The sequence below is a fragment of the Numenius arquata genome, chromosome 14 (genome assembly GCF_964106895.1).
Source record: "Numenius arquata chromosome 14, bNumArq3.hap1.1, whole genome shotgun sequence".
Lineage (NCBI taxonomy): Eukaryota > Metazoa > Chordata > Aves > Charadriiformes > Scolopacidae > Numenius > Numenius arquata.
Window position 1 is genome coordinate 9,730,240 of NC_133589.1, and position 288,358 is coordinate 10,018,597.

The following is a 288,358-nucleotide window of genomic DNA, read 5'->3' on the forward strand; positions in this document are numbered from 1 at the left end:
AATTCCTTTTAAAATGGTGCTGAGCCAAGTCCTCTTCCTCTGGACGGGAAAGCCTCATGATTCACTGAGGAATGCAAATTGTTAGTATTTCTTTATATATTTCTTCCATTCCTTTTATATACTGGGAAAAAGGTGCATCTCCACCACTTTCCACTTTTCCTAGTGGAAAAGACAGATCTATGCTATCTAAAGGAGTGCTGGCACGTGCATAGAGCAGGGCTGAGCCCTTGGACACAGCAGGGCTCCAAGGGGAGCATGTATTCTTCATCTCCTGGATTCCCCGACCCCAGCAGGCACTCAACCCTGAGGCTACTGGGGGAAAAAATGTAGAAAATGTCATTCTTCTTTTGGGGATTTTATTTTTACTATGTCCATAAATAGAAATTTTTTGAATCAAAGCTATTTCCACAGGGATTGAAAGCGTGCAGGGTGTTGGTTTATCTCCTTGTCACTAATAAAACCAAATTGCCTTTTAAAAATAGTCCTTGTGCCTTATGCAAACAGGCAGGGAATGATGCAGCAGGCGGGGAATGAGACTGGAAAATGAGCGATCTCAAAATTATTTCTCCATCTGCTATGAGGTTTGAGGAAGCTCCTAGGTCTCTGCTTTGCCACGCAAAGGCCTGGAGATACAGTACCTTTCTACCAGGAGATATTGGCTACTACCTGTGATGTACCACCCCTGTGGCCATCATGCTTCAGGACTCACAGCCCTCTGCATCCCCAGCCTTGCACATCGAGCGCTTGCTGACATGAGTTGCAGACAGCGTGTGATCAGAAATGAGTTACTCTTTTCTGCTCTTGGGGCGCTGCAGTACTCATACCTCTCTTTTCAGGCTCCTGCTGGACACAAACATCTCTCTCTCACCCATCTTGCTACCCAGTAGGAACCTACCACAGAGGAATGGATTTTCCTCCCTTGTCATTTAGTGACTGAACAAACAGTCAGGCTGGGAACCAACGATACTTTCATGCAGACATTTTTAGGGCCAAAATCTCAAATAGGACCTGGAGTAGCATGTTGACAATCCTGAGGAGCTGATAAATTGAAGATAAGAATTCCGTGGAAAACCAGTCTCATTTATGTCTCATTAGACGTGATTTTTATGCCAGACTCTCCTGTCAGACCCAACACAATGTACATCTCTGGGGTGGGGGGGAGATTCATCATGGTGCAAAGAGCCAAAGAAGGGAGCCACAGGAGGGCAGCTGCTCTTTCCCTTCCTCGCTGCACCCTGTTGACAATAGCCATTGTGTCTCCAGTGGGGGAAAATCCCAGAATCACTCCATGTGCTGGGGCAACCTAATTGGATATTCAATAATTGTGTAATAAGCTGCAACCGGGAGAAGTGGAAGGGCTGTTATAACACTCTGAGCAAATGAGAATGGATGTACTCCCGGCACATTGTAAGCTGCAGGTCAACCAGTGAGTGGCAGTGAGGAGGGCTGGCATGGGCATCTGTCGGGTGTACACCCGTGAGTCCTCAAATTAAAGGTCTTGATAAAGGTCCTGGTGTGTTAGTAGAGGAATGAGGCTCAAAGTGCAAGAGCAGGAGAAAGGACGGAATGAACCTGGAGAAGCAGTGTCGCCTAAACCCACACATCATCTTTCAGCTTCTTCATAAGTAACATTAGTTTTCTAATGTTTCATTTATGCCCAGCTAAATGAATGCAGGCGCCTCCAGGGGCAGCGGTGAAGATGCAATACTGTAGTACATGGAGTACATGAGGGAAATACTACATGGGCTTACATTTGCAAAATGTTTTTAAACTGCACATTTGTTGGCACATAAATGCAACACTGAAAATCATTAAGAATCAAACAGCAGTGGGAAGCTGTGGACATGACCTACAGTTGGCCTGGGATGGCAAAATCCTTCATCTTTATCCACTGATGTGTATCTTAAAATTTAGATCAAAATTAAACAGAGCTGACTGAAAAAGCACACACTTCTGTAAGTGTTTAACCATGCATTTCAGTGCGCAGTGCTGAATGCCTGTTTCTTAAACCCTTGGCCCCAGGTGGGAAGACTTCTCACCACAGGAGGTAATGCCACTGACTGGCATCAGTAGAGTTCTGCACGTGCACAAACATCTGTGAGTTTGGTGCTTATAATCCAGCCAAGCTTATCGTTCCCCAGGGGGGGCCATTAATATTAGATGAAAGCTCAGATAATGAAAATGGCTTTTATAGTAAAGAGCATTTTTTTACCTCCCAAGAAACAGTGAGATACAACATGTTACACTTCATTTTTTCAGGCCATTGGTCTTCCTTCAGGTGGGTGCTTTCTAAAAGGCAAGGTATGAATCCAAAAGCCTGACTTTACTCAGCAGAGAACACTCATTAGAGAGTACAGACTTTTCCCCTCTGATTAGGGAAAAAAGGTCAGGGAATAACCACACCACTTTCTGCCTAATTCACGGCGATTCTTCATGATGCTCTAGAGAAGGGAAGATGGAGGGGGGTGTGAGAAGGGGAGATGGGGATGGGGGGTGCGTGAGACAGGGAGATAGTAGCCTTCATGGTGCTGTTTGGCTGCTCTATGGGTCAGATAGTGGATGTTTGAGCCCTTCTGCAAGAGGAACGGTCGGGAAGCCGCCTGGCAATGGAGAGCCCGTGTGAAACAACTCTCCCACCTAAAAGTCAGCCCCCTTCAGAAGGCAGAGAGAGATTTGCTGGTTTTTCTCATGTGACACAAGTATGAGCCCAAGGACTGTCACTGTTTCAGAGACACCAGTGCAAAGGTGTGCACCGTATCCTCTCACCAGCTTCCAGACTACACTTTCTGGGCCAGCCACAGCTCTGAGCCCAAGCACCCTTGCCTGCAGCTCTGTTCCGCCTTCCACCTCAGTGCTGAGCCACTAATGAGGGCTTTGACATTCCTTTTTCTAGTTAGTTGTTGCCTAATTTATTATTCAAATTGGAGGAGGGCGAGATAAGACAAAAAGCATTTTTCAAAAGGTCTGTACCACCTTAATATTGGGCATTAAACCCACCTTACAGGATACCTGGACTGTGACACATCAAAATACTGACATCAAATGCCTACACAGTCACTACTTCCTAATTTTTTCCAGAGTGCAGTAGTTAAACATAGTTAAACACAGCAGAACGTGTAATTCAGCACAGTAAACTGATGCAAGGCTGTAATGTTTAACAATGGAGCCCTATTTTTTTTCTCCAAAAGCAGGTGTCAGTGCACCTCCTTCCCTTTCCTTTTCATACGTGTACACGTGTGTGTCCCCCAGCACCCTCCAGCTCTGTCCCTTGCTCCTGGTGCCCCACGGCAGCAGACTGCTGGCAGGCAAGCCCTGAGGCAACGCGTGGGGCACACGGTAATACTTAACACTTTGCAGTTATTGATTGGCCACTCAATACAAATAATGCAAACTGAATAATAACATACAGTGAGTGCAGATGCAGTAACTGTCGACGCATCAAACCTGAGGGAGAAGAGAAGAGCCTTCCTGGGAAACTTTTGTGCGTGGACAGACACGCTGCTGTGTGGGTAGACATATTTCACCACCCTTGCCATGCAGTGATGGATGGGTGACAAAACACCTCCAAAAAGATGTATTAGGAAAGTTAGAGCACAAAAGAGCTTTACATGAGATTTCCTTTAATATGAAGCAAAACCAGTGCCTTGCTATGGGCTCAGGGGCGAGGTGAGTCTGCGTAAAAATGAGCAGGAGTATCTGATTTGGTTAAGCACATTGAAGTGTGAGTGTGGCAGGTGTGAAGGGCGCACAGGGGTTTGTGTGGGAGCTGCAGGCGGTGGGACTCGGCCACGCTGACTGCAGCAGCCCGAGGCGCGGGGGGAACTGCACCCAGTACGCAGTGCCCAATGCAGCAGGGTGCTTTAAGGCACAGGGTCCCAGCAGACCAAGGAGGATTTTTATGGGGTTCAGCCCTGCCCGTTGGTTCACCAGCCCTGGGCTCTGGCTTTAGGAGCACAGCTTGAGGTCCCCAGCTAGCAAAGGGAGGCGTGCACTCTGCAGAAGCATGTTTCAGCATTGCTCTCCTGATGCTGCAGACAATTTCCCAGTTATGTTTGGAGATGACAGCGCTGTCACTCAGCTCTGCTTTTTTTACAGTAGTTAAAAAGTCACATAGTAAGCAAAACTCCCAAGATCTAATGAAACCTGTCTTGGGACGGAGTTTTCTCATCAGAGTATTGACTGGTGTTCTGCTAAAAGGCACGTGTTAAAACCCAGGACTCCAGGTAATTCCAGCCCCAACGTTGCTGAAATCCAGAAGAAAATGGGATTCCTTGGTATTACACATCGCTGAAATGTTCTGCAGGGCTGAAGTAAGTGAAAGGGGTTGTCCCAACATGTTCAGAAATGTCACATGGAGAATTTAATGCCAAAGTCATTTACCTAACAGCACCTGCATGAGAGGGGGTCTAAACACTCACCCACCAAAGGCTGAGCCCATCCACCCTACATCACCTTCTGCCACTGAGCCCCCAGAGAAAAAAATATTAGGAATTAGAAAAAAAACAAAACAAAACAAAAATCCCCCAGACTTACAAACTATGCTCTGATCTTAGCATGGCCTTAAGCTGGTTTTATTTACCTTTAAGTAATTGCGTCTCATATTTCCCCCACCCCTCCTAATTTTTAAGCACTCTAGAAAAGACCTTCAAGGCTTGGTCTGTAGCCCTGTGCTGACGTTAGCCCCCATGGAAGGGATCTCCTCCGTGGCACTGCGGTTCTTCCAGCATGTCAGAAAAAAATTCCTTTAAACATACTGGTAGTGTAACTCATCTGAATTAGTCCTGCTGCTAATTGTGGGAGGAGAACCACTTGCAAAGCAGGGAATGTATCACTTGCAAATGAATATTAAGCTCATTTGGAAACGGAACCAAAAGAACTGATTCAAGACAGGCTCTCCTCCCCTTGGGAGACGCAGCTACTGTTGAAATCCCCTTGTCACCCCCAGTGTGTGCTGCAGGCATGTTTAACGTGTGCAGGATCTGCATCTCTACGTGCAGCCCTGGGGCTGGACAACCACATGTGGATTCTGATGTGTTGCAATGGCCATCGCTTTACGGACTACCTTAGCAACAAATTGCAGGGGCGAGCTGAGACAAAGTGCTCCAAGTCTTCCACCCCACTTCCCAGGGGCCGTGCTCCCCACCTCCCCTCACAGGAGGGATAAATCTTTCCTGTCTTTCCCTTGGCTGTGACAGCACCAGGCTGATCCAAACTGCCCATTCATCCTCATCCAGACCCAGTGAGACCAAGGTGGGATCCTGCATGCTCCAGGGTGTGTGAGATGGCCACGCTGCCTGTCACCCTGCTGGGCTTTCTGCAGAGCACGGGGCCTGCCCAGTGGGGTTTTGCAATAATTGGTGGGTTTCTGTAGTGAAGTGGTTGAGTCACCATCCCTGGAGGTATTTAGATGTGTAGACGTGGGCTTAGGGACATGGTTTATTGGGGTACTTGGCAGTGCTGGGTTAACGGTTGGACTCAGTGATCTTAAGAGTCTTTTCCAACCTAAATGATTCTATGATTCTATAATGCTCAGGTTTCTGCAGAGCCACACTAGAAAACGTGGATGAACTTGTCAGAAGACACAAACTATACTGCAGTGTAATACGGACATGGGAAAGGGCCATCCTCAGCTTTTCTTTTTCACAACAATTTAGGCGTTATTTTGCTGTATTTTAAACAGGTTTTTTTTTTTTGTTGATTCAGCACAATCCATCAAAAATGCTAACAAATTAGAGTGAGTAAAGGAAGTTGAGGGTGGTCAGCAAGCGAGCCAAGATATTATGCAAATACAGAAAGAAAACCATCCTGCTTGTGTGAGCGCAACAGTATGTGGGGGTTAATGACACTTTTTATTCTGATTGGAGTGGAGAAAAGGAAATTCTTAAGAATTCTTAAAAATATTGCTGTAACACGAACTGTAGTTCTTAGCCAGCTCTTGTTTTGAAGTTATTTATTTACTGTGACTAATTCAGACTGTCAAGTGCAGTCACTGCCTCATACGTGGCATTGCTGAGGCTCTCTGGGCACAAGGACTCGAGGTGCTTGGGAGCTTGGGAAGGAAATGCAGCTGATTCCCAGCAGCCTTGCTCCAGAGCCCAAAAATGAAAATCGTTAGTGCTGAGCTTCTAATGTGCATTTCACGTATGTGCACAGGGATGCTCACATACCAAAATAAAAGCGCGGACACAGAATCAAATTGCTGCCTCACTATTTCTCATCTTGACCTATTTTTTATAATTAATTAGCCAGGAGACACTAAGCAGCCAAGTGTTGTGACAGCGCAGAGGTGATTTGGGAAGGGCTGGTAGGCTGCTAAGCTCCCAGCAGTGGGACCGGCCCCAGGCTCAGTTCTGGGGCTGCCCCTGTTTTAAGGGTAAATACGTTGTTAAGTGTGTCCAACCGACCATCGCTTCTCATTTTCTGTGCCCAGGGAGCAGGGTGAGGGAGGCAGCACTTCAGACATGGGTGGTTTAATGGTTACTCCCCCCCCCTCCCCCCAAATCTCCTCTATGGGTTGAAGTAAGCGCGTCCCTTTCCCGGCACAGGCAGCTTCTCGATCTGCCGTTAATAAGGATGAGAAAAGGGGGAGGTTTGGGGGCTTCTGGGTTCAATTATGGCAGTGCCACTTTCAAATTCCTTCAGTTCCGTGTGACGCACATGGGGCACGAGCCGAGCAGCGCCAGGCGGAGAGCTGGGCTAAAAATAAACGCGGAGCGTCGCTGCTGTGTTAGTCTCCTGTTGATATTTCTTGGTTTGTTTTATAACATCTTCAAGGCCAGTTGAATGGGGGGGGGAGAAGGGAAGAGAATTTTCGCTTTTGAGGCTGGATTAAGAGCCAGCTGGTGCAAATCAGTGTCGTTTCACTGAATGGCTACACAGCATTATGTGCACTTTGGTACTGACTCACACACACATTAAGGCATACTAAATAAATAGTATGCAGTTTGTGCTAATTCTTAGTGCATTCTTACATTGATACCAGCTCAAATTATGTTGATTAATTAATTGAATGAACAAATTAATTTAGCACTTACCTATCCATGTAAGAGAAAGGGACCATGGTACAACTCGGACTCAGCAGGTAGCTGACCGCTGGCACCCCGAAAGAGAGACTGAGGGAATGGGAGGTGGTGGTCCAGTGGACCTCAGGTTTAGGATTTGTTGGCTTCATTGAGAGAAGACTAAATCAGAGAGAACAGATTCCAAACAGAGAATTTTGGAAAGAAAGTGCATGCTTTTAAATACATTCAGACATTGCATTAATTGTCTGGAAGGTGTAAGGTCTCTGCAGGTCCCAGTTACACTTTCCCCAGCCCACGGTTCAGTGTATAAATCTCTTAAATATTTAGATGGTTGCATGTGCTGGATAATGCAGCCTGGAAACAGGTCTCGCAAAGCCCCTCACCCATTTTCCGTTCAGCATGGCAAGGCTGGTTGGTGCCTTCACAACTTGAGGCTGCCGGCCAAGAGCATGCCCGAGCCAGCGCTGCCCCTCTTCTCTCCACCTGCCTGGGCAGTGGGGCCCTCAGCATTTTTTCATATGTTTTCCTATGTTACTCTTCATGCGTGCATGATGGCAACGCCAGCGCTGTGTCTGTCTCACCTCCCGGCAAGGGCGAGGGCACGGCTGCATCCCTGTGCCGTGACAGGCAGAGCACAGGGCCAGTGTGGTCCCCTGCCCCCTGCACTCTCCCTCCCTGGAGGACACCCACATGCCGCTGAGCCCCATGGCTTGGCTTGCCGTGGCCGAGCTGCTGGAAATAAGCTCACACCACTTTTTCTTTTTTCCTGGAGGCAAAAAGTCCTGTCTTCCTCCGAAGGCCAGGGCTGGATTTGTTGTCTGCTGATGAATGCAAACCATCAGTGAGCAGTAATGGAAAATCAGGGATGACGTGGCAGGCAGTGGCTTGCTTTCAATGCACAAAAAAAGCTCTTTTAAATTTAAATTTAGCAAGGAATTAAAAGCACATATAGGCGGACTCTATTAGAAAGTGAAATATTTGATCTTGGCTATTAATCTCTTATAAGAATACTTTCATTTCCTTGCCATATGTATCCAGTGATAGACTTTCATAAATGAGATCTCATTAAAATGTACTTTATGTTTCTAGTCAAATCTCTTTTATTATTATGCAAGTCCTAGTTAGGAAAAAAAAAAACAATTACAGAAGCAGACTAAGGAGTAAATTATTTTAACTCATTTATACAAGTGAAATACTGCTCCTACTTGAAGGCTGTACATTGTGCAATGCTAAAATGCCTTGGGAAGAGGTTGCTCCATCACAGCCATGCTACTAGCTCTAGGAGAGCTTATAAGCAGAGGAAATACAAATAGAGCCTAGAAGTGGCTCATGTAGCATAGGGCTGCCATGACTCAACTCTTGACAACACCTAGACACACAGGGATTGAATACAACTTATCTATACCACTTTTATTAATTATTATTGACCTTTTCAGAGCTGTCTGGAAGGCTACACGCTCTCTTACAGTGGCTGGGAGGGCAGGGGTCAGAGCAGGGCACCACTGGTGTGACATGGGCATCCAGCCTATATGGTCTTCGATGGAAGAGAGTATATGGCGTGTGTTTTAGCCTATGGCTTCAAGCAGGGCATTGGCTCAGATAACATCCCCAGAGTCCTGCCGATCAGAATTATTCTGCAATTCTGATTTTACATATATATATATATATACAAACAGACGTACTTTTCATATATATATATGTATATTAATATATACACCTTACATTTGGCCTGTGTCTTCCTGAAGTCAAATGTATATTTTATAAATGGTCTATAATTAATGTAAGCTGCTGTTGCTACTGGAACTCTGTGCCAGAGGTGGACAAGAGTTTATGAGGTTCCCATTTTGCTGGCGAGGCTGGAGGCTCGGCTCCTCCAGCGCTGCCCTGTGCTCTGCCAGCGGCGGCCGGGCCCCTGACGATGGACGTCTGCAGGGGCTGGGGCCACAGCCACCCAACTGCATGGGTGGCTGGTGGCCTTGGAGAGCTGCATGGTGTGTTTTGGTGGAGGTATTAATTCAGCTGCCCTTTGAGGCGACGGAACCACTGGCAGACTGAAACCAGTACAAAGGAACATGACAGATGTTTCATGGTGAGAAAGAAAAACTGGTTTACATCTTATAACTTACATTGGCAGATTGGGCATAAATGCCTGTGCTACACCTTATATTTCTGGGCACCCAAACCTACCACCATTCCCTTCTCAGGAGAGAGGATTTTTTAAATTTTATTTTCAGGTAGTTTGTTGTTTTGTTTTGTTTTGTTTTAAATTCAGGTCCATCTCACATCCCTGCTGCATTTCAAACATCTTTTCATTTCCATTCAAGCAGACTGACAGAGACCCAGCAGGGGCCACAGCATCTGATCTTTCACGCTGCTGCAGCAGCTTCGCTTCTGGAGTAACAAAAGCTGTGGATCCAAATGCTTCCCCAGGACGGGGTAGGTACTGATGCACAGCAAATGTGTACATTTACATCATGCTTTCTGTGAAGGAGGAGAGAAAAGTCCAATTTGGCCTTTTCTAGAAGAGGGTTGCAACTAGAGGCTGGATCAGGCTTAAATCTGCAAAACGCAGTATATTTCCAGATCATGTTAATACTACCAATAAATTAACCCGAAACTCCTTGCTCATGAAATTAGGACCCTGCTGTGAAACCACTTTGAGAGTGAGCTGCCCAGAACAACCCGGTGTTTGGCAATTGATGCCAGGCCACTTGGTATCTGAACCTGGTCCCTGCAATGTCCCCTATCTCCAGGTTCAACCCCTTCCTCAGCTGGGCAGGATTAGCACTTGGTGGCTCAGCTGTGCCCTGTTTCACAGCCCTGCAAGCCAGGGCTTCCAGCCAAGGGCAGCCAGGTGAAGGAATAAACCATGCTGAAGTGCTGATTTGGCACCAGAATAGCCAAGATTGTCTTTCATAAAAGAATGAAAAATTGCCATCCATGTCTGGTTTTTAACTATAGTAGAACCTCATGAATCTCCCGCTTTTTAAGCATTAATAGACAGCAAAAGCCTTACAGCTGTTTGTATTTGTGAAGCCTCAGATTACTATCATTTTCTGATTTTAGAAAATAGGCTACAGATTCTTTAGTAACGGATGAAGAAATGTCAAATATCTGGGCACTGAAACGAAATCCCTATTGTCAAGGCAATTAAATACCTCGTTCCTGTTGCACTTGGTTCACTGTGCCTTCCTGTTTGCAAACTGCTCTGCAGTTAAGTTTTGTGTCATTACCATGAATAACCATCTTCTACACTCCATAAATATTAATTACGATCAAGACAGATTAGGCATGGTAGATGCAAAAAAAATGTGATGACGCTATCTCAACTAGACAGCGATACAGTCTTTCAAGCCAGCACGATGCTGTAGACAGCTCAGACAGACCGCTCCATGATGCATCGGGATTTTTGTGTGCAGCCTCGAAGAGCATGCAGATTCTAGCTGAAGTCCACAAAGAAAACAAAACGCTTGAGCACCTGGTAGCTTGATGCTTTTTTTCCCTTTGTCTTTAAAGTAGCGGCCAATGGCACATTTGGAGATAATTAAAACAAAGGTTGAGCATTTTTAATATGCCATGAATATTAGCAGCTGGATGAGGAATAAGCCAGCAAAAAAAAGCAGCATACTTCTTATACCATCTATAAATAAAACCAGGCTTCAGAACTGAGAGCAGTCTTTTTTTTTTTTTTTTTTTCCTTCCCTCCACAGAAAATCTTTTCTTTGTGCCAGGACTAAAATATTAGCACTGTGTTCCCTTCTCTGTTTAAACAGACCTCATTGCATCTAAGTGCCAAAAAAGTGGAATTCCTGAACAGCAGGTGAAAAGAAAACAGAAGATCAAAAGCAGTTCTGGCTGCCAGGAGAACCTGCAGCACTGCTTGGGGGTGCATGAAAAAGTCACGCAGACTCCTGGTGGTGTCAAAGACTTTTGGAAGGTCGTCAAGGAGTTTTTTTCAAGCATCCCACATCAAAAAGCAGCACTAGGAGACAAACCTGCAATACATCATGAGGATGGTGCTAAAGATACCAATAATCCACTTGTAGAAAAATTTAACTGTTTTTCCCCATTGCATCTATGGAAGCAGCTCCAAGAACTCAGTGCTGAGTGGAGCCTGTGGGTAAGAAAATAAATTTAAGTGCTCATACTGGGTGAACATTAGGCAATGGCTCATTTGGGTCCATAACCCACTGGGGGAACTGTGGGAGAAATGTGTCTTTCTGAGCTCATCCTTTCAGTAAAGGCAAAGGACCCATATTTTTCTGTCCTTGTAACCAGCCAGCCCTAACATCAATTCCTATTTCTGCACCCAGGCTGCTTAGTCATAAATCCATGACTAAGTCCTGTCTCTTTGGGATGATGTACACTTTGGGGATGCGTGGAAGAAACTGCTCCAACTCTCCTCATAGTTAATGGCCCTCAGAAAAGAGAACTAAGACAAGCCCTTTGTTAATCCCTTTAGCCCCCTCTGTGTACCATTCCTTGACATCTTTAGAAAAGGCAGGGAGAATCTGACCCAAAAGTGGTCATCTGTGTTTGAAAACTAGGAGAACTTGACCCAAAAAAGCTTGGATGTGTCTCAGGATCCCATGGTGCAGTCAGCAACCTGCGGAGTCCAACCCATCTCCCAGCACTGCCGCTGGCAGCGGCACCCCCCATCAGGCTGCAATTAGCGCTGCGTGCCTGCGAGCGACTGGATTGACCAACAAAAATTGATTTCCGAAAGGTGTCCCTGAACATTTCCCCTGTAATTGCTACAGCTGGGAAACAGAGCCTGAGAACTGACTGACCGGGCAGCGAATTGGCATCAGATCACAGATCAGTAGTGCTTGCTCCCGTTTTTCCTCTAAATTTCACCAAGCAGCAAAGTTCTTTTAAATAAAGACTTACATTAGTGGGGATGAAAAATAATACCAGGTGCGCATCTATTCCTAAAGACAGCCTTTTTTTTTTTTATTTTATTTTAAAATTCTGCATCTGAAAACACAGTATGACAGAAAGCATTTATATACAACTGCAGTGTTTTTGGTATAATACAGTATTTAATACATCCATTTCTTTTTCTGCAAAAAAATTTGCTTTGTCGGACAAAAAAACCAAACTCCCATTGACAAAGAATACAGCTAAGGCACATTGTTTTCTGCTAAATGAAAGACAAAAGGGTGCAAAACCGGGTAGTGCAATAATTGCTGAAAATCACATTCTACTACAAGAAAAGCATTCTGACTTTGAACTTTGATTACCAGTCAATTTAAGACATTTCAATATCTCATAAAATACTCCTTTAAATAAATAGCAAAATATCTACATCTTTCAGTGTGTTTCATTTGAATTTCCAATTTTTTTTTAAACTTTGCTGTATATACATGGTTTTCTTTTTTCTTATTCAATAGCTTACAAAATATTTCTGTACAGTTTTATGCATATTATGATCTATAACAAAATAGTTATTTCTTAAAACTATACTACCACCAGTCTTTGAAAATGACAGAATAGGAATAACTTATTATGGACTATGTTAGGCAATACAAAAATCCAATCAACCCAAAACAAAACCAAAATAACAAAGTCAGAAAAACCATTTCATTAACTCGAATTAATTCTTTTTTTTTCACATATCTTGTTTTCTATGTAAATCCTTTTCTGTTGCCTTTGGGTTGTATCCACATCTGAATACCAAAATAGCCTGGGATTTGGGGTTCCTAAAAGCACTGCAGCCTGCCGGGAATATTGGTGCTACTGAGACACAACAGTACTCCATGGGGAAAAGTATTAAAGAAACCCAACAGATACAAGCCTTAGCAGAAGTTCTCCGTTTCTGCTGACCTTTGGATGAAGCTCCGAAATCCAAACTTTTTGGAAATGCATTTATGACTTTGATCATATAGCCAGCCTCCTCTGTCGTCTAAATATGCTGTTAGATTCCCAACCAGCACTCAAAATCTGTCCCTACGTGGTGAAGTTCTTCAGATTTTAAGACCATACCATTAAGAGGCTATACCTTCTCCCAGCTGCCAGCAGAAATGCTACTGTCATGTCAAAATGAGTGAAATTACTCCAGAATTTGTCTTGTGCATCTGAAAGCAGTCTGTCCTGTTATAGTCTGAAGATAAATTAAAAGTTATTAAGTTTGTACTTTGAAGGTAATTAAATCAATCTTCCTTATCTACAGTGAGTTGCAAAAGACAGAGCTCATAATTTCCTAAGGTTTCTATGAACGTCTGAGCCTTCCTTTTGCCCAAAGGGAAGGGCATTTTCTTCCCTTAAAGACTGCATTTGTAAGCAATTTCTATTGTATTTGTGAAGTGTAAGCTGACAGCGACACAACTGAGCTGTAATACAAATCTCAAGGTGCCTTTTATTCCTTCCACAACAAACAGAAAAAGTGAGCAAGACACAGACAACACCAAACTTCCTAACACGGTTTAAGGCCACATTTAGAAAGGATGAAAGTAAGGCTTTCTTTAAGGGGCAACACACTGGATGCCACAATGGGAACTGACACCGAGCGGTCCAAAGCCGATAGGATTCACCCAAGGAAAATCTGAAACAACAGCCTAATTTTGGCCAGCAGGTCTGTGCCTTCTTTTGGACGCAAGCAGGAAAATAAAATGAAATGCCGTAGACATCCTCCTTCAGAATATTCCCAGCAAACTGAAGGTGCTCCCCTAGCAAAAGATTGCTATCTTCCAGTTGAGGGTGTTAATTACAACAGAACCAAAGACAAGTCAAGTCATTACAATATACAAATGCAGCGCAATGAACCGCGCCTAGAATTGTCACTCTGTTATCAGAGGCACCTGTACAGTATCTTGCTGTTTATTTGGCAAGGTTACAAGTAATACTTCTAGGTTTTAACGAAGAAGAAAGAGAATTTGCATAGATTGTACATTCAGTTCAAGGAGATTTCTGGTACCTTTTTTTGTTGTTATCAGGTAAACGTGTTTGCAGACACAGTGAGGTAGCAGCTGTGATAGCACCCATGAGCAAAAGAAGGTAACCAAGGCAGAAGCAGAGAGCGATGTACACGCTACTGTTAGTATTAAGGAACAAAATCAACATGGTACCTGCAGTATTACATCATGAGAGTTAATTGCTGCCAACACCACACAACAGGAGACAGCATAACGCTACCACGGACCTGGGTAACACAGGCTGAAAGATCTTGTTGCCTCAATTTTAAATGCTCTCAGCCTGATTCTTCTCTCCCTTACTGTGGCGGCGAAGGTTTTCAAAGGCCAGGCTTTTCTACTCTACGCCTTCAAAGGGAGTTGTTACAAATCAGAGCATTTGCTCACTCTTGAAGAGCCTACAGGAAAAAAGGTATGTCCTTACGAACTCTTCCTTGCTGCCCTTAACCCTAATTCACGTTTGTTTGGCTCCTCTGTGCCAGGTTGCAGCAGTGCCTGCCCTCAGCAGGGGCTCTGCATCAGGGCTCCCTGCTCTCAGTAACTCCTGCTGGCCCTCTCAAAGGGCAGTGTCCTGTCCCCTCCAACGCCACGTCGCTCTTACTCTCTCTGTGGCATCAGCCCTGAAGCTGTCTCAGCAGAAGCCTGAGGCTTATGGTCTAGAAACACTTTTTCACATGATGCTTTCAATTGCCCATTAATATGGGTTTAATGTAATGTCCTACGAATCCTTAAGACTATCTTGGAGGCCTTAAATGGTTGAAGTAAAAGCACGTATGGATCATTATCTTTTCACAACCAGCCTGAAGCAAGGGACAGTTGGAAACACCACTTTCAACCATGTCAGTCTTATTCTGTTGCTGAAATAACCAAACCTACTATTACATATATTAAATACCCATGCCTGAAAGTCAGGAAAAGATAATTGCTATCACTTTTACCAACTCCTTCACATGTGTTAGTACTGAGCTGACTAAAGGCTCCTCTGAAAAGCAAACTTTTTTGATGTGTAGCTAGGGTTTTTGAAGAAGCCTAAGGGATTTGGCTCAGGCAAGTACAAAACTTCCTGCTCAACGGAAAGCAGTGGAGTCGGCCAAGGTTTCATGTGGCCAACTCCTGAAACTTTGGGATCTGGGAAGACAGCGAGGAGGGTGTGATAGCCGGCGGCAAGCTGGCAGTTCTCTGACAGCTGTGATGAAAGAGAACTAGAGAAATCAACAGAAAGTTGATCCTCGTTGCCTGGCCACAATAAAAATCTGGATTTTGTTTGTTTTTGTTTTTGTTTTTTTTTTAATCTGAGAACTCAAAGCCTAGATCTCTGGGTATCAGTGTTTCTCAGCCTTGCTGTGCAGAAGGGGCCTGGTTTGTCCAAAGTTTTGTTGCAGCATGATTGTGTCAAACTTTTGCAAAGTTTCAGAATGTTCTTTACGCCTTGGCCAGGTTAGAATATCCCAGTTCTGATTCACTGATTTCGCTACTCTGTTGTTCACTATGATCATAGCTAAGAGTGATGGCGACTTCATTAGTATGGCAATTAGTGCTGTAGGAGATGGGCAGAAGGTGAATACACATTAGTTGGTCCTTTTTAAGGTGCTTCAGGATCATTGTTAATATGACGTTAAACAACTGTACATGCATCGTGCACTGAAGCCAATACCCAGGAAAATCCATTTGTAACACACGAATGCACATTCCTGTATCTCTGGGCTTTGCAATAACGAAGGCTTAACAACAGAGATACACATGGACTTCCCCATGTAACACCTGCTATCGTGAATGAAGGAATTATTAAAATTCCCTGCTTGCTGAGAGCACAAAAAATGGAGACATAATTTCAATTCTAAAAAAACCCTGAATAACAGAAAACGAAACTACAAAAATTACTACTCAATGTCCAAATGCCATCAAAGAAAGAATTGGACAAAGCTGAAAATAAATTGTAATTTGAGCTATTTCTATTAGCCTCAAGGTTTAACGTTACCATATAAACAAGTCTGCATAATGCTAACACTGACTTTGGACATAATTCATTAAATCACGTATGTAGATGTTCTACATTTTGCCACATTCCCTTTCTGTGTAATACTGATGGATCACAGAAGTGTTACGTGGCTATCGCGCAGAACGGGCAGGGAATTTAAATGAGCAAAGCATTGCACACAGGACAAATGTGTGCACAGGGAAATACACCCCTCTCCCACAGAAAGGGATTTTGATCAAAACTGGCTTTTGGTTGGTCCCATTCAACAAGGACCAGCCAGCGTGATTGGAAAAATAACACTTGCACATTCAAATGAAGATGCATAACTTTCTTGTTTTATACGAATTGTGGGTCCCTGCTCCGAATTCTCCTTTTCACCAAATGCAAGATCTGTGAAGTTACTCTCTTCTAACAATATAGAATATTCATCACAGGCTCCATGTGCCATTTCAGAACCAGAAGAGCCACTAAGCAGGATGTTGGTCTTAGCAGCACTACCACAGAATCAGCCTGGAGCAAGTTCTGATCCCTGACGCAAAGAGCCCTCCTTTCCATGGTTTTTCTTCACAACTACAGCACTTTGTAACTCAGACACAGTGTCCTATAACTTATTTATCTGTGTCTGTAGGTTGTTGTTTAGGTCCAAAACTTGACAGTGTCCCCAAAAGATGTTCCAAACGTGGCAGCTCATCCTTTGATGACTTCAGACACAGACAGTATTTACTCACAGCATACTGTCTGAAGTCCTTACTCGGCATGAACACTCTGTGAAAGTTTTGCCTGAGAAAGGACTGCAGGACCAGCCTCTTGAGTTTTCCATCATATGTTTTAACAGCAGCACTGGCATTGCCAGCTTGCTACAAAACTTCTTTGTGTAGATGCTTTCTGTCTTTCACAAAATAAACTAACTTAAATGTTGTTTTGAGATATTTTGAACCTAGCACATAATGTAAATATATATATCAGCAACCATTTGCTTTCTTTCCCTTTTTTGTACTAAAACAAAATAATTTGCAGCTTATATTTTAAATGATAAAAAGCGGCAGATTTTCTTCTAACCACAGAAGATAGGATTGTCACCACCTTCTGCTTGGTCTAATTAATAATGAAAACTTATAAACAAAGCACTTAAAAAGATTCCTGTTTAAGAATTAAAAAGAGTATCACATATAAAAACCAAGTTATCTGCATGTGTTTGTGTGTGGGTGCACCCTTATACATATGCTCATGTACAAGACAGACTGAAAGTTTTGTGTCTACCCCGGTAGTCTTATTGAGAACAATCACTGACTAGGATTGATAATGAATTTTATTGTGTGCCCGAAATATGATGTTCTTCATTTAATCCGTAGGGCTTGGACTGTGCAGTTTCCATTGCATCAGTGTGACTAAAGCCCTGGATTTCACAGTGAGGATTGGAGGTCCCCAGAAAATTTGAACTTCATGAAGGAATGTTACGTTAAAAACAAGCACTGTTAAAAAAACCCTACTCAGTAAGTAGTAACACTGTGTTTCTATTATATAAACCTGTTGGCAAACCTGGTTTTAAACACGCTTGCCTCTAGAGCCAGTTGAAAAGCTGGAACATTTATCTTGACTGAAATATTTCAACCAGCTCTCATTGCTACAAGCTTTCCTAAAACTACGGCTCTCGTGACTGTCAAAATCAAGACAAAAAAAGAAAGGGAGGTGTGAGGGGAGGAAGGCCTTTTCTTAATAAAGGCATCTTCAGTTAGTAAGATAACATAACCTTCAAGCTGCAAAAGCAGCATCTACTAATTAGTCATTGACTAAAACATAAATAATAAATACCTAAATTCTTCCTTCTATGCATCCATTTTTGTGCCAGATAAACATTTCAATGCTCTGCCTTAATGCCAGCACAGCTGACACCGCAATTTCAAGTCCAAAGCAAACTGCAAGTAGCTTTAAACCAATACTACAGAGAGAGATACTACGAGCCACTGGGATCTGTGTGTTACGACCATCTCGCAACTGTTGTTTAAAAGGGAATTCAACCTTTCTGTGAGGTGCAATGTGATTACGGAATGATTTAAGGGTCTATTTCCCTCCTGATGTGGATGCTTAACTCTCAGCAGGAAGTTAGTCATACACACAGAAGGGTAAACAGATACCTTACTTTATTACATCAACAGGATTTTTTTCCAAATTAACCCAATAGCTTTTAATAGGCATTTTGGGTTATGTTGTTAACATGAGATTACCACAGCAACAACAAAGTGCATGCTTTATGCTAATGTAAAATGCATTAGTTGGAGATGACTTTGCATATAAAGCCTATATTTTAAAAAGTTCTTGGAATGTAAATGAATTTTTTCCTACTGTAAAAAATGCAGCTTAAAATGATGCAAAAGATGCCTATTTAAAACAGGATGCAGCCTGCTAGAAATTCTGAAGACAGGGAAGGTACAGTTTGCTGACAGAATAAAGTAAAAGCATTGAGAAACACAGCACTGCTCTCCTTCACAGTCAGCTCGTGGCTTCGGTCAGGAACCCATGTCCTGCACAGCCTTCCAGATGCCCTGCACAAGCCTAGAAGGACACTTCACGAAGAGCTGGCATATCTGAGATCAAGGGAGGGAATTAGTGTTGAGACTTACTAGCTGCTACTCAAATTAGGGAAGAAATGTGTTGTCGCAGACTTAGGTCCCAATTCTACCATTTTACTGGTTCTGTGCAACTCCACTGCCTGAGAAAACACTCAGCTCGGCTCATGAGCAAAATCAGCAAAGGGCGTGAGCAGACAAATCACAACCCACCCCCGAAATACACACTTGCTGTACTGGAAATGTGCGAAAATGCTTAGGTGCTGGTGGGCTTGGAAAAAAAACCTGCAGATTTGAAAGGGCTGAAATCCAAAATGCTTCTTTGTTCTTTAAACTAACACTCCCAGTACCCAGACCCTGAACCTGTCTGAATGAGACATAAAAGATTAATATAGCAAAACACTGCTTCCGTTTAGAGTTTATAATGAAATTAGTCTAAGAAATCTCTGAAAATAATCTGAAAGTTTCTGCTTTTGCTCATTTTCTCTAACTAGGATAACAACAGACATTAGCTGAGTCCAGAATTTGTGTTATTAAAAAAAAAAGAAAGAGTGAGGTTGTACCATAATTATTCCATGTTCTGTGAGGTAACGTGGCCATACAGGCTCCAGCCTGCAGTAACCAACCTGCCCAGGAAATGTAAGTAAAGGGAATTTTACTGTGATTTATTCATGTAGCAAAATAATGAAAGTCTATGAAACAGCAGAGGTACAGACAAATTTATTTTTAAAAAACACTTTTGGCAGCTGCTCGTTCACTGCCCTCTCCATGGCTTGCTGCTACTGTTTAAAAACCCACCGAGGGTGTGTGGTACAGCTGGGAACTACGGGGCAGCAGAGGCCGTGGGGCGACCGAGGCTGTTCCTGACAGAGCTGATGGAGAGGGCAGTGCCAAAGCCTTGTCAGAGCTTTTTCTTTTTTTTCTTTTTTTTTTTTTTTTTTAAATTAATTATATTGCAATAAGTAACAAAAAAATATAATGTTCCCTTAGGTTTCTGAAATGTGGTGCGAGATTCACGTATGAGCAAGGTCAAATTCCCTTTTAAAAACCTATGCCGGAGGAGAGTGTACCGGATGCTACCTCAAGCGACCGTCGGGTTTGACGGGTCCCAGCTCAGATTTGGGGTCCGGGCTGAGGGAGCTCCAGGCTGTCTGAGCACAGCCCTGCATGACTGGGCAGGCGGTGGGGCCGGTGCTGCAGATGTCCACAGCTGACCAGACGCTGCCGACCAGAGAGTCCACCCAGGCTTCCAGCTGGGCGCCCACGAGCCCCGCGTTCCTCTTGGCCTGGTCCATGCGGGCAGCACTGATGGGGATATTCAGGACGGGGTTCAAGCCCTGGAAGCTCTGCTCCATGTACGCGTTCTTTGGAGGCCCGCTGTGATACTTCATGGCTTCCTCTGGAAATGCAGAAATAAACCCAAAAGTTAGTGCATTAAAAAAACCCAACAAACCCAACCTTCAGGATCTAAGGGTACAGCAAATGAAAGGCAAACATTAGTGGTGTGCTACAGTCCGTTTCCCCAGCACTGAGGAGACACTGCATCCCGAGGACGACTGGCTGTGCTCAGCTCTTCAGCTCCTTGTGCTCACCACCATGAGCTCTGCTCACCACTATGCTAACCCTGCAAGCGCTGCGGGAGCAGACGAAGCACTGAGGCTGAAAGCAGTGTCATCCTTATTATCATCATGTACAACGGGTGTTCCCAGAGCTGTAGGACACCCAGCAGGACACAGAGCGGTTTGGCACAGCACAACACAGCCTCAAGGGCATCCCAGCTATGAGCTCCTGTCTGTACCTGGAGCCTGATCAACGTGCAGTTCCTCCTCGGGAGAAACCCATTTTGCATTCAGGAAAAGCTAATATTGCCTCTTTCACTGCAGAAGCAGCCTGGGAGATGGGCCCCAGGCAGCTGCAGTTACCCCGTGGACACCCAGGGACGGCTGTGCCTTGAAACTGGGAAACAGTTCAAGGATGCTGGGTACGAGAAGGCTGCAGCCCTCGTCAGACCATCAAGTGCTATCACTGATTTGTCTAGGAGGAAGAGCCAAGATCTCCGCCTGTTTTTTTTTTTCTAAGCTGATGAACCTTGCCCTGCTGGGGAAAAGTCACAACATTTGTTAGCTCAGTCTGCCTCCACAAACCGGGTGGTGCCATTCCTGGCACTGGAAGGACAACACCACAGCCTTGGACAGACTGGACCCATAACAAAATATGTGTTGCCCCAGCATCATTCCTGGAAGTGCTCTGTCTTGCTGGGAAAGTATTCTCTAGTGACAATTATATTTTCAGCTCTTATGCCAAATAATGGATCACAATAATTTCCTAATGACACTTTTCTTTGCATTGTGGTTGCTTTCCTTACAGTAACTCTTCTGCCTCAGCAAAATGCAGTACATTGCCCCAAATGTGCAATATTGCAGTAAAAGTCATTGTCAGGCTGTGATAACACCTTCAAAGACCTTCAGTTGGACATTGAGGGTCAGACTGCTCTCGTCTAAGGCCGACTGACTTCTTAAGGTCCGAGAGCAGACCAAGGTGCTGCTCACGAAATCAGAATGGGACCCTCCAAAATTTTCACTGCGTGCCTCTTGGGAGTACATTTTCAACCATTTCTTTCTGTTCTCAGCTGACTTCCCCAGCATCCTCGCTCCAGCAGCACAGAGGAGCTGTTGAGCTCTGCCAATGTACACACTGTCTAGAACACAAAATGGGCCCATTCAAGGCGCTCCAGGCGAGGAAAGCCACCATGCTCTGAGAGCGCTTAAAGGCCAGGAATTACATATTCACAGCTACAATTCCTTCCACATGTCCTTGCTGCCTGCGCTGTGGCCTGACACTGAGCCCTTTCTTCCAGGCAGAGGACGGTATCTCAGGCCCTGGCAATAAATCAGTACATTTATTTAGAGGGAAAAGGGACATTTACTTGGAGCTTTGCTGTTACATTTACAAAGTCTTTAATGTCAAATACTGTGCAAGTCCACTACTTCAGATCCCCAATTAAATTAGTTTGGCACATCCCCATCCCCATTATACATCGCCTCACTGTTCCTGCATTCACCTAAACTCCTCTTTTTATTTTAAATGGTAGATATCCACAATAACCTCTAGTCAAAATGAGTTTATTCCATGCACATATGTCAGAAGTGTGCTCTGCCAGAGCACTGCAGATTAAGAAACAGAACAAGTACACATGATTAAATTTCCTCCTTTGGAAGCAATTAAATATGAAAGACTGTTTGTCAACATATTAATTAAATAGGAACATTCTAAGTAAAAATCCCAAAACAAATAAGAGTTGGCATTACTAGCAGGATCATCTGATTGAAACAGGCAATTCAGAGAGCTTGTTGAATTAAAGCCTGTTGTGCATGTGTTTAATGCATGGAACGGGAGAGACCTTTTTTTCAGACAAATAACAGGATGAAATCGAACTTCTCTCTCGCTCAGCCTTACACTTGTCCCAGGCTTCAGGACCTGGTGGATTATCAGGACTGGAAGGAATGAAACCTACAGATATTGTAGGACTCAGTGCTGGCAATGCAGCAGGAGATCATCTTTTTCTCTGACCTTTGTTGTTTAAGATCAGTGGGCTGCTTTTGCTAAAATAAGGATGATAACCTCAGCATGTTCAACAAATTTAAATTTCTCCAGTCTGCTATTGCTGTAATTGTGTTGGATGTGCTGTTCTGGTCTGTGCCACCAAGTGACTGCCGTGCTCTGATCCAGAAGGTGTTAAATGGGACCGAAGATACACTTTTTTGGAAAGAAACAAATATTATCAGCAGACAGAAAAGGCAGACAGTGCTGAGGACAGCACTGACAACAACCAACTATGCTTCTCAGTGTGTTAAGGGCTATTGCCGAGCACAGCGAACGTGTGCTCTGCTGTGAGACACCTGATGAAACCCTGAGGCAGTGCTGGTAGGGGACTGTCTGGCCCCACAGCAGAACCAACACCCCAACTTAGGTGTCTGCACGTCCTGTAAAGAAGGAGGTGGGTAACAGCAGTCTGAGTGCAAAGCTGTGCACTAATTGATAGGAAACTCTAACGATTCAACCCAGAACCCTCTCCTGGACCCTCCATGTCTCTGTTAAAAAGTTCACAGGAGAAAGCAGGGAGGATGCTGCTCATCTAAGCTATGAGAGATGTGGGCTATTCAACTTTGCATTAAAGGAAAAAAAAGAGAGAGAATAATGACTGCAACTTACTGAGGTGGGACAGGAGAGGGACAGTGTAGATCCCAAGCCCTGAAATACTGTATAGAAGGAGGCTGGAGCTACTGCACTGCTTTTAAAGTACTGACTCTTCAGTCCTTGCTCATGAAAAAATAATGAAGAATGTAAGGGTTGCCTCTATGAGATGTGTGTTTAGACATTTAAATCTGTACAGTTAGAGCAACCAATTCAAAATTAGCTGAATTGCAGACATTAAGCCAGATTTTTTTGCCAGCAAACACATCCAAATAGCCCTTTGACTTCAGGAGGACATGCATAAATGCAGAATATATTCCATTGACTCTAAATTACAGTTTTTTAAAAATGAGTTATTTTTGTCCCTCATTTTGTTTGCTCTTCACTCTGGAAGAGCACTTCATTTCTCAACTGACTTCTCTCAGTATAACTTCCCTGGACTAAATACACAGCCTGTAGTCAGCCACATAGGCTGGGATTTCAGCATTTTTGTGTGGGTTTGTTCTTCATTTTGCAGAAAAAGCAAATGAGTTTAGACAGAGAGTGGGCTTAGGAATGAAAAATGTGGTTACCTCGGTACACATCAAGGCGCTAGACCTGTGGTTTTTTTTAAAGCAACACAGAATGTACAGCTTTATTTCTTTACTTGAATTGTGTTGAAACCCTCTGGCAAAGAGGTAATTTTTTATTGACATTTTGTTTGTTTTCTCTTGCAGCAAACAAGACAGTGCTGCATTTGCTCATTGTGAAGCTAATCGACTCCTTGTCAACTGGATCTGAACTAAATTTCAAAGCAAATCCCTGTCTTCAGGGTTTTTCTCGGGATGATGATTCCAGGGCATGTCTACTTTTCTGCAGCCATGTGCTTGCCTGCTGCTGTTACCGCATTTATCAAGAACGTGTCACGCTACCTCTGGTTAATTTAAAAAAATCACAGCAGTTCTGACACAAGTTGCCACCCACTTTATAATCTGTATAGATGCAATTAGAATTGATTGAGCCACTGCAAACATCCAACAGCAAAACAAAGGTTTTCCCAGTATATACTTAATTAAGATGATCTATAAATATGGATTAGGTTAAAAGGCCTTTGAGATGCATGTGTGCAGCGCAGTGTGTCTGCGAAAGCTGTCAAGCCTTTGAAAGAGGTGGTGGCAGTTAGAGGGTGCAGGGACCAAGAGCTGGTGTTTAAGGCTCCCTGTCCCGTTGCGGAGCAACAGAGACCAGAAGCTCCACGTCCGGAGCAAGCGATCACGCTAGGTACCAACGTGAAAGGTCTCTCTTAAGACGAAGAAGGAGAATGCTCTTCTTCACTGCCTTCCTTGGTTGAAGGAAGAAGGGTTTTATTTATTCATTTATTTATTTTCAAGCCAGTGTTCGGTATCAGCTTGAGGTTTGGGGCTTTTTCTGCCCCAGAATTGAATCTGCCCACTGGCTCACAGTAACCTATTTAGCTTTAATGAAACAGGTACTATACATTAAATGCGTGAAAACTCATTATTGTCACTCCAGCTGGGAGATCGCTGTGGAAACTTTGCCATGAATATAAACTCAAATTTAAAAATGAAATTGCTTTGGCTTATTCTCTGCCCCTCTCGGTGCCCGTGGGAGACACATGTGATCACACTTGGCATGACAGCTTCACACAGACTTTGTACAGCACGGAAGGGTGGGAAAGTGGGATGATGGGGATGCAGAGCCAACCTCGACTGACTTCACTGTTTTCTTAGGAATTGAAACCTACTTGGTAACTTAGATTATAGTCTGCCAACTGCTGGCTAAATGCTCTGAATTATACCTGTTGTTTGGCTCTGCCTCTCTATCCCTACGCAGGGGACCTGGACATCTGGTCTCAAGTCTCTGAACTGCACTTAAATTCAGGCTGCCTAAAGCAGACAGCAAGAAACCCCCATTCCTGTCTATTATCACTGCTAGTGATCTTCTACTGATCTTCTCCCCGTTTTGTCTCCTCCACATGTTACATTCCCTCTCTGTCTTGGCACAATTTAATCCTGGGGTGTCCTGCTGGTCCTTGGCAGCTCTCTCACGTCCTTACAGTAAGCACAGAGTACTTGGCTTTAACACACTCAGCCATATGGTGAGAAACTCAAAATTGCCATTTAGAAGAAGTATAAAAGAGAATCTGGCTGTGCAGGACATAGGGGAAAGGAGACACTGGTGGAGCACGTGAATGTGATTTCTCAAAATGATTTGTCTCCTAAATTCACTTAATTTTCATTTTCTTCTCTTTTTTTCTTTCTCTAACCAGGCAAACACTTGAAAGCACTCTTGAGCCAGAGGATCTGCTGAAAGCAGAGCTGATCAGTGACACAACTCACACTAGAGAAAACAGACACAGATTTGGATGACTGGAGGGGGAAGAGGAGCAAGAAAGAATAAATAACATCAGATTCTAGACTTTCCACTGATATAACTTTGAGAGCCTCATTTACAGTGGAAACACCCCAAATCTCCCAGCATACTCAGTAATTCCATGTAAGAACCGATCTCTCTAACTCTCATAGATCCAGCTTTTGAAAAGGTCAATGAACCCATGTTTTTAAAACAATTTACATTGTGTCAGTTATGCACATCTGGACATAATATCAAAGAAAACACCCACTCTTGATTTCCCTTTATCGTTTTACTTGCATGCAGACTCTAAGCCAAAATTAATAAATAAACGGGAATGGAAAATGAATAAACTAGCTGCATATGCTGTTTTTATAAACTGCTAAATAAAACATCTTTGCTGGTAGCTGTCCCATGATTAATTTTTCTATTTTGAATTCTAATCACGATTTTTGAGAGTCATGATACAGGAACACGTTTTGCTTTGATTATTCAAAAGAGGAGCAAGTGGCTCCCTTCATGATGCTGGGAAACCAAAAGCAACTTTGCCTTGTTGTGCTCTGTGCTGAAGTGCTGTGTAGATAAGTAATGATTCAGGAAATACGGGGATTGTTGTCATGTTTGTGCTCTCAAGATACAAGATTTTAGCAGCTGCTGCGCTGCTGCCAGATTCGTGCAAACGCTTTTTAGAATGACACAGACAAATTACACACAAGACCACAGACAGATTTTTATGTATCTAACTACATGGACTTCAGTTTCTACATCTGGAGTATATGAGACGGAGGGGGCCAAATCATTATCAAGCAAATGACATGCAAAGTGGTATGAAATATATCAGTCATTCAAAAAGCTTCTGGAGTAGCAAATTACTTTCCAGGGTAATCTTTCTGACAAAAACTACAGCTTTTTTCTTTTTTTTTCCTCTCTTCTTTTTGGAGGGTTGAAGGGGAGATCTGGGGGTGAGGGAGGATGGTTGGAAGAACAAAATTTTAAGAAATCCCTGATAAAACATATCCCCCTCTTCTGCTGACAGCTCCTGGTTAAATCTGATGTATGTTTTATTTTCAGTGTTAAGACAAGACAATAATACTATTCCTTCATTTTAGAAGATTTTTGGCAGCTTTTGCATTGTTTACAACAGTAACAGAAATGGTTCTTTCAGAAGTAGTAGTTCTTCTGTCATACTCTCACAATGCCTTTATTTGGCAGAGGAAAATATATTTAAATAATAAAGTGGTGACAAACTGACAGAAGCTGGAAATCAAAGCTAAATGACAATTGCCTGCACAGAGCACAATAGTGTCACTGAGACAGAAAGCTTTAAAAAACCCAAACAACAGGAATTTGCATTGTAAATACAATTCTAAATACAGTGGAGTGTCACTATCTGCCCCTGTAATTAATTTTCTTCTTTACCTTCATGCCCGAGACATCTGGAGATTATATATCACATCATCAGTAGCAAATCACTCCTGAGGCTTTTTTTCCCCAGATAATATTGTTCCCAAGCTTTGTATTTCATTCCTATAGTAGATTCTAGTTACCATATGAATGAACAGGGCTCTTCAACAAAAAACTATGAGCCAGATCTTCTTCCCATGTATCAATGGGCAAGGCAGAGTAACTCCATAATTTCAGTGGAATTACTCCAGATTCAGAGTTTGAACAAAAGGGAGCTTTGCCTTTACACCATAAAGCGTGGGCTCACGGTTGAAGAGTGAGACACGCTTAACTGTCCACAGGGCTTTCACTTCGTAGGGAAAAGCAGCAAGGTTGCTAGCTACATGCCACATTTTCCATCCATTTTATGCCTTAACTGTTAAATTAGCAAAAAACATGGAATTCCTTAATTTCCAGGAGACGAGTCAGTAACAGCTGCGTTTAGAAGCAGGTTGCCCCAAACTTTAAAAATGTATTTCTTCTACACATGGCGTTTCTTCACAATTTATCATTGCCTATTAGCTAATAACAGCAGCAGGTTGGTGGTGGTTTAGTTTCTGCTTAAGAAATGATGCCACCAAATGTTAGAAGAAGAAATCAGTAAGTTAGCTCTTCTGCTGAGAAATGTGTAGAATCGAGCTCCTGTTGAGCAAGATAAGGGCTGCATTAGCTCTCAGCAGTTGTCTGGTAGTGTTTGCATTACAGAAGCAGCGTGTTATGCTGGAAGGTAAATGCCCGACTTAGTTTATTTGCTGCCTTGTCAGGAAGAAGAACTTCTGAAAACTTAATAGGATCATTCATGTATCTAGCAACTTTAAGATGTCTAAAGTTATGAATATTAATACTGGGCAGATGGAAGCACTTGAGCACGTTAAGAAGAATGGTAAAGATATTCAGAGCAACAAACTTGTTTTGATCTTACTGAATAAGAAAACAGGTGTGGCTACCGAATGTTCTCTCTTCGCTCAGCCCAGTGTCCTCAGCACTGGCTGAAGACCCGAGCCCTCGAACAACACCTGTGCCAGTGCAAACTGCTGCTGGGAGCCTGGACACACCATCAGCCCAAGATGGACCTCTGTATTTGGATGGCTCAGGGCTGCTGTAGTAGGGAAGAAAATGGTTTCTTTCTAAAAAATGTCAGTGTGGGTCTGACAGTGCACTCACCGGGATCGCTGTATCCACAGGTATTTCTGTAACACAACTGCTTGGCATGTACTGAGAAGCTTTCAGCAGGTATCAGGCAAGAGTGAGTGCCTGGACCTGACAATGTGTCAGCTGAGCTCTGGCAACTTTCTCTAATTCATTATTTTGTGTATTAATGCTTTTATCGTTAAACACACAGACTTCGTCAAGATGACCAAATGTGAACGAAGAGCAGCAGAGAAAGGTCCATTTTTCTTTCTATTTCTAAATGATGGCTTTTACGATAGCTGTTAGATTACTGAGAATCTGAAGTTCTCCGGATTCTGAGCTGTACATATATTAAAGATATAAATAGCCTTTTGTTCAAAGTGTCTGTGTTTTACAGACTGGATACAGACATTTCCGCTCCTCTTAGTGCAACAATTTCTCCTGATTTAGTATCTATAAAATTCCTTTCTTTTCTCCTTTTCCAATACAGTGCTACTTTGTTTTTAACAGCAGCATTTACAGTAAATACAGACACAATAGCTGTATTATTCCTGTACCAAATAATAAAACTTACCTTGTTTGATAGGCTGCCGACTAGAGAAGGTGAGAGGAGTAACAAGGAATTTGGTTTCAGCTACCTGTACCCAGTGGTGCAGAATTTTTATCGTCCAGACACCGGGTCGCAGGGGCAAATTCAAAGGTGGTTTGTAGTGAGTAAATTCGGCACTGGATTCAATAAGGATATCATACGTTGCTGCGATTACATTAACAGGATCCACCCAAATGACAGTAACGGTGACATTGGGGCCTTTTCCCCATTTCTGCATGCCAACTGGCTCATCTGTTGGCCCGAGGAGTCCTCCAAAATTCCGGAAAATCCTTTCCTTGGCGTCCCATTCAGTGCCAATCTGAAATTGAAGACCACATTGCTGCTAACATCATCTCTGTAAGCATCTAACGTCCAATAAGGATTCTCAGGACACACAAATCATATTTCTCTAATGACATTAATTTTGTATACATATAAAGGCTGACAGCAACATGACCTAAGAACATAACATGTACAGAAGTTGTGAGACAACCTCAAATGCAAGGCTTGTTCTTTTGGTCCAATTTTCTACTGTTGATCAATGTAAGGGTTTTCTTTATATTAAGAGTGACATAACAGGATATAGCAGCTCTCCTTTTCCTCTACATGGAAGCAGTCAATAAAGGACCAAGCCTAGGGACTGAACACAGCCTTTGCATAGAAAAAAAAACCCGTCACCATCTCCTGGGTCATGAAAATATATTATACGTTTGAGAGACAGACCCACAGTAGAGACCTACCCAGTTACTGCTGAGACCAAGGAAGAGGCTTTTGCTGACTTCAGGGCAAGTTGCATCGGGTCCTTTACTACAATCTATCCACAAGAGGCTGCGAGGAGTCGCACTCCCTTCCTGCCTGATGTGCGAAGTTATTTCTGGTAAACTCTTTTCTTACTGTCATAATACTGACATTGTTTTTTATTTATTCACTAACTAACAGTAAAGCAGCTGATTCACAACCTAGTGTAAATATTTAATGGACCTTTCTTTTTCCTAGCAGCTTTCATATTTCAGTGCTCTTTATATGAATTTTAATGGTTCACCCATAACCCACAGGGTGATACAAACTTACAAGCTGCTGCCATTAATACTCGTACACTACTGACAATAAACATCTCTAAACAGATAGCACGAAAATGTAGTAAGTGGCCGTTTTAGGCCAACTGACAGACTTTTTACTATCCCAGCACTAAATCTAGCATGTGTTTTTGAGGCTGACCGTTAACAAATCACTTCCATCAACTCTCAAGAAGCCAACCTGTTGGACTGCAGTATTGAAGGCAGCGTGTTTGCTTTTGGAGGAAGTGCCCAGCTCGCTTGTCCTATGAGGTCCTGTTCCCATGGTCTCAAATCAAAAGTGATCAATACCAAACACAAAAAGATTTGAGGGACCCATTTGAAGTGAAGAACAGGAGAACCCCTTGGCTTCTTTTGGCAAGCAGACATCTGATGTCATTCCTTGGAGAGACATACAGATGTTTTGGCCAGCCTGGTACTGAAATCCTTCATAGTTCTTCAGGTCTTCTTTGGCCTTAATCTCCAAACAGTGCAGATGACATAAGAGCTGATTTGTTCCCTATACAGACATCATGGGATTCTTTCAAGCTGCCTCCGAAGGCCCATGCACATACAGACAAGATTCCCTCTTTCAGAACATATGAATATTGAAGATGTACCCAACACAGAACTGTCCTCGTCCCTAATCTTCACCTCACACAGGTATGGTCAGATCCTGCTTTCCTGAAAGCATAACAAATTGTAGCTCATTTGCTTCAGAAATTTTTCTTCTAGGTTTCATCTCATTTGATGAGAATAAGTGCTTCCAATATAATGCCAAAATCCCTACAAATCCATAAAACATAACAATTACCTGATGCCTACTACCACTGATACCTGTACTGGAAACTGTCCAATCCCCAGTTGCTTCTAAATAAATCACTGTGGTTGGCAGACAAATTACAGGACGACTGCAAGCAAAAAGCTACAAAGCCAGTAGAATAAAAACCTACCATCCTAAATCCATCTGGCATGGATCATATGAATTCCTCCTGCTGGACTATGACACTGCAGAATATGAGGCAAAATAAGCGTTCCACTACTCTGCAATCAACACAGCAGAATCACTGGTATTTCAGAGGTATTTCACCTAGCACACCAGCTAATCAAACCAGACAGCGTAGCCCAGATATCAGACCCAAGCATCGACTGCCTCAAGGAGCTGTCAGTGCATACTCCCCTGACAAGACTGACTGAATATGTATGGAAATCAGCTGAGAAGGAAAGTCTCCTGACCAGATCTTATTATCTACTCTGCCAGCCTTCACTGAGTGTGGCCATGTCACACCTACTGGAGCTCAAGGGACCTGGAAATAATAAAGCCACAACATGTGAGACAAATCTACACCCTCTTGGGCAAAGAAAAGCCTACAAGGAAGCTCCTTCCACCACATTCGTTATTTCTTACTGAAGAACTCCTTACTTCAGAAAGAATTCCTTAAGAAAGCTTACTTTATCCTCAAAAATTAAACATTCATCCCCAACATCCAACTATTTTCCCCTCTTTAATCTCTCATCTCTGGAAAAAAAGATCAGAAAGTTACAATCCCTGTGCCTTCAACCTTTTCATGCACAGGAGTTTATTAGAGTGGTGCATAGAAGACAAAAGGTTACTTTCAGGGAAAAATTATAACACAATTGTTGGGTGGGTGTTAAGCTTTGTGCAGACACGTCTTTCAGTTCCCTAACATAAACTAAAAGTTACAGCCAAAGGGCAGGAGAACAGGGGGAGGAAGGGACAATTCTCATGCTGGTGTCTTTGCACAAGAGCCTGTCACACCACCACCGTCAGGTGTGTTTATGAGAACAACAGCACAAAAAGAACAAGAGAAAACACTGCCACAGCGCAGGCCCTCAGCAACACACAGGGGAGGCGCCTGGGCACCCTGCGACACCCAGCATGGCCCTGACCCGGGGCTCAGACCACCACAAGGTGCTGCGCACAGCTATTTAAAGGAGCTGCCCTCAATGTCCAGTTCCCAGGCGGGGACACACTCTCCCATGCTGCACAGCTTACAGTACAAGCTGGTTTTAGAAGCACAGTATTTTAAAGGGAATTTTACTTAAAGCACTGGTTAGAGGTTTATACCTCTTCCCTTGAACTCTGCAGAGCTGAGTTCCCAGTACTGAGATGTCTGATTTTACATGCCAAGAGATACTACGGTCCTATAATATTTCTCATAGCCCTTAAAACATTGTAAGAAGGCTTTCATTTTCAAATGGAATACACAAAGTATGGGATGAAATCAAGCAGTAATGAATATCTGATAAATTATGAAGGGATGTGGCACAGAAACTGACGTTTTCCACATCATTATTTTAATCACCATTATTTTGGGCTTCAAGAGCGGGCACTGTGCACAGGGTACATTCTGAAAGCTGGAACACTCTCATTCGCTTAAACTCCTGTTTCTATCTCTGTTCAGTCCCAAGATAAAATTTTCCCAAGATAAATTATGCCTTGATTATGGGTTTGTGTCTCATTGCTCACCACAAACAGGACCATTAGGTTCACACAATGCACACTAATTGCCTGCCACCTAGTTTATTTTATTCTCTGTGATGAATCACAAGTCTTAACAAGACCAGAAATGAACTTAGTGTTCAACTGATATACGCGGAGCTGAGACTCTTAGTACTGTACAGCAAATCAATCTTCTGCCTTCCACGTAAAAGTTGTCATGAGCCCAGGCTGGTCGGACACATACTGTGTGCGCTGTGCACAAGCCAATTTTAGGAGGTGTGGGAGTTTCATACTTGGAAATCGTCTCGCTTGGATTTCCTGTAAGTTTATTTTATTTTACCCAGGCTAAGACCGAGCACAGGAGCCGTGTGCCATCGAAACGCTACCATTAACCCCACTGGCCATTCGGCAGCCCAACCGGCTGATTTTTTCCACGTGTCTTTACTGGTGTACAGTGAAATCCGCTACTCGGGAAGCAAAGTCTGAGAAGCAAAGCGAAGGAGCAGAGAGGGCAGGAAGGGCTGACTGGAGAGATCCTATCGTCTCCACTGCAATTTCAGCTGGGCATCAGGGTCACAAATACACCCGGGAGCACATTTAATGCAGCAAATTTGTGCTTTTCCTACCCGTCTCCTTGGTGTGAGCTGGGAGAGGGAAGAAAGCTGCCAGTTATAAAGACCCCATTCAGTTTTAAATTTCTGCCAGATCAAGGGGTGAAAGTTGTGTGCAAACCAGCAGTTATATGTCCCACTAAGCACAAATCTTAAGTTTCTTTTCTGGCGCTTAACCTGCAAACATTGATACCCTCATCTTAGCTGAACTACTAAGTTTATTTTATACTTGCTGGACTTTGACAAAGAAGTGGCATTTTAATAAGCAGTGGCAGATCAGAGGCTTTCCAGCCACACTGAAGCTGAAGAGGTTAACGCTGGATTTATAACAGGGTAAATGAAAGAATAATTTGGCTCAGAGGCAGAGATCCCTGTAGGCCAGGGGAAGAAAGAAAGTAAAATAAACAATTAAGAAATGATTAAATGATTTACTTTGTACCTCCTGGTCTTTTAAAATACGAATCACCTATGAAAGGAGAAGACAATTTAGGAGTTTAGGCAAGAAAAAATAATGAAAACAAGTAAGCAGCCACCAAATCTGGTTTTGTGCATTTCAAATAGAAGAAAATGCTTCCTTAGCCTGAAAAAAGAGCTCACCAGTGATTAAATCCTTCCCATGCTTTGCACTCACATGGCTTCACTGCAGGAGCAGTTCCTACAGGGCTGCTTACAGACCGGCTGTGGTCTATGAGGCCGTGAGGAGCGGCTCATTAGTCCCGCGGGATCCAGGGATCCTCCCTGCAGGGCGACACACTCCACAGAGCTGTGGGCACAGTGCAGCGAAGAGGCCACCAATGTGCCATCGCTTCCTCCATCAGAGGAGGCTGACATTGGGCACTGCTGCTCCAAGACATCTGCCGATCAGGCTCCCAGTTGCTGCAGGGTTGGTTTTGGGGGAAAAAAGGTTTGGTAGCAATGCACTGGGACCAGGGGGTACCTGGCAAGTGGCCAGCAAATCTGGTCCCAGGTTTGTTTCCTCCCTACAACTGAGATGAAGTCAGATGTATTCTTTCTAAAGATTTTCTGATTTCTAAAACACTAAGATCAACATACTTCTCATCGTACAATTAGAAAAAACTCTTCCTGCTGCCAGCCTGGTTGCTTTCAAAAGAAGGACCCAGAGCAGGCATGAGGCTGAAAGCAAGATTAGAAGTGCCAAATAAACAGCAGAAATACTCCTACAAATCACAAGAATTAAAGCTTGTATGACCATTTATCACTGCATGAAATGGCAAACCTACCATCAGACACAATGATAAATGAAACACACTTTCCATCCATCTCTTTAATGGCACATTAGTGTCGTGGATTTGCCATGCACACCAAAACACTGAATCCTACCTAGGCATTTCTTAATTGCCCAAGATGATGGTAATTTATGAACTTGGCCATAATGACTGGAACACATTTGTTCAATCAATTTTATACCTTAATTGAAATTTGTGGCTTAACAAGAAAAATCATGAAATTAACTGCTCAGACAGTTATATCTTTAAAACAGAACACAGATGTTGGGTTCTATTAGTGGTCAACTTTCCTGATATATTTTAGGGTACATTTTTTACACTCTATGTCAGACCCTGAGACAAATTCCTAGAAGAGATAACAGGATTTGTGGGAAATCTCAGCCACTGCTGTGACAATTTTCTCTTTTGTGTTACAACATCAATATTCTGCTCACGTGGCACAACTGTCTGACTATCACTAACTTTATGAGGTTTTTTTCAGTCTGGTCTTGAAAGGAATGCTTACCACATTCCTGGTCACATCTGGAGCTGCAGAAACATGGCATTTTTCCCAGGTATCTCTCACAGCGCACACAAAAATCAGAGTCACAAAACTTTTAAGTTACTGCACCCCTTTCACAACAGTAAATTCCTTCAGTTCATCCTTAAAACAAGAGGGAATGAGGACACTCAACGTAAGAAGTCAGGATTGACCAGAAATCTGAACTGGCAATGGTATCCCCTTTAATGAAGAGATCTTAACATTATACTGGAGAGACACTCTCACCTAAAAATTACATAGAAATACAGTTTCAAAAGGCATTAGTATGCATAGAAAAGGCACAGAATTAGTATGCAATCTTTCCAGAGGCTTGTGATATTGTGCATGGGTGGCTACAAATGCTCACCTCTGAGAACTGCAGCCTTCCAAAATCACTTGGTGGACTTGCAATCTTAAAGACTTTCTTTGGCATCACCCAGGTTTCCAAAGTTTCCAGTTTACTGACGGCCAGATTGGTTGCATGGTGTCTGATTAGGAAGCCTTGGAAACGGTCAGCAAGGAAGTAAAGGTGGACAGAAACTGGATGGCCCATGGGGTAGTATCTGTAAAACAGCACATGCACATGCTCATCAGTTACACAAGAGAGACATGAAATCTCCATTTACTTGGAGCTAATAGCTTAAAAAGCATTCATTTCAACGAGAAAATTCACCACTGTACATTAAGAGATTTCAAATGTGTTCATGACTCATTATCAAATATTCTTAGGATGTTCTGATTACCCTGAAACATAAAAAATGTTACTAAGAATATATGCTCATTTAGAGCATATTCACAGCTCTAAGCTCTTTAGGAGATACCTCTCTGTGCCAGAAAACTCCCCTCCCTTATTACTTCTTCTGGGTAACAACTGCCACCCAGAGCTATACATTGTTAGGCTGCAGCACTCTTTGCTAGGATAAATGATGTTGAAGAAACGTGTCCGTTGCTCCAAATCAGGTGGCCGCCTTTTTTCTGCCTTCAGCAGGTTTAGTCCCTCCAGATGCCTGGCAATGGCAGTGCCTCCCTGGCTCGCTGGGGACAGCAGAGGGTGCTGCGAGGCTGGGCACGGGCGAGCTGATGCCCTGCTCCGTTCCCCGCATATAAATCTGATCCCCAACCGATTCTCCAAGGGCAGTGCTCTGCAGGATTGTGCTGCAGCAAAGGACACCAGGATCCGGTCCCCATTTTAGGTCTATTTTAGGAAATAAAATTTTAGGAAATAAACTTCACGTTCTTTAAAGACCTGAAGTTGCTTTTGCTGTGGATTTTTTACTCATAATTAAAAATAAACTGAAAAAAGGTCAAACAAACAGGAAAAACCTCTCATTAGGAGATTTGGAAGCCTTTGGTTACAGTTTGGATTTTAGAGACAGTGTAGTCATGGTTTCAAATAATTAAAATTTATTATCAATTGTCTGCTACAGTCTTCTGTAATGATGTGTGTGTGTACATATGGATGCATAAATAATTAAAACCATGTTGTTCATCGCTCTGAAATCAAATATTTTGCTACTTTACAGCACTGACATTAACTGTGAAACGAGTGTTTGCAACACATTTAAAACCAACTGGTATCACACCTTCCCAGTCAAGTCAGCTAAGTCTGAGTCCTCATGCGAGTTATTACATCTCAAGACATAAGCACTATGAAGAGCTCACCAAGAAGGACTTTGCATTACATGAAACCAGCAACACCCAGAAGGAAGTCTCAGGAAATAAACATAACAAGACGGGGTACAAACAGGGCCAGCACTGACGGACTGAACTAAAACACAGCAAAGCTACGCAGCCAATACCAGCAACAATCTGACTTCTGTCCTCAGTACTAAGGCCTCCTGTTTTATACGTGTGCAGCAGCAAATATTTACAAAATCCTTGAAATAGTCTGAGTAAATTGTCTCTTGGCAGCAGTCAGCAAAAAGGCCTAGAGATGGAGAGAAATAAATTAAATCTCAATCACACATTAATGTTGCTTCCACTGAAGATGCTGATGTGCAATCTAATTTGGTGCCAGAGCAGTCTGCAGGGGGCACAGCTTTCGGAGGCTGTGAGCTAGCCCTCGTTAGGAAAGCGTGCGAGGTAGCTTCTCTTATAAAAGTCTCCTGGGCCGCTGCGGGTGGCAGCACGGGATTGACTCCAAATGTGATGTGAAGCGGCGGAGGCTTTCCTCACAGTGCCTGCAGCGGTGTGAAATGAGCTGGGGTGGTGACTGCAGTATCAGCTCACTTCATGCCGCTGTTAGCCCGAGCAGCAAAGGGAGTACTGTTGAGGTGCTCAGCCCAAATATATCCCTGCCATTACCACCTTAGAGACATGCAAAATCTGGAGAGGGAAAAAGGAAGTGTATATATGCATACACCTAAAAAGACAACATAGTATCAAGAAAGAAGAGATGTGAATCATAAACCTGAGGATTATCCACCTTTCTGTGAGTTAAACTGGATGCTGACTCATAGTGTTTTGAGGGGGCTCAGGTAGGTATGAAAATGAAGCCTCCACTCCATATCACTGTTTGCAGTTCCTCCCTGCACTGTTTCGTGAGGCTCCAGCCCACGGTGAAGGAGCTGTGCTTTATCCCGGAGACAGCTGCAATCAGCGGTGGATAAGACGGTTTCCCTATCTATAATCTGAGCAAGCTTGAAAAGCACCTTGAGTTCCTGCGCAATGAAAAGCTCCCCAGAAATGAAATTGATTATTGATATAAATCATCATCAGAACACTGGCAAAAGGAATAAGCACAAAAGTAATTGTCAAATTATTTCAGTACTGATTACACATAGCTCCCGTCCTCCTGCTGTCTTCACTCTGCAGGACAAATGACTTCTTTAGCTTTGCCTTTATTTTATATAAGGAAGGCATGCTACTAGTGATTATTTCTATCTAATTGTTATTGATCTTTTATTGCTTTGCACTGGTAACCTTCACTGGCAAAGGTGTAACAGGAATCTGGATCACTTACTGCCACATCTTTTTAAATGGGACACTGCTCAGCACTTCCATGACTAAGTGGGAAGGTCAAGGCGCACTCGGTTCCCTCTCGAGAACACAAGAGGGGCAAAGTCCATCCGTCAAAGCACAAGGAGTGTCTTCAATATTTGCTGACTTAAGCTGTATGTGTTTTGTATTAGGATAAAAAAAGGCAGCGTTCAAAAAATACATTCTGAAGAAGGAATTAAGAGACTGTAAAGTAAGACTTTAAAAGATGAACCCTCTCTGCTTTGAACGTAAACAGTTTCAGATGTGTTTGCAGGCAGCAAACATCTACCATGAAGAGAGCCTTTTCTGTGCAAGTCTAACTCCAGGAATTTTTCCTTCAAATGCCTTTTAGACTGAATTCTTCTTTGCTAGGCTTATTGGTGAAAAAGGAATCTGGAATATAGGGGGAATTCCCTTTAAAGAATAAGGACCCCTATTTGCCATGTATATATATACTTATACAGACAAACACTTTGTTTATTTGATACTAATAGACCCCACCAGTTGCAACACTTTCGGCACAGACAGCTGTACCAAGCAGGCAAACCGGGCTCAAGCAAGTAGTTCTCTGTACTCCATGTATGCACCCAGGGGAAAAAACAAGCAAGGACCATTAACCTGCCTGTGTTCAGATTAATCCTGAAATCCTGTCCTCTGCTTTTGGTAAGCATAATAGAGGTGAACATGACCTCTGCTGCAATCACACGGAGGGTTTAGGAGCCGCAGGTATAATACACTTGCTGAAATTAATCAAGAAAACGCAGCAGTGGGGGTAGCACTGCCCAACTGGATCCTGTCAGTCTTCATCAGGCTGGAGAGGAGCTCCTTAAAAGTCCAGCAAACAGGTCACAATGTCAGCCCTGAATAACCAATGCTTTATTATGGGCATAAATACTCCTGGAAATCGCTGTACACTTGCAGCAGCCTGGCCCTGTGTGTGACAATAGGCTCCAGCAAGCACAGCCCAGTAGACAAATCTCCGTCGGCGCTTGGCCGTCCAGTTTGTGTCTCCTGAAACATCCAGAAAAAGAAAGACAGACTCGGACTAACCGGCAGCTGTTGTCTCCGGCAGCATGGAACGAAGTCTCGGCTCTCCGCAGGCCCAAGCGGGAGAACGCATGGTACATGGTGAGGGCGACGTCGCTGAGGGTGTGCACGCCGTCAGGCTCATCGTACACATTCTCCCAGTATGACCGGAGGCCTGGTGTGCCAGAAGGGTAGTTGCCGTACAAGTAGTAGTCCAACTGGCCAATTATCTCTTGATTCACTACTGCTTCAAATTTGCGGGCAAAGAAAGTTGGCCTGGCAGTCTGCTGTGGTGATACAAAAGGAATAGACACTGGAGTGAGTTCCCATTTTCAGCCATGACACTTTGTCCTAAGCCATGGGTTGGAGTTGAGGATGTGAACTGGTTCTCCCCATGGGCAAAGGTGACTTAAAAGGTAAGTCACTTTGTGACCATTTGTCATTGAGAGTGTGTGATGGATGTGCTCGACACCTTAACCTGTATGTCCTTCAGACATAAACTGTTGACAAAGTCTGGAACTAAGTCTGGATCCAGCTGCACCTGGACTCCTCTCTGAGAAGGAGTTTAGAAAGCAAGGGGTCCATTCTGAACCTCATGACTCAACGGAAGGGCCTCCCTTACCCTTTGCATCCCTGGCCTCTCTGTGAATCATTCTAACTTGAGTGCAACTCAATTTTCCTTTGTATGTTTTTCCACGCAGCAATTAACAGAGTGAACCTTGATATCGAACTTTGTTAAGCCACACTTTTACAATATCATATTAAAACCACTTTGATAACAACTTTGACAGTGGTTCCTTAAGTGATCTAAACCACCCATCTGCGACAGACTGTCATTAAAATTCAGGTAAAAACTACATAATTAGTCAACAAAAAGGAAGGTGTGCCAATCTCTTTGTACCAACAGCCACCCCCTGCTGCTCTGGAAGGCTCCATGTGCCGGGAGGGCTGGGGAATGCTCTCTGAACCCCTGTGTTAGCACTGGCACGTGTTATTAGCAGTCAGGCAGGAGCAAAGCATCCCATGGCACAGGGGCTCAGAAGAGGCAGAGCAGCATTTTGTGTGTATGGATTTGCTGCTACAAAGTGGTAAGAGAACTCTGGGAGAGGTGCCATTTGTGGCTGAGGTTTCCAGCTTCTGACTGGTCCCATACAGATTTTTTGCTCTGCACTTGACACAATCTTGGGTATATTACTGGCTTATATGCTACTCAACTACCATTAGCTTTTAAAAAGCCTTTATTTTGCCTTGCTCATATTTGAGCATGGGTTCTGAGGTGCCAAGGAGTTCAAAAGTGCCCCAGATGGTTGAAAACTTCTTTTGAGGATGCTCAGTTTTACTCCGAGACAGCGCATGCTGTGGACTCTCTGATCTCCTCCTCTGCAGCTTGCTTTGTGCCTCCCTGGGAACCGCGAGCAAGTTGCCTGGTGCTGTGTGTTCATCCGAGGGGCTCTCTCACCAGGCAAGTGTCAGAAGTTGGCTTTACATCTTATTCTAATTTTGAACTTCCCCTTGCAACTCAGTTTACCTGATTGTTTTCTGAAATGTCGCTGTGGGTTGTTTTCCTAGCTTGGAGCAGGTCAGCCTCTACAGACTGGCAGGAGTTTTTTAAGACTTGCCATTTATTCTGTCCTGGAGACTTTCCCGAGATTGGTGTTTGGGGCAGCAGAGCCTCTCTTAGATAAGGTCTCGTTTGCTCTTTCTATGAGTGCCTGTTTCACTGACTTCAAGCGCGCTGGTAGGCAGCGCATTACAATAAAGAAAAGATCTCTGTTTTGGAGCAGTCATCATTTTTGTGCTGTAGGGTAACACATTCCCCATCCCACACAAAGACTGAACAAACACGCTTTATGCAGGGAACCCCGAGGAGCTGCAGGGATGGAATTGCAAATCTAGTGACCTTGGAACAAGCAGTTGTTCATTCTTAATAGAAGATACACAGGCCAGATACAGTCTTGAGACTGAGTGCATCCTTGAGCACAAGGATTTGCTCTCATGACTGCCCTGAGGAAACTGTTTCACAAAGGAACCGATTAAACTTTTTAAGGCAGTCCTGCTAAGCCTGGGTGATTGAAACCACTTGACTCTGGCCACCAAAACCACGAGATAAACTTAAATATAACAATGTTGATGAATATAATCACAAAACCTGATTTGCCTTATGCTATCTTAGCCTCTAGCAGGCATTCCAGTCAACTTTTAAACTTTTTTCAAAGATGAAAAACACTGCTTAGCAATGAAAGCCAGGAGCTTCATGAAATCATAAAAGCACCTGAGCTGGCACTTTGGAAAAAAACCCTTTGCAATAAATTCATGAGAGTTACCAAGTAATATTGGTACAGGGAGAGATGTGTCAAGCTTCCCTCCTTTCTAGCACAGCAGATTTACCAATGCCAAGTAGTCCAAAGAGCTGCTTTGTGACCTTACCACGCAGTAGTAAGTCTCAAGGGCCAAAGCACAGGAGAAGAAATCTTTTATACTCCTGAAATTAAGAGCAGAGCTTCCTCACACCTCTTTCACCTTGCTTGATGGGGTAAAAGCTTCCCTTCCCACTCCTTGCTGCAGCCATGCAGCCAGATGGCTCTCCACACGCCAGCAGAGGGGGGAGAGCTTCTTTGTTGGTATCATGGAAGAGACTGCTTCAGTTACCTGGAATCGGTGGAAGTCTGCTGGTTTGAAGTCGTTAGGCGAACAGCCACACCAGTCAACAATGTGCTTATACTGACATTTGCAACCGAGTTTACGGTTCCAGTTTGTGATGCGCAAGTTGTTGTCCACCATGGAGTCACAGTATGGGCTATTTTCCAGAACAGTGTGAAAGAAGGACTGCAAGAAAGACAGAGCAGATCAGTACATTCAGCTCCTCAGACTTCAATTTTCCCCTTCACTTCAGCCCATGGGCCTGAACCTAATGCAAGTGACTTTCTTTCTAAATGAGAGAATTAACAAGCTCTGTTGTTCTGCCGTATATGAAAAGCACCCTACAAGTGTGCATTCCATAGAGCAGGGAAAAATTGCAGCATGCTATAGACCCAGCCAAACTGTAATAACACACAGTTGAGGCCTTGCTACAATAACTTGGCACAGAATAATTGCACTTCTGCAGTGACCAGCTTTGGGCATTGAGAGTCCGAAGGACCCCAGGAAAAGCACCAGTGCCAGCAATTATTTTATTTTTATGTCAGTTGTAAAAGCAATTCTAAGCAATTTCCATTATTTCTCGTCTGTAAGTTACTCTCTGGTCTAACAGATTTAGGACTATTTTCCTGACCAATGTTTTAATGATATATCTCAAGTTGTTTCCTAAGACAATTCTCAAACATTCATCATCACCCCAGTTACTATGAAAAAAAAATACAGTCTCAGACAGCTCTTCTGTGGGTGTCTCTATCTCCAGAACTCTGAAATGCATTCCTAGTTGAATGGCCTTGTTCTGAAATATACAGTTCACCCCAGGCACCAGAAGGACATTCTGCCTCCTGCAATTATGTCTGAAATCGTAAGTCTTTATTTGCTGACTCAAGGCAGCGAGGAATTCCTATTGGGCTATCCTAATTATACCATCATAATATCAGCTATTACATAAATCATGTGTAATGGGGACTGATATAGCAGGTTAACAGGCAGGGTGATTTTAAGAAACCAGCTATGTATCTTGCAAAGAAAACCTTGTAGAAAGAAGCCGTGGAATATGATCAAATTTAGCCCTGTAAGAGATGATTTTTGGAGCAGTGACTTCTCTTTAAAATCAGCAATACTAAGACCTATAAATAACCAGCACAACATTAGCATGGCTGGCCCCCAAATAATCCCCCTACCCTTTTTAATGTTAAATGACAGCCCAGTGAATATGGATTTTATGCTTGAACTGTTTGGTTAAACCCATAAAGGCATCCATTCTCATTCAAGCGAGAGGAAAAAAAAAAAAACCTACCCAATTACCCATTGCCCTGTGTCCTTTTATAATGATACAGAAATTTCTCCTAGATAATGGATGAAAAGGTTATCAGAGTTGAGAGAAAAGGTGATTTTTAACAGAAATGGGATTAAAGCAAGATTATTCAAAATGTGTGTGGAATAATAAACCCCTATCAAAAGATGACAATCGCTGCACTCCACCGCAAGCTAATAAGCCTAGATTTGCAAGATCGGTCTCATCAATCCCTCAAAATGTTCAGGGGCCACTAGCGAGGAAGGAAATTATCCTTCTAAAGACAGTCATCAGTTTGTCCTTGGGGTGGCTGCACGCTACATACCCTGGGAGCAGAGCCTGACGAGTCAGGGCAGCAATGTCCCTGCCGGGGCAGGTGTAGCACAGCCTGACAACCCGCCGGGCTCTGTGCTCTACTTGCAGGTAACGCACATCTCCCTGACACACCGCCGCATGCTCGACCCTTCTGCATCACTTGTAGCCAGAGCGGTTCCTGAATGATCTAAATGATTTGTGACTATGCCTTCTAGCTGAGTTTTGAACGGAACAATAAACCTTTGTTTGCAGGGTTTTTATTTTTAAAGAAAAAGGCTGGATAATAGTGAGGAAAGCTACTTATGAAGACTGTTCGCCATTTCTAATAGCCTTCAAAGGCTTTGTGGAGGAACAGTTTGCAAGCAAAGGGCAGCTGGATTTTTGGTTGTTCAGTAATAGATTAACAGGCTTAAAAGTATAAAACAAAGCCACCCCTTCCAAAAAAGTCCCACAAACATTTAGAACAATTAAACAACTGCAAAATTAGTTCTAACACTAAAGGACTTGTAGTGTAAGTAAAATTCTCATTACCCAGTGTGGGGTGATCCAAAGCTCACCGAAATCAGGCAAAAGCCCCTCTGACTTTGGTAATCTTTGGGACAAGCACAAATGTTGCAGTTATGAACACAGTAAGGGATTGCTTTGAATTCACATACCTCAGCAGGAAGCAAGGTATAAGAGTAAAACCTCTTCATCTTTGTTACCAGATCATCATTAGAAAAAGTGACATATTCCACAAACTTCCTGTTCAGGAGAAACCAGTCTGACCCTCCATCGACTGCAATTCCCTCTGGGATCCTCCGGTCCCCCAGGCGCCACATGTGGGTATCACATTCCAGGAAAAGCCGATCCAGTCCTTGTTTTCTGATAAATCTGAGGGAATACAAAAGCAGTCATTAAAAGTTAATTTGTATTTTGTTATCATCACTAGCTCTATAAATAAAGCAGCTACTTTCTCAAACAAATAAGGATTAAAAGGTCACTTGTTTATATTTCTGTTTTACTTATAAATAATGTAGAGAGGTTTAATAAATGATTAATTATACGTTCAGTTTAACTATAAATATTAGTTATACGTTCAGTTATAGGGGCAGAGACCAACAGATTGCTTTTAAACTTCATTTATACCTTCTGCTGTCTTAAGACAGAACTGTGCAAGTTACAGAGCTGTATGGCAGGAAAACCCGTAATGTTCATTAACTCTTAACAAACCACTGCAGAAGAGCCATAATGTGAACAGAAACTAAACACAATCTGTGTAATAGGCTTCTGTCTCTAAATAAATGCACAGGTTTTGAAAAACAGCAAACTGTACATAAACATAAAATGACCAATTTTCTCCTATGTTATTATTCTACAGATTTTTCTGTTGGGGTATAGTTAATTAGGAAGAAATACAATTGCATTGCTCTTTTCTGTAGAATGAGTATGTTTGCTCCATTTTCAAGTCTATGGGGAACAATGTTTGTTATTGCTGAACCATGAATAAGAGGAGCAACTGCAGAACTGTAAAGTTATGGAAATGAATTATCTGAGACCAATGTAAGAAGGAAAGAGAGTTGGAAAATAAATCCATGTTTGAAAACACTTTGGACTGGATGCCCACACATGTTTTGAGACTGTCTGATCCAGGTTTCTACTTGTTATTCCATTTTCAGAACAATTTCCCAGAAAGGGAAGCAGGGCAGCCATGAATTAGCACACGCCTTCGCAAGGGGGGCTGAGAGCTGTTAATAACAGTGAGTTGCTGTGTTCAATACATCCCACGTGTTCTGAGCAATAATAAATGCTAGCTAACCAGACCGTTATGGTAACTAACGTCCCCAAGACCACAGACCTCACTGGATGTAAGAACTGCAAGTTAACAAAAGCTGCGGCACTACAGCGGGGGGAACACCATGAGACCTGGGTTTCCTTCCTGAACAACAAAGAGCTACACCAGGGTTCTTAGAAATGTTTTAGGATTAGGCAGTCAAGAAAACATTTTAGTGGTCCTCAAGCACATGCAAGGAAGGAAAAAATAAAATAAAAGTTAAGGAACATCACCAAAGCTTTCTGGACTCCTGCATCTGGAAATGAGTGTTAAACCCCGCAGGCTAACTCCCTGGTTAAAGTTTTGTTCTACACCAATCAAAGAACTGAGATGCAATTATGAAATGGTGCATATTAATTTTCAAAAGGACCGTAAATGACTTCAGGGTCTATGTCTTACTGATAGCTATGTCTCTTCTCACAGTATGAGAAGAGCAGCTCCTCTGTTAACACAACAGTGCAGAAAATGTGTAGATGAGAGTGGAGAAATTTTTCTTTCCATGAACAAGTTTCTAATTTCATGTTCCATTATGAAGGATAATAGAAAAGTCTTGCAATTTTAATGCAGTGCTCTGGAATGTAATCTTCAAATTCAATATTTATGCAGTTATCTCCAAATCAAATATTAATGTGCCTGAAAGTTTGGTCATTTATTTATTTCCCTCAAAACTAAATGCTCATTTGAGTTAATTATTTTAAGAAAATAATAGAATTTTATCGACCATATTTAAATAGGAATGAAAAGTTCTTTTCCATGAAATCATTTCTTTCAACTGTTATGTCTACCAATTTATCACCCTTTATTCTCATTTTCAAATAGAAGTTTCTTTGACTGCAATAGAAATCCCCAAACCAAAAAAAACCACCTGACCATTTCAAAAACCCTTTTACTTACAACCTCCTTCAGCCTACATCACAGGATAGGGCTTACAGTTAACTAATATCAGAAAGCTCAGTTATACAACTTCAACTTTATTGTCTGAAATTGGCAACAGAACAGTATTGCCACTCTCAAGGTGAGAAGGTCCCAGCAAATCTACATTCACAGCTTCACATTTTCCAAAATAATTGAGAGGCTCCTTTTTTGTATATGTAACACAATTCTATTGCTTTTTTGAGCTAATGGCTTGGAAAGCAAATCTCAGCATATGGAGTGAAATAAGACAATTCTTCGGAGCATGAGTATTTTCACAACAAATCTTAGTCCTAAAATCCTATACAACAAGGTTATTGGAAGTAGACTAAATGTATGTTCCAACCATTCATCCTCCAGCACGGCAGCGTAGCCCAACTGAAGAGCAGTAATGCCCTTGGAGACCTACAAAGAGATGACCCTTTCGCTAATGCTGCTTGAAACCTTCCTAAAAACATCGTATCAGGTTTTAAAAAACAGTAGCAAGTGAATAGGAAGCAGGCATGTCTCAGAAGGCTCACCCTTACTGGGTCTGCTTCACACGCAGTCATTACACCTAAACAGAGTAATGTAAAAGCATAGCAAATAATTTCCTTTTATCTCTGAACCCATAATTTATACAAGGGGGTTTGAAGACACAGCTCTCCATTGGGCAATTGCTTGCTATCCGTTTATACTCCTTGGGAGCCACAGTGACCAAACATATTTCAGATCTGTTAGAAGCTAAATGATGCTGCCTGAGAAGGCAGTAGGTCGCCCCAGCAAGCCACAAGCGCAAGCCCCGCAGGCTGCACTGCTGGCACACAGAGAGCTGAACTTCAACCAAAGTGGAAAAGGTGGATGAGGGGGTTTTTTTTCCCCCCTCCAGACTCTCTTCTAGGATGACGGATGCTCCTAGCTACTCTAGTAATAGCGATTTTGGTGCTCAAGGAGGCAAGAACCTACTCTATTGGATATTGGATACTGCCTGAGGGAAAGGGAAAGGTGCTATTTGTATGCCATGTAGGCCTTTTCAAGAAATCACAAACGCTCAAACACTACAAACAGTTCATAAAGATTCTTGACTAGCCTTCCAATGATCCTTGCAGCAGCCATCTCTGGTAAGAAAGATAAGAAGAAGGAGGGCAAAAGCATGACCGTACTGATTTGTTTCTAGTCTAATGCTGTATTTCATTAGTTTCTGGTTATGCTCAATGTAATACCAAACCAGTGCATTTTATGAAGACATGCCAAGCAATGAAGTGCAAAAAGTGGTGATTTTTTCCCCTCTCTTGGGTTTTACAGGACACTTAGCAAATAACTCCCAAATTAAAGTAGAAAAAAATGGATTAGAAATAGCATTTCATTAATCTTAGTCAATGTGGAAAAATTCAGGTGCTTCCTGGCACCCTGAACTTCAGGTAAGACCGGCACACCTCTGACAACTGCAAAGGTACTTGCCAGGATAATGACATACAAGCGGGCTAAAGTATAGTTTGGCAAATAACAATGGCGATTGCCATCAGATGAAGATGCTTGACCTTTCTCCTCATCCAAGACAAACATCAGGAGGAAAATAATGAAGATAAGAAAAGAGAGTTAACCAGGAGAAGATAAAATAACACTAGGGTTAAGAAAAAGCACACCATTTTATCTTATTTCATAGAACACTCCATCTAAGACATTTTATGCTTACCCCTAAACATTTTTACCTCTTCCTAAAGAGTCTCCAATTTTGAGGAGCCTGGATTACACTTGCAAGTAAGCAGCAGCCATGGCATAACATGAATGCGTCCTGCCAGCTGAGCTCAGCAACCAGGCACCTACACGCGTGAAAGGTGCCATTTGCACCCTGACTATGCGTGGATGCAGCCTCGGGCTTTACACGGTTTGGATGGTTATTTTTATACTTTGTTAAAAAACCCTATTGCCTGCAGCACATGGTCTGTCACACTGAGTATAGATAGTTAACTTGCAGACAGCTCATGATTGTAATTCAGCTAAGGGAACTCCTCTTACTTCGTAGTGTATTTAAATATTTATAAATGCATTTCAGATGAGACTCTAGGATTGTATAACACAAAGCATTTGGAAGATGTTTAGCACACACTCCTGCAACACGTATATAAACACATAGCTCAGCTCTTCTTATGTTTCTTCTTAACTACTAACAAATACTGTTACACAGTTACTTAATATCAGAAAAAATATCACAATCAAACATTTGGATAGTTTTCTCCAAGTGACAGTGCATACCACAGCAACTCTGAGAGCCCCCTGCTCCTGAATGCTCACACTTTCGCAGTATGTAAGAGAGAGAGTTCACTGTTTTCTGTTTTACAAAGTCTATGCATGAATAAAACTTTCTTAAGCATCAGAGGCTATCAGCTTGATATGCGTTACTTACCAGTAACTTCGTCACTATAAGGTTTTGTCTGGAAAGAATATATTTTTTTAGGGTGAGAAGGATTCTTCCTGTTTCCTGTTTCTGGCCTCTTTCTTCCTATTGACATTTCACTGTTAACCAGGTGCACCTACCATCGTCATTACTCACTATACAAGAATAAGAACTACAAATAAAAGGTAATTATACATCAGTGAAACAGTTCATCGCAAGTCAAATGTCAATGTCAAAGCAAGGATCTGCAGAGCTTGGAGCTCCTCTAGCTCCAATCACGTTCACATTCTCATTAATGTATGTGGACAAACTCTGCACGTTGCTTTGACTCTATCTGCTCCTCTTTTAACTCCATTTAGACAAAAATTTGAAAAAGTCAGCCAATTTTGGTGGGAGAAGTCAAGTAAATATTTTTATGGCTGAGAAATTTGAGAGGCTCTTGCCAGCAGTGTTTGCAAAGCCACCTTGGAAACACTTAGCGGAGTCAATCAGTCGGGAAGCATAAAAAAATAACTGGCAATTTAGGTGACCAAGTAGAAAGCACAGAACAGTAATTTGACAATCCTGAGTGTAACAGTTGCAACAAGTAATTTGTGAGCAATCTCTAGGCTGCAATACATCTCCATAAACCAGTCACTGAATAATTCTTTGTAATAAGCAAGTTCATAAAACCCAAACCTGCACAGAGCAGCTTCATTCCCTGCCTGCTGCAGGCCAGCAATCCCGGCCTCCACTGTGTTTGCGATGAATTTCCAGTTGGCTGTGACACAACCCTGACTTTACTCCATTTCTATCAGTATCCTCTATTCTATGAAGGGTTTACACATTGTTTGAAAAATCTGAAATAATTAACAATTGGCTATTTAAGCACAATGTCTATACTGTACCAGATAAACAACTGTTTTTCTAAAGACATGGTCTTGCAGTATATGTTTACCAAGACCTCTCTTTGTCACACCGAAAGCCTCGAGGGCTACCCCCCCACTCCCAAAATGGGGTTGAAGCTTGAAAAGGGAAACAATGTCAAAAAAGGATTTTCTGATGGTCCACGTTACCACAATTGTTTCCAATGTGTGTTTAAACAGTCTTATGCTCAGTGTGCAAGTAAATCCACAGCAAAAAACTGTCTGCTGCCACAAATGTTGGACAATATGAAGTTTAGATCATTTACAGTGTAGCAAAAGTTGTATGGTATTTTGTCTGTCTCTTTCAAATTGCAAGTCTACCTTGAAATTATGTTAAACATGGCCCTTCTCAATCAATGACGTCTTTATGGGAACCAAACGTCCATGGCATTTAGAGTATTCCACACAAGATGCCATTGAAAGCTGATAAATACAAACACTTTATCTGGTCATTATTCCATCTCTATATAGACATAATTAGGTTTTTCAAGCTTTACAATAGATGCCCCATACTCTACATAATTTCTATCTGCTTCCTTCATATGTAATTTTCTCAGTATATCCATTTAATGCTTTAGTCGTATCATGTCTTTGCATTATGTTTAGAGGAAATTCCTCATGATTCTTTCTTCTTGTCTACCTTTTCTGAAGCATTAACTTCCACTAGTTTGGAAAAATCTTACTTTCCATCTTCTGGAAATGTGTCTTTCAGAGGAAGTCTTAAAAAGCCTTAATGCTTCTCAATATTTTAATGATGCAGGTCAGGGAGCAAACTCTTCCAATGTCCCAAAAATTAAGAAACCCCACTAAAATTGTTTTTAGTGTAGGAAACTTGCAGAGTCTATTTTTTGCAGTAATGACTCTACTAGGAATTGCCTTGTTTTGACAACAGTTCCATACAGTCCCTTGTGAGTACAAGACTCGAGAGGGACTTTCAAAGACTTTCCTGTGGGTTTTTTTCCACCACTCTTCACTTACAATATCTTTTAAGAAACACTGGAACAGCTTGTACAAGGACAAAAATGTAATGGCTTCCTCTCATGATCACAACTCAAGTGGTTTTGTTTCTTTTTATATAAAATAAGTAAAACAGGGTGAAAACTGCAAATGATAGTGTGCAGAAATGTAGCATGAATTCACCACAGACAGACTCAATGATATGAAAGCTGACATTTTGCCATCTGTCCCCAATAAATGTCTTCCCTACAAGATTTCTTGTCCCCTCACCTCCTCTTCTTCCCAACACCCACATGATCGAGCAGTCTCTGACCTGGGAATGCGGCTGGGCCTGAGTGCCTGAGCTTGAAGCCATCTCATCTACATGCTGCTGCTGGAGCAGCTACAGCACACCTTACAGCTTCCACCATGGCCAGCAGATCACAGCTGGGGCAGTGCCCACTGGCAGTGCAAAGGGACACGCAGTGCAGAGGACACCTGGGTGTCCACCACAATAGCATCTCACCGGGTGTTTCTACTGTGCTTAAATCTCGGGGTCTGCATATTCGATGATTAAAGAAAAAAAGGAAACGGGGATTCAAACTTTCCAAGTGACTGAGGGCAAGTGCGAGTCACTTCTATACAGATTTTCAAGCTACCAAATCAGGTTATTGACCTGTGGGTGAAACAGAGCCAACAATATCTATCCAACTTAAAAGGGTGTTTTCTGCCATAATTATTTTATAATGTTGCAGGATCTTGGATGAAAGGACACAAGTGTTACTATTTCTATTTATACCACTGAAAATGAAGTGTGCAGGTCAGTGTTCTTAAAGAGCAATCAGATTTCTCATTACTTAACCAGTACCTCAATTTTCACCTCCTTTGTAATTCCTGTCCCACCCCATAAATTATGGCTACTTCAAACCCTCTCACTTATTGCACCTTCCTGAACTGGTGGATGATCTTGCTTGTATACCCTACCAAGCCCAAAAGCCATCCTGTTTTGTCCCATATGGCTGTTCTTACTGCATCTTCCTATCATCTTCAACCTATTTTTGTTTTCCTTTGCATTGACAACCTAGCATTGTTTTCCAGAACTGAGCAGAAATAAAAGCCCTACAAGAAGGCAAATTGTCAAGCTGAAGGAGTAAAGGCTTTATGGCTCACCTAATGCTTCACATAAAGCAACAAGGAACATTTGAAAGTTAGCTGTAACGTCTAAAATTTTAAAGTGCAGCCTGTTTGCATAGAAAATGCATATTGCTATTTCAGTCACTACAGTTCACATGCAACTGTTGGACTGAACTGCTTACAAGCAAAAAATAGATCTTCCTAGTCTGTGTGCTTCAGCATACTGAAGAGTTTAAAAAAAAAACAAACAAAAAAAGTACGGCTGAGGGAAACTTGAGCCAAATGAACCACCAAATATTTCACATGAACAGCAAGGAAAGTGCTGTCGGGAGCTAAGTGGTCAAACTATTCCAACAGCAGCAATAATATATCAATTTTTTTTCCTAGTCTTTGGGTACTTACTGGGCAATTCATCAATGCAGCAATATACAACAGCATTTACTGCGTGATCCCTTTTCTAACTTATCAACAATATACCACCAACCCAGTGTACAGAATGCCAAGGAACAGCATGTGCCACAGTGGGAACAAGGCATGTGTGAAAAGGTGATGAAACTGATACGCATCAGCAGAACTGGGCTGAAAGAGGTGGAGAGTTTCAGAACGTGCTCCGGCCCTTCAGAAGTTAAGGTCTCTCCAGCCTCTGAGAACTGAGAACTGGGATGGGCTTGCGATGCTTCTTACTAAAAGCTGTTCAGCAACACCTCTAAAAGTATCTGGAACCAAACAGCCAGAATGGGGACAACACAACTGCAAAGAATAGCATTAATGAGTAGAAAAAAACAGGACAAGAAAAGAACCCAGATACACAACATTTAATGGCCTTTTCTTTAGCTGTCTGTATTCTGCCTATGAGCTCCAGATTCCTCTAAGATGTAACAGCATCCAGCCTTCATAGCATGTTTACACTGTTTCCCAAATGACTACTGCGACAAGGTTTCTATAAAAAAAAGCCTCTTTCCTGCCTGTCATTGTAGATGTCACATTTGACTGTCTTTATATTTTATAATACAACAGCCAGGTGCTGCTCCTGCCAAAAAAACAAATCTTCCGGGTGTTCCAAATTGTAATAGCTTACACAACTATCAGGTTATTCTTTTCCTTTTAATAGGCTAAGACACTGAAAAGAGTAGAAAATGTAAGTGTTGCCCACTAAGTACTATGTAACGACTCCAGCCACTGTATGCAATTTCATTTCATACATCCAGCTCTCTAAGGAAATAATGCTTCTCCAGCTGAGTTAAGGAGCCATTTTCACGTCCATTCCCTTTTCTGAAGCCACTGAAGGAAAATCAGAGCGATGCACTTTTTAATGACTTTGGCATAACTAAAAGAAAACTTCACTCTATAAAAGGAAGCCTGGTTTCTCTCCTTATTTGGCAGTAAAACATGTACTGATTGTGAACATGGCTTGAATACAAAGTACATTGTAATTGAGCTGTATAAGCATTTCAGTTTTAAGATGGCACTTCTAATTTTTCTCTCTCTGTTGGATGATCCAAAGATTACGATGACTTAAAATTCAAAGTCTCCAATTGTTTACAAAGCAGACTTGGACAGTTGAAAAGCTTATTTTTTAGGAGGCATTATTTATCCACAAATTAAAATAAAAATGAGCAGCAAGGTTTATACATTGATTTCGGTGATATTTAAGTGCTGAGCTTTTGTACTATTAGTTCATTTATTTTGAGAAAAACACCTTGGAACAGCAAAATTACTATTGTACAAGGGGTGGCAGTCAGTCTAGTCCAGTGTCCTCTCCCTTAGCATGGCTTCAACTAGCCATTTTAAATAAAAAATCCTGTTCCAGTCTGTTTTGAGATAGGATGTCCCAAGGGAGTTTTCTCCTATTGCCCAATAACTTGGAGACTGGCCTGTGTCCTAAATCCTTTCCAAAAGCTGTCCTTTTGGGTTTTTTCTTTGTTTAAAAAAAAATAAAATGTATTGCCAAACCTGTTGTTTCTCTTCTAGACCTTACTAAGCTCTTGGCCATACCATTGCCCCTATGGGATATTTCTTTTCCACAGGGCTATGACAAGGCAAAGTAAACGGCAAAATTTAAAAAGTAACTGGAAAAATTAATAGAAAAAAATAATCATCCCTTACTCTTAAATGAGCAAGTCACCAAGTTTGGCTGTGGAAATTCCCCAAGCAAAGGTCACGGGAGACTGAGAAAATATCGTAAGGAAGCACCACTACCTGCCTCGCCTCTGCTCTTCTGGGGACATGGGCTGTAGGCAGCAGGACACGGGATGACAGCTTAGATGGGCTTCGGTCTCGTCTCACCTGCCTGTGCTTATACAAGGTGTTTCGGCCCGGAGGATTCGATCTTTCTAACTACAAGGATAAACCTCACCAGCATGATCATAGCTTACACACCTTAGGCATAAAATGAAAGTCAATCGGAAAATGTGTGTCAAATGGGCAGAGCAGATGGTACATTTACTGGTTTAGAGAAGACTGAGTTACTGTAACACTAAAACTGAAAGATCAGGATAGAGATCTTCACATTAGATACAATTTCTCTCTCAACAGGTGGATGTAGAGCTGGAAATTTACCCGCAATACAAACAGAAGGCTAACTGCTTTTTGATCAGCTTTAGACACCAATGTAATGAATTTTCACCAAATGCCAATATTACTCAGAGGCTTTTGCAGCCCTGTCTCTACAGTTATCTGGGCTATGGAGGAGGAGGGGAGCCACTGCATCTCCAAGACAGAAATTCTGGGGAGCTGCCAAGGGGCAATGTGAAAGGACCCATTCATCCAGCGGTCAGCAGTGGGAATGCTTACGGGACTCAGGGACTACACAACCATGGCAGACAGGCATGATAAAACTGCACTCGTGTCCCACGTTATGTTCCCTATTGCACAGAGAATTTATGTTAGAAATCCAGGAGAAAAAAAAAAAAAAAAGACAGCAACACATTGCAATAGGCTAAAAGGTATTTAATTGTTTATACAGTCAAAGGGAACCACTGAACTAATAAATGGGTTGTTATTACTGTGAGGGGAGGACAAGTGGCACATTAGCTCATTTTATTATTAAATTAATACCAGATTAGTGTGTTTAATTGATCTAAATTGTTCTAACCCAGCTGAGGTTGGCATGTTCGAACCAGCTTGATGCGGGCATGTCATAATTCATTAGTTATTTTCCTTAGCCAGCTCAGGGAACTTGAGAAGAATCAAGTGCACCAGAGGAACAAAAAGGCGTTAAGAGACCAACTGCTTTTCCCTGGCCATTTCTTTTCCCTTTTCTACTTTAACTCTGCTGTCGATCACTATTGCCAGCTAGAGCTGAGCCTGCCAATCACTCTGACACTCTGCATTTCCCAAACCAGAGACTCTCCTGAGAAAACTGTTGACTCAGATTTAAATATTATTCCTCACAGCATTATTTTTTACTACCTGCTATAGAATTTCTGCATGCACAAGACGAATGCTCGTGAGGACTTCATTTAAACAGGAACATGACAGAATTGATAAATCTAGTGACAAGGGCCGCCAAAAAGGGAGAGAACCCTGTGTGTTACCCTATTCACCTGCTGAGCTGAACACATGACTCAGTGTCACATTTTCTAGGTACACTATCTGAACCCAGCCTTACGGTACGCTTGACATTTTACAGAATAAAGTGATGACCTCATGACCCAGGGAGAATAAAATAATATTTTTAGGTGCAAAGCCACTGGGAATCAGCATATGGAGTTACTGGAACTGTTGCAAGACTGCTATTACAGTACGAAACTAGCAATAAAGAGGAAAAGCAGAACTATCAATAAAGAGAAAAAGACGACCACTACAATCAGATGGGAAAGATCTTCCACCTGCAGAGGTTGTTTAAATCTTTGGAAACCTGGTGTTTGGTCACTGCTGCTCCTTCAAACCACAAAGCTGTCACTATTACTCATGTGTTGTGGGAAACACAGCACATTCTCTCTTCCCTGAGACCTACGCAGGGCGGATGAAGAGGGACATTGATCCAAGGACTTCAAAACTGTAGTAGGGCATGATAACCCTCCAGGCACCATCCTCACCCTCACTAGCATGTGCAGGCTGGTAGAAGCTCCCACACCTTACAGAGATACTCTGCTTGCCCAAGACTTTGCTGCCAATCCCGGCTAGTGCAGACTCAGTCACCAGCATGGCTGAGAATGACTAGGGCAAGAGAGTGCTGTTTTGTGGGGCAATTACTGCTTGGCTCCCAAAACATCGATCTGTGCCAAGCCCCAGGGAGGGAGCAAGCATCAGTCTGCTTAATATCTCCCTCCCCATGAAAGCATCTTTGCAAACCAACTCTGGGGAGGAACTGTTCTGGACCAATAAACAATTATCCTCTGGAGAGGGTTTCCTCCTCATGTGCTTCCCTTTCCCGGACTAGGGACTTCTTCATTCAGATGATGCTGGAAAACCATCACTATGCAAAAACTCTCAGTGCCATGGTTAAAATAAGGTGAGAAAAGGGCCAGCTTACCTTGCGTTGTCCCTCCCATGTGATTTCAAGAAGTTCATATCACGATATCTGGACAGGAATGCTACTAGCTGGTCATTTGTCCTGCCAGGGAAAGAACAAAAGATGCACAAATTACACTGCAAAAATCACTGTCTAGAGTAATTTATATCCTTATTGTTCTCATTTGGGGACCATCCATGGATTTGAAGGAGGCAGTTGCTGAAAAAACTTCCATCCTGCTGGTAAACTTCACTGCCTCCCTTTACTCAGGAAAGCATACTTGCAAAGCAGCACAGCTTTATTACATCTTAATGAATTTCCTATCAACTCTTGGCAGATGTTTTAAGCATTGTAACAGAGTTTGTATTAAGTAATACTGCTCAGCACTTTTTAAGTATGAAAATCCAGCTGTGAGATGACTGCATTGATAGTCCCATTTTACATGCTTTGCTAGATCTTTCCTAGGGAATTTACTTAAGTATCTATTGGCATTTTATTTGTTTTCATCCTTGTAACAGAGAAGAGGCCAAGGTTGGAATGCATAAAGCAAGAGAATTTGGATGTCAAAATCCCAATATAATTAATAGGAACAAAGGAATTTAGAAGGTTAATTCCAATTAGTACGACTGGCAATCTGACACCAGTATTTCCAAAATTTCAGCTAACATGTCCAAGAATGTATTTATGCTTGACAGCTTTTGTGGTCTGTTATTTCTTTAACATCGGATCAAAAAAGCTCTCTATTTATCTAGGTCAGCATATTTAGGAAAATTGAATAAATCATATTAAAAAGATCTTCATCTCCTGTGTCGCGTTCAAAACCACAACATTATAGATACAACACCATTTAAGCAATGGTCTGTAATGGAGTTTATGGCAGAAAAACTAAAGATAAAACAGTTGCCAATAGTACCATATCTTGAAAACATCTCATTATTATAAGCCATAGAAAGCCAAGTTAAACCAGAGTCCTGTACAAAATGTGTTTAACTTCTGGGGTCAGGCTGCAACAACTTGGAAACATTATCAGCCTAGTAAACTATCTTCATACCTCATAAAACCAAATTCTTCTGTCATCACAGGTAGCATTTCATGATTGAACTGATGAATAAAGAACAGGTTAACCATTGATTTTATCTGGACCAAATGAAGTATCTGCCCATCAACCAGCCTGAACCATCAGGCTGTAGGAGCCTGAGACCCTCCTTCTATGCTCACTCATTTGAGTTGTAATACCTCCCAGGGTCAGACTCTGCATCTCAATTTAGCAACCTCAGAAAACTGCTTTCTGTATAGTAAGCTGTGCAGATTTTCACATTTGCTGCTCCAGTGATTCTCCATCTTACTGGGATGAATAGGCATTTAGCGAATTTACTTAGCAATGCTTCCACATGAAATGGTTTCAATGGCTGACATCTTCGGGTGAGTTTCTAGGCAAAAACTGGCATGCAAAGATGATCTTTAGAAATATAACCAAGTTTGGAATTGGAGCTTTAATTTCCTTACAGGATAAAAATCAAATCAACTGAAGTAACAATCCACACCACTCAATAAAACATCATCATTTCTAGATTGCTCACCAACCTATATTTTGCTATTTAGCAGTGCTCTACCAAGTGTATTGGACTTGGGGCTGCCATACAAACTTTTCAATGCTTCTCACTTTTTAGATAATACTTATAAAATGCCCACATGATTTTTAGCTCTCAAAATAATTAATAATTGACATTTTCCCACTTCTTGAAAACATTGGTGTCATTTTGGTCCTACTTTTAATTTATTTTTTTTTAAAAATAACTTAGAATTTTACTCTTTGTCAGTTAAGTATGCTTCCTTCTGTCTGTTGACAAGATGGAAATAAAACATCACATTTCCATTTGGTAAAACTTTCTAGTTATTTGACATTTAGATTTATGCGGTCAACCAATTCTGTGCTCAGCATGGAAGCACACTGAATTTCTATTAAGCTTTCATTCAAACTGCTTCTTCTGGCCCCAATTTCATGAGGATGCTGCACATCACCTCTGAATTATTCCACCACATGACATTAAAAAGAAAATCCAAGTTATTGAACATGCCACGGATGCTAATGCAGTTGCTAAAATCCTCCCCACCTTTCAGAAAACTTTGCCTTCAGGGGTATATTTCCTAAATGCCTCCGGCACAGATTGCTACCACACTTCTTTATGTACGGCAGCAGCAGAGTCTCTACACCATGGCAGTGCCTCTGGCAGCAGCTATTTACAGTGCCTCTGGCACTCCTGAGAAATACTAAAGATATGGGCCCATTTTTTTTCCTCTAAGTAAGGCAATGGAAAGCTGAGATTTTCAGCTGAAGACATCACTGGGAGTAACATCGACTCCACACTGCCAAATTAAATTCTGCTATAGCTCCACAAATTTCAGTGATAATTCACCGAGCATACATCTGGCACAAAATCTTTTACTAACCATCGTGGTATAACAGAAAGTAACAAGCACAACATCTTTCTAGTATTTCCTTCCTAAGAAGAAAATTAAAAAGTCATGGGGATAGGGAGAGTAGTTCATGCTACTGATTAAAACACACTAATATACATATTAAATTCCTATCAGTTTCCCTAGTGTAACACAGCATGAATACTGATTGAGGAAAGAGTCTTTCCACAGTTGGTGCATGACGCTGGAGCTGATGCACCCACACAGCTCTGACTTTTATTTCTTTTTGTTACTAAAACCACTTGGAGGGCGAGGCACCAGGGAGAAAGATTAATCACCTGGTTACATGTGCCATTAGCATGGAGGGTGACGTGAGAGGCTGAAAGAAAATGTGCAGTTTTCAGGTGTGCAACAGGCAGAGAGAAATAATCCTCCAGTGAACTCAAAGTGTGGAGAAAGCCTGAGCGTGTGGAAGGGCTTCCACGAGAAGGTGACAAGCGAAGAAGACTGATGGGGAAACAAAGTGGTTTTGACTTCATTGATGTAGATTTGGTGTTAAGCAAGGGCAGGTCTGCCAGCTGGGATGGAGAGGTCCATCTCCAACAGAACTTTACTGAGGTCACCTCAACAAGGTCCTGCTGCTCCCCTCCTGCAGCAAGGGTGGAGGAAGGTAGCAAGGGCAGCGCATGGTGCCTGCCTGCTGAGATGCCACTCAGCACAACTCAGCCCAGTGTCCTTCAGGGTCGGGCTCAAAGGATGACAGCACTCAGGAAGGCAGGCGGGGGGCTCCACATGCTGCAAAAGCAGCTCTGGGGCTTCCGGTGACTCAACCCTCGGCACTGAACCTAGGGACATGGCTGAGCCCCTGGGTTGGGGGCTCAGCCTTGGGTTAGGGTCAAGATTAGAGTTAGAGGTCTAAGGAAGAGAAAGGGGAGTCCTATAGCAAGAAGCGAACTCAGAATATACTGCCAAAGCAAAGCAAGGTCTACTACCAGTGTTTTCTCACGAGCAGCTCCTGGTCCGGGACTGAGGTGTCCCAGGGCATAAGCAGGCTAACCAGGCACTCAGTAAGCACATATACATGCTGAGCATTGCAATAATTTCAGAATATGGTGTATACACTGGGGACTGAAATAGAAAAGTGGAAAGAGAAACACTGACTTTGTGTTTTCACTGTCTGAACACGCTGGCAGGTCTGCCCAGGAAGTGGCACAAGCGCACCCCTGCGCAGCCACGGCCAAACACTGCTGAGAATGAAAGGCAGTGCTGGGCTTGCTGGTTTTAAGCAAACCCTCCGAGTCCTGGTGACTAATCCAAGCAATGAGCAGAGATCCCCTTAGTTTACAGCTGTGAAAATAGATTAAGAAAGTCTTTGTAGAATCTGAGAAAAGGAAAACAAGCAATTGTTACTTTTGGAAGATAGTGAAGGCTAATCTAAATGTCCTCGATTCAGCAAGGTACTTTAACGCATGGGCAACTTGAAGGATGTCAGGAACAGCAGTCACTTCAATGGGACTATTCATAAGTCAAAACTTATACAATTGCATAAAAATATGGCTAAGTTAGATTAAAAGGATCAAAAAAACTTCTGGCAGCACAGAGGTATGGAAACAAGATAGTTTGATTCTGTGTAGGAACTAGATGAAGGAAAGAGCAACTGCTCTGTTGGATTCTGGGCTTGGACTCTGCCTTTTTGGTACTGCATGGGTTGCCCCCTGTGCGGTCAGAGCTCGGTGTTCCTCTCCAGATGGGTATTTCGGACACACTGGTGTTGGTCTGCCTGTCCCAGCATAGACCCTGGGGCTTCCCCCTGACAGCCTGGACTGGGAACCGGGAGGGGGGGTTGCCCAGGCACAGAGCGGGCTGTGGCTCCACAGCCAGATGAGACCCTGCTGACTAAAGCAGGGAGCAGCGACAGTAAGGAAAACTTCCTGGGGACCACAGATTGCTGCAACACAAAAAGCCACTGACTTTAACTGAAACCCAGCCCAAACTCCAGAGCCCACCCACAATGATGCTGAGGCAGAGGCAGCGCTGCCAAAAATCTCTTCTGGTTTCTTTCCTGCTTCAGGTCACGGGCAGGAAGGTTCAGCTTGCCATCTGCTTCAAGTGAACTCACCAGTGAGGTCTTCCAAAAATGTCCTCATTTCAGGTAAATCCCCAGACTGGGTTTAGAAACTATTTCATTTATCAAGAACCAGACTGGGCAATCTTGTTTCAGACTTTGTGAAAAGTGCTAGGGGCTGCAGTGCTTCTGCATGCCAAGTACAGATCATCTCTCTGTCTCCTAGTCACTTGATTTCTGATCTATCAGAAAGGTAAGGCTAAATAAATGCTTTCAGACGTTATGAATATATAACAGTATTTCTGCTTGGAAAGCAGCTCTCGTACTAGAGAATTCTTTTGTTACTGGTGCAAGGTTTGAGACAAAATCTAATTAAATCTATGGAAATCTCTCCTATGGTCTCACTGGGCTTTAGACTTCTCTAGGCAACTTCATTCTCTTCAGTCCTGCTTTATTAGCAGTGCCCAGGAATGGATTTTACTGCACTGGCTCTTGCCAGATCATTCACAGCACTTCATTCACCAGGAATACTCCACATTGCCCCAACTGTCATAAACTTACCCTGAACTACATGCACAGACATGGGCTAGGGACAGAACCCAGAGTCAATTCCATTTTAAAGCATTTTTTTCTGGCATTATTTTCTTTTCTTCTTTTTTCCTGTGTGCCTGCTCTTACATGCAAGCATCTGCACTGAGAAGTGGATTCTGCTACCCCTTCCAGGCAGCTGTAGCTCACTTTAATCACAAATGTGGTTACCCGTAAATTACAATGTTGGAATATGAAAAGGTAGAGCAAGATAATTAAAATGTGGCTTTAAAATTGTTTAAAACAGACCTGCTCAGTCCTGGTTGCACACTTCTCCAGAAGCAAAGGGCAAAGCCTACTGGAAGCAACAGTACCTTGGCCTCTTAGCAGTTTCTCTCCCCAAGCACTAATCTGATTTGAATATAATATTTGCCTTTTGTGCTTTTGTCCCTGTTGTAATCTTAATGTGTGGAAGAGTATTTTTCTTATGCATTTTCTAATATGACAGGTAAAAAAAATATTAATACCTTTTTTATTGCTACATACATGGGACAAAAGGAACTTTTCATTACCCTGCCAACTGACACACTCCCTGCAAAAATAAACACTAGTGTGCCTAGGTTGTGACAATTCACAGTACCGGTCACAGTAGTTGCTACGTTAACCATGTGACGTTACTGAGATGACAGGCAACAGCAGGATTGGAGCTTCTACAAGCTGCCCAACTAGCGGTAGTTCTGCCATGGTGTGGGGTGCAGGAAAGGTAGGAAAGTATCACAAAAGCAGCTGAACAGGCAAAAAAACAGAGTAACAAACATAAAGAGGAAAGCATTTGGGAGAGTAGGGCAAGGAAGTTAATGTGGTTCGAAGCAGCAATGAAGGGCCTCTGGAGCAAGGATGATGAAGACAAATATATAGTCAGAGGAGGTAAATCAAAACTGTTACAAGTTCTCTCAGTACCCAAAACTTTCGTATTTCCACCCATACCTGCCTGACTCCTCTCCAGAGTCTCCTTACCCAGGATCACTGCGACTGGGCAAAGGCACAGCCCTACAGAGCTCAGATGTACAGCAACTCTGGCAGCTCTTTGCCAAGAAACTATTTCTAGAGGGTCCCCAGAGAAGAAAACTGGAATTATGGGGCAAACTAATCTACTCAGAGTTAAGGATGGTATTACTCCATGGTTAAACATGCAGATGTGCACACAAGAGCCTGGGAGTGGAAGAGCTGAGTGCCTTCGATTTTGCTACCTTCTTCTCAATAAATTCTAATAATTATGATTAAACTCATTGATTCCAATAAATGATTAATTTAATCTTACTTAACACATTATTGTAAAGTATTAGGACATGCCATTGCTGCCAAGACTCCTGTGGCAGAAGGAGAGTTCCTTCTCCAACTATTCCTAGCCTGAGGCTACCCTGCCCTTGCTGCCCTCTCCCTCTTATGTGCCCAGAGCAACCCCCCAGCTTCTGCAGCTGCCAGCAGCCCTGCATCACCACCAGGTGCAGAGGAGGTGGAGAGGATGGAGAGCAACCCAGGAGACTTTTTCTTCTGGAATGATCATTGCAAATTCCCACCTACACCCGTACAGCATCCAGCGCACTTGGAAAGCTTCACTCCCGCATCTGCTGCGGGACATGGCAGCACTTGGCAGTGAAGCTGGGTGGGATCTTCCTTCTCTAGCAAGGGACCCTGATCTGTGTTGGCCCTTCTACCATGCCAGCTAGCCCACGTGTGGGTGTGTGTTCACAGCATGCATGGGTAACCTAACAAAAGGACACAGCAGTGGAATGATTCAGGAGAAAAAAGCAAAAGCCTGCAAGACCTCTTCCTGAAGGAAATACTTATAGCAAGATGATCAACCAGACAAACGCACCACAACAATACAGAAAAAACCCTCTCATTGCAGGGTTCAGCCTTCACACTCTGGATCTGCAGCCTGACCCTCTCTTCAATGCTCCCAACTCCTCCTCTCTCCCCAAAGTCAATTTAGTGCAAGGAGAGGCTCAGAGGAGCCTGACTCTGGCTGTAGCAGAAAAAAAAGTCTCTGCCATTTAAAAATGCACAGAAAGGGGAAGGCTATATTTAGCTCTCGCTATCTATCACAGAACAAATATTACCATGGCAGGCATTTTTCAGAGAAGCTGATTCCCATAACAGCAGTCATTCGTAAAACATACCATAAAAATGAGAAGGACAGATACGATTTCAGAGGCCAACTACACGTGGAAGGCTCGAGGTGGCTGTTAACACCTCTACTTCTACAACAGTGTTGTCTTAACTGGTTTGCTTTGTCTTTCAAGTCAGGTTTAACAGAGGATCAAGATAATGGAAGAAAACTATTGCCTTAGCAGCTCAGCTCACTCGAGTACTTGAGAGATTAGAGTTCTGCTCCAGCAACAGCACTGCCATCTGGGCTAGGAAGTCGCACCCGAGTATTTCAAAGCATTAGCTTTCTGCATTTTGATGCTCCAGGCACTGATCAGTCATCATACGGGATGCAGCTACACTCAGTGTGGCTCTGCCAGTGTTGTATGACTCTCAAGACATTTTATTAGCAATACAATCATCTTTGCTGTACTTTCAATTACTGCTTCCCATTCAACCATTGTCTGTTTCCTATGGAAAAGAAAAGAACTAAGTCACAAAACAGTGAAAGTCTTCTTTAAATGTCACACTGCTGAATAAACCTCTTCCTAGTCAGAGTACATAAATGCTTGGGTACAAAGGAGATCTACTGAGAGAAAAAGAATATACTCCGTCATCTGCTTCCTGAGCCACTCCACAACCTATTTTCTATAAATTCAAGGCTTCAGATGGCATTCATAAAATAAATAAATAAGCCCACTACTGACAAGCAGCAGCACATGCTTAAATGAAAATCCTAAAGAGACCATATAAGAGAATTCCACCAAGGATTAATGAACAAATGTGATTAAAACTATCTACAGCTCTGGACTGCAGCCAAAACGCTGCCAGCAGTATTTGATATGTAAATGCTTAAAACATTTGCTATGTGCACAGCCGTTGATGCAAAGCCTCTATAGAGAGTTTCTTCATCTAATTAGAGATATTGGTTTAGCAAGCTTTGGAGTTTATAAAAACCCTCAACGTCTCATTATTCTTTTAAAATAGAATATTCATTTGTTTGGAATGTTTTCCAGCTATATCCCATGAAACCCTGAAATGCCTCTGGCTAGTGAAAAACTCCAGCCCTATATCAGCTAATAAACCCTACAGCTTTTATGATAATAAAATACTCACCACATGCACTCATTAAAACTTTTTAACTTGTTGCTTTTGCTTTCTTTAGCTACTTGCTAGGGATAAAGTAATTACTCAATTTCAACACAAGCATTTAATATATATATAGAGCAATTTCAACACAAGCATTTAAATTGTTCAGGATCTTATCAAACACACTATACTATAGGACAATCACTGTCTCTATTATCTGGTAAGACACTTAATAGCACGTGCTTAACTGTAGCACGCTGTAGTTCTTCTGAAATGATGCGACGTTCACACTATATTCTCATAAATTACATGGACTACATGTCCATGTGTCAGGAAGGAGCATGTGGAATGACTACACACAAGATTAAGAGCTGAGAGCTGTCCTTTACCTAATCTTAGATCTCTTAGGAGCACAAGTACACTTATTAAGGAGACTTTTACAAGGAGGTCAATCGAGTTGTACCTCAGTTTCTCCATCGCTCCCACCAGTATATCACACAACTCACCGATGGTTTGAGATTTAACTCCTTGGTGTTTACAAAACATTTTTTAAAAAATCCCCTCAGTCCCAGGAGTACCTTTGAACTGATGTTAGGAACTCATTTATCTGTGACAATGACATTTTCTGAGCATCCCTACTGCTGTGATAAAAAAGTAAAGAAATAAGAAAAACACTATCCTGTAATACCATGTCATATGCAGCTCTTTTTTCCCCACTTTTAAAGGAATCTATGTATTTTACATTAAAATTATGAAATGCATTATTTGAAGTAGTTTTTCTTTCATAAATCTAATTTCATGCAATCATTAAGCCTAGATTATATGTATGCTTATCAACAATGAATTAGCTGAAAAAACACTTGAATAACAAGAAGCTTCTGAAACTCCTTCCAAATGTGCAACTGCACAGAAACTGGTACACATGAAAATAATGAAAGAAAATCAGCTTCATGAGGGATGAATTATTCCCAAAATAACCTGGTCTTGATGCATTCAACTCAGAGGCATTTTGCTAGAAAGGAAGGAAAAGTTTCACCGATTTTCTATTTATTTCTCTTCTTAAGTTTATGAATGATCAGCACATCACCAATAGTATTTTTTTTTTCCATCTTGCTAGCCCAGAGCTTGAGTGCCTGACAGATAGCCTTTGCTAAAAAGGCCTGTAATTGCACATTTCCAGCAAATATTTTTAAGTAAAGGCAGAGACGTGTGTCTAACTTAGATAAGGGCTAGAAACCATGTTAAAGGTATATATTGTAGTAAAGCAAAACTCCTTTCCAACTACATTCACAGAGATGTCAGTTTAATTGAAGCACGTGTATGGAAAAAACTCATTTTTATCAGTGCTGGCAAAAACTGTTTATCAAGCTGTGCTAGCACTCCTATTATTCGTATTTGGAAATTAAAACGATGCAGATTGGTGAAGAGAAAATACAGAAATGTGGGGGTTAGACACTTCAAATCACAGCATAATCCAAAATGTTTAGCATTTTTGGATAAGTGACACAGTTTTGATGCTTACTCAGCATGATCTCAGTTCCAAACATGAGTTGGCTCTCCTAAACTGAGGTGTCAATCTTGAGTAAGCAGATTTCATTTTGGCATCGGTGCATTTACATGTTGTTCACAACCAGAAATTTCTGTTCATGGGCATAATGAACATGAGAAAGCACTGTAAAAGCTATTTAAGAGAGAGAGCGCTGCCAGGTTTGCCTGCTCCCCACTTCAGTCTCTGTCTGCCTGGAGTACAAGCTATTTGTCTAGCCATATTTTAGTCTGTTTATCTTGGCTCTGGCACATTCATAGTTTATTTCCACTTTTTTTTGGCTTTTGATCCTACCAATGCAAATCTGCAAATTGAAAAATTAGCCTAACATACAACCTTCTGTTTTAATTTTTGTTCCCTGGTAGAGTCAATGGTTAAATATTACCACCCCTGCTGTGGCTAACAGGCATGAAAGCGATAAGCCATCTATGTGTTTTGGGTCTCTTTTGCCCTTGCAGAGAGGATGCAACATTCCCCAGCAGCAGAGTGGAAGGTGTCTGAGTCTGGTCCAAGGGGGGGGCCCATGGAGGGGCTCAGCCACTCCAGAACCGGGCCAGGATCCTCGGCAGTAACGCTACAGCTCAGCTCAACTCCGCTCTCCCCTGAGCAGCATCATCAATTACTCGTTCATGTCCATATTTACTCTCCATGCCACATGGCAGACTTTCAGAAGACAAGCCAACAACAGTTGTTGCTCCGGTTCAAAATGAATTCTGCCCAAATTAATGATACAAAGGGAGGAAAAGCATCAGTGCAAGCAGGGGCAGCTGAGCTTGCACGTATTGAAAAGAACTTCATGGGAAACTTGTCACACGCAGTCAGATGGGTTCAGACAAAGTACAAGGAGGCCAATGCTCCTAGCCACTTTAGCTGACCTTCCACTAATAGCTGCCATTAACACTTTAGTCAGCAACTTTCCAAGGTAGCTGTGCTTAGGATAAAAGGAAAGAATTGTGATTTTCATGATAAAACTGCACCAGTTAGGTGGATGACATCAATGAGTCCAAGTCTGAACGTTTTTAACCTTTTTCTATTAAGACTGTATGAAGTGATTGAATGCAGAGTGCAACGCTAATGAACACACACTATCTCTGAAAGTTCAGTGGGGAAAGGCTATTTTAATATTGTACTGTCAAAGGTCTATCATATTTTACATTTCTACCTATCAGGGAGTGGAGTGTTGACGTAAATGATCATTTTGACAGACAGCGAGCAGGAAGCAGCAGTGTACGTGGATAGGTTAGCTACACAGCTTTAAGCCACGTTGCTATTTACATTGAGATTCATGTTTAAAGAGGATTCTTGCCCAGAATGTCTAAATTTAATTATGCTATTTATTTAATTTTAACTACGCAAGGTCTCAGGTTTTATTTTCTCTTTTCGGCATATTCTTATTTAACAACTTCTATGACAGTAAGGGTTTTCTCCCACTAGAAAAAATAACTTGTAGAATGACAGAAACATTGCTAAACGCACTTTCTGCCAATTCTTCTACCAGCTGCATGTTGGAAGAAAGCAGTACACAAATTAACCATTATTTTATTCCGTAAAATACTAACACTCTTAGTACCCTCGATAGTGAGGCAAGTTCCCTCTTGCAATTCCTTTAATCAATGAAAAAATATTTTTTTCTACCCTATTTTCAGCTGATAAAGCCCTACGCAAAAGACTGCATTTCATTTTGTTTTCATATCTGTAATGCTCCAAAATCAGTGCAGTGCACTCAGTTTATGCTAGTGTAAACCACACTATAAACCCGACTGTGTGTTCTTCAAATGGGCTATGGGAAATAGTAACAAAAGTTTTCTGCTGTCTCCCAGTTTAGAGGCTACACTGATCAGGCTCTGAAGGTATGTCGTTAGCATATGTGGATAGCACATTAATAGACTAAAATTAGCACTGTCTTCCTATCATTCTGAGAACTGCTCTGTTTTTCCTTGCTTACGTGCTTCGTAGTAGGTAATTCTCCATAGGAAAAGCTCCCGAGCAACCATTTTTTTCCGTAAGGCCTATTCATTAATGTGTCAGAGTGGCAGAAAATGTAATTTTTGCCAGTTACAACATGACTTCTAACAGCTGGTGAAATGTATTTGCCAAGATAGCTTACTTTTCACAGTTGCCTTTACCTGATATTACAGTAACAAGCCATTCTATTACTAATGAACTGCATCAACGCAGAGATCAATATAGAAAACTACCAAATTTCAGAAGCTAAAACACAAACTCTCAATGGACCAAAATACCTGTTGATGCTAGGGTATAATTTGTCAGGAAGCAGCACTACAAAGAGTTAAGACAGACATGACTACCTTATGTCACACAAAGAACTGAGCCCACTTAACATATTTGCTGGAAAGTATCTAAAAACAAATAATGTAGTGAAACACTTGTCTAAACAGCTGCTAATACCCAAGGATATTTAAATATTAAAACTAAACATGATGGATTTTTAGGTTTATCAAAGCACTGGGATTTTATTTAGTACAGAATGATGCTCCCTGCTTTGTGTTTTCTCAGTGTTTGCCTGCCACTGCATATTCATGTAGAACTTCATCTGCCCACACAATATACCCCATTTTGATGAAAACAATAATCACTGATTAAATAAGCAAGTGGAGTGAGCTGCAGAAATGATCAACAGGTCCATTACTCAAATTAGTGAGACTTTGGTTAAATGAAAAACATCCAGATATTGGGCTCAGTGGGATCTTTTTGTTTGTTTATACCGTGTATATTTTACATGGCATATTTTATATTCAGCATTTTTTTTCCACCATCTCCAAAATTAAATTACTGAGACTTTTGTATAAAAGAGAAGAAATGAAAATTAAATATGAGCATAGATTTAAAGCAACCATTTACTTCATCTAATTTATACGTTCCCACATCCATCTGAAATTTTATTTGTACAAGTCAATAAGAAAAATGATTTGTTCATTAGGTTGAGTAATTATAATAAAAAATGCTCAGTTTCCTCCAAGAAAGAGGAAAGAAAGAGACTTTGAGAATGTTCTATGTGAAAAAAACCTCAGTCACAAGCAGTATTAACACCACTGCCTCCTCCACCCTGCTCATCATTGCAGAGCTTTGCCTGGAGATCACGGCATCTGTCAGTCTGGGGTGCGATCCTGCTGTCCGGCCAGAGTGGAGACCCTCCGGCACCTGTGAAGAAATGCAGCAGTGTGCACCGCACCCCCCTCCTGGACATCTCACCAGGCTAGGCCAGGCTGTGTACCCAGGATGGATCTACCCAGCAGATCCACCTTGGATTTAAAGTCCATCACTGTGGGCTGTGTTCCTCAATCTGCTGCAACTTAAAGACTTGTAACTTAAGACTCATGAGAAATCTTTGCTTTTCTGAATACAGCTGTTAAGGTGCCACTTTTTCAGCTTAAATGTTAAGTTTTGGTCATTGCTCAGTTTCTGAAATGTAACTTGCTCTTGCTCTGACTGTGTGCTCCCCACGGGCTGCGTGTGATTCACCCCGACACCCCACCCTCACCCATTTGTCATAACAGGAAATGAGAGCCATTCAATCCTATCTTCCCCATATCACTTTCAAAGCCAGCACATGCCTGGCAAAACACCAAAGAGTGGTTCACTGCAGGAGTCAAGTGAAAATGCTCCTCCCCGCACGCTTGGCTTTCCACTGGAGCCACCCCACCACAGCCCCTCTTTGCAGGGCCACCTCCCAGCTCCATGCAGGGGAAAGCATGGCTGGCACACTCCCAAATGCAAAGGTCCAGCATCTTCTGCAAAGCTCACCAGGCACATTACCTGCTGCCACACAACACAGTGGCTACCCAATGCTTCACATCAATAAAGAAATGGAAAACACCCATGCTAAGCTTGCAAGCAGCAGGAACCTGAGACAACCACCCCACTGCTGGAAAAGGGAGCAGGAAAGGCCTTTCTGAGAGGCCACAATGTATAGCTTAGTCACTCTATATTGGCGTTAGGTCTTGCCATCTTGCTGTTTAATTTGCAGCATAAACCCAGACAAAAAGTGGCCAACATAGTCTCACATTGCTCTGAGAGCAGATGGTCCTTCTGAGGCAGCAGGAAAGATTACCTGGGTAAAGAAAGCTTTTTTTTTTTTATCTCACAATTTCCAAGGAAAAAGCAACACTCATCCACAATGAGCTTCAATCTCCTAACTGGAGTTATCCCAAGAAACAAGTGGTGGGACACCATCAGCAGAGCTCTCTATGCCAGGGATGCAGCCAAGAGCCCTTCCTCCTCCTGGTGAGACCCCACTGCTGAGGCCCCTTCACAAACCTCATTTAAAAATAAAGTGAATTAGAGTAAACCAGGCCCTTCCCGAAGCTCCTTGTGGGTCTGCCACTCCCTTTGATCCCTGAGCTGCTGAATCAACCTGTCGGAGCGCGTCAATTCAAAGGACCAGAAGGCAAAACAGGGAAAACAGGGTCAGACTAATGGGATTTAACATTAATTCTGCACCAAGCCTGAAAACATGGAAGAACAGGGCCTGGGGGGTGAAAGGGATAATGAACTGAGAGTTGATGGAAGGAAGCTTAATTGGTTTTAACAACAGGAGGTCACATTTTGTTACCTTTATTTGGGTTGAGCAATAATCTTATTTTGACAATTTGTGCCAACTGATAACCTGCCCTACTCTTCATTGGGATTGCTTTGGAGTAAGTCAGTGAAGAATGCACCACTGGGATGAGGGGCACAAACATGTGTCAGAGAGGTCTGAGCAAGAAAACTACAAAGGGAATGTATATATATCCATTAAATGATATAATGGGCTGATGAGAAGACAACTGGGAGGGTGGGAGGCTGGTGTTCCCACTCACTGCTGTGCTCAACAGAGCTGCAACCAATAGTCTAATTTAATCATGAGATCAGACAAGAATCAGTGGTTCACTTCAACAATTCAAGAAAAAAATTCACATGCCCTTTTTGTAGTCAAGTTAGGCAGTCTGTCACCAGCTGATCTCCTGACACTGCTGCCAAGAGGACAGGAGGTGATCTGGAGCAATGTCCTGGCTGTCTCTCCCTCCCTGGCTTGCAAAGGTTCACAAAACTGTAGGTCCTCCAGGCACTTTGTGACGATACCCAGCACTGGTATCTCTTGTCACACAGGCTCTTGACACACCACATGTACCAGTTTCACATACATAATAGAGATCAGGGTGCTCCAGCCTTCAGCTATAGTTCTGTACCTGCCACTAGCAAGACTTGAGCCCTGCAGGAAGAGTTTCAGTGCCTACACGATTCCACCCATACAAATGTTAGCAACGACATCGACCCTCATAAAGCATGCATAGCCATGGTTCATGCAAGCCCTTACCACGGAAACTATCTGGAAGCTACCTTGCAGCTGACTGGCATGGCACATCCTATCTTCAGCACACAATGATCTGAGTCAGTGTTAAAACATCCTCCAAGGCTGCTCCTATTATTTAAAGCTAAAATGTAACACAAATAACCAATTTGGATTTATAGACCTTTCAATCTTCGGCTGCCCTAGGAATGCATTGTTGTAAGATCACTTACTTTGGGGCAAAGTAAGCAAACTTTTAAACAGAGATCGACACTGTATTTGGAAAATACTTGGCCCCAAACCAGTTCCTAATGTGGCAAAGAGTACAATTATCCTGATGAAAGGTTAGGGATGCTTGTGCCTACAGCTGGTTCATCAAGTAACACTGAATGATGGATATAATTAAATGGTATGCAGCAGAGTGGAATGTGTGCTACGATGAACCATTTAAGGCCTCATCCCCTCTGCTCAGCCTGGAACGACAGAAGCACAGTCACAAACATAGTCAACGGTATTCAACACCACTATTTACGCATATAGAGATTCACAAGTATTGTATAAATGCATTGTGACTAGTAGTGCTGTGCTTGATGAGCAGAAATGAAGCATTCAACTGTAGTAAGGTGCAACTGTTATAGCCAACTAGCCACTAATTCTACCTGGGATTGCACAGCAAAATGCAGGTCTTGAATTTCTGCACCACCAGGTCAAAGCTTCCACAATATTTCAAGATCTAAAGTTTTGACTAGTTGCCATTAGTCATGATTACAAAAAAAATAAAAAAATCTTGGGAGAAAGGGCCACATTCTGCAACACATCCCAAAGGACAAAGCATACACAGAGGGCCCTTACTCTCTTCTGATCAACCCAAGCTTTTCAGCACTGAACCTACACACAGGTATTTCTCTTGGTCTACAGAGACATGAGAGCTGAGCCAGGCCTCCTCTTCAGCATTTATAGACTGCTCCCTGCAGAACAGAAGAAAGGCGAAGGAGCCTCTTAAGCAACTCTCATGTAAGGCAGTGCACTGGAAGATCTCAGCCTTGTCTTACCACCTCTGTCCTGCAACCATGCTCCTCTATCCCACAGCTCCTGGAGCCTCTGAACTGGAGCATCAGCACGTGGCGAGGTCTTAGGGACTTCACTGAGTGACAGCAGCAGGCAGACAGAGCAACGCTGGCTGCCTCTGTACAAGGTAATACAGTATTTTCCATCAGCGCTCCCCATAAATCCCAGGGAGTGAGGCAGCTGGTGGCCAGCTGGCTCTTACCTCGCACCACCATTCCGGGGAAAAAAGAGCTTCCATTTGATCAGAGTAATGGGAAGAGGCACTTGGGACTACACTTGTGCCACCCTTGCTCTGTAACCACAGTGGGTTACTACTGCATTTTATTTATACAGAAGTGCTTTTTAAAAATTATCTGTTGTTCCAAAGCAGCTTTAATTCTGCTGCAAAGTATTTCATTCAAATCAGCCTTTCAGCTCATTCACATGCAGTAATCCTGAATCAAAAAATGTCTAAGTGCATAATTTAATACCAAGACAAGACCAAAATTTTTCAACCAATTTATACATAAATTCTAACATCAGATACTACTTAACTCTTACATTTTTAGCCCTATTTTGGAAGAAGAGTTCATCTATTCATCTATTCCTCTCCTTTCTATTTCAGTATCACCACTAAAAGACTGAATTAGAATAATGTTTTTGCTCACCCTTTAATGCCCCTTTGGTTCGCAACTATTTAAGAGTGACTTGGGAAAGGTATAATAGCACATGTTGTTTCATCTTGACTTTGAACTGCCATCAGATATTATTTTGCAGCTGTTTTATTGTAAGTTGCATCCTGAAATCTAAACAAAAAAGTGTCTTAATGGCAATTTCAACAGATTTTTAATTTCCTGAGAGAATTCGGTGAGGCCACGAAGGGAGAGCGTGTTTAAAATGCAATGCTATAATAGAAATGTTTCCTTCTTTCAAGCAGTTTTAGCTTTTGGAATTTGATAATGATTTTACTGAACTTTCTAAAAAATAAAACTAAAACACCCAAAACCCAGCTGAAGAGAGATTAAAGAGTTTCTGCTCACAAAACCCAGGTAAACACCAAAAGGACCTGTTTTTCTCCACAGCTTCTGTTACCCACCTCACAATTAAATCCACAGAGTAAAAGCCACTTGAAGCAAAGCTACAGGAGAGCGCATAGAAAGTTGAACCTGGGGTTTACCCTAATGACCAACATCCTGCTACACTCTCACAACCCGTCTGGAGCTTCTTGCCCAGGAATGCAGTGAGCAGCTGAGTACCATGGGAAGGGCTTGCCACTATGAGACAGCTAGTGGGGAATTTTACTAACCATGGATTTAAAGTACAAAGAGCCATTCTGCACAAAGGAACCTGTTTTTGACTTGGTTAACCCAGGCTACTTGTCCACAGAGACAGGTTTTAAGTGAAAATCAGGTTTCATAAATAGCCCTGGAGCTGTGAAGGAGAAATAGCTGAGCTGGCAAGATCCCTCATACTGCTCAATGCCTTCCTCATCCCCAACACATCAGTTACCCTTACAAAAATAACATTCTAGATATTATTCTAGTATTCTGAAGACAAAAGATGTAACTGTGTTGCCTAGGAACCAATGGTGCACATTATCAAAACATTTGTACTGTTATTGTTTATAGATCAGGCTGAATGGCATCCAGTGAAGACTCACATTTAATTTTCTTTTAAGAGACAGACTTTTTTCTCAGTCATAAGTTAAAAAAAAAAAAAAAAAATTGCATCCAGAAAGCAAATGGCAAACAGATAAAACCCTTTGGCTCTTTGCTGGAGAACCTCCCTGTGAGCAGCCCCAGAGCCAAGGCAGAAGAGAAGAGGATACCAGCCAGGCAGCCCAGCAAGCGCTCAGATGCTGCACTGCCCATCAAACTCTGGCAGTTGGCATCTGGGGCTTTCATCTGCCAGGCAGCCCTCTTGAGTGGTCTCAGACACTGGCCCAGATGCTTCAGTTCATACAGGAAGAGATGAAGGGCTGAATGTTTAGCACTGTAATCAACAAGATAACGTGCTGCCAAGTACAAGGGTACTTTGAGTAATATCGCTATTCTAAAAACATGCTTTATTGATGCATCTTTAATCTGCATCCACTGTAGAGATGCCTAGATAGCCAAACCAGTCTCTAATTTGAGGTGCATTTATTTCTGTTGCCAGACTGACGCTGCTACGGAGAACATTTCAGAAGTACTACATACCCACAAAAGTTACTAAGAGCTACAGATTTCACAATGCTCCAAAAGCAAATGCTGCTTTAGAGCCTTAAACCCAGAAGCGGAGGTAGAGAAAGAGTAACCTCAGCTGCTGTGGCTGCAGAGAGAAAGGGTGGGTCTCCCATCACTAACATTTGCCAGGTTGAAGAAAATATTATGTTAACACCAGATGTAAATAAATTTTTAAGCCACAATAATTTCAACATTGCACCCCACCCATTTGTGACTATATGCAAAGCCACTGCTTTACCAACCACTAATAATTTAACAGTAAGAGAGAGAAGTGGGACAGCAAACCAAAAAGATAACCTTCAAAATATATACGAATCTCAGGCAAATGTGCTGGCAAAGTGAATAAAGAGGAGGAGAAAAGGTTATTTAAGGGCCTTAAGAAAGAAGCACATCTGAAATTCTCAGAGAATGCAGATTCAAGAAAAACACTGATAAAGTTCCTTTTTGGACAGGAAAACAGATTCCCTGTGAAGCATTAAGAGTGGATTGACGTCTGGCTTGCCAGATAAAGATATTCTGAGCAACCAAAACTGCATAAAATGTCAGCTACAATACTTAGATAAAAACCTCAGGCGCTGGCATCTTAACAGATGTTGTACCGCAAAAGCTACCTGCGCTGCACTCCCATCTAGATGTATAGATATGATTTACCAGTGCTTCAGTTCAGGATAACATTCAAAAAGGCACTTTAAAGAATGCTGTATTATTTGCCTAGTGCCTGGTACATTAGTCTAGTGGCAAGGCCTGCATTTCAGAGCACCATTGCAACATGGTGGCTTCATATATCAAATTCAGCCCTGGAAAGTCAGTATCCTTTACACAGGCTCTAGTGTCCAGCACCAGCTTACATACTGCCAAGGAAGGAAAGCTGTAAGAGACAGATCTGAAGTCAGTGAGACGCAGAATTGTTAAATTAAGTCAAGCCAAATTGATGAGAAGTCAGACAGAGAAAGTGTGGAACTGCCTTTTGAGGCAATGGTTTTGGTACTTCTATTTGCCATTACACAACTTTCACCAGCCCTGTTGGCTTTGGGATTTCTCAGTTCGTAACCATCAAGAGGGCACAATTGGGTCACAGACATTTCTCACAAAGCTAGAGTGCTGTATGTGAAAGCTAAGTTCTTGGTTTCAGTTCTAAGAAGAAATTTTCCTGCATTTCCATTACTGCATTTCAAGCCTGCAGATTGCAAAAGCTGAGAAGTTTTGCAAAAGCACATAGACTGCTTGAGTCTGGTTTACTCACTCCATACAAACCATATTCTTTCACTGTTTTCTCCCAATCACCTGCTTCAAAGGTTCTGTCATTTGGTCAACTGTCTTAGTGATATCTGGGCAAGTCATGGTAAATTTGACAGAGCAAAAATCATCCCTGATGTAGCTCCTATAGAGTGGTAGTCACCCATGTTTTGCTGGGGATGAATCTGGGCCAGTGGTTGGAACAAGAAAATTGCTTTTCTCCAAGGTAGTTCTGGCACCTGAAAAATAACTTGGAAAAGCACTGAAACATTTTCCCTAAAGGTTGAACTTCTTTCTAAAACCTGTTGGTTATAATTATTTCCACCTACCACCAGAATGAAAGCCTGAAGACCTATTCCATCCACTCCCACCTTTTCACTTTTGGCAAACACTTTGCTGTCCAGGGACCTCGTTCAGAATTCATCACTCTGGTGTTGCATTAACCAATACTTCATCTGGCTGTTTGCAGAGGAGAAGAATTTTAAATAATTAATTTTATTCACAGCCAATTTGTCACCAAGTTTCCTTTCTTGATATCCAAAGGCAGCAGCTCCGGTATAGCCCCAATGCAGAACCTGGCCACGTAAGTTATTAGAGATGAAAGCTATGAAGACAACAGATGAGTGAAAGGACAGCTTTATCACTACTAGGCTGTCTACCAGATTCGGATTTGGCAGGAGTTCAAATAAAACTGTTGATTTTGGGTGGTTATCTTTGATAACAACTCTTCCAAAGGGTCAGGAGTGCAGGTCTGCTGGAGGAAAAGCAGGACAGAGTCAGAGTGCTTGTCTGCCACTGGCTGATTGGGCTGGGAATATTGATCTGAGAAAAAGGTTTACCTACTTCAAAGGGCACCCCTCAAGTTTCCAGAGGAGCATTTAAATCTTTAGATAAATATTGCTATTTAGCATTAACAATGTTACCTTGACCATTAGAGGACAACACAATGAAAGAACAGGTCAGTCAATAGTTCTTTGCTAGCTCATTCTTCTTGATTTCCAAGTATGATTCTGACTGACAAAGATGATCGCCATAAATTACACCAAATTTGCACCTGTTTAAAGGACCAGTCCCAGTCAGATCGTCCCATTTATTCCCTGGAGTTTGTAGCCACCCTTCCCCAGATACTATTTGTATTACGATACACATTTCATTCAAACTCCAGACCAAAACCTCTATTGAATGCATCTCATTTGGCAGAGTCTTCACAACACAGGCTTTTATCGAAAATAGGGCTATGCAACCTTTATCCTAAAATAGTGCCAGACAGCAAAACACAAGTAGCTTCACTGGGTTCTTTTAAGTTCTTTTGTTATACCTGATTGCTCATAATTGAAAATGTAGTCGTGTCTGCATTTCTGGCTCCATCAATAGGCCACGCTATTTTGTTACTATTCTGCAGCACTCCCCGAGCTTCTGCTAATAATTTTGCTTGACCTTTATTAAAGACCAGGCATTAGCTGGCAATTAGATTTGGTGATCCCTTTGGCGATTGAGAGCTCAGTGATTTACTGTAAATTATAAATAGTTCAAACGTTTCATTATGCTTATTCTTTATACAAGCTTTGTGGCCAGGTAAGCAGTGACATGACATTCACTGTTAAATGGTCTCATTAAACTTCTTAATTTAAGTGGTGCAACACTTCACCTGCCACATTATCCAAGGACTCCTGCAATGCACATTAAACATTCAGCATCAATAGATGCTCTACCATAGTTCACCTTGTTGGGAGTGAAATTTCAGTCCCTGAACATAAGGTTGACTACCTGATGCTGTTTGTCAGAGACAATAAATAATGCAAATAGATAACCATGTAAAGTAAGAGGTTAAAGTCATCAATAGCTTTCCCACAGAGTTTTTAAAGAGGCTCTCAAAAGAAAAAACTTTAAATCATGAATAAATGCCACTAAAATTAAAGAAGTTAGGGAAAAGGAAGGATGGTGCTGGTTTCTTTCATGTCATAGAATCATAGAATGGTTAGACTTTCAAGGGACCTTAAAGATCATCGAGTTCCAACCCCACTGTCATGGGCAGGGACACCTCCCACTAGACCAGGTTGCTCAAAGCCCCATCCAGCCTGGCCTTGAACACCTCCAGGGATGGGGCATCCACAACTTCCCTGGGCAACCTGTTCCAGTGTCTCACCACCCTCACAGTAAAGAATTTCTTTCTAGCATCTAATCTCAATCTCCCCTCTTTCAATTTAAAACCATTACCCCTCGGTCCTACCACTACATTCCCTGATAAAGAGTCCCTCCCCATCTCTCCTGTAGCCCCCTTCAGGTACCAGAAGGCCATTATAAGGTCTCCCCAAACCCTTCTCTTCTCCAGGCTGAACAACCCCAGCTCTCTCAGCCTGTCTTCATGGGAGAGGTGCTCCAGCCCTCTGATGATCTTCATGGCTGTCCGCTGGACCCATTCCAACAGGTCCATGTCCTTCCTGCATTGAGGACTCCAAAGCTGGACACAGTGCTCCAGGTGGGGTCTCACAAGAGCAGAGTAGAGGGGCAGAATCACCTCCCTCGACCTGCTGGCCATGCTTCTTTTGATGCAGCCCAGGATGCAGTTGGCTTTCTGGGCTGCCAGCGTGCATTGCCAGATCATGTCAAGCTTCTCATCCACGAGCACTCCCAAGTCCTTCTCCTCAGGGCTGCTCTGCATTTATTTCTTTATGAATGCAATGACTGAGAGATGATTTCTTGAGAATCCTGAAGGCGTGTGCACTTTTTTTATTCACAAGCTCAGAGCAATAGGAGGGGCAGTCACACAACCTCCCATCTCAGCGTGGCTTGTAGAGGTCTGTCTTTAGCCATTTCATCCCTCTTTTTCCTGCTGAGAATGTTTAACGGAGCTGAATGGAGTCAAGGTTGGATAATGCACCACATCATTTCACTTAGGCCAATAAATAGCATTATTGCCTCATAACTAAAGGGAAACACAGTATTTTTGTTGGAGGCACCTTTATGTCCAGACTCTGTTTGCCAGCAATTTCTACTGCAGTAACAACCAGAAGGACATGGATTAGGACCTCTTTTGTGCTAGGTGCTGGACCTACAGACTAAACGTTAAGGCATGAGGAAGAATAATAGGGGTATCTGAATTTCCCTGGCTTGCATATGTTTTATTTTACACATTTTGAATTGTTTCCCTCCCAAAACAAATGGTTCTAATATTTTTTTCCCCCTGCCTTTATATAGTATGATCCTTGACATCTGCTTCTGGACGTCTCTTCTCAAGGATGAAGGGCTCCTAGCAATTATAATGTAGCCTGTGAACACACCAGACTGCTCCCTGTACAGATTTAGGCTTTATCATATAGTATTAGCCCCATATACTGAATGTATTTTTCTGACTTATGAGGCTGGGTTAGCTTTTATTATCAGAAGAGAAGCAGTAAGGGTTTCGGTGTTACAGATGGAATGGCAGATGGGAAGTGAAAGCTTAATGTGAAGCAGCTCTGGATAAAAGCTATTAATCCACAAAATTCATATGTTCTTATGCAGGGAAACCTAGCAAAATCCACTGCAATATGACTAACCAGTGAGAGAAGTGTAAACTGCCCCATGCCCGTTATCTGACAAATCATGGCATGAGGTCTGAAAGAAGGAAAAAACACCCATTTAAACACCCTATTTACTATTTTCTGGAAAAACAATCAGCTCTCTATAGGTCACACAGTGAGGTAATGCTTCCTAAAGACTATAAAGCATATTAATTTATAGCATTTCCACTATGAAAATGGACTCATATATATATTTGATGAGACAATGTCTTCCAGGGTTTATAGCTGTAATATTCCATATTCAAAAAAATATAACACTACCTATAAGTCACTGTCTTTAAAGTTGTAGCACTGAAAAAGGCTTTTACTTTTTGTTGAAGTGCATGGTGTGAAGAGGAAGCACATTTCCACCAGTTCTGGTAACAGAATACTTTGACAGAAAGGGAAGCGAGCACTTCAGATGCCTGCCCGACTGTCGAGAGCCCACCATGCAGCTCTGAGAGCGGCTGCAATGGAGAAGCATGACCTTCAAGAATTTCTCCCAAGAAGAAATGAGCACCTGGAACTTGTACAGCCGAGTGGCACTTGTTTAGAGTTTGAATGACTGCAAGATACCATGGCTGTATTACAAAGAATCCATTAACGCCAAACTTACTACAATCTACGCAACAAATCCTGTGATTGTTTATGGTCATGTCTATAAGCAACTGATACCATTTGGCCTTGTGGTTTAACTTGTTCCATGGGGAACTAAGAGCAGTTGAGATCGCCACAGGTCATGGCCTCGGCCCACCAGAGGACAATAACTGGATACATCTGATGGAAATAGTCTACAATGATACTAGACCTTCAGCAATTATTCTTCTACAATTTATCTTGCTTGATTCAAAGTACCACCACCTTTATGTTCTTGATTTAGTCTACTTCTTATCATCAGTGCAGCATTCCTCTGTGGGAAAGTGAATGATAGGGAATAACAACAAGCTAGCTTTTGCCAAAACTGAAGAGATACACAGAGAACTACATACTCTCCCTTACAAGCAAGGATAGTAAGTCAAAATTGTTAGGCCTCTTCCTGTTGGACACCGGAAGGGTTTAAATCGGATGCAATGTAAACTATCACGATTTCTTAATTCAAATCCCCATGTTTCAATATAAATGCAATCTCTGTGACTTTTCTGCTCTCCCCTATTTTTTCCTCCCCAAAATCTGTTGCATTTCACTGATGGTGCTTAGAAATGGGCACCATCAATAAAGCTTTTCGTCAGTTCTCACAAAATTCTAAGGCATATGCTCGTAGTTTTTTTCATTTTTCACTTCAGTGGGGATTTCTGTCTGAGCAGCAGCTTCAGGAATGGACCCATATTTTGAGAGAGATCTTGTGGAAACCTAATCAGCAAAAGGCAGTGAAAGCATCTACTATATTCCTTTTCTAGGAGTATTAAAAGCATGTTATGTCATCACTCATCAGAAAAATCACTCAAGAAAGTTACTTCCCCTTTCATCAGTTCATTTCCATATACAGGGAAACAGAAGTCACAAGGAGGATTTCCTCTTTCCCTCTTCTTGATAATTCTTATAGTCTAAAACAAACATTTTAAGGACACTTGGGTTTTGGGAGGGGATTGTTTGGTTGGTTGGTTTTTTTCCCCCCTTTTTTTTTTTCCTCCGCAGACTATCCTCTTTTGCACAATGTAGTAAACCTTACAGAATGCAGCTGTGGGGCCTGAGTTATGTAAATCCAGAAAGAATATAATTTCACTTAAAATCACAAGCCTTGTCATGTGGTGGTGTGAGAAGTTCCTTGCCTGACGCCATCTGAATATAGATATTCAGGCATCAGTTGGTGCTGAAGATATAATTGACTCCTAGCAACTTATTTGTCACTTCTACTGTCATTATCCTTCGCATAAAAAGTACTAAAAAAGGAAGAGGAGAACATTACCTTCACTGAATCTATATTCATACCTTCAACACTTTCTGAGACATCAAATCACTGTTGATCAGAGCCCTGGGAGCGAGGAATCTCTCCACGCCTGGGTTCATTTGGTGAGCTCCAGCAGTTCCTGCTACTTTACTCACCCTCTCTTGCAGGTGCCTCTTGCTGGAAATAACAACTAAATAGAGCAGCCTCTGCTTCCTCAGCAAAAGTGAAGAACCAGTGCTGCTAGCCTGCTCACAGCTGCAGACCCTCCTAGGTAAGCAGCAGACACACAGCAGGGTACAGCAGGGTACAGTAAGGTGATAGTTTCCTTGGCTAAAGTGTGGCTGTCAGACACCAGCCTCACCAAGAGGAATCTTCTGCTGCAAGACAGAGGAAACTCCCCTCTGACCTCTGGTTCTTGCAGCGCAGCATAGACGTCATCTCTTATATCCTTCAATACATATTTCCTTTAGGAACAAAAATTGTACATTCTTAAAATACTCATTGTACCTGATTGGGTAGTCAGCAGCACTGAGGTTAATGAAGAAATCCCATGGCCAATCATTCATCTCCATTAAGTCCCTCATGGTCTGCAGGTAGGTGGACAGAAGACTTGCTCCTCCCCAGATAGTTGCCATTCTCCAAGAAGTGACTCTCACATTTGGGTACTGGTTGGCAAACTGGAGCACTTGCCGATGCAAGTAATTGGATCGCTTTATAGGAGAAAAAAGTAATATATTCAAGTTACTCTGTCCAAAATTGTCCCTCCCTGCAGCCACTAACGACCAACTCTACTTCTTGACTCACTGAGTGTTATCATTGCTATGCGCTCACTTACTGTGGTGCACAACCTTCTTTCACTAAATGCTAATTTGGAAATGTACAGATAGCCCTGTTTAATTCTTTTTATTACAACTACAGTAATCACTGATCAGAGTAACTAGCTCTTATTTATCATTTGTCATCAGCAGATCCTGAAGGGCTTTCGTAAATGAGGCAACTGTTACTACCTCCCTTTCTCAGTGTGAAGAAAAGTAACTTGCCCAAGGCACCTCGGGTCAGGTCTCCATCCAGTGGGCCACCACTGTCCATCTGCATCAACTTATTAATTACTGTTAACTAAGTGTACAACAAACAGACATGGATAGATACTCATAGACATATAAGGAGAAACAAAGGCTGTTACATAGAGAAGAATGAAGGCTGTTACATAGAGAAGATAACAGAAAGGAAAAAAAAAAAAGAGGCTCCAAACATATAACACATGGAGAGACAAAAAGTGGTATTGCACTCTATGCAGCAGAGGTAAAGAGAAGAAGAAGATGAAAGATGGGTAGACTGACAGATGGCAAGACAGGCAATTTATAACCAGTGATATATTACCTTGTCAACATGAATGTAATAAAAATGGTCTTTATGGTAAATAGCCTTAAACATGCGTTGGAGCTGCCGAGAAGCTCTGCCATGAACAACCAAGACAAATGCGATCCTGACTGGGTTGGCTGGCATGTATTCTACGGAGTCCTCATCCCACTGTACATTGTTGTTGGCTTTTCCTGTTCGAAAACAAAACACAGGACATCTCTGAGTGTATCCGAAGGGCAGGGGTGCAGAGAGCAGTACACATTTCACCTTGTCGCTTTCTTCAAAAGCGGTTTCTAAGGAGAAACAAGAACTAGCAAGAGGTGCCAGCCTGTCATCAAGATTGTACCCCTCTCCTCTGTCACCGTGTGGGGTCATCACCCCACAGGCAGCAGCCATGATAGCCTTCCCCACACAGCCCTGCCTGTGTGCCTCAACCTGCATGAGGCTGCGTGAACATGGATAAGTACTCAAAAGACATCATAGAATACCAGGTTGGAAGGGACCTCAAGGATTGTCTGGGTCTAACCTTTCTTGGCAAAAGCAGGGCCTCGACAAGATAGCCCAGCACCCTGACCAGCTGAATCTTAAAAGTCCAATGTTGGGGAATCCACTACTTCCCTGGGGAAATTATTCCAATGGCAGATTGTTCTCACTGTGAAAAATTTTCATCTTGTGTCCAATCAGAATCTCCCCAGGAGTAACAGGAGTGAGCGGGGAGGGCTAAGGCAGGTACCTCAGGCAGATCTACTGCACTGGGTTGGGTGTGTTTTATAAGGCTGGCACGATTTGGGAGGGAACGATGCTTTCCTGGTGGAGCTGAAGGAATGTTTATGAATGGGATCAAGCTCTACCTGGGTATGCACATTTGCATCTTCAAAGGAATCACCTCAAAGTTTTTAAGCACTGTTCAAAGTATTCAAAAAATGCCAAGGCCAACTTCTCCCCTGCTCACCCTGAAATGAAACCCCCTGTTTATCAAAAGATGCTCATTCCTGTGATCAGCTCTGCTGAGAAGCTGGTGAAACTCTGCTACTTAACAACTGCTGAGGATTATCTCAACTGATCGCATTTATTTGTAACAGCAAATGTATCCTGGATCATTTAAATGGCAACCTCCATATCTTCACTTCTTCATGTAGATTGTAAGAGCTCTTACAATCCTATTTAAAATGTATGTTCATTTTTATTTTAACGGAGACATTTATTTTAATGGAGGAAACTTCAAGTTTCTCCTCCTTGGCAGAGCTTCCCTAGCACACTTGCTTTAAGTCAGAATCTGTTCCTTCCATCCTGGAGGTCCAGGAGTACTCAGTCTCTGCAATAAGGCTTTTTGCTGGACCATACAAGGGGCTAAAAGGCACCTATGTGCCTATCTAGGAATATACTTAGATACTGCACACTAAAGAGCCTACAAATTCCCAGATTCTCACTGTCCCACGTAGAAGAACCCTACCTCTCTGCAGCCCCACAGGGAACATCTATCTGTAGTAGTATTGCTCATAAATTAACACAACTTTAATGGTCCCAGTTGTATTCAGACCATCAGGAAACTTCTAGCCCCACAAATCACTCAACTTTAAATGGGACACCAACAACTTAAACAGTATTTCTTTAAAAAAAAACACCACTAACTCAGTAAGACTCGGATGAACAGCATTAAAAGATTAGAAAAAAGCTTGTATTTAATTTCTTCTATCATTTTCAGTCTGTTTATTATGGCCATTTGCCTATGCCCAGTTCTACTGTTTCCTACATAGCTGATGAGCGTGTGCTAGGCTTTCTGCACAGTGACAGGGACATAAAGGGACTGTGAAAGAAAGAAAACATGCTTGCAAGGAGAACTGACAGGGGAATGAAGGGCAATTGCAGTTGCTAAAACAACCCATTTTTCTTTTAAACTGTTTTGATTTCAAGCTGATGATGTCCCATCAATGGACTCAAATATTTTTAGTGGTTTTCAATTACATTTTTGGATACGTCTCTTCTGAAATTAGTGGCTTTCTGCAATGACATGTAGAAGGTGAGGGGAATTTAAAATAGCTATATTGTGGGTCTTTTATTTTAAACTAACTTGCTTTCAATACCCACATTATCATTTATCTAGCAATTACTGAAAACAAAATCCTCCTGAATTTTCATCTGAAATGCCACCTCACTTCATCATCTCTCTCTAATAAATTCCTGTAGTGACTTATTTTCCTCTCTGCTGTTTTCCTACTCTAACCTCTTTTTCCACATGCTCCTTTCTTCCTTCCTTCTCTCTTAGGTTTAGGTTTTTACAGTCCCATTTTCCACCTGCATACTATTATGGCTTCTTAATCTAATCCTATTTTTGGCTCCCTGGAATTTCACGAAGGTAAGAATGCTATATTTTTAACATCTGTCAGAATTTCTGCTACTTCTGCTCTATGCTGTTACTTCCTTGGTTTTAGCCCGTGGCTGATTAGCACCCTTTATTTTGCAGACTACTCCACTGCTAAAGAATCAGCCTGGTTTGCAAACAAGAAGAAATTAGCAGAAAACCTTCAATTGAGTATCTGCTTACTGAAAAATACGGTAGGATTTCAGAGCTGTATAAACCATGTGAAAATCTGAAATGCTCTAACCCTGAATTTCTATAAAAATTGTGCATACCGAAGTCTTGCACATCATGTTAATGCCTCCGTATCAGTGACCTGCCTCTCAAGTAGGTGTGCATCCCCTTCTGGATGTTAGGACAGAAGAGGCGTGAGATGACTCAATTTAATGTTGTACCATTCAGCAATGATAAAAATCTAAAAGGATTTTAAGGTAGTACTTGCATTTGACAGCTACCACAGTGCCATTGCTACATTGCCATTTGCCACGTGCACTGAAGCTCACTCAGGGTGCTAATTTGAGTTGCCTCCACCCTTGGTTCCTTCAGTCCAATAAAGAGCAGTTGCCTTTATCTCTCTGGCCCCAAACAGCCCTTGACATTTTTACCTCTGCTCATTTTTCTCCTTCTCACCCACCAGGTGCAGAGGAGTCACGGGCACCTGCCGCCTTCTGCAGCACTCCATACGCTCAGCCTTCACTAGCACTTGCCACCTCTCCACATGTCTTCTGCCTTCCCAAGAAAAATGAGTCAAGCCAACACAGGAGAATTCCCATCTGCTCCTCCAGCCCTGGTCGCCCGAGGCTATCTCAGCGGGACTGGAGCTGCAACTCATCTCACCTAGAAAGCTCCTCTGAGGGCATTGCCTGTCGAGTGAACTTGCCTACACATTTAGGGAACTTCTTTTTTCTAGGATAACTTAGATCAGTGTTTTATAAAATGTAATAAAAAGACCGCAATGTAAATACAAGGTACAACAAAAACTGTGAAGAATATTATGTTACAGTTATATCCTGGGAGCACAGCTCTAGCCTCAGAAATAGCTTTGCACATATGAGTGAGTGGGGAGCGTGAATGGAGTGTTCTCATTATGGCCATCTGGCACAGGTGAAATAGTAGCTCTGGCCTGGAAGCAGAAGGACTTGTCTTAAACTTCCTCAAAGTTCGCCACTTCATTACGCAATGGAAATGGTGAAGAGTGACTCCTCATGCTGCTTTGCTTCAGAGAAACTGCCACATGGAATCTCAACAGAAGTGGCCGTGCCCACCCAGCTCATAACAAACATTTCCTAGCCCTTGTACGGAAGCGCATTTATTTTGCTATCCTACACTGAAAACAAAACGTGGCATTTTGCTCTATGACCAAACGCCTTTCACAAAACTTATTGAGAAAGGCCAAAGTTGCTCTTCTGGCTTCCTGCTCGAAGCGTGACAGGACTGACATCAATGGGTGTTAGCAGGAAAACCTGTACCTGTTTTTGCAGGCAACAGGAAAATCTCAGTTCTAGCGAAATTTTAACTTGCACTTTCTACAGCCCAGAGAAATCAATACTAATAATTAAGAGTTTAATCCTCAACTATTGCAGTATTACTAAATGCCAGAATAATAAACATAGTGCAATCACTTTCATATTTGTTGTGGTGCCACATTATGCTCAATCATCCACCAATATAACTCAGAGCCAACCTGCTAATCTTTTACTTCTGTTGCCAATTAATGAGATCATCAGACTTCTCTAGCAGCACGAAGCAATCTTTTAATGAATTTTGTGAGCCATATTATTTTTTGTAAATCAATCCATCAACTTCTATTTCTCAGCTCAGTATTGTCCTGGCTGTTCAACAGAACGCCTCTGCACAGAGATGCCTGGATGCTGCTGACTTCATCTGAACACAGCTCTGTGTGCGTACTCTGCCTTGATAGCTTGAATCAATGGATAGAGGACATCAGAAGAGTTATCCCTGTGTAGTTCAGCACACTATTTACTGCTATTACATCCATAAATGCAATCAGAAGCCCTGTCATTATAGCAGGAGTACTAGCCATAATCACTCTGAAGAGGCAGAGCTCTGCAGTCCCTACTTAAACTCACAGGAGCAGCACCATTCCCTTCAGTGGGACCATTTCTGCAACAGCCAGCTGAGTGGTAGTTGCCAAACTCGGATTTCTACTATAAACTCCTTTTTTTCAATTGCTCACAACTCATAACAACACAGCAGGTTAAAAATTTCCAGGCTTGGCATTCATCTGAAAATGTTTTCATTTTGGTTAGAGCAAACCCAGTTTTTGCCTTGTTCAAATGGTGACAAAACTAAAAAAAAAAAAAAAAAAAAAAAAAAAAAAAAAAAGATTACTTCATCTAGAAACCAGAACTCTTGTGGAATTAAGGCCCAATGATCCCTTACAGCAAGCACCTCATTTGCCATCAGGCTTGAGAGGGATTGTTCTGTCTTCCCGCAGTACCCTGCAGCGAAGACACCTTGCACAGGCAAGGTAACTCCTGAAGCACAGCATGTGTTAATCATACTTAGATGAAAAAGCAATTTTTCCTACACTAGAACCTAGAAAACAACGTTTAGCAACATTAATCTCAATGTTGGGATGCCAATTTTCACCTGCAACCTAGGAAATCATAGAATCATAGAATGGTTAGAGTTGGAAGGGACTTTAAAGATCATTAAGTTCCAACCCTCCTGCCCTGGGCAGGGACACCTGCCACCAGACCAGGTGACTCCTCTATTTCCATAGTGGCCCTTGCAAACATCTTTAATGAAAGGAAAGATTTTAAGTGAGCGCTGATTTTTTATTTTATTAAAAATTATTACTACTTACGTGTAAAATGCCCACTGTTCCATTCACAGTGTAGAAGACCCCTCTGGCAAATAAAGGTATTCACCAAAATGTGGGGTGAGCAGCATGTGCAATTTTGGTGACTATGTATGCTAACAACCAACTGGCCACCCAGAGCTCTGTGTATCCCAGACGCGTCCTGCTCGCTGCCAGGCCATTGCCTGCTCTCCTCTGCCTCTAAGAAGCTGCACAAGCATCTCAGAGAGTGAGCACCTTTGCATGCCAGCTGAACTGAGCACATCCACCACCCAGGTCAAAGAGGGGCTGGGTTTCACCTCTGGATAAGCAAGCTGAGTCCCTGATGAAGACAATTAATATGACCGGTCATACATGTGGCTTCTTTTAGTGGGTTTTAAACAAAGTAAGAGAGGTGAAATCAGCTGAGAAGATCTTCTCTGCAAGTGTCCCCAGGGCACAGGGATTTGAGAGGGATGCTTATGGTTTACAGAATGAAATGTTGCTGGTCATGTTCAGTAGGTTTCCTTAAAATTGCTGTTACCCATACTTTTTTTATCTGTGAGTTAGCATTGAGCACTTCGGATAAAATTTCAGAAATCATGCTGCTATTGAAAACTGGATATTCAATTTTTTTGCAGTAATGTTTTATCTCAACAAACCCACTCTAGTATTTTTCATTCTCAGACTCTACCATGAATTACAGAAGCAATTTATGATCCTTTATAAGTTCATATGATCAAGTAATCCATAAGCAAAAATCAATGCAAGGTAGGCGGGAAGCAGTAAGACATAATTCACAAGTACTCAATGACTAGTCCATTTAACATTAAAGAGACAGATTTCAGTAATGTTCTTCCCATGCTGAGCAGAAGCCCTTGCTTGTAACAAAGGGGCTGCTGATGTGGGCATTTTGAGTGTGCTTTAATCATTTCAGAGAGCAACAGCATAAACTTAGGGCAGTCAGAGTAGAAGAGCCACTGCCTTCAGGAGATCACTGGAAGTTTCTCTGCAGTGAGTTTGTGAACTGATAAGCAGCTCTGCATCCCTGCAGAATTTCATATAAAAAAGGAAACTCCCTTTCATTGCATATTTGGGTTGAGTTCTGCTGCAACGCCTGTGCTGGAGAGATTTCTACCTTGCCTATGAACAGTAAAATAAAGTGCATGAAAGAAGGAAGGTAGGCAGAGATTGGGCACATGTAGAATGGTTTCATTTTGGAATTTGAAAGAAGACATTTCTATCTGAGCTGTTATCCTTCTGCTATAGCTATTCAACGCTTGTGCTGCATGCACCACTTCCCAGACTCACTCAAGAACCCACTGAGGCAGGTATCATCCATTAAGCAAATCCAGAAAGACACCCTATACCAGAAAGCTTTGTGGATGTTTTTCACATGAGACGAAGGATTCATTGTAAATGAAGAAATAAAAGAGAACAAAGACAAAAATCTTTTGTATCACAAAGTCCTTGAAAGCAGTTGGGATAACACAGAACTGTTCGAAATTAATCTCAGTACAGATCTTCAGGCTACATGTATGCATGCACATGCGTGTGCTGTGACAGCACATTTCTATCCACTAAATTTCAAACAAACCCAGGGAGCGTTTGGTTTGAAGCAGCCTGCCATATTTCAAACAAAAACTTTGTTCTGTCTTGCAGTCAGCCTTAAGTAGTTACTGAAACCATTTTTATGATTTGCAAATGACCGACTAATTATCAGATACCACTATATTGCACTTGGAACACACACTAAACTTAATTTACTATGATACTTATCTAGGCAGGCCAATAATCTCAGTAACAAGCTTGCTTTTCTGACTGTTCTAATTATGAAAATGGTTGCATTCCTGGGAGACAAATCTCAATTATTTGTAGTTTTGCAAGAGTGTGTTAGCCAAGCATTTTCTCCCTTTTCCCAATGACTCTCATGAATAAATAAATAACACTCAAAAGCAACAGTAAATTAATTAATGTTGAATTATAATATCCTAATAATAATATTTATCGTATCAATTAACAGCCAATTAGTGCACTATGATCAGTCATATCAGGGGCAATACAAAATGCTTTCTAAGTGAGCATTAGGTTATTTTTACTATATTCAGTGATATTACTGGACTTTAGAGAGATAATATAAAGCAGATCCAACAACAGACATAAATATTCCTTGCAAAGATTATTCACTCATCTTGCACCTTATACCTCAGTTTGACCTAACATTTGGGAAGTAACACTCTTGGGAACGACAAAAAAAGAGAAAGACCACTATTTACAGGTAACTGTACCATTTCAGCCCTACAAAAATGCTCTAATAAAAGACAGCTTTTACCAGTTTCACTCTCAGGACTAACCTACAGCCAATTCAGAGTGGGACCCCCAGCTCAGAGTCAAAACTTGTGGAGACCAACCAGCTAATCACAGAAACCAGGAGGAACCCTGAATGCACCAGTTCTGTGACAACACATTCAGGACAGAAGAAAAAAAAAAAGAAAAAAAAAAAATGTGTCCTGCCTTTTATGGTTTACACATAAGGCGTGAAGGTTATCGTAATGTGTGGAGCCACCCTCCTCTCCCAGCAGGCCCACTGCAGGGCGAGACACTTCATTCGGGTCTTGTGGCCCAAGAGCTGACTCCCACCCAGCAGAGTGAGTACTGCCAGCAAAACCTTGTGCTCATTAAGAGGGGAGAGGTTACAGAAAGAAATAAGTAGTGAAAGGGTTGAGATGAGGCATGTGTTTAGACATCTTACCCACCACTGATTGTTGCTAAGGATGCTCCTTTCAACAGTCCAAAACTGACAAGAACAGGAATCTGTCAGACGAGATAAGTCATCCCCACCGCTCCCAAGAAAACTGATGACACAAACCCAAGCTGAAGCATTTATAAAACTTCATCCACTATTTGCATTTTCTGGGCGCAGCTACAGCTACACCAACAGTACTCTGGCTTCTACAAAGCCATCACTGCAGCACTGGGAGGTACCCAGTTCCTCCGCCCAGCTTGTTGAGCTGGTGCATGCTACAGGCCACTGGCCACCAGCATGTGCTTGCCAGCAATCCCCCAACCAGGGCTGCTGGTGATTGAGCTGCCTGCAGTCCCCTACCCCACTGATCAGTGACAATGGCAAGATTCACACCGCCCAAGTGCAGCAACATAATTTAGGTGCCTAATCTAACACATCAACCTCCTCAAGCTGTCTGTGGAGACAGAAGGACTCTCCAGAGGCTCTTGAAGCAATGGCAATAGAGGCAGAATTGAACAGTGGCAACAAGGCTCCTTTATGCTGATAGACTCGGGTTTCTCCAAGGCAAAAGCAGTGGACCACATGTACATCAATCTCCTCCTGGCAGAGTACAGATGGTGCCTGGGGACATGGGTGATGGCAGCCCAGAGGTGCTCCCAGATCTTGCAGTTTGTCCTAAGGGAACCTAAATTAGACAATCAGCTACTGATTTAGGTGGCCTGAATTACGCATCAGAGGATGCCAGCCCTCTCGCTGCAGATGGATTCCACCCTAACTTGGACACCAATGACAGGTTCACCACCATTCATGCCAAAACCAACAATGGGCTTCGGAGTCAGCTCTTCTCTACACTGAAGCACTTCACTCCCTTCCCTGCTGGAGAAGCCTTCAGAATTCTTGTGCAGGACAAGAAGAAAACACAGAAAATATCCTTATTTCAGTTCAGACTCTCTCTTCTGCCTCAACTCATCAGCAAGTTTAATCCTCCAAGGAACAGAAATTTGAAAGCCAACCAGCTACTACAGAGAAACCAAGGCATACATTAAACAAGAAAGTAACTATATCAACATGACAAATACCAAGCATAACAGCAATAGTGCCCAAATCAAGGCTCATGCCTCAAATTCACATTTGAAACAGCCTTTGTTGATTCCAGCGCCTGTTTGTGTTTTGCAGTGTGTTTGGAGACTGGCACATCCATAACCTTTACTCCATCTCTTCCTGCCATGCTCACAGCTCAAAGAATCGATAAGGAGTGAAAACATAAGCAATTACACAGTTAAAATAAGTCTCTAGTTCACATAACCTCCCAGGAGATATTTGTGTACTGCTGAGACTACTAAGAAATGAATAGGTAGATAAAAGTGTGTTTGTTACCTGCCTGATCAATGTCTTCCCATTCTGTTTTACTGTGCTGTCATTTTTCAAGTCCTATGTAAAGTATCCTTTCCCCAGATATTCTTAAGAAATGAACAGTTAATCATTATAATCAGTTGGTGTAAGGCCAGGACCAAGTTCAAGTTAATTTATACCATATGAGGAGCTGGTCTGCTAACTCGAAATTAATCCTTCCTTTGAGATTCCCATTACACATCTCCTATTTTTTGAATGCAGAATTAGAAGGACAGTCTGCCTTTATTCTGTGCCCAAGATAATTACAAACATGATGTTGGAAACAGACCAAAAAAGTCAAGACTTTCACAGGTATTTTACATAGTTAGTTTGAAAAGGTCTAATTATTACCGAGAATAAAGAATGACACTAGCAAAAGCAAAAATAAACCCGCCAACCTTTGCCTTGTGTCTGTGTGTTGTAAGATGTAGAAGTCTAGCCTAGCTGCACTGCAAGTGAAATTAACAGGGATTTCACAACAGAGTCCAAAGAGAGAGAAAAGATAAATAGCACATGTCTGAGCAGATTCACTCCAAAGCTGTCAGGCTTTGCTTCCTCTGCATCCCTTTGAGTTAAGCTTTATGGATATTAAAAGCTGCAGGGCTGGGACACAGCTGAGCGCTTTTAAGAATCTCACACTGTGCCAATAAAATATGCGTAAGACATCAGATTCATGTATGTGTATGTACCATAAATATATGCCTTGTATGTGTATACACACACTGTATACAATGGTAGGCTAGTTAAAAAATAATTGGAATTGAAATATTTAAACTAAAACGCCACACCTAAAAAGCTACCTTCCCACAGAAACAAACACAGTTTCTGCATTCTGGGTACACGTTTTTCACCATTTGTGCTGACACATAACTATTTGTCAAATATCCCTTATGTCAAAGGATACCAGCAAGCAATGGTTTTCCCAAATGACCCAAAGCAGACCTCCTCCCAAGCAAGAGAGCTGTAGAAGTGCAGCCATCCCGTTTCTGCAGGCTTTCCCAGGTAGCACCTGTTATTTCTTGTTACTTCTGGTCAGCAACACCAGCACCATACAGGGACATTAGCTCCAGTGTCAGCAGATGCACTTCCAGCTCTGCAGATCACCAGGCTCAGCTCAGCTGGTACTCCCAGCAACACCAGGAAATTTCCAGCATCCCTGCTTAAAGCTCCCCAGCTTGTCACCCACTGTTTAAAGGCTCCTCAGGTGACAAAGTCCTTTTGATGAGCTGAAGTGGGAATCATTAGACAGGAATTAGAGCACTAAATACTTTTCAGAGATCCGCGCCTTCCCTTAATATTGGCATTCATCTGCACACTCATTTTTCTTTTCTCTGTATTATGTGCATTAAATGAGATAATTCTGTGCAATTTAAATTTCTAAAGAAATACATAATCTTACCTTGTCTACCTCATGCTCCCTACAGAAAGTACTTCTCATTTGCCCATCTGAACAGCAACATATGAATTATTTTATCATTAATCAGTTCTTGTACTTCAAGAAAGCTTGCTACCGTGTGTACTACTAAAGGATGAGCCTAAATAATGTTACTGAACACAGAAGAAAAAGAGGGCCAATCTTCTCTTAGTATATTACTTGTCAGTCAGAGGAATGCAACGTAATTATATTGTGACATTTCCAACAGCAAATATACTCTAATGTAAGCAATTAACACTGGTTTCTTTGGCAGAATTCAAAAGATTACTCATGCAGTAAGCTAAGTTATAATAACACTAATAATAGCATTGCACTATTTTAGCTAGATTTTAACATATATGGTCAGGTCAAAACAGGAGAAATAGATAAATGTTAAATCTTGCACAGGCCACCCTTACACTGCAAAATTGTTCATTAACATGGAAAATGTTCAGGAGGTAAATATGTGCATTTTAGCAAAAACTAAGTACTAGTGACAATAAATACTCTGGATCTAATTAAAATGGAGAATTTTAGTCTGTGCATTGAGTATTAAAACATGTCTCTCTTGCTGGAGATGGGAAAGGTAGGGCTGGGCTCTCCTTCTTGGCTGGTATGCTTTCCAGAAGCTGCTTCTGATCAACAGGGATTAGTAAAGATGGTTTAAGAAGAAAATCACCGAGCATTAATCCTCTAAACATTTCATAGCCAACATATCTTTAATACAATCCCTCTAATCCAATTAGGGTGCCTTGAAAATCATATCTTGAATTCCACGCTTCATTGTGATCGGTTCTGTGCGAGTGAAACATCCATTTACAAGACAGCTGCTAATTGCCTTCTCCGCTTTCCAGCCCGCTCTCCACTGCGAGGAAACCCAAACCCTGCCCTGTACCAGGCTGACTCCAGTCCCGCAACGTGCACTAGCGCCAAACACTGCGCCCCAACATGTTAGTCAGAGGGAGCGTTCCCAGCAAGTTCAAAAGCAAGCTTGTCACACAGAAGAGAGATTTTAGATATTAAAATCTCTTTCCTTCATAAACATATATAATTAAATATGATCGAGAAGTTGAAGACATAACTTTAACTCCCCACTTCCCACATGAATAACAGTTACTTAGAAACATCACTAATAAGAGTAAGTGCACTACAGCCTTAGCAGGGGGGTATGGCTGGTGGCCTTTTAACATTCACCCATTTGAACCAATAGGGAAAGCAGTTCCTAATACAATGTTTTCGCAAGCAAGGAACAAATTACTACTCATTAACTGAGCTTAAGTTTTTAAATGTTCTCATGAAAATTATTTGGATTGGTTTTCATAAGGAAATATATTCACACTTAAATTTATAGGCAAAGAATAGAAAGAAACAGCATAATCTTGTTGCTAAAATAAAGGATTTTGACTCTATTATTCCATCATGGTATAAAAAGATCCCATTAACATACCACTAGAGGAAAACAAAGGAAAATCAAATTGCTGGCAATGGAAAATTGTTCAACAAAAGCAAAAGAAAGTGATTTTTCTGTATTTCACTAGACATCTCAGTTTTCTTGTTAAAAAACCCAATGTGCAGAAAATGTAATTTTATTGACTAAATAAGTTACTGGCTGCTGTTAAAAGCATCTGGGGAGAATCTGTATGTGAAATACATTCTTGCACTAAGACCATAATTTATAAACCAGAGTTATAAATTTCTCTCAGATTTTAACAAGGCCATGATGCCCTTGGATGTCAAGGAGCTGCTTAACTTGTAGTAACTTGTAGAAGAGTCCGCTCCATACCACAAAAGATGAATATCTGTGCAATATTTAAAATAAAAAAATTAATGCTAACCTTTTACAGACAACAATATTAATGGATATTATTTCTAAAGTTATTTTAGCTCTGCTCCTCAGAGTCTGTCTTCCTATTCTGCAACTCTGCACGTCATGCTAGCAATCAGAGGCAGTAAATTTGGCACCGGGCACTTGACATTTCCTGCAGTTGGGACTGATCCTGCCTTTCCAATGCAGTCGCTGGCAAGGTTTTGCAAGGACCTTGGCTTCAGGGAGGCTCTGCATGTGTGCAGCTTATCCCACACCACTGAATTTGGGGAGGCTGGCAGAAGTGAGCATGATGTATTAGCGTGGATCTCTAGGAATAACTTAGCTGCATGGCATACTATGAGACAGGGCACATGTCCAAGTAGTTATGCATTTTAATTAGGTGAAGCCAGTGCTAAAAAATACTTTGAAGCTCTAGATGTAATTCAGTAGCACTGGCTTCCAATATAATTGGGTTTTTTTCCTGCCACCTGCTCACTCATACACAAGCTATTTGACTACCCCTATCACAAGGGGATACTTAAAAAAAAAAAAGGAGGAAAAAAAAAGCTTGCGTCCAGATGTAATTCAATTCTTCCTCCTCTAAAAAGATGGAGCCCCAAACTAAACAAATTCATTCACAACTTGGCTTTTACGGCACGGTACGACATAAAAACCATCAACTGGCAGCAAAACTGCTAAGCAAAACTAATTTAGGAGATGAAAAAGTGTGAAACACAAGAAACATCTCACAGATTGTAAAATGACATGTTTATTTAAAAAAGAGACCAGGGAGAACAAGAAATATTGGCAGTAACAACTGAAAGACTCCCTGGCTGTCAGCTGGTTAAAGTTTGCTATTAACTGCATACTCCTGGACTGAAGAGTAAAGTGCTCCGCAGCCCTCAGACACCAAGCACCTGAGTGACAGCAACCAAACCAGCACACAGGGCGATTTAAACCAGTCCTTCTCAAAAAATAAAAAAAATAGTTCCATACTTCACTATCTGCATGGGTAGGATCAGTAAGGATCATAATGCTAGCACCTCAAGTACAGAAAGGTAGAAAATTGCAGCACTGGAGAATCAGGAGAACTGTTGCTAAGGATAGATACTACTTTTTAAGGCAAGGAGTTAGTTAATGAGCAGTAGAAATATAACTCTTTTCAGTTCATCTGCTGAATTCATTTCAGTCCATCTCCTGCTATGCAGCAGGAGTCACCCATCTGAAATCAATGGAGAATTGACAGTGTAAAATTAGTATCAAAAGAGAATTAACATGTCTGAACCAAATTCTGCTCAGTTTGCTCATGTTCCAGCTCTGAACAATTCTTGATTTATATAAATGCAATTAACTTTGGGCTTCCTTAACAATCCTTCACTCTAGCTAAAAAAATCAAATACCACTGAGCTGCAATTTCCTTCCAATATAATTTCTTTTCCAATATCTTTATCTTGACATTAAAAGAATGATGAAAAAACTCTTCATATTAGTTCCCCAGACAGCATTGCTAGAAGGCGAACTGTTTATCCATACACACCACTCACTCTCTCCCTTTCCACTCAGACTGACAGGACAGAACCCAACACCTGGCCCCCACTAAAACCAAGTCATTTTTGAGGCTCCTTCTAGCTCGGTAACACCTCCCTCTGGAAAACTGCTTTCTACCGATCTGAGCGTCTGGGTCCAGCCACACTCACTTGAAGTGCTGGAAGACCATAGATCTGGTTAATACTGTCAAAAATACGTGCCAAAGTAGCCTGTTGAGCATCAGTAGAAGAGTTTCCAGTAGTATAAAACTTATTTTTTCCCCAAAGTCATGATTCCTTAGCAGATTCTGCCCATGTCTCCTTTTACAACTCAACTGGTTTTGCTGTAACCTTGCTTTAAAACATGTAGTTGAATTGTCTTCATATTTAATCAGTTTGAGTATTTATTTCTAGAGTCAGAAAAAAGTCTTTTTTTTCCACATAATAGAATCATAGAATATCTAGAGTTGGAAGGGACCTACAAGGATCAGCAAGTCCAACTCCCTGCTTCTTGCAGGACTACCTAAAACTAAACCATACGACTAGAGCATCAACCAGATGCCAACACGCATTTACTACTGCCTGCCCAGGGACTGCGCAACGTTACCGTTTATTGAAAACACTGCATCTAATTCTAAAAGTTAAGAAGAAAGCATTATGTTTTCTATCAAAGACAGGTTACTGTTTAACTATTCTAGTTCATTCATGTTAAACAATCCCTTCCCTTTTTATGTTTATATTCAATTTAATAGTACTGCTTATCATCAACTGAAAGAAGTTTTTAACATTACCACTATAGTTCAATGCTAAAAGAAGAAACCCAGAGAAAACATACATCTAAGGCCGCATTTCAAGAAATTTCCTCTTAAGGAAATCTTTTAGACTACTTCAGAAATTTATTTTAGAATAGGCAAAGTAAAAAGAAAAAGCAGTTTGCTTACCACTCTCACCTTACTGTCACAGTATGTCTTTTCCTTAGTGTAAAAACACTTTTCATTTCTGGAATGACTCTTCACTTAAACTAATTCAATGTCTTATGACACCAAATGCTTACCATTCAACAGGAAAACTTTCATAGAGTTGAAGACAATATCCGAAATAGAATGTCCGTTTGCTGGTAACCCTTTTATTAAAACAAAATCACTCTCCAAATCGAAAGTCATCTCGTATGGAAAAGGTTAATATTATGTTAAATGAGGAAGTATTTAAAAATAACAATTACACCTGACACTGTAATTACATTGCCCTAGTGTAAAATCCCAAAAGAACACAGAGACCTTTTGCCAAAGGTGATTTAAGAGTTAATATGAAACCCAACGTGTGCTCATTTTAATCACATATGTGCCTGCTGAGAACATATGATAGAGTCCAAAAAGCTAATTCATTGTCAGCATGACAGCAGGAATTAATATTAAATCTTCCACACCAAGTAAGTTTTCCAGATCACCAATTACCACACAAAAATAGGATGCATTACAAATGTGGTAATCAGCATGAAAGTAAAATGCGAACAGAATATTGCTAAATAGAGCTCAGCTCTGAGCCAGTAGTGGGTATAGGAAGTCTCCAAATAGCTTATCCTTTTTCTTCAAAAGCAGCAGCATTCCCTTGGTCTAACTCTAACCCCACTCACGCCAGGTTTGCACTGACTCTCACTGTGTTGATCCTCATCAGCACTGTAATAAAGTGGCGACACTGGTGTCTATACACCTCACTAGTTAAAGTACATACTTCAATAGCTAGTTCTCTTTAGCAATGTATAACAGCAGTTCAAAGCAAATTTTGGGATTTATTTTTCCTTTTTATACTTAAGTCCTAAATTCTCTGCATTTCAAAGTTACTGAGTATTTTTGTGTTCTCACCTTGTTCTCAAAACAAGAACATTTTGTTCTCAAAACTTTGACAGGTTTCTGGCACTGAAATCACGTCAGTTTGTACCTCTTAACCCACACCAGCATGCTAACACACATTTTGATTTACTTTTAATTATGGACAGTCAGTCCATGCATCAGTCAGTATTTTCTAAAGAAAGTGCCTAGAGCATGAAGAGGAGAACCCAGAGTCAATGCACACCAATGAGCTAACCCTGGGGAAACAACACATAAACACAATTTTGAAGGCAGCAGACACCCGGCCAATATTTCTAACTGCATCTTTACCTGCCTTTTTGTTGCTTTACTGATGCATTAATTAATAACTACTGAACCTTCCCAACAGAGCATTTTAAATAACAGTTGAATTTCTTTATAGATGATTATGAATCATAAAAGTACATCTGCATGTTCAAAGCAATAAACAAGCCCAGGTAGGGAGCCTGAACTGCTGGGGAAACTGCTCTTTGAAGCCTGAAGTTTTAAGGATGCTAAATGCCTACTGTGTAGTATTACGCAATTTCAAGTCAAGCTTAATCCAATTAATCTGAAGAAATGTAGGATTTTCAGCGTTTTGTCTCAGGGTAGGCAAATACCAGTCGAAAGGATGATAATAGCATTTTAAAAAAGCTGCAGCATTGGTTAGGTTCACTGCTTTATCCAAATGAAGCCACACCAATTTAGGCCAGCTAAGAATTATCATTTTCACTTCTCAACTAAGATAATGAAAAGAAAATTCTCAAGTAACAACTACTTCTACTCAAGATTTACATCAATGATGAAATATGTTTCATCAGCTTTGAAATGTATTATTCAGGGATGATGCAGGGTTTCCACATTCTGCTTGTATTCTGGACAGACTCAGGAAGTTTCGACGGTTTACTGAGGGCAGCTCTGTGCTACTGCAGCTGGATAGTTTTAGACATAGGTTGAAATAAATTTGTAATGCTTGAAGATGAAAACTCCTTTGGAGATCCCATTTATCCATAGGATAATTTTTTCCACCTCCACTTGAAAAAATAAAAAGCCTCCTACTATTCAAAGAAAATTCCAGCATTAGTGTTCAACAGTATCACTGCCTTTAAGTGGGAAAGAAACTTGCACTTTCCATTCACTCTTCACTAGATTTAGTTACCATCTAAATGAGAATTTTTGGGGGTTTTTTTGGCCTATTGACTGTTCTTAATATTTCTTTCTAGTGTTTACACTGGTACATAGACAGCAAAAGAGCAGCTTCAGCCATGCTTACTCATCCTATTATCTGTCTTCTACATGCGTAATCCAGGTCCTCACCATATAACACTTCGTGGATGAGAAACAAACAATTATCTATACTGTCTTCAGGACAATGCAACACAAATTATTAATCTGTATTTAGGGAAACTCAAGGCAAGAGAACATCGGTGAGAGGACATGCAGGGCAGGGCATAAGTGCCCCAAGGCTTCAGAGTACGTGGGCTCTTTTGATGGCCATTTGCATGGGATCAGTCATTCACTAGCTCTGAGGGACAAACCCAAATGCCATCCTGTGGCGTTTTTTTCCAGCTCTTCCAAGGCCACACGTTTCTATTCCACTGATCCACCATGTACCTTCTATACCCTGAGCACAAATCAGTCAAAGATAGGCTTAGTGACCTGGAGTCAATGCTCAGTATGCCTTGGCAGACAAAGTAATTATGGGCCTTCGCTTCGCTTCCAGGAGTGAGCCATCCCGCAGACCTCTGGACGGCTTTGTGTGTGCCCTCTGAGGACAGCCAGCATGTGAATATCAACTCACCCTATTCTGCTCAGTCCTGGTGAAAATTTTTACTCATCTTTCAAAGCAAGCAGAATTTTCTTTCAATTCCCCAGACAAATGACTACTATACTTTTTCTTTCTGTCTTCTAATCTTAATTTGTCCAGTTTATGGCTCAGCCCTTCTACAGGGATTCATAGCAAATAGAAAGAATAATATCTTTCCTACTTTCAGATATTAAGATAGATCATTATTCCTCCTGATATGTTAGAAGATATTTATCAGTTTGAGTTATGAGGCCTTTCTGACTGAAGATTTTAACATCGATTTAATGCCAACTTAAAGACTCCTAAAAGTGCAGGAGATTGCATTAGATAAATAATTTAACAATAAAAGGTATATCAAGGCAGACATTATTGCAACCTTCCACCAATCAATCACCATTTTCCATGTTTATCCAATTTTCATCTCAAGGCTCTGTACATCAAACTGCCTAGATATATACTACACAACTGAAATAACTTCATCATTGAATAAAATTGCATAGCCATTAAAATTCTCTAATATCTAGACAGCTGACATTATGTTAAATATTGGCTTCAGTTCCATAGGGTAATAAATTCTGACCTAAATCAAATCTTTCATGGATAGCTGATACATAATGAAAAATTACTGTTTTGTCACTTTAGCTTAGGAAATTTACTGTGGAAATACAGAACTGGGCAGCCTTTGAAACATATGATCATTAAAAACACAGTTCTCTTCCTAGCCACCCTAGGGAACAAAACAAAAGGAAGGGATTTGTTTTGGTGCAAAAATATCAGACATGCTAATAGCTACCAGATTAAGAGAGAAAGTTACTATCGTGCTGTCGTGGTTTTGGCTGGGATGGAGTTGACTTTCTTGCTAGCAGCTGGTGTGGGGTTATGGTTTGGATTTGGGATGGGAATAGCGTCAACAGCACACTGATGTTTTGATTGTTGGTAAGCCCTCAAGGCCTTTTCTGCTCCTCACACCACCTGGCCAGCGAGTGGGCTGGGGCTGCACAAGAAGTTGGAAGGCGACACAGCTGGGACAGCTGACCCCAACTGACCAAAGGGATATTCCATACCATGTGACATCATGCTAAGTATATAAAGCTGGGGGAAGGATACTGGGGGGGACATTCAGAGTGATGGAGTGATCCCCAAGTAACCATTATGCGTGACGGAGCCCTGCTTTCCTGGACATGCTGAACACCCGCCCGCCGATGGGAAGCAATGAATGAATTCTTTGTTTTGTTTTGCTTTGCTTGCAAGTGCAGCTTTTCCTCTACCTGTTAAACTGTCTGTATGTCAGCCCATGAGGTTTTGGTTTCCTCACTTTTCCTCTTCCAATTCTCTCCCCCATCCCAATGTGGGGAGTGAACGAGCGGCTGTGTGGTCCTTGATGCTGGCTGGGGTCAAACCACAACACGTGCTTTTCCCAGGTCTCTAACGCAGAAGCAATCAATTGATACACTTCACAGCTGACACTTCTTACAGTAGCCATCAACCAGCAGCCATCACACACAAGTTCCTTTACCAAGTTGAAGCTGCTCAGCCAAACAGATAAAAATGGAGGGGAAACTGCAGAAAACTTCCTCCGATTTCACATTTGTGCATCACCATGGTACAAAGCTGGAGAACTGCGGTCAGTGACTTGTTAAACATGTTCAGAATCACAACTGCCACAAAACTGTTCTTATTCCCAAAATACTGTATCTATGTGCTTTACTTTGGACCATACACTTCCGTTGACTGGTAAGACAAGAATTCCCAGCCCTGAATACTTCTTTTCTCTTATTCATCTGTGCTTGCTCCCGTAGGAACAAAACCATCTTTCCCCAGTGATCTTAAAATTATGGGGATAGAAGTGCATAGAGACATTTTAAGGTGCACTGGTAAAGGTCACTAAATAAAGTTACTGAAATAAGACATCATTTAAGTGAGGTCATCAAAGCTAGCGCAATATACATCAGTTAAACCTCTATCCCACTTTGCTTTTAGTAGTTCATGGGAAGCTTGTGTTCCATTCATCTTCATCTCCTGGCAAAAAACAGTAGAATTATTTATGAAAACACATCAGCTCCATGTAGCATCCCTCTGCTGTGGCTTGGCAAAGCCAGGGTGCATTAGGTAGATGTCTTATTCACAATTAATCTCAGCCACACTTCTCATTAGCCATTTGCTTACTCTGGCAAGGTGGGCAATGGAGCCAGGCTGGGTTCTACTGTCCAGTTTTCTCTTCTGTAAGGGAGTATATTTCTTACAATGCTTTTGAATAAGCAACCAAAGAATGTTACTCTTTCTCAGAGAGAATGACTTTGGGATAGATCCTCAAACCTGTTCAGAAACTTACAGATATATTAGTGATTTTTTTCAGAGCGCCTACACCTAAGTCCTGTGCAAAAGAAAAAGTACAAATGGGTAAAACATATATTGCAGTCAATTCCTCTTTTAAAATTCCCTTTCCCTCCCTACTATTCAGTAAATTGCCCAGAATGAATCACAGTCCACAAACAGATGGAGAAATGAAAATGTATGGTTCTGTTCAGTCATGCTACTGTCAAGCTCAACAACATTATGCAGCACAGTAACACACCGCATACACAGAAGCTTTCAGTCTAAAAGTAGCACAGTTTAAAATACTCCACTGCACAGTAATACCCATTGGCTGGATGGAAACCTTCACTTCCAATTAAAAACACAGGTGAGTAAGCAGCGAGTCTGCTTAAGCTGCTATTTACAGCTGGTCACAAACAAAGGTGCATTCTCACCAGTGAAGTGTTTCTCTTACAACTTTTAATGAGCTATACAAATGACTCAAGACTTCAAGAAAACACTTCACCATTAGTTTGGGCAAGAAAATCTCCACAAAAGAGAAGCAATCACCTTGCAACAAAGAGAACGATGCAAGCAATTATATTCTAGTTACATGGAGAGCTGCCTTGAACTTTGGTTGAGTAGTGAGGTTTCCAAAAAGATTTGCAGAAAAAGATCCTTTAACAGGTATCTTTTTCTTTTGTGGTGCTCCCTGACAAGATCTACAACTGTTGCAGAATACCATGCCTCAAGGACAACTGGTCAATATAATAAGCAAACGCAAGCCGGAGGAATTAGCAAGAAAGTGGGAGATGAGCCCTCTAGACGAGCTTCTTCAAGCTGATCCATGCAAAGATGATGCGATATCATTATGGTATCATAAAGATTTCACATTCAAACTCACAAAGCTGGCCCCCAAACTATCTGCATGACAGAGGTCAGAAGGGTGTCCTCCTACAAGGATCTTCATTTGCCATGTGATTCCTCAGGGAGTAATGCAAGGTAAGGAGAGCGGTGTCTAAATAAAAGCTTTTGATTCATGAGGACACAGGCTTTTTTTTCTAAACTCTTGGCATAACTCAAAGGCAGCATCCATACTGCTGTTAAGAAAAATCTGTGAAGCTGAAGTTTTCACTGAATTTCACTGCCTGTGGAGAACAACATGGTCCCTCCAAAACACAGCCAGCATGTATATACAGTAATGATGAATAGGAAACTTGAACGCAAGTCTTAACCAAGCCTTTATATGCTTACTGACAAGCTTAATATATACCACCCACTGACAACCTAAATGCACCCACTCCCCTCAGTCTAGACAAAGCACATCGTTAGGAACTAGAAGGGTCTTTCTTCAAAACTTTTAACACCCAGAAAAGTTGCAGCAGCATAAGAGAAGGCAGTGTGGCAGGGGAATGCAGCCACTGGAGTACGGCCAATGCTCTCCTAGCAGGGTTGCCCATAGAAGACTGTATTTTATCATGAGAACAGCAATATGGAGAAATTCTGTTTTAAAAGGTAACAAGCGATTCAGTCCTGCAGAACAAATCCTACAAATTTCACAATTTGAAAGCACATACAATCACTATTCAAATTATTTTCAATAAACTAGAATTAATAATTATTTTCCTGCAGCATAAATCCAGGTTTTGGCTTAAATCTCCCACCCTTCTTACAGTGACATCCACTGGAAGATGACAGATGGGTAAGCACCAAACACAAGAGACGGTAGTGATGATTCAGCTACAGCAAGCTCTTGGAGAAAGGACTGAAAAATTCTTAGGCCTCCCTGGAAGATCATGAGAAAACTAGAGAATGAAAAATAATGGACTTTTGCCATGAACCTTTCAGTAGGGACAGGACTTTAAAACCAATATCTTATTTTTATAGTAAAACTGTAAATAGAATACTACAGAGTTTAATGTGCATTCAACGAAGCAGTAGATACTTGGAGTTGGGAGTACTCCGTTCTTCCTTACAAAGGTGCCAATCAGGAATAACTTCTTTGGCACAACTAGATGATAAATCAGTGACATATCATGGATATTAAAATAGTGTGAGCAGGGAATCAGGGCTATTCATTTCTAACATGATCTCAAACCATCAAAGATGAGCATTTATTTGGAAGACTAAATATACATTGAGCAATTTCAAAATCTTTTCCAAGGTTGCTCAGCTACAGATTCTTGTCATTCACATTTCTATGGAAGTCATGATTACCCAAGGAGAAAAAAGACTGATGTTTTAAAACTACCTTCTGCATAAGAAATATTTGCAACAGAAACAACTAAATGATGGTGTGGAGTTTTAAAATGGCATTAATGTCCTGTAAGACTGGCTTCATGCCTAGACTGTTGGCATTTTAATTCAGAGTACATCCCTTAAACAACTCTTCCTCATTTCCAAGGAAAGACATTACAAAACAGCCACTGGTCTCATAAAGCCCAGCAACACCTGAAATACATCAAATAAATGTACCCTTTCAAAAACCTGCCTGAAAAGGGGTTCCCCCCTCCCAGCTCATACCATTGTACCAATACTTTTCTCTAGCCATAGTTGTATTTGACTCTCCCTGACACTCTGTCCGCATATTTCGGGATCACTGGGAAGCATTAGCAATCACTTAAGTACTTTTCTTTCATCTCTGTACATACACAGTAATCTTTATCAAAATATTCACTGAGCTTCTGCTACCCTTGTGCTCTCTTCCCAGGAGGTTTGCAGCAAGGACATACTTAGCCATTATCCTCTCCCACGCTTGCCCACGCTCCCCCTTTAATGCTCCATAGAACGATGTTGTTTTCCAAAACAGAGGCTTGGTGAGAACTAGGGCTGCTGACCATAAATTTTCCAGCCCTTCCCCCCTCCATTCCTTGTGTCATGCATTGCTTTTGGCACTTCTTTTAGATGCCATTTGTCAAGACGTCCTCCTGCAAGTCTGCTGCCCTGGCCTGTCAGGGACCAACTCTGCAGCCAGATCCACAGGTGACCAAACAGGCCTAATGTGGGAAAACATGACCAGGCAGTAGCATCACGTGGAAAAAAACTGAAATCAGACTGATGTTCCTCTTTCTACCACTTCTAAACTTGCAGATGATCTAGACAGGAATTGTCTGTAAGTAAACGAAAGGATTAATTGGTACAGACACCCAACACAGTTTTTCCCTCATTGAATTTCTTCTAAAACCAAAGTTGAAGCTACCCAAGACAGCACTGACAGAGCCAGCCTGTGCTCATAATGGCCTTATTTTTGGGAGAAGAATCTCTAAGCTCTGTAGTGACCCAAGCTCACCCATCTCTGAGAAACACCAGTCTCCTGCCTACACTGCAGCTGTCCCCAGAGAAGCAAAGAGGTGGCAAAACAATGTCACTCTGTTCTGGGATACCACAAAGACATTTCTAGCAATCCTAGCTCCCTTACAAGGTGTACGCAGATCTTCCTTCTGCAAAGAAACTTGTTTCTGACCCACTGGCCAGGTCCAGTTTCTGAGGATAATTTGTTCATTTGGCCCTCTGTCCAGGGAACAACTCAGCTGTGAGCAGGGGGAAGCGCTTTGGCGGCTCTTACATCAAGGCTGCTTCATCACTCCCTTCAATTGACCAGAGGGCACTGGTCACCCAGCAGCAACGCAGGCAGCCCTACGGTGGGACACCTGCCTGCATATCCAGTCTGGTGACAGCGGCTTATGTGCACTTTGGGTCCTAGCATTTACAATCCTTTTCATCACGTAAATGATACACTCCAGTCCTCATCCATACCATGAGGTAGCATCCATCTTCAGTCAAAACAATGAAGTACCTTTTCATTACTTACATCCCAATTTTAACTATCCAAATTTGCCCATGTAGCCATAATAAAAGTTATTCTGAGAATCAGTGGTAATATACATTCTTCCTGAGATCTCATTTTTCTCCTTACAGTGCCACAGGTTCACTGATTTTATTAGAGTTGGTTCCTGCTTTACACATGTAAGGGGAGAGGAAAGACACACCACTTATTTCATAAACTCGTTTCGCCTAAAAAGCAAATACTGAATCTCAAAATGGCCCTTTATAATGAAAGAAATGCTGGAAACATGGTTTCCAGAACAGAACACAATCTCTGTACACAGTGTAATTACATCTTAGTGTTCTGCAGAATACCAGCGTATGGCTTAAATGCTATTAATTGTAAGCAGTTTTGTTCCACAGGATGTTGTTCACTGATAACTACTCAATTAGAGTTATTTTGCAATTAGTCTACTCACAGTAAATTTATTGCAACTGGAGTCATCTGTGGTGCAGCAAATTAAAATGCTGTCTGGGCTGCACGTGCAGTGGCTCTTACACGCTCCTTAAACCGTGTATAGCTCACGACAGTAATTTAGTCACACTAACAGATTAAACATACAGAAAAGCAGCAGCAGCCAATGTCACTTGGAATCCAGAAACCAGGATAAAGAGACAAATTTGGGGTTCAATAATTTTTAGATCAAACCCAGCGAGTCCAAAAATGCATTGCCAAAAATGAGAAAGCTAAATAAAGTCATATGTTTATATGTCACTGTGCACGTAGTCATGTATATTGAGTGCATGGAATTCTGCATTTGCTTAGTTACAGCTCCCATTCTTTTAAAATTATATAGAGGACACTCTCATTTCCATGCCTTGAAGAACTGCTCTGTTCCACCCCAGAAGTATTTGGCATCTTTTCCTCTCCCTTCCTGCAAATCATACCTCCTTCTGTTGAATGCTTTGAAGTTGTCAGATAAAAACGCTATGGACATGCAGATTGCTATTACCTGTGCGTATTATTCAGTAAACAGAGCTCCAGAGCCCTTTTCTCTCAGTTTGAAAATCAAAAGAAAGCTGTATTTTCTAAAATGAAATGGAAAAATTTCTTCTAAGTAGCCTGTAAGAAACTGAAAGCTCTTGCTTCAGTGTGCCAGAGCAGCATTATCAATAAGCAACCAGGGAGAAAGCGGTCTAATCTGCAAAGAACTCTTTCGGTGCTGATGAATGATGTGGAATGAGGGTAGCTTGATTATTTTTCTACTTTATTTATGAGTTAGGTTTACCCCACAGGGATGAAGGTAGCAGAAAACCTGTTTGATTTATAAACTAAGAAAAGACAACAGAAGAGCCAAGGGGAAATAAATCAGGCTCACTTGTGGCACTCTGCTTTCCTAGGGACTTTTGTCAGAACTACATATTAGAAAACACCCCTCAAAAAACCCCTGTTACATACTTTTGGTCTATCTAGGGCCATAGATCTGGGTCAAGCATAAACCCAGTTGGGTAATTAATGATAAGGATTAGGCCAGAGTCTCCCCTGGGGATATGGCAGACTAGAGGAGCCAGCCCAGATACCACTTGGCACTGTGCCTGTGACGACTCATGGACCTGGTGCCAATGAGTAAGGAGCAACCGTGTTGCATATCCAGCAAACTTGCAAGGGAAGGGTTTCAGGGCTACGAACTACCATGATCCACATAAGAGTGAAAACCAGAGAAGTCAGGGACTGAGTCCAGCCAGGGGGTCAGAAGCTGGGCTTTTTTCATTGCAGAAGGAAGGCTGCAAGTAGAAGTCACAAATTTAATAGGCATGTTGAAATGGAATTGCAGAATTGTAATTGCACTGCTGCCCAATAATCTGGGCAGCAATCTCAACAGTCAGGGTCACAGTGGCCATTCTAAACTGTACTCCTGCCCAGGGTAATAAGAGATTGTGCTGGTGGAACCGTGGCCCAAATCAGGTCACTTGTGTTATTGTCAAGGAGGAGTTTATCTAGGTACAGGGTGAAGCTTATTTTAGAGCCAAGAATTCGCATTGAAACTTCTGCTTCTTCCCAGTACTTTTGCACAGGAGGAGGGCCATATATGATAATAGACAAGGGAGGCAGCTAGTCCAGGTCCACCAACAGCTTTGGTGAGCAGAAGCGGGTCTGGCACATCAGTGGAATAAGTGTCTCTAGTCTGGCCTGTATAGGACCAGGCTGGAAATGGCCCCAGCAAGGAAAAAAATTGCCACATTGTCCACAGGTTGCTATCTCCATATCATGTCTCCAGAGAAGAAATGAACTCTCCAAAAGAATGTCTCCCTGTACCCTCTCCCCAACCTGCACAGGAGTGGATTTGCCCTTTCCTCATCTAACCTTGTGCTGAACCTACCTTTACCCTCTTACCTTCACTGGCTGCATTTCCTCTCAAAACACACTTCTACAAGCTCCAAACATTCACTTCTGAGTGAAGGGTGACTTCCAAGTTGCTTGATGGCTTGATCCTAGCCATGATTTTGGATAAGGCTGCACCTACAGCCTTTGACAACAAACCCCTATCGCATAGCATTTGTGTCCTGTTTTCAGGACTGGCTTGTTGGGAAATGCCAGCTCACACGCTCCATAAATCAGGTAACTGGTAAAGTTGCCATGACCCATTTTGCTACTTCAGCAGTGTTTCCTCTCTGCAATGTCCTTAGAGGGACTGCAGCCTGTGTTTTTCTCATGGAAATAACACCTGCATGTCAAACGGGTAGTAAATAGGATGCTCCTGGTTTTAACAATCCTTTCTTTTATACACTGAAGACAGTTATATTCAACTTCCTTTGCCTGTTACCTTTGGAAACAATAAAATACTTAAAAGGAAAAAGAAACAGCTTGTAAGATCCTGTTCCTGTTGATAACCACTCAAGCGAACGTATCACTTAACATTTACAACAATCCAGCTGGATGGAGTCACGTCCATGATTGATAGCTACACTTAGCAACTTCGTGGTTTTGATCAGCTGAGACAGGATCCAAGGGGATTAAATGCTGGATGACATCTCAATGGAAACCACAGCACTGGGAACACGTTTATATGTTGGGATAATGGATGAATGTGCTGCTCCAATGCATAAATATTTATACTTCACAGCTCCACTGAAAACAGACAGGAAACCTCTTTTCAAACCAAACTGAAAGGAATAGCACTCACATACTGAATACATAAACTCAGTCCCCAGATGTCTGACTTTTGCTGACAAACAGCGTATAGCTTTTTTGATGCATAAAGTGGCAAGAACTCTACCCAGACCTCCCCCCACGAGCGATCCTAACAATGGGGTGTCATATATCCTCAAAAGCTGATGTCCAGTGCTTCACAAACATCTCCTAACAAAGTTCAACTCCTTTAAAGGACCTCTGGAGTTGATGAAGACACCTTTGATGAGGGATGGAGCCAGTCCGTAAGTGAGCAACAGCAGTATTTACGTTAGGTAGTGGGGAGGAGAGATCTGAGACCACAACACTCAAATTCAGGCAACTTATTTTTAATAGGACTGTAAAATTTAAGGGACCTACCAAGTCATATGCATATAAGGCCTTCTGGTAGGCACCGGGCACCTTCAGTTTTGGGGTTCCCACATGTCTATCTTGATAGTCCCGTATTCAGACATTTGAGAAGTGACTTCAAAGTCTGGATCTCTGATGTCCTAACCTGCTTGTGCATTGGCACCTCCTCCATAAGCAACTCGTGTCCCATTCAGCATGCTGCTGCTTTATCACTTCCCCACAGCAAAGCCCCCAGATCTGCTCTAGAGCAACCCTGTAACACAGGATGTCCAGATTCTCTGCCAAGGAAATCTGGCTGTTGAAGCGGTTAACTTCAGCTGTCGGCATGGGCAGGAGGAAATAATCTTGAGGCAAAGAAAAGTCAACCTTTTCCAAAAGGATCCATCTGGCTAAGTTAAGACATCCCTCAATTATTCTTTTCAAACAAGCATTACTGCCCACAATAAAAATCTAAATGAAACTCTAGCACTGGAAACCTAAAAACTGTAGCCACAGGTTTTCACACTTAAGTTTTTAATGTGGTAACATCCATACCTCATGAGTTGTTACTAAACCCATGCGCATTTTACAATAAAACCATATTTTGACAACTTCTCCATTTCTCTAGCCATCTTTGTAGCTCCCAATTTTCCTGGATGTTTTACCATGTCTTATTATAAAGGAAGCATTTATACCAATGTGCAATGTACACACATGCTGAAAAGCTTCAAATGCAAAAGGTGACACCGTTCTTCGTTCTAAGACCACGGTATTATCCTGACTGCAGAGCATATGAGATAAATTCTGTATTTAAAAAAGGAACAATAAATATTTCTTGAGAAGCCTGTTTTTAAAGAATGGCAGATGTTTTAAAACTTCTGGAAAGTCACCCTGCACCCCTGGGAGGCAGATTACCAGGCAGGGGATGGAATCATAGGTGTGTGCAAAATTCCACACAGCAGCAGTGTGCACCCACACTAATGACAATACATCTTCCAGCTCTCTTCAGGATATCACTTGCATATTTGTACATGTGATGACTTTACTCTACACAAGGTATATAGCATTTACTAAGATATGTCCTTGATCCAAAAAGTGGAGGACAGTGTCTGCAAGGTGCTGACCTCACAGACCAGAGGTGACTCTCCTATCATTACAGAAGAAGAGGGAAGTATACCAAGGACATGCTTATGCCAGTGGATTCCATCAGGAGCACCCGGGGTGCTCACTGATATCTGTCACTGATGTCTGGTTTTGCTCAATTCTTACCTCTCTGCTGTTCTTTTACCTTCCCTTCAACTGCCTTTGCTGTCCCTCTCCCTGCTTCCCACTGAACACCAAGTCTTCTGCCTGCTCCATTAATTCTTTATCTCCAATGTTTGCCCATCCAACTTAATGATTTTGAGTATTACCACAAGATAAGAAAGGAAGAAAAAAACACCAAAAGAGACATGGTAAAAAACAAAACAAAACAATCACAAATGCACTGGGGTGGGAAATGGGGTGCTCACATTGTTCATCTTGGTTACATGCGTCATCTCAATTAAAAGCCTAAGCTTCCTATTACAGAGAGGTGCTTTTGTTTGGAAACATTCTCTGGGGCACCTCCTTTTTTCCACTGTCTGTACAGGGAATTTAGCCTCCTAATTTAGGCAATAGCAATATGGATCCTCCTTTTTCCCACATCAAAACCACCCAAAAGCAACAACTGCTTTCCAATGGTGAAATAAACAGGTAAACCATGGGGATTAGAGGATGTGACTAAATATTCCTAGTGAAAGAAACTCAACATCCCTTAATCCCCATGGCTCACCGTGTTTACTGTACCATCTCAAAGCAAGACCTATTCTCTTGATTGTAAAAGTCCCTCTGCACTTTCAGCTCAAAGACATCAGCATATCCTTACATGCATGGGCTGAACTGTCAATTACAGGATGGGGACTTTGGACAGCTGTATAAACAAGTGCTGCTGCAGATAAAGCCGTTCCTTGATCAATACCTACTCTGATCAACTGATCAATGCTTTAAAAAAAAAAAAAACCACAAGAAAAAAAAACCACTTTACTGTATGGGAAGCTTACGGCTAAATGAACGGCAGCACATGAAGCACTCCTCTTGAAAAATAGGAAAAGGTCAGCTCACACACACAAACCAACAGCAAGCTGAGAGACACCTCATGTATCTGACTGCATGGAGAAACCAAAAGCAACAAATCAAAGCCTGGCTTAGGCTAGCAGAGGTAACTGACTCTCTACGACAGTGATTTTGAAAATTACTTTTTCTGACTGAAGAACATTAAAAACAGAAGTGAGCTACAAAATTGGATTTTTTTTTCCCATGCCTTTGTAAATTTTTTTTAATTATACTTTTGATAATTATCCGGGTTATCAAAATGCTTAGCAGTCCTGGTTATTATTTAGGACTCCACTGTGCCAGAAAACTGGCCGTACAGCCGTAACAGCAATACCACTCATTTCTCAGTTAGCATAAGGCACCAAAATTCAGCATGGCTATTCCCTGATCCCCAAAAAGCATGCAATTCCTGTACAGAATAACAAGACTTCAACTACTCTTCTCTGTGTCTGTAGATTAAGAACTATAAGAAACAAGTAGCAGCTGAATACCTACATCATGTAGTGTAATAAAAATCTGGTGGAAGTACAAAAAAATTCTATAGGAATCTACCAAGGATCTTGTGACATCCATATAACTCCCTGTTTAAAATATCCTGAAACCCTCCCTCATCTTCACTGACCAAGTACATTATACACTCCTGCAATAAAGCCATTATTTGTCATCAGAAGGCCATTTCAATTATATAGAATCCTTCCCCCGAGATACCGTGTTACTTCTCCATCACCATCTACCAACTTACCCTCCAGCGTACAGAAACGCGTCACCTTGTCCGGCATCAGCTTTCCATGCTTGTGCTGACAATACACCTCTGCGATCTCCTGCCGACACTGCTTAGATTTAGCCCGGGACATGGCTGAGATTGCCTCTTTGCCTGTTACCTCACACTTTGGTGGCTGATCGTATCTCAGTTCAGGGGAGCTGTTTCCACTTTTTTTTAAATGATGCTGCCTAGGAGACACGTGAATCTCCTTCAAATTGTTGTTGTTGCTGCTGCTGTTTTTTCCGGGATGATCACTGAATTGCACCACCTCATTGGAGTTCTTCGCCAGCAGCAAGTTCTCCTTCATCTTCTCCTCTTCCAGTTTCTTTCTCAAGTGCTCCTTTTGCTTGCTAAGGGGTTTTTTCACCAGCTCAGACTGGTGTTTTTGCCTCTGAGTCCTGGGAGCAAAGTTACTGTTATCAATATTTTCAAAGTCCTTGGGGACTGAGTTTTCATTATTGCTGTCTGTTCGCATTTTCTCTTTCGGTCGGTGGGAAAAATAGCCATCCTATAAATGGGGAGAAAAATTATACTTGTCTTACTAAAAATAGTCACATCCCATGCATTACAAGCATTTCTTACATAAAAACATAAATCAATTACAATCCAACATACTGCAAAAACATCTCCACTTCAGGGCTCATAAAAGAAAGAGCTGAGAGAGGCCTCTGAGCTGCCCAAGTCAGCGCAGACAACCACCAACTGCACCCCCTTCATCACTGAGCCAGAGTCCAAGCCCCAACTCAGATGGAATAAGGAGGTTTCACACAGGTTTGTGAGCAATTATTAACCACAGACTTCACCCTGACACCGTTCAAAATCAATGGCAAAACCAGTGCAGGTTTCAGTGGAGCAAGAGCAGGTCCTTCAATGCTTTCCTTCACTCCTTGTGTTAATAAGCACAGGTTGGTATCCCAGGAACTGTCCCATTCCTCTTCAGAAAGCACCACACAACTTTATAGCCCAAGCTTTCAGTGAAGTAACTTTGCTACAAACCAAACCCTTACTGATTTTGTGTGGTTGTTTTTTTGTTTGTTTGTTTGTTTTTTAATTTCTACATAATAAAACTTGGAGAAGTGTTTCCCACGGGGTGCACTGCAGCCTTGCTGCAAGCGGGAAGCTGGGGCAGGAACAAGCCCTGTATGCGAGGGGGAGCAGCTGCAGATGCTCAGGCTCCCCAGGAGTGTCAGAGCCAGGCTCAGATGTCAGCTCTTAACCACCATGCTCCTCTTCTCCACACTGGGCATGCTTTGATAAATACACAGACCATGATGTTCCAACATTTAAAATATATCATATAAAGAAAAAGGAATAGACCATGTAAAAATATTTGTCTGATGCAGAAAAACGCTTTTCTTCACAATTTCACACATCCCCGCTCCACCTATTACTACGGGAACTTGTCCTAGCCCATCAATAGCAGAACAAGTTTACAACACCAAAGAAAAAGGAGGATTATCCCAGGGATCCTAGAGAGAGCAGAGAACAAAGCAATCTGCTCTAGAAAAGATGCAACAGACTAGAACAAAACCAAGAAACACTTATATGTGTATATTACTATCAAATGGGAACGTGTCTGATAGCCAGGGGATGGCTGAGGTTGAGCTACCTTTGCCTCAACCGCAGAAACTAGTCCTCAGGCTAGTGGGGGGCACAATTTTTAGACCTGTGAAACAGGAAATATCTCCATTTATTGAAGTGATCAGTAGCAGATGAAATCAAGGGGGAATTGCTATTAAAACATCTGAAGACAGGAGTATAAATACTGATAGACTTTTTGAGTCTGTCCTGTTTCCTTTCCACTCCCGAAAGACGTAACCCAAAATCAGAGGCTGGTAAATGACAGCATCCGTTAAGGATGACTGATGGGAGCCACTGGTAGCACCTATGAATCACATTTTGTATTCAAAAATTTACAAAGCATTAGCTAATTGTTTCTCACACCTCGTCTGCAAGGAACTATTTAGCAGTCAGGTTTCGCAGAGGAAGGAGAGGAAAATAATGATTTATCCAAGTTCATGCAGGGAGTCAGTATCACTTTGACCTCTGCAGCTCAGCAATGAGCAATGTTTGAATAGTTTATTTATTAGAAGATGTGATTCTGTGAGTGACTGAAGCGATTCTCTCTCCATGAATATCTCCAGCTCACAAGTAGCTTTAGTTGTCAGGCAGGGAGGAATGCAGAGAAGTTTAAAAAAAACAAAACAACAACAAACAAACCAGAAAAACCACAAACCCAAACCCAAATGTTTTTCAAACAAAATATTTCTAGTTCGGAGACAATGTATCTTTTTTTAAAAAATATTTATCTTTAAAATTTTTAAGGGCACACATGAAATCAAATTCTTTTTTCTGTCTTATTTTTTAAGGAGAAAAAAAGAATAGCATTTTTAATAGACTCATTTAGGCTGAAAAACACCCTTAAGATCATCAAGTCCAACTGTAAACCTGACACTACCAAGTCCACCAGTAAACCATGTCCCCTAAGTGTCACATCTACACATCTCTTAAATCCCTCCAGGGACTCCTGGGAAGCCTGGTCCTATGCTTGACAACCCTTTCAGTGAAGAAATTTGTCTTAATATCCAATCTGAACCTCCCTTGATGCAACTTGAGGCCATTTCCTCTTGTCCTATCACCTGTTACTTGGGAGAAGAGACTGACCCCTACCTGGCTACAACCTCCTTTCAGGTAGTTGTAAAGAGCGATAATCACCCCTCAGCCTCCTTTTCTCCAGACTAAACAAGTCCTGTTCTCTCAGCCACTCCACATAAGACTTGTGCTCTAGGCCCTTTTCCAGCTTCATTCCTCTTCTTCAGACACCCAAGAGAAAACAAAACAAACAAAAAATAGTTTCAAGATAGCCCTCAGTTGCCATGAATGATCAAACTAAAAAAAAAAAAAACAAACTTCTATTTTCAGAGCCCAGAGCCCTTCACTTAGCCTATATCTTCAATGTATCTTCAAAGGAAAAGGACTTCTCCAAACCCAGCAGCAAACTGCAACTAGAGCAAGGCAAATGTAAAGCTTATTAACATCATACCCAAAACATCTCCACTGAGGTGCCACTGCTTTGAGACTTCAGATGTTTGATAGTTGTCACATTCCCTTTGTTGTTCAGCCAACTCCAAAACCACAGCTTAGTTATGCCACTTGTATATTTTGACTTGCTTTATTTTAATGCACTTGGGTCTTGGATTTGTACATGTGAAATAGCTCAGAAACTTTAATTGTTGTGCTGTCACATCTCCTCTAAGCTGGTGCTGGAATTCACCTTTTTTTCCCCTCATCAAATAATTAAATGCAAGACGCCCTGCACGCCTGTGTATATATGTATATATGGCTGTGTGTATATATATACACAGCTATATGGCTAATTTAAATTACACCAACCTCAAAGAATCAGTACACACTGCAATTACCCTTTATCACATATCTACTGTTCCCTTTTTGACAGAAGGACACTGTACAAGCTCTTCAGTGTAGGCAGAAACACACAGAGCTATCTGGAGTTGCAGTTATCTGGGTGTATAAATGAGAACAATTAAATGAGACACAAAGGGGTTGAGGTAAATCTGTGCAGACGGTGCAATCCACAACCACAGTAGGTCACTCAGGGCTTTTCTTCTGCCTCTTTCAACTGTTTTGTCTCCCAGTGATACAAAACTTAAATAGAAGGGGCATCCAAGATGCTACTAATTCTATTAATATAAATTTTATACCCCAAACACAGCCTGAGCTATTCTTTATAAGTAGTCCTTGAACTTCAACAGGTTAAGTATGTGAAATACAAAAGAAACTATGAAAAAGCAAATGTGAACTTTATTTGTTGGGTTTCAACAGCAGCACTGTGCAGACAGATACAGGGACACCACCCACAGTAATGCAAAGCATCCCTATCATCGGTTTTCATTGTTAACACAGTTCAAATTACTTTTTATTGGTAATTGGAGCATTCCACCATGCTGCAACTTAGAGCCAAAATATCTAGCTGCAATGATGGGGAAAAAAAGTAATTGTCTTCTTCATTCAACTCTTTCCAAGGTCTCTAAAGGCAATGCCACGATAGGATATTTCTTTGTGTTTTGGCAACATTCCCTCTCACAATCTGACTTCTGCTAAATGATTTTTAAGATAAAAAAAAATTAAAAAATTAAATCCTAATCTGTACAGTAAATGGCATATTGATAAAGGGGAAAGGAAGGGAGAGGAGATATTCACTGTTGTTGGTTTTTCGTGGTAATTCTTATTACCCACAAACAAGCCACTGGCCTGAGCCAGAGGGACAGGCACACACCCTCCCATGCCCAGAGGAGTGCACAGCCCTGCCCTACACTCTGCCCTCCTGCCCCAGCCAAACCTCTCTGTAGCTTGACAAAGTCTCAGATGATGAGATCTGGGCCCGTTCCTGTTTCAAACAGCATTTGACACGATACTTATGTGATATTTCAGCCAGGATCTTCACTCTCCCTATTACCACCCCTGTGCCTATAAGCAGCCGGTCAAGCTGCACAGCTGCCCTGGGACCAGCGGAGGCTGCAGCTCCAGGTGTTTAAGTAGAATGTTCCCACCCGCTGATGTACTGCACTTGCAAAGAGCAGTAGAAGGCTGTGATGAAATCTCAGGAGAAAAAAAGCACAGTAAACAGCAGATTTACTAGTGTAATGTTCACCTCTTTAAACTGTTTTCCTCCTTCAAGGGCTTTGCCCCCCTCTGGGAAATGCTTTTCCAAGTCTATATGCTGGAATTTGAAAACACAAATGAATTTTAAATGTTTCAAAGGCAGGCACAAAACTAAGTGCGGCTGTAACTCTTCCCTGTCCGCAGGGACAGCAAACACCACAAAATTTCCCCACCATGGAGGGCATTTGGTGTCTGCAGAGACATCGCTTTGGGAGGAGCAAGGACTAAAAATAAAGCACAGTCTGTAGAACAACTGTACCAACGAAGAGTTATAGATATACATTGAAAAATAAGGATGTGTAACACATACCCACAGTTGGACAGTCAAATTCCAGCCTCACGTGATCCCACACCTGTTGATGCAAGTGCTAAATGCCACAAACCCAGACATCTCCATCCACTTTCATCTGCATTTCTCTCTCACAATGACTTTCACTAAAGCCGAGAGTGATTTTTATAGCATAATGATTTCAAGACAGGATCCATACGTGACAGCAGAATGTAAACATGTTTGCAGTGCAGGGGAAATGAAGCTCAGCACTCTGAGCTTAAAACAGCAGCAGCTGCTGACAATAAATTGTGTTCATTCCTGAAGTTCAGGGGTACAAACAAAAGCAGCACATCTGGTTTTTCAGCTGGCTACTGGAGGATGGGTTTTACTTGCTCTGCAATATTTAATTTTTACGGTGCTGGATTAATTGCAGACTTCATTTGCCATGGATGTCTAAGACATTCAAGTCAGGACAAAGTCATCCTGGAGAAAAATGATCTTGAAACAAGGCATTCCTGGTTCTGACAGTACCATGGGGTGTACCTCAGCAGGTTCACCGTTTCAAATGTCATCTTTTTCAACTTTTGTCTAGCTATTCATTAGTAGCACCTTCTAATTGCTTTTTTTGCTTGCAAATTACATTAAATACACTGAAAAAAATGGAAAGCTATACCAGGCCCAAATTAGAAGCAGAGAGCCTATTAATATAGCCTGTATGTATCCACAGTCAAAGATGAAAGCAGTATTTTCAAACCAACACCTGACACTGCTATTTTTTGTTGTTGTATAGACTTAATCTCATCCACAGAACTCACCAAAAAGTTATCATAGTAAGAACTGCAAATTACTGCAATAGAGTAATTCTCTTTAAAATGGACGTAGGTCAGAAGAGGCTCTATCCAAAGTCAGCTCATTTGAGAGGCTATGCTATAAAAATTACCCAATATTACGGGTCTTAAATATAACACATGCCACCCAAGAGCATGCATTTCAACTGTACTTCTACTACACTCCTGGCAAAACACTCCCTTTCTGTGTTCTCCTACGCGTGCTTCTCCCAGAGCCCCAGGGTGACGCGGCCCTTTGGCAACTAACAGCGAAAATGGTGCACCTTCTCGCGGGGTTATTGTGTCTGTAGCTCAGTAATGACCCACTCCTGCTCCCGATGCTACTGAAAGCCATTCCACTCTCGCAGAGAAGTGCAGGATCAGGTCAAACTATTTTTTCCTACATTTTAAAAGTCAACTCTGTTTACAGCCTTTATAAAGAAACCTTTGAAGACTTTGCATCACTGTGTAGCACCATATTTCAAAGCTCAATTGTGACACTGTGGATATCTATCACAAAACACAGGCCTGAGAGAAGGATTTCCAGAAACAGAAATTTTCGTTCCTAACTTTATCTGATCCTCAGAATATACACGGAGAGGTTAACTGCTCTCAATGGTGAGAGCCCCGTCAGGGAGAGTTTTAATGACTGTGGGGTCTCTTCTGCATGTGTGCATGTTGCAATTCAGCAATAACAAGCAAATATTCCAAATTTGAGAAAGAACAGTCTGTACTTCGGAGTGTCCATGAGATCATTGCCAACTACATACTGATTGCCATTGATGCTAAAAATAATAATATAAAATTAAGGCAAAAACAACATATCAAGCTCAGAGTCACTGCATGTATTGAGAGGGTTTGAATTCCGCTTCTTGAACACACAGGTTTTAATTCTCCAAATTCCACCTTTAGTGTTCTTTACTAATATCTGTCACAAAAAATGTACATTCTTTGCTATATTAGCCACTATATCTATGATGGTTGCGGGTCTGGTGCTCAGGTACTGTGAGCTTGATTGAATACGAAGTTCCATCTCTCAGGGGAGAAAGGCCAGGTTCCTGCAGAGGCGGAGGCTGGGTCTTTGCCATTTACTAAGAAGACCATGGAATAAATTGATGCCGTCACCTACTACAGACCCAACAGCAGCTGTCTCTCACTGTAGCTAGCACAAATACAGAGAATTTGGAAAAACTTTACAGCCATCTGTAATGATGGCTGGATTTTAATGACAGCCTGTTAACACTCTCAAATGCTTTTGCAAGTACAACACACACCGGCTCAGCCAGACCCCAGGTAGCTTCCATACCTGCAGACTGCTGCTCTCCACACTTTTTTCATTTCCATCTGTCATATATATTCGCCTCTAAGTTCAGTACATTCAAGCATAAATGTGCATTTGGGTTTGCCCAGTTTAGAAAATATAGGTCACAAATGCTCACATAATCTTTCAAGTACGGTTCTGTATCCTGCATGCTAAAGGCAGGAGGTGAAAGACTACAGCTACAATAATGACTCAGGGAAAACTCCAATAAAACAGCACGTTCTCTGTGGGGTATCCTGCCATAAGACCAGAATACACTGTAAAGTCGTTAGGAACCAACTCACATAGTTTCAGACTGACCCTGGACAGGGTGCCATTGCCAAAAACCAGGATTAGGCAGTATGACTGTCAGTTTCTGCAATATGCAAAAAGCCACAACCAGACCAATTTCAGATTGCTTTCAGAGAGATAAGCTAATGTGCATATAAATCAGCAGAGACACAAACATCAGCAGCCTGATATGCACCAGACTTTGTGTGGCTGAGGGATGCAGCTCGAGACACCAAGCCCAAGGGGAAGAGCCCGTACCATGCAGGCAGTCACTGCTCCAGCATCACCCGCTACACATCTGTAGCAATAGAGTGCTGCTAGACCGCTCCTTTTATAGAGGTTTTGTAAGGAAAGTCAAAGAAAACCCTAATCAGTTCACAAAGGCACACAATAAGAGCTTGCATTTATCTGCGAAAGGTGTTCATTGCATCGTGCAGAACATTTCCTCCCAACAATAAGAAAATGCTCCTTTCTCAGAAAAAGTTATTCATTGTATGATTTCTGTATCAAGGAAGTCCTATAAATACCACACAGATGGATGGGCCACGTGCAATCAAGCCCTGAATGGCAAATGTTCACAGTTTCAGTTTATCTGACACAACTGATTTTCTCCCCAGCATGGAGGGATTTGCTGTCTTTTGTACTGAGAACATATTCCCATCTTTCCCTGGCAAAGCTTGGTACCTTAAAGACACAGCAAAAACAACCAGAAATATGCATACGCACACACTGAGCAACAAAAAACCACATAGACCTTCCTCTAAATACACAGTACTGGATGTGATGACCTTGATGGCCAGGGATAAATCAACCCCCCAAAAAAATTTTTTTTTTCTCCTGTGACATAATAAAATACATAAAAATTATAGATCACGTGAAAATATGCAATCACTGGGCAGTCATGCAGGATCACATATGTCTGAGACCAAACGAGCACCCGGAGCTGGTGCAGACACTTGCCACTTTGCTGAAGTGAGCTGTGCCCCTGCAGGCTCCAAACCAGCTCACAGCCTGAGGAGGTGGTCAACAGTTTCAAAATCTACATAACGTGCCAAAGCCTCAACAAGACCTGGTCAGTTTTTACAGGACCATCTATTTTCTTGTCCTGCGACCAAGAAGAATTTAAACAGCATTACGAGAAAGTAATTAAAACAAGTTTCTGTTCAATATTAATTACAGCTCTGCGACATTATTTTGTAATGCTTGTTATTTATTCAATGCTGATACCTTACAATTGTCAAAGGAGTCAGAGAATGGCATCTCTACAAGCACAGGCTGCTCCTGGATAAAGTTATTTTTCTTTCTGCTCTAACCTTTGCATATTTGAGGGCTGTTTCTTAGTTGAAATCAAAACCTTCCTCCCTAGCAGAACTACATACATTACACTATGGTCTTCAGAACAAGAGTGGAAATTATAAATACTCCTCCTGCTTCAGTGGGCTCAAAAATACAATTTCATCCAATTATTTTAAACAGCTGGGCACTCATCTCCCTTGGCACACAGCCAAACAAACTTCTTCAGACCACCCGTTCCACAGGCAGCTGCAGGCTGCCAAACCAAGGAGCATGGCAACTTCAGCCCCACAGCTGATTCCCAAGGCTGTCACGGGAAGCAGCTTTGTTCCATTCTCCTTTTCTGCAAAAGTCCAAGAAAACACATCTTTCTCCATCACTCCATCACTGCAAAGTAAAACTACAGGACATTTGCCTGGAATTGTCCAAAGACTCACTATTCTGCTGGATAGATATAGAAGGATGGTCATCATGAGAATGATAATAAATAATAATTAAAAAAAAAAGTCAGAGCAAAGAATTGCTGAACAAGGCAGGTGGATAGGTTAGAACATCTCTCGCTTCCCACTGTCAGACCAAACAAACTCATTCCCTGGGATGATCAAACATGCAGGGCTGACACACTGCTGGCTCTGCAGGAGCTTTGCGCATCTCACCTGTGTGCTGCAGCCCACTGTGGTCCAGAAGCTGAGCATCACAACAGGTATCTTCTGTGCTCAACGGCACAGATTTCAACATCCTTCAGACACTCATTTCAATGGCTCAGAAGGCCACTGGGTCAAGGAAGGTGCTCTCCCACTTGGGGTAGGACCCTGCCAATACACCATCAGCTCTGGATACAGCACTCACCCTACTGTCACTTGTTATTACCATGCCCACATCTTTCAAACTACAAAACAGCCATTGCTCTGCTTTAAGTCGTCATGCAGCTGCAGAGACACACACATCCTGCCGCGCCATCAAAATGAACAAGAAATTATGAACTTTAGTCAAAGACGTTCTTGATGAGCCACGAGACCCTTGGAAAACTAGTACTTTTGGCAGGTGGACAAAAGCACAGCAAAAGAGAGCAGATGGAGAAAAGACAGCAGATGTTAATGTAGTTAAAATTTTTCCACGTTTTTCCATTTCACTGTAATAAGTACATTGTACTTCGTCAGTGACTCAAGACTTGAGAGAAACATTTTGTGAGAAATATACTAAATTACTTTATGCCTGACATTAAAGAGAGAGATACAAAAGGTGAAAACAAAGTTACTGACTTTGAACTTGCAAGTTGGTAAAGATGTCATTGTTTCAAATACAGTCCTTTCTATCATGTAAAAAGATTATCAGAAAAAGTGATCATTTGGGTTAAAAGATGGATTCTGATATGTGAAAAAGCATGAGTCCTTCAGGATTCAGTGCTAACCTAAAACTACTGTTACGCTTGCATTTCAAGGCTGCAGGATAGCAGATGGACCATCACAAAGTGCAGACACAGGGGACTCTGCACTGGAACATCTGCATTGGTAAGTGATTGTTTGGAGGATTATTTTTCCCTTCCTTTCCAAAAATGTTGCCATTAATTTTTTTTGGTGTTGGTTTGGTTTTTTTTTCAAATCAACTTCAACAGTGTGTTCCAAAAGACTAGAAATAACATCATAAAAATATCACTAATAGAAGTTGGTTGGGTTTTTTTCCTTTTTGCATACATAACATTTGTACATTAAGGAAAGATATTCTGGTTTGAAATAGAATGAAAACAGTTTTAAAACTTTAGCTGCTTTCCTCAAAACAGTTTTTCTGTTTCTTGCTAATATGTGACTTACTTTCAGAGTGGTTTAGATTAGGGAGTAAAACAATATTGCACCCCTCAAGAGTCCAAACAGATTTTCATATTTGTTCCAGCTTAGTACAGTAACTGTATGAACAGCTATATTGCCTTAACAGTAATTTCAAATGTTCATCTGGTTATTAAAAAGTTCAGAATACTGCTAGAGGGAGCTGTGAAAGCACATATCCATCGGATTTCAAAAATTGGCAACTTTGTTTTCTGCTAATTTAAACTCAGGAAAATTTATACATACACAGGAGGACTGGAAGACACCACAGACTTATTCAATCTGTAACAGAACTTGATTTATAACCAGTAACTGCCCCCACTTTATGCATATTGTTACCTTTCAAATGATGTTTAAGCTCATTAACAGACTCCAGACTAATGTACGCAGCCCTTCTCTTGGCAAGGTCCCTGCCAGTCAAATTCACCAAGAGTAACATCAACACTGAGCTGGGGCAAGCTTTTTTGCCTGCATATACATACAGATGCACACACATATGTTAATGGTTTTCGCCTCTACTTTGTAGTGCAGTTAGCTCTGCCTCAGTGCGGGAAGGGAACCCACCCTTGCATGACACGACACATTGCTCCATTCCCAGGCGAACAAACCCTCAAAAGACCATTCACTTTGAGCAACTGTCCTGGAACATTTACCAGCGTTATTAAGCCTCCTGGATTCATTTCAGCTTAACCACATCTTTAAACAGAATTCACCACAAAACTAGGAAGGAGATGAAGGAGGAATGGCCTGGCAGTGCAAAATCCCGCTTCTGAGGAAGCTCAGGAAAACCCTGGAGGTTTATTTTCCTACAGCTTCTTCCCAAGAGAAGGTGGATCTTATAAACCTTCCAACTAAGACTTCAGACATGAAGGGGCTTACAAAGAAGTCAGCATTTTCTCAAGGGAAAGGTAATTTAAGTGACTTCTTATATTAATGTCTATTACATTGTGGTCCTTGAACAGGACCCTCAAATAGCATTTGAAAAGACGTGCAGTTTTGTAGAGTAGCAGCAAATACTAATTCCCCACAACTGTTTAACAGACATAGGACTACTTGTGCTACTCTCACTCCTTCCTGAGAAGGCTTCACCCCAGGGATGGTACAGCACAGCACTCATGTCTGCATGGGGCTGGGCCTTGGGCTTGCACAACATTGTCATGGTTTTGGCTGGGATGGAGTTGACTTTCTTGCTAGCAGCTGGTGTGGGGTTATGGTTTGGATTTGGGATGGGAATAGCGTCAACAGCACACTGATGTTTTGATTGTTGGTAAGCCCTCAAGGCCTTTTCTGCTCCTCACACCACCTGGCCAGCGAGTGGGCTGGGGCTGCACAAGAAGTTGGAAGGCGACACAGCTGGGACAGCTGACCCCAACTGACCAAAGGGATATTCCATACCATGTGACATCATGCTAAGTATATAAAGCTGGGGGAAGAAGGAGGAAGGGGGGGGTGTTTGGAGTGATGGTGTTTGTCTTCCCAAATAACCTTTACATGTGATGGAGCCCTGCTTTCCTGGAGATGCTGAACACCCACCCACTGATGTGAAGCAGTGAATGAATTCCTTGTCTTGCTTTGCTTGTGTGCCTGGCTTTTCCTCTACCTGTTAAACTGTCTTTATCTCAACCCACAAGGTTGCGGGTTTTTTTTTGCCTCACTTTTACTCTTGCGATTCTTTCCCCCATCCCAACTGGGGGGAGTGAGCAAGCAGCTGTGTGGTCCTAGTTGCTGGCTGGCATCAAACCACAACAGACATCATCTGGAGTGTGGGAGAGGAGTTCAGCAGGTAAGGTCAAGAGTGATATATCTACATAGTTGTTTTTCCTGACGGTTATTCTAATACTGAAATGAAAATGTGACATTCTGTGTTTTTAATTATCACCAAATTGTACTGCTTCCTTATTTGACAAAGGTGCTCCAGAGAGATTGTATATAAATAAGTAACACAAAATAAGTATAGGAGTAAAGCTTGATCATTTCTATCTTCAGGATACAGACATGATAAACACACTGAATACCTACCACCAGCCAACCTGTTCAGCTTCTTTTTTTTCCCTACCTCCTCTCTCAGTGACCCACTCCATAAAAAAATAACATGTCTAATCTGAACCACATTCCTCTGCTTTCATCTCTATTTCTTTCATCCAAAATTCAGCTAATATCCACTTTATATCTTTCAAAGCAGTAGTAAACACTTGAAATTGCTTCCTGGTGACTTGTTATTAACTAGATTCCAACTAAATTCATCTGGAGGCCTATTCCAACTCCAGTCTAAACAATCTCAAGAAACCCAGGGTGAATTGCTGAGACACACAATAGGATCTCTGGCAGCTATTGAAATTAAACATAATTAAAATATGGATGGTAGAAACCAAAGACGCCCTCACATACAAATGAAAACATCCTTGTAAAATACGGTCAGTTTAGCACAAATGTATTCAGCCTTAATTAGGTAGAAAATCTATTTAGATGAATACAATGCAAAGAATAATAATGAACTTCAGGATTACATTTTGTTACTTGGAGGGAAAAAACAACACAAATAAATGGGAAGTAATTGGAGCTTATTTAATAGTCTCAGACTATCAGCTTGAACAACTATAATCATCAAAGACCCTGCAATGATCTTCTACTGATAAATGTTGTTAAATCAGAATTACAATACGACAAGCATGAAGAGCAAAGCCTATTAATATGAGCAGCGCTAAAAGAAATAGATTCATTCACATCTTTTTTCACCTGCCCAGCACCACAAGAAGTCTTTGAACCAAGCATGCAGGAATGAAAGGCCTCCATGTTTCCTCTCATTTTGGGTGAGACTGAAATATAAACACTTCAATATTTGTGCTTACCACAGGGTGACTGCAGACGAGCAACAGTTATCCAGTGCTGGCCACGTGGCAACATGAAGTTTGGTATCATGGGGCCCAAATATATTATCCGGTATCTACTAATTGAAATGAGTCAAACAGACCCTTTTATGCAAGTGTAGAGCACTGCTCCTAGACCCTAAGGACTGGGTGGGATGGGTGCACATTTATAGATTCATAGATTCATAGACTGGTCCAGGCCGGAAGGGACCTCCAAAGGTCATCTAGTCTGACCTCCCTGCAGTCAGCAGGGACACCCCCAACTAGACCAGGTTGCCCAGGGCCTCGTCGAGCTTCACCTTGAATATCTCAAGGGAAGGGGCCTCAACCACCTCCCTGGGCAACCTGTTCCAGTGTTCCACCACCCTCATGGTAAAGAACTTTTTCCTAATATCCAATCTAAATCTCCCCTTCTCCAACTTAAAACCATTGCCCCTCGTCCTGTCACTGCAGGCCTTTGTAAACAGACCCTCCCCAGCCTTCCTGTAGGCCCCCCTCAGGTACTAGAAGGCCGCTATGAGGTCTCCCCGGAGCCTCCTTTTCTCCAAGCTAAACAACCCCAGCTCCCTCAGTCTGTCCTCCTAGGAGAGGTGCTCCAGCCCCCTGATCATTTTGGTTGCCCTCCTCTGGACCCGCTCCATCAGGTCCATGTCCTTTCTATATTGAGGGCTCCAGACCTGCACACAGTACTCCAGGTGAGGTCTCACCAGAGCAGAGTAAAGTGGCAGAATCACCTCTCTGGATCTGCTGGCAACACTTCTTTTGATGCAGCCCAGGATGTGATTGGCCTTCTGGGCTGCGAGAGCACATTGCCTGCTCATGTCCAGCTTCTCGTCCATCAGCACCCCCAAGTCCCTTTCCTCAGGGCTGCTTTCTAATACTTCATCCCCCAGTCTGTATTTATACTGAGGATTGTTTCTTCCCAGGTGCAGAATCCTGCACTTGCTTTTGTTGAACCTCATGAGGTTCAACTGGGCCCACCTCTCCAGCCTGTCCAGGTCCCTCTGAATGACATCCCGTCCCTCTGGTGTATCGACAACACCACACAGCTTGGTGTCATCTGCAAACTTGCTGATGGTGCTCTCAATCCCTCTGTCTATGTCTTTGATAAAAATGTTAAACAGTACTGGTCCCAGGACGGACCCTTGAGGGACACCACTAGTCACTGCTCTCCATCTGGACTTAAAGCCATTGAGTACCACCCTCTGGGTGCGACCATTCAGCCAATTCCTTATCCACCGAACCGTCCACCCATCAAATCCATATCCCTCCATTTGCAATGCTTGCGTGAAGTACAGACACCAGCTTCTTGCTGGTGAAAGACAAACTACTTCTATCGTTTCATTTCTACCCACAGAGACCAGGTCACTTTTAACCAACTCTTTTCTCCCCTGCACATTCCCCTGAACAGAGAAAGATGGCAGGGAAGAAAGACTGTCTCTCTCATTCTTCTTTCTCCAAGGACTGCCTCAAGATCACTGTCCTGTTGCTTAGAGCCGCTCCACAGCCTTCTGTGCAACTCTGTCTTGGCCGTCCCTGTTGTGCTGGTAAATAGTGACCAGGCACCGGCAGGCGCATTTCTCGCAGCAGCCCTGCACTGGGCAACAGGGAAATTCTCCCTCCTGTCAAAACCAAATATGGTTGGCCTTCAATAGCTGAATTTTCTGCCCATATAAACTGGCATGATTCCTACACATTCATGGACATGTGCCAGCCAGTACTAGGATATGATTTAAAATACTACTTTTTTTCTCTATAAATTGAAAGCTTAGGCATGTATTAATCATGGAAGGTGTCCTGTCCTCTTGGTCACGGGGCAGACTTCCAGACCCACAACAAAGCAACTCAGAAAAAGAAGATTTTAGGTACTGGTTCCTATCTTCAAAGAAGGTTCTTCTGCAAGATCAGTAAGTTACATTAATAAAATAAAAATAGAAAAGGCCAGAGGATATTACTATGGTCTCTGCCACCTGCCTCCTTAGCTTCATTGTCAGCAGTTCAGCCTTCCTGAAAACTCAGCCTGGTACCTGGCCTCCTCAATGGAATTGCATTCTCTGTTCTTGCAAATACATTCATTAAGAGCTATACAAATGATGAGTTTTAACAACAACATGAAATATAACAGAGATTTGAAGCAGAATACAGATTTCCAACACCAAAAAAGATGCACCTTAAGTTCAAAAACTTGTCATTTTATTGGCTCCAGTAAAGATCGTGAAGAATATATGCATTAGTAGAAGCTATCAAACTGTCCTCCACCCTTACTTGAATGGGTATTCATTTTGCAGACCAAAACCTTTTTTCTGTACCACACTAAACATGCTGACTACATTTGAGTCAAACACCGGACTGTATAGTGCTCTACATTCTTTAGCCACATAATAGTCCTTCACTCATGCTGTAAGCATGTCAAAACTTGCTGTCAAAACGTGCTGTCAAAACAATGATTTGTAATTACACTGCATTTAACAATGGTCATATTTCCATAACTCTCCACTTACAATTCTGTCAGAAAGAAGGAATCACTCCACACACAGTCAATGATCATATCCCAGCATATACCCATCCTCAACTGACAGAACTAGATAAACAACACAGCAAAATGTTAACTTAGTCACTATTCATAAAACTCAAATCACAATATACTCCATTGTTTTAACAAACATGTTAGAGCATCACAAAAATACTTCTTTCTAAGGGCCATGAACTATGCCAAAGGTTTGTTTACCATCAGCAGTTTTTCATGTGATCTACAATAAACTTTACCCTAGAGACCTTAAGGAAGTACACCACCTTCTTCTGAAAACACAAGGAAGTTCAAGTCTATTATGCTTTTACATTCTTGGTGGACACATAGTTCAATAACTTCTTACGTGTAATAAATTTGCAATGTCTTTCTTTGCAACGTGGCTATTCACGCTTTATGACAGTGAGCTCAATGTCTTTGCAGGGACAGACTGAAGTATACGATGCACACCATGGTAGAACACACCAGCATAAGCGATACCCTCCTTCAGACCCTTGCTCTGAATGCTCTCCAGTCCCTCTTTTAGAGCCTTCCCTAGCTCTTGAGCAAGTTTTAGAGTTTATATTCAGTCCTCCATCCTATGATCCTGGTCTGTGTTACAAGGTGTAAATTGTCTTCCACATAAACCTTACAGAATCCATGGCATTAGTGTTGAGATCTATTCTTGACTGAGGGTTAAATGATGGTGTTTTTTCATATCTAGTATTATAACATATGCTCACTCACACAGTTATATTAATATGTACATCTGCCATTCTAACTCCCCACCTGTGGCATTTACCATTCCTAAATATTTAATAAACTAAAGTTGTACTTTCAATGTCTCCCAGGAAACCCTACCCCATACAGGCTGTGAACAACATGCATCCCTCACTTCTCCTTGAATACCCCCTCTTATTCTCCCAGTGATTTACCTGCCACTGAGGAAATCATAAATAAGCACTAATAAAATACTTGATCAAAATAGCAGCTTTAGGCTGAATTACAAAGTCATTTGCTTACTCAATCACGGGCAGAGGAGTGCACGTGCGCACTAGCAGCTCCGCACAACATGCTCTCTCAGACCTCATCCATGAGCAGTATGTGGAAAACCACATGATTAACTTCAGCAGCACGAATCTGAGCAACCTCTAACTAGCACACCTAAAGGTTTGATGGACCAGCCTCTTCTACAATATTCAGAATACACAAGAGAGTTCTCTTGTTCCCTTCTAGGAGTGTATTTAATAATCTAAAGCAACCTTGGTGTACATACTACTATAATACACTTTTTAGAAAGACAACTTTGTTTTGAGACTTTTCTGAATCCTGGAACAGTCTCATTTGCAGAGACAGTATGATGATAGAGCATCCATCATGCTATGTATATCTTCCAAAACACCTATTTCCCATTAGTATTTTTACTATGCCAACCAAGACAAATATCAAACAAATTGACACCTGGCAAGTATAATGCTATATATTTACCAACATAATAATAATGCTTCAGTAGAGTAATATTTTCAAGGGTTTGAAATGAAGAAAATCTCTCTCTAAAAATCTTATCTAGGATGCACAAGCTGCAAAGATGAGAACACTGCCAGAAATCAGCCTACGGGAACTATCAGTATTACAGATTCAAAGCTAACAGTTTCTAATCCATGGTTTGCAAGGATGGATGTACATCAACAGTTCTACACAAAGCAATACCAACGAGAGACATACACACACCGTGTACCTTTTGTGATGGGTGCAGATAAAGTACTGTCAGTTTGCAGGCTTTGGCTTTTTGGTTGGTGCTTTCTGTATATCCAAGAAATAAGACTATTATTATCGTTCTTTGTCTGACTACCTACTGCCTCTCAGTGACATAATGCTGCTATGAGAGAAGCAAATTCAGCAAGTTTCCAGACTTTGTGTTGTTGTGCACATCTGCCAGGCTGAGAACACTTCCCATGGAAGCGGCCTGTAAAACCCACTGACACCTCAACGCTTTCCTGTAAAAGCTCCTTGTGGTGACAGGTTGCACATTAATTCCCTTTGTGAACTGTGGGGAGTATAAGGAGAAAAAGCATGGGAAAGATGCTGAAACATAGGGTTTTACTAGCTCCCCCACTCTTGCTTCCCCAGGCTTCCCTTCCCACCGCCCCCATGCCAGGCAAGCCCCGCTGCATGAGAAGGATGGCACAGAAATGTTTACTCGAGGCTGTGCTGGCTGGAATACCAATGCAGCCCAGCAACGAGCTTAACAGCAAAGAGGAAAACAGGAAGGAGGAAAAAAAACCCCTCTGCCACGAAAGAAACAAATAGCCGGAGATGAGCTTTCCCAGCAGGTACCACATTGCAATTCAGAGCATGGCGGTATCAGAGATCAGCATTTGTGATACAGGAGGCTCCTCTAGGAAAACAAGCTCTAGGTTCCACTTATAAAGGCAGGACCACTGATTATTGTCAGCGGATCTGAAATTGTTGCCCTTCATTAGTAGGACCGAGAGGTGATCGTCCCCCTGTACTCGGCACTGGTGAGACCCCACCTCGAGTACTGTGTCCAGTTTTGGGCCCCCTACCACAAGAGGGACATTGAGGTGCTGGAGCGGGTCCAGAGAAGGGCAACGAAGCTGGTGAGGGGTCTGGAGCACAAGTCTTACGAGGAGAGGCTGAGGGAGCTGGGGTTGTTCAGTCTGGGGAAGAGGAGACTGAGGGGAGACCTTATTGTTCTGTACAAGTACCTGAAAGGAGGCTGTAGAGAGACGGGGGTCGGTCTCTTCTCCCAAGTCACAGATGATAGGACAAGGGGTAATGGCTTCAAGTTGCGCCAGGGGAAGTTCAGGTTGGATATTAGGAAACATTTCTTTACTGAAAGGGTTATCAGGCATTGGAATGGCCTGCCCAGGGAGGTGGTGGAGTCACCATCCCTGGAGGTATTTAAGAAACGTGTAGACATGGTTCTTCAGGGCATGCTCTAGTGTCCAAGATTACTGGTTTGTGGTGGGGTGCTGTGTGGGTGGGTGATGGTTTTTGGTTTGGTTGTTGTTGTTGTGTGTTCAGGTGGTGGGTGGTGGTTTTGTTTGTGGTGTTTTTTTTTGTTGTTTTTTTTTTACTGTTGGTTGGACTCGATGATCTCTGAGGTCCCTTCCAACCACTACGATTCTGATTCTGATTCTGACTCTGATTATTCTTTATTAGCATCAAATTATGTTAGCCAAGCAGATTTGAAGAAATCTGATGCAAGCAGAAGCCTGATGTAAATACTGATGTGAAAAGATGCATTTTGTATGCGATGAAAGTCGAGAATGAGCTGTCGTCTTCACTTAGTTTAATGCATGTTTTGTCCTTTATAATAGCAAAAACATTTATCAAGAAGAAACAACGTTAGGCGCTGTCTTACAGCACAGGTATTCAGTTTAAGCCCAAATAAATTTTACATTCCTCTGAAAGTAAAGACTTTGATCGACTGTTAAAATGTACGTGAGCTATTATTGGCTCCTGTTGCTCACAAGCAGACATGGGAATCTGTTAGGCAACATATTCTCTTTGCATTGAAATCTCTAAGATAAAGAACGCATTGGAAAAAGCAACAAGATTATTATCATCCTTAACTCTTTGGCCCAACACATGAGCTGAGCTGCTTCCAGTAAACAAGTGGTTTGTGATAATTTTATAGAAGTGATTAAAATAACTAAAGAGTCACTTGAATTATTTTTTCCTTCCCTGTTTGTGAATAAATGTGTGCTAGTTTGCCAAAAGTCCCCATTGACTCAGAATATTGCAGCAAGACAGCAGCAGTGGTTGAAAACCCCCCTATTTATCTTATCTGCCAGCAATTGTCCATGGAGAGAGGGAACGACAATTACAATGTTACACAACAGCTATAAATACAAATTCCACTGTCTGTACAGTCAACAAGACTATTCCCATGTCTAAGTGTATTGCTACAGTGCTGGCTTTACAGATCAAGGTGAAATTCTGACAGTACCCACCCAGATGTAAATAGAAAGGAGAAAGTCAGCCTTCCACTGCTGACAAGCTACATTGTCCCCACACAGATCCAGCATGTTACAAGCATGGTGCTGATCAGAGAATACAGAAGAGTTTTGATCAGTGGATCAGTGACTGAACTTAGAGCAAATCTAGACCATGAGCTACAATGCAGAGCCATCAAAGCCCCAACAGCCAACATCAAGACTGGCTGTACGTGCCCAGTGCCAAAGCAGCAGATACGGCCCGATACACAACGCCAGCTGCCTGTCTCTCACCTGGCCAAACCACACTTCTGCAGGTGATCCAGTAATATCATTCAGCCCCTGGTCTCTTCAAAGATGCTAACCACAGACTGTTTTTTAAATCATAAACAGCAGTTGCTGTGGTAAAAGAGTGGATTTTTTTCTTTTTTAAGTTAAAGCTAGAATATTGCTTATGACCAACAAAAGTGCATAGACAGAAAGCAAAGAACTGAATTAAGTACATGATTTTAACTGAACTGAGCAACTGATTACTTGCAATGCTAATTATTCTACGCATATTTTAATGCAATTTCCTATAAGGAATCAATACTTTTTTTACAACATATTTCCAGATATTTTAAAAGATATTTGGTTAACTGGCTGGCATAGAAATTTCTGAGCTCCAAACACACTACCAAATGGAAATTGCCCCCAAATAGACCCAAAATAACATAATTCTTTGCAAGGAACCACTAACAAAACATGACATTGCATGAGAAATTCGCCAAGGAGTGAGATTTCTCCTTCCCTTTTTCCTTACACCACTACTTTTATTACACAAAAATACTATTAATGCAAACTGTGCGCCAGTTTCTCTACAGTTGCATTTGTGCAAGTTGTGTGGAGAACAGCACACATAGTGGGGACTGGGCAAAACAGTGGAATTCCAAGAAGCCAATAAAACAGTAGGAGATATCTGTATCTGTGCTGTGATTCACCTCCTCACCACCTCTCCATCTAGTATTTCAATTAAGTTTTATAGGATTCAGCTCACTGAAGGAGGCGGCACCTAAGCTGGAGCACTTCCCAAGAACATGGGACCCACCAGAAGAGCAGAGATCTCTCACAGGCCCATCACTGCAGGAGTAAAGTCATATTAACAGGGCAGTAGTTGAAATGAAGTACTCATAACAAACACAGAAAAAGAGTATTTACTTCCACTGCCCTTCGAGGCATCTGGGGAGGCAGAGCAGGGGAGAACAGTGAAACGAAGATTATCCAACACCAGACAAAAACTATGCATGAAGTCTGGTAAAAGTTGAGTCTGAGCCTGTCACACGTAGGAGTAAAAATCCAGACACACAGCTCAACAAGCAGGGAAAGCGCAGAGCCGAGCATGCCAACTGTGAGGCAACTATCTGACATGAAAAAATTGACAAGTATTTGCAGGAAATTGTTTAACACCAGTCCTCTTGACTGCAGTCTGACATTCATTAAGTGCAAAAAGAAGTCTTTAAGAAGCATCACTTAATTATTCATGGAATGTTTTAATTACTATTACAAAGCAGTAGTTTTTAATTACAGATCATATTAATACAAATATGATCTGATCATGATCATTAGGATTTACTGTAATGATCTTGTTCACCAACACAGTGTCTTTGTATTTAAACTAAAATGTCATTAAAAAGCCATGGGAACTTCACCATTAATGTGTGGGTAGCATAATCTTAATTTCCTCCTGCAGATATTGAGCTGAGACCAATCAAGCAAGATTTTCCAGTATGTAAAACAAGTGTCACTTTTCATTATAGAGAATATGAAGCAAAAGAAAACTGAAATAACAAGGCTGAAACAATTTTCCAGATTTAGAAAATCCCATGCTACACTTTGTCTAGGAGCACTTTTTTCAAGGGCTAAATTTTCCCAGGAATTCTAAAAACAAGGTGTAATATCCCTTTATTGAGAGTTCATTTCTCGGTCAGTGAGTAAGTCAACAATATACTATTCAACCTACCTCTAATACAGATGATGGTACAATTTCAAGTATCTGGCAGATTCTTTTTATTTAAGAAAAACTGACTGAAGATCAGTGCAATTGCCAGTGGCTAAAGATTTTAGTTCTTGATAATACAGAAAAGGTCAAGCAGATTTAATGGCAAAACGTATAAAAGCAAGAGTAATGCATGACTCAGAAAAGGAGTTACAGGAGAAAAAAATCTTCAGTAATAACTTACGTGAAGCAAGTGCAGATTCTGACATCAGCATGTATGGATGTGAAGGTAGTCAGTCAGCTTTCATAAATGTTAAATGAAGGGCTCAAACCTCCGATATTTTACAAAATCAGGCAAGAAGGAAGGAAAATGTAAAGCTAACAGCTTTCTAAAACATAATACGTGTAAATGTAACAAAAGTTATATACATTCATTGGAATGTACATGGTATAAACAATTAAAAAGAATGAGGAGTTCCATAAATATTAAGATTAGGCTCTAGAAAACATGGACAGTTTGAAGAAATGAACATTGAATTCAGTATATTTAACACTTATTTAGCCCTCTATCTCCTTCAGACTATAATTTCTGACCCAATCTTGGACCTTGCTGTTGGTCATCCCTCCTCTCAGATGCCATCTATGGCTGATACAATGCCCTCTGTGTTTGTGTTTTAATCTTGTGACTTCTCTCAGCTTCTGCTTTGGCATTCAATAGCTCACCTTTTGTCTGATTGCTGCCCTTGCTCAGGTTCCAACCTTTGCAGCTCTGCAGACCTGTCAGACAAGGAACAAAAGACTCTTTTCTAAATAGCTAAGAGAACATAAAAATAGCCATGGGTCAGGTTCCACTAACAGTTACGACAGCGGCCGGACTCTGTGAAGTGCTGTCAAGATGAGTCAGGCAGCTTCATCTGCTGGCTCATTGGTGAAAGCAGATGAAACCTCCAAAAGCTTTTCAGCCTTAAAGCTGTAACACAGCTTCAGGTGAAGACCAGAACACCAAAGCAAAGGACAACTGCGCTAGTTCTCCACCCCATTGCGCTTTCACTATATCCACCTACGTGAAGGTGCCTCTTGCACTGCTGGACTGGGGGAGTTGCATCAACATGAAGGCCTTGGTGCCAGGGTGGCTCAGGAGCTCAGCAGGACTTAACACCCTTGTCCTGCAAGAGTGACTGAACAAAGCCACCCAGAAGTATACTGGGATTGAAAAAAAACCACCAGTACTTTTCAGTTCTTTGTCAGTAATGAAAGTCGTCAAACAAAACTTCTAGGTTTCTCCCTAAAAATCCAAATCTTACCTCTTCCTTCTTAGAGTGACCCAACAAACTGGCATCAACACTTTGCTTTCTTCTCTTACTATTCTTTCCGGAGTTCTAGATAAAATAGCACTTTGCTTTCTTCTCTTACTATTCTTTCCAGAGTTCTAGATAAAATAACATTTTCACAGTGAATTTAGCAGTTTAAATCTAAAGGTTTATTAGCCAAACTGCAAGTGATTGAGAATGGATTTGACATTTCTAGCAGTTAATTCCCCAGGACATCATTGTATTTCCATTGTTGTCAAAACGCTAGAGCAAGCTTCAAGATTGCACCATGCGAAGATGAAACAAGGATGGGAGTCCTGGCTTTGCTGAGGGCTCTTAGGGCTTTCCAAATACATGGGCCACATGCTGCAGTGCACCTCAGAGACAACCACTGGAAAAATACAGCCTCCATACACCAGGCCTCGGGCCACATGACATGAATTTGCAGGCTTTGCTGGTCCGCAGGACACAGACTCCCCCCAGATGACATGAAGAACAGGTTTAAGTGGCATCACAGCCACAACCATTGTGGCCATGACACTGGTATGAAGGTAGTGGGGAGCTAAATCAAATGCAAGTCACTGGAAAGGAACAGTGTCCTAAACCAAAATTAATCAATAAGTCCGGTATGTCACTGCGCTGCAGAGCCAGCTAACTTCAGCAACAAAGAATCTGCCAGATCTAGCAGGCATTTATTAATCTCACAGCAAAAAGATATGGCAGTTTGCAATGTTCAAAGAAATATGGTTTTTTTCCTATTACAGGGAAAATGCTTTGAGGTTATGCTCCTTGCACAGTAACATTATCACAATGTTTATATAGACCATCTTTAATAAAGTTGTATTAATCAATCTCCTTCCTACATATATGATGGTGGTCTTGGAAAGACAAGAAAGAGGCACTCAAAAATGCATGCAGACTGCCTATATTATTTAACATAAACATTTTCATAAGTGTAAAATGAAGAGTTAACCAAGCAATTCAAAGTCAGGATAGAACCAGTCCAATGCAAAAACTTTCTGTCCCTCTAAAATCTGGTTTATGTTATCACAGAAAACAAATAAAAATGGATTCCTTGTTCTTTTTCCAGACATTTTAATCAAACTTTTGACTCCCTGCAAGCCTCTGCCTGTTCTGCTGGTAACAACCTTCAGCCGGGAGACTGGATGTGGAAGACAACAGAGTGTTCTCACAACTTTCTGCCTTTCTTTAATTCTCCATCTCCAACACCACAGTCCCAGTTTCTCTTGAATTATCACTCCCTCAAACAGGCTCACATTGACATCAGAGATCTTCCTCCTGTTTTTCTAAGTACCATTACAGTCCTTATGAAGATGCACATAAAATGGAAATATTTATAAAACTGTGAAACTGAAATATGCTACATATGCTGAAGACCAAAGTAAAAACAGCGCATGCCATTATTACACATACTTATTATAGATTTATGTTTTACATATAACTTACATATTACACATTTCCTGATAATTTTTTTTTTTCAAATATTAACAGACTTATGTATCAAATAGCTTTTTAGACAAAACTTGGGAAAAACCTGTTTGTCTTCACTGCAACCTCATAAATTTGCAACCTCGCTTATGAAGAATCCAGTTTACAACAAAATAAGCAAAGGAGTGGGTGGAAGGAAAAAACCTTTTTTGACAGGCACTGTCTTTGCTGATCCAGTTAAAGGAAGCTGGCTATTCAAACAAGTAGTTAAAACATAAAAAAATATTCTGTTTTGCAATGGCAACAGATAAAGCCGCTGATGTGGCACTTTCCCAGTATTTGAGCGCGATAACCAAGAATTGAAGGTCTGTAATAGGAAGCTTTTCATGCCCAAATGAAATTTTAGGTGCTAAGACAGAGAGTCAATTCCTGCTGCTTATTCAGAAAAGGTTAGGGAACAAAGGACAAAATCATCACGTTTGCTTCATCTCATACATTCACGCAATTCATGGTGACTCATGGCTGCTGACGAAGCCTGGGCTCCCAAGGTAGCCTAGGGCTTTTTGGTATCATTTTTTTAATTTTGAAGTGAGGATAGCTGTAATTACCATGCAGCTGACACTCATCCCACTAAAACTGTGTATAAAATAGCAAATAAAACAAATACTTTAGAGCTATGTAAGACCTGGTGTTGGGACCAGCTCTGTGCAGCACAGACCAGCAGCAGGTCTGGGAGGCTACCAGTTCACACTGGTATTCCAGCAGCTCACTTCTAGCCAGAAGGTGTTTCCTTCAGACAGCAACAAACTGTGCTGGACATAGATACAAGTCAATCCAGAATGAGGCCTGAGGCATATGAATTTTGTAGCAGAGCACTATGTAAGTAAAACAGTCATGAAGTAGTACATACCTAACTAAACAGGGCTGACCTACTGTATTGTGAGAATTAAAAAAAAAAAAAAAAAAAAAAATCAATAAGAGACAGGTAAGAGAATTGGCCAGACCTGTAAGAGAAATAGGAGGCTTTTTCCATGGGACAACTCAGCTCATCTAAAGCAAAATAGGAGGCAGCACACTCAATTTGCAGATTCAGCAAATTCAAGAAGAGAAAACAACGATGATTTATTATCTCTGAATTCCTACTGCAGTCTTTCACTAAAATGCAGTAAGTGTCTGATGCTTATACAGCATCTTTCATCCCAAACACTCCACAACACACACATCCACTGAAATACTGGACATTTCAGTATTAGCCTAAGCAATAAATAATTTCCATCAAAAAATAAAGCAAAATGTCTTCCTGAATGGGTTTGGAAAGCTGTGGGCAAAAGAGTTCCCAGTTAAGACATCCTATATAAATACCAAAACAGGACTCCTATAGCCAATATTTTCTTTCTAGAAAACCTAAAAAATCTCATTTGGGCTTATAGTTAATTTTACACAAGGGAGGCTTCACAATCAACTTGCAAAGTCCATATAAAGAGAAATTAGAATGTGCACCAACATTAAATTTAGGTAAGTCATGAGGTCTTTCTGACAGAGTTCTGGCAGCTGACTGTGTTTCACTGATTTTATAGGTCAAATAATAGACATTGTGATGCCAGACATTTCAGTACGCAATCATTAAGCAACACTTTAGCAAATCCAAAAGAGCTTAGAAGCTACCCATATGGTCCACAGCTGATTTTAGCCACCAGTAAAGCAAATGTATGTTGCTATAATAAGAGATACAACTGCTGTACTCAGATGACACTATTAATTTAGAACCTATTGAGCAGAAACCAGCAGTCCCTGCTATCCTGATTGTTCACCTGGAGCAAGGAATGATTTGTCAAGTGAACCATACTGGTTACTCAATGACATACAAATCAGGACCAAGCAGCTTTTCAGTAGCTCATGGCCAGCACTGAATTATTGCATTCCATACTGTTGCTCAATGTGATGTGCAGAAGTGAAAAACCACATGTGCACATAGAGAAGTGCCAGAAGGTAGAAACATAAGAAGAAAGAAAAGGAAAGCAGGGAGATCACAGGTTTCTCTGTATGTCAGGGCCTCAAAAAGACAATTTCAGACGAGCCTGAAGTGACTATAGCTAATTGACATCAAATAAATAAGTCACACAATACTGTTTAGTTACTGAGCTGCCCACATTGCTTGGTCCCAAAGAGCACTGGAGATCAGAAAGCTGCAACTGTCACAGCACATGCAGAAAAGTTATGCAGACAACAGATGTAATACAAACGCCCACTGTTTGGCTTAGCAACTGCCGAGAGGGTGTCTATAGATATCATGTAAGATGTATGTGTTACTGCAGCCGGGCAGTCTAGCTGCTGACAGCCTGCACGCTTCTGCATACCTGAGCTAAACCTGGAAACTGCTCCTGACCGTCACTCTCAACTGCTATTTGTTTCACAGTCAATCCTTCATTAGCTTGAGCAACCTGCATGCCCAGCTTCCTCACCGCCTTTTGTGATTTATCTGGCCAGCAAGCACTGGCAGCTGCAGCAGCCACCTGCCCGAACCTGCTGGCTACCTCCTTGGCCACAGCAGGAGCCCACCCATGTGCCTCCCAGCGAAACTGCATGCACATTTCAGTAGTTTTACCTTTCTGGAGTACAACAGAAAACATGCAATATGATATTTCTCACATGTAAAGCACAGGAAACTCACATTATTTTCTCCACATGGTTAAGATGGGTTAAATAGGAAATAGTATCAAAATGAAGTATTTTCCAGGACTTATACACCTGGTCAAGATCTTCACCTGATAACCTCCTAGGAACTATTACAACAACCATACGGACAGGAACATACTAACTTCCCCATTCCTGTCTCCAACCACAACCCTTGTCCGGTTGTCTTACACGCTCCCACATGATGCACATCCCTCCCATGCAGGGCAGCTCTGAGGAGAGGCTTCTGAGGATATGCCAGATCATTGCTGACACGTGGACACCGACTCTAGAAACTTTCTTTTTTGAAGAAGTATCTCTCTGTAGTTTATCTTAAGCTTCCCATAGAAATTTCCATAGGCTTTCAGAGCCTCATATTGAATGACCTGGCCTTACAAGCCAATGAAACACCAGGCGTGGACCAGCACAGGAAAATGCAGCCATGTGCCATCCTGGAGAACCTAACTGCACAGCAATACATACTGAGATTGAGCCAGTTGGGAAATTCTTTTTCTTTTGAAAATGATGGGAATGTGAATCATTTAAAATGTGTAGTCTGCTATGCAAGAAAAACAACACAAATTGAGAAATAACCGAGACAAGCTGTAAAATGGTATGTACGCACAGCTCTGAATTCCTGTTGCCGTTTGAAGGGGCATAAGAGCTCACTTAGAGCTAGTAAGTGACAGTTTTTTGTTTTGCAGGTCCTGGGTTTTTAACAAATCAGCTATTACAAGAATGCTTTTTAACTCCACAAAGGTACTTCTTCCATATGAAGAAGTTTCCTAATATAGAAAAAAACATTACTCAAATCAGTGTCTCAATACATATTGAAGTATTACACAGTTAGTCTAAGAGATACGTAGCTCCTAAACCCTCTCTACTTTATTTACTCACAGAAATATATACACAAAGGATGATGGTCACGGCTACGAAGTCACCTGCGAAGCCAGGGAGAACATAGATGTATCACAGCACTACAAATTATCCCTTAAGTAGGAGGAATGTGGGAAAATCTGGAGGAGAAAGGATTGCTCATGTGCTATTTCTTCTGGTTAGAACGGTTGACTAATCAAAATTATACTCATGTGCTACCATTACTCTTAACTGCCTCTACAGAGCGATAGCCAAAAAGCCAGTTGTTTCTGGTGCCAGGAGGAGCCAGACATGAGCCGGTGGCTCAACACTCACGCATTTCCATGGGCTCTGCCCATGTTCTACCTCCTGAGCAAATCTATAGCTTATACACAAACTATAAAGACTAAACTCTTATATGATTTCTCAGCATCTAGCCATTTAATGGCTTTTTCAAACAATAAGATAACTGGGAAACAGACTTAATAGTTTTTTAAAACTCACCATGATTAGCAGGAGGATATCAATAAAAACTTCATTTTAAAAAAAATTAAAAACAATATTTTCTTCCAGCCTCACTGTATGTGAAATAGAGATGACCAGGAAAATTAAGATCACATTTTTTTTTCCTAAAGCTCTGGGATTTTCTGTATTTGCCTTTCACTCTTACCAGAAAGCCAGAAAAGACACTATGAAGTGATATATCCAAAGGATAATACGCAGAGTAATGACAGTTTTATACCCCTAGTTAAAGATCTTAACTTTTATACTGAGGCCATGCAGGCTATAAAATATGAACTCATTGCTATATCCTCCAATTAACCAGTCTGCCAATTTTACCTCACCCCTTCTTTCTCATTTGTTTCAAAATACTCTTTGTAGTTGATACTTTGAGCAGAGACAGACCTGAAACTGTGTGTCACCAGAGACCGAGGCAGAACTGTAACCACCACGATATGATCGCAAAGAAGGCAAGAGGGCAATCAGGATTTTATGACTTTTAAGATCTGGTATGTCATTAAGTGGCTGAAGTACAAACATGGAACAGATCAATACAAATATTTTCAGAGTTAAAAGAAACATCTCCCAGTACTAGTGCCAACCGGGAGACTGAAAAGGATTCCTTTAGTACAGTATACTTTTTTGATTGAACTAAAAAAAAAAATGTTCACTGCTATTTTTTTTTATTTTTTTTTTTTTAGCACAGAAAAGGAATTCTTCCACAGATCTACCTTGGAGACTTTGTTCAGAGTCCTGCATTTGCTGAAAGAATAACATGACTGTCACACAGCTGCTGAAAGAGTGCCCTGTCTGCAGCTGCAGCCCCATGGCAGTAGCTGCATGGTGGAATCATTATCCTCCCCGTGTAGCCCTGCAAAGTGATCCCTGGGCAAGCCCTGGACGTCTCAGGACGGTCTCTAGACAAAAAGGGTCTGTGCAGGAGCACAGAGGTGCTTTCAGCACCCGGCCACAGCTCATGGAGGGCCAAGCCTGGCTGCGGCGGTGGGAAGCGGCCGGCTCTGCCGCCCTGGCTCAGCCCAGCACCTCAGCACAGATGGCACGTTGTTGAGAAGAGAACGAGGCCCAAACGCCAGGCCAGCTCGAGGAGCCAGTGTCGGTCTCCGAACCACCCAGTTTGTTACCAACCCCCATAACTGCAGCAAAACAATCTTGCCACAAACCCTTTCAGGGTAATTCTCAATTTCATTCTCTAGAAAGCAACTTGTTAGCTGCTTCCCATAGAAGCCTTTGACCTCCCTTGATTGCTCCTGCAACAAGTCAGAAATTCACACAACACTCAGCAGTTTGAAAAAAAAAAAAAAAACCCAAAACAACCAAAAACAAAAAACAACACACCAAAAAACCTAAAACCAGAAAAAAAAACCCCAAAGCCTCCTCTGTCAGGGTGGATCTTCAACTGGTAAATCAGAGAAGCTCTACTGCTCAGCGAAGCATTGAGTTTAAACCAGAATAATGCTGGGATGGAGTCAATTGATTTCCATTTATTTCATTCAATTGTTTTGTAAGTAGTGATGGTGACAGAAAGCAAAGAAAGTAAAAATTCTCCCAGTCCTGCTGAGTAGCCTTCACATGGCAGTGGCACTACCTGGGAGCCTCGGGGACCTCCGTCACTATAGATTACATGCTTCTCTCGAAGGCGATGGCTTTTCTCAATCATACACGAAACTTCTCGGGGTACTTTATGAAATAAAGCACTATAGAGCACTTTGCCAGCAAGAACCCCACAGACATTCCTACCATTTAAGGCCAAATTATATTTATTTGGGAAGACTCTTGTGCATTTCAGAGCTGCAGGAGCTCTCTGTACTGGAAGGGGTGGGGTGCACCCTGGCTGGGAAAGGACCTGGCTCTGGGGCTGATGAAATCATCTCTTCCACACCCTCAACTCATGGCAGCCCACAACTAAACAACAAGCAAAGCGATGCCTGTTTAAACAGAAAACAGAGTATTACCTTTTTAGCCAGCTCCACAGAAAGTCCCACAGCAAGATGTGCACATAAGAGATTTAAAATAAAGGTATTCTGATTATAATGCAGTTTTATCTCTAAAGAGAAATTCTGGTGGTTGATATAGTCGGTACAGCCTGAATTTAACAGTCTAATGGAACCAGCTCTCTGGAGTCCCTAAGGATTACTGGAGACAAATTATAATGAGCACATCAGCAGCATAATTGCACCACAACCAAAGAAACAAAGAACAAAAAGTTTCGTGTTCTTTGTTGCTAACTAAAAATCTTAAAATAACAGTTGCAAAAAGTTTAAGCAGCCAATTACTGCATATCACTTGTTTCTAGATGCAAGATTAGGCAACGAGAATTTCCTTGTGTGGCTGCCAAGGCTGCTAAAGCCCCTGCGAGGATGGTACCTCCTCCCCTCAGCCCAAGAACGGATCCAGCTGCTGCTGGAAGCACCAGAAGGACCTCTGCAGCATTTATGCTATCAGTGCTTGCATGGAAATTAGTTATTTTAATTCACATTCAGAAAGACATTTTCGTTACTAATGGCCACAAGACAGGATCATGCAAGTGCAATGACATTGCAGGTGATTTTACACCAAACATAAAGCAGGTTTTACAGTCCTGCTGTTTAGATGCACTGCTGGCGAGCCCAAGGGATTAGAATTACTTAACTTTATAAATACATATTAAAAATCCATAAGAAGTATCAGCCAACCTGTCCAAGGTATTTCCAGGATGTCTCTTGGGGGGGGTCAGACAACACTGGAGAGCACTTATTAGCAAAAGGGACATGTGGCAGCATTTGCCTCCCGCTGCCCAAATATGCGCAATTCCCTCAAACACATGTGAGCACAGGCCATTCCCACCAGCAACAAGCCCGCCTGCTGGCCTTTTCCATTTTGTTTCTTTTGGGCAACTTTGGCTTCAGTTTCTAGCACTGTTCTACAGAATATGAATGTACAGAATCAATGTACATTTGTAACAATGAGAGCATTTATGCTTACCATAATGTATCTATGTCTGATATGTTAAGTATTTATAAAAGCTAACTGCACGACAGTACTCTGCTGCTCTCTATTCAATCCGATCAGAAATTCCAAGGGTTTATTTACGAAAGGAATTCTGTAATGTGCCAAACAAAGCCATGATAGTTAAAAAAAAAAATCTTTCCTCTTTAGAAGCAATGATAGTGGTTTCCATCAAGAGAAAGTGTTTTGGCTTATCTTGAGGTGAAAGGACTAATGTAAAAATGTGATGCTGCTGTGTTTTCTGTACCTTCAAATTCTCTGCCCATTTGCAACTCATACCAGTGCTCTGAGCGGTACTGAGCTTACTAACTGTCCCAACCTTTTTTGTTGTTTTCAAGACATTTCCCAAAATATGAAGCTAAGGAAATGCTGCAACCATTTCAACTTACAGCAAAATCAGCAATTTTTGGCAGCAGAGGAAGGCAACATAATAATTAATACAGCTCCCTTCAGGTTTTGTGCAGAGAACTTTATATATTTAGCACATCGTCTGCTAAGTCTGTTTTCTCTTATGGGAAATCAAAACAGTATGAACATACCATGTCAGAAGCAGTAAAATAAAACAAGTTGGTTCCATTTACTGCGATTACAGAGCTGTTAGGAAGACATCCTGACTCCACAATGCCCGTCAGTCACTGGTTCCTAAATACTGGCAAAAATTGCATCCAGAAAACCAGCTGCTGCAGCAGGTCACACATTTACTGCCATCTCAGAATTCATCTATTCCAAAACCCTCTGGTTTTAACTGTGGAAGCAATAAAACTAACCCAGCTTGTTTACAGTGATTTAAAGAAATCTTCACAGGGTTACACCTCAGCATAAATATAAACGGTCAGCTAATTAATGCCTAGTTCAGCCTCCTCCTATGACTGATGGAAAGCAATAACTGCTTGCAGAGAAACCGGACTTAATTCTCCAGCCTTTTCCATTTTATATTGATTCAAGTTTTCTGATCTCAATACTTAACCAGTCTATATTGTTTAGTATCTCCTTAAAGTATAAATCACTGTCCTTTCGCTGCCTATGCTGCACAAGACCTAGCAGCGTTCTGGCTCATTACCAGGTGTCTTAAGCTCTACATGAAACACAACAGCAGAAGTCTCTTGGTAGCTGGACTGTGTTAGCAGTGAAGTTCAACTAGATAGATGGGATCCTTGGTGGAGAAATGGGCCTCTGTACAGCAGCAGCGGCTGCATATGTTGGAGCTTATCATCCTCAGATTGAAAATGAGCCAGTACAATAAAAGCCACACACAGGTCTTCCTAAATAGGTAAGGTTTTGCACCACTGTGAAAAGAAAATACAAGAAACCCTGGATGATAAAATGGTATAAGAAGATTGTGTCACCACCGTACAGTATTTAGCTTTCAATCCTTCCCAGGTACAGACCTACTTCAACTGATCAATTTTAATATTGTTACTGCAAAGCAAATAGTGAAATTACCAGTAAATTGGATCTATCAAGTGCTGCTTTTGATAGACTAAGTGTGGTTACACGTGTTTTTAAGGTCACTGGGATTACATATGGTTATTTCCTCCTATTTTTAATCAGGTCTATAAACTGGAAGATAATAGGTAAACCAATGAGAAATAAAGACATCTTTCTTCTCTCCTTCCATATGTATATTATAGGAAGAAAGAATAAGAGAGTAGTATAAAGCCAAACCTATTTAATCAGTGTGTTGGTACAGCCAGTTTCAGATTTCAGCAATATCCAGCTTCACAACATTAAGCACTTGAACAGTGACTTCCACAATCACATAAGATTTCTTTTAGTGCACAGGTAGCTTTTGTCTTTCACACAATATACCTTCAAATGAAATAATCTAATAAATACATTTAGATTTTAGTTGAGTTTATTTCACATTGGACAAGTACACAAGTCTGGTTTTATAGTGGTTGAACTGAACTGGATTTCTGCTGCAAACCTGGATCAACACCTCTGCAGTGCTATTCAAATAAGGCATCAGACACTGGCTCCGAGGTATTAATCTGCTCCTTACAAAAATTAGGGAAAACTCTTCAGATAACTAAAACCAATGAACAAAAAATTGTACATTTTCTTTCAATTTCATTGTCAAGAAAATGATAATTTCTTACATTTGTAAACTAGTGTAATCTTGATACAGATGTAAGCTCACATCCTTCGTTATCACATCAATTCCTTCATTAGCTCACCTGTAATTATACTTGCTTTTCCTGGAAGTTTAGTTGGATCAGGGTTTTGGGGGGGGGGGGGGGGGGGTTGTCCAAAGCACTGGGTTTAGACTCAGGAAATCTGTTTTTTATGCAACAAAACCTGATTTCTCTAATCTCCTAATGAGGGTAATATCACCTTATTTCATATAGCTTAAGCAAGAATAAGCTCTTCAAGCCCCTAAGCTCTCCTGGGTGTACGCCCAGATGAAGCATTTCCCAGGTCTGTGCCACACCTGTGCTCTGACATACAAAACCTGAATTTATGCTGCCAATTCTGCTGGTGACACTTGAGCATAGTGGCTCTTACAGGTGTCATCAAAAGACATAAGAAGTTTTATCAATTACTTTACAACAACATAGCACCAGCCAAAATATCCACATTTCCACAGTCTGAATACAGCCATTGCTACAACAATTACCTTTCTCTAGAAGTGCTTGTTTTACACTCACAAATGCTCACTTTAAACTGCATGACCTACCTTAAGTTTGCATATTCCAAGAGCACTATTCCTGCTTTTCCCACATGCAATGCTACTTAAAGCCAAATTTACAATGGTATTTAGGACTTAAGGATAATAACTGGTACCTTAGCAGGTACCTCAACACCATCAAAGCAGGCATGGGAGTTGTGCTACTATTTCATGGAGTAATTTTCCTGCATCTTTACATGTCTAAATATCATAATTAATTCTGAAACAGATCTAACACATATGCTTATGCAGAAATGTTCCTTGCAAAGCAGAATTCCCCATTATAAATGTACCGCTGCCGAGCATCTTTGAGCCTCAGAATAAAACTCGGATAAATGCATATTAAAACTCATCTCTTTGGGGAATATTCTGCAATTGTTCATATTTGACAGTGCACCCGCTTTGTATGGTGGCAAGAATGGCCCTGTCCTAAAAACTGGACTGGCACTAACCTTAGTGACAGCAAAGATTATTTTGAAGCTTGTATTAGGGCTTCATGCAGGATGGAGTCTGCAGGATCCTCAAAGGCTTCTCTGCAACAGAGATTGTTATTCTGGTGTTTTCCCCCAAAACTGTGCAATAACACTGTCCCAGACGTATAGTTACAAACCAACTTTACAAAGCAATCTGCACTTCATGGTAGCTGCTCTTTATCATTTTCCAATCAACACTAGTTGGCTTCTAATTGATTTTATATTACGTCCCTTACCAGAAGAATATTGTGTTTACTAGGGCAGCACAAAGAGGGCAGGCCTATTCTTACTGCTGTATTTAATGCTGCTGCTAATCATGGAGATTAGACTGAAACAATTACAACAGCTAATTAAAGAACAATGCGGTTTTTGGCATCTTTTCTCAGAGAGCACTATTGGGAATTCCTAACTCAGGCAAAGCAGGGATAATTAAAAATCGAGCTCCGGTTTCCCCTGCACTGGCAGCTGGATCACGCCGATTAAACTGCAAATAAAACACATGAAACCAACACTTTGTAGTGTATCCAATTTCACTTAAAAGGGCCTTTAAAACTGAATCATAAACAGAGAAACAGTGCACATCAAATTATTTAGCTGAAGCTGGATATACAGCGTTCACTGCCGTTGTTTCACAACTTACTATCTTTTGCATAGAGCGTGGAACAGTAGTTACTGGAGGGCCTGAGGAGCCACTTAAATCAGTAACGTCCCCTCCAAAGGCATTGTTCTTCAAGATGTCACGTAAACACTAGAAGCAACTCAGCTCAGATTTAAACACTGGCATAAAAATTTGAAAGTCCCTTGTGGAAAACGCAGAATTACACCCAATGACACCTCAGGTTATTACTAAAGAGTAAGGCAGGGCTCAAACCACTTTCAGCCAGACTCTGGAGCGCTGAAGACTTGGCACAAATAGCAACTATTTTATGACAGCTAAAAGTTCAAGACAAAATTTCAGCTGCCCAGTTAGGGCAAAAAGATAAGCAGAATCAAGCATTGTCTGAGATTATGTGGTACTCTGTCCACTATAAGGCATCAGCTACAGAAGCGCAATCAGTGCATCTGTTTTTCATGCTCAGACCACGGCACCACCTATGGTAAGTGCAGTTATCCAGACAGATAGCTTTACTTTATAACAATGATAATAAAAATAATAATATTTACTCTTGGCTAGCATTTGCCTATATACTTCTGAGTCACACAAGAACCATAATAAAACAAACAAACTGAAAGAATAAGGCATGCAGGGTGATGCAGAAATACCAAATTACTTGTGTTATGCTTGTTTTGGTGTGTAGAAATCTGCCTGAAGGTTGTTACTGTGCTCTCTGGCCAAGTACTTCAGGCTTTGTTAAGTAACAAGGGGATCCTGTTAAAATTTTGAAACTAATGCCAAGAAATTTTGTATTTATGTAGCTTTGTGGAAAAAAAATCACTATTAATTCATTTTCATGGATCCCACTAACTAGACATACCTCATACAAAGTTGATATTGGTACAACACAGCTATGCCAAGACTGTAAACGAAAAAGAGCACCACACTCCTTCTGAAGCAAAACTATTTTTAGCATTATATAATAAGTAAAGATATTTAATAAACAACAATAAATAATAATAAAAAGCAGGGAGACTGCACTCAGCACCAGCAATACTTACGTTAAAGGAAAGTGCTTAAGGACCAGTGCTGTTGCCAGATGACCAAGAGGAAGGTATATAATGAAGGGGCAGTTTTCTAAGATGAGGCCTTTCCAAGTTTGTTGTAAACATTTGAAAGTTTGGGCTACAGGGCAAAAAATCTGCTAGGAAAAACGATTAGAGAGACCAAAGAAAGGGTAAATACACACGTCTTCTACCTACATATGGTCTTACAGATGACAGCAGTCCTGCAGTAGACACGTCATGGGAACAGTTTGGAACGCTGGCTCAAAGTTAATTAGAAGAAAAGTAAAATTATAGTGAAGATCCTTGTGGAAAAAGCCCAGTTAGCACTGTGGTACCTGCAAGGAAATACTCAGGTGCTCAAGAAACAATCAGCCTGGGCTGTGTTGGCTTTTGTTATGAAAATAGCACCACAGTGACAGGTGGGGAGCATCTCCTGAGAACCCTTCTTTGCCCTCTGCCACCAGGGGACAAGCCCAGGACAGTGCAGCTATAACATCTGCCAGTACAGCTCTCTATTGTCCAAGTGTCAGTTCATTTTACAGAGGTAGACAGGTACACACATGAAAGATCACAGCCCTACCTCAGCTTAGCGTATGAATGTGGTGAAATTTTCAAAGCTTGCAGAGGGTTACGAGACTCTAAACTCTAGAGACCTGAGACTTTACTGAGGGATCACCATCTATTTCGCCCAGTCATTCTGAACTGTCACCTTTTATTCTCTTCATTGCCAGAGCTGAATCATTCTTTGCATTTAGCTCCATTTCTTTAACTGCATTTACCTACGACAAACTTCAAGAGTCATTTTAGCACCCTGCACCGCCTAAAAATGAACAGCAGCAATCAGTAAAAGAAGCAGACATGGCCCTTACAAAGGGCTGCAAGAAGTGGCTGTCAAATAACAGTAACGAGAACCACAAAACCTAATAAACAAACTTAGTGACCTGGCTAGCAACTCACAGGGTGATCTTGAAGAAGATACTGCAAGTGCTTTGTGACTGCTTCTTCTCCACCTGATCAAATGGTGATTGATAATGACTGTGATCATTCCTTTTTGTCCTTTCTTTCTTAGATGCACAACACCTGCTTTATTACATAGACATGAGATATTCTTTATTTTAAGCTATTTGTTGTTTCCTGTTATATTTGTTAATCTCCAGTAACACGTAACAGAAGTTTAAACTGAAGAAGCAACTTTTGTATTTTGCTCTGAAATTAAAAGTTTGTTCTCAATCGCTGGGATGATATCTCATGCTTAAATGAAATTTGAGCAAAGAAAAGCAAAGCACTTCACAGCTGTCCTTCTCCATATAGTACCATTATGTCTTTATATACTTCTGTAAAAGTAAGCTATGCAAATTTCCCTAAAAATAATGATGCTACTGTGATTGTTCTTTCCAGGCTATGTTCCAAAACCAATTTTAAACTTGGAAAAACTATGGAAGTGGGATAGCTGGAAAAAATACTTCAGTTTTTAGTTAATAATAAACACTTCAAAGGATCACATTTTATAGGGTCACACGTAACACCAGTTATGGCACTACAGTAATGTATTATTCAGCTCCAGCAAAGAATATAAATCCTTGTAATGTACATGGTTAAAATGTGGTTTAATTCTTATTATCCTTTGGCTTTGACTCAAAGTTCCTGCTGAGCATTATGTGCAGACGATACATATTCCTTAAGACTCTTTAATTAAACCTGTAATGTAAGACTTTGCCTCTGGCTATTGGTCACACTACCTGGCACTTGCTTTTACAGAGATACCACCTACCACTTCTACTGCCCAGCCTCTGAGACAGAGCTCTGACCCCCAGTGAAATATGCGCTATTGATGTTTCTCAGGCTGAGGCAGACTGGTCCTTTGGGCAGACATTTAATCTTTGCTATTCCATTGCTGAAGTTTACGGTAAAAACATGACAACTAGGAGACCGAGGAAATAAAATTCCCGCTCTAACCTTTCCTTTTCCCCCCCCAAAGAATTTCTGGGGGGTAAACGGATGCTTATGACCAGGAGTTCGCAGCACACATGCTACTTCTCTCCCTCAGTAAGATGCATTTCCACTATGCTCCAAAGGCTGGTAAAGAAAAGACCTCTCTGAAATTTTTATTACCTGGTGACTGCCATTATTCACGCAGCTTCCTTCTCTGCAGCAGGTCAGCAGGGAGAATGCCTGAACCTCTAGGACTTCTCTGGTACACACACGCATAACTGTCCTGGTTTGAGTATCTTGTGCTTACTTTTTATGAAAAAAATCAAAAGATCTGGTTTTGTTTTGAAGTGAAGTGAAAAACCACTTCAAATCTCTAAAACTTGTAACTTCTAAGAACAGGTTTTCCTACTTAGCTCTACAGCTCTACTCTCTCATTCGAAGGCAAGAAGAGCTGGATGCCTTTAAGCACTCTGGCAAACACCCTTCAGCATTTTTAGGAATTTTGCTGTACACCTTTGCACAGTATTTGCACTCCCGTGATTGTGAGCAGCCTAATGGATCTTTCTTCCCTCCTGAATGCTGAAGCAGGCATTTTAAATGCAGTCATTCACATGTGTTGACTTAAAAGTGCATGCATCTTTGAAATTCACTCTTTCAGCATTACTGCCAATAAATAATTAAAAAGCCTATTAAGACAGCAAAAGCCAATTCACTGGAATTATAAGCAAATGTTTTTGCATCAAGGGCCAGACTCAAGGAAACACTTAAACAACGTCTTCAATTCAAAGCATCTGAGCGTTCACATTGATGCAACTGCCTAACTTGCAAGTCTTCTTGTGTTTTACTGAGTAAGGGCTATTACCCAGCTCTCTAAATTATTCTCTCTTGTGAAAACATACAGTTATTCAAGATTTCAAAATATCCAGTAAAAACAACAGTTTCATAACTGGAAAGAAAAGCTACAAGTCTCATTTCAGCCTAATCCTGTAATTTTTGAATCTGAATAGAAAAATACTCCATTTTCCAAGCAAATAGCACTGACAGAATTTACCTCCCACTGTATTGCTTCAGATGTCAAAATCCTTAGTTATTCAGATACATACAATATCACAGAGACAGACAATAATGGAAATAAGGACATCAAGAAAGCATTCTACTCCAGCCAGCACATTTACGTATACGGAACAAAATGAACAGCCACAGAGGGAAGACAGACATTAAGCAAGAAAATTTCAGTTTGAAAAACATTCTGATAATGGAAAACATCAAACTAAAAGTTAAAACATAATTAAGAACATGAAACCTAAGAGAAAAGCATGTGTTGTCAGAGCCACAACAGTTACATCAGGTGACAAGGGAGGGCAGGAAGGACTGAAGAGGGACACAGACACTTAAAAGAAATAATAAAAATTCTTTTGGGAAAGGAACATCTCTGCCAGACAGCAAACCTCTGTCTCGGCCAAGTGGCAAGCCCTGTTGACCCTCTACCACTTGAATTTCCCAGGATGACCTTCCACAGCTTGCCAACGCTGTATTTTCATGACTGGCCAAGATCTTGGCTGGATGGGCAAGGTTTGATGATCCCAACAAAAAACAAAAACTGCCAGCTGGAAAACCCCTGGTCCTTTACCGCCTCTTTGCAATGCCACTGGGGAGCCTCAGACTCATGCTCCCTCACGCAGAACAACTTCAGCATAGCAAATGGATGATATTTTCCAAACAATACCAATATTTAGTGTTGGAGTTTGTGGTTGCACCGAGCAACACAGATGGGAATGAGGGAGCAGAGAGGCTCAGCTGGCTGTTTCAGGACCGTCTTCAGGAAAATCATGCTTTTAAAAATACACAACCTAATCCTAGAGTTGAACAGATTAGCTCAGGATGTAGGACTGTCTACCGTGGAAAGTCATTCAAGCTAAAACAGAGCAAGAATTCACCTTGGACCGACAGCTCCTGATTAACTTCCTCTGCGGGCAAGCTTAGTGTAAACTAGGCGCTATGCCAAAGCCTCTCAATTCACTCTGGAGTAAATGTAATTTGAAGTAACACTTTTTTATATTTTAACGGCATGGCCTTCAGAGCGAATTTTCAGGCAACAGTCAAAAGTGGCATAGACCCATGGATCATTCATGATACTGGCACTCTGTGTAAAAATAGAACAAAACAGGTCTTTACTAACTTCTTTCATTGCCTGGCAAAGGAACAGCCTCCAAACCGGTGTGTGTATCATGGTGTATGATGCGTGTGGAAAGACTGTTGCTTCTAAGCTGGAACAAGAATTTACCAAAAACATCGATGGTAGCGTAAGACAACACAGTGAAACATTCATATTAAAAATATTTTTATATATAGTACATATCCAGACACAATTTACAAATGTCTGTAACATGAAGGAGGTCTGCACACCCCTGGATTCACAGGAACCACACAGACTCCACTAACTCCACAGAAGTTACTCAGTGTTCTGCTGTCACTTTAAGTGACCTACAGGCAATGGACAGGACCCGGAATTCCACCTTCTGGCATCACAAAAACATCAACACACCAGAAACCCCTGCTTTCCATGGAGACTGGGGCCGTCCACTTAGTCAAATACATAGGCCCCTCATACACATCTCCTGTAGAAGAGCTACTGATGGTCACTACAGCAGAATATGAAGCCAAACAAGAGTTTCATTTGAATTTTGGTTTCTCTGAAGCTTTTGTACTTTCCAAGCCCATCGGTCTGCCTCAGGTGAGCTCCAGTTGCGCTGGGATTCACAGCCCTCCCATAGGAAGCCTGGAGGAGCTTTGCCCAGCAAACACCCACCCACCAAAAACCCACAGACTTCCCCAGATGTAAATGGGGCAACTCCTCCTGTGTGGAACAGCCTGCAATCTATTAGGTACCTCTTAAATAAACCCCACCATGCAGAACTAAATATTTTCCTTATGGATGGCCAAGTTATACGTGTGCTAAATCTTCCACACAAATGACCAAATCACTGACAGTAACAGCACTTGCACATCGCCAGCACTTTCTGGCCCAGGCTACCAAACCGCCATATGACTGGGAGAGTAAAACACCACCAGCCCCACCTTAATCTTGGCAGAAAGGGACTCTTGCACAGGGTGGCACAAGAAATACGGAGCAGAGACCTGGGTGTGACGTAGGCTCCACATAAAAATTTAAAAGTAAGATAAAAACATCAACAGTTTTATGTCTCTGTGTCAGTTTTGAAAGGCTGGGCTATAAAGAATGCAAAGCTATTTGACTGGAGAAAAAATTATGAATGAGAAAAGTCTGTCAGTCATCAGTTTGATGTCTAAAATAAAAAGGCAATGCCTCCATTTACGCTACATTTCTGTGTTTTCACAGGTAAAGGAATAGGCAGCAGGCCTTGAGGAAGGTTACCATGAGCCTGATTTGGCACTTACTGATAAAGCTTTATTGGTTTGTTATTTAAATTGTCTCTTGCCTTTTTTTAAAAAAAAACTATTCATCAAGACTAACTTTTTGACCTTTTTAAGACACTCTGTCCAGCTACCAAGCATCGTGATAAAAGTGCCAACAAAAGTTCAAAGCTGACTTGCCAGAAAGGTGCTCTAGAAGCAGCGATCAAATGTTGCCTGTTTCCTGCCTCCTAAGAAACAAAATGCTGCTGAAGGCCACAACCAAATTAGCATCTAGATAATTTGCAAATAATGAACTTAGTGTCATTTTACAGGCACCAAGTGCTTGCTCTTCTAATATCATGCTTTTATTATCAGTGTTTATTAAAAATATTTTGTTTGCTTTATGTAAACTCAAACATTAGAAGACAGACATATTACAAGCAATTACAAACATTAGGTAACATTTGCTACCTGGGATTAAGTACAATTAAATACCAAAAGAAACAGGAACAAAAAAAATAACAACTGATTCCTGTGAAATCATGCAATAATATGTATAATAAATTATATTAAACAAAAACAGCAAGAAGAAAACTATTTCAGGGCTACAATTGTTTTAAAGCTGACTCTCCAAGCACAGGCAGGACCTTATCAAACCTGATTGTAGCACAACCCTTCTTGGAAGTTCCTCTTCAAGCTTGGCTTTGCTGTAATGCATACAAATTATTAACCCATTACAAATGTCAGCTCCTGGCACTTGCTTCCTAACAGAAGCCAGCACCACAGGTTCCCCAAACGCTATTTTCATCTTGATTTGCATCTTAAAACTGCAGATTTTTTTTCTCCAGTTTAATAGCACATATAAAATAGAGAAAAAGTCCTGCAATAAGGAGCAGGGAATTGACACTTCCCATGAGAGACAGCACAGCTTGCACTCTCCAAAGTCCCACCACACCGCTGGGGTGGCCAGGGCACCCCAGAATGCCGGCACAGAGGGGTTATGCCCACCCAGCATAAGGAGAGGGTCCTTCTGGGGCTCCCACCTCTTGGGCAAGTGCTCCCCATGGGGGAAAATCCCACACCTTTCACAGAAAAACCAAGCCTTGGCAGGGTGTTGTCTTTGGTTCTGTTTTTCTCTGAGAACAGACATAAGCAATGCTTTGGGGTGACAGGCTGAGAATGCCAAACAGCCAGAAAAGGCACATTACGGCTCTGCCTGAGGGCTGTGGTGGTGCGAGATCCAGAAATCTCACATTCTCAGTATTTTCACTGCATGACAGATTTCGCTAATCCTGTTCTGAGGCTGTCAGCTCTCTACACGCACACAATACACAGAGCTTAGGCAATAACACAGGGTCTGGCTTTAGCTTTGAAAGGAAAGCCTCAAATTCAGATGCTCTACTGATTACTGGACGCAGACTCCAAATGCTCATACTCTTCAGATACGGTTATCTAACACAGAGCTTGCTGTGGCTAGATGCAGTTGAAACATACCTGACAGAGGAGTCCAGGGCTGCCTATGTCACTGGATGCCATGCTTCACGGGCAGGGCCACCCCTGTTGTCATGGCTGGCATGCCACAAAGAAGTGCCGAAGGGGAAGAAGAGCAGCTGATGCACGTACAACATGCTGTTTCCACAGCCAAAATGCCCCATTTGGCCTGGGCCAGTGCAAGATTTTCAGTCATGGAAACAACATTGAACCACACAGTTCCCACCAGTATTAACAAGGGTCCAGACCAGCAAGTAACAATTTCGGTTTCTTTTTCCTGAAGAGCAACTATAGGGAAGATTTCAAGTAATTGAAGATTATTAGCTTACTTCCTGATTTCCCATGGAAAAGTGTTTTCAGATAAATTCCATTAATTCCTGCAGATGTCCAGCTAAGACCCCTGGGAGTGACAACCAACCAATTGTCACTCGCTAGCCCACTGCCTCAGCATCGTTATCAACTGCGACAATAAACAATGTTGTAATTCAAGACAATAAAACATTTGCATCTTTTTCTTTTAAATCTCACTTTGGCTTCAGCCAGTTGCAGTCACCTTCCCAATCAGAGCACAAAACACAGGAATATGTAATACAGATGTACCTCCACATCTCCACCGGATTTACCAGCTACTAATACACTTTTATTGCCAGCCTATGGCCCAGTTAATTCCTCTTCTAGTGATAGCAGTGAATCCTGACAAGGAGGCAAAACTACAGGGACTGCAAAGCTGCGTCAACAAGTCTGCACATGAGCAAAAGAACCTTCCGTATAATTCATCTCACTTCTGTAAATCAAGAACAACAGTTTTAGAAGTAGGTTCTGCTTGTACTGTGGTCTCCAGTACTTGAAGGACTAGGTAGTTACAAAACCAGAAAAAATTCTCAGGGTGTTACATGAAAGTGATGTAGCCACTTCGAAGTTGCCCTGGCTACAAGTTATTGTAACTAGTACTGGAAAATGCTGCATGCAAAACACAGCTCTGCAAGTCAATATTTATCCAATTATTATCTGATTGTTTTTAAGAGATTATTTGTGCATTTTTGTTTTGTGTGCTATGCTTCACTGCCCAAAAAATGGAATTATCACTTTAAACCACTTTGCTATGGAAGAACTATTTATGCCATTGAGGTCTAATCCCAGCATAACCAGAGCAAGAGAAAATTGCAGGGGTGGGGGGAATAAAAAAAACACCAACAGCCCAGCATCACAAAAGCCCTTCCAGTTGCATTTACCTGTAGCTGTTACAGAAAATGAAATAAAACAAAAACAGACCCCACATTTCAGTATCATTTCAAACCACTCCCAAAGTGAAATGCATCCCAGATACCTCCCAAGAGATGCTGCAGAGAACACCGCAGAAGCAGTAACACCAGACACCGGCCACCTGCACGTAGCTGCCGCTCAGCTTTCCACAACCACGCACCAGTCACGCTGGCAACTTGACCTGCATTTTATTCACTGCTCACACTAATACAGTAAGTCACCTCCTCAGCCAGGATAAACCAACGCTGCTCCACTTCAGTCAGGAGAGGCACAGGAAATTACTCACCAGAGGATGCGATTCACTGGATGTTAAAGGATTCCAAATATATTTTAAACTACTACAACAGAAATTTGGTTTTAGGTAAGAAACGAAGGTGTGATATGCAGTGGGACTTTAAGGCAAAGTCTCCCTGAAGTCAGCTGCACTTAAGTGGGTGCTTGTAATTAAGCATGCTCTCAAACTTTAGCTGAGGTGGTGTTGAAAGGGGATCTACCTAACATTTAACTGGAAAATAATACATGAATTCCTCCTATTTTGCTGTTCTGACACCAAGGGATCCACAGGAGAAAGGGAACAGCTGTAGAACTCTTAACAGTCCCTTACTGCAGTACTGCAACCGCCACAAATACATATTGTATTTGCAACATGTAAGATATGAATTACTTACTGATTTCCAGATATATTTATCAGAACAATTTCTAGATGTATCTCACTTAAAGAATGGCAACAGATACTCAAGTACTCAATTAGTCTCAGAATACTTTGGTTTCTTGGCACAATTCTCTATTTGCTATCAGAACACTTCTGCTTTACAGCTATATTTAAGCAATCAGCCTGACCTCACACTATCAAATACTAATCTTTTATCCTTTAGCCCAATTACAATTATTCTGGAATAATCAAGAATTTTCCTGTTCCATGATGTCATTTGAAGTGCAGAGCATGACAGCATACAACAGCTTTACTGTACAGCGCAGACAGGGTCATAATGAACCCTTTGGTTCTGATGGTAATTTATCATAATTAACATAATTTATGTATCTTCCCTATACAATACAAACTGGCAAGCACAGAACTACATTTTACAATTCTATTTCTATCAGAGGCTAAACGCTTTACAAATATTAGCTATTGCTGGTAAGCATTTTGAATGCTGTGCAAATTAAAAGGGTACTGGCAAATCAGCTTCTGTTTGGGAAATATCACAATTCTATCTTTTAAAGATCTCAGCTTGGGAGCATAAAGCTTTGGTAGATGTACTGTTAAAAATATTCATAATTAAAGATAAATTAAAGATAACTTCACAAGTGCACCTCATGTGCTGAAGCTACATCATGCATGAATAGACTTACAGACAATTAGAAACTTCCCTGTTCCAAGAAAGGACAAGAATATTTTCTCAAATGAGTATTAAAAGGGACAGACAACCGACTGGACAGGTAACAAATAAAACCCCAACCCACAGCTGACATCCACAGAATAGTTGAAAATACCACCCTGTCCATCACAGAAGCTTCCTTCCGCATGTTATGGGTGCAGGAAGGTTTCCCTAAGCTGTACCTCTAGAAGAGGAGAATCCATTCTCAGTGCTGTCCATGGGACAGCTTTTACAAACACCAAGTCGGCTGAAAACATCAAACAAACATTCTCCAACAAACAAAAGAATTACATTATTACACCGCACCCAAGCCACTGTAAGCTAGGTGGCTTTTACTTTTCCCCCCATGTAAGTTAGAAAGCTTTCTATTAGGGGGTTTTTGTTCTATTTTGGTTTTTTAAATCAAATTCCAAGCTTCACAGGATTGGTAAGAAGGAGTTCAAAGTAAAGTGAGGTGTGTACCCTCTTCATGCAACAGACTGTTGTAAAGGACTTCACTGGCCTTCAATGCCAAACTTCTCACAGTTTGTACATAGAAATAATGCAGAAAGCAAGGGCTAGAGATGAGAATTCCAAGCCATATGTTCTTTCTTTCTCTTCCTGTCTCTGTACATGGCCAAACTGCATACAATGAGTTGTGTGTAGCAAAAGTTAAAACTTCCCAAAATGCTGCATGAGACTGCACCTAGGTATCTTCAATGCTAATAATATCCCGTTAATGCTGCAGAGTATTTCCCACCTATATCAAAAAAGGACCCACTCAGCAGATACATATGAAAGATGCATTCTCCTAGAAGACTTAAATTCTCTTTCTTATGTGATTTAACAATGGAAACCTTTCTAGATGTTGTGTTTCTGGGCTTATCTTTGCCAAAATCAGTGTATCTGATTATTAGACAATAAGAGCTCAGCAATTTGATTGCATTGGATGTTTCTATGGGGACTGCATTACGAAGATTTCAGAGGTAAGCCCATGAATTCTGCTTGTATTTTCATGTTTCTCAGCGGGAAGGAAAACATGCTGTTTCTGCTTCACTTTAATTGAGGATTTTGCATTCTGCTGTCAAAGGAAGCACAGCCACCACAAAAAAATTGCAGAATTTTCCCCAGTGGCCATATATCCCATAGGTATTTCAGCTCTTTACTCACTTCAGCACCTTATGAAATGGCACACACCCTTCCTCGCCCCCCAAACTAATGAATTAGAAGAAAAATATTTATCTGCATTTCAAAAAGCAAGTACCTTGGAAGTTACTTTATCTTCACAACATGACTTTATGAAAGACTCCATGTTTACGGTGTTACCAATCACAATTGCCTTGCCACAAAAACTGCAAGACACTCTTTTTCTACAGGCTTCAAGATTCCTGGAATCATGTTTTTTTTCATGAATACTGACTAAAACTGGAAAAAAATTGGAAAAAAACAAATTTCTAACTTGTGAGGTAACTATAAAATTCAGAAAATAATCCTAAACACACCCAAAACTAGAGACCCGAAAGATTCAGAGTATTATTTTTAGTCATATTCTTTCAAAAAGTAGTTTCCCCTAGTTATTTAATGATTCTTTTCCCATATGATACACCAACAAATAATGCAGGGAGTGCTTTTCTTGTTGTTTTTAGTAGTGGATATATTACCTTTAAGTTGCAATTCTTATCTAGGCTTACTGGGAAATGCTGATTACATGGCACTCGGGTGAAAGCAGCTGTGCAGCCCCCAGTGAAGCAGACGCTGACCAAGTCCATGCACAAAGGACAGAATGCTCACTTATCTGCAAAGGCGATTGTCTCTGTTTTCAAACATGCGTGATTAGGCAACTTGTACAGCTGCTGCTGCCATACCTGTGCTCCGGATCTAAGCAGAGCTGACAGCACCCATCGCTCCCAGGGAAGAACCAGCCAAAAGGTGCATGAGCCTTCCCAGCAGCAGCGTGCCTGGGGACAGCCTTTCTCCTGCCTGCAGGCTACAAGGGCAGATCACAGACCCGAGTCCCTCTTGGCACCCACAGCTAAGGGTTACAGTTTTAAATTTCTGGGTTGAATAGAAGAAATAATTAGAGGTCAGACAACTGAGCACACAATTATTTAGAGTCCTATAGGCAATGAAGTTATTTGACTCATACCCAACAACAAAGGCATCTTGCCAGACGCTTGCAAGAAACGCACCAAGAGTAGGTTTTTGCTGTTCAAAGCGGCCACTTAATTGTGAAATGCAACACCCACAACAGAGCGGCACACCACGAACCTTCAGTTCTGAGTATTTTATTGAATTAAGCTAGAAATCAATTTCAGAGAAGGGAATTACAGGATAATAAATACCTTTTAATATGACAATTTTTGTTCCTTACACGACGCTCTCCAGGGTAGGACATTTTCATTCTAAAGAGAGCTAGCTCTTAAAAAGAATTAAATTAAATGGTAGGGAGGACAATAACAAGCACTCTTCTCCCCGGTCTTCTCCTCTTTTGAGGCACAACTGTTAAAATACAAATTTTGTCTGGGAGCGATTGGCATCTGAGCTGTTCTCAGAGACAAGAGGTTGACACGGGTAAGAGGTACCAAGCCACTACACTGCAGGCAGGGTACACCCTAATTACAGAAGGGTATGAAAAAGCAGTCTGGTTTTGCTGTATTACGACAAGCACACTGCTGTCCCTACTCAAGCATCAATATTTACTTCACCAACATGGGAGAGCACTTGTGTTCCATGGGAAGAGGCCTTCAAAACATCTTTAACGCTGGCTCTTTGCCAACATAATCCTCTCTGGACTGGCATACCCCCTTGGCTAAGGTAACTTTCCAGCTGAAATCCTCCTGGTGTGGCATATGCGTTACACACAGTTCTCATGTTTGGATTCTGAGTGTGCAAGTTATTTCAGCAGTCTCCAAGTTTCACACTTCAGTAGCACCTGGGAACTGCACCCATCAATTAAAGGGAGGCTGCAAGCCACCAGCTACTTTCACACAAGAAGCTACACCAGCGAGAGCATCTTCTGGAAACTGCAGAGCAAAAGTCAGTTCATATTTTGACTTCTAACAATAAAGGAAAAATTAGTATTCTGTATTCTAAGAAGAAGAATTGTAATTTTATTATTATTATTATTATTTCCATAAGCTTAGAAGAGATGCTGCTGACCTCCAAGCAGTGGAAAACCAACCGCTTACCACACAGACACAAGGGCGTACATCTGCCTGGTGCAGGCTGAGCCCAGCACCTCTCAGCTCACGGCTCTCGGGGCAAGCCCTGCAGCGCACTCATGCTGGGGATAGCACTGGCAAAAGAAAAACACATGGCAAAGTTTACCTCCCACAGGTGAAGGCAGAGGCAAGGACTGCAATTGCTGCACCAGTTACTCAGTCCCATCACCTGCTACACAGAGCCCCATTCCCTCTGGCAGCTGCAACACTCCACGGTCCTATATCAGTAAGCTTCAGAGGGCTCCCTAGCAGCCGATCACACAACTTTTAACAGTCACAAAGCTCCAGCTTTGGAAGGAGAGCGATAATGATCTCTCTAACCCAAAGATGATAAACTCCACTGCTCTGAGGGAATGAAAAACTGGGCCAAAATTTATCTCTGGGCTAACTGCTGCAGAAGCCATTACATTTGGCTCCTGGTATTTCTGTGAAACGAAAGATGGGAAGTGCGAAACACGAACAGCCACAATCTCATTGATGGAGATAACTTCTGAAATCATGAGAAAAGTAGTCAAAAACAGGGTCACAGCTGTTTCAGATACAATATACAACCATCTCAGCTGCTGAAAACAGCTTTCGTTCTCTCTTCATTTTCTTCATTCTCTCCACATTACGTTCAGCTTCTCTTTGCATGATAGTGCAGACAAACATGCCTGAACCTTCCAAAAGAATCCTGACAACGTGACCTTATCAAACACCTCACGGATGCTCAGAGGTATCTGGTTTTGGCACTAGTACACAGTGAGATTTAGAGATAGGAAATGGGAGGTTTGCTTTCAAAATATTTTTTCCAATACAGTAAAGACCAAGTTTCTGGGTTTTACCCTAGATGAGTATCATTTTGCAACACAGTGAAAAGAAATTTGCCACATACTACTCTCAACTACAGCTGATTAAAGAGTTGTTAATTTGCTGCATCAAATTTATACATTACATGATTCACACTCGTTACAGACCATTTAACATGAAAAAAGCTAAAGAATAGTTGTTTGTGAGCTACATAACCTGACTTACAAAAAAAAAAAAAAAAAAGAACAGAGAGAACAGGAACTGCCTGACTGCATCATCTTTCGACGCACTGTCCCAGCACAAGTAGATATAAACGAATCAGACCAATCCCCAATATCCTGCTATTTAATTAACACAAGCAGTGTGATTTGGCAGGTCCAATTTGAACAAAGTATTTTGATATACTTCTAAAAGAGAGAAGAATGTGAGGAAATTGTGCAAAAATTATTTTGTTTGCAGAAACTGTTTTTTCATTGGAAAAATATCAGCCAAAAACACTTCCCTTAGCTCTCAAGTAATGCTTTCCATCTGTTCACTTACACACAACCCAAAATACACCTTTATAGGGGAATTCAAAGAGATCTGCTGAAGCTGAAGATTATCCCTTCTCTCTTTAGAAGATCACTTGCAGCCATACCTGTGAAATTTTCAACAGTTTTACAGCTGATTAGGAGACCAGGTAAAGCAGGGGAAATTATATCAAAAATTCATGAGAAGGTCTGCAGAATACGGTCCCCTTTCAACACACATCATGGGCTTGAAATGTCAGCATTCAAAATACCAACCAAACCAGAGCTGAGACAGGAAACCAGAGGGCAGTGGAGAGAAACTCTCAAATGAGCTGATTCATCCCAACATTGTGTAGGAAACCATCAAAGCAGAGAAGCTGCTCACCAGTCTACTCAACACATCTCAAATGACTGCAGCGCTACCCTCTGCTCCCGTCCGTCCCCAAAGAAAAAGGAAGAGGAAAAAAGCATGCAACTTCTGCAAATGTGGGGATTCTTTACTAACCATATTACTTAACATCCTGTCCAAGTTGGCAAAATGTTAAAGCTGCTGATGTTATTTCTCTCACAGTGCTTTTACAAAGCAAAGAAAACAGACACTTGCAGCTAAGACTGTGGCTCAGTCTTAAATTGCTAACTACTTAGTCTGGATATAAACCAACAGCTTCCACTGCTAATCCGAATGCTTTTGACCACCTCACATAAACAGAAATATATCCCTGGAAACCAGAGTAAATGCTCTGACCTTCAGCTGGGATACCCAGATTTAGTTCCACCTATCAAAGAGAGACAGTCCCTTCTTTCTCCACCCCAGGATACTTGCCTGGTCTCACCTCCTACATTTGAGCAGCCCTCAGCAGTCTAGAACATTTTGGGATGTGCATTGCCCATAAGGTTGGTTTTGGCTTTCCTCATCTATTTCAAGGTCAGAAGTAAGCAGCTTTCTACACAAAATGGATTCAGATGTGGATATGGCTTTCAGTAACACTAAAAGAAATACCAACATATAAAAGCATACCCTTAATTTCTACCTTAATTATTCATTAAACAATGCATTTATGCTCTCTCCGACCCCAAAAATATTAAGGCCCCTTGAAAGCACAGCAATATTTGGCGTCACCTGGCACTCACGCTGACAGTCTTAGCAAGGAGGTAACAGGCTGGCAGATGGAGTGATGTGCAGGTCAGGGAAGATACAGACTGGCAGGGCAGGACAGGAAGTAGCCTGGGGTGAAGGCAGGCTGGGGCTGAAGGCATCACCTCAGCCAGTAATTTGCTGCAGCTGGTTCAGCTGCCAGCTGCAGCTCATGATCTCCCTTTCACTTCCTTCTCCTCTAAGCATGAAATTCTTTTGCTCATACTCACATGTGCTCTCCCTAGTACCTTCACTGACACAAACCGATGTTCTTACGCTATTTCAAGTCAGTAATAAAGTAGGTTTTTTCATTATTACTGTGTATTTCTGGTTCTACATCATACACAGATTAGTACTTTATTATGTACTCTGTGTTTTGATACTTTATAGTGCCACTGTGTACAACAATCTTTGTGTGATCCTTCCTTGACAGTTTTGACTCAAAGGCTTGGCTCCAAAGTGAGGTCCATAAAAAAGATGTAGTAGGCTTGTTGAAACAAAAAACAGTCAAAAGCCTTCCCTAGAGAAAGGCCAGCAGAAGACAAAGGTAGAAATATTTATGCAATCACTAAGGGACATTGGAAATGTGTGTTCTGAATAAACACTCATCTTCAGTATGCAAGTACCATTGCCTTTGCTGTCTCCCAAAGACCGGTGAGAATGGAAATCAATGATGCCATCTTGTTAGAAAATGCAAATCAAAGCACTAGTGACTTTGTAAAATCCCTTCTGTCACTTTGACCTTCTGGTGCCAGGCATCTCCACGGATTCACCACCATTCATTGTAATGTCTAAAGAGGAAATCTGCAGCACAACAGTAGAGTAACACACTGGCAGCAGGGACCATAACAAAAGCTAGGAAGCTGAGTATACAAAAAGAAATGAGAATCCCATGAATGGATGCTTGCACTGCCTTGAGAACTGTATCCTCCCTTCTAACCAATATAAGTCACTTCTGCTGTTGTCCAACTGTACGGCACGTCCCTGCCTCACCATCTGCACCTACTGTTGCCTGCAAAGAGTCTAGTTCTCTTCTTGCCCAGTCAGTTATGTTGGGAGCTACTGCTGTTACAGCTGCACCTTCTCCAGGGCCACCAGTTAAATATCATAAATATGGTGGGCAGCAGCAGATGAGCCCTGTCTTTCAGAGAATCTCTTGTAAGAAAAGCGGGAGGGCAGGTGGTACTAACCTGAGTCTCCAAGCTGGTGTAGGGACTAGGAGGTTCAATCTACAAAAAGAGCAGACAGAAACAGCCATTACTCTGGAATAGCAGAAAAGAAGGTGTTTTGAGCCATTACTGGTCCAAAGTAGCGATCTTAGAAACAAACACACCTGCTCAAACAAGGATGAAAGGATGACAGAGGATTTTATTTTAGTATGTTGGATTTTCTTGGGGTTTTTTTTTTTTTCCAGACATCCTACCATTGCAAAGGAATCTCTACAACTCTACAACATTTGGATAAGCGAAAGAAGTTGCAGTAACTGGAGTATATCAGAAACAGATTAGCTACAAAATAACTCAAGGCCACACGCAGGCCCTTGCATCTTTGATTTAATAATTTTTTACGTTTCTTTCTTAGATTACAATTGCTAATCTTGGTGCTCCTATAATTTCAAGGTATTAGAATCTTTTCAGAAAGTTGACCAGGACTTGATCATGATAGAGTTGGCCACATCCTTGGCAGAAGTTTTCCTCCCAACAGCTGCAGTTACACTGTGGTTGCTTTGTTTTCCATTAAAATTTCATCCTGATGAACATCTCTCTCCAGCTCTGCACACTACATGTGCAAGTGCACCATGCATTTTCTTCAGTCTGGCATATTCCTTGGTGTCAAAATCTGAACTCTTAACTTGGCTTGGCCAGAGAATTCAAACCTTATTAAAGAGCTTCTAAACACAAAAGCACAAAAATTGTCTATTTAGCCAGCTAATTAAGAGATTAGAAAGAGATAACATCCCTACAGGAGACTTCATCATTTAGTGTTCTGGGATTAGCACTCAAGCAAAATCTTTAAAGGAACATCTTTTAAAGTATAAGGGACATTTAAAACCTCAGTCCTGCTGGTCCAGGTATTAGTCTGCAAGGTCTCGCTTCCTACAATAACCTGTTTAATTGGAAAGCCTAACAGAGTGGAACCAGGTCAATGATGCTTTCTCTTTAATCCATCACATCTGTTGAAATGAGACAGCTTCAGTTTAGTAGAGTAAATTCTTGTCTGTCAGATTATTGGGCTTTTGAGACCAATTTTGAGGTTTGGTATCTCCAAATACTCAGGTCGTTGTGATTCTCACTTTGGCTAAACCACAGAACAGAATGAAAAAGAAATCTGGCTTTCCTCCAAGAAACTATACATATTCCTTTTAATTACACCTATAAAGCAGCTTTTGGTTTAATATTCACTGTAAATACACTAATAAAGAAATAAGCTATCAGTCCATGAAAAAGTCAAGAAGGAAACTGGCCTTGAAACCCTCGATACAGCTCTCCTCCACTCTGTAAATCACAGGTCAGGCAGCACGCTGTGCCCATGGAAAAGTCCATGATTACCTCTGTCACACTGTTAACTTAAATACAATCTTTCATCAATATGGTCTAACACCAGAGTACCATTATTATACACATGTAGTAGATATTATCTGACAACTGGCCAAATGATATCAAGACTGGGAGGAGACTGAGAAACCTCAATGAAATCCAAATATCATGTCATCAGCTAAGCTAGAGGAAAAAAATAATCATTTGAAGGTGAGAGAAGAGAGGAGAGGAATCTTGTCCTTGGATGGCTTTACATTTCTAAAGATAAATGATGTCAGCACTCACAGCTCTTCTCTTACAGATTTAGCAGGGATAAACTCATCCATTTTGCAGCTGGACTCTTAAGTGACGCTAGTTTGGTCACAACATTGTCCTACATTGTTCCACTCACATTTATATCATAGCAGGAAGATCACAATAGTGGCAGGTGTATGTGGCAGATAGAAAGAGTAAAATACTACTGTAACAAAGAATGGCCCAGCTGCACAGACTCCCCTTTGGGAGATCATCTGGATTTTCTCAGCCGCTGCCAATTTGACTGCAGACAAAAGCTTTTTCAGCATGTACTGTTCACTTCCAAATGACATTATTTCTATAATAGGAAGCAGCTACTGTATGTATAAAACATCCTGGAAAGATCAGGGGATTCCTGTAACAGATAAGGCTTCAGACTATTTAAAAACCAGCCAAATGAAGTCCAATGCTTGCTGAACAGAACAGATTTTTTTTGGAAACTCTTAATTTCAAAAGCTTTCTTGATGAAAGAAAACTGTAAATAAAAACCAGGTTTTGAATAAAGAGGCTGAGGAGGGTAGAAGAGGGAGGACATAAACATAGCCAAATTCAGTTTTCAACTTCAAAAAATAATTTTAAAATTCAAGATCAATGTCAGCAACTTAAAAGAAAGACTTCACTCTTACTGCAGGAAGGGACATATCCTTAAAATTACACATAGATCACTAGTGCCAAATAAATACGTCACATGCAGGTAAATACCACTGCTCTTCTCCAGCTCCTGTGCGTAGCCTGATGCAGGGTTACGTATGGCAATGTGCAGAGGAATAACCCGCGTGTGAGGGATGAGGGTATGCACTTTTTTTTTTTTTTTAAAAGTTAAAACCTCTCCGTTTTGTCCAACCTGCCTGCTCTTATTGATCATTAGCGGCTAATGAAAGGTCTGAGTCAGAGAGTGAAGTCATCACTCATCCATGTCTACGCACGGAAACACTTAGGAACAAACAGCAGAACAACCAGCACCATTCTCAGCAGTTTCGCTTGGTCTGTATGTGTTCTACTTAAACTCTACCAGGTTTCAGCAGCCTGCAACAGCACCACAGGAGCTGTTATAGCTGAACTTCAGGGACATCAGCAATCACTCCATCCCAAATTTCAGACTGTCATTTTTCAAGCGCTATGAATCATTAATCTCTAGTGCCTGTGATCAAATGAAATCTTTAGTGGAACTGGAGTGTAAACATAATATGACATTGCTGTGTAAATGGCAGGACACGTTTTTCACATTTAAAGATTGATCAGGGATAGACTATTGAAAGGTGACACTGAGGTACAGCAACTCTGGTCTGGGGTTTGGTTACCAGATTTTTCATAAAGGGTTCATGTCTCGCTCACATACAGGAAAGAGGCAGCTGTTTTCACAGACATTGCAACCTTCCCAAAACAGAACTAAAGGATGGGAAGACTCGGAGGAACTGAGGTACAGATGAATTAACTGACTATTCCAAAGTCACATAGGAAATACGAGAGAAATCCCCAAGTCACTGTCTAGGACCTTGACCACAAGACACGTCTCTCTCCTATGCCACAAAAAATGTTTTTCTAGCACTATTTGAAGAGACATCAGGTTTGAATATGGTAGCAATCTACGCCTCAATCTAGTCACACACATTTTTGGTGACGGTCCAAGACTGACTGCAGGACAGCCCAATGCTTAGACCCAGCAAAGTGCTGTTGGCTGCACTGGACCAATCCTGAAGACATGCCTTCTGCTCACTGCCCCTTTCATCACTTCTGGGCTGCGCATTTTCAGCAGCTGCAACTCTGTTCAGCTTTGATGAGAGTGGCAGGCAATCGAAAAGCTTATTATTTTACTTGATGGAGTGATTTTCACTCAGTTTCTAGCCACTTCACTCCTGAAAGCAGCACTGATCTGCATGTGGCCTGGCAAGGGGTAGTGGCTCCCCAGCAGCAGTGCCAGTTGCCGTCACCCCAGAACCGCAGTACTCGCACTGCAGCAGTTTTTGCACCCACGTTTTGTGCAGCCAGGCCCTGACCCACACAGGGGAACTGAACCAGCTTGAAAGGTTCTTTTTTAATTTTATTTGTTTGTTCTGTCATTTTACAGCTGAATCAGTGCCTTCACCCAGCTGATGACACAAGGCAAGGACAGCTGTGCTGGCACAGCAAAGCCAAGAGGGGGAGTACGTGAAGAAAGAACCCGCAGTTGTGGACACGGTAAGGAGGCAAGTAGCAGTGACAAATTCCAGCATCGCCACCAAATACTTCATCCCATGAAACCACAGTTTTGGATGAAGACACAAAACGTTCACCTAAAAGTGGCATTTCACACGTCCTCTCCAACAGCTCTGTTGCCTGCAAGGCAGGACCACATAACAGCAGCTCCCTGTGTGGGCAGTGCTGGTTTTACAAATTGCAGTCGAGGGCTACAGCTATCCCAGGGCACTGCGGCTTCATCTCTTCTGATGACTCATTTTATGACCTGGGGGTTTGTTAGCCTGCCAGCCTGTGGTTTTTGTCCTACGCTCAAATTTGGCTGAAAACTTCTATATATTCACAGAAACAAAAAAGAAAACAAAAAAACAGAATTGGAAGGAACCTCCTCGACTGCCATTTCCCCGCATTTCTGCCCATCTCTCATTTAGCGAGAGGGAACACAAGTCAGGTAAACTCCCACCCATTGCAAGGACGTGGTGGCACAAATGCCCCAGAGCAGCACTCTGGGCACCAACGAACAGAGTTTCCCTGCAGACAGAGGGGGAGCAGCACATCCCTGAAACAAAACTCAGCATCTTATTACAGGAAGCGTTCAGTAACCTTAATTGTAACCCTTTTATCTAAGTCACACTAACAGCCACCTCTACACCACCAGCAATCTCACAGACACACGCCAACTTATTTGGTGAAGACAGACTTCCTGGCAGCACCAGTACTGCCAGCCTGGGTGGGCGCTGCCAGACAGGGGTACCTGCATCCTAATGTCACCCAGCTCACATCCTCATACTGCAAGGCAGAGGAGTCATGCAGTGACATCTCCAACCTGCTTAGGCACTTTCTAAGGGGCAGGGCTTGTGGAACAGGATGTCATTTAGACAGCAAGAAAACAAAACACGAAAATGCTCTTGTAGGTCAGCTTTTTATCACACTGCCCACTGTCACAAGCCGCACCAATGTCTGCGAGCACTGCCTTAGAGACCCCAAGAGTGCTTGCATAGAGGGAAAGATGGGAAGGACTCACTAGTGCTAATGTACCCAGAGCCTCGGTGCCTCAGTGTAACTGCTCTGCAAATGATCCTTTCAAGGAAACACTCCAATGCCATAAAAATCTCAGCATGTCATCATAGGCCACATAACTCATAATTTTATTATTTCTGCTGGGCATCTTAACACACATCCAGGAAGCTCTAGTACACAGGTGTAAATGCTATTATTTGACTTCTTTTTTCCTCCTCCAAAGGCAGCTAGGAGAAAGCATAAAGACTCTAAAGAATGTTTCCTACTATGCATTTAGAACGATTATTCAATGAAAGACTGGATCTTGAAATGCCAAGACTGGAAATCAGGACATTTGCACTTTTTTTTCCCACTACTAACACTGTCTGAATGAATAGTGGTTCTCAGGAAGAAATTACTGTGTTATCAATATAATCTTTCCACCACTTTCTACAGCTGCAACGGTCTGGAAACAAATGTTTAGTGCGGACAGGATTTCAGCCAGTGCAGCAGGCTCTGGGCGAGCTGTTGCAGAAGCCAAGCCCAAAGTGCGCGAAACTTCCTGTTACACGAACTAATGATGCAGAAAAGGGGCAGCCAACCTGTCTGCTCTGCAAGCCACATACCCACATTTTCATATGATGAAGAGCCGCAGACACTTATGATGTCCTCTGAAGAGACAAAAGGGAGCAGAGAGGAGATAGAGCACACCCAAGCAACGACAACAACTTCCAAGGAGCAGAAATACTGAAGGATGTAGTTAATGAAGCAACCCCCAGGGACATCCACCAAGGCCAGGCTGAGCCCTGCTTGCTGGCTCCCTTCCTCAAGCAGTAGGGACTCGTTTCACCCAACACCACCACAGCCCCATTGCTGGTCATGCAGTGTTGGGACAGGATGAGAGCTGCTTCTCAGCTGCCTGACAGCCACCACCAATATGTCTGGTACAGACCCAAGCTCAGGTCTCAGCCCTGCTCTCAGTCCCCTGCATGTAATGACAGACACTGAAGCCCCAGGAGAGGGGAGAACTCCCCAGCAAAGCCAGCATGAGGAATATGCAGACACCCTCCCAGGGCTCCTCTCTCAACTAGTGCCAGTGACAAGATGGGGCCGTAATGGAGGTGGAACAACCCCAGTCAAATGTGCCGGGTGGTCCTGTAGCTCCTGTGAGCCCTCAGGATGCCAGAACATGCAGAGGCTGCTCCAAACCACTGAGCTGCAATTACTGCACTCATCGTTAATAGCCTCACTGGTACACAGCTTAACGAACCTGTTCTTAGTAGCAACATCAGTCCACATAGCCTCTGCCAGCCCTTAATTTTGACAGACGAAGTGTTTGTGTGGCCAAATTGGAGAACCAATCCTAACTAAAATCAGACCATTGGGGGAAAACATATTTAAGCAAGATCATTTTCTCATCTAATTTCCTGAGAAACTACGAAGAGTAGGAGGGCAGCTTAAGGCAGCACATCCACTAAGATTTAAGACACAGAGTTTCATGATCAGCTCCACAGAAGTATTATCTTGGTCAACACCCTTAAGTACACAATACAGGCACGTAATTCAGATTCTTATTCCACACGCTCTGAGTTATTCTCACTGTCCTAAATTGTAGCATACCTAGCAGAGAGTCCCAGGTAGAAAAACATTATATTCTTGTTCTTGTTTCTTCCTAAATACATTGAAACCACCTGTAACCCTCTAGAAGAAGAGGGTATTGATCAAGAAAGGCTGGAGTGCAGGCAGGAAGAAACACCTGAAAGAAAATAGAAAGACACCTACTAAAAGGGGAAAGCAGCACATGAAACAAAAACATGGAGAAGATGGACTCTGCAAAGGTACTATTTGCAATACAAAAATTCAAGACAAAATAGCAACATCTGAGATTGAGACCCTGAATTCTTACCACTTGCTTCCCCTCTCCATTTCCAACTGCATTAGGGGTTCTGCCTGGATTATGGAGAGGTTAAGATAACCCAAGTTACAGAAAATAAAAATAGCACACCAGTAAGTAACTTCATCAACACATACTTGAGCATGGGAAAGACTTACCATCCTCTGCCACACCAGGACAGCTCTTCCACATGAAAGAAAGGGCATTAAAAAGCCTTTGGATATTAAACCTGTGATAACAGTACTAGAAACATGAAGAGGCCCGAGCTGCCAGGTCATTTCTACTCAGCCACAGGACAGCTGTAGGAAAGGGCAGTACTTTCACAGTTTTTTAATTTGAAACAAGTCAGCAAGACTTGAGGCATAACAGAGACATCAGTTCACAGCTACTTAGTCCTTGACTAGCTAGATATAGTTTGGTGAAGATTACCCCCCTCTGTGCTGAGGTACATATCAACTGGTAGAACATAACATTCTGGTTGAAAAACTGATGTGCCTGATGCCTCCACACACCAACTCTGGATATTTCACCGCCAGAAACAACTGCAGTCTCTTTAATAACCAATGACTTTGGTAAAAACTCCTTTGATCCTTGGCTAGTAAAGCAAATCAGTGTAGCTCTTTCAAAGCCAAAAAGCTGAGACTCTGCCCTCTTTGAGCACAGCATATGTGTCTTCTGCCAAACGAGCAATTGCATGCTTATCCAGCAGCTGAAGGGCAGCTCAGTTAAATTCAAGACCTGCTGGTTCCCTGCTTTTCCACAAAGATAAAACTGTTTTTTTTTTTTCTGCAGGAGCTTTACAGAAGACTACAGTCATTTACAGAACCTGAACTGCAGCACACCTACCTACTACTCCTTAGCCTACAATAATAGTCAGTGCCCAGAAATAGTCCAGAACTCTCAAATGCCTCCATAAAAACCATTACCCAAAATAAATCCATACCATCTTACTGAACACGTAAGCCACAGACTGAATCCACTGTCTATTAAATCCTGAAATTCCCATTACAAATGAAGCTGGTACTATCCCCATCTCTGGTGTCTTTTACCACCTGAAAAATATCTGCTGCTATGAGCTCAGCACAGGCCCCTGAACTCTGTCAGGTCCAGATGCAGCAGTACACACATAGCAGTAGGAAGCTTTCCCAGATGTCCATAAAATATGTCTGGCCACAGAGATGCTGCTGCCCAAGTACTATTTTGACATTTTGAATATGTTAGCTACCCAGGCCAGACATGCTGTCTCACACATGGGAACAGAAGACAGTTAATGTTTTAACTTATTAACTCTGGACAGCCTTATCTTTCAGCCTTGACACTTTAATACAGTGTAACTGCTCCGACACCACCTTTTCAAATCTGTGCTTAAGAATGATACATCTGACCAATTCAGAGCAAGGGTCAACCGTCCTGCTTTCTTGAATAATTTATTAAGAGCTGGCAGGAGCAGTGGCTTTGCTGTGTTGTTCAGTTGTCCTAACAAACTGGACAGTTTGTTTCAGCCAGTAGACAAATTTCACAAAATGCAAATGTGTAAAAAATGAGAAATACTAATCTAACAGATCAATATAACCAGGTTCTTTAGAGATGGCAAAGTGTACCGGATGATACTGAAAAAGAAATTTCTCCCCCCATGTCCCATCTCATCTCTGAAAGCCCCACAGCTCCTCACTGCTGTGAAATGCAGTTTCATGCCCACTTCTCCAGAAGATGCTGCCATCTGAGAGGGCACCCCAGGAGGTACAGCCTGCGTATGATTTTGAGCATAATTATATTCAGGCACATGGATGTGGATTATTTGTAGTTCTAGTGATGGAAAGGCAAAAGAAAAAAGAAAAAAGATACGTGTCCTTATGCAACATTTCCACAACTTTAATAGAGCTAGAGGAGTCTATATTTATAGAGTAACCAAATGTCATAAAAAGCCACATAAAAAAAAGCATATGGAGGGAGACACTAATTCAGTTCAATGTGTAAGCATAGCATTTAAAGGAAAAAATAACGGTCCTGGCTGACAACCACTCCAGTCATCGGCTCTTAAAAGAACAATTCCAAACTGCTGGGCTTGAATATTATCTGAAACAGGACACAGTGCAGAAAATCAGCAGGAAGGCTATGACCGAATTCAAAGAGCAGGTTCATTTAAAGTTTCCAGACAAATAAGTTATCAGAAGAAAATTAAAGCCTGCACTAAGGAACATGTTCAAAACTTAAATGAACAGCCAAAAAGGACAGACTTCAGGCACGACAAGCTTCAAAGCCGAGCCAGGCACTCCTACGGTGTGAACAGAAGTCAGCCAGTCAGCAGAAGAGCTGCACATTTCTTAAGTAGCTATCACACGTAATCAAACTAGAAATCTGTATCAAAGCACCTGGAAAAGAAAGAGATACGCTGGTAGGCCAGCTTAAGGGATGTCTGCATATCCCCAATAACTACAAAAGAAAGCACTTTTTCACCAGATTTTGCACTTCACAGAGAAAAAGACACCCAGGCAATCCCTGGTCTCAAAGCAGAGTAAAGCATGGTATAGTATATACAGTATATATACATACACACATGCACATTTATCTAAGGAAAATTTTCCACTGGAGTCAGTGGTGGCCTGTTCTGCACAGAATCACAGAATCACATGGGGTTGGAAGGGACCTCTGGAGATGATCTAGTCCAACCCCCCTGCCAGAGCAGGTCCACCTAGAGCAGGTTGCACAGGAACTTGTCCAGGTGGGTTTTGAACATCTCCAGAGAAGGAAACTCCACCACCTCCCTGGGCAGCCTATTCCAGTGCTCTGCCACCCTCAAAGTAAAGAAGTTCCTCCTCATGTTTAGGTGGAACTTCTTATATTCGAGTTTGTGCCCATTTCCTCTTGTCCTATGCCTGGGCACCACTGAAAAAAGACTGGAAAAGAGTCATGTAATGCTGTGAGCACTAGGTTCAGCTCTTCACCATCCTGCCCCCGTGTGCAATCACACGGGGCCCCTCTGGAGAGGGGTACAGCCTGGCACAGAGCCTGGGTCATGCCTTGAGCGTTTCCATCCTGCTATTCTCATGCATGGGATCTTTCAAAAGAATAAACAGAGGAGAGCAAGTGGCTGGGAACACAGCCCTAGGTCTTTTAGGAGGGAAAGGGAAAAGAAAAAAAAGACAAGGGGAAAGCCAGCTTCGTTAAGAAAATCCAGCTAAAAATCTTGAGGATAACAGAATGAGAAGCAGCCTGTATAGCTTTATTCAGAATAAAGCCTGCCAGACAAATTTAATTGCTTTATTTGTTCTTTGATAGAGCTACAGACAGAGTGGATTAAAGGAACACAGCGGAGGTCATATTTTTTGGATTTTAGGACAGCATCTGATACGGTGTCTCACGGAATCCTAATTGAAAAATTAATTCAAAAAGACTTGGGAAGGACCAGTGCACAGCACTGGAATTGAGAACTAGCTGCAGGACTGTAAACAAATGATAATGATAAATGGCACTGTATTGAGCTGAAGGGAGGTCATATTGAACAAATTCATTAATGACCTGGGACAAGGATTAAAGAGCACGCCAACAAAATCTGAAGACTGCATTAAAGCCAGATTGTGTCTGATGGACGCAAGCCTGCCGTAAGGTGAAGAGGACACGTCCAGCATCAGGGTACTGCTCCCAGATCCCTGGCAGGCAGATCAGACACACTCCAGCCACAGCCGCTTGTAATCCACCCCCCTCACACAGACCCATGCACTGTACAACATCTCCTCCCACACCACTGGCCACCCTGTAAATAAACATAACTTTCTCTGTTTCCTGAGAGTCAAATGAGATGCACTGCAGAAATTCAGTCCTTGGCAGATGTCAGTTATGCAGGAGTCCGCTGACAGGAGGAAGCGTGAGATCTCTCCTTCAGGCACAGCCGGAAAACAAACAATTCCATTACTACAAGTAACACAATGCCCTAAATCCCACCAAGGGGCTTGTTTTCCCCATTTCCCTGGTACAGCTTAAAAAATTGTGGTTTTATGGAATAACATTGCTGATAAATGAATTTAGGACCGGACACTTCCTCTGCATAAACTTACCACATTCCAATCTGTAGAAGATGGGGAATCGGGGGGAGGACCACAAAAACCCCAACCCCCAAAAAACCACACAAACAAAAAAAAAAAAATATCCCAAAACACAACAACAACAACAAAAGAACCAACTGGTTCTTCTTGGGAATTTTTTAACAAAATTTAGTCACACTGATCTTTAAAGGATGAAATAGATAAATAATTTTTTTAAGTACAGCTGCTGATTTTCAGACTTTGGAAGTACTGAGGGTTTAGCCCCAGGCTTTGAGTTTAATCAATATGCTACAGGTAAGGATAAAGAATATGCAGGTAGAAGAGCAGTTTTGGCTCCCTTCTGCAGCTTTCATGCCAGAACTAAAACATATTTCTCCCAAATAACAGAACCTATCCATCATTTTTATTATCACCCTGGATGCAGATCCAAGTTTCATCACTTGGTAAGTTTGAAAAACTCTCATTAGCATCTGTGTGTGCAGGGAGTCCATAAGAACACCTCATTAACTCATTAAAGAGGATTCTCAGAGATTAGCTTAGTCAATCCTTCATTTAGCTACCAATCCATTCATGTGATGCCATTAAGCCCCTCATAAACAGCCAAGTACTTAGTAATACACTGTAGGAGTTTGGTTTTGTATCACTATACTAGTATACATCACACTAGTATCACTACACAGGTATACACTGCTACAGTATTTATGCTGCATCAGTGTGAAAATTACTGCGGCACAAAATGATCATTTATTTTCAACATACATGAAACGTGCCCATGTGATCAACTGACCAGCTGAAGCCAACATGGTTGTGCTAAGATGGGACACACGATTTATTAATGCCCTATTTCAATGATTTTCAAGCATTCTTGAACAAGCCTTGCTCCAAATCACGTATTTAAATGGTATAACAAGAAACAGGCACAGGCAAAAGAAAGGGCTGCAGTAATGCCCAGTGCAAAGCGACTTCACTGTTGCTCACTGTCCAAACAGGGAAGTAGTCAATGAGGAATCTCTCATCCCCATCCTTAATTTCCAGGTTTTCCTTCTTTTCCTCCTCCCTCCCTCTCCCCTCCCCCTCCATCTTCTGTGCATCACTGCTTTCAGACCACCTGTAATCTATTTTCTATAAGCCGCCTCTTCATAAACAGCACAGCTGCCTCTGCCAACAGAGCCTCTCTCTCTCTTCTGGAACAGGTTTCCAGCACTGCTTTGTCTCACTACAGTTGTGCCGACGGGAGAAAGGCGAAGTCAGCCACTTCAGCATATCAGGTATTCTGTGTTGGTAAACAGCAATTGTCATCTAGACAGGAGATGGCTCTACAGCAGCTCCATTTTGCACTGGCCTTCAGATGCCACAGTGATGACTGCTCACGTAGGAACATGAATAGAGTCTCACAATTCCTCCCAAAGCATCTCCATTCACCGCACTGCAGTTAGTACTGCTTCCACATAGGTAGGTGTCAGGAGATTCATCCCATCTAAATTCCTGACTTTAATACAGATGCACGATTTTATTTTCAAGCTGAATAATTCAAAGAACATTAATTCAGTCCCACCTGCTTAAATGAACCAGATTTTTAAGACCCTGATTAGCTTGTATGTCCACAGTGCCCTTTCATGCACAGCCACAGGCAAGGTTCAGACCTTCAAAAACAACTTAATGCTCTTGTTAAAAAGGCTCCAAAATACTTTATTGCAATTCACTTAGTACCATCCCACTGAGCCTGCAAACTGTTCAGCTCAGACCTAGCAACTGCTCTGTTACTAGCTGCACAGTAATGTGTATATAGAGTATATATAGTGTATATATAAATTGTGTGTATATATATATACACACATATAATAGAGTACATGCCCATCTGATCCACTCTGAAAAACATAAAATAACCTCTGTTACTAGAGGATAAACATGCAGCTTGCTGGACGTGCAGGAGAGGAAAACCCACTGCCCTCAGCCGAGCTGCTTGGTCCCAGGCAGTCGCCTGGAACTGAAGCTGTGCAGTAAGTGGCTTTCCATATTTCAGGAAGTCAGACAAAAGATGCTATTAATGGCACTTGGGTCTGGAGGGGGGAAATCCTTGAATGTAAAGTTTCAAGTGACTGCACATTGATGAAGTGGAGTAAATAGCAAGAAAGAGTTGCCCAAAGTAAAGGATTTTGTGAAAGGGAACTCCACAGCTTTATAATATCACAAGCACCCTAGGAATCTGGAGAATGAGATGGGAGAAACTGTGGGGAGACTGAAGATAAAAACTGCATGCTGCATGGCTCATTTTCCTGGTAATTCCTTTTATTCATTGCTATAATCAACTTGACATACAAAGCTGTTCCATATTTACTGACAGCTTTTCAGCTGACATCTAGTTCTCAAGGTATTTTTTTTTTGAAACTTAAATAGCTAATTATTCATCGCCTTAAACCAGGATATATAACAATGTCAGGAAATCATCTGTTCAAGTTATATCAAAAAGCCTTTTGGGATTAGTTCATCTCTTTTGTATGCTGCAGAAAACACTCACTTGTAAACAATTAAATCATCATTTGAAATCTGTCTACACTTTTAGCATCTCTGAATGCTGCCTGAAAAACCATATAAACAAGTACATTACTGTTGGATCCAGAGCTGAAAGGTCTTCCTCCATAAGATGTTGTCTGGGGGAGGCTGAGGGCTGAATTTATGGTCTAATACAGACTCTCTGTAAATTCCATAATAGCATATCTAAATAAATAAAATAGCTGCTTAAGTAGATCAGAGCTACAATATTCTGAAGTTATGCTGAGAACAGAAGACATGTCATGCAAATATCAACGTATTTTGACACAGAAGCATATTACCTCCATGTAACATAAAAAACAGGCACTTAATTTAGCCACAAGGGCTCAGCCTTTGGTCTGAAACTACAGTAATCAAACCTCATAGTACCCTGCTTTAAGATGCAAAGCTCTTGTATAACATACACATTACAAGAGAAAGGTGGACATTGCCAGAGCAGAAACACTTAAAACCGGCTTTAGACTTCTATTTGAAATTGAACCTATTTCTCATTGGTCTCCAACTGGCCAGACTGCATCATTGTGGAATAATACAAAAACAATGTAAGCAGAACATTGCACAGGAAAAAGCTCCTTTCTAAGTCTGTCTTCGGCTGAGCACTCCAGCAGTAAGTTACAGAGCCTGGACAGCGCTCATTTGCACATACAATTATAACTGCAGCATGCAGGGTAACAGTTTCCATAATCACCTCTGAAAGTGCACAGTAGTATCCACTACCCACAGCATTTCTCAATTTTCAAAATTTGCTTGTGCGAATATATACCTTTACAAATACACTGGTCACCCAAGGTTTTTGCTGTATAGTTATAACTACATTCAAGAATTTGACTCTCTATTCTACTTCTCCGAATGAAAAAACCCTGTACAGTATTGAGATGAAAGGCCAACTTGCTGTTACCACTTCACCACTAATTGTAGGATTTCATGGCTTCAGTAGCTTGATAAAAGTTTTGGCTAAGTCATCTTAATCACTGCAGCCATATCCTTTTTATTATATAATTGCTGACCCAGTAAAGAAAAAAAACAAAACTAATTCCATCTTCTTCCTTATGGAACGAAAGGCAAGTAGGTCCTTGGGAAACTCCAACTTCCTTTCAACTTGTGGAAGAAAATACGTGGCATTCATAACAGCATACAAATGGAGGGGATGCAGACAGCACATCATTGTTTCAGAGAGGAAACACAGAGAGGAGCCGTTTCTTGGCTCCTTCATAGCCAAGAAATCCGCCAAGATGGTATCACTGAACATTAAGGCACAGAGCCCTCACTTCTCTGGCAATCAGTCTGCCTTCTGGCCACAAAACCGGGCCCTGTACACTTTCTGCCAGCAAGTCAGTGCTGATATCTCGGACAGTGAATTACTATGGTGGAAATGAAAACTATATCAGTACAGCAAGAATGACTTACACAAATTTCAAGAGTGTTTCCAGGCATTCTGAGTTCCCATCTTAGCCACACAGAAAAACCCAGACTAGAACTAAAGGCAGGATGGATGAAGCCAGTTCATCCCAAACTCCTAGAGGACAGAATTTCATAGACTGATACTCCACAAACTCCAGACCAAGCATTATTTTTAATGGGAGAAGAGGCTAATACACAATCATGCCCTTCTTTCTGACACGTAACAGGTGAAAAAAAATAACTGACTGTGCTATCTGGGCTGCCATCCCTCTGGACAAAACACAAAGAAAAAAGCAAACTCTTACATTTTATTTCCTGAAAGCAGGAAATCATCATGTAAGGCTATCAAAGATGATTTCTACTGACACTCATCTGTATTTGTGCACCTTTCACAGAACAAGAAAGCAAGTGCAAATTTCCCAGCGGGCTGCATTTCTCCCTTTTCTGGGCTGAATTTCAGTGTCATTGGGGTTACTCCCATACTTTTATTTCTGTTTTTGAAAGGCTAGGAGCTACCAGAAAGTAAGGATTAAAAGGACTTGGTGAGTTATGATTACAATGAGTCCTGTCTCAGAGGCTGCTCTGTACCTAGTACACAATTTATTCTCAGATATCATGCGAAATTTTCACTGCCCAAGCACTGCATATAACTGTTTTGGGACACTCACAGAGAAAAATGCAGGGCTTTTTACTGTCCTGGGAACCATGAATTGCTTTTAAAGCACAACTGAAGCTAATTGGTAGGAGTCAGAACATCTCAAGCCTGACATCTTCCACATCTTCCTGGCAGTCCAGACTGGGGGAAAGTTATCACTTTTTCCCTTGTTTCTTTTGGATGTGGGGTTTTTTTTGTATGTTTGTTTGTTTTGTTTTTTAAATAAATCGGAGGAGTACGTACTTCAGTTCCTGACATGATACATTAAAGTAAACCAACATAATGGGATGTTGCAGGCAGGTTCTCACCGAAGCATAAGGAAAAGTTTCCTACTTGCTGGAACAAACCCAGCACTTCTGGAGATGAGCGCAGACTGATTATCCAAGCTTAGCAAAAAAAAAAAAAAAAAAAATCAAAAAAATCAAAAAAATCAAAACTGCTAGACATACAAAATCTCTTTTCTGGAAGATACCATCACTGATCTAAAGTATAAATAAACACTGTTACTCTGTTGGAGGCAGATAATTCACTGAGCATTATATTGCTAATGGCAATATTATCCAAGCAGCAAGGGTTTCCAAAAAAAAAAATAAGAATTGAAAGAAGGTGTTTCTCATTCTAACTATTGTGCAACTGACGAGTGACTGCCACGCTTCAGGTAGGAAATGCAGTTTTATGTAAAAAGAAACATACCTCAACACATTCTGTTGGTAGCTTATGTGAGCAACAGTTCCTTTAAGTAAAGGCGATGTATATCAAACACTTCTCAAACTATAAATGACAAGATTCCTGTATTTGGAAAATAATGCAGTTTTTCAACGTTGTCTCGCACCTAGAGTAATTATATTTTTACAGAGATAACAAAAAGTTTTTTTCTACTGAACAATTTAAAATACAAAATTTCCACAGCAAAATTGGTCAATCAAATCAAGGGTGTTCAGTTCTAAGTGAATGGCTTTTTTTATTTTGAAGAGACTACTAATAGACTTATTTTTTTTTTTAAGAAAACATCTAATCGTATTCTTACTATTTTTATTTGAAAGATGCTGAAAATTTCAGGAGAAATAAACCATAAGTCCACTTTAACATGAGCTAACACTGCTCATGCCAGACCAGCTAAGAATTTGACTGGCTGAGCTGGTTATGTTTTTAATATGGACAAAAGAGAGCAAGTCTCTAGATTTGACTTTGGGGAGGAAGGTGGGGTTGTGTTAGCAAATAAAAGATCATCTGAATAGCAGCCGTTGGCTTTTTTAAAGATGTGTCTTTGAAAGCAACCACAGGCATACTCCGAATTCATTCATTTCTTAACATCCAGGAGTAAAACTGTCCAGAGCACCTGGAATGGAGCTCGTGCTATCTGAAGTCAGGGCTTTCTCAGTAAGCAAGAAGGACCATTGTACTAAGCTAAGCAGAAACGTAATTAATACACAGCTCTTTAGAGCTGTTTTAATGGACTGAAGGTTAAGAAACTCCATGACCCTCCTTAACATGTGGTAAGCAGGATCTTTAAATAGTAATACATGGGCCTTATCCTCAAGTTCAGCTAAAAAAGACAACTCATTTCCGAAAAAGGAAGCAAGGAAATGAGCCTTGGAGTTTTTGATTGCTAGCTGAGGAAAGTAATATATAAAACCCTAACAAGATGGACTTACGATGTTAGAGTGAGATGACTCCAAGTACTGTATTTAACAGCTAAAACTTGCAGACAGACCTCAGAATGAAAGAAGCAGAGGCCAGGGTGGTCTGGCTCATATTAATCCTGGCTACAGTTTTCTGGAAGTAACAAAAGACACAGTGTTGGACTTAATGATAAGAGACGAAAAGGGCGTGTGTATATATACCTTAAAAGTCACTGAGTTACTTCCACTCCATAAATAAATAGATGTTGCAGTGGTTTACAAGGGGCATAAGTCCTTTTCTTATGGTTTCTTCATCCATAGCAGGCAGATCATTTGCAAAAGAGGGAGATTTCAAAGTGAAGTACATATAAACTGTTGTACCTTGGAAATTGGGGCAAAAAAAGTGTGCATTAATGTCATGAGTCAAAAAAACAAAAAGAAATGGAAAACAGTCCCCCCATATGATCATAGAAAAGTCTCTGCTAGGATATAGAAGTATAGCCCTTTCTTTGCAGGCTGGGATACACATATGCTAAATCTACTAATGCAAAACATGATCTATAGAAGATCTGAAACCGAGTCATTAAACACAACAAAAAACATTTGAGTGGATTGCTGGACACTACATTCTATAAACTGTACTATAGTTTGTAACACTGATTCATAGTATAAATAAGTAAAATTTTATAGTATAAATGAGTAAATATTTTGGTCAAAGCTAGTATGAGCAGATATAACTCTACTCAGACAATAAAGTTGCTCCATTTTATACCTGGACTTAAAGTGTGATTCTCTCAGGTGCTGATAGAAAACATAAAGTACCTCTGCTCTCCAATTCTATATTTTTTCTAAAACAGACACTGCAGTTGTAAGATCTGCTAAATTAATGATCTCCATTAATCCTGGGTACAACTCCAGCAACTAACACCTGCCAGTAATTTTATCACAGGTTCCTATCTGAGCTGATAATAAAGTTGTTATAGAACTCGCAAAGTTTTACTTGCAAATTACAGCAAATATCTGCACATAACTGGGCAGGATGAGAAAACATCACTGACACGGATGAGAGGAAAAAATATCCTAAAGTAAGGTTTGAGACATGTAATTGAGGAGTACTTCACTGAAATGTGCTTCATCACCGGGTGGGGGGGGCATGGAGAAAGGCACTGCAGAAGAAAGGAAGCATTAATCTTCCTGAGCAAACGCATACATTCAAGCGCTGATGTGCCACAGCACCACTCCCAGTAAGCCCAAAATGCCTCTTTACCACCAAGAAGTTCTAATCCTATCCTCCATCAATATCCACAGGTTTGGTAGTCTCCATTTCAAAGCATTACTCTGTAGTAACTGAGCACTGAGGGTGTCCACAACCTTTACTCTGTGATGCAGATGCATTCTAACCAATGCTCTCACAAAACTTCCAATGGACTGGATTGTTCTCCTTCCTATTCCGCATTACAACAGGTTTGAAAACCTCTCTCTGAATTCACCAGAACAGGTCCTTTGTGCCTTCAAAAACTCTGTTAAGGCAGTAAAACACACTTGAGCTTGATTTCTGATGAAAAAATAATGCCATTTTAAAAGAAAGCTCTACATGCAGTAACATGAGTTGATCAGCTACTCAGGAGCCAGAAAAGGGTATTTTGTAAAATGCTTAACACACTATAAATACCTTTCACTACTCAGCAACTTTGCTTCTAGCATTAACTTCTCCAAAATCCACTTTCTTACTGCATGGGATGTAGGAGCGATTTGGACGCTCTTTCACATGTACATCCTGGGAGGAAAACAATGCCATATAAATCAGACTTTTGCAGAACACAATACAGAGATTATTATATCACTTTACAACAATCTACTACAAACTTATTCCTTCCCATTTAAAGCCACGTATGCCAGCTGATGGTGTCTAAGAAAAAAAATTAAATGTATGAGGCAATGAATAAACTCTAATGGCAATTCTGCTCACTGCTGCACAGGTCTTGAAGGCAAAGCAAATGCTTTCCTCCTGCACAATCAGTCCTTGTTAATGGCAAGGCACAGATCTCTCAGAATGCAAACACTCGCTGTGCCGGCATCCTATAACATTTGGCACCAGAGCTCTAACTTTGTTATTTCCCCAAGGAGCAACAATTTTCTTCGTGCAACAGCAAGGCAGTGTGTCTTTCCAAACCCACCTTACAGCCAAGTTTTACACTTTGGTGAAAGAAGGCCATTGAGGGTGCCTGCCAAGGCGCAGACTGCGCTCCAGCAGCATCCCAGGGAAGCAGAGGCAGAGAGAGAGGGCTCCTTGTCAAACTGCACTCACCTGCGAGAACCCAGAGTAACATGTTAACACTTGGGATTATTAAAAAATCTGTTGGCCAAATTAAATGAATAATGATTACGAGGTTTTAAATAAAGTAGTTATGAAAGTTATAGGACCTTGATCTTCTTTTTCTTGGACAAAAAAAACTACTTCACTGCACCCCATGCCTGTTGGGCAAAGAAAGCTGGGACTGACTCTTGAAATTAGCAGTTACAGAGAGCCAATCTGTAGCTGCCCAAAGTGCAGCTGAGACAGAGCTACACCTGAGACACCAGCTGAAGATCTGCCACATTGTCTCACTATGTTTACACGCCATTTTGTCCATACATCTTGCAAAATAGTAGCCAAAATTTTTCTTTTTTGGCTATGCTTCATGAAACAACTGAGGTATTTGAGGTATTTGGGGTGGGGGGGAGAGAGAGTGTTAAGACAATAGTGTTTACGTGATTGAGTTAAAAACACGAGGAACTGAGTTGCTCCTATAAAACAGGTTTGTTCTTCTTTGCAGCTGTATCCAGCAGACTCTCCTGTGGGAGAGCTCAAGCAATGGGCTAGGGCTGCCTCACCCACCCCACAGATCCCAGCCAGGCTAGGACACAAGGCATGGCAACCCAGAAAATGAAAGACAACTTGGTTTCGGTTAAGATGAACATGCATGCACACACACAGAATCAGTTGCCAACAGAGTTCCCATACTTGGCCACACCCTTGCATCAAAATTTCAACAGCCAACCTGCAGCTCCAACACATTTTTCATTCTGTTGTGAGTAACTGGGAATTTTTCAAAACTGCTGTGTCTTCCTGCAATGGATAAAGGCAATATTATCTGTGCATGGTGTGGAGAGATATACGTCATCTTTGACAAAAAGAATGCATGGATTCAGACAATTCAGAGCAGATTCAGGTAGTAAAGGGGTTTTGATTTCTCATTCTAGATCTGCCACCAATCCTTTCAAGGCCTCAGGCATACCTTCCTGCAGCAGTCTCCTCATCAGACGTGGCAACATACTCATGCACATTTACAAGTCATTACACTTGTACTGAGGTCAAAGAAAAGCAGGAATCTTAATTTTGCCACAGTTTTACAGCTTTGAGTGCAATGAAACAAAGAAAAGTCTTAGTGCTCTCACAGTCTCTGAAGTATCTGGTGCTGCTGCTACTGCCGGTATTACACACACTCAGGAAAGGAGGGAAAAATAAAAGGAAAAAAAACAAAATCATGATCTGTAATTTTACCCGATTTCCAGGATTATTATGGATTACTCTAACCTAATCCAATCTAAAACAATTTGATGGCAAAAAAAATGGAGATATTTCAAATTCATACTACAGCCCAACCCCAGCAAAATATCATGGGACAGAAGAGGTACCTCCTTCACCTGAGGGCTCTCTTCCTTTCAAAGTTCAAACCATTACCACAAAAACAGGTGTGACAGCATTTCAAAACAGGTTGCAACCCCATTTTCTTCTCAAGTTGCAATCTGTAGTCTGCAACAGAGCAACTGAAATGACAAAAATTACTTTTCTGATAATCTCTGCATTTATCTTCTTTTTCAAAATCATGTAATACAGCTTTACCCTAAAGGGATGACACCTGAAAGTAACATAAGCATAGCTGCTCATTGGCCTATTATGTCATAACTGTAGAGGGATAAAAGTTAGTAAGAAAAAAATTAACTTAATTCCTACCTATAGCTAGGTGGAAATTTCACTGTATTAATCAAAGTTGGTTTTCAGCCAGCCCATGCTCTCTACCGTAGTAAGCAGCATCCTATTACAACAGCATGGTGGAAATGAACCAAGTTATACCACTACTACCTGTCAAATGCCTACCAGCCCCAGCCTTCTGTAATCGATATTCACTCCAGAGGTAAGTATGTGTGTCTCAAACATCTGTCTGAAAAAACACAAACACGCTCGCAGCTTCTGACAGCGAATCTTAACGCATGCCCATTGAGCACTTCCCAACAGCGGCAGGATGGTTGGCTGACATTCATACCCCTGCTTTGCCATAGGAAGTACACACCACAGCACGCTACAATACTTACACCTACCCCAAACCTAAACCAAGTAAATTAGGAGTTGACCCCAGATCTCACGCACAGCAGCATTTTCTCAGTAAACATGCAATACAGTACACATTTATTTATTTATAGTTTAAATGCTATTTTTGTAGAATGGAGCAATAAAACTTCTTGCAGATAATGCTGGCAGGCTGCTAAGGGGGAAAATGCACACAAGAAGCTAGAGGATCCCAACATGGCATAAGTGAGAAGCAACTGGTGATCCCAATGTTAGCACTGAAGGACACACAGTCAAGATTTTCAAAAGGAGCCAACTTCGCTCAAAACTAATAGTATCCATATGCCTAAATGTCATAGACTCTTCAAAATTACAAGTGTTAACAAAAAGCCTAACTAAAAAGTGCCAAATGCCCTCTGGATGGTACCAGAGATCTTCAGTCTTTACTGAAGTTCTTGAAAACCATGGGTAGTTGGCACCCGTAAGAACTGGGTTCCACGTATGTACCCCAAAAATCCCAATGTTCAGCTCAGGAGCAGTCTTCGCTTTAAATCTCATAACTGTACTACCTAGCATCACATTTCAAGAGGAAATCATCTGGAGACAACAGACAGGAGACAAAGAAGGGGGAGAAAAAAAAAAAAGCTATTTGCTTTTCCCATGTAATGTTGGTTCATCCCTGTTAATAAAAACAGCAGAGATGCTCCTAATTGTGCCTGTGTAACCATTAACCTTTAGAAGATACTCACTGAAAATTAAACAGACATTTCATTTCAGAAGACTCAAAATTCCTGAAAAAAAAAATAAAAAATTCTGTTCTGTCAGCAGAGGACACGTCATCGCAAGCGGATATATAATGCCCTAGGCCTTATCATCAGCAAATGCAAATCATTTTCAGCACTACACAAACTATGCAGATCATCTGAGCAATTATTTATGCAAAGCTGTGAGGCTGCTGAACGTACACCAAGGATGATCTGCTGAGCTGGCTTCAGCCACTACAGGAATTTAAAACAGACATCAGCCATCAGCAAAACCCAACACACACAGCAACCCTGCTTGTGTTTACAGGAGTAGGAGACAGATTTATACAGCGCTCTGGCCGTATACAACACTGGCCTCATTGCAACACACATCTGTACAACAATAAAAAGTGTTCTTAAAATGATGTAGCCTAGTACAATGACATATGTTAAATATAGCCATGAGTGAGCTAGGACCAGAAATCCATGAATAACCATATTGATTGCAGTAAAGAAAACCTGAACGTATTTGGAGTGAAGACATTTCCTGATGAAACTCTTTCCATTTGGTAAAAACACAGACATTGCCTTACACCTTTCCACACAGTGAAATAATAAAACAAAACTCCAGACACTACTGTTAGAGTTGAAGTATATATCTGCTAAACTATTGTTTGCAGACATGGACAGAAAAAGGATCTTCCCGCACAAACCAAGTCTAATGCTTTGAAGTTAACTGTAATTCTTAATAGGAAACAGAAGTTGAAAAATTTAAATTTAACTCTATGAAAATTCTAGATAAAGTTTCTTACAGGTCTTCCATGCATTTCACTTTAAGGACATCAAAAATTCTACTCTGTCGATCTAATGCACGCATTACTCACACATAGTTATTACTAGGTACCGTATATTCAGACTATATTGTAAGTAATAGGGTAGAATGAAAGATGACCACAATGCTAAGAAGGTGGCAATGCAGTAGTGCCTCTTCTGGTCTCCAGTTATTTAACATCTTATACTGAGTTTTCACACATGCCAGGTGCACTATTCTCAGCAAAACAGCATTTTCCAATGTCAACTGCTCTGCTAAAAAAAAGAAAATAAATAAATAAATTGCCAGATCTTCCACACTGACTATCTGTAGTCTACCTGTGAAGTTCTTTCTAGAAGATGCTGTCTGAGACATAGATTATGGCTGGTTTTATTACCTTTAAAAATACAGGCTATTACTTTATGCAAGAATTACTGGTTTCAAAAATTCGCTCTATTTGCCAACAACCCTCAGGAAACTTCCCTGTAGAAAACTTTGTCCCTCCGGAAGGCAGAAGTAAGGCTTTTGAGAATCACCTTTCCAGGGGTCCGTGACAATAACCTGCCTGATGCATTATCCTTTAACACTCCTAACTCTGTGCTGCTGCTGGTCCAAGTTTATGCCAGCAACAGCAGAACAAACGTGGCAGCGCTCGGCAGCTCCACAGCCATACTATTTTGTGGCCGCCGTGGAGCACTGAGAGAAAACAGGAACTGACCCAGCCGTGGCTGTGCCTCGGTGGTGGGTTGCTATGAGCACCCAGCAAAAGCCGGGCTCAGGCTCCTCGCAGAAACCCTAAACAGGAAGTGCTACAGCAGCAAGAGTATAGCACACAGGCTGCGAGGACTCACTGGGCGAAAGGGGAGGGGGAAGGGGGGGAGAAGAAGGAGGCGGGGGGGGGGGGGGGCGGGGAAGATGGTTAGGGGATGGGGAACAGTGACAACATCCAGGCAGCAACTAGGAAAACAGAGGAAGGGGTAGAGATAGAAGAAAACCACTGAAGATAAGAAGCTTAAAAGTGGGAAGCTGAGAAAGTTTTTTTACAGGAAGCACAGACGTGAGCTCATCATCTTCAGCATCTACCTGTTTTGCAGGGGCTGGCAGAGCGTAGCGAAGTACCAAACACTAATGTCATCTCCATGACAGGCACTTCAGCAAAAATAAAATCTTCCTCTTCCCAAAAGCTTAAGTTCTGCCCTGAAACAATCCTCTGCTGTTTGCTTTTCTGCTCATCTCCTTCCATCAATAATTTCAAGCACTAGGAAACACGTAGTCCTGGCTGTTTCCAACATAGTTTTTGTTACCTTATCCAAATGATTAGAATTTCGAAATCTGCAGCTGTATGACACCTTTAAAATTCCCTTTCAAGAAAGATACATACAAACATGTAACAAACATCCAATAACTTATATTGCTGCTTTGTTTATCATAAACTTCTTCAGGGAATCCTCCGCATAACATTTACAGTCCCTTTGCACAAGACTTTCAGCCATGCATGAATTAGATTTGCAGTGAAAAACTATATGAGAAAACCATCCTTTTCTCAACAGACAGGTGAAGCAGCAATGTTCCAGTGCCAAACAGCTCCCCTACACCCAATAAAACTCCCGCTTTTGTCATTTACTCACATTAAAGCATTCATCTTTTTGTTACCTAAGTAGCAGCATGGAAGGCTCCTGTTTCATCAACAGTGCGAAATACAGATTATAAGTAAGTAAGCAATATTAGAAGTATATCCAACCAACACAGTAAGAAGCAAGAGTAATAGACCCTAGTTCAGGACTCTGGACCATCACCTTACATACAAGCCTGCTGCAACTGAGAAATTAATACCAACAGAATGATAGCCCATAACAACTAATTATTCTAACACAGAAACCGTTTGCAATGTTCAGAGTACACGTGCAGGAGAGTACAAATAAAACCTGCAGGTTTGCAGGACTCACAACCTGTTTACCTTGGCTCAGACTAGATAAACTTCTAAGATGCTCCATAAATACAAAGATACAGATGGATACAGAGGCTAACCACATACTTCAAAGACGAGTTAATTTATGTTTTCCATCAGCTCTGCCTAGAATTTATTTATTTATTAAAGCTTCTGTTCTCTCTGCTCCCACACAAGTACAGCAGACACTGTTTAACGCCACTTTTTCCCTGCAGTACATGCTCCGAGAACACCGCCCTGTCCCAGTGGCCATCCCTGCATAGCTGCTGCTGATGGATGTCACGTTAAGCTGCCTCCTGACCCCGACTGAGCACAGCATTAGGCACTCACTGCTGTAACTCACAAGTAGCAGCGTTTGCAGCCCCACACCATCCAACAGTGGTTGGCAGTCGGGCTTATTCAGAGCACATTAGCATGGTCTGTCCAAGGCAGGTCCACGCGTGTGGAATACTGATGGACCCTCTACTGCTCTTCTGCACCACTGGGCTTTGTAAAGATACAACTTTGACAGTGCTGGGGTTTTTTTGAGACACAGCAAATGAGCAAATATTTATTATCATGATTTTACAAGATGACTGAAGCATCACATCCCAAGCAGCACCTGCAAAAACCTGGCCAAATGCAGATCAAGACACCGCGTCAGGAGTCCCCAGAGGAGGAAGAACTGTGCACCTCTGTCCACAGAAACCCATCTGACATAATCTTGAAATAATGCCTACCAGAACTTCCTCCCAGACACAGTCTGCATGAGGCCTCTTGCTCTCCAGAGAAACAAACAGGCATTTTTGTTGGGAAACACTCTGTTCCTTGGCCTCCTGAAGACTCTGAAATCACCCACATGCTTAGTTATTCTATCCAGGCATGTGAACCTTTGCACTTGGGTGTTGAAGGAAAGATTTATCCTTGAAGTAAAAATCAATCACATTAACCGAGCAACTTTCCAAACTCCTGTAGGTTCACTCCAACTAGAGCACCAATTCTTTGTTTAACTTCGAATGAGTTAGATAAAGCATCTGCTTGGGGCTTTGTTTGTAGGAATTAAACATTTATGTGAGATCCCTGAGAATTTTATGTAACAGCATTTAACAGAAAAATAATGTTCCAAACCAACTTTTCTTTGAATTAGTATTCAAAATCACAGCATTTCTCAGGGGTTGGTATTGTAGCAACTGTTTCAGAGCTCCCAAACTTGTTCTCTTCCAAACTAGGAGAATTTGGCAAATCAGTCAAAACTTATGAGATATTTAAAATGAAAGGATAAATGGCAACAGAAAGAGTTTGACAAGCTGATGAATAATGAGAAAGCTAAAGCAAGAACATCTTAGCAGAAAATGTTACAAAAGAGTAATTTATTTTCTAACAAACTAGTAGGCCTCCATGAGATGCAATTCAATTTTTAAAAGGTTTACCATCCCTGCAGTTCAAGGATTGGTTTAAATAGTTAGGCAACAAAATGCTGCACAGTTTCTATCATGACTGCATTTCTGACAGCAGCAAACAGCAACATGTACCAGTCAATGTCTGTAAATCAACCTGCTGGGAGAGAAGAAGGGCTAAATGAATCAGAATTCCTAATAAGCAGTATATTGTAGGATATTTCTATAAAGATGGATACAAATAGGATTGCATAGAGCTCTGAAGAGAATCTGATAGAAGAATGCAAAGATAAAACACACAAAGCACAACTTCAGGAGACAACAATAAAGTTGTAAGAGTCTTGCTGTCAAGTTGCAAAAAAAACCCCAAAAGTTTGAATAAAAAGAAAGTAGTTTGCCTCTGACAATAGCTTCATAAAAGTCTCGACCAATTACATATGTTAAAATAGCAAAACAGTGGTCTGGAAGAGGCATTTTGCTGGACAATTCAGATGCAGAGAGGAAGAAAAAAAAGGAAAAGAAAAACTGAAACTTGTGGAAAGCTACAGCTAAGCATTTCTTTTGTAACACACTTCAGTTTCCTAAAGTTGAAGAGATGTTTATGCACAAACCTGCCTTCAAATCAGAAGCACATATACTCTCCTCTCTCAGTTTGTTTACTTTGCCTTTTTTACAATACAGACCGATCATTATGTGTAACACAAAAGACTGAATGCCCCCACTGTGAGTGGGGCCTCTCTGTGCTGAACATATAGTAAAATAAATTCCTGCTTCAAAGAAAACTGACAAGATCCATAGAGACAAAAGAGTAAATGCAGAAAGAAACAGAGACACAGAGGCCAGCGAAGGCCACAAAAAAAGGTCAGCAAGACTGAAACTTATAAGTCCTGTCCCCCTGTATCCAGTATTACCCCTGCAAAGTCAAGAGGTCTCCCAGCGTTGTCTGATCCTTTCTCCCACTCCCAGTAATAAAGTGTAACATCCTCTGAACTCAGGAGGAGACACGGGACAATGAAAGAAGCTACTCTTGCACTGTGCAGAACTAAAGTCATCGGTATATAGTCTTCCTCACAAAGCTTCCCGCAGTTCACTTCTCTGCGGGAATCAAGCACAAAGATCACTCTATATTTAATTTAACCCAGGCAAAGTTACTGCAGAGGTATTGGACAACCTCACTCGAGGGCCTGAACTGTGACTTGTAACGTTAATTTGAAATTACTGCTGGAACTCAGAAATTCAAGGTTTAGTAAATTATCAATGCTTTAGTAACCAAAAAATAATCCAGGCTATGACTTAATTTGAAATTATAAAACTAGAGAGACTTCACACAATATTAATTTATCTATCTTTGGCTGCTTTATCATGAACAGCAATTGATTCAGTATATGGTCTTACCCCGAGATATATTCTAAATATGGCTTAAAACTCTACAGAAGAGACTACCAACTGTAAACTGGCAAGAAGAACTAACAACACAGTGAATAATGTGTACAGTGGTAGTTTCTGAATAACTGCCAGATGACAAATATAAACTAACAAGGTCAGCACCACACTTGCTATGTCATCTTGTATTTCTCCAATTTTAATACAGAACTTACATTTTGCTATCGTATCTGCCCTTTCAATGTTTTCAAGCTAGAAAGATGCCAACAGGTAACCTGTAATACAGGCACATAAAAAATAAACAACTGAGAGTTACATTGTGCATCAGTTCCTGTGTGGTTTTAACTGGCATCACATCCCTACATCCGCAGTGGTACTTTCCGATTAGTTAATATCTCAACTGAAGTTATCAAGTTCTGCCATATACCACATATCCTCAGCTGTAACACGTTCCAAGCACTCCTTACAAAGAGGATACTCAATCTCCTCTTCATGATGACATGCCCTTTCTGGTACCGAGACGCAACTCATACGTACAGGGAAAACACTTCTTATGATCACTTAAAAGTGGAGGAAAAAAGTAAGCCAAGAAAGCAGAATCAGCTATTTCTTTCACAAAGAATTTTTTAATACAGCTTTTAAAAAAAAGTTATCATCTTGGTGATGCACAGAATTGCCGGTCTGTATCAGAAGAATCGGTCTTTAGGAATAAAGAAACAACTCCACTTATTCAAGCAGAGGTCAGAAGTAGCCCCAACAAGAAGGAATGAGACTTTTCCTGTTTGTCCTCCTGGGGTTTTGCTGTGCAAGAACCCAAAGCATAAACTGAAAGCCAAACCTGTTTTCCTCTCCTCCTGAGCTTCTACAATTCTAGTCTTTAACCTGGATTTTAAGCAGAGACTGAGCAATACTTCACATCCAACAACTGGATCAGGAGGGTGCCATGCTGGCAGCCCACTGGTTTTGGGTGTGGGCTGGGAAACATGGCTGGCAGGGGACAGGGACTCAAGGTCCAAGACCTAGATAGAGAGCGAAAGGAGCAAGAGCCTCCCCTTGAGATCCTACAGATTTAAAAAAAAAAAAAAAAAAAGTTTTGGAGTATCCACAGGTTTTTCAGGAGCATATATGAATAAAGCTACCAGACTCACTACAACAGACAGACCACACCCGTTCCGCCCTGGATTTCCCCCAGAAGCCCTCCCTCTCCATACTTCTGCTGCCCACTTTGTCTCCCAGCACCAGGAAGCCACTGCTTTGGACCAAGGAAGTTGCTGGATGCACAGCTGCCCACATGGGGAGCAAGCCACTAAGCAGCAGTGAGGTATCTATTTTTAAAGGTAAGCCGTTTAAAGGTACACTGCTTCTCCGGAGTAGGACCATGCACGAGGACAGAGTAGTTGTTACAAGGACCAAGGTACGTGCAATCCCTCTCTCAGTAGCGCTACCAAACTTATTCCAGGTTTTTTGACCTTTGGACTTCAGAGAAAACCCTCAGCAATAAAAATTGATAATTTATTTTTAATATTTATTTATAATCTTTCAGGCAACACCTAATCACAGCAGTATGTTGCTCCTCACTCCCTGACAACTTACTTTCGCTAGCAGTGTCCTGTCAACGGCTCCAGAATTGAATTGCTCATTTCTACATTGCAGACTCATAATTCTTCCCCTCTTCATCATCTATTTTGCTGATAACTTCTAGCAGATTAGCAAGACTTCATTTTCCTTTGCAGAAACTGAACTGTTTATGCTTCAAACTCCTGATGACACATACATAAACACTGGATGGAAAAAACACAAACATTGGCAGGAGATGGATAGGATCCCACTGACAACCTCGATAACCAAGGAGACCGCAAATCAGTAACAAGATATCACACTTCTATGCTGTTAAAAGGTCACTAGATTATCAACATTTATTTTAGATAAAGACAGGCTACTTTCCTTTCCAAATCTTTCTTCTATTGTGCTTTCTGTTCCACCTATACAGAATTTGTGCCAAGGATGTACTTTGTCCTGTTGCAAACACGAAACAAAATTTAGTTGGCAATTTTTGTTACAATCACCAGCAAGAAAAGCTACAAGAAAAAAAAAAAAGTAGCAGACAGACACCACTTCTCATCTAGAAGAGTAGGAAAATTTAAGTATGTTCCTTTAAAAAAAAACCTGAAGGCTTTGCACCGCTTTAACTTAAATCAAATGTGACAAGAGCTCTTGGATGTGCTGCAAAAGACTAATAGCCACAATTTTGTTAAAAATCAAAAAGCTAGTTTGTCACAGCAGCACAACTCTGCATGCAACCTGTACTCTCCAAATACCTGAGCTGTGTACGAATACAAATTTCACCTTGTTATCTGTTGAAGTTCTTTTTCCTCAAGATTCGCTCTCCACCGATGTAGTGTCCTCGTCTTCCTCTATGCAACAAAACACAATATTCACTGGGAGAACAGAGTTGCTTTATGCAGCATCAAAGTCCTGCATCAATTCTTTTTATATAGCAACTGGGATGGGGCGACACCATACTGCCTTTTGGGGAGAGCATTAACCCTTTGATCTCTGACTTTCGCACTGCAAGAAATCTCCTCCCCCAGGCTTTTGAACAGGTCATGGGCAATGTGCGCATACAAACACATATGTATGTATGTATGTGCATACAGGTACATATGCATATTCAAGTAAGGCTGTCTGGTTTGTTGATAAATGGGACATAGTGAAAAACACTGTAGAGGTATTTGTTTGCACCATGTTTGGGACAAGTGCATCCAATGGGCAGGGAGAAAAATCCATAAATGCTTTGCATTGGCAAAAGAACCCTAAACATCAGCTCAGGATGTCCATGCATCTGCCATTGTATAAATGTCACATCATGGCACACTGCTTTAGATAAGGGCAGAATTTGTAATGCCTCTTTGGCAATGTGAATCAAAACTGAACTTGATTTTGAGTAAGAAATGTTAAAGGAAACATCAACCTGAGGTTAGAAAACAAATGTCAAAGTGGTGAAGTGCTCCAGGTGACTCTGAATGCAGTCAGTCACTACTGATTGCTACTAAATATTTCAGGTCTTACATCTGTGCCAGAAGTTTATAACTCAAAGGACAAAAGCAGGAACAAACATTTCAAGCCTTAAGGTGAAATCTTAATTCCTCCAAAGCAATTGGGAATTTTTCCACCAGCTTCAGTGGAGTTGAGAATTCACACTGGACACTACATATTAAAGGCTAGTGGAAATTCTCATTTTAATTTAACTCTAAGTGATCTTGAAAAGATAGAAATTAGAAATATCAAATAGCATCATGTCCTTGAGCCTAGCTAATAGAAACATTAGCACCAGGTAAAGCTCCTGCACAGTGACATGGATGAATCACACACAGATGTATCCAAGGACAGTATTTCACCTAAAGCCTCGACTCCATTACCTCTGCCTCCTCTTTGACATTCAACACACCAAGTGCACAGACACATCCCACTAAGGCCAGCATGGCAGAGGCCACAGAATGTTACCCTGTGATACCTGTACTAACTTCTAGTTACCCTAGAGCCTCTAGTCTTCATTTAAGAGACTTCAACATCAGCAAATTCACCATCTTCCTAAGAAATTGCTTCCACATTTAAATGCTTTTACCATTAATGTCTGTGTTTGGAACTGACCCATTATACTATACTACATTATGCCACACTTGTAGGGCACAAACCACAGCGCTCTGAGAAAATGCACACCCACTCAAAGCTGAAATCTATTTTACAACACTATTTACAAAACACAATAAATGTGCTATACCCTGTTTCCATTGGCTCTTTTAACATCTATATGAATAACTACCAGCCTTTTGCTGTTACTAGTATTGAAAAGCAACACAGAAATGCTTCTCATAAAGCAGCTGATACTGTAGAGAACATACACACGAAAGCAACAATTTCCAGGAAAATGGAAAAAAAGAAGAAAAAAAAAAAGAGTAAATATTTTATCCTGCTTCTTCCAGGAGTTCACTTTGGACTTTTCACAGCCTCAGAAGCATGCTCATCCCTTCTTAGCTGGCCTTTGAATTGAGTAAAAGAGTATTAACTCAGCAGCTATTTCCTAAAGCACATTACTTAGGACCCTAAGACTTCAGTGATAGCCACAACAATACATTTTCCTCCAGCCACCATTATTATCAAACCTAATTTTTCTATGTGAGTGAAAAGGATATGCCCCCCATTTTTCACATTTCCACTTCTGCTTACAATGACTTCAGAGCAGACTTTCCAATGCATTTTCTACTTTAGGATAAAAATTCACCTTGGAGTGGAAAGCCATGACAAATTCCTTTGTACTATTTGTTCTGCTTTTACCCCGTAACTTGGTTTGATGAGGACCTCTGAGTAAGTTTGGCAAAGGATTTGCACTGAATTTCTGCAAAGAAATAAGCATCAGCCATGCAAAATGGGATGCAAATGAGGAGTCAGACATGAAAAATCAGCCAAAGTAAGCAAAGGCTGCATTACAGATGTAGCTAGCAAAATAACCCCATGTTAACTCAATATAAGCCATGAAGTGTCTCCCAGTACTAGTTTGTGTTGCTTCCTATCACATCTGACCCTTCCAGCTGTCATCCAAAGAGAAAACTACAGTAACACATTAGACAGAGATAGAAAAATTACTTTTTTTTAAATTTAGCTTTAGAGTAAAAACCACACAGTTTCTCTCATGGATAACTTATTGTAAATACCAGTTTAAAATTACTCTTGAAGAACATGCTTAAAAATAGCAACTTGTTTGAAGATAAGCACTTCTTGTAATTGTTCTTTGCTTTATTTATATAAACGATCAAAAATACTGGTGTTTTAGAACAAGTCATATACTCAGGACTTGGGGGGTCAATATCCCAGCATAACTAATCCTCACCTGCTTCCTGTGTGGTGGCTTTCAACCATGGTAAAAGCATCTACCAGCTGAACTCCAGCTTTGGGAGCAGATCAAGAAACCCCACAGAACAGCACCCTACATGTGCAATCGAAGTGCCCATGTGGAGACTTAATATCAGATAAACTACCAAGGTTTAAACTCACACCTTCGCTTATTTTGACATCACTTTCCCATGTTGATAAGTCCTTATTTATATAATACAATATCTAAAAGGACTGTGGGTTCATATCAAACATGAAGCATTTGCCAAGGTCTCTGGCTGCACAAATAAAAGCTACATGCCAGCAATGTACTTTCAAAGGCAATACGCTAGGTACCAGCTACAAAGACACTCAAAAGAGTATGCAAGTGAACAATGTGAATTTCTACAACCATTTGCTTTTGCTATTGATCAAAGTTGGTCTCTCTTCAAAAAGTGAACAAAATTGTGTTACTCAAATGCTTAGAAACAAGAAATGTGCTTTGTTCAGAAAAGCGAGGGAGGAACAGAAGTAGAGATGCACATCAGTGAGAATAAAAAATGAAAGGGAGAGCAGGAAAATCTGATCTTTGGAAAGAAAAAAGATGCCAGCAGAGAGGGACCACAGACATGGCCATGAAACCAAGTTTCCATGGTGCACTAAGGGAGAATTTAAACAGAAAGTTCATCTCTGTGCCAGGGATGAGTTGTCCTGCAGGTGAATCAGATGTGTTGTGTAGGATGAGGGGTGGCTGAAGTTCAAGCCTCCAGCATTTCTGATATAATTCCCGCAAAGTGCTGGACAGCCTTGTACAATCAGTCACATAAGTGGGCCCTGGGGAGCAGTCATGCCACAGTGCAACAAATGAACACACAGCTGAATGGTTCCATGTGTTTCTGCCTTGTGCTAATAGAAACAGCGGCAACAGCAACTCAGCCTGATGCGGGAATAAAGGAGTAAATTTTCAACTAAAAGGGAGTTTGGGATAAGAGCAACAACAGAGTTACCAAGAAGAGTCAGAAGTTAATAGAGTAGTAACAGAAATCAGCAGCTCTGAGATATCACGGATTGTTTCTAACAATTCATGAGCTAGGTGACTGAAGTTATCTTTCTTCCTATTAGCAACCGATACCTCTAAAATCCTTTAAATACATAGTCTGAAATAATGATTTAAAATAAGTCCTCATACACACATGCCAAGCAAGTAGTATTTCGTTTTTATAATTATGTTTTAAACACAAGAGCAGATCTTGTAGTGACAAGCAGGATCTAAGTGGTCAGATTTCTCCAGCTTGACTTAAAGCCTTAACACACACCTGCTCTAAGATACAAACCATGACCTCATCTTTAGGTGAGCTGTGAAAGCTAAGATCAGGGCATCTTGGAAGCACTCTCTGCTCCCAAGGCACATCCAACACTGTGACTCAGGTTCACTGAAGAATTGGGCATTGTTTCTGGCTTCCCCTTCCTACCTACACTGTCAAACTCGGTTCTGTAAATCTAAAGATCTTAATCTCACAACAAATTGCCTAAACAAGGAAAATGATTGGAAAAAGAGTAGGCAGGGAGGCATCCTGATCAGTGTAGCAGCAAAGGGTTGCTATTACTCAATACAGACTGCAACCAATTCATAGTTACTTCTCTTCAGTTGCATGAAGAAATTTTCTTTCAAAACTGTTAAAATTTGCATAACCAGCGTTTAGCCAGAATTAAAACACCTGTAAAGGGTTTCTGTACAGTGCTGGTTTTGACTCCGTTTTCAGTTGAGTATGAGCCAAACAGCTGCTCCCCAGAACTGCAGGCAAATGCCTGTTCACACAGTTCAGCCTATCCCTCCAGCAACAGGGCACAACCAGCAGCACATCGCAGTGTCAAAACAGCTGTTTGGCTAATTTAAACACCTCTAGGTAATTCATTAAATGGTTAATAAACTGCTAATACAAAAAGTATTACTCGGTAAGCCTGTCCGACTTTGCAGGAAGTTTTCTTGAGTAAGGCTGAATTGTCTGGTCAACAGATTTCTGCACACGGAAGTTTAAGTTGCAGCTGAGTAATGTCTTTAGTCGTGTAGTCTTATGAACTGTATCACCAGCAAGGAAACATCTGTGCTCATTTTGTTAACTCAGCTAGCTTTAGAGCATTAGGGATAATAGAAAAGCTTCTTCCCAAGGACTTAGTGCTCATAACTCAGCAGCTGTAATGGACAAAAGTTTTTGGGTTTGGTTTTTTTTCTTTTCCCCCTTCACACACAAACAAAAGGACTACTTAAGGAGATGGGTAATCCTACCAGAAATATTAGACTTGCAATACATTAGGTGTGTTCAGAAGATAACTCATATTTATGTTGATATGTGCAAACCAAACAACTTCATAAATATCAGTGTTGAATCCTTAAAAATAAAATGAGCAAGAGTGAAGCAGCACAAGCTTCCACTAATGGCAAGCAAACACCAGGCTGTGGGAAATGTCACCTTTCATTGACTACCTCCAGGCTGAGCGTAGGTTTTAGACCACAGACGTGTGCTGCTCAACGAAAAATTATCCTGATTACAGACACAGCACCCTCCCACTAACAGCTCTGAAACAGCAACAGCTGCTGCAGGATGAGCCAGGCACAACCCCGGCCCATAGCACTAGTAACAAAACCTAACTGGCAAGTGGTTACCATCACTGTTCAGACCCAGACTATCCATCCCACCAAACCAGAGTCTATCAGACAACTGAGCAGGAGGGTCTCTTCTCTTGTGGCAGGAAAGATGATAACACAAGCCACCTGTCTAGGTTAAGGGCTGGCAACTGTTTTGTCAACAGTCAATATTTTTGGCTCAAACAAATTCAAGACTCTAAAACTGAAACAAAGAGAAGAACTTGACTGCTTCTGGGAGACCTGCATGGGGTTACGGTGGGCACATGTCTAACACACAGAAGTCGTATAAAACAGCTGTTTTTTTCACTGGTATTGGAATAAGAACTTGTCACAGCAAAAAATCTATGCAGTCTCCTTAGTCACTGTAATCGCCACCAGGTATTTTGGCAAAAAAGCATCTTATGCTTTCCTTCAAATACACTTTCCCTTCTCTATTCACCAGTGAGTCACTTGTCAGGTTATGAAGGCCCTTGAAGCCTTCAAACTCCTTGGGTTTACTGGTCTATCCAGGATAGCTGCCTTCCCACAAAAAAATAAATCAGACAAGGATGTTTGGCAAATACTGCCTCTCAGTGCAGTTTCAATACGCGTGTTTGTAGTCCACTAGGAAGTGGTACACACAAACCAGGTACACTATCCAGTGACTTAGTCCTTCTGCTCGACTAACAGGAAGCTGAGACAGCCAGCCCCATATTTTCCCCCTCCATGAGAAGGCCACACAAGCAGCATCCTGTAAACCTGGGAGTTGAATCTACATCCACTTGCTGCCACACAGCCTTAGACACAGCACCTTTCTTCTAGACTCTGAGGTTTTGGTTTATTTTTCATCAAAGTTAGACTCATAGAACTATTTAGGTTAGAAAAGACCCTTAAGATCATCAAGTCCAACTGTTAAAAATACCATTAAACAGCTGTTAAAAGCTGATACACTGTATGAGCTGATCAGAATACAACACAGTCCTTCAACATAAATGTTTGCAGTTTTAACCTAGGCAATCCCAGGCAGACCACTGCCACATATGAGTAATCTGGATAGCTCCTTAAATAGGGATCAATACATTTAAATTAAATTTTAACACAGGTAATCCACTTGAATACAAAGCAGGAATTTTAAGCCCATTCAAAGACCCCACCCCTTCCTTTCAAAGCTGGCCCAAAGTTGTCCACCAGTAAACACTTACTGAAGTGTATGACCTCTTAAAAGCTGACTGAGGGTAGAAAAGGAAAAGCATAACGCAACATAGATGGATTTAACACACTTTCCATCAACATAGTATTTCCATCCATCAAGCATGTAGACTGTAGAGTTTGAATCTAGCTTCTAGACCATAATACGTGGCTGTTGAACACTCTGTAACAAAATTACAGTGACACTTCAAAAGCACCCAAATGCTCCATCAGTTGTTGATATGTCCACATTTCCAAATAAGGAGTCCTCAAACATTTGACCTGCAAGACCCTTATTTTCCTCTACAATTAGATTCTTTCATGTGTCCTTGATATGAGAATTACTCCAAATTTACATCAATGCAACTAGAAAGTGAAAATCCCCTGAAGGATTTAATATCTTATTGATAACATTCTGAGAGCGTGAGATCATTGTTCAGTCTGACAGCCTGGTGATGGCACTAAAATGGACAAAAAATGAACCACCTTAAATAACTGTGTCGAACACGTCTGAAGTCCTGGAAAGCACTTTTTACTTTTATGTTTGGCAGTATAAAGGCAAACAAACCCTATAACCTAACTTTCACATAAAGTACCTTCGGGTCAAATTTTACTGTGTGAAATACGTGCATAAACCCATATGGATTTATGGATCCCATAGCAACTGCAGAACCAAAGTCCCAGGCTAGGTGAACCTACCCAAAACATTAAATAAACCTTGTTCTTTTTCTGTGTCAACTACCTCTCAAAATGAGCACTTGTTATGAGATTCACTTCTGGAAAATTCCTGTGCTCTGAAAGTGTGGTAAGTGCATTTAGATTTATCCAGTTTTTAAACTGGTTGTGCTCCCAGAGGTCCCACAGAGCTTTACAGCTGACCTCTAACTTTCTGTTCTTCCCTATACAAAAACTGGTTCTGCAATTTAAAACATGAACTCTCCTTCATGAGGCATTTTGTTGAAGTCCTAAACAAGTGGAGCAAGGTTCCCAAAATTCATGCACCAGATACCTACTGCAGCTTCACATGAGGAGGGCAGGCAATGGCCAGTGCTGCTTGCTTTTCTTACACATCCAGGGGTGAGAAAAATCAACTTCAAAAGAGACCAAACAGAAAAGTGCCATATTTTATAACTGAGGCTTGAGGGTGAGGAGGGGAAGTCATTGTTTACACTATCTGGAAAATGTGCAGATTTGAGACCATCTTCTTCTAATAAATAGTCATTAATCACTTGCAGTCACTAGCACAAGAGGTCATGCAGTGGCAGCCTGGCTAGTGTAAATGTTTAATACTGAATTAGATTAGAAGGGCTCAGGAAAGTGTCATCGTAGCTAGATTGCTACCTGCTAATGGAAACTTTCCTTTGGTTTCTATATTATCAGGGCCTGACCTGGGCTTTTGGGAACAAGATGACAGAATCTTGCTATGAAGTCGCAGACATAGCAAACATCACACTGCTAACTACAGAAAGCCAGACAGCCATGAGCTTATTACACCATTTTATCACTGTACTGTTGTAAAATACTATCTCCTCTTTTAATCACATCTCCTTTATTAGAAACAGGAACGCAGGGATGACGATCAGCCTATAAGGTAGACTGCACAGGAATCTCCAGCTCCCTCCTACGGGGAGCCGCGCAGCACATGGGTGCTGCCATGTACTGGCACATGACATGCCAGAAATACAGACACAAACGTCCTCATCTGTGTGCACAGAGCTACAAGAGCAGGATTCAGACAGTTTTACGAGAATATTTCATAATCCTCCTCCTGCCACCCCCTACTCAGTTAGCAGCTCAGTCAGAGCCAACTACAGTTATAATTATCACCGTAATTATTATTTTAATAAGAACCAACAACTTATCAAAATATTGCGCTTAAGACTTGCACATCTTTTCTTGTAAGACTGCCAAAAAGCTAGTTCGTTGCTGAGGTACCACTCCATGTACACTGCTAGCAGACAGCACCTCCAAGTTTCTATTTATGCAACTGAGTGACTAAACTCAATTCAAGTCAATGCCAAAATGTAAGCAATTTGAGGCACAGTAGCTGTGCAAAGTAGTATTATTCTCCCGGTGTATACACACTAACAGCTTTGTTTACTACATTTACTCCTCTTCTGCTTGTTTGCTTGGGTTTTACATACTGTAGGCCAAGTTGCTGAACTTAGATGCCTTAAGGTAGCCACCTGAATCCATATTTGCATATTTAAACATCTGTGTCAGGCATTCATAAAAAGTTTTAAGTGCATAAGCAAGCCTGTGGGCACCTAAGTTAATATAATTAGGTGCCTAGATTTATCTTCAGCTACACAAATGTGGACCTCTGCAGGCAACAAGTTGCTATTTTTTGTAAGAGTGTTTTTTTCTACCAGGTAATATTAGCTTGGTAACAGATTATTTTTTCTTCACATGGTTGTTCAAGATGACCCCAATCCAGATCTCTGGTAACACTCCATTTCTACACAGAAGTCCAATTTAAATTTTCACAATCAGCAGATGGCCATTTAGCTAGTTACAGCTTCAGGTACATTGCCAGACTGAGGAAAAAAATCCTCAGTTAAAAAGATAACTAATGACCCTGGCAGCTGTGGGGCTCTTCATCAAGGGCGGCCAGTTGTCACCCTGGCTAAGTTTACAGATGGAACACATGACACAAGGACTCTACTTGCCTCTATGACATGCGGTTGCACGTTTCTGAAGAACCAAAAATTTGTCATGGAAATGTCATTTCTCAGGTTTGTCTGTTCATCTCCCAGGTAAGGGTCAATGGGCTGGATATAATTTCAGGAACTCAATTCACTTCAGTCAATACAGCCACGACCTCCATCACTTTTTCTTTCAAAGAATATGTTTTAACTGAATTACGTGTCCTCCTGAATCAAAGAGCGCAATTATAAAGAACAAAGCTAACTACAAACAGGCTGAGTCTTAGGAACAAAACCAAAGACCTCTGAGAAATTCAGAGAGCATGAAATCCAAAACTCACCATTAAGAAAAGTCAGTGAATAGCATCTAAAAAAAATACCCAGACTCCACCAACATAACTGAAACAAAAAATACAGCTGAAGGGCAAGCAAAGGCTGCAGTATGAACTAAAAATGAGTGTCCACAACTCATTCAAGCAAGTCCAAGTTAAACTGAATTTTGCAGTGTTGTTCAGCTTTGTAGAATTGTTTTAAGTAAGCATCCCACTTATTCTCTAACAATATAACAGAACAGCAATAGAGCAGTAGCTTGAAAACAAAACATACGTGGGAAGCATTCAACATCTGACCTCATAGTCAACGACACACTAGTGTGAAATCTTTTTTAGCTAACTTTTTTTACTAAACTGATATTCATTTATTGTGAAGCTTAATTTCATTACCACAAAAAAAAAAAAAGAAGCCAATTATAGACATTCTATAAATAGTTCATCCCTTAGAGGAATCCTCTAATCATCTCTAAAAATAAGAAGTCACATGATTTAAGTGTCCTGCATTGACCCTTTTGGTACATCACATAAAAGGATGAGCTCTCCAAGGTTACGCCATATAGAAGTTTAGGCAATGTTACATGCTGCTCAATTTTGATATCCACATGATTAGAAAGCCTGGTCTCTTCACTTTTAGCTCATACTCAAACTCAGTAAAGCATTCAGTCCTGTATCTGATGTAAAGCTTGGGATTAACTCCATAGGAGGCACAAGTCCACCGGACATCGAGACTGTTTTCTGCTTCAAAGTGAAGCCCGGAAATCTCCTTTACCTGCCCGAAAACAGCTAGGCAGCCAATTTATAATACTAGCCTCTTGCCCATTTCTTTCTTGATCCATCCACGCTAATCAACCCTTTGACTCATCCTACCCTCAGGCTGTATAGTGGCAATCACAGAGAAATCCTGATTGGTGAGTGGAAATCACTGAAGACGAGTTTGTGGAAGTCCTGTGCTGAACAGGTCCCTGATGGTAATACTGCAAAAGTCACACTCGTGACTCTTGTTAAGCGCTAGCAGCTACAGTTGCTATTTAGCCTGTAAGCTCTTCAAGGCAGGGACCTTTCCTCACATGTGCCTGTAAAGCTTCTAGTGCCCAGATGGTGCCATACAAATGAATAATAATTATATTTCCATGTAGACCATTATCGTGCATAATGTAAATTACTTTCACTGATCCAAGAGGAAATCATTTTCTCATTTTGAAATGAAAAGAGAGAGTAAAAATAATGATTACTTCTTTGACGCTATTATTATAACAATAATTACATTTGTGGGTCCAGAATCCTCAGCTGGTCTGTACTGACTTTAGTGGAGCTATGCCAACACATGGCAGCTGACAAGCTGGTCCCAGTCTTTGCTGAAGATCTCAAACTATTTCACAAGGACTGATTACTTCAAACCCACATCACTTCCATGAAAGATGGTAAGTCAAAACCAAGCACACTTTGCAGACTGGGGAAGAGAAACACCAGACCTGGTGCGTGAAGGAATGGATTCCACAACAGCACACCAGGTATCTGATCATCACTCCCACAGCCCCCCTCTCTCACCAGAACAGAGAAGCAGACTTTTGCAGAGATTCAGAGCTCAAGCGAGCCAAATTGCCTTCTGGAGGCACTCATCTCTCTCCATTCATTAGAAGGCCTTAGACTACCTGAATTTAGCACCCCAGCGTATGTGAGATTCAGCTTGGACTTAAGCACTCAAAAGGGACAGCCGTAATCACCAGCATCAAACATGAAAGGCACAAATAAAGTTGGAACCTGACAGGGCTCTGCTCCCCTAGAGGAAAAAAAACCCAAAAATTACCAAAGAGGATTAAGTCTGGACAGCCAATAACTGAAACCCCCAAAACTCCATGTTGCTTTTAGCTATATGGCTCTAAACACTTTGCTACAGATGTCAAGAGGTTACTGATGGGAGAAAGCAACCAGGACTCCAACTTTCCCTGCTCCCACAGAGCACTCTCCTGTTCAACACATACTCTGCAGCACAGCATCAAAGACCTACTGTTACTGAAAAAAATGAAGAGGGACTGAGGTTCCCAAGTCTGAAAATGAGACTCAAACATTTGAAAGTGCTACTCCTCATAAACCACAGCAATACAAGCAGGCATACCTGCCTGCAGTCATGCACCCTGCAAGTATCCTCCATGCAGGGATGCTCCTGCATCTACCCGAATCAGACACCCCATCGGCCTAAATTAGAAGAAAAAATACAGAACATTGTATCCCATTTAAAGAGTCACTGGAAAAGCTCCAGTGAAGTGCCAGACCTAATAACACTGTAAAAAAAAAAAAAAATCAGGAAGTATTTGATTAAAATTAATCCTTGAGGTTATATAATTTGACTGTTCCTACAAATTAAGTTCACTTCATGCTTTCATTGTACTCCACTCCCTTCATCAAGCACTAATAAGATGCTGTATCACATACTGTGGACTTTCAATACCAAAGGGAAAAAATATTTTGAAAAATATTTCTCAATACAGCTGAGGCATGGTAGGTAATGAGGGCCTTTTACACCAAGAAGTACCCATTTTGCAATAGCTGACGTAAATGGGATTCGTATGTCCCCTGTACAACAGCTGGTCTTCTCTTCCTAAAAAATGAAAACACTTCTATTTCAAAGGGAACATCTGCAAAATCGCAACATACATTAAAGAATAAAAAAACAACACAACAAAAATACACCAGTGGCCTGAAAAAGACTTCCGATGGCATAACCAATTAACACAGATTCATTTCATATAATACCTTCCCACATCCCCACAGAAAAGATGCTTAATGAGGTAACTGCTGCAGGAGTCCATCAATCTAATCTGGTTCTAATACTCTTCTTAAATAATGCATACATTAGTTCTCTGTTACTGAAAAGATTTGTTTGCTTTATTAACATGTGCCTTGTTAAGTGCTAAGACTTCGTAAAAATCGTTATGCAGCTTCTAGCTGCAGATGTATTGTCTCCCCCCTTTCCCATTACAAAATGATTAGTTGTCTTCATTCTCCTTTTCAATTGTTATTCAAGCTGTACTGCAGCACGATTAAGCTCTTGTTAACAAGCAAAACTGTACTTAATGGTCAAGTTAGTACTATGGACCCATTCTCTAAGAAATATATCATTTTTAGCCACATAATAGCTCAATGTCATTAATTTTATTCACAACCTAAGGTACCTTAACTAAGCTGTTTCACTGAGGCCAGCAGGTGTACCAAAACAAGGGAGGACCCAGTTTCCAGAGCTCAATTCACACTGGACTGAAGTTTAACATGTAAGCAATTAGCTCACATTAAGCTCCCTTGCACCTATCACATCTGGAATTTTTTCCAAAAATCTTTTTTTCCTTATTTCTTGTGTTCAGAGCTGAAATTATTGAGGCCGCATGTCTATATCAACAAGCTACTTAGAGAGAACGATGTTTAAATAGTTATCATCGGGTTGTGTCATAATATATTAAACCTGTGCATTCACTGATTTAAGCAAAAAGGACAAATTAGGAGTGAAATAATTCTCTTTTTTCTTGAAGTCTCTTTTGTTTTCTGGATCTTAACAAATTATTTTATGCTTGAGTGCAACTCTGTAGAGTGAAGTCCCAGTAACTAGAGTGAGACTTCCAGCGGAAGCCCAGTTCCTTGCCCAAGGCAGGAGCTCTCTCCTTCGATGCCCACCTTGTACCACCCCAGTGTAAAGCTATGCTTTAATGAAGGAGCTACACTGAAACCCGTGCACTGTGCAGGAACTCACTTGTTAAGTACCTCCCACACGGATAACGCACCGATGCTCAGCCAAGGGCAGGTCCAGTCTCTGTGTTTGTTTCTGGCAAAACAGCCCTGGGAATCCACCTGCAGAATCTAAACATTATAGGGGCAGATACTCTTCAAGAGAAAACTCTCCTTTTTCCAAACCTGCAAAAACACCAAGGTTCTGTTTGATACACAAGGTGAACCCTGCACTATTCTTACTTTGGGAAATCATTTGCAAAAGGTGGAGTGAAACTTTTGATAGATAGACTTTAGAGAAAATGGAGTAAAGTTCCCTAGGTTTTCTTTCCTGTCTGATTCCTGTAGTTTTCTCCAGCATTACGGAGTTGCTGCTACTTTGCATTCAGTTACAACAACTGATGACAGTTTTTATAACTGTTAGTGTTGAGTGGAGTAGCAGCTGGATGCCTTTCCAGTAACCACAAGGTATCACAGAGTTTAGGCACACGTTATAATAACTTCTGGTTTCTTGCATCTTTAACCTGGGGGAGCTCAGCATACATCACATAAGTGAGCCTGAAGGAACAAGCAAGAAGAAATATAACCTGCTTGAGCACATTCAGCTGACCAGCCTGTGGAGGAGCAGAGGACCCAGCCTCACTCTCCACATTCCCAGGAGAAGAAATACCACATTCCCCGCTAGTGATCCTCAGGGCTGTCCTCCCTAGCCTAAACTTCTGCTTGGAGTTAAAACAGATAATACTCACTGTCCCCAGATATACAACACTTTCTATTCCTTTTACAGTTCCAAACATTTCGAGTTATCAATAGTTATGTTTGGTTCCTTTGACAGCTTTATGCTGAAAGAAACATGCCATTTCTTTAAAATGAGCACACAAACTTTCAGACTAAAGAAATGCTTTGATCCCACACCAGCAGGCAAGAGCTGGATTTCACTCAGCTGACACAGTAACAATGCACTGGCATTTTTGCTTTATGGTAAAACAGGCAGTAATGAAAACCCAACGGTGCCATGTGGCACAAAGGAGCATTATGTACCCACAGCCATTGCCTTCAATGCCTAATGCCAAGGCAGAGGCCACAGCTGGGTAACGTGAGCACATCACTGCGACGCACACAAGCAGCCCCTTCCACCATCGCTAGCAGGCTGCATTAAAAAAGCCTGAGAATAAGCAGCATGCTTATGGTATTTTCGCAAAGAGCTGTTGCGTACTTTTCAAAGATAAAGACCCTTACATAAAAATCAACCCATTCTCAGAAGATAGCTTAATTCTTGCTTGCTTTCATTGCCTGAGTTTTGCTGAATGAATAAAGCTTGTGCAAAGGGTGCTGAACAGCTGCAAAAATCATACACATTGCAATTACCCACTGAAGTCACCGCTACAATTCATACTTCTTTAAAGATATCTATAACCTTGTTTAATTAAATGTGGAACAACTACAGGAAACTGCTTATGAGTAATGAAAGCTCCAGATGTAGCTGGTCAGGACATCTAGCACAGTAAAAGTTTTCAGTTGCAAAATAGCTCAATTCAAAATTGTTTCTTCTTGCCAAGTTGGCAATTCATAATCAATTATGCACAGGTACTGTGGCAACATTTTTTACTATGGTACAATGTCATTTCATTTTCCAAATGAAATTGCTTATTACATGTATCTGACAGCATTTAAAATGTCTAAATACCTCTTAAAACACCTGGTTCAAAGGACTGAGTTCCTTTTCCCACAGACACAAATTACCAAATCCTCACACTACTTATGTCCGGCTCAGCAAAGTAAAATACATACCACCATTTTAGTCTTGTACGTGGGTCAGGGACAAATTAAAAACAAAATAAATTAAAACACTGTAACTTCAGATAGTAACTTTCAGACACAGGTTTGAGAAGCACTATCTTCTGCAAAGCGTTCAAAATCTGGTTTGCATAACTTTATTTAGTGTAAAGGCTCTTGTAAAGGCAGTTATCAGGGCATCCATGTGTTAAAGGCTCTCTGCAGAGTGAAAAAGAGCAGTCAGGTACTACATCACAGACAAACATCTAGTAGCCTTTTGAGAAAATACTCCCCAAGGATGTATTAAACACACCACTCCATTAACAAACTAAAGACACATTAAAATGAATATTCTTTTTTTGGTTAAAATCCAAAACTGAGAAATCTTTGAAAAATCCTTGCAGGGTCTCTCAGACATGCTTAACCCAAACTCATTTGGATATAATGGGACTACTGTGTTCACACTGTCCACCTTTCCCAACTGTTGAAAACAATTTGACATACAAAAACTATGGGAAACTTGGATTAAGATAGGTAATAACTTTGCTTAGGCATTACATAAATTGTATTGTAATGTGGAAACAAAGCAACATAAAAAAAGTCTTCTTTCACACCGATTCTATGTCGTGTAATTCCATTAAGCAGAGATTTTCCTCATGAATTGAGTCTGAAATGAAAACTGGGCTTGTCTCTGAGTCAGGCAACATAAGTAGGGTTAGATAAATCAACATTTGCATGTCAGGAGTGCCTGGGAACTTCACGTACCAATTTAAACAAGCTGTCGGGTTGTTAAGGCAGAAATCTGCACAAATCCAATTTCCCTATCGCTTTTCCACCAAGCACACATTTTAATCACTAGACAGATGATTAAAGTGTGGGGTTTTGTATTCTGGTAAAGTAATTTTAAGGATGGTGGCCACTTCTCAGTGTGTAGGTTAAGCAAAGCCACAAGTACCATAAAGTCATCTTGAAGAAGCATTGCCAAATCACTTCTTGACAAAGCACACTGTCACTTGTCTTAAGCATTGTGGGTTTTTTAATACCAATACCAGACATTGTGGGACAGCCCAGTGTGATCCATACTAGTCATTTAGATAATGAGGGGAAAATAGGTACACTCAGCATGCGTTTTAAAACATGTTTTACATTCAGAACCCTACTGCTCCATCTTTAGGTCTTTGATCAAATCTGTATGCACAAAGGCGTGATTCATTATTGCCAGCATCAAAATAATCATATCCTATGTCCGTGTGTCACCAGCAGGGAAACTATTAGCTCTTGGCCCCAAACTTGGCGTTTGTTCCAACATAGCATGCACAAACTGGATGCTGTGCCAGTATGTTTGTAGGATAACTGCTAACGGTACTCGTTCTGATGCTGCCCCGGAGCCCATAGAAGAGGATTATTTCCTAGAAAGCCTGGTGAGCTGGTGAGCAGGGCTCGAGCCCTGGACACAGTCTGCCTCCTCCCAGCCCCCATGCCTGCCTGGGTACCAGAACCCCCCAGCCTCCAATAACCCACACTGGAGAGACTGAGAAGGAAAAAGGCTGGGGTATAATTAAAGACAAACAAATAAAAGACCAGACAGATGGGAAAAGAGGCAGACGGCAAAGTACTGGAGAAAAAATAGCGTGGTCTGAATAGTTACATTTATGAACACAGCAAGTACCAAGATAAGATAACATGTAGAGACAAAAACTGCACTCAGTAAGCAAGAATTTTAGTTTTCACATCTAGAAAGCACAGCAAGATCTGCACACACTGAATAGGTATGTACTACCATTCAGAAAAGTTGTGCTAACTTTCTGTTAATGTCAGAGCACTCTTGTGCTTGGGGCGCAGTTCTCTGCAACACTTCTGTGGCCAAAACACCCACAAGTCACTTATGAGGATAAGTTATCTCTGAGCCCCAAGCTCTTGCTTTTATTCTCTCAAGATGTAAACACAAATACAGAAACAGACAAAAAATGTGTGCATACTTTAAAAGGCAACACTTATTTATTGTAAGCTACTGCTAAAAGAATTAAATGAAAACCAAAGGAAGCTTCTCTTGAGCTGAAGAATACTACGTAACAGTGGTACACGCCAACATGTATTTCTGAGGTTTACATTAATTGACCAAGAACATTGATAATTTGCCTTTTCACGTGCCTATTAGAAAATTCAGAAATGCAGCTGACAATAGGGCCAGCTTTGCAACTCCTTGCGGTTCCAGGCTTGAGTCAGTTAAATGAAAACTTGGGAGTTTGCAAAAGAAAATGATAAGAGATAGGGCGAGAGGGCACGGTTTCAGCATCCTTCAGTTTTCAGCGATAAATAAAATGATTGAATTAGATTTCATTGCCTGTCACCTACCGGGCTCGATAGAGCTGTGCAATAAAGAACAGCGCCTGTGCGGTTTTCAGGTGGAAAAAATAAAGTAGCAGTAAAATAAACCCTTAGGAGCAGAGTATCGGGCAGGCGGCTCTTCAGCGAAGTTCGGGAATACTGGGATGCCCGCGGCGGAGGCAAGCGGTGCCGAAGGGGCACTGGTCAGAGGAGAGGATCCTATTGATGCATCTCCCGGTGTTGCACCGCGGCCGCGGGGCGCTCCCGCCGCACGGCCCCTCCGCCGCTGGCCCTGCCGGGGGCGCCGGGAGCCCACGCGGCGGGACCGGACCCACACCGCGGCACCTGCGCCCAGGCAGGGTGGGGGGACACGAGCCCCGGGCCAACGCGCCTCGCTCCCCCAACTTCCCCGTGCCTCCCGGGCAGACCCCCTCGGCGGAGAAACGCCGTGAAGCGGAGGCGCAGCCGCTCCCCTTCCCGCCACCGCCGCCCGCCCGCGCCTACCATCGCCTTGCCGTGCGGGGCGGCGGGTCCGCGGCGCTGCGGGTGAGCCCGCTGGTCTCCGCCGCGGTCTCGCTTCTCGCGGCCGGCGGCGCCACCACCGCGCTGCTCCTCGCCGGCGTCGAGGGAGGTGAAATTCCAGACGAGGAGGGTCTGCAGGAGCAGCACGGTGAGCGCCGCCACCAGCGCCGAGCGGGAGTGCCGTGCCAGCCGCCGAGCGCACGGAGCGGCCACCATCTTCGCTGCTGCTGCTGCCGCCGCCGCGCTCCCGAGAGCCGCCGCATCCGCCGCGGCACGGAGTTTTCAGCCGGGCAGAGCCAGACGTCAGCAGGAGGAGGGCGGAGGTGGGGAAGGAGGGAGGGAGGGAAGGAAAGGAGGGAGGGCGGAGGAGGTGTGCGCGGGGATGGGGGAAGCCGGCGGGGAGCCCTGGCGGCGCGGCAACCCGCGGCCGGGCCAGCCCCGGGGCGAGGGGTGGGGTTGGCGGAGGAAGAGGAAGGAGGAGGAGGAGCGGTAGTGGGGGGCTGCTGCTGCTGCTGCTGCTGCCGCCGGAGCGGGCGGGCGGGAAAGCCCCGGCCCTGCGTGAGGGGAAGGGGCCGGGCCGAGGCGGCTCCGTTCCTCACGGCGGGCGGCGGCGGGGCGGGCGGCGACTGCCATCTTCTGAGGGAAAGCTGCCGCGCGCCGGCGGGCGGCAACCGGGCGTGAGGCGACGGGCGCGAGGCGGCACCTGAGGTGCCGCCTCGCGCCCGTCGCCTCACGCCCGGTTGCCGCCTTTGCCCGATCCCGACTGCAGACGATTCCCCTGTGAAGGCGAATCGTCCCTTTTACTATTATTATTATTAAATTGTTTAACCGATTTGGAGCCCGTTCGTACCAAACTGAACCGCTGCCGTCGCAGACGGGGGCTTTTGCAAAGGGGCTGGCCACATCGAAAATGGCCGCAACAAAAAAAAAAAAAAAAAAAAAAAAGGCTGCATGGCTCACGCTCCCTGAAGGAAAGAACATTTTGTGGATGAGTCGATGAACTTTCACAGTTTATCAACAACTCTGTGTATATGCATTAACATGCCTGCAATGTAGCTATTGACAGGTCTTTACTTTTGAGATTTACTCCAATTCTCCTCAAAGTAGATCCGAGTGTGACGTTGGGTCTGTGTGGGCCCTGCCAATGGCCGCGTGGCGTGACTGCAGCATAGGTAGGCCTTTAAAGACACCGTTGTTTCCTCCCATCTGACAAACAGCCATCCCCACATAAGACTCCGCCACAAATGCGTGCAAACTGTTTCACAGGCAAAAATGGTCCAAATCCTCCGAGACTGAGGGGGTTTTTATGAAGCAAAAGAGTTGCTGGCAGCATTTGGCTCAGCAGAGTGAAAATGAGAGTGAGGTGCAACACCTCCACAGCCCTGCGAGGTTTGCGAGTACCAGGCGCAGGCACAAGGTGACTGTAATTAAATGCCCAGTGTCTAAAAAAGCGTACATAATGGATGGCTTCAGTTGCCTTTTTCTCCCATACTGGTATTGGCTTTCTAATCTGAAATATCTCATTATCTGATGATAGTAGTGAAGTAGGGAGGTTTTTTTAATCTGCCTGCAAAAAGTGCCTCTTTTTGTAAGCCTAATTCCACTTTACAAACCAAATCCAAAGGTGAAAAATAGTATCTTCTGATAAGGACAGTTGCTTTTTCTAAATGACAGCCAGGTAGGATTTGCACAGACCAGCAGGATTTTGTTTGCATTGGAAGTGCTTTAGATTCTGATCTGAAGAATAATGAAACAAGCAGTAAGATTCAGAGGCATCCTTTAATAAGGGAATATTCCTTGTGTTCCAGTGAGGCTACAAATAAAATTTCACAGGATGTTATCTTTTGTTGCAGTGTTACAGAAGCAGATGAAGTACCTGGCAGGTTTGCAGTAAGAACCGTTGTGCAAGTATTTAGCTTTGCAGAGGTGTGCATGATTGGAGAAATAGGCTAATATTAAAATAAATACGTAATAATAATCTTGAGATCTGATGGAAGAATCAGGTTTAGCAATAAATAATATGTTGTTCCTAACACGTGAATTTTGAGTCCGCAGTGGAAAATCGTATCCTCAAGAAAAACAAGCAATGTGTTGTTCTACACATGGCAGTTCCTGGGCTCTTTGGTCCTATACTGTCCTCTGACACTGTTGGATACTCACTTCATAGCAACTCTATCCTGGTGTAAAACCATCAACTTAATGCGGTTACCCCTTATGTATAGAGTAGTGAGATCTGAATCGGGCCCAAATGCACACATGCAGTTTCAAACAGGGTCACAGCCAGCGTATCACTGACTTCAAGGTGTCTCTAAACAGGTTAAAATGCATCGCTAGTGACTTCCAGAAAAGTCAGCACAGAAAGGCTTCTTTCTGTGTGAAGGCTGAGCATCATCTAGCTGACCTTCAGTCCATGCAATGGGACAGCGCCCATTTTTGCCATCTGTGGTGATGGCGAACTGCTCTTTATGGGCAGAAAGCCCACAGTAACAAATTTTGACAGTGCCAGGCTTCCGCACCAGTTGCGCGTGCATTGGATTTGCTGGTCACACAGGACAGAGAATTGAGCTGTTTGAACAAAAAAAGGAAAAAGATTCAGTGTTCTTGAATATTCTGACAGAGTCTGCACAGCTCAGGAAGTTGATGGATAATTTTTATTCCAAACCATCAAATAATTGGGCATTATAAATACACTCAAGCAAATCTACTGACAAATACCAGAAAAAGTGTCTTCCACTTGGGATTAAGTGTTTTCCTTTTCAAAAGGAAGTTGTGGTCTTAGCATGTGGTTGCCCCATGTAGCCCTCCCTTGGGCTTTTACAGGGCAGGAGGTGCTCAGGAAGCCAGAAAAAAACAGACTTTGAACAGGCCAAATCACTACCAGCCCTGAAGAGCCACAGACCTCAGGGCCTGATTCTGATGCTGTGTACCTCATGGTGAAATAGGAAAACACATTCAAATGGATGCCCTAAAATGCCTAAAAGCACTAAAAACAGCATTCAAGCCAGGCAATGTTTTAGCACAGGGCAACAATGCTCTCTATAAAAGGAGCACAGCAGTAATTATGACCAAATTGTGATCCATGTTTCTTAAAATTTTTATGACCTATTGGAAAATTTCCTCCAGCAGCAGTTTTTATACCGGAAAATGTCTGTGGGTTTTCCTAATCTCTGCATATAATTACTGTGACTGATAAGGCAATGAGGAAGAGCAGTGCATGCTCAGTCTCATGTGTCCTACTGAAAGCATGTCTGTAGAGAAGATTTGTATCCAAACCACAATAATTTATAGGCCATAAAGATCTGAGTCTTCAGTGTAAAGTCAGCCCTGAGTATGGATGGGAGCCTCAGCATGAGACACTTCTGCACTGAAAAAGCAGAGCAGGGAGAGGAGCAGGCTTTCCCTCTGACAACATTCTCCTTTCCCTGTATTTATAGACATGTAAAATTTGGAAAGGAGAGTGCAGTAGGTATGGCATTCATTTGTAAAACTGTGCTATGACCAATGATCGCTAACTGCTCAAAACATCCTTCTTCTGTTGCTAAAGAAAATAGCCAAATAGAGGTAAGAAGGAGGATAATTTAACTAATTTTTTTTTTCCTGTGCTGACTCAAATTCAAAAGTAAAGAGCGCAAGGCTGAGCTACTTAAGAATTTAAAGATGAAAAATAGAAACCGGACTGAAACACTGAGCTGTACAAATACTAAGAACAAACTAAACTCAGAAATTACATAAAAGTTAAAACCATAAAATAGACTTTTCTTATTATCACATTCATGAATAATGACAGCTCAAGTGAGCTATGTTGCATCAGAAAATATTTAATCTGGCTACACAGAGGACATTTCAGAGAGTTACCGCTTTGAAAATCCCTGATGTTGCCCATGTTATGTGAGACTATTAGTATCTACACAAAGTATACAAGAGAAAAAACAGATTTGATTCTTAATAGACAAGTATTATCACGATTGCACTTAACTGTCAAAGAGATGGTGTTTTAAACAAGGATAACTAATGTGACGGCTAATTTGCTCTAAAATCCTAGCAGATAGTTAGCCTAAATATTTTTTACCTCTGCATAGGTATGTAAATTCAGCCTGGGTGTGTTTGAGAAGAGGTGGGTATCAATCTTGGCTACTTAGAATGATGTAAAAAAAGAAAAATATTTCATTCCAGTAAAATTTTTACTCTGATCTACTTTGCTAGATTTACCTATCCTGTTATAAAAATACATTTCCTCCTGCTTACAGTGTAGACATAGTCTAAAACTGAATCAAATAATCAGACTTTGTACAAAGAAATAAGTGAAGTTGAGAGAAATGTTAATAAGCAATATCCTTTTCTTTACTTTAAAGAGCTTACAGTCCATCTGGTGAACAAACACTACAAGCTTATCTGAACTCCAACTCACAGGCTGACTCATAGGCGGTTTAGAAGCACATTCTGTAATCAGTGAAAGACTAAGTTATTACAGAGTGAAGATTTGCATTTTTCTTAAAAAAAATGTCCCTGTCACATCAAAATTTAGATTTCAGATATGTGTTATCAGGGTGAAGGGGCACAAGGAGCATCTGGGAATTAACTGATTTGTCTAAGGATAGGTATTTCTGATATATTCAATCTTAAAAGAACTGTGAAGAATCCAGAAAAAATAGCAAATTTGTGTATATTCCTATGATCTAAAAAAACCCATAACACTTAAGAAATGCACCTTAGGCATAGAAAAGATTGAGGGAGCTGGAGTTGTTTAGCCTGGAGAAAAGGTGGCTGAGGGGATCGCTCTCTACAACTACCTAAAAGGAGGTTATAGCAAGGTGGGGGTCGGTCTTTTCTCCCAAGTAAAAGGCAATAGGACGAGAAAATGGCCTCAAGTTGTGCCAGGGGAGGTTCAGATTGGATATTTGGAAAAATTTATTCACTAAAAGGGTTGTCAAGCATTGGAACAGGCTACCCAGAGAAGCTGTGGAGTCAACATCCCTGGAGGTATTTAAAAGACATGTAGATGTAGCGCTGAGGGACATGATTTAGTGGTGGACTCGGTAGTGCTGGGGTAACGGTTGGACTTGATGATCTTAAAGGTGTCTTCCAACCATAACCATTTTTTTCTTTTCCTTCTATCACTAGCAGGAACATACCACCCCTAATCATTTTAGTGTAGTGTTGTGCATATGGAGGACATATACCTTTTCCCCGGGAGGCTGGCAGCCTTACTCGTCTATGCATCAACTCTGAAAGAGAAAAACAGGACAGGGAATTACTCTTTGAGAGGCTAAAAAAATGTCACCATCTCAGACTACAGTCCCATGTCTGCTCTGCAACACATTCCCAACTCATTGCTTTTTCTTTTTTAAACACCGGTGTATTGCAATAATTTAAAGCTAGGGAAAATGTATCTTGATTTTTTTTGGAACCACAGCACCATCATTAACGTACTCAATGTTCTCCAATTCAGTCATTTTATGGTTTACATGTACATTCTTCACCACTCAGGTATACTGTTCCATGAATTCACTATTCCATCTCTTCTTTTCATAAACAAACAAAACCCCAAGATGTATTCATTTTACATCTAGCTACTCTCCAAGTGAGTTATAAAAGCCAGGTTCTCTCTTAGCATGCATTGGCAGAACTAAGTCAATGCAGATGTGACCACTATGTGCAAGAAACACCTTTAGTTCTGGTGGTTTACCAGCAAGCCATTCTTAATCGACTCTTGTTCCATTTCGCCGCTTAATAGTTTGCAAATGCAAACTCTAGTGTCAATATATATGCAAAAGCCAAATTTTTAACACCAACGTTTCATTCTGGTAACAGTGTCTATAAACTAGCAACATAAATAATCCTTATTTTTCACTTATGGGTCAGTATACTCAAAGACAATAAAAGCAGGTACTTTTCTCTGTTCAATTTATATAAAATATGTAATACGTATGTGGAATATATATTACTTCTTCCTTCTGAGAGATAAATTTAGTTCAAGACCTTGGCATATGCTTCACTTCAGGAAGTGAAGGAAAATGGAAGAATTATTCCCTTCACCATCACATTACAGCATTCCTTTTTCTTTATAATCTCTTAGCATATATAACCTTTTACTACCAATGAGGGGAAATGTCATGTAGATGTACTTTATATACAGCTCTCAGTGTTGTGACAGGTTTTTTTTTCAGCCAGTGGTCGAGGATAATCACGGAAGGATTACCCATCTGTTCTTGCCATGTGGCATTCTGTCTTTGGTAAGGAGATATTGCAGTTCACAGCTTCCTGCAGTTCTTTTTTCTGATGGTCTCTCATTAACTAAAAATTGTATTATTATCCTTCTGAGTTACTAAGTTGGAAAGTCTGGAAGACTCATGAAGGTGACCTACTTTGGATTATCTAAATTAGAACCAGCCACCGACTGTTACAAATAGCACTTTGTTTAGATGCAAAAGGAGCTGGTTTCTTTGGCTTCAGCTTTCATTGGGTTTGATTTTTTTTGTGTGTCTTCCCACTTGGTGGAAAAAGACAGGTGACACCCAAAAAAGGAAAATCAAAGAGGAGAAGAAGAAAAAAAAAGAGACTTTTTCAGGAAGAGGGACACTGGAGGTTGTCTTTGCATGATTAGTCAGTTTTTCAAAACATCAACAGAGAGTTTTTTAGACTACATTTATTACAAAGACATACCAATGCAAAGTACAGGAAGAGATTTCTTCCAGTAGTCACCTGCAACATTTTCCATGTGTATAAACTTTTATTTGAGACATCACTATCATTTGCTGCAGCAATAATAATTAGATAGGAAACAAGCTTTTTAAAGAAGATTCCAATACTCTCTCATTTTGCCTAACACTGAAAAATACAGTATTTTAAAGACAAATAAATTTCTTTCTTAATCTTCTGATCTAAAATATTCTGTATGAAAGCCTGCTATAAAAAATACCTAGTAAAATAGCATGGCTGTTCTTCATAAACAGGGCCGTTTTGTGGTAATAGATTTAATACAACTTTTTATTTCAGGGAACATTCTTTATGATATTATGTCAAACCCACTATTGGCAGCTTCAACAGATGATTTGACGGCCACTGATGCACTTGTGTCCCTTGATGACACTGCGTAGTCCCACAGAAAACAGTGTGCTAGGTGGAACTGGTACTATATGTCCATGTGTGACAGTGAAATTTTGCTGAACTTCTGCATAAATTCTCCAAACACTTGGACCAATTTTCCAGGGGAGGATATTTGATGTGCATTAAAAGATACACAGTTTTGGGGGGAGTAAGGTATTAGTCCATGTACAGCAAAGATGACTGTGTTGTACACTATATGATTTCTCATTTTAAATGCTTTTGAATTTGTAGAACTGGTAACACATTGTAAACACTTAATGAATATGAATCAGGGAAGATTTTGGTAAAGGTGATACTTTCTCTACAATCTTTGAGAACTACTCTCATATTTAAGGGTTCAAGCGCCAACTTTTACCTATGCCCCAGATCTTACATTACAATGAAAAAACTTCCATAAATAGGACCAAAAGATGCAAGATTCATTGAGAATCTAGCAAACATACTCCTCCAGGGAACAAGTTCCCATCTTTGCAAGACAAGAAGTCTTCTTGAAGCCCCATGGCTACTGAGGAGCCAGAGGAAAATGCTTGTGCGCTAGCTAACTAACAGCAGTTTTGCAGTAGCAGATAGCAGAACTAGCTTGAAATGATCTACATCTGTATGCTTTTGCCCTCATAATGATTTCTGCTTTGATGAACTTAAGGACTGGGAGGAAAAAGAGCTGGTAAACCTATCTATCCACATCAGCAGCATCGTAGAAAATTACCAGCTGCCTGCGATTTCCAGAGCCGTGCTGCTGACCATGCCTAAGCAGTGGCTACTAAGTAGTGGCCACTTGGTCACACGTGTAACCAGTGGTTTGTTCACTGGTTTGCACGCCTGCAGCTGCACAAATTATGTATGTATGGAGATGGCCGAGTTACACCACAGTACAGCACATGCTGTTGTAACCACCTTTAAGGAAAAGGAGTGGTTTGGTGCCCATCATCATGGCTCCATCTGTTTTGAAAACTGATACTTATCTCACGTAAGGGCACTGTAGATGTTCTGACTCTTTAGCACGGGCTGCTGAAGGTAATGCCTTGCTTGCTTGCTCTCTGTGGTCTCACTAGGGGAGATTATACACAAGATAGTTATATGACTGCAGTTCTACCTTTTGGATAGTGCAGGTTCTTGCCATGACAACTGAGCGCTGAAACTACTGGTTCCTTCCACCCATTTTATTATTAAGTTGTCGGTATGGCACATGTCTGACAACTTGTTTGCCTGGAGAACATTCTACTCTGAAAGGCCAAGAGGTGTTTACCGTGACAGATAACTCTTCTGACCCTGATATGGCGTGCAGGAGACATCCACTTTTAATGTAAGAACTCAAATAACACACTCCCCATAACCCACCACAGGTGCTATATTGCAGAATTACTTGAATACCTAAATGGTTATATGTGCAAAATTCAGGCATGTAGATGTATAGGCATTTTTTTAATAGACAAGTAGATGCCACAGGTAAAAAACCTTACCTCACAGAATACAGATTAGGAGTTGGAATTTAAATTACAATAGTTTGCCCCAGAAGTGACATTAATAAGCGTTACCTCTCTTGTAAAAGCAGAGCAGATTTAGAAAAGAAACTAAATATTATTCAGTGAAAGGGAAAATAATAAGTAGACCCTACAGTGATTACATTGTGCTCATAAAACAATTCAAATATACTTCTGTTGTCTCTTTGACACTACACTATAAAGTAAATTCTTCCGGAAGTTCATATAGCAAGTTACTTGTATACAACGTGAAAGCCACCTTTAAGATAAAACAAAATGTTAAGTTCTTGTGAATTTTAATTCTGATTAATTCTGAACCGTGTAATAAATTTTGACAACACATAAATGATCCAATTAAATACAATCTACATTCTCAGCAAAGTGCCTATTACAATATATGGCTGACTTTCGCTTCAGAGTGGTTTCTGATATGTAGTTGCAATTTCATGTAATAGTGTGACACACCTTTCTTGAATGATTAGCAAAAGCAAAATTTTGATTAGGTTTTTCTCTTTTCCTGAAGAACTATTACAATAAAATATTTCAGATCTCTTATGACCTAAATAAGCACCTGGAAATTCCTGTAAATTCAAAGAATTAGGTCTCAGCCCAGAAAAGCACTTAATGGCATGTATGATCCCATTGAATTTGGTGGCATATGTGAAGGCTTCAAAGAAAGCATGTACTTATGAGCTTTGCTGAGTTGAGGCCTTACAAAATGATGCTATGCGAACCGGGTTAAAAATATTCAGAAATTAAACTTGACTTGAAATTGAATTTAACCACTGATCAACAGTGATTTCTTAGGCTCTTTTTTTGATGTATTTGTAAAATAATTGTACAGGTTGTTTAAATTGTTCTTTTCCTACCTGCATATTCAGAAACATTTTTCAGGTTGCTGTTCACTAGTAGGTGTGAGGTGCTTTTTCCTGAAAATTCATGTACAATATGTTATTGTCTCTGAATGAGCTTTGCCTGTGGCTCAACTTGGAAACAAACTGTCCAGCTCAACAAAAGCTTATCCCATTTATCTGAGGAGAGATGCATTTCTCCTCCGTTGCAGGCCTATGAGAGAAAACCCCAGAGGAGCAGAATTGGGAGGGAGAGTCAGCATCCCTGTTTCTCCTTGCTTAGCAGTGGCCTGTTACACTTTTGCTTAGGAAATGAACTTCTATAATTCATTTGGCTAACAGTAAACATCTTCACTTTTCATAAGAGAGATGCATTTGTATCCAAGTCCCATGGTGACATCCACACTGAGAGCTAGTCTAGTCCATAATCAGATCATGCAGAGAGTACTCTGAAAATTTACTATTTGCTATGCAGGCTGGTCCACAGTATAGTCATGATCCCAAATCTGTTCTCCAGCACTGTTGCTGGAGATGATATAGACAACTTGTAACACAGATTTTATTAATGCATGTTGTCCCGGTTAGAAGTAAAACCAAACCAATTTTCTGTTCTGTAATTTTACATCTTAGCTAGGCCTCTTCTAACTGTCTGAAATTAACGGTATATTGTGGAGAAAACTGCTTGTTCTCAGAATGATAAGACCAATGTTTGTGCTCCATGCCAAGGAACGGTATGCAGAGAGGCCCTTGCTTATACTTATTGCTATAACAACCAAGGTCAGCCAATTTTCGTTATTTGCCCCTTAGAGGGTCGGAAACGGAAAAACATAAAGGAGTCACATCTGTGGGGAGGAACGGACAGGACAGGTGACCCAAACCTGACCAGCTGGGGTATTCCATCCCATCTGCCCCATGCTCAGTATAAAAGCTGAGGGATCAAAGGGTCAGCTCTCTCTTCGAGAGCTGACGTCCGAAGAGGACTCTGTCTGTTCATCTGCCTTTGATCCTGACCCGTGTGTTCCTGACTCCAGAGCTGGAATCCAGTTCCCATCCATCACTGAGTCCAGTCTGGAACTTCCCCAGTGCCTGCCGGTGCCGTGACTGTCATCCTGGGAGCTTGACACAGTTTTGTATATGATACATCTATTTCATTATTTTCTTCTTTTTTTTTTTAATTTTAATATTAATTCTTCATTAAAGTAGTTTAGTTCATTCTAAACTTCTAAATCTCCTTATCTCTTTCTCTCCTCTCTTTTTTTTTTTTGGGGGGGCGGGGGGGAAAGGGCCATCTATCAGTCTTGTTTTGGTAAATTCGGCCGAAACCACGACACGTGCAAGCCCATTTGTTTGAATATATAGCCCTACATTTAATTGGTAAAACTATTGCTAAAACATTATTGCAAATACACTGATAAAAAGAGTAGATTGCAGCTGGCTGGTAGCAGAGGTTGATTGCATTTCATAGCCTTAATCTCTTCACCTCACTTTGCACACAACTTCCATCGTCACCATTATCTCTGCAATCTCAGAACGAATGCCAAAGATGAAGCTGGAGTCTGAACCCGTCTCCCTTTGGAAGGAGCCTCTTCAAGTCAGTCCTTCTAAGTCACTGGCTTAAGGGTAGAGGAAAAAAACCCAGACCTTTTCACCATTTTTAGTATGTAAGTTTTCTATGACTAAACAAAGCTTTGTTTGACATGCTGTCAATCTGACATCTGTTTCAAGCATTAAAACATAAGTAAAAAGCCAGGGTACTATACATTTGTTAATGATTGGTTACTATTTATAAAAAATATTTAAGTGAATAAGGTAATTTGCTTGTTAGCCAGCAGAGAGGCTCTAGGTTTCTTCTCAATCAGTTACATACAGGTAGATCTCACGCTTCTTCAACCCCAGTCCTCCAGATTTACACAACTGTAGCTGACCCTGGACAACACTGAAATTTCTCAAATGGACACGTTCATGCCTGGAAACTGAACCCACAAATTTGGTAGCTGATTTTTCTAGATGAACTAAACTGAAACAGATTCTTATCTCAGACTTGGATTTACCTGAGCACAGATGGAAAATGCAAATGGGATCGTAACATTTTTTTAAGCCCCATGTCGTGAAGGAGGCGGCATATTATGCATTTTGTGCATTAGTCTCTCCTTTGCACTGCACATAATTGGCAGAGCTTTTCAGTGAAAAACTATCTGGCCAAATTCTCTTACAGCCTCATACTCTGCAAAAATCTGTCTTGGGTTAATCTATATTAGGAGTAATATTCAAGTTGACTCTGTGCTCATATGAAAAATGTGTTTAAAAAGCTCTACCAGATACAATCCTTTTTGCTTGACTTTGTTCCCTGCTGTTGTTGGTCTCTCATGGGATTTCTTGCAGAGTGGTTAAGTGATCTATACTGAGTTTTCAAAAGCAAAGATAATGAGAGCTCTATTCATGGGTTAAACACTTAGCTGCTTTAATATAAGATGTGTAGGAGCAGCCCCTAATGACATTCAAATCTTGTTATTGCTGTGCTTTGGTGTAGGATGTACTTGGTTTTGTGGCTGCAAGAAGCAATTGTCAGAGATGACTGTAAATCCTGAACAGCAAATAAATCCCACAGCATGTAGAAATGATGCCTGATTCTGTGATTCTGCTCTTACAGCAGTGTGTATCTTTGGATTTCACTATCCGAAGTGACTGATTTACACCTGTTAAGTGTCCTGACTTACACCAGTGCGAGTAAGATACTGCAATCTATGGCTTGTACCACACCTGCCATCGTGTCTGACTTGGGGGCATCAGCTCTTAACTTCATATTGGCGTAAAACTTCTAACCCTTCCTTTGCAAAAGACTGCTGCCTGTTCATAGTGTCTTGGCTTGTGAGCATTCCCCTAAAACCAGTATTGTGGGAAGCTCTGAGCCTTCAGTATTTCTGGGTCCTTATGTTCTCCGTGGCTTGCTAGCACCCCCTTTGCCATCCCCCACTCTAAACTAGCAAATTTGTTAATACTGTGGGGAAAAGCCAAGTTTTCTTCCAAAGAAATACAGGTTCTAGCCAAACATATATTAAAAATTTTCATTGCTCTCTGTGCCTCTGAAACCTTATGAACCATCTTTGCTGCAATGAAAACCTGTAATAGACATAGATCCAGAGGCATATCACAACAGGCGTGTTTTTACTCATTAACGCATCAAAGTCATTAAGCACAAATATTAGAACCCTACGCAAAACATAAAGAAGGAGCCTTGAAAGCCAGGTTCATATTCATAACACAAAAGCTAGCTAGATTAACTGATTAAGAGGTCTATTGATATTAGTTCCATCTGTTTCACACAGAGTAAGAGACTAGATGGAGAATCACTGGTTGATTAAACAGTACTGTAAAGTTTATTGCTAATTAAGGCCAAAGTATTTAAAGGTGCACATATCTGGTGCCCAAATGCCACTGAATTTCAATGGATGTTGAATGCATGTAACCAATTTAAGTCTCTTTGAGGAGGATGGTGTAAACTTTGCTGCATTAGCATATGAAAAGGAAACATAGGCACCTGTTAGGCAGATAGAGTAGTCTGGGTGTTTTAAAAGGCAAAATAACCTGCTGAATGACCATAGGCATTTTTTTTCAGTTTCAGGTGGTACAGTACCAAGTATTCTCGGTGTCAGAATAACCTTCAGAAAGGTTATGCCACCCAATCGACTGTAATCACTGCACTGCTTAAGCAGCCTCAAGTGCTACCTGATTTGATGATGACAAAATGAATCATTCTACCATATGAGCTCTGAAATGCAGAGGTAGCGTTCCAAAGATAAGAGCGCAAGATGCAATGGATACTTGCAGATCAAATGTAGGTGTAATTCATAATACTGCATTTTTCTTTCACGTTTCCTTTATCATCACTAGCTTGGATTATGATCTATTTATTTGGCATGTGTGTCATTATAAACAAAGTATTTCACTAAAAATTAAACATGATGAAACTAGGCATTATATAGATTTTAAATTTGGAATTAATCACAGTCACTACCATCAACTCAGGAACAGATCCTTAATCCATTTTTGCTGTGCGTAGTGTAATCAAAACAACAGTTTTAAGTGCTTCTTCCCATCTCTCTCCCACTTCCAGTTTTCAAATTCAATGTGTCTGTGCAAATAGCTAAGTCATCTCCTTACAAACAATAGACGGGGATTCATTTGGAAACAGTTACCGTGCTTCTGAATAATCTAGTAGCTTTAGTTTTTATTTTTATTAGTGCATGACTGAGATGAAATCACCAAGTTTATCATAGGGTAAGAGCACACAAAGGATAAGTTAATGTAATTCAGCTGATGCACAGTAAGTTTCAAGATGCAGGGAAAAGTTATGTTACACTAAACTCAGGTGTAAATTCCCATTACTATTCATAAGACTGTAATTCCTGTAGGGATCACAGAGTCTTCTGTTTTAGTTTAAGGTATTTAGGGAATGGGTAACACTAAACTGAGAAATTCAGCATGGATAGAGAGCATATAACTGATAAAACATTCATATGCAGACAAGTCTCCTCTGAAGATACAGCCAGGGGCACTTACTGCTGGCTTGGGGACCAGGCTGGAGACACACATCATCTCCCCATCCAGCTGTCTTAGTGGGAGGGATCATCAATGCCAGCCACTTGTCACCACTCCCTGGTGGAAATAACTCTACAGAATACATTTACAGGAACACTACTATATTCTTCAAGCAAATTTGTCTGAGATAGCTCAGACTGTTCATTTAAAAACTGTTTAAATTTGACCGGTTGGCTCTGTCAGAAACCTATTAGACAGCACTCTCACAAACTGCTCTCCTTCAGAGCAGTAGTAAAGAGTATTTGAGGATGGTGACCTCGTCCTCTGACACAGCTGGATTGGGAAGGAAGTGGAAAGGAGTGAAAAGAGCAACTCCTCCCCGGGTTTCTAAGTAATTGTGCAAAAGGGCTAAAAAAAGCACTTAGTCTCACTACAAAGAAATGAGAACCAGTACCCTGAATGAGCAGGAATCCTTCTAGTTCTGCTGCTGTTTGCTTCACATTGCCATTTGGTTTCTCTTTTGGATTAATCTGTGAAATACCATGATTGGGCAAGTACAATAACCGAGATCTGACAACAAAAGCACAAGTATCATGGGAACTATCAAGAACCTTTGGAGGAAAAAGCCCTGTAACTCTTTATAAAGTCTCAGAAAACATACCTATCTTGTATTGTGTTAGTCTTTTAGAGGAGCCTCTGAGGTTGGCTTTCTTTACCAGTAAGACAAGATATTGTTTACACCACTGTAACTGCATGTCAGAATTACAGCTGTCAGATAACTTTAGCAGTGGTGCAAATTTAAACTGATGTGCAATATCACAAAAGGGTCATAAATAATTAGAAAAGAAAATCACATAATATATTTACACTTAGTACATATAAATACATAGGGAAAACATTTCAAGTTGACAAAATAGCTTTGAACATCTCAAAATGGCTTTACTTCTTTTTTCTACAGATGAGTAGTTCCACCGATTGAATTTTGAGATACTGCTGAAGGTATGAGAAAGGTAAGAAGTCAAAAAAGAAAGGTGATAGGACTAAGGCAACACAAGTCAATAAAGGCACACAGATTATGAAATAATATGCTGAGGTGGCTGCTCCAGCTACTGAGGGGATCTGTAGACAGTGATGAAGCCAAGCCCTCAGGCAGGTGTAAACCCTACCAATGACTCTGATGTGTCTATGTGGTCAAGAGACAAACCCATAACTTCATCAGAAAAAGACGGGGTGGGGGGGGAATAAAACTTACATTTGCTAAATAACATTAGATACTGGCAAGAAAAGTAATAATTGAGGTAAGTCTCAAGGCAATTCTCTTGTTTACTGTGTACAGTTTCTCTATTCTGAACAGACCATTGCCTGTGCCAGCATAGCAAAGACCTGTCTCTGAAGGCCAGTTAATCTCTTTTTTTCCTCTCTCCTCCCCACTGTCACCAGATCTGGGCAAAAGATTGGGTTTTAATCCTTTCTGCTGCCACCGACAAGCCACAATAACTCAGTCCCTGCATCTGGGAAGTAATGTGTAACAGCATATAAACCAAAGCAAATTACCTCCCGACTGAAGCAATGAGGCACCCAAGAGGGTAGAACAATAAGAACTTTATCCTTGGCCTGTTCCTGAGCTGATGTAGATTTATAACAGCTCTTGCTAAAAGCCAATGTGCAAACCTTTTATCTAAGTCCTTAACACAGTATGGAGTAACACTGGAGATGGTAAATTCTATGACATAGCCCATCTGACTGCATGTCCTGCCATGCAAAAAGAAAAGATAAATGAAATACTGCCACAGGCTTGGTGGACAAGGGCAGAGCAACAGACGTCATCTACCTGGACTTATGCAAAGCGTTTGACACTGTCCCGCATGACATCCTGGTCTCAAAATTGGAAACTCATGGATTCGATGGATGGACCACTCAGTGGATAAGGAACTGGCTGAATGGCCGCACTCAAAGTGTTGTGGTCAATGGTTAAATATCCAGTTGGCGGCCAGTGGCGAGTGGAGCTCCTCAGGGGTCGGTACTGGGACCAGTGCTGTTCAACATCTTTGTCGGAGACATGGACAGTGGGATAGAGTGCACCCTCAGCAAGTTTGCCAACAACACCAAGCTCAGTGGCGCGGTCGACACGCTGGAGGGAAGGGATGCCATCCAGAGGGACCTGGACAGGCTTGAGAGATGGGCTCGTGTAAATCGCATGAAGTTCGACCAAGCCAAGTGCAGGGTCCTGCACCTGGGACGTGGCAATCCCAGGCACAAATACAGGTTGGGTGGAAAATGGCTGGAGAGCAGCCCTGAGGAGGAGGACTTGGGGGTGTTGGTGGATGAGAAGCTCAACATGAGCCGGCAGTGCGCACTGGCAGCCCAGAAAGCCAACCGTATCCTGGGTTGCATCAAGAGAAGTGTGGCCAGCAGGTCATGGGAGGTGATTCTACCCCTCTTCTGCGTTTGAGAGACCCCACCTGGAATACTGTGTCCAGCTTTGGAGTCCTCAACACAGGAAGGACATGGACCTGTTGGAACTGGTCCAGCGGAGGGCCACAAAGATGATCAGAGAGATGGAGCACCTCCCCTATGAAGACAGGCTGAGAGAGCTGGGGTTGTTCAGCCTGGAGAAGAGAAGGCTCCGGGGAGACCTTATAGCAGCCTTCCAATAGCTGAAGGGAGCCTACAGGAGAGCCAGAGAGGGACTCTTTGTCAGGAAGTGTAGTGACAGGACAAGGGGTAATGGTTTTAAATTGGAAGAGGGGAGATTTAGATTAGATATTAGGAGGAAATTCTTTACTGTGAGGGCAGTGAAGCACTGGAACAGGTTGCCCAGGGAAGTTGTGGATGCCCCATCCCTGGAAGTGTTTAAAGCCAGGCTGGATGGGGCTTTGAGCAACCTGCTCTAGTGGGAGGTGTCCCTGCCCATGGCAGGGGGGTTGGAACTCAATGATCTTCCAGGTCCCTTCCAACTCTAACCATTCTATGATTCAGGGAAAAAATATATATTCTATGTCTTGGACAAAATATTAGTAAATATGCTAATGACCTTCACATATACATAAGACTGTTGCAAAGAGAAAGGCAATAAATTGTTCTCCCAGTACAAATGTAGATAGGAAAAGAAAACTGCAACAAAAAGAGATTTAGAAAGACATCAAGAAAACTTTCTTAGGACTGGTAAGATCATCTAGGGAGGTTGTGAAGTCTCCACGAAAACAGGTTAGACGAATAAGCTGTCAGAAATGGCTTAAGCGTTTCTGATTTTCCCTGAGGGCAAAACAAACTTTCAGGATCCCTTCCCACCCAATATTCTATGATTCTACAGAACGTGCAGGGGTGAATGAAAGGGACAGGAGCCCTGCCAATTCCACATGGAAACACAGATGAACTCAATGTTTCCTGTCTGCAAACTGTAGGATCCTAATAAAACTTTCACAGCCGTATGTATTAATAAATGGCATGATTTTACTGGAAGGATCTAAAGAAACAATTGCAATAAGAAGGTCCAAATCATGGCTTAAGAAATGTTTGCAAGGAGTATTATTTATCTATCGGAAAAAGGAGACGTGAGTTCAGTGTTTCTGAAAGGCTGGCAGCACCCAGGCAGCAAGTGCTGCTGCATTTACCACTCCAGCGGGGAACGGCAGTACGAGATACTGCAACACTAATGAGCTTCAGGCTAGGCCTTGGTAGGCAACTCCTCTGAGTAGTTCATTTAGGAGACTAATTTAGCCTTTAATTGACTGAGATCATTCCTTTGGCTAACAATTGTTATTTTGCATGTAGGTACCTGGCTGTTTCATGCACGTTGTACGCGCTGCAACTACTTCCGGACCGAGACTGCTAATTCCCTGCAGAATTCATGGTGATGACAACCATTAGAATGAACAGCTAAATACAGCTTTTGGCAGCCAAATTTCAGTTTTATTGCTGTCAGAACTTCAGTTATCATGGTTGGGCTATAATTTTCAGGCTGGTAAAACCTCAATTGTCATGTTTGGAGTTTCTTTAGCATTTACTGTAAATGCACGAGTTTGATTTGTGTAGAATGGAGTGACTTGCAGTGGCTCAGGGATTTGGCAAAGAGCTTCACATATTTCACCAAAATTATATTGGGCCTAGAGGGCGTTACAATTCTAGATAAAGAATATGCTTTTTTATACAGAAGTAATTTGTAATAGAATGTTCCAAAATAATTCTGTGTAAAAGATGAACTAAAACAAAAGCAAAATTATCTTTGCTCCCCACCATGGGAATTAATCCAAATTCAGAAAACATGGAATTGGAAGAGTCTGATTTGACATATTTTGCAAAATATATTGTGGGTGAAAGCAGGGGAAGGAAGTAATTCCGTTACTGTTAATCTTGAGCAGGAGGCATAGAGGTGAACCACTTAAGTTTCCTTTCAGTAATCCTTTGAGCTGTCTAGGATCCTTACATACTGTTAGGGAGCAGAACCATTTGTGTAAATCATATCTAGTAACAAACTAAATTACACTAAAAGCTCTTTGATGAACAACAAAAAGGAGACTAATAAAATCTGCTTCTTTTAGGTAGGACAATTTGGTTCATTTGGAAGCATCTGAACATTTGGAAAAGTCTGGGAAGAATCTGAAAATGCCGTATTTTCTAAAACAAAAGATAAATTTGTACCCTCTTATGGTCATATAATTTTGACACACAATTGCACCCGTGAACTAAGCAAATACATTATGTGTGAGGTCCTATTTTCACAGTCAAATTTGAAGTTTTGGTAAATTCAAATGATGGAAGAAGTTGACACAAATGCATTGGCACCAGTTGGCATCTCTGCAAGTCACCTCGTTGCAAAAAAAAGGAGATTTGGGACTATTCATCACTTTAATACAGGGAAGGCTTCTGGTGTTACGTAAGTCTGTTACATATTATGTATCAGAAATGTTTTCAACTTAAGGCTAAGAAACTACAAGCTCTGAAGTCAAGGAAGAAATATAATATTTGAGCATGTTTACTGTAAAATGAAAGGCTATTTTATCTCAATCAAATAAAACAACAAGCGGACTGCAAATCTGATATTGAAATAAATCCAATTTACTCTCATGTAATTGCTTATTTGATTCTCAAATATGACATGAAGTTAGAAAACAAATTGATATTCTGTCGCTTCTGTTTCAGTAAACTTAACTCAAACAAGTTGCCCTTTAGGTGCATCTTGGATGGAACAGTACTTGATCTTCATCCCAAGAAAATCAGTGTATTAAATTTGTTTGAAAAATTATTATCCAAACCATGACGCCTTTTCAGACAGTGTTTGAACTGCATACTAAAAAGACCAAATTTCCCCTGAGAGCCAGCACAAGCAGAGAGAAGATGAAGTACTGTAGCATATCCTCCCTCTGCAAGAAAATTTATCAGCAGTAAAGGGTCAATATAAGCTCAGAAGAATACAGTAGACACAGAAGCTGCAGAAGTCTTGTAGGCATGGGCCATCTTCCTCCTTCTTCCTCCCTCCTCCTGGCCAAAATAAAGACAGTTTTATAACGCCTTGATGTGCCCTGAACATTTAAAGAATAGTAAGTCATATAGAGACTATGCTGTCTCAGCCATTGTCAGAATGCTATATCCAGCACCAGAATTCACATTCGGTGAAGTTAATAAATTGAAAGGCATTAAAAAACCCAAACCAAAGGAATGATGAGGGTGGGGTGGGGTGTATGTCTGTGTGCACATGTGTAGGAGGAACACCCTGTCTGCTGAAAGTTTCCGGTGGTTGAAAATGTTTGCTTGAATAAAAAGAGATCACTGCTCCCAGTTCAGACAAAAAATTGAGACTAGGTTGTTTCGCCTGGCAGACAAGGTCAGCAAGACAGGCTGGCTCCCACTGCAGCTGGGCATCTTAAGGAAAGGTCTGCAGCAGTGATCAAAATAGCCTACAGAACTTCTCACTGAGGACCCTTAGGGAATAATCTTCATCATCTGTAGTTTTAAGGTCAAATCAAGTCAGGTTTAGGAAAAAAATTCCCCCTAAAAGGTCCAAGACGTAATTAATTCATGTCTGTTCAAGCTGAGAGAAGTTTACAAAAATAGTCCCTGTGATTTTTTTTTTTTTTTTAATTTATGAACATAGGAAAAATGTTGTTCTAGACAGATTGCCATTTTTTGTGTTATGGTCTACTTTAATTATGAAGAATTACAGATTAGTTTATATGCTTAAAGTTACAGCTATTAAAATTACAGAAACAAATATTAATAAAATGATGACGAGGTAGGACAAGTTAAGAGTGTGGCACTAAGACTGATAGATGTGGGCTGCCAGTTTGTAAGAGCTAAGAACCTTAACTGAGAACTTCCAGAGCAATCCAATTCTACCCTTTCAAGAGTTCTATTAATGTATATTTATACCCTGTATAGAATAACCATAACTACCTCTAAACCATTTAGATTTTATGTAATATGCCCTGTTTTCCCTGCTATTGTATTCTTGACCTTTAGATAATAAATAACATTAGTTTTCTAGGCTTGTCGAGAGATGTCTCTAGGAGGATCTGTGGGTTACATCCAGATGACTCTCCCTTCCATCTTAATATATTCCTTGAATAAGAAGTTTGATGCCATATCCTTTGCTGACAGGATCATGTAATTCAGATTTCACTGTGATTCTACATTTCCTGTTTTACATCCTGTATTCTTCTGGCACATATTCGCCTCTAAATAAATTGAGCCTGTTACATGCAGGAGGAAAAGGAGATACTTTTCCAGGCAAAATATTTGCACACCAAAGGACTGACAGAATGCACTAGAAGAAGCTTTAGTTCAGTACTTAAGTGGTTAGAGTCAGTTAAAACTTCTCTTGTTTTGCTGTGCTAGGTGTGATGTCAGGTCAGGAGGCAGCACTCATTTATACCACTGTCCTGATTCTCGCTGCTGCTATCAGCATGACTGTAGAGGAGCATAATACAAGAAGATGTGGCTGAAGACACAATAGATCCACCTGATCTAGCGATTACTCAGCTTCCTATGTATTTTCATGACAAACCTGCTTTTTAAGTGGCTAATAAGTCACTGCCATATTTCAGGCCGAAACTCCTCAGGCTTGTAAGCTCTAAATGAACATAAAGCTGAAGTTCATACCAGGGATACGTCCAGGCTTCCAGCTGAAGACTAACATTGATCAGTCAAGGGTACAAAACACAGAGAGCAGGATGCTGTTACTATAGTGAGCGCTGCAAAAATCAATGTCTTTGAAATGGGAATCAATCTATTGAGGCTGGGAGACTGCAATGAGACCTTGTATTCTGGTTACAGTCCTATCTGCAGGAACTGGGGGCAACCGAGTCAGCTAAACTGGGAGCGGGGGGAAAGATCACTCAGCAATGTGTTACAATAATGTTGTCTAGAGGAAATGAAGCATGGACACAGAAGTCCACATTATGAATAAGATAAGCCCTTTGCCTTGAAATTGTTTATTTAGATTACTATGGGAATTTTTAATGTAAACTTTAGCAGTATTCTCAGTTGAAAAGTACGTATTAAGCAGAAATTAATCTTTTAGTTCCTCTGGTGGAACTTAATTTAAGTGAATCCAAGGATGCTGTGAAGAAGGTAAAAGCAGCCATCATACTTGATGTATCTTCATGATGTGTCTGTCTACACAGCACACAGGGTACGGTATGAAGGTACTAGTTTTGGTCCCAGAAACAACATTGTCACATCACTGCAGTGACTTAATTCATGGCAGTCTCAAAGGAAAAAAGTTTCAGTGGGATGTGGCTGTCTAGCTCACTTAGACTTCCAGAAAAAACCAAAACATTCTCCAGGGTTTTTCTCCATCTGTCTCAGTTGTCTTCCAGTGTTCTCCACGCTGGAAGTCATTTCCAATGCAAGACCTTCCCTCCCAACCCCATTAGCTTTAGCTCTGACTAATCAACCCTCCACGGCCACATCAATGGTGGCCTCTTTCATCTAACAATTGCAGCCAGGCTGATTTTGTTAATGCCTTCTGCTTGGCTCTCCGGAATATGCTTCTGTAGATCGTTTGTGCCAGAAAGATTAACTAGAGGAGTATCTGTCTAAAGTGGATACTAATGGGGCATAAAGGTGCCAAAAATGTCAGAGTGCTCACAGACCTAGTTACAGCTCAAAATATTCATCACAACGGTCATGTCACCTGTAATTCCCGTGGGCTAATTAGAGAACTGGCAGCTGTGCTGCTGCCATCACAGCCTTCAGCTTCGCAGTCCCCAACCCAGAGGCTCAATCCAACAGCCCAGGGACAAATGATTCTATGATTCTATGAAATACGGGATTGATTACCCATAACTTTTTTTTAAACAAGGACACAGTGGATCTTATTCGATTGCACTTTTAATATTTCCTGTGTGTTCTTGCATCACTGAAAGTGCTGATTTGTACACCAAGTAATTCTTTAACCATAAAATGAAAGTAGTACAAATCATATGCATCTGAAATATGATCCACTAAAAAAATAAAATTAAAAGAAATGCAATCTGGTTTTCTAGAATTTAGGGCAAAATTCTGCTGAGTTACACAGATACGAGTCATTCTACCAAAACCAGGAAATTAGCACAGCTTTACCCAGTATGAGGAAGAGCATCTTATTTTACTTCCTAAAAATCCAAAGCATTGGAACCTGTGATAGTAAAGTCTCTAAAACTGGGAGAACCATTTTCAATGAATCCCCACTTCCAAAACATAATCACTTTCTCTGAGCAGAAGTTTTCTACAAGCAAACCACCTTTTCTTCCCAATTTACTCTTCACAATTACTTAACAAATGGATTATTGCAACTTGTTTCACTGCCAGAATTTGTGCTTTGCAATTGATTATCCTTGGGGAGAACATCCTATGGGAGAGCCACCAGGCTCACAAAGAAGTTTCAAGACCTGTGTATGAGCCCCTCCAGGGTGTAAGCAAACATCCATTCACATTTGCACATGCAGTTATAGCCCTTTTAATTAGGATTTATCTGTATGAACCAGTGTAGGGCAACATTATTTCCAAATCAGTGACTTGAAGAACTCTCTCCTATTTCATCCCATTGTGGACCTATAAGTATTGATAATTACTTTAATAATAACAAAAGTAATACAGAATAAATCCCAAAGAAGATTTAAGTGATTTGGAATGTGTAATGAAGTGTAAACCTGTGCAACTGAAACAAGGGTTTGGACCAGCTTTTCAGGCTGGAATAAACTGATATTGCTGTCCCAGGCAGAGCGTTTGTGTTGGTCTAGAAGTCTTACCTGGAGCTTGGCCATTAAAGGTCACTGGACTTAAATCAGCTTTTGTCTCCAGCCCAACCAACCTGGTTTCTGCCACCAGGATTTTGCAGAAGGTCACAGGTGGGGCAGAGATAGGACAGATCTATCATGGAGGGATATGCAAGGGGGATAAGCAGAGTGGGAGAGAGATTAGAAGATTCAGAAGGTGTGGTGAGGTTGATTAAATGACCCCCTCAGTTTAGAACTCAACTGAGAAACCTTACGTTAGCATAACACGAGAACAGAACAAAACCAATGCCTTCAGTCCCAATATGTAGTTATGTTTGTTTACCAAGAATTTTTTTTTTTTTTAAACTGTGGAATAAATACCTGCCCTGAATTACATCTAATAGAGTATATTTATTACATTTTATATTTTTCTTCTGTGCTCACTACAGTTCTTTCATCCCCACTATCATTATGTTAATGATATAGTGAAATAACATTGATTTTAAAGCTCTCATTTTCCTTTCTGGCTCAAAAAAATAAATGAAAAACCTACAGTCTGATTTCTCCCCCCAAAACGGATTATTGTTGCCCTGCCCTACAACGTATGGACTAGGAACAAAGGCAAAGGGACAAAGCCAAGCATCAGGAGCTCACTTGAAATGAGAGTGGAGGGACGACAAACAACCCACAAACCAACAAGAATGACGACAACAACAACAAACTACCTAAAGGAAGAAATGCAATAAAAACTGGGTAAAATTATCCCTTGAGTAATGTTGGACGAAATCCAGATTAAAGTCACTGAACAGCAGAGCTGTTCCAATTTATGCCACTGTAACATCAAAATACTTCCTTCGCCTCTATAAACATCCTTTAATTCTTTCTGGAAAATGGAAGAGTACCACATGTGACAAGTGTTCTAAAGCAGCATGCTGAGCACCAAACGCGAACTATAATTCATAATTCATGCTCAATTAATCATAATTTATAAGGAATGGCTCTGTTAATGCTTCTGCTAACTACCTAACCTATTTTGAGAGATGCAGCCAGGATTTTAGTTGTTGTGACTCGCTCTTGTGAGTGACAGACTATGTATACCTTGGCAGCTGTCAAAGACAACAGCCTTCCCTCAAAGAAGAGAAAAAGCGAAGCGATTCTCAGAATTGCAAAAGGCTAAGAAAAGCTCTGAACGAGAAGCAGAAATGAAAGTACGTAAGGGTGGAAAACATAATCTTTTCTTGTGTAAACCCCACTGAAAACCAGTGGAAGGAACCCTACGTAATCCAGAGTTTCGGGTCAAGCTAAGACTTAAATAACCTTAATTTAGCAAACGAGCAATTTCCAAGTGACACAACGGAAAGAGGAGAGGTCTGGTATCTCCAGATCTTGTTTTGGAGTTAATTTACAGGACAGCCACATAGAAAATTCTCTTGATTTAGGGGAAGAAGCTCTATTTTCCTGCGTTGGTATTTTTGACTATCAGAAGGAAGAGTTAAAGACAGACGGGCTCATTGCTCTATTTGAGTCAGATTCTGACAAAGAGAAAACTGAAGTTAGAATCATTAAGGCCACGCGCACAATTGATGAACCTGGAATCATCCTCTCTGCCCCAGGACACGTTTATGGATATTAGAAATATGGACTTTACAGTCCACAATTTCTCAGCCGTATAAGCTGGCAAGAAGAACAGTGACTCAACGAGACCCTGAAATCCTCTGGCGTAATTTGTGTCAGGCATCTATCACAGATATGTGGAGATATTTTAGAGCTGCCCAGCATGTATTCAAATAAATGTTTCCGCTAGAGAATGTACCATAATGAGAGAGTAGAGTTATATGCAGAACTCTCTGATGTGTTTCTACCAATAAAATTTGGCTTATTCATCCCTGCCAATTAAAACTTACAGGCAATATGGAATATATTTTTCAAACTTCTCGCAATATCATTCCCAAAGTCTCCTGCAGCCCTCAGTATTTCAGGGCTTCCCAGCCAGGAGGAGTTCAGATAATTGTATTCCAACCTGTCATCGCCAGAGTTTGGGGTGTTTCCTTTTTCCTCCCTCTCCACCTTCTCATTTTTAACAGCTATTTTCCGTCTCAAACCAGTAAAACCTGCCATGGAAAGCTGAGCTCAGCATTAGTAGAGCACAATTCTCGGAAAATCTCTTGGAAAACTATTAAAACAGGTAACAGGCGCGTTTCTCCATTGAACACCAGTCCCTGGCTGTTACGACATCACGAGAGCGTGGACCGGAGGAGCCAGCGCGGGCCGGGGCAATGGTTGTGAGGAGGTCGCGCTACCGCCTGCTGTTTAACCAGGGGGGTGGGGGGGAACAGGATGGTCTTGACGCGCGAGGGAGGTGCCCGAGTTCAGTAAAACCCGCGAGTGCCCCGGGCCGAGGGGCGGCCCCCCCCCCGCGCCCACCCACGGCTGCGGGGCGCGGGTGGCAGCGGCGGGGCCGCGGGCGTGCCGCCAGGTGGCGCCCCAGCACCGGCTTCGGGGGCGGCGCGGCGCCCCGGCGGGACGAGGGCGGCCTCGGCCCCGCTCCCGGCCCGAGCAGGGGGCGCTCCTCGGGGCCGGTCCGGAGCCGCTGGGCCAGGAGCCTCTCGGGGAAGGCCCCCTCAGCCCGCCCTTCGACCAGGAACAGGCGCCGCTGGCCGATATTTAGCCATTTTACTCCCAAACCTGAACGGGCGAAGGACGCGAACAGAAGAACCCAGGGGAAAAACCAACCCAGACACCGGCGCCTTTAAACCTTCAGAAAGCACCTGTTGCTTGACTGGCTTGAGTCACTGAGCTCAGGATTTAATAAACTCATTTGGGGAGGGGTGAGGAGAGAACAGGCCAAAAGTCATAAACAGATCCTTTTCTCCTTTTTTTTTTTTTTTTTTTTTAAATTCGAACCCACCTTTCAGAACACCGATTTAAATTTAGGGAAATATTGTGCTTTACAAGACTTCACGTTTGTGCACTCAGATCTCAGACTGTGACAGCAATAAAATAACAAAAAAAAAAATAACCTCAGAGCACTTTACAAAAAGAACATTTATGTCACTGTCCCTATTTTACCAGCAGAAAAGCTTGGATACACAGGGGTAAAGCGATTTATCCAAATTACCCCAAAGACAGAAAAACGTTTTGAATTCCTGTCCGGCTCCAGCGGTCCTTTGTAGATGGGAAAGGTGGAGAAAACCCCCAAGGGGGCTGACTATCTAGTTGCATTTTCTTTAACGCACACAAGGCACAGCTCTAAGGGCCTAAGTCAATCAGGCGTCTGCTTTGTGAGCACACCCCACCCCACCTCTCCTCACTCTTCCCCATCTTTCTCGCTAAACATACGATTTTCTTTTGGTCTGCTCCTCTATGCCTTTTTAAATGGGAAAATGAAACCTGCAACTATTGCAGCATGCATCTGATTTTTAATCTCAATATGTCCAAAAGCTTTTAACCTGAGGTAAAAGGGCCGCATTCGCACTTAATATCCATCCTCCTGCATCCCCCAGGGTGTCACACCCCTAACTGGGAGGTGGGAAAGTTGAAGGTGTTGGAGCAAGCACAGAAGGTGTCTGACTCCTGCTCAGAATCGCTGTGGGCACAGCCTCCCCCTGCGGTGCTGGTGCTCGGCACTCAGCAGCAGTGAGGAACAGCCACGCTGCAGCAGGACCAGCCTCCACGCTTGGCTTGGACAAGATACGTAAAGCTGACGCACCTCCTGGCCCGTGGTGGTTTGGGTGGCCAGTGAAGCGAGTGTCTTTCCCCGGTACGTAGGCTTCCTGTCTCACCACTGTTTTTACTTCAACCAACGAAGCCAGTTTACGTTTAGATTTGGCCTTGAAAAGGACACAAATCATTGCTTCTTCTAATTTTGCAATTTTAGTAGATGCCGCAGCCTCAGTGCTCAGCACTTGCAGGTTTCCTGCTGCCCAGGCACGTGGGATTCCTGCGCACCCACCTGGGACGGACCAGAGCACGCCCTGGGCGAGAGCAGACCTGGCACTTCTGGAGTCAAAACGCGTAGCCTTGCCCACCATCACTGCGAATTTTTTCCTCTGTTCAACAATGAAAGTACTTGCAACAGCCTGATCCTGAAAAAATACCCATGCATGAATAAGTTTACTCATATTCACAGTCCCACAGAATCCAATTAAACAACCCAAGAGCATAAAGTTATTCACGTATTCAGGGCTGTGGACAGCTGGGTCCGACATTTATTTTGGTCTGGTGCCAGCTACAGTAACCATCCCTTATCTGTACTTTGTTTCTCAGCTATACAATTAAAAGTTAAATTCAAACCATCCTATTCCCCGTGGGCCCTCAAGGATGAAACTTTTATAGGTCTTTAAATACATTATGTATCAACTATTTGTGTCTGTTTTCTAGCAAATCTCCCATGGATTCTAGGGGGAAAGCACAAAGCAATGAATTATGTATTCAGGATTTTGTGCCGATCTCAGTGTGTAATTGTTACAGTGTTCAGAATAAAAGGAACATAGTTATTTGATAATTAATTATGCTCTAATTGCATTCACCTGGGAAAAATAGATAGCACTAAGAGGCAAACAGGGGTCAATAACATTAATATAGTTGATCACTAATCTTGCATATACAAGTACCAATTAGTTAAGCAGAGTTAAACAGAGCCAGTGATAATTTGCATGAGGAATTCTGAATGTAGAGATAAATTAAACACATAGAAATTAAGAGAAATGCAGCTATCAACTTAAACTGAAAGAGTAATCTCTTTTCCTTTTTTCAAGCTACATTTAAGGGACTGTCATCAAGGAATGTCAGGTTACATCCAAGGCTTCTGCGTATCCTGGAAGTAGAGCTCACCTCCATGTTACCTTCCCTTTAATGTAATAAAAGGCAAACACTTGGTGCGTTGTGGTTAAAATAGGACATAAGCAGGAGACATCAATAGGTGTTAAGTGCCGGGAAGAGGAATAGACCAAAGCACAGCAAGGATACTTAGTGATTCTGGCTTTAAAGGTGGCAGCTGTGTCTACACCACTCTCTCTGTGCTGGTATTTCCATACAAGCCCTGAACATCCAGATCTTTAAGTTCAGCACAATGACCAGACCACGCTGAGCATTAAACACGGGCAGAGCTGGTTTATGGGATTAGAGCATAAAGGAGAACAGATGGCGGCTGTAGTAGTTTGGTTTGGTACTTCTTTTACATATCAGTTAGGCAGCAGAGAAAGCAGAGGCACAAGGCTGACAAGGAAGGGTACCGGTGCTGATAGGAAGCCTCCCCGAGCTGTTTGGGAGGTGGCTCCCAGTACTGCACACACAGATACCAGGTGATGGGTATCCAAACAGTGATTCTCAGCAGCAATAACAACACAGCGTGACTTTTGTGGGGTCCAAGGCAGCCTTACAGCTGCAGTAGCAGGTTAACACCCGGGAGGAACTGGAGTGCTGATACCTGCCCACCATCACAGCCAGATTGCACGGGATAGCAAGTGGCAAATTTCTGGTCTCACATTTCTGCAAAAAGCTTCTCTCCACGTCTTGAAGTCCAGCTGGGCTATATTAACATATGTAAGAGAGATGGAAAAACAGGCCTATTCGCTTTTACATAAAGACAACCAGATGCTACAGTGTAACTCAGCCTAGAGATGGCTGGAATCTGGCTGTCGGCTGGGGGAAGGCAGTCTGTCCACCCACGCGCGGGGAGGAACTGCTGCCGAAACTTTATTACTCAAGGAGGGTGGGGCCCTGGTCTTTCATCTCACAAAGCGGGAAAAAAAATAGATGGAAACAGCCTTAACCGCCACTGATTCATAGGCTATTGCACCAAACCACAAAGAGAGGTAAATTTTGGGCTGCTATTTTGAGAGCTCTTGTTAATCTCCAGTACAGCAGAGCTTTTCCCCAGCCATTAGCTCAGCAGTAACAACACAACTGAATAGAGTCTTTCATAGGTCTCATAGTACGGACCTGGCCCAGGACTCCTTGGCTTGTGCCTACAGTATCTGCATGTGAACCCCCTCGATCAGGCCCTGGTGAACTATCTGAAACACAGCTGTTAATGAACTGCAAGAATCCAAGTGTGCCCTTGTCGGTGGGATCTGTAACTGGAATTGATGACAGGCACAGCCACGTACATCCCAGATCCTCAGGAGCATTATTTTCTCACAATGATTCTAACCTTGAAGATAACTCGAGCTCTCGTCAGTCATCTGCCTCACAATAGGTCTACATCCTTATGTATTCTCTCTGCCAAAAGGCAACTTTCAAAATGCTGTAAAATAAAATTGTGTACAAATTAAACAGTCAACACATTTTACTGCTGCTCAGTAACTAAAATGCTTTTACTATGTTATGCAATCTATAACTGCTGAAATTACTTTCATGTGTGTCTATAAGTCTTCCTATATTTTCTCCTCATTACTCCAAATACATTTTAAAAGCTTGTTAAGATAGATTTGTTGGCATTTTGTATCTAGCTGACTCTGCATGTTAAAGGCTTTGAGTGTGACTTTCCCAACTTTAAACACACTATTTTTCATGCTGCTTGTTAAAACACGTATCATTCCAACCATGTGCATTAATTGGCTTGTCTAGGGAAACAGGACTCAGTTTATGAAGTCTGTCATCCTGCGTTGTAGCTTAATTATAAAATAAAATTATTTTCCTTCCCCCCAGTCAGACTATTTGCTCTAGATTTTTTTTCTTCCTCGTGCTGCTGTTTTAAATTCCAGGGTTGTGTGACTGATCCGTTAGTTCCTACTTCAATGGCTGCTCCCAGGGCTGGTGGTTAACGCAGCGTTCATTAGTAAAGCTGCATGCACTGCGAGGGTCCTACGCTGCACTGGTAAGTATTTGAGTCTGAGTTATGCTGAGAAAGAATAGTGCTTAAACAAAAAGTCTGCCATTTATAATAAAGTCAAAGGACTATTTAAGTTATTGTACGTTGACTTGTGATGTTCTGCATATACCCAGTGACTCTGCAGCACAGCAGGGGCTGCCACATACCACCTGGCAACCCAGAAAACAGACAGCTCAAACATCATTTCCAGGTAGAAAGAGACAACAAACCTATAGAAAACAGAGGTGTAGTAACTCTTCCCAGAGCCAGCTCTCCATGACAGGAATGACACCAAGCTCCTTTGGGACAGACACTCTAAATAAAGCGCCCGCAATTGAAGATACCAATCTTAACTCTGCTGGGGTTAGTCCTAAGGGGTTTCTTTTTCAATAGCAGAGTCCTTACTCAATGGCCTATGGCACCACTAGAAGCCCAGAGCAGCCCAATTTAGATGGTCCAGGAGCAGAGGTGAACCCTGGTGGCTCACTGCAAACCACGAAGCTGAAGGATAAAAATCACAGTCTCAGCAGCTGTAGTCCACAGCACAACTCCCCCCAACTTCAGTGGCACCAGGGACTCCCCCATGGAAAAAAAAAAAAAAAAAAAAAAAAAAAAAAAAAAAAAAAAAGCCTTATTTCTACAGAACTAAAATCTAATATACTAAAGAAGGGATTAAAAAAATATCCAGAAATATAGAAAGATTCCATGAAAATTCGCTTTCTTTGCAATGCCATCCTGCTCAAGGCTTAAATCCACGGTTCCTACTCTCAGGTCCCCAGAATTCCTCTCCACTGAAGAGCCCCACCTGGTAGGTTGAATTTAATGTGACTCTTCAACAATGGAGCATTGTAACACAGCAGGAACATGAAACACTATAAAACTTGTAAAATATCCAGGTATGCTAAAGTTTCCTTCATTCTCTGACACACTGAGCACTGCACAGTTTAGAGGTCTGATGCTACAGCATGTCTTCTGAATCATAAGCCAGAATCTTGACTACCTGCTGCCAAATCAATACCCCCAATTATTAACAGCTTCAAAGTGCTTTTCCATAACCCTTAGAGTTTTTTTAGGATAGATAGAAAAGGATAGAAATGCCTCACTCACATGATTTCCCCCGCCCCCCAGCATTTATGCTGTGAAAAGCCCTCATCATTTACAAAAAAAAGCAAAAGATACAGATAGAATATGGTATTTTTGAGATTTATACAGAGCCACAATAATTTCACATAGAAATCAAAATTATCAAACCTCACTATACACATGCTACTGTAAACTTCGCTTCTTATCACACAAAACTCAATTTCCCTTTACAAAGGGATCAATCTTAACCAAGACACAGGTCTCCCAGCAAGCAGACCCCTCTATAAAAATACTCAGGTAAAAATCCTTACTTTAAGAAAGGCACCAGGATCTTCAAAGTTGTCCCTTCAGACTGAGCCAGCCCACTCCCTCCCAAGATGGCAGGAAGGCCATATGTGCCAAAGAGTTATTGGCATCATCTGTAACCAGGCATTCTGTTAATGATTTAGGAAATCTGTTAATGGGAAATTAATTGGAATCAAGATCAGCCAATCGCACAGATTTTCCCCTTGATTAACACACCCACTTATCAACAGGATGAATTACAAGTTATGCCATTCACTGATGTAGCTAAGCCCTGGAGAACTTGTCAGCGCCTTTGAAGCCTGATGGCATTTAACATGTCCAAGAACTGGCCCATGCTAGGACAGTTCGCAAAGCTAGAGGCACCAAAACAGTCACTGAGCAGGAGTGGGAAGGTCCTTCCCGCGCAGCCCTGCCCAAGGCTTGCACCAAGCCCAGGATGGAGCTGATGGCTCTCGGCTGCTTCGTTTCAGGCTTCTCAGTTCTGAAGACTGGAATGACAGTATGGTGGCAAACACGGCATAAGACTGACTATGAGCTGGACAAACACAGCACCTGGACTAGAATTAGGGAAAAAAGTGGGGAAAGGTTTGCTAAGCCAAGTCCAGCTCAGACATAGCGTCTCCCTGTTATTGCCAGGGCTATGGCCACCAGGGCTCAGCCTGGTAAGGTCTGATCGCTAATGAATCTTCATGCCTTGCTTTGCCAGCACTTGTGCTATTAGAGACAGCCTATAGACAGCATGTCTGCTCAGTCTTGCTCTTCCCCCCCTCCCCTTTTCCTTTTCCTTCTCTTCTCGCTGTGAGCAGCAAGTGCTGGTATTTCTCCTGGGATCATGGCTAGGGTCAAATTTCCCTCTTTCTCACACTTGTAATTGTCCAGGCCTCCTGGTGAAGTCATTGATCTCAGATTAGTGCAAGGCAAGCATGGAATCAGACCAGGTCAGCAAAGGCCCAGCAGAGCTGCTGGGCTGAGGACACTCAGCGCCCCAGGGGCGCTCAGCATCCTGATCTCTCTCCTTTGTCCCACTGTGTCTTTCAAAAGCCTCTTCGGAGTGTGCCTGAAAATACCCCCAGCAAACGCCAACAGGTAAGTGGACATTCGCTGCTTTAATCCCACGAGTATTACCAAATTATTTCCGAATCAAAGCCGGATGGGATTGCCACAGGCATTGAGGTTTGGCCTAATGCTGCTTCCCCAGCGCAGGAAGAGCAGGCACTGCTATGATAGCTTGCAGTTGGCCATGTAACTTAAGGCAGGCTGTTTTCATCCGAGTTCAGTGTTTTGCAATTCTGCAATAAATACAGTGAATGCTAATGAGAGAGCCTGTAGCTGCTTGGGCTGGTCTGTAATGTGGAATGACAGGTCCCGAAGGAGAGGATCAGGCTCTCCTCTAACGCGACAAGTCTGGCCATGTGATACACTGCTCTTCTGACATCTCTCAGATACTGCCTTGTGAAGAAGGACAGCCTTTTATCACAGGTAAGAGGCGGTGGGTTGGAAGCAGCTAGTGATCAGCTTTGCTTTTGCATGGAGGGGAACGAGTTGCAAATTACCTGCTGTCAGTAGAAGGCTGAAGCCACAGCAGAAGGCAGAGTCCCGTGGCTAGGCAGGGTGCTGGGCTGGAAACAAAATGTGCATTAAAAGAGGAATATAGTGCTTGAAGGGTACTGAGCCTTTTGAGGCAGAAAAGATTTTGCAGAAGAGATGTCTGCGTAGGTAACGTCTTCATAAGCAGGGATATATGGAGATGAGAAATTGCTCCTAGAGCTCCAAGAAAATGAAGATTTACTGCTTTAAGTAAAAAAAGAAAAAGGGATGCCAGGCTGTCCCCCTACCTTGCAGGAAAAATATCACTTCTTTGAAGTTTTGATGAATAGCTGTAAGGAAGGCTGAATAGGCTTTGCGCACTTTCAAAGACAGAGACTGAATCTGAGCCCACTTACGACAGAGCATGATCGGCCTCTGCTTGCTGTGAGAGAGCAGTCGGGTGATATTGTCTGTCATGGTGCTCCCGTGATGCCCGGGGTCCGCAGCAGCGTGTGCCTTCCCGGCCCCCAGGCAGCCTGGCCGCACACGGGGCCCAGGGGTGTGCAGGACTTGAGCCCTGAGAAATCCCCCAGCACTTGGTTTCATGGGACAGGGAAACTGTTTTAGACACAGTCCAGGGAAGCACTGAATTTCCTTGCTCTCAGGTATAACAGGAATTCCTAAAGCACCAGACTAAGATGGTGTGGTAAAGCTCTGACCTGCAGTCAGAGTCTGCAGCAGAGTCATTCCACCAGCGTTTGCCCAAGAGGGATGAGCAGATATCAGACACAAAATCCATCTTGTGACCAGCGCCAGTCCACGGGGCACCCAGCATTAAGGCACATCGCTCTGGCAATCACTGCCTGTCAAATACACACATAAATCACAAGCTTTACATCCAGTTAGTACTCAAAGGCATGAAGCTTTTCCTGCATTTAACAACTGCTAAGAAATTAATCTCCAAACCACTTGCTTTCAATCTAATGCCTCCTGAGGCTTTGGAGGGGGGGTTATTTGTTTGGATTTTTTTGTTGATTGTTGTCAGGCTTACACTGAATGCCAAGCTCCTGTTGATTATACCTTAGAATATTACAAACACTGGAGACTACAGTTTACCTCGCAGAGACTGGTGCCTCCAAGGCAGTAAGGGTAGACACCACACCCCATCATTTCGGAATGCCCACAACCTGTACACGGAGCGCTGTGGATACATTAGTGATCAAAACTATGTCAGCTGTGACAAAATAAAAGTCTTTGAAGATTAAGCAGAGAAAGAAAGTCCTTGAAATAGATATTGCAAAGTTACATCGTCTTTTCACTTATCTCACTCTAAAGCTTCCAACACAGGTCTCTCAGAACAGAACTGACCAGGGGTTTCTTTATCATGCATGAAATTATTTTATTTCATCCTGCTGGAGGAAATGACAGGAAAACCATCCAGAAAATAGTGAAGTTTTAAGTTTGACAGGAAAAAAAAAAGCAAATGGAATGATTTATGCTAAGCTCAGAAATACTATCCCTCCTCACCCACTGACCCTCCCAAACCGTATCTGTGTGGAGCTATTAATTAAAAATACATCAAACTCCATCCAACTTGCAGGCATCAGAGAGGTTTCAACTGGAAACAGATTAACCCATCCCTTCCTCTTGTGCCACTACAGAAACCACACAGTGCACAGACAGTAACAATCAAAAATGGGATCTTCTTTTGCTGCGAGGTAAAGATGCACGGCTTTTCTTCAGCCAGCCAAGCTGTTAGTAATGACTAGATGAGTGGTAGCATTTTTACCATCTTAGAAAATTTCACGAATCGTATTACACAAGAGCTCAGTTCCCAATATTAACAAAACTAACAACTCACATGAACAGGCTTTTTGGTTTTGGGTTTGTTTTTTTGTTTTTGTTTTTTTTTTAAGACTGATGGTTAAGGCAGAACAGATTTTTAAGATGTTGCAAATGAAAACATTGTATGTGATCTCTTCCACTTGTGAGGAGGTAGGGATTGTGTTTGTGATGAAGGGCATATTTATGTTCTGGGCAGAGGTACGTATATACAGCCACTCATAGCCTGCCTTTCAGAAAGACCACTGGCTACCTACATCTCTCAAGTATGCTGCTTCCTATGATTTTTAGAAGTAATACAGGGAACAAAGGACTTCCCTTTTCCCTCCTGAAAGCGGAGGTGCTGCTATATTGAACAATCTGCCGCTACAGTGTCCCTTGCAAACATCCCAGCCTCAGCAGAAAACGGAGAGCTGCTGTCTGGCTGCTTGTCTCACCCACCACGGAGTGCCTTGAAATTGCATGTGGGGATTGAGACACCTTTACTAAAGTTTAGGATGAGCTACTTATTTGGAAACCCAGAACGTGGAGTTCATGTGAGCAAGCACTGCCTGGGGGAGCTGTACCGACCGTGGCCAGCACGGACTGTGTGTGTTGTACTCCACATCGTGACATCCTCAGAGCAGCAGAAAACCTGCCTCAGCCAAAGGTGCATGACAGATGTGGAGGGCTGGGACTCCCAAGCTCTGGGGCTTATTCTGAGCCTCTCTCAGTTTTGCCGTCTACAAAAACCCGGTATCCTCTGTCTCATAGTTAAGGTAAATGAACAAAACCAAACCAATAATGAAAGTACCACCGTAACAATGTGACTTACTGCAGCTCCTCTGCTGCAGCAGCCGTGTTCTGGCGTGCTGGGATTTGCATTTACCACTGGCTGTGAGGACACCTCTCCTGAGTTACTGAAGCTTGGCTGATGAGTAGCCATAACTCAGTTAAACAAGAGGAACTATTGCTTTGATTGTGTGCCTGTACTCTGAAACCATTTGCCTTGCTGTGCACTGGAATCCCTTGAGGAAAGCTGGCAGAGAAGCATGAATCAGCAGCCGAACCTTTGCTCAAGGTGCCAGTGCACGGAGCTCAAGTTCCTCCACACCCAGGAGAGATATAGGGGGATGTGCACCTTTCTTGGAGACTGCTGCCCTTGCTATTGATTCTGTAAAATAAGTCGGCATCTCTGAGCTGCTATCTCATCTACATCAGGTACCTGAGGTCTAGGAACCTTTTGGAGCGCAAGCGAGCTGAGAGCATTGTGGCACAGGCAGGGAGATGGTGGCCCAATGTGCATACCTTGTGCTAAACACACAGGACTCAGCAGGCCTGGACTTCTCTAAGCAGCCTCTGCTTATCTGTTTGTTAATGCAGGATGGCTCATCTTTTAGGCTTATATAATTTTTATCAGAAATATGCAAGAGTGATTAGAAACATAACAGCAATTGCCTGTCTGACCCCACATATTCCCCCCACCTTTTGTTTGGTTTTTTTTGTTGTTTGTTTGTTTTTGGTTTTGGGTTTTTTGTTTGGTTTTTTTTTACCAGAGGAGGCAAGGATTGTTAGAGCATCTGTTCCGGTTTCAGCTGTAATGCACCACTTAGATATGCAACTCTCGCTTCTTTCCTGATTGTTTCCAGTTTATTCAGTCTTCCTCCCACTGTAATCCCATCCTGTGGTTACAGTTCCAGAGCACTGCCTCCATGGAGGTGGAGGGGCTTTGCCAATTTTTGCTGCCTGAACATCAAGTCACAGGAACACACAAGATTTACAGAGCTCAGAAATAATTCCATGGGGAGTATAGCATCTCCTGTAGTGCCAGCTGGTGCTATTTGCTGCAGTGGAAAGTACCTTCAGGCCTCGGTCTTGTGAGTCTTAGCTGGCTACAATGTCAAAATCATTCAGCAATGTGAAGCTCTGAATGCGATCAACACTGGAGGTCCCTGGTCCCCCTGCCCAGCAATAAACTCTTCCATTTTCTGGTGCTCTTGGCAATTCTAATGGAAGAGCCATGATTCATGTTGCTGCCCTGAGCAGCTTGTCGGACAAGCTGAATCCTGCTTCACCAGTGCACCCCTAATTGCCCCAGGTCCTCTCCTCCAGCAGCCACCACACACTCAAGAAGCTGCCACACGTTACCAGCCTGTGTGGCTGTGTCTGGTCTCAAGCCACCTAGACCAACCTGTACCATACCCAGGATTTAATACAGCTCTGCTTTCCCCTCCCGCTGCTTGGCAGACACAGAAGGACAAACCCCAGGGCCCTCAGACAAAAATAATACTCTGCCTGGTCCTTGGCTCAGCAGCGCTGGGCAGATCCACAAGACAGGCAAAGGACCTGTGTTTACTGATTCCTCCTGCCGGCTTCCGAGCTAAAGTGCCTTATCTAAACAGAGATACATTCCCGCAGGTAAGCCCATGTGTTTGTGTGTTACATATAAAGAAAAAGAGATGTTATAGGCTGTTTGTATTACACCATATACCGAGTTAACACTAACACTGGTTCAACAGCATCTTCAGCAGATGATCCTTCTTTCCTGTTAGCACACCTGCTGCTGTTAGGTGGCTGAAGATAAACCTATGTACCGAACTGTCCTGTATTCCCTGAGCGCCGTGCCTTAAAAATCGAGTTGCCAATTCTAGTGTACAATTGCAGCAGTAATTGAATGGGAACAGAAGAGCAGTAACCACCATGATTTTTAAGGCAGTTGGCCCAGAGCTGTAATACTGCCCCCGTACACAGCATCCTGCGTGCCACAGGGCAAGGACAGACATAGCCCCTTCCTTTGGCAGTCTGGTGGCTCCATTCAGCACTGCGAGTGCTCTGTGCCTGTCCCAACTGTATGATGTCCCTAACCCAACAGTCTCACACTGTCCCCAAGCTTGTATCTACCCCAGAAGTTCCTGAGTGGGGTCTGGCCCTGAGAGCACCCTGGGGGTGCCCTGGGGAGGGAGGAGAGCGGGACACAGCACCCCAGTCCAGCCCAGCATCTTCATTCCCATGGCCCCTTGTTGTACAGCCCACAGCCCTCTCACACACCCTGCTTTTAGGTGCTGCCACGGGGCCACAGCTCCTTGGAGAAGAATTCAGCACCAGTTCAATCTAAAACCAGTTTTAAAAGCCATATCTAAACCAATATTCAAACAACCAGAACTCCTGTCATCAAAGTGAAAAGGTTTGAACTTGAAAGCAATGAGACCAATAAGTGCAAAACTTACTTTGAGTTAATCTGGGAGCCTTGAACTGCAATCTTGAAATGTACTGTCCCAAACACCTGCGGGAGTAACTGCCATCATCTTGCTCACAGAAAACAGGAGAGGAAAAGCAACCCTGTGTCTTTCTAAGGGAAGATTTGAAGTACGGGCATAAAGCTGCTATAAATGGCACTTCCCAGGCCACTGTTTTGGCTGTTTGGAGCCCATAGAGTGGTTACCAAACCTTCTCACTAAGGTCCTTGTCTTGGCCACAGGTCTCACACAAGTCAGAGGGGAACGTGGCCCGTGGTGGGGCACTGCTCATGTGCCACCAGTACACGGGCAGAGCTCAGTGGGGCTGGACAGGAGCTGGCTTCAGGGAGACTTTCTGCTCCTGTATGTAACACCAGCAGCTTTTGAACCACGACAGGCACAGCCAAACAGTAATGCAGCAGCCCTCCCTCAGCTGCTAGAGGTGCTATTTTGTATGTTGAATAATGGCACTTTGCGTCTGTCTCAGTTATTACAAATTCACCAGCAGTATTTAATTAATTATCACAGACATCTGTTTGCACTAACATTTATGACTCCGGGTAGATCACACACTTAATCTGAACTCTGTCTGCATGTGAATCTCGATGTCAATCTTGATGTCTGAACTGACTACTCCTTGGCTTTGCTGTAACACATCTGACAGCAGCAAACCAGGGGCATGTCAACTCTGCCATGCCAGAGGGTGACAGCCAGGAGTGGCACTGACGTTAAACCAGCCAGATTCAGCACAGGCAGCAGGTTGGTCCTCCTGACAGACTCCCAGGCAGGATAGGGCTGCCACCATCAATACTTGTATTGCCACGACAAGGCTGTCCCCATTCCCTGAGCTGATGTGTCACCCTGGAGAGCAGCTCCAGAGCATCCTCTCCCTGTGAGAAGGTGAGTCCACGTACATATATGAGTCTCTCTTGAGACCTACAGTGCGTATGAGAAGCACATTCCCTTGACAGCAAGTTTATCTATCTAACCACATGTTCACGTCACACCTTTCCCACTCAAGGATTTCACATTACATTTAATCTGGTGCAACTGTTGGTTTCTGTCCAAATCAGCAGTTTGCATTCCCTCTAGCAGTTTGTCCCTGCTCCAGGTTCCTGTCCCCTTGCTTGTATAAATTTGATGACTGGACTGATCAGAGGGAAAAGGTAGGGTTTGGAAATTTGTGGTTTTTTTTTTTAATGAGTTAGTTTTCCATTAAGTTTGGCCAACCACCTCTGCAAGATCTAATGCAAAAGGGACAGCAGGAATGCAAAGCCAAGAGTGGAGCTGGGAGCTCTTCTGACAGCAGCTGCCATTAAATAGGCTTAGGTGTAACACGAGACTGTACCTTAAAGGGACTAAGGATGTTTCTACAATCTGAAAGCCAGAAACAATGCTGGGGAAGAGAGCAAAAACTGGAGATAAGCAGGAAAAGGCATGCAAAATAGCAGAGAGATCCATTAATACACGCCGATTCCAGGCAATAGATCTGATTCTCCTTCTGCTCATATGGACCAAAACCCGTCTGCTTCACTCACGTTGCTTTAGACTAACTCTGAACTCATTTAGGATTTGTTCAAAATCCCACAGCCTACCTGAAAACTGGGCTGTCAGTCGTGTCCCACTGCTAGGTTTCATTGATTTGGGTGCTTGGGTGAGACCAAATAGGTATAACCTTGCAAAATTCAAGAAGCAAATCATGTGCAAGGAAGTTACCAAATACGCTGCCTTCCCATGATGGGTGTAGGTGAGTTTTCAAAATTATTCTGGATTTAGTTATTTGCTCCTCTGAGGTCACCAGATCTTAGACGGCATTTCCCCTTTAGACTTTCTTTAAGCCGTTGTGGATTTTTGTAGCTAGAAGCAGAAATTTCTTGGATTCTTTTTGACAGCTGATTTCCATTGTCACCCAAAGAATAAACAGGCTCTAACTTCTAATCTTGCATTGTCCATCTTTTAAAGTAAAAGCTGGCAAAATCATCTGTTAATGGAGGCAGAAACATTTGTATGCTAATTTGCTTCTGAATGATTTTAAAAGATGTTACCAGCAGCTTGGAGAAACAACTATTTAAGAAGTCTACCCAATTTAATATTTTTATTATTGTTTGCTATTTATACAACAACACAGATGTCCCTGGTGTTTAACAGGGACGCTCATCATTTATGTTGCACTTTACATTTTAAAGATCCACAGAAACATTAACTGTCTTATCCTAGCACAATCCCTGTTTGGAAGACGAGTACTGTTATTTTTCCTTTACAGATGGGGACATTTCAGTGCCACATTTCTGCGTCTTGCCCAAGACCACAAAGCAAGAGGCAAGAGCAGGCTGGCAAGGGGATGCCTAGTGCTCGGGTCCAGGTCTGGCCATGCCAGGTGGCTTTCCTCAGCAAGAGGATAACCTTGCGTTTTAGAAGAGGGCTATCAGATTCCTGGTCTGCTGCCCATTCCCATGGGCCTTCCTGCCTCTCCATTATCATGAATATGAAGCAAACCCCCCCAAAAATCAGAGTACACTTTGTATCTGTATGTGGAATGTGCTCCCATGCAGCATATGATGTCAGACTGTGTAATGCAATTCCTCTAGATGTAAAGAACAACCCAATCCCTAACCATAGTGTCAGAGATTCCAAGCATGGACAGGATGGAAGCACATCTGAGTGCTTCATACCTGACTTGATTGCTAGAAAACAGCATTAACCTTCACATATATAATTATCACCTACATGAACATGACACATCTTCCATGTGAACACAGCTTCAGAGGAAGATTCAGAGCCAACCTTCAGCAGACACTCAGTGCCACAACTACCTTGCTCTACACCTAAAACTTGGGGACCATTCTTGCTCCAGCCTGGGCTCCCAGGCTTGATCCTGCTGCTGCCTGCACAGGAAGCTCACTTCACGGCAGAACAAGAAATACTTAGCGTTTTTATTTGCTTATTTTCAGGCCTTAAATTGAGGAAGACAAAACCATGGTGCCTCCCTCCTAGAACTGCTGCCTTGTCTATTAAACCAACAGAAAATGGTTTCTCATTTCATATATACACTACTATCTTGAATTTCCCAGCTGTCATCTGACAGATATGAGCACTGGGAGAGAAAAATAAAACAAGCATAGTGTATAAACAACCCTAGGGACTAAATTTTGCAGACTTTGAACATCAATGATGTGCAATTCTTTGTTTTCTGAGGTGAGCAAGTACACAGGGAGAACTGTACACAACAATTATGTTAAAACACTGCACAGCGCTTGAGCTTTAAATATCTCAGAGGGACAAAACATAAGTGTAAGTTGCTCTGAAATTAAAAGAGATATTTTGAGCTGTTTCTTTAATAGGGAGAGGTGAAGGTTATAAACAAGGCAGCTGGCTGGTGTGAACAACGGTAGGCAATCTGAGAGCGCTTGTGTTGGAAGAACTGTAGACATCCCTGGGATGTCACCGCAGACCTCAACTAGAGACCCTGCAGGGATGGAACAGAAGCATTGTTCCCAGAATTTCTGATTAAAAAACTAAGAAAGAAGAAACTACTGAGTTTTATTCCACACAGTATTTCTATTAAAAACCAGTGGGATGATGTAACATAAACAGATGTATAAAAGACAACGCATATTCCCAATGGCTGCGCAAGGTTTGCTCAGGAAGAAGAGCTCTCATCTTGGGGATGTTTTTGGAGGAGCCACATGCTCTACAATGACAGTTCTTAAAAAAATGCTTCTCCTGGCAAAATCTGTAAAGCCCACAGCAATATCGGGCCTCAGATGTATGCCTCTCCTCTTCGAGACAGACAACCCAACACTGCAGATCTCAACATCTGGTTATTTGTCTTTTTTTTTGAGAGAAATGTCTATCAGCAACAGCAACTAATTTCTCACCAGCATCCTCTACTCTTTCAAAATTCTTCAAATCATTTGTCAGATGTCCTCCTTCCCGCCAAACTTTGTTCTCTTTTAAGGCTTATTTTGAATAATTTACTGACACAAAACTCGCCACTAATCCCAAAGATCTCAGTTCACTCTGCCACAGACCCTTTTCCCAACCACCCAGCCCTAAGCGTGAGTTAAAGAGCTAAACTGCTTGGGTTGGTTTTTTTCCCCCTCCACGTTCAACACCTTTTCCCACATAGAGAAGTTAAAACATTTAACAAAACGAGAAACTTGCTTCCTATTGACGTGCTGGTATTACAGCGGTAAATAATACATAAGGTAAAGAAAAAAAATAGCTGGGTCTCTTAAAGAGCTTGGAGAAGTGGACCAGCTCCAAGCATGGAGCTTTCCTTACATAAGAGGAGAGCCCTGCCCTTCAGCATCCCTATCGGATCTGGAAAACCTGCTGTAACTACAGCTTGCCTCCAGACCTTCATTTCCAGCAATTCTTGACCTTGGGTCTCACTGATCCCTGTTGCAGCTCTGCTAGATGGAACAAACTGCTCAAAATTAATGAACAAAATCAACAATCAGAAGAAAGGCAGAAACCTGTTTATTTAAATAATACAAAGATTTACACTCCATTAAGCCTGTTCTAATCCCCACATGGAAAATATGAAATATTCTGCACCAAACGAAATCCTTGGTGGCAGGCAGAAGGGGCATATGTTTAATGAATAGAGAGGATAGACCAATATTTTTAAGACAAATTGAGGCAGCAAGGACTACAGAGCAATCAGATCTATTTAAGGATCAGCTTGGGAGTTTTTACAACTACAAACAGAAATAGAATTTTGCTGTAAGCATGCTATAAATGTAAAGCCACAGCAGACAGGGAGACATCTTTGCAGCATCAAAGTACGGAGAATAACTCCAGAAATAAGCTTTAGTTCTAAAAGAAAATTTACAAGTTGTTGCAAAAACTCAACAAGTTTCACAAACATTCAAAAGGTTTAGGGTCTTCCCATCTGCTATTTAACAAAAACACTGCTTTACCTACATTAAGGTTAAAAAAGTATACTTCCTAAATAGAGTGGGAATTATGTTTCCTTGACAATCACCTGCAAAATACCACAGGTAGAACAATCTGTCTGAATTCTGTTCTCATGACATCTATGCACTGCCAGAAGCAGTGGCATTTAGCAGGGATAACAAGTGCAAAGTTTCATGGACTGTTCAGTTCTTAAAAAAACAACCAACCAACCAACCAACTAAAAAAGTTTTAAAGTTTTCTGCAGCAGAACCCAGTTTGCTTGCTGCCCTGCAGGTCTCCCTGCAAAGCCTGACTTCTGATGGTCAGTCCTTTAGCCCAGTCCTGCAAACCCTCATCCCCTCCAGAGTGCCCTGCAGCATCATGCTGCCAGTGTTAAAAGAAAACTAAATGTCCTTGCCAATAAATTAAATAAGAAATAATTTAAAAAACAGAAAAAACACAAATACTTGTCTCCCAACAGTGGCAACGCACTGTAGACAGAGCTTCAACACCACGATCTGGTCTGCTCCCCATGCCAACCTTGCATCATGACAAGTTCTGCTCAAAAAGCCTAGAATCAGGCCCGATGCCTGGGTTAAGTAATTCAATGCTGGTCCAGTATCAAGTGATTCATAGCCTCAGAGCTGGCACACACAAAAACTGCTGACCAAGCAGCGCATTTCGGAAGGCACGCCCTGAATAACGATGCGTTGCAGCATTCAGCCATTTCTCATTCACCAGCCTCCCTGCTCATTTGAAGGTTTCTCTCCTCCCCCTTATTGCAGACAACATCTGAACCAGATTAAAACGCTTCCTTTAGCCACACGTCAGACTGTTAAGCAACAACAAAAAGCCATAAGCTGGAACTCCAGACACACAAGATATAATTTTCTAAGTGCCATGTGTCCTGCCACTGGTTTTATTCACACTGTAAAAACTACAGTAAGAAAACATTAAGGTGGTAATGAGAAACCACAAAGGCAAAGACATTCACAGAATAAGGCGTATCTCCTCAAGCATCATGGCACAAATGGGTGCCAGGAAATCTGTCAAATAGCATCCCTCGGTGACTGGGTAATGAGGGACACGATACAGCAAAATCTGTTTTCAGCTTTCTCTCTCTCTTACGTGGTTTTAAGTGTTTTTGATGTGATTTTAATGCAACGTGTGTTGCATGAATAAAACAGTGCAATGGAGCCATGACCTGAAATCTTTCCTAATTTTCAATGGATTCGGAAAGAATAGTTCCTCAGTGGTTTGTAATGTGCGGAGTTTACACACATCTGCTAGTCTCTACAGGAGGACATTGTATTGATGCTAAGAGTTTGACAAACAGCTCCTCTTGTCATCACAGAAATCTGACCTTGGTATCTGAGACTCCCCTGTATTCTTCATTTGAGGAAATAAACTGCTCCCTTCCACATTAGGAATTGATTCCTGCAAGTGCCACATACCCCAGCAAAGAGCAAAGCCCCTCCTCATTCCCACCAAAGGCTCTGACAGCTGCAGAGCTCAGCCTCCGACAGGCACGGGTCCCAGCAAGCTGCGCTGTGCACATCCCCACCCCAGCAAACAGCCAAGGACATGAGTAAACAGCCTTCAGTCAAGACGTCCAGCTGCAGCCTAGCATTTCTTGAACATAAGCAAAGGAAGGAGTGCAGGAGTGAAAGAGGTGAGGGGGGTCAGAAGGATGTTTCAGTCCTACAACCTCTAATTTTCAAAGATTTCATGCAAAGCAGGCCATGGCAGGGCAGCAGTGCTGTCGGATTCATACCCAGGGGCATGTACTGCTGGGGGTCAGGACCTCCACTGCAACCTCAACCCTGTGGCTCTCACAGCCATTGCACTGCGAGAAACATCACCCTCCGCCAGGCCACAAATGTGTTTATCAGGCATTTTCCTTGATGATGGGAGGGAGGGAGAAGTCAAGAAGGGTATGAGATGTGACCAGCTGGGAGAGATGATAGATGCAGTGGTAGGTCAGGATTCTGTCCCCATGGAGGGACAGGTGAAGGCGCTGGTGACTGTAAACCGTAATGTGGTGTCAGCCAGGGAAAGTCGCTCTGGTGCTAGACAAGGGAGCTTTGCTGTAGAAAGTAAAACAGCTACAGAACAGCTTGCTAAGAGCCATCCTCACTATTTCTGATTCACACCCTACCGCGTTGCACAGAAATGCCTTTGCTAGCCACAGCCTCTTCCCGCCTCCGATTTCTTCTTCCCAGCCAAGAGCTGGGACAGGAGCCAGCAGGCTTTCAACTCTGTACACCTCACAATTAGTCACTTCTCGTGACCAAACCCCATCCTCGCTCGGGTCTGTTTGTGCACGGTGTGCAGCATCACCCCCGCACACGGGTGCGAGTCCGTTAGCTGCTCGGCTTGCTCCATGCTAACTGCTGCCGCTCATTAGAGGTCATTAGCAAAACGCCTACACCATAGAAGCTTTCACAGAAGCTTTCACTCAAACTTAGATAAGCTTGTGTTAATAAGAAGCAAGGGTGTCGTTATAACATCTACCAATCTGTGGTATGTCTTTGGAAGGAGAACCTATATTGAGGCCACCCTCTGCTGTAGGAGCAGAGCCGAGAAGTTTGCATACAGCATCATCTCCAGCACTCACTGCCCAGCCAAACACTGTGTCCAACTGGCAGAAAATTCACAATGGAAATTTAGGATGATGTAATATCTCTAAGTGGAGGCACAGGAATACTATGGTGTAACTTATTTAATATTTATGTTAAGTTGCACTCAGAAGCTTTGAAGAAAATAAGGGTCTTGTTATGCTAAAGGGCTGTGATAGAAAAGACACGGTTTTATCCTCCTGAGATCTTCTGTACTAAAGGGCTGAATATGAGGTGTATATCATAAAAAGCAACCAGCAGAAATATGTAAAGTGTTCCTTACATTTGCATTTTTCTCAGTTCACCTTTCAGCCACTGTGAATTTCACAACCCAAGCTCGCTGTATGGCGGCTCTTCTAAAAACTTTGAGAAAACCCTACATGTGCAATCAGTGGCCCAGTTGCAGGGGCTTTAACAAATCGAAAAGTGGTGTCACGCAAGCAGGGATGAATGAATGTGAGAAGACCAAAGAATCTAGCCAATAACTTATAGTAGATTTCTGTCAAGAGCTACAGATAACTTCAAACCTGAAAATCAGGAGTGCAGGAGATTTTTACAGAATTTAACTAACCTTTCCAAAATGCCTCAGATGTTTCAATTTCAATTCACTTTGAATTTTGGACCAGAGGTGCAGGTTTTTTGCTAGTTCCGCCAAAGATGTTTCCACAGACTTACTTATACTGTTCCTTAGGACAAAAAGAGTTTGAGATGTGTTACTGAGCCTCTCTGCATATCATGTGTAAATCTTAAATGCTGTAGGCTATGTATAACTGTGGTACTGCATCTACATTTAAAACATGACTTAATTATCTGTACATCTCAAGCTTTGCTATAACAATTCTTTCTTCTTTGAAGAACTGAACTAAGAATCCACGAGTCACTTAGGCATTTTTAGGAGCCTTTAACGATCAACAGCGCATCTCAAGTTTGGCTCTTTATACTTTGCTCGGACAACAGGGACAGGCACCACTATCCAGAACCTTGCTGTGCCAGCACAACTAAGTCTTCCAAAGAGAAGTAACTTTATACAGCACATGAAAATACTTATTCCATAGCATCAGCACTCTTTACTGCAATCTTTATCTTCTTCCAGGAGAAGAGCCTGGACCAAAACAAAAGTGCTGAAGAAGCGGTATGTCCCAAGAGATCTACTGCCCTGGTGGAGAAACGCTGTGCTCTGCAGCCCCACCAGGAAACCTCAGCACCAGGCAACCTGGTCATTTATAAAGGCCAAGGAATGCATATTCTCACAGACAGCTGAATTTTGTAAATCACACAAATATTAAAGGCTACCTTTATAGATCTGTTGTGCTTTAGCATACGAACAGAAAAATCTTCTTGCCAGCACATCACCTTATTTTTTCCATGGTGAACTACTGTTTCTTGCACATCACATCGCTCTCTCAGACACTTGGCTGCTCTCAAAAGCTTCTGAAGTTACTCATTCTGGCTTTCATTTTTGCTTGGTGAAGCGCAATCTAGAAAGCCCTACTTAACTTCTCCCACTTGTGCATCTTAATGTGAAGAGACTGCCCAGGTAAAAGCAGAGGCTGGGGACGGAGCCGGTTTCTAGAGCACAGTAAGACCCCGTGGTGTCACATTGGGGCAAACTATTATACAATTTAAGTAGAGATTTCCTACGCTTTCTTAGGAAAGTTAGTTCTTGCTGAGACACGAGTGACAACAGTTCCCCTGGCTTTAGTAACACCCTGGCAGCAGCCAGGTTGTTAAAAACAGACCCATTAGCCACTCATTTGTCAGCCCCGCAGAGCCTGGCTTCAGTGGTGTTAGCAGCAAATGGAAGAGCACGATGATATTTATTTTTTACAGCTGAGAACTTTGATAAACAGCAGCAGGCAACAAAGGCCAGCCGATTTATATTTCTTCCAGTATATATTCCTAAGAATGGCAGTCACCATTATGGAAGCTATCAAAAAGCTAGCTTTGACCTTAAATAAGTGTGCTCCTATGCCAGGCAGCTCCAGGAAGCAGAATTTATGAGGCAGATGTTAAATTCAGGGAAGGAAGAAAAGTTGGGTTACTCTTGCTAGAGATGCAGTCTAAGTTCACAGCGCAGGATGCAGCCACCGATGTTCAGCCACTTGGTTTAATTCTTTGTGCCCCTTTAGGATAATAACTTAACCACCCTTAATGTTTGGGTTAGACCAGCTTCTGTTCTATTCAGTACCTAAACCACCTAAACAACAGCACGCAAATTCACAGGGCTCCAGGCTGCTAGGTGTACAGGAGGCAAGCTTAGTCATATGTATATGCATTAACTTTATGTGAAGAACAGAGAGGAATTAAATTAATTCTGTGACATTATAGACAAGAAAAAGTGCTGGAAGAGCAGTTCTTACAGTGCAGGTTGGCTACCTTTTGCATATGCTTTCGTCACTAAAAATTTTGCATAAATTTTAATATCTCTTTTCATATTTCAGAGGATAAAGGCATTCACTAATAATTTACTTTGCCTGAGTATGCTAATCTTTTACAAAAATGGAATCCCAGCCATAGCATAATGTGTTGGTTGTCTTATTTACATCTCTTCCTGCCTTAATAGCGCTTTGCAGAAAATGTTTATTTATTTTCATGAAGCCAGCTGAAAATTATATTGCTCAAATTTCTTTTATATATTAATTTGGAAAAAAAATTGGATCAATTACTTGGCCCACCCTTTAGCTCTATTGCAATTTTTATCACCTATTAAATGGATTTATTTTAAGTTCATTTACAAGCAAAGTGGTGTTAAGACCCATTCATCATTTTCTTTGTAAGAAAATACCAATGAATGCAAACTAATTGCAAAAGTAAAAAAAAAAAAAGAGACACTTTTTTTCCCCCATTAAAGAGATACTTAGAAAAAAAAAAAAGAAGATACTTTCCTATGGAGCCCAGTCAACCTGGACTGTTGCATTAGCTAAACACACCACTCCAAAGACTTTAAATGGTGGGACAACATGTCATACTTTCAGCTTACTGTGCCACCTATTGCTTTGCCCAAAGAAATACTAGATTATTGTTATTTTTCTCAAATATTGTTCCTCTCACTGCTACTCAGCACCCTGCATTTGCATTGTGCTCCTCATGCCTGGCTGTAGCCCCTCGGGGGCTGGCTGGGCTCCCAGCCACTGTGGGCTGTAGCCACGCTCCCACAGGTGAGGCCAGACTATCTGTGTCCTCCCTAACATCTGGCTTGTCCAGAAAGAAGGAGCATTTTCCCTATGGACACCTGTTTTAAGATTTTCATCCTAAGAAGGACTGCTTGGGGGCAAAAGCAATCAGGGAAAAAGTAATATTTTCCTTCATTTTGCACAGAGCCAGTAGAAACATTTGGATTTTGAAAAAAGAGAAAATGGCAAAGACAGAAGTAGCATCAGTTGCAGGAGGAAGGAATGAAAGAGAAAAGGGGCAATGTTTTTTAAGCATTTCCCTCCTAGTTTGATTAACTTACAAGCAATTTAAAATACAAGTCACTCTACACAGAGCATGGGCACAGCAGCACCTCCTTCATGTTGCTTCCCCCATCAGAAAGGGAGAATCTGCTGCTGCTTCCCTGCCCCTTGCAGCTACCACTTCACTTTTTCTTGTCTGCTTGCACCACTTCTGCTGCCTCCCCTCCTGTCTTTGTCTCTTCGTGAAGCATCCTGGAATCCAGCCCAGCTTGTTCAAGCTCCCAACACATCTTGAATTTTAATTCACTCTCATTTTAAGTCATCTATCTCTTTTTTAAACCAAGTCACAAGGAGAATGAGCCGATTTGTTATTAATATAAGCCCAAAAACATCTGCAGAGAAAGCCTGGTCTGTCTGCTCTCAGCCCATCACAGCATGTCCAGCTCGGTGGGGATACTGACTTGAGGGGGTGCAGGTAAGCAAACTGGGAGCACGGAACTCACTGTACAGTGATAGCCCGCTTTAGAAAGATGCTACAAATATTACATACATCAATGGTCAAATAGATGACCCACCCAGTGGATAGATCAATTTGGCCTGCAGGTCAATGAAATACTAAATAGCCTTCTGGCTGGCCACCATTTGTGTACCATGTCCCCTCGCACTCAATCAGCTGCAAAAGAAATTAGTTACAGCTGGTGAAGAGCAGGACTGAAGGGCAAAAACTCAAGTGGGAATGTTCCCTGTGTGTCACCATGGAGTGACCGTATATCTGCTGCAAACCCGCCTACTCCTCTGGCTTGGGATGGCTCCCTTCACCCCAGGAGCAGCATGCATCATGAAGCCTAGTGGGACCTGGGTTCTGCAGGATCCACTGAGTAATGAACCGAGTCTGGAGTTGGTGTGAACTGCTGGGGCAGGGTCCAGTCTGCAGAGATCTGTAGCCCACCCAGACAGGAGAACTGGTCAATGAAGTCGCTCAAGCCAGCTTTTCCTCTCCCTCATGCAACTTTACTGCTGCTTCACTGCATTACACTGCTTCAATCATCCTTAAAACTGAAGTTACTTTGATTTTGGTGGGCTTTGCTTCTGAGTTACCCTAACATGACATTGTCACTGATGACCGTGAACAAAGACGTTAAACCTCCTTGGCCACAGTATGAACTCCAATGGTACACAACTAATGCCTGGCCTCCAGCAGGACATCATGCCCCTGATCATAACCTCTTGTGACCACCAAGAATTTTCTAGGGCAGCTGCCAGAGTGCTCCAACTGGATTGAAAATGAACAGAAACTTTGCTGAACACTGTATAAACTATATAAACTTTTTGCCAAGTAATAATTAAGTTACTTTTACCCTTTCATACAACTGCTTTCATCTCTTCCCTGAAACTCCTCTTTCACAGCCTGTGCACTTCGCAGTGATGCTTGTATTCTATTTTCCAGCACTCCTATTAGGGGCTTTTCTCCATCCCGCTGACAACCTGCCAAGCTAATAAGAACGAAGAAAGTGTGAAAGTGAGTAAGTGTAAAAGCGCGTGACAGGTTTCTCCTTTGCTCTCCTCATGCTCACCCAGCACAAATTCCTGAGATAAGAAGTAAGATACAGATCCCATCTAATTAAACTGCCCTCAGGACTTGGTAATTAGCACTGGTTCGCACAGGCAGCACCCTTGAGCCCCTCAGCATTGCTGGGACCAGAGAGGTGGGCACCATACTGGAGACAGCTGTGGCAGCAGGGCCACAAAGGGGCCAGCACTTGGTAATTCCCGTGTCTTGCAGACACATGGCACGGACCTAGGCAGTGATCAGGCCCAGCAGTCTACTGCAAAAGGACAGGGAATGCCTCAAACACGCTCCAAGTCTGGTGGTGTCATCTAGAGCACCCAGAGCTGCTTTCTCGCAGAGACCCCGCTGTCAGCGAACCCCTCCAGGAAGGCACCATGTGTTCAGTAGGATTTCAAAGGCTGCTGGCTGGCAACCACCCATCTCACCTTGGAGGAGACTTTATTAGGCAAGAGGTGGAAATGGGAGCTGCAGGTTACTCTGCTATTTCCCTGCTTCTGCTTTCTTGGGGGAAGTAGTGAGATGCATCTGCCCTGGGCTGGCAGCGTGCCCTGCAGCCAAGCACCCAGGGCAGTGTAAAAGCACAGCATTCAACAGCGAAAGTGACAACAAAAGGTGTAATACCAGCACAGCCTGTTCTCAGAGCACATTAATGCCTTATCTGGACTCTAACGCTGCCTGGCCGGTGAGCTTTCCTGCCAGCCAATGTCACATTTCATTCTAATTGGCATTTAAGTTGGTTGCAATGAAACCTCTTTACTACACATTTCATAAAGAACAAGGCAATCAGAATTAATTTTTGTCAATGTGGCAGTATGCTCCCCCCACCCCTGCTTTAATCCACAACCACCAGCAGGCTGGTAATGGCGGCACCCCACCTATAGGGGACTTTGGGGGATAGATGGCAACATGGTAGCCAAAGGCTGTCTGGAACAGGGACTTAGATGTCTCACTGGTGTGCAAATATGACTACAGGTCAATCATCTTACTCTATAATTAGTGGACAGCCCAGGGCCCATTAGCACTCCTGAACGTCAGCAGGCTGCACTCCAGGATCTCCCCTTGAGTAGGGACACCTCTCAAGGTTACCCCTCAAGATTCAGAGACTCCTTGTGGCAGCATATCCTCAGTAAGAGATTAACAACATGCTAAACTTTGGAATCTTAGCTAAGGGATATAAAGGACTGATTGAGCATATATAATCCTTTAGACATGAACCGCCGACCAAGTCTGGGACTGGATCCAGCCACAACTTGACTCCTTTCCAAGGAGTTCAGAAAGCAAGGGGGTCCTCTCTGAACCTCGACTCAGCAGGAGGATCTCTCTGACAGTTCTGTCTGACCTTGTCACAGAATCACAGAATGATATGGAGTTGGAAGGGACCTCTGCAGATCATCTAGTCCAACCCCCCTACCAGAGCTGGTCCACCTAGAGCAGGTTGCATAGGAACATGTCCTCCATGCAGTAAATAACCAACTGTACCTTGCCAGCAAATCTTGTTAAACCACTGACGCATTTACTATAAAACTTTGTTAAATTGTTGTTTTATATCAATAAATACATTGCTGCTTCTCTCTTACAAAAGGGTGCATCACCCCATCCACAACAGTCAATGAATGGAAAATTTACAACAAAAACAAACAGGGCAGGGGAAGGTAGGAATCTTTGTTGAAGGTGATGATAGTTCACAAACACTTTCCATTAAAAATAAAGAAACATCTGAATACTCAAAAATGATGAAACACTTCCAAATAAACACATGTGGAAGTAGGAAAGGGTGCAATGAAGATTTGCCAGTGGCTGCTCTGTAACTGCCTGCATTAGCATGGATCTATCTGCTTTCTGCCTCCTGCCAGGTCTGTGTGCTGCCCGTCACTTATTATTTGTAAAGACTGTGCTGTGAACACAAAGTAGAAAGGAGATAATCCATAAAAGCAGTTTAAATCACCAGTATAAATATTATTTTAATGCATTAGGCTTTTTATTCTTGCCCTAATTTGTTGATTAATCATCTTAATTGGTGAGAAGACAATTGGTCAATCCTTTTCCATTTTACTGCAACCCACCAATCTTTCCCTGTTGCAACTCTCTGTTATCAATACAGAAAATGCAACTGCTTCAAGTGCTGGTCACGGAACCATATTTCATATTTCCTTCCATGGGAACACGTTTGTAGGGACACTAAAAAATAGTGGATTTTTTGGTGTATTTCTTTGATCTATAAATAGGACTCCTCTGTAGGGGATATCTTTATTGTGTTTTGAGCAATTTGAATGCACTTAGTCTAAAGCATGTACAAGTAATTTTCATCTCATTTTAAAGTTCTGTGCCTGCAAGAAGTAACTGTATCAGAGTGAAAGGCCAAACAAGAAACTACAAGGACCAAATGACCCAGGGGTTTGGTAACTTCACTTTGTTTCATTTTATTTACAGCCGTGACTAAAACTTACTTCCCTTGAGGCTTTTCTGGTGGCCTGCAGGAAATGAGTTGACAGTGGAAAAACATCTACTCAAAGCTGTTCAGCCCAAAGCTAACACAAGACGGGGTCAGGGGGCCAGTGGCAGGAGACCCCCGACTTGCTTTCTGCTGCCATTCTGCGAGAGGACAGCCCCCGGGGCTGGGGTCATCGTGGGCACAATGACAAGTGCAAAGAGGCAGAGACAGCAACACATTTCTGCATAATGGCATTTGCTGTGCTGTTCCCGCTGCCTTCATTAAGCACCCGAGCTGGAGACCTTCAGCTTCATATGATCTCATTCACATCTTTTGTTTATGAAAGAAATCTTGTGTCACCAGCACATAATATTTTTTTCCAGATTTGAAAGTCCTATTCATAACTTGTAATTTCTATCCCTGGAAAACTCATTTGTTTGGACAATTTGGTTTTAAAAAAATTCTCAAGGTTGTTATTTTCAAAATAATAACAAAAAATGGTAGGCGTGCACAGTGGAACGCATCACGTAAAACTCCCTGCCGCTTTTACCACCAACCCAAAGCACAACCTACTGAACACAATAAAGGTAAACATATGCCATCTTTTAAGATAATGCTACAACCATAAGTTACCATTTAGTTTTGCTACAAAAAAGCAAAGAAAAACCTGTAGAGCATTCAAAAGGACAAGAGACTTGCTGGCTACATGTATTGACTGAGTATTTATAGCGTTCAGGAATGCAAATTGAAATGAATCAATGCCAGCAGGGATGCCTAAAAGACATAAGTGAGAATTACAGCAATTAAGAATGTTGTCTCGAAGGAAATTAGAACACTCCATTAATTACAATGCCTTAAAGGAAAATGAACCAAAATGAGAAAGAAAGAAATTAAAATACCAGGAAATTAGCAGAAAAATAGGGGGATAGAAAAGATAATGAGCACAGTAGGTATTTCCCCCTCCTCCCCCCCCCTTTTTATAAATGACAAATAAGAAAAGAAATGGTGATAGGAACGGAACCACCATAAAAAAGGGAGCCGATATATTCTGCCACGAGATCAATGGCCAGCACACTCAAGGTTTTTCTGATGTAAGTCAAATTTGTCATTAAATTCTGTAGAAACTGGTTCCATGCCAAAGAGCACAAATACAAAAGTGCCAGGCTAATAAGTACAGCAAAAGCTGTGCTTATGATACAACATAACCAGAGCCCCAAATGGTTGTGAAGAGAAAAATATACCTTTACACCCTATAGATAGGTGAGGTTCTCTGTGGTAGGACCATGTACCCACTGGTAGAGGGGCGGTTCTCTTGTTTCACCTGCTGTGGTAGGTGGAAACATGACTGGTTTAGTCCACAAGCACCTGTGCCAGGTGCAGGTTGTTGCAAATCCTGCTGAGCCCTATGAACTCCCACCCTACCTATGTTCAGAGTGGCCCTACACAACTCTTAAACGCAACTTACTTTTGATATACCATAGACCTGACACATTAAAAATTCTTGATGGACAGCCTGAATGTAAATGTGCTGGAAACAAACAGTCTCAATGCAGTATGTCTCCTGACCCTTTGCCAGCAAGAAGGTGAAACACCAGTGGCCTGTTTCAGAGCCTGTGTAGTATCTTGGATAAAACACATTGCGCTCTATTGCTTGTGTACTTTCAATTCTTTTTGGGGAGAATAAAGCCTTAGCAGGTCAGTAGCAACATGTTACAGTTGTACCACAAACAGTTAGCACTGGTGGCTGTTAAAGGAATGGTCTAACAGCCCCCTTTCACCAAGGATACTTACAGAAAACAATTAACCTTCCCCTTAAAACAGCAGCTCCAGAAAAAAAATACACAAGTTTCCATTAGCAGGTCTTCCAAGAAATTTTGTCTGTTTGTGTAAAAGAGGCAAAAATGAACAAAGCGCAAGTGAGACAGAGACCCAGAGAAGCTGTGCCTTGAACAAGCACTGGCACATCGCACGGAGATCAGCATCACCGCCTGCAGCACTGAGTACAAAGAGAGCATGGGGATGCTCGACACCTAACCTTGCATCCCAGCTACCTATCTAAGATCAGGGAGGGTGACATTAGAGCTACTTTGTGCCTAATTCCTTCTCCAAGCCAGAGACCATAACTTTTCATAGACGCATACCCCCATAACCTCTTCCTCCCCTTAACCAGGAGCAGCTCTAAGACTCCTCAATTCAGCTTGCTATCCCCGCAGAGGGGACGTGGTGAGGTACTGTCTGTGCTCCTGACTGGTGTGACAGCAGTGAGTTTGCTTGCGAGACAGCCAAGTGTCTCTGAGCAGCACAAGGGATAACACCAGATGGGAACAATCTGCTGGAGAAAGTCCTTCCTCCCGGATCTGAAATGGCTGGAGAACTCAATGTGTCAGGTTTATACTGAGGTATTTTTTATTATATCTAAAACTAAATTTTAAAATAATTTTTGTCAAAGCAAACTGACTTATGAGGATGTGATTTTCATCTGCAGCTGAACATCAAGTACCACTCACAGTCCTTGTCTCTCTAATGACCTAATTTCTCATCAAGCCCGTGGACAATTCCTCCCTTCATGAGAAATACACGTAAGCGTGTATTTACGCGCCTCAGACACCACATCCAGGAAGACACTGAAAACACATAAACCCCAATGACAGGATCTGAATGGAAAGACACAAATAGCTTGCAAAGCATAATCACTGATGCTTCTTGCTGATGGCATCATGCCGTCACACTGGTTTTCAGGTTCACAAAACATGTTTATGCAGCTTCTAAACCAAAAACTGTCCTCGGCTATGGAGAGGTGTTTCTGCCTTTCTGAATTCCAATGCTTTGCCTTTCCTCCTTCGGGCTCAGCCAGATGAATCCTGACGATCTGGCTGGAGCCATCCACTGCTGCCTGACTGGGCTTTAGCAGGAAGAGGTTTGGCTGTGGAAACCTGCAGAAACTCATGACGAAAGTGAAGGGACCATCCCTGTGCCACACTCCCAATTAGGATAAACCGATGTGGCCACATGCACTTCACCGAAGAGCTGGGCCTGTATCTATTCTGTCTACTTTCTATCTGTACTCTAAAATGTCCTCTCGAATCATTGGATTTTGGTGACGGTTGAGGCATTCAATTATTTCTTTAAGTGCAAATTCTGCATTCCTTCATCTGTTAGTTATATATATTTAGTACAGATTGAACAGCACCTGCTGACTGGATGAATCATTTGCATCCGAGTCACAAAATGGGAACTTAAGGACCTCCAGTGCTGTTGTTGAAATTGATGCTACTGATGCTGCCAATTCAACTCCTGTTGCTGATACTAATCAGCATCTCTTTAAAATGATTACAGCATTCAGATAGGGCCATAAAACTACCAGGTGGGCTATATTTCGTACTGCTTCCCAGTTTTTCTACAGTCTTCCCTATGGGAATGGATTTATTGGTCCCATCAATCCCTCTTACAGTCTTTAGCACGGGAAGGAGATGTCATGGAGTTTTAATGTCCCATATATTTTCTGAATTACACGATCATTATATCCAGCTTGGCACAAAACACTGTTTTCATCAAACTCGGTATTTAAGGCGAAAATAGCATTTGTTAACTTAGCTGCAGGTTAATGTAAATATATATATGCATGTAGGAAATAAAAGATTTTTATTGTTTATTTAAAGGCCTTCTAAACTGCACTTGCATGAAAACTGCATTCAAAAACACACAACTTTTATCAGGCCAGATTGCTCTCTAGCAAAAGCTGGCACAGTGAATTCAAGTCAGTAAATCTGAACTGCTGAATCAAGCTCCATTGCATGTCAGGGGACTTGATAAAAGATTATTTATTTTTTTTAAAGGAGAACTCATATGACCTAAAAGATGGCTCAGGAGCACAAGAGAGTTCCCTGGGTTTGAGGCATTTTTATTTTGTTTGTTCGTTTTAGAGCATATGTAAATTTTAACTGAAGACAAAGGCAGCTTATCGGTTCCTAGCAATTTTAAACACAGTAGTTAGGTCTCACCTAACTGATTTTTGGTAAAAACACTGAGAGCATTCCTTTACAGTACTTTCAGACCAACACATATTTATTCTCACAGTGCTCTCGAGGAGGAGGCAAGTTAGACCTCCTTATAGTTTCCCTACTCTGCAAGGGAATGGGGTGCCTCCAGCGCAGGGAACCTGGTGCTGCTGAACCCGCCTGGCGCGGTGCTGGACACCAGTGATGGAGCTGCAGGTGTCTGGGACCCATTTAGCTTGGGCTGAGCTTGCTCTCACATCTGGTCCTGCAGATCTGCTCTAAACAACTCTGTCAAGGTCTTGCCCGGTAAACCTGACAGAGCCATCTTTCTGCTGCTGAGGTTTATAGCATCGCTCAATCACAAGGAAGGAGAAGGGGCCTTCCTTCATGCCCGTGGGGACTCGTTATATTTTATGATACGGGGAAGGGAGAAAAGTCAAATTCTGATTTACGGCATCCCTCTTTCTGTTACTTGCAATGCACATCGAACACACTGACAAGTTTAGAAGTCCAGATATTTGCTCCTGCTTTTTAACTTGATTTCATTTATATACCTTGCTGTGAGTCTTGTGTGCACCAAGGAAGAGTTGATTATGAACTTCAGGACTGAATCCTTCACAGCTGACATACACACATTCGGGGGTTTTATATATAGACATATATAAAATAAACATAAAATAAAATATATATAAGGCCACACTTTCACCTAGCCTTCCAGTGCCTTGTTATAGTACCATCAGAAAGACTAAAATGTGTAGTGCCCCTTAACACAGCACTTGGGACTTAGAAGACCACAAAAGGTATGTTGTCACCAAGGCTGTCATGGTGTTCACTTACTCTCCTGAAACTACAGCTGGACATAAGCAAGGGAGGTACCCATTGCTCCACACCTTTTCTCTTCCATATGCAGCAGCAAACTATGAGAGTCTTACACCAAGGTTACTTGTAAGCGAGGATTCGGGCAGCCAAGATCTGCAGTCAGTTCCCAAGCCCAGCCTGGCTTCCCCAACTACACAAGAGCTGCCCACCTAAGAGAGGATATTGTCAGCAAAGTGTTCCCCCAAAAATTTGGCATGTAAATGTTATCAGTAAAGGGCAGCAGTAGGTACATACAAAACCACACCTGATGCTTGCTAAGAAAAAAACTCAAACATCTCAATCCCTACTATCAGTACAGAAATAAACCCCAGGCAGAATGCTTAATCCACCATTGCAGTTGGTGAGAATGACTGTCCACAGACAAGAGTCTAGTAGTGCTCACCTTGTAACCAGCTGGGCAATAGAGCTGGCTGAAAGCAAGATGAGTAACTGCAAAAATTTTCTACCCTCTCTGTGTGAGGCAGGGAGAAGAATACAGCAAGTACTTTTCTCTGTAGCCATGAGATGAGTTTTTATCTACGTGGGGATGGATCTCCAGAAGGTCACACTGACACTGCCAACGAGGCAGTGGTGTACCTGCCCCAGTGCCACCTCAGTCCCAGCACAGACTACATGGGCTGGATGTGGCACTGAAGTTGTTGCTGAGTATAGGACCCTGCCCAGAAAACAGCAAAAGTAGGTCCTTGTGCTGGAGTTTATTCACCAGAGTTAGACACAAAAGAGGACAGAAAAATAGACCAAGTAATTCAGCTGAGCAATTCAAGACCAAGCCCTTGCCAGTTCCCTGATGCAGACTTTGGGGAACTTAAGACTCAAGAACAGAAAGTTCATGAGTCTGGCTTCAGTTCTCTAACCATCAACTGTGAGTTTAAATAGTTCATTTTCTTTAATTAAGGAGCAAAGAATGACTTCCTCTTTCAACAATGTATTTCCCCAGTGCTGCTTTGGCCTTTCAGCATCATGATGTAAAAGACAGAAACTCAGTTAAAAGGACAGCAAGGCAGATTCTTTTGTGTTCCCTTTTTACTTTTCTGAAGTTCAGTGAGTTAACACCATTCTCATTAATCTATTCTGAATTTTAGCAATAGGTTTAATACAAACTACTGAATGATTGTATTTCAGCTCTAAAAACTGTTAGGAAAATCTACCAAAGAATACTCGCCCTTCAGAAACATGAAGAAGAAATAAAACAAATGCTAGCTTATTTTCTGTAAAACATTATTATTGGCCCCCGAATGACTATGTTATATTAATAGCTGACATAGACTTTCACACAGATTCATACATAAGAGGTTCAAATATTTCTATAAAGATTTTCATAGGAATTACTGCTTCTCCTCCTTTATACTTTCTCCATCCCCTTCAGTATCCCTCAGGCCTGTCCATACCCCTGCAAAGTCCTCAGCCCCCAACCAAACACCAATTGCTGTCTCCCAACAGCGACAACTCTTCAGTGCCTTCCAGCTGCTCCATCCCTGTGTTCTCACTTCCCTGCCATGGCATCCCAGTCTTCCTCACGGCTCCTTCCCCTGGTCCTACATCCACACTTGCTTTTTGCAAAATCTTCATGTGGCTTTGTGCTAACCTCCCACTTTCCTGCTTACACCATTTGCCTCTGATTTGGCCCTGCAGTCACAGCATCCCAGCTGATGGTCAACAAATACACACAAGTACGAAGAGTGCAGACCTGGGTTTTCTTTAACCAGAGCTGTGAGTGCTTAAGGAGACTTGCCTGGTCCCACACGCTCAAGTCAAACAAAATTCAAAGATATCTGAAAATTCTGCCTCAGACTGCAGGCACCTCATCTTTGCTACAGGTCAAAATTCAGGCATGAAATTCTCCCCTAAACTCTGGTTGTCACGTTAGAAGCATCACATAATGAGTGACATGAACCAGGAAGAAAGTGACATTCAGGGTTTTAATTAGCATCAGTGGTGCAGCGAACCCTGGACATGCTTGTGTAAACAAAACACAGGTGTGTGCCAGGCAGCCATCTGAATGCATAATAAAGGGATAAAATTAAAAGCAGCCTGATCTTCACTTCAGCAAAAATTCTCTGCTCATAAATTATTCCAGAAAGAGAGAGGGGCACAAATGAAATTAAGGACATTTCAGCTGTGAGCACTCGGGTCACTGGGTACCATTCTTTCTTACTTATGGGTTAAGGAAAGGTTTTAAAACCCTTTGAATGCCTTGGCTTTGAATATTAATTTTTTTCTTGCCTTTCTCTAGTCATTTTCTATGAGATAATTAGTGTGAGAATTTAGACCAGCCAAGTCTGTATCCATGAAGATGTCAGGACTGAAGCAAATTCTGCTTCTACCATTCCTTCCTCCCTCATAATGCCAAATGATTACGTATTAGCATTTTAAATACTTGTCATTTTGAATTTGGGATAGTTTGCTTTTTCTGTGTGAAGAGGAGGGTGGAGGTGGGCTGAAGGAAGTTTTCTGTGACTGTCAGAGATCTCCCCACACCCTCTGCGGGTACCTGACATGCAGTGATCCTGCCCGTTTTATGTCAGACACCTTGAGATGGTAACACAGTCAGCTAAAAAGCAGCCAGCCAAACTAACAAGCCTCTGCTACTGTGGATAACTGTTCTGTGTTTCAGTACAAATGACAATTAACTAATTAACTGCCTACCATTAATTATTAATTGCAATTAATTACAATATTCCATATTCTGGGGGTTCTACAGGCACAGCTTTCAGTTAAGTCAATTTATCAATTTTGGAAACTGATTATTTATTCATGCAGTGTGTTCAATACTCCCCACATTCATGCATCATCCTTCCTGCCAAGCTATTCTACTGCCTTCTATAAATCAAAAACTGATGGGAAGAGAGCTGGTCCAGCGGCAAATGGGGCCCAGAGTTCAGGGAACTGGGGTCCCAGCCCCGCTTCAGCACCCCTGTGCCTGCAGGACTGGAGGCAAAACTCTGTCACAGGTCCCTGCTCAGAAACAGAGGCTCCAGACCTCGTGGTGGTATGATAATTGAGGCTTTTTGAGCTGGTCTGGTACAAGGGGGATATAAGAGGCAGCCAGAATTTCAAGTGTTTTGTGTGTTTTCCTGATGACACCGATTCTCACTTACCTACACCTTCTGCTGCCACATCAGAAGAGGTTGCATGTCAAAGGGGAAATATATCTTGCCCTTTTCCTTACACTGATAGAAAAAGCTGGCACAAGCTGTAAGTAGTGAAGACTGAGGTCCACTGGTTTTAAATCAAAGCCTAAATGTGTTCCTGTTCCCTTTTACTCGGCAATTTCTACAGTCATTCCCCTTGGGCAACAGGATCTCTTGAACCTGGACCAACGCCATGGCCTCATCTGGAGGGACAATAGCCTAAATGCCGGAACAAAGAGTTTTTCCATCATTGCAAAGTCAAGAACCGAGACTTTCTTTTTTCTTTAAGTCCTAAAAAATTACCCTCATTTTCTTTTTCCAGCTGGTAGCATTTGATTTTATTGGAAAGGGGAATTATCAGATCTCCATTCTTCTGCTTTCATCTCATGAGTTTCTCAAGTGTCTGAGCTCTAATGACAGCCCAAATGATATCAGAGAACTTAAAATTCAGAAGACATTATTTGGTTATCAAATCTGACTGTCCTTCTCCTCCTCCTCCCCTCTGTAAAGCACAAACCATTAAATACAATATATTTACCCCTCAACTGAGCTCAGTAACTGGGTGCGACTACACTACTGCAGTTCCCCAGAGATCAATTATCTGTGCACCAAAAGAAGATGGAGATAGAGCAGCGCCAGGGCCTTTGCAACAGAAGAGAACTGATTGAGGGATGTTTTTCTAGCACATACTATAGGCAAAGAGCACCCTCCAGGTAGGGAAAGCAGCTTTCTTCTGCTGAGAACTTTATTTCTTTATTAGATGGTTGCATTTTGCATTTATCTCAAGTAGTCAGAAGATGATTTTGGGCATACATTATTACTTCAAAGCTGGAAGAAATTATTTTAGTATTGGAAGGATTTTCTGTGAAAATGAAGAAGGAACAGAGGAATAACAGAAGATCTTGTGAGTGTTAAATGCAAATTACTAACTTGGTATGATGATAAACAGAAGTATCTTTGCACACTTATACTGGCCACATGATGCAGTGGAGAACATCTGTACGCTGCGTATGTGCACACTTTGCTCTTCACTTCCTGGCATTCCTCCAGCTAATGTTTTTAAGATGTCCATATTGACTGTTTTTATTTCCTTTTGATAGCAAATTTTCTGCTAGTAATAATACAGTTAATGGATAGGAAAGATCTGCTTCTCAGTATTTGGGATAATGTAAGTTTCCACTTACTATGAAGCCATATTGTTTTATAAACACACTATCTCAGGCTTTCTTTTATGTCTTTTGAATTTCTCTGCACAGTATCATAGAACACGACAGCAAACAAGCTGTCTACCAAACACATGGAAACCATTACCACAGGAAAGTATCGGGAATAATCTTATAACTTTTTAATAAAGATTTACACATTCTCTATCTTTTCAAAGTTTTCTTTGAAGACTTTGACAACTGTCACAGAGACAAAACTGAAATGTATTAAATATGCAAGAAAGTACTAGTGTAACACGAAGTTTGAATGACTGAAGTTATAATGTCAGAAAAGCGTCATGAAAAAATGTTAGATTTCAAGAACAAGCAGCAGTCTGTAATACATTTAACAACAAACAACAATGCAGTACAGCTCCACATACAGTACTACCAATGCTTGATGCAGCCTGAGACATTTAAATAAAAATCTATATAATAAAAATTGAACTGAACTAGAAAGAATGAAAATGAAACATCCAAATTCCCTGAAGTGTTGCAAAATCTCCAGAAGCAGCTTCAGTAAATGTCAAACTTTGTTAAAAGTCTTTTCTTCACCATACACACTGAAAATTTTTCAGCACTGCTGCTGTCAGGCGTAGCGGTGGGGGGAGAAGGTGATATAATGCTTCAGTAAGGGAGGGCATGGATCAAACTGGTGGAACTGGATATGCCGTATTCCTGATTTGCTCTGGGGGACACACCAGTAATATATGCTAGACCCCTCTGAATGCACTCGGGTGGACATCTCCTGAGCTTCAGACAACAGAGCTACGTAAGTAGTGGAAATAAATTCTTGATCTGCTGAGCTAGAGAAGGAATAGGCAGTCTCCAACCACATTTTGAGCAGTTTGAAATAAGCAGCCCATGAGCCGTCATTGCCATTTTGAAACCCAAGCTTAGAAGACCTACTCTGAACGCTATGAGACAGTGTTTCAAGTACTTCTGGTGCCTGGCTATGTTAGGACTCAGGGGTGAGCATGGGTGGGACTGCATGTTTCTACCGCAACAGATTTTCCCACAGCAGACAAGGTTTGCCCAAGTCCCACTTCCACTCTGTATATCCATTCCACAGCAAGGGAAGTCTCCTGAACTCCTCCTCCCAAAGCACAGCAATTACCACCTGGCAAACAGAGAAATAACCAGCTCTGTCTCCTCTGCCCTGCCTACCAGACCACAGTGGCAGTACCCTGTTTTGAAACAAGACTACCCAGAGAAAGCAAAAATGCTCACAAGCTGTACTGCACAAATCCTACGAGTGCCACTTCTGTTCTCTGCTACCTGCACAACACAACACTACAGATGATGTACTCTGAGGTCCCTGGGAGAAGACTCCGTGCCAGCCGCCAGGCCAGTGTGCCCAGAATGTTCTCCTCCTACAATCATTTCCTTCCTCCCTCCCAGGGGCAGGGAAGTTCTGCTCTCAGCAGCTGGAGTTACAGGTTAAACAACAACATCTGTTTAGCAATGTCACATGCAGCAAGGACTGAGCGTAGGAGTAGAAGCATTTTTAAATGTTATCTGCTCTGTCTGTTGCCAAGAAGCTTTGAACCAATTGCCTTGCCCCCAGCTCCTGCTCATCCCTACCTGTTTGCTTGCTGCGCGCGTTGCTGCTCTGCCCTTCCACAGGAGCACAGAGCTCACAGGCCCTGCCTGCAGTCACCGCAGCTCCCTACCAGCAAAGGTTACTTATACCTGCAAGCTGGGGAGACTCTCCAGACAGAGGGAAGTCGGGCTATCAATGAGACACAGTAAACGTGTTGGCAGCCTCAGGCTTTTGGGTATTTTCACAGTCAGTCAGGTAAAATAGGAAAAAAATAGTTTTTTTTAAAGTCATATATTAAGTCTTTAGAAATAATTTCCTATCTCAGTGGCCCTGGGCAGTCAGAGCAGGAGGCAGCAATGCCCAGTGTCTTTCCCAGCAAATGGTCTGTTATCCTTCTCTGAGTTACTAGACATCAGCAAAATCAGCTCCATTAACACAAGGTTACTCTTTGGAAATTTTTGGTCTTGATTAACTCCATTTATGTCATTTATTTTGGTCTTCTGATTCCCATTAGCAGATCAATATTAATTTAAATCAGAACACTGTGTATTTTCTTTTGCTCCATTCATGCAGATCAGGTGCACTGCATTTCCCCTAATTGTATTGCTGACAAATTAACCTCAGTCAGGATTACCAAGATCAAGTGGGAAGAATGACTGCAACCAGTTTTGTCTTTCTGTTTTCTGCAGCAATCAAACACTTAGCCCACAGCTAAACTTCTAAAGAATTCTATACATCAGATTTAGGAGCAAACAGAATAAAACTGGTCATTGCTTGAGAAAACCGGGTCATACCTGAGAGCTCCCTTTTCCCCAAAGCAAGCACTGGATGCTGCAGCAGTCAGTCTGTGCACACGGATGAAGGAGTGGCTCTTCAAGCTGAAGGTATGGGTCTCTAGAGTCAAGGTGGGACTGTGTGTGGAAGAGGGCACAAGCTGAGATGAAAAAAAATGGACTTCAGACAGGTAATAATTTAGATGGGAAGGCAGAAAATGTACTGTTAAACCAAGGAGCAGGAGAGTGAATCATCTGCCCACCATGATGGAGAAGGGGGTAAATACCATGTGAGCAGTAGATCAAAAGCCAGAGAGTGAGACTGGAAGAGCAGCAGAGGAGATACTGGACAGCCTTACAGGGACTACTCCCAGCAGACCTGGCTGTTGGGGATGTGCACACTCAGGCAACCAAGGCTGATTCCCAGTAACACCCAGCAGCTGATGCATCATTAGCAGGTGGCCTGTGCTGGGTTACCGTAATGCTGAGCACTCATTAATGCAAGCAATGAGCTAAAACTCCAATTAAATCTGATAAAGGGTCAAGTATAACATCTCTAGCAGCCACCGCAGGTAGCAGCTTGGGGACAAGGCTTTGGGAGTGATTTAGAGCCAAGGACTGTGCTTTAAAGGGATCTATGACATTTTTGTAGTTACTAGTTAAATAGTGTCCTGCTAGAAATTCAGATCTAGGGAGAAACAGTAGATTGAGAGTGGAGACAGCTGTTAGCTAGTGCACAGAGAGGCTCTCACACCTGCATATGGCAAAGGCTGGTTTTGCCAAAAGGACAGGTTGACAGTGACATGCTGAGGCAGACCACTGCTCATAGCAACTCCACACTCTGAATTTCAGTGGGTCAGTGTCCTCACCACTCTAAAGGTCCTTGATATCTGCTTAGATGCCTACACTTTACTTGCATGTGGATTCACAAGTCACCTGAAATTAGTAAATGACTCAGAGGAAGAGTTACACTGAGCTAACCCAAGTGAAGCAAGTCTTTGAATTCATTTTCATAGCAGCTTTTACAGTAAAGTTGAGTGAAAGCTGTAAAATGCAAGGCACAGTCTGTTCATATCAGAATTCAGCATCATCATCATAAAATAAAGTGCTAAATTCATTTCTTTCCCTGAGCAAAGCTAGGCTGTCTTATTCAACTTCTCTATGAGCTTAAGCCTTCACCAGAATGCTGCTATTGGAACCATCCTCCAGCAGCACAGACACGAGGTGCATTGTAGCCCACTGCAGCAGGTTACCACCCTTCACCTCACAGTGACTACTGCAAATTTTGTCCTGGCTTCAGTTTCAGAGATGACTCACAACAAAACACAGCATTGGGCTCCCCCCTCAGCTGCAAAACCAGCACTACTGCTCGTGGAAGGACTGACAAAGGAAGTGATGCAGCTGCACAAGCAGCAGGACATCACCAGCTCGTGTGACCCCCAATTACTCCTTTTTGAAGCCGTGCAAGTCTGCTCTTGCTCCCAGGTAGTGAGTCTCACCCTCTCAGCCTTTGGCACAAAGACTCCTATCATTTAGGATATCACTCTTGTGCAATGACTGAACAGCACCAAAACAAATTCGCTTCACACTCTAGTGAACACCAAGTTCATTCTTGAGGTCACTAGAAAGTACAGGTTAGACTCTGTAGCTCAAGTATGGCTGCCTTTGGGGCCCAGAGGCAGACTCCGCACCACACGGTCAGAGGGGGAGGCACACCATCTCACCTGCTGCTGGCCATGGGGTGAAATGTGCCCTCTCATCTTCTGTTCTTCAGCGTACGAGAAACTATCACCCATGATGGCGCTGACGTCCATCCCAGGCACACCAGGCAGGAGACAGGCGCGGGGTGAGGTGGTCAGAGATGCACGGGTGCTGCCACTGGCGGGGGCACCTGGGGAGGAGTATGGTTATGAGCTTCGATCAGTGCTTTCAGATAAAGCCCAACTATTAATCCAATCCAGAAAGACCTTCTTTCTAATTTATTTAAAATTCATTGCTTGAGAGAATTGCTGGATGTAACAAGTGAGTGATTTGCATTGCCCAGGAGTTTCACATTTCAATGAGATCTTTTCAGGAAAGAGATGGACCGCGAGGGAATGTATTTCATCTTCCGATTATTTGGAAGGTATAATGAAAAGTGATACAGCAACTGCCACCTACTTGAAAAGATGGCTCTGCCACATCCTCCCTGACACAGCACACCAGCCATGACATGAAGCTGATCTCGCACATGGGCAGGCATCTGGAGAGTTGAGCTATCTGCTGCCAGCACAGCACCCACAGCATCAGCTAAGTCTCTTCTAATCACTTATACTCCATCCAGGAAAACGATCCCTGAATGCAACCGTAATACAAGCAGTTAGTAACATTATTAATATAATTATTAGTATTATTAACTTGTGCAGTCACTGTAATTAATGATCACTGCAGCCTGATGCTGAAGGCTTTTGAAAATCAGTATTTCCACCATGGATCATGGTGATACGGCTCTTGCAGCTTACACTGCTGCAGAAAATGAGCTCCACAGCTCAGCAGTTCATTGCCTAGTCACTGCTTCTACTTTTTCTTGGGAGCCTCAACTGTGCCAATGATTTTAACTGCCAGATGCAAGCTGGTCTTCCGCAAGTTGCATAGCTATAGAGCAAATATTTCCAACCATGTACCACTTCACTGAATTCCTTGGCATTTCTTGCATTAGAATTAAATGATCTTTCCTCAACTCCAGGCTCCCTGATAAACTTTCTAGCACGATGTAAATCTGGGCCCTTACTTTTCTGCTCTCCCTCCATGAGAATTGTGGGTTTTCATCATCTAAGGGCAAGTAAAGAGAAAAAAGAAGTGAAAAGGGGAAGAGAGAGACTGTATATTTTCCTCTTTATGTAGTTTTTTTTTTTTTTTTCACAGAAAACTCTTTGGGAAAAAAAGCCACGTCTGATTAGGTAATGATAAACAAAGATCTCCCCATGAAATTGCTTTGTCCAGAGGAACAAGGCAAAGCAACACAACCATCCTCAATCCAACAAGTCCCACCAACCTTGTGCCCTCCTTTGCCTCCTCCTCCTCCCAACATGCCCTGGGATGCACCAGCCCTCTCAGTGACAGGCGTTTCACACACATAGCCATTCCACTTCCCAGTGCTCTCTCCTTCAAGTTTGCCTTCCAAAATTGTGCTCCGCAGGGAGGAAGGATGAGTAAGGAGCATATCTTAACCTTAAATTATAAACCATGGCTATGACATAGCTGTGCTAACATTTCTATTATCATCAAATATGTTTTGATTCAACTTCTATTCCATTACAAAGGAATAAGCTAACACTGACTCATGGACACCCGCTGCAGTCACTACACTGCTAATGTTTAGTCACCAAACCTTCTCTCAAGAACAACACATCAAAAGCAGATGAGGGAATGTGATCCAAATGGAGAACGCTACGTGCCTGGTCTTGAGAGCTCTGAGCTGAATGATGCTGAATGGATATGGAGACTGCTGTGTAGAAGAGTGAAGCAATGTTTCCCACAAGTATCCATCAGGACACATTCAGAGTGACGTAAGGGATGCCATCTGCTGCCCTGCGCTTCAGCGCAGGAGCAGGGAGAAGCCTGAGGAATAGGAGTTGGTAAACTCATCACTGACAATCAGGATTTAAAGCAGTAAGTATGTTTTGTGGGGGTCAACTGAATGGATTCTTAAGAGTGACTATGCCTGACAAGTTGATAGAAAGCAATTTGTACATTCTGAAAGCTCAGTAAGGAAAGAACAAGGGGAGGGAATTGACATCCAGCTTGGGGACAGGGAATGGAGGCTGTCAGTAGGGCAAAAGGATCTGATAGAAGGGGTAACATGAAACACTGGTAAAGCCAAAACCAGAACCTGTTTAATTTTTTATGCGTGATTAAATTATATTAACAAAACACCAACACTAAAGCCTACAAATGCAGAAAGAGGATTTAGCTTCATTTACTTTTCATGGAAGCTGGGAGATAGATTCTCTGTGCATTTCTGAAGGCCGTTATTAACATGAGATACTGCACAACAAGAGCTTTTGCTATTCTAGAATTAATTTTGTAAGTAATGAGGGCATGACAGAAGATTTGACTCTGAATAACAAACTGGCATTGAATAACAAGAAGTTGATTCTGTTTAAATTAAATGGAAAGATAAACAAAAACAAGCCTGTAAGAACAATCTTTGATATATTAAAGAACGTAGAAGCCATCTGGGCCAATGTGTTCACGGTGTGCGGGTGTGTGATGGCCTGGTAGTTCCTGATTTCAGAATGGTGACATTCCTAGGAGCTTTTTTCACAGGTGTGAGGAAAAAGAAACAACTATGGAGTGCTCCAAATCTAGATGCATAATCACTCCAAAAAGCATATCATAAGTAAATGGAGAATGCACAACGAACAGGGAGAAGGTACAATCGGCAAAGATATCACACTCAGAGGCTAGGAGACAGGGTAGGGACTCTCACAAATCAGTCTGAATTACATCTTGAAAGGGACATAAAACTTTCAGTAATGTAGCCATATAGTCATGAGACAACTGAAAGTGGAGCAGCTAAGCAGTGAAGATGAAGTAAGAAAATAAAAAGTTATAATTACAACTCAAATCTAAATGAATACTTTAAATTAGTTTTTGATTCGTCTTCTGCCCTTCGGGTCCTCTACTCCCGTTCTACACACCCTACCCAGCTTTGGAAATCTCAGTCAACTGGTACTGTATTCACATAGCGCTCCTACCTGGCAGCAAGAAATTAAGTAAAACAGTGGTGCCTGGTAGAGTCAGTGCTCCTGCTCCGAGCCAAGCTGTGGGAGCTCTGCCCGAAAGCTGGTGAGGGTGTGAGGAGCAGCCAGGCTACCCATGGACTGGGCAGGCTGTCCCCAGGACACAGGTTTTGGAAGTCTTCATTTCAAACTAAGAATGGGGGGGAGGCATGTGCATTTAGACTTTTCCTGAATTATGCATTAACTACAGTGTTTAACAATGGATGCTTTCTCTTTTAGGACTGCATCTGACTGATTTGGATAAAACATTTTTTTCCAATACGTGTTTTAGCTACAGCAAGTCGTCATCTTATTGTCTGATGGGTAGCGACACTTTAAGATAGCTACTGGGAAGATATTTACAATGATCCAGATTTTTTCAGGGCAGCTTGTTTGCCTTATCTCAGGAAAGCTTACAGAAACTGGAAATGAACTTGAAGGCAGGCTGCTCTGCACAAAGGACTGCTCCACACCAGTAGCTGATGCAGCTACAACCACAAATGGGGCAATGGTGGAAAGGACAAGCAGACACACTCTGGGCTTTTTTCCCCTCACATAGAAAGACTTCTCCAGTGCAGTGGAGCGGAACTGGCTCTGCAGAGTCCTTGTCACCACCTTTATCTGAGCTCACAGGATTTATCTAATCAGCCAAAGACAGACTTTCACAGGGCTCTCATTTCCAGTACACACAATTCCCACTAATGCCCTCACCAGACTACATTTACTGTTAGAGCCCGAGCTCCTGCTCTAGTTCATTAAACCTTGATCCTCTCCTGCCTTCACTGCAATTTTTCCCACAACCAGGAACAAAAGGAGGACAAACATTTTGCAGAGCACTCCATTTACTGCTACTGTTTTTTGGCAGCAGCCTCCTTTAGCATCAAAACACATTACAGAAGAGCATGGCCAGGCTGTGACCTAGAGCATCACCCCAACTATCTTTTCTAGACAGTTTGAAGAGGTCTGCCTTCCATGTTCACACAATCCCCTTCTCCCAGGCCTACTTCCAGACCAAGGTCTTTCATCCTGCAAAGGCCTTACTTACCTAAATGCAATTAGTATCTAAATGCAATTATTTAACATGCATCTCCAAGGATTTTAGTAAGGTCTTAGGCTGAGTGCATCATTCCCATGGGAAATGTGTGCTGACTTCTCCTACATGCCTTTGGGAAGCTATCAGAAACTTCTCTGTATCTTTATAGGCTTCAATTCCTTTTCAAAACCAGGTCTTTATCTTCTCTCTGTCTTGACAAATTCCCCCTCTTTTCTTACTTGATTGACCACCTTTTGCAGGTGCTCAGTTTTAGCACAACAAAAGAGGAAGGATTTTGAGACTGTGGTTTCCTCAACTCCTGCATTACAAAAACTGCGGTCCCTTCATGTTTGCTACAGAAGTACAGAAAGGCTGGCAGCTCTGCCTGGAACCGAGAGGCAGAAGAGCCAGTTACAAGGTGATAAAGTGTTGCAAAACACATAACAGAGTTCAAGTGTTCAGTTGTTCTGATGTCTGGTGAAGCCATCAAATGGGCCTGGTACCAACTCCAAGACCTGGATACTGGAGACTGATTTAAGGCAGTGAAACCAGACAAAGCAGAAGAAAAATTCACTTTCTGGCCATGTACTGCTGGAACATAGCAGCCTAGAAAGGATAAATTTTAAAGTATGCCAATCCCTTTGTACGTGCCAGTAACAGCTTTGTTACATCTGTAATAAAATACCCATTTGTCTCTGGCTGCAGGACACAGTGCTCCTGCAGATCTCGCTATTGCCCTCAGCCCTGCAATACCGTGACAGATTGTGCGAGTGCTCCTGGCCCTTTCTAGCACAAAGTCAGCTGTGGGTTTTTGCTTCACAAAGTGATTCAGCCAAAGCACAACTGCTGATGCTCAGAAGGTAGGTGGGTATCACAATATGCAGAAGGATCAAGCTGTGTAAGAATCTTGCTTAGTCACCTATAAATCAGTTTAGCATAACCACCTGCCTCTCTTGCATTCCATGTCTTAAAGGATTTCTCCGACCTCCAGTCCCACAGTGAGCTCCCTGGCCTTCAGGTGGGAAGGGAGAGGCTGCATCCCGCTTGGCTTCCCTCTGCTCTCCCTTTCGCTTTGCTGTTCAAAAGGAAAAATAGTGAAAAAACCCTGCTGCTTCAGGATTCAACTCACATTGCCCTTCTCAAAGTCGGTAATAAATCAGAAAAGAGCATCAAAAGTATTTGGGGCACAATTTCTCTTTCTTATCACCCAGAGTTTACAGCTATCAAGGTCTCTTTTACTGCACAATTCTGAATAAGCGCTGAAGTAGTGACCTGACTGAACAGTCCTTAGTGGTTTCCGTGGTTCCCTTGGCTCTTCTTCCTTTGATTCATTTTAATGAAATATATAGAGTCTGAAACATAAATTACAACATTAATATTTTGGCTAATCCCATGATCAGATTAAAATCTTGGCTTCGAATGCACTCAGCCCTTTTGGAATATGGCATTTATGTCTGAATCAATCGCAAATTATTAAAAACTCCCTAAAGCTTTATGCACATGGGATTTTTTTCCCCCGTTCCTTAAAGAATGAACTGCAACAATCAGAAGTCTAAATGAGCTAAGATGACATCCTTTCAGAGTAAAAAAATATTTATTGCACCCCCAGCTCTCTCCCTCTCAGAACCTCCCATAATTTTTCACTATCTCCTAGTTTTTCATTACTTTATCAGCCAAATCATATACATTTTTCCCTTAGACACTGAAAGTCTCCAGGAAGTACATGAAATACATTACACATGAATGGCCATATTTAACCATGTGACACACAAGGCCAAAAGATCATATTATAAGAACTCTGAATTGAGTGTTTACATGGCACAGCACGTATCTGAACCGGTCCCAAAAGACACAGAAATATGTAAACTCCAGTTTCTAAACCTCAGATTGTTTTTCTAAAGCTTTTCCTTTTCTCTTTGCAGTCAGACTGACTGGCCCGATGAACTCTTACAGATCTATCTGAAATGATTTGTGAAGAAAAATGTCCTGGAAAAACTCATCATAATCTGTGTGCTGTTATTAGCCCCTCGTGCAGTGGGCTCACTGTCATCTTTTCTTCCTATTGGTGTCACCAAAGTTCTCAGTTAAGAATAAAACAACTCCCCATTTCTTCCAAAAAGCCCTTGCACAGCCATATGTGAACCTTCCTATGTTGGTTTACAAGCTAAGAACCCTTTCACCTCTAGTTGGTTATGGACTTTGACTAACGAGTTTATTTTCAAGGTCTATTTTTTTAGGAAATAATCTCTTCAGTTATTTCTTAGTATACAAGAAACTTTTAAAAATAGTGTCTTTCTGCCCTTTTGAAGGAGTGACATCATTTTAAGAATAAATTAATCAACTTGGCAGACAGAAAATCTGATTTCTGTCTAGAATATCTACATTAGCTTGTGATATAATCAAGATTTAAACAGGTGTCTCAAGGCTTTTAATTTGCAAAGCTGTATTTTGAGATCAGTTCTTCTCCTTCTATAACTAACTGTTCTCCCACATGAAGAGCATTGGCCACAGTAATGTGCAGTGTTACAGGGACATCTCACATCCCCTGGCCCCACCGCCTGGATCAGGTTCCAACTGGACCAAATGCAGATGTTTCCCAAACAGGAAGACAAGAAGATGTGGATCCCCAAGGCCAAGGGTAGTTCTCAGTTCATGAGCTACAAAGTGGGTTAAACTTAGAGGACAGAGGTCTTCAGGTTCACAAACGCTCTTCTTTAGCAGTAAAAAGTTAGAAGCTGAGAGCCAGGCAACAATTTCAGTTCAAACTGCCTGTTTTGTTTCCTTCTGGAAATTTCAGTGCAATGCCAGGACAGCTACGTATCCCAGAAGAATCTTTACAAACAGAGTGCTCTGGTCATTGGGTTTGATTTTGTTCCCTAACAATGTTCAGGCCCTCAGGGGAAGACCTTTTGAATTTGACTGCACCTCTACCTCTACGGGGATCTGAGACCTCAGTTGCCCTTGCAGTCTTTTGTGGTAAATATGCAGAATTTTCAGCTTCCACAACTATTTCTTTGTCTGTCCTGACAGTTAAATACAATCACCCCTTCTCCTGAGAAAATTTATTAACGAAAGATGAGACACTACATTTGAACTTGAAAAATTAGTGCTCCACCAGTAACAGCTGAGAGCTCGCAGCATAGGAAGCTGAAGTAGCAAACCAGCTTGCATCCAAAGGAGTAGTATTTTCAAATATTTCTGTCTTGGAACCATTCATATCTTCCTGAAACTTCAAATTACACTAAGCTCCTAAGTCCCCTGTGTTCATAATCATTAAGTAGACACATTTGGAGAATAAGGTTCTGTACTGAGCTCCTAGGGTACCTGACAGATGTCAGGCTATGTAGTCTCCTTAAATCTGGATGAATGACATTACAGAGACCTCTTCTTGCTAGGAATGCCCGCTGGGAACCTGTGCCAGCACTGCACAAGAGTTTAGGGAGGATTTAGACTTAACAGAGACAAAAACGTAAGAAAAGTTGTATGAGATGATCTAAAGGTCATTCAAAGATCCAGGATCCTGTGTCTAGATGCCAAGGGTAGAGCACAAGACACTCATATAGTGAGTGATATTTCCCTGCTATATCTCCTGATTCACCAGCAGCTCAGTCTTCCAGAGCCAGAGGTGATATACACACACTCAGTGGCCTTTGTCAGACCAGTCTTCCATTAACGTACCTAATTGCTCTGAGAATTTACCTACCTGCTCTGACACAATATTAACTTTCAGTATCCACAGTGATAAACACGGAGTTTCAGAGATCAGCTGAACTGCGGCATGAAGAAGCACCTCCTTGTAGTTGTCCTAAATCTTTTATGTGACTATCATATCTGAAGGTGACTTGTTCTTGCACTAAGTTCCCATGCCCCTTCTCCAAGCCACTCATCATGTCATACATCTCAATCATACCCCACTTCATCTCTCTCTTTGCTGTCATAAAAAGTGTAAGTCTATTTTTCCATTCTCACACACCCTCTTTTTCAGCACAGAAAGCCTATGCTTTCCCATAGTACCTTTCTGAAAAGGGGGTGGGAGGGATCAAAACTGGATAAAGTGTTAAAATGTGGGTGCAGAACACATTTATACAGCTACACAGCAATGTTTTCTGCTTTATTTCCAGTCCTTTCCTAGTAATTCCTCCTATTCTAGCTGGATTTTTGGTTTGTTTTGCTTTGCTGTTGAATTGACAATATAATGGATAGTTCTATAAAACCACTCAGGAAAGAGATCTTGGAGTTAATAGCTAGTTCAGAGACCATCACTGAGTGTGTTTTTCCTCCCATGTGCATCACTGCACATTTATCAACAATGAATTTCATCTGCCATTTTGTCAAAGTATTTGACAATACGAGCTTGGGGATCCATTCCTGCAAACTCGCCTTGCCCTCTGCGATTTGCTCTGCTGAATTCACCGGCTCTCACATTGGCACGGGGGGAACAAATCTGCTTGAAAACTGCACCAACACAAAATAATTCCAGTTAAAGAAAAATGCCACCTAAAAGCAGAGGTAGAGTGGGGCTGCCCTTCAAAGTTGTGGGAAGTGGGAAGGAACTGGTGGGTTCATTCCACCTTCTGTACTATCAGTATGGGAGTGTGCTTGGAAAGCACATGGTCCCAAATCAAAACTGCTTTTACAACCTCCAAAACACAGTGCAAATGCACATTAAGACAGAATACAAATGGACAAGCCCTCGAAGAGGCAATGTATTATGTTGTTATGTTAGCCCTACAACTCCCTTTGACATGATTTGATGTACAGAGTAGGCTGCTTTTCTTACTTGGTGCATTTCCTCTGTGACAGCTAAACACCCCCCCAGTGTAAGAAATCAAAAGTGACTCTTACGGTTAATCTGTTTCTCAAAAAGATATTTGCTTTCTCCTTTTGAAAAGGAGAGTGCCCTGTATTTCTGCTGAAGGCAAGTACAACTAATATGGGAGACAGCTGCTTTTGGAGTGTTGATTCAGACAAAGTACCTCAGAGAGAGGAGTTATCTCAAGGCAGTGAATAACACCACAGTTATGAACCTCTATAAAACATAAAAAAGCCTGCAGTCTGGGAAAGGGGTGTTTAGTCATGTCACAGCTCCACAGTCTCTGACATGATGGAGTTGTTAGTCATGAAAGATAATGTTTTCAAACACGAGTGCTCTAAATTTGGGAATTAAGCTTTGATCCAAAACCTAGCAACACGAGCAGAAAAACTGGGTGTGATTCCAATGGAGCTTGGTAGGTCCAGGCTCTTAAATTCATATTTGTGGCAGTTACAGAAAGAGGCCTTGTTTTAGATGTATCAGACATCTGTTCTATCAGCTAAATTGCGTATCACCTGTCTGTTTAGCAATCAAGACCCAGTAAGAGACCTTAAAATTTAGCCCACAGATAGTCCGTCTTATCCTTCCTGCAGGACAAGTCTCAGCAGTAGATACATGAGAAGCCTGTGATCTTATCAAGGGCTGAATCACCACAGATGCAGACAACCCTTAATTGTGGAGTATTCAAAATATAGTTGAAAATTCCAAGGTTCCCTTTGAGAGGAGGAGGTGGCATTATCATTCCCTAATCACAACCGCTTGGCTGACTGCAGAGGTGCTCACTGTAGTGTTCACACTGAGAAGCACCTGGCTATACAAGAGGACGCACACCTACAAGTTCAGAAGCAGGGCTTGATTTCTGGAAATTCAGATTTTCCCAAAATCTACTGACCTGAAGCCTTCACAGACACTGACCAGTGTCTAATAATTATTTTTTTTACTGTGAGCATCTGCAGTCAGCAATATACAGGATAATAAAATGCAGCTAGAGTATGACTTTCAAGAAAGCAGAATGCTATAGCTCCCTCATATGGCAAAATTTATATCATTCTTCATAATCTTTTTAACAGTAACCATCCTATTCTAATATTTCATTAAATTTCTTCATTTAGTCAATTAGTTAATTTGCAGTAACGATCTTAGGGAAGCTGCACTCTTTTTTGTATTGTGCCATTCTGTTATCCTGTAAGTTAGAGATATCTGACCACATGAATGCTGAATGATATAAATTACATTATGAAAAAACAAGGACACAGATCAGAAATTGGTAAAAATAATTTATAATCTTTCCAAACACCATAATCTATCCTGTAGTAATTGCTGTCATTAAATGTCATCCAAGAGTTAGATGGCCCAGTTCAGGACCACTTTGGGAAGAGATCAAATACAAGGAGACTGGCACTTTTGCCTTACGAGCTTTGTCAATGCAGAGGGTACTGGGTTTCACAGGGTCTCTCTGACACTTCTTGCTTTCAGAGCCACTTTCCCCATACCATTGCTCTTCTTAATCCCTTCGATGCCAACAGCTGTTACGCTGTCCTTCAAAGCATTTGTTTGAATGGCAGTCTACAAAACATTGCTACAGGCAATGATGCTGATAGCATTATGTGAATAGGGCCATTAAATCACCATTTAAAAAATAATTTTTAACCTACACTATTGGGGTCACTAATTAAAA

At 41.9% G+C, this 288,358-nt stretch overlaps 1 protein-coding gene across 2 annotated transcripts; it reads right to left on the bottom strand.

Moving 5' to 3' along the window:
* Nucleotides 1-19,419: 19,419 nt before the first annotated feature.
* On the bottom strand, nt 19,420-211,917 carry XYLT1 (xylosyltransferase 1). 2 transcript variants are annotated; one of them, XM_074158425.1, is made up of 12 exons: nt 211,650-211,883; nt 164,091-164,129; nt 111,412-111,940; nt 81,274-81,446; nt 80,401-80,603; nt 54,890-54,970; nt 42,992-43,208; nt 40,739-40,915; nt 38,114-38,376; nt 34,452-34,647; nt 28,173-28,506; nt 19,420-19,877 (listed from the first exon to the last, which is right to left on the bottom strand). In XM_074158425.1, exons 1-12 carry the CDS (start codon nt 211,881-211,883, stop codon nt 19,555-19,557), a joined length of 2,769 nt encoding a protein of 922 aa, XP_074014526.1. In that variant the 3' UTR covers nt 19,420-19,554. The 2 variants fall into 2 exon arrangements, with proteins under 2 accessions (XP_074014526.1, XP_074014529.1); XM_074158428.1 differs by lacking the exon at nt 164,091-164,129 and having other exon boundaries at nt 211,650-211,917.
* Between the last annotated feature and the right edge of the window lie 76,441 nt (nt 211,918-288,358).

Excerpts from the sequence above, each read along its gene's own strand:
- XYLT1 (XM_074158425.1), bottom strand. The coding sequence starts at position 211,883 with ATGGTGGCCGCTCCGTGCGCTCGGCGGCTGGCACGGCACTCCCGCTCG. Across the intron at positions 54,971-80,400 it reads GCTGCTGACTACCCAATCAG|GACAAATGACCAGCTAGTAG; the intron begins GTACAATGAGTA and ends TTTCCCTGGCAG. Across the intron at positions 38,377-40,738 it reads CAGACTTCCACCGATTCCAG|CAGACTGCCAGGCCAACTTT; the intron begins GTAACTGAAGCA and ends GTATCACCACAG.